General features: G+C 44.8%; 30 protein-coding genes, 7 long non-coding RNA genes and 1 pseudogene across 71 annotated transcripts in view; 22 read left to right on the plus strand and 16 right to left on the minus strand.

Annotated features, from left to right (window-relative positions):
- Positions 1-9,808: 9,808 nt before the first annotated feature.
- LOC130530994 (uncharacterized) lies at positions 9,809-18,117 on the minus strand. Its single transcript, XR_008951982.1, has 3 exons — positions 17,760-18,117; positions 13,468-13,574; positions 9,809-13,387 (listed from the first exon to the last, which is right to left on the minus strand). It is a non-coding gene; the product is annotated as an uncharacterized LOC130530994 (long non-coding RNA).
- Positions 13,434-15,680, plus strand: LOC130530993 (eukaryotic translation initiation factor 4 gamma 3-like). Its single transcript, XM_057042645.1, has 8 exons — positions 13,434-13,613; positions 13,812-14,021; positions 14,116-14,220; positions 14,298-14,571; positions 14,652-14,788; positions 14,883-14,967; positions 15,160-15,297; positions 15,429-15,680. Exons 1-8 carry the CDS (start codon positions 13,551-13,553, stop codon positions 15,575-15,577), a joined length of 1,161 nt encoding a protein of 386 aa, XP_056898625.1. The 5' UTR covers positions 13,434-13,550; the 3' UTR covers positions 15,578-15,680.
- On the plus strand, positions 17,276-22,669 carry LOC130530992 (uncharacterized). Of its 4 annotated transcripts, none has more exons than XM_057042642.1 (13): positions 17,566-17,694; positions 17,866-18,021; positions 18,594-18,765; positions 18,930-19,085; positions 20,269-20,405; positions 20,492-20,640; positions 20,715-20,903; positions 21,006-21,095; positions 21,168-21,257; positions 21,342-21,464; positions 21,535-21,666; positions 22,302-22,418; positions 22,525-22,669. In XM_057042642.1, exons 3-13 carry the CDS (start codon positions 18,605-18,607, stop codon positions 22,633-22,635), a joined length of 1,455 nt encoding a protein of 484 aa, XP_056898622.1. In that variant the 5' UTR covers positions 17,566-17,694; positions 17,866-18,021; positions 18,594-18,604; the 3' UTR covers positions 22,636-22,669. The 4 variants fall into 4 exon arrangements, with proteins under 4 accessions (XP_056898620.1, XP_056898621.1, XP_056898622.1 ...); XM_057042643.1 differs by having other exon boundaries at positions 17,866-17,982; XM_057042640.1 differs by lacking the exons at positions 17,566-17,694; positions 17,866-18,021 and adding an exon at positions 17,276-17,476.
- Positions 22,670-24,716: 2,047 nt separating this feature from the next.
- Positions 24,717-31,437, plus strand: LOC130531151 (uncharacterized). Of its 3 annotated transcripts, none has more exons than XM_057042968.1 (8): positions 24,717-24,734; positions 24,954-25,011; positions 27,320-27,371; positions 28,716-28,887; positions 29,040-29,195; positions 30,443-30,579; positions 30,654-30,805; positions 30,923-31,437. In XM_057042968.1, the coding sequence occupies exons 3-8, from the start codon at positions 27,320-27,322 to the stop codon at positions 30,986-30,988; spliced, it is 735 nt and encodes a 244-aa protein (XP_056898948.1). In that variant the 5' UTR covers positions 24,717-24,734; positions 24,954-25,011; the 3' UTR covers positions 30,989-31,437. The 3 variants fall into 3 exon arrangements, with proteins under 3 accessions (XP_056898948.1, XP_056898947.1, XP_056898949.1); XM_057042969.1 differs by lacking the exon at positions 24,717-24,734 and adding an exon at positions 27,904-28,013 and having other exon boundaries at positions 24,948-25,011; XM_057042967.1 differs by lacking the exon at positions 24,717-24,734 and having other exon boundaries at positions 24,794-25,011.
- Positions 25,272-25,720, minus strand: LOC130531152 (uncharacterized). The gene is made up of 2 exons (XR_008952025.1): positions 25,579-25,720; positions 25,272-25,488 (listed from the first exon to the last, which is right to left on the minus strand). It is a non-coding gene; the product is annotated as an uncharacterized LOC130531152 (long non-coding RNA).
- Positions 31,438-31,862: 425 nt separating the features above from the next.
- On the plus strand, positions 31,863-39,220 carry LOC130531150 (MORC family CW-type zinc finger protein 3-like). Of its 3 annotated transcripts, XM_057042963.1 has the most exons (18): positions 31,863-32,034; positions 32,113-32,185; positions 33,700-33,832; positions 34,185-34,405; positions 34,491-34,638; positions 34,842-34,995; positions 35,086-35,214; positions 35,508-35,627; positions 35,701-35,804; positions 36,012-36,134; positions 36,278-36,349; positions 36,552-36,668; positions 36,841-36,912; positions 36,988-37,024; positions 37,097-37,524; positions 37,808-38,111; positions 38,257-38,393; positions 38,591-39,220. In XM_057042963.1, exons 1-18 carry the CDS (start codon positions 31,996-31,998, stop codon positions 38,781-38,783), a joined length of 2,604 nt encoding a protein of 867 aa, XP_056898943.1. In that variant the 5' UTR covers positions 31,863-31,995; the 3' UTR covers positions 38,784-39,220. The 3 variants fall into 3 exon arrangements, with proteins under 3 accessions (XP_056898943.1, XP_056898945.1, XP_056898946.1); XM_057042965.1 differs by lacking the exon at positions 36,278-36,349; XM_057042966.1 differs by lacking the exon at positions 31,863-32,034 and having other exon boundaries at positions 34,199-34,405.
- Positions 39,221-40,212: 992 nt separating this feature from the next.
- On the plus strand, positions 40,213-49,862 carry f8 (coagulation factor VIII, procoagulant component). Of its 2 annotated transcripts, XM_057042961.1 has the most exons (27): positions 40,214-40,424; positions 40,550-40,650; positions 40,813-40,935; positions 41,530-41,742; positions 42,173-42,355; positions 42,482-42,585; positions 42,657-42,777; positions 42,877-43,147; positions 43,223-43,388; positions 43,472-43,559; positions 43,795-44,012; positions 44,104-44,254; positions 44,476-44,685; positions 44,813-45,594; positions 45,688-45,830; positions 45,920-46,085; positions 46,257-46,463; positions 46,541-46,769; positions 46,847-47,029; positions 47,152-47,268; positions 47,506-47,577; positions 47,667-47,752; positions 47,823-47,990; positions 48,229-48,373; positions 48,472-48,620; positions 48,694-48,876; positions 49,339-49,862. In XM_057042961.1, the coding sequence occupies exons 1-27, from the start codon at positions 40,252-40,254 to the stop codon at positions 49,492-49,494; spliced, it is 4,908 nt and encodes a 1,635-aa protein (XP_056898941.1). In that variant the 5' UTR covers positions 40,214-40,251; the 3' UTR covers positions 49,495-49,862. The 2 variants fall into 2 exon arrangements, with proteins under 2 accessions (XP_056898942.1, XP_056898941.1); XM_057042962.1 differs by lacking the exons at positions 48,472-48,620; positions 48,694-48,876; positions 49,339-49,862 and having other exon boundaries at positions 40,213-40,424; positions 47,823-47,996; positions 48,229-48,351.
- Positions 49,863-53,798: 3,936 nt separating this feature from the next.
- On the minus strand, positions 53,799-66,213 carry slc16a2 (solute carrier family 16 member 2). The gene is made up of 8 exons (XM_057043205.1): positions 65,874-66,213; positions 65,290-65,723; positions 62,197-62,341; positions 61,494-61,995; positions 60,425-60,568; positions 59,025-59,253; positions 57,319-57,591; positions 53,799-57,229 (listed from the first exon to the last, which is right to left on the minus strand). Exons 1-7 carry the CDS (start codon positions 65,891-65,893, stop codon positions 57,335-57,337), a joined length of 1,731 nt encoding a protein of 576 aa, XP_056899185.1. The 5' UTR covers positions 65,894-66,213; the 3' UTR covers positions 53,799-57,229; positions 57,319-57,334.
- A 4,321-nt stretch (positions 66,214-70,534) lies between these two features.
- si:ch1073-303k11.2 (uncharacterized) lies at positions 70,535-73,016 on the plus strand. The gene is made up of 2 exons (XM_057043568.1): positions 70,535-70,735; positions 71,512-73,016. Exon 2 carries the CDS (start codon positions 71,514-71,516, stop codon positions 72,282-72,284), a length of 771 nt encoding a protein of 256 aa, XP_056899548.1. The 5' UTR covers positions 70,535-70,735; positions 71,512-71,513; the 3' UTR covers positions 72,285-73,016.
- A 319-nt stretch (positions 73,017-73,335) lies between these two features.
- Positions 73,336-74,752, plus strand: tstd1 (thiosulfate sulfurtransferase like domain containing 1). Its single transcript, XM_057043569.1, has 4 exons — positions 73,336-73,494; positions 73,872-74,000; positions 74,256-74,418; positions 74,501-74,752. The coding sequence occupies exons 1-4, from the start codon at positions 73,443-73,445 to the stop codon at positions 74,553-74,555; spliced, it is 399 nt and encodes a 132-aa protein (XP_056899549.1). The 5' UTR covers positions 73,336-73,442; the 3' UTR covers positions 74,556-74,752.
- A 194-nt stretch (positions 74,753-74,946) lies between these two features.
- On the plus strand, positions 74,947-79,407 carry zgc:195212 (DUF4554 domain-containing protein). Of its 2 annotated transcripts, XM_057042277.1 has the most exons (14): positions 74,947-75,103; positions 75,219-75,339; positions 75,610-75,663; positions 75,751-75,872; positions 76,087-76,170; positions 76,255-76,310; positions 76,418-76,489; positions 76,571-76,717; positions 77,071-77,174; positions 77,988-78,149; positions 78,231-78,352; positions 78,550-78,660; positions 78,802-78,900; positions 79,004-79,407. In XM_057042277.1, exons 1-14 carry the CDS (start codon positions 75,083-75,085, stop codon positions 79,049-79,051), a joined length of 1,323 nt encoding a protein of 440 aa, XP_056898257.1. In that variant the 5' UTR covers positions 74,947-75,082; the 3' UTR covers positions 79,052-79,407. The 2 variants fall into 2 exon arrangements, with proteins under 2 accessions (XP_056898257.1, XP_056898258.1); XM_057042278.1 differs by lacking the exon at positions 76,571-76,717.
- Positions 79,408-79,534: 127 nt separating this feature from the next.
- Positions 79,535-83,976, plus strand: pola2 (polymerase (DNA directed), alpha 2). Its single transcript, XM_057042274.1, has 18 exons — positions 79,535-79,832; positions 80,163-80,287; positions 80,384-80,472; positions 80,576-80,633; positions 80,755-80,864; positions 80,972-81,162; positions 81,332-81,420; positions 81,560-81,712; positions 82,024-82,086; positions 82,186-82,237; positions 82,328-82,446; positions 82,531-82,569; positions 82,678-82,751; positions 82,853-82,961; positions 83,053-83,159; positions 83,283-83,339; positions 83,432-83,558; positions 83,695-83,976. Exons 1-18 carry the CDS (start codon positions 79,748-79,750, stop codon positions 83,842-83,844), a joined length of 1,797 nt encoding a protein of 598 aa, XP_056898254.1. The 5' UTR covers positions 79,535-79,747; the 3' UTR covers positions 83,845-83,976.
- On the minus strand, positions 83,869-87,382 carry LOC130530798 (high mobility group nucleosome-binding domain-containing protein 5-like). The gene is made up of 9 exons (XM_057042273.1): positions 87,264-87,382; positions 86,834-86,984; positions 86,628-86,699; positions 85,831-86,263; positions 85,646-85,760; positions 84,614-85,366; positions 84,366-84,545; positions 84,258-84,292; positions 83,869-84,182 (listed from the first exon to the last, which is right to left on the minus strand). The coding sequence occupies exons 1-9, from the start codon at positions 87,359-87,361 to the stop codon at positions 84,079-84,081; spliced, it is 1,941 nt and encodes a 646-aa protein (XP_056898253.1). The 5' UTR covers positions 87,362-87,382; the 3' UTR covers positions 83,869-84,078.
- A 526-nt stretch (positions 87,383-87,908) lies between these two features.
- zdhhc24 (zinc finger DHHC-type containing 24) lies at positions 87,909-90,608 on the plus strand. Its single transcript, XM_057042292.1, has 3 exons — positions 87,909-88,482; positions 88,874-89,151; positions 89,279-90,608. The coding sequence occupies exons 1-3, from the start codon at positions 88,187-88,189 to the stop codon at positions 89,569-89,571; spliced, it is 867 nt and encodes a 288-aa protein (XP_056898272.1). The 5' UTR covers positions 87,909-88,186; the 3' UTR covers positions 89,572-90,608.
- A 130-nt stretch (positions 90,609-90,738) lies between these two features.
- On the plus strand, positions 90,739-93,822 carry LOC130530803 (interaptin-like). Of its 6 annotated transcripts, none has more exons than XM_057042286.1 (12): positions 90,739-91,349; positions 91,593-91,634; positions 91,716-91,874; positions 91,980-92,082; positions 92,262-92,312; positions 92,401-92,478; positions 92,554-92,610; positions 92,720-92,779; positions 92,859-92,923; positions 93,015-93,099; positions 93,218-93,303; positions 93,394-93,822. In XM_057042286.1, the coding sequence occupies exons 1-12, from the start codon at positions 91,312-91,314 to the stop codon at positions 93,569-93,571; spliced, it is 1,002 nt and encodes a 333-aa protein (XP_056898266.1). In that variant the 5' UTR covers positions 90,739-91,311; the 3' UTR covers positions 93,572-93,822. The 6 variants fall into 6 exon arrangements, with proteins under 6 accessions (XP_056898266.1, XP_056898267.1, XP_056898271.1 ...); XM_057042287.1 differs by having other exon boundaries at positions 90,739-90,956; XM_057042291.1 differs by having other exon boundaries at positions 93,218-93,309; positions 93,394-93,533.
- A 134-nt stretch (positions 93,823-93,956) lies between these two features.
- On the plus strand, positions 93,957-99,528 carry LOC130530800 (sodium/potassium/calcium exchanger 3-like). Its single transcript, XM_057042276.1, has 17 exons — positions 93,957-94,459; positions 94,608-94,706; positions 95,193-95,269; positions 95,358-95,432; positions 95,506-95,590; positions 95,797-95,900; positions 96,065-96,139; positions 96,232-96,257; positions 96,335-96,388; positions 96,479-96,615; positions 96,750-96,838; positions 97,271-97,529; positions 97,785-97,951; positions 98,033-98,147; positions 98,588-98,700; positions 98,797-98,862; positions 98,961-99,528. The coding sequence occupies exons 1-17, from the start codon at positions 94,351-94,353 to the stop codon at positions 99,069-99,071; spliced, it is 1,761 nt and encodes a 586-aa protein (XP_056898256.1). The 5' UTR covers positions 93,957-94,350; the 3' UTR covers positions 99,072-99,528.
- Positions 99,529-100,053: 525 nt separating this feature from the next.
- Positions 100,054-106,068, minus strand: LOC130530802 (zinc finger protein ubi-d4-like). 6 transcript variants are annotated; one of them, XM_057042280.1, is made up of 11 exons: positions 105,967-106,068; positions 104,630-104,790; positions 104,394-104,501; positions 103,991-104,187; positions 103,716-103,808; positions 103,420-103,504; positions 102,774-102,956; positions 102,094-102,225; positions 101,877-101,989; positions 101,621-101,702; positions 100,054-101,345 (listed from the first exon to the last, which is right to left on the minus strand). In XM_057042280.1, the coding sequence occupies exons 1-11, from the start codon at positions 105,996-105,998 to the stop codon at positions 101,260-101,262; spliced, it is 1,272 nt and encodes a 423-aa protein (XP_056898260.1). In that variant the 5' UTR covers positions 105,999-106,068; the 3' UTR covers positions 100,054-101,259. The 6 variants fall into 6 exon arrangements, with proteins under 6 accessions (XP_056898260.1, XP_056898262.1, XP_056898261.1 ...); XM_057042282.1 differs by having other exon boundaries at positions 102,822-102,956; positions 105,967-106,067; XM_057042281.1 differs by having other exon boundaries at positions 102,822-102,956; positions 104,382-104,501; positions 105,967-106,067.
- Positions 106,069-107,152: 1,084 nt separating this feature from the next.
- On the plus strand, positions 107,153-109,215 carry ttc9c (tetratricopeptide repeat domain 9C). The gene is made up of 4 exons (XM_057042293.1): positions 107,153-107,299; positions 107,811-108,155; positions 108,242-108,424; positions 108,664-109,215. Exons 2-4 carry the CDS (start codon positions 107,846-107,848, stop codon positions 108,810-108,812), a joined length of 642 nt encoding a protein of 213 aa, XP_056898273.1. The 5' UTR covers positions 107,153-107,299; positions 107,811-107,845; the 3' UTR covers positions 108,813-109,215.
- A 48-nt stretch (positions 109,216-109,263) lies between these two features.
- On the minus strand, positions 109,264-118,924 carry si:ch211-168f7.5 (uncharacterized). Its single transcript, XM_057042272.1, has 4 exons — positions 118,304-118,924; positions 113,433-113,643; positions 112,766-113,056; positions 109,264-112,650 (listed from the first exon to the last, which is right to left on the minus strand). The coding sequence occupies exons 1-4, from the start codon at positions 118,559-118,561 to the stop codon at positions 110,162-110,164; spliced, it is 3,249 nt and encodes a 1,082-aa protein (XP_056898252.1). The 5' UTR covers positions 118,562-118,924; the 3' UTR covers positions 109,264-110,161.
- A 668-nt stretch (positions 118,925-119,592) lies between these two features.
- map1lc3cl (microtubule-associated protein 1 light chain 3 gamma, like) lies at positions 119,593-121,086 on the plus strand. 2 transcript variants are annotated; one of them, XM_057042295.1, is made up of 5 exons: positions 119,593-119,729; positions 120,106-120,290; positions 120,361-120,416; positions 120,496-120,602; positions 120,681-121,086. In XM_057042295.1, the coding sequence occupies exons 2-5, from the start codon at positions 120,233-120,235 to the stop codon at positions 120,871-120,873; spliced, it is 414 nt and encodes a 137-aa protein (XP_056898275.1). In that variant the 5' UTR covers positions 119,593-119,729; positions 120,106-120,232; the 3' UTR covers positions 120,874-121,086. The 2 variants fall into 2 exon arrangements, with proteins under 2 accessions (XP_056898275.1, XP_056898274.1); XM_057042294.1 differs by having other exon boundaries at positions 119,625-119,969.
- Positions 121,087-123,443: 2,357 nt separating this feature from the next.
- On the minus strand, positions 123,444-134,285 carry ehd1a (EH-domain containing 1a). The gene is made up of 6 exons (XM_057043217.1): positions 133,500-134,285; positions 129,517-129,614; positions 125,974-126,215; positions 125,373-125,543; positions 124,816-124,980; positions 123,444-124,519 (listed from the first exon to the last, which is right to left on the minus strand). The coding sequence occupies exons 1-6, from the start codon at positions 133,886-133,888 to the stop codon at positions 123,983-123,985; spliced, it is 1,602 nt and encodes a 533-aa protein (XP_056899197.1). The 5' UTR covers positions 133,889-134,285; the 3' UTR covers positions 123,444-123,982.
- Positions 134,286-137,058: 2,773 nt separating this feature from the next.
- Positions 137,059-139,939, plus strand: ubxn1 (UBX domain protein 1). Its single transcript, XM_057044037.1, has 10 exons — positions 137,059-137,137; positions 137,619-137,683; positions 137,777-137,830; positions 137,922-138,049; positions 138,407-138,485; positions 138,658-138,849; positions 138,986-139,037; positions 139,127-139,255; positions 139,367-139,550; positions 139,648-139,939. The coding sequence occupies exons 2-10, from the start codon at positions 137,625-137,627 to the stop codon at positions 139,686-139,688; spliced, it is 918 nt and encodes a 305-aa protein (XP_056900017.1). The 5' UTR covers positions 137,059-137,137; positions 137,619-137,624; the 3' UTR covers positions 139,689-139,939.
- A 481-nt stretch (positions 139,940-140,420) lies between these two features.
- si:ch211-114c17.1 (pre-mRNA-processing factor 39) lies at positions 140,421-145,394 on the minus strand. Of its 2 annotated transcripts, none has more exons than XM_057044036.1 (15): positions 145,287-145,394; positions 144,452-144,702; positions 144,161-144,286; positions 143,953-144,071; positions 143,689-143,856; positions 143,371-143,551; positions 143,188-143,292; positions 142,619-142,736; positions 142,386-142,540; positions 142,174-142,300; positions 141,727-141,998; positions 141,426-141,610; positions 141,234-141,308; positions 140,999-141,164; positions 140,421-140,909 (listed from the first exon to the last, which is right to left on the minus strand). In XM_057044036.1, exons 1-15 carry the CDS (start codon positions 145,342-145,344, stop codon positions 140,841-140,843), a joined length of 2,175 nt encoding a protein of 724 aa, XP_056900016.1. In that variant the 5' UTR covers positions 145,345-145,394; the 3' UTR covers positions 140,421-140,840. The 2 variants fall into 2 exon arrangements, with proteins under 2 accessions (XP_056900016.1, XP_056900014.1); XM_057044034.1 differs by having other exon boundaries at positions 140,421-140,912.
- A 346-nt stretch (positions 145,395-145,740) lies between these two features.
- Positions 145,741-156,047, minus strand: ganabb (glucosidase II alpha subunit b). 4 transcript variants are annotated; one of them, XM_057044031.1, is made up of 25 exons: positions 155,837-156,047; positions 154,207-154,308; positions 153,983-154,091; positions 153,656-153,783; positions 153,306-153,485; positions 153,085-153,150; positions 151,819-151,876; positions 151,646-151,724; positions 151,470-151,566; positions 151,182-151,362; positions 150,944-151,097; positions 150,600-150,835; positions 150,127-150,253; positions 149,930-150,009; positions 149,672-149,812; positions 149,437-149,533; positions 148,984-149,085; positions 148,565-148,808; positions 148,417-148,481; positions 148,267-148,343; positions 148,081-148,155; positions 147,868-147,981; positions 147,648-147,757; positions 147,144-147,244; positions 145,741-147,029 (listed from the first exon to the last, which is right to left on the minus strand). In XM_057044031.1, exons 1-25 carry the CDS (start codon positions 155,854-155,856, stop codon positions 146,920-146,922), a joined length of 2,853 nt encoding a protein of 950 aa, XP_056900011.1. In that variant the 5' UTR covers positions 155,857-156,047; the 3' UTR covers positions 145,741-146,919. The 4 variants fall into 4 exon arrangements, with proteins under 4 accessions (XP_056900011.1, XP_056900010.1, XP_056900012.1 ...); XM_057044030.1 differs by lacking the exon at positions 155,837-156,047 and adding an exon at positions 155,723-155,760; XM_057044032.1 differs by lacking the exon at positions 155,837-156,047 and adding an exon at positions 155,522-155,541.
- A 349-nt stretch (positions 156,048-156,396) lies between these two features.
- On the minus strand, positions 156,397-161,075 carry ints5 (integrator complex subunit 5). Its single transcript, XM_057044029.1, has 4 exons — positions 160,627-161,075; positions 159,994-160,246; positions 157,785-159,752; positions 156,397-157,648 (listed from the first exon to the last, which is right to left on the minus strand). The coding sequence occupies exons 1-4, from the start codon at positions 160,698-160,700 to the stop codon at positions 156,938-156,940; spliced, it is 3,006 nt and encodes a 1,001-aa protein (XP_056900009.1). The 5' UTR covers positions 160,701-161,075; the 3' UTR covers positions 156,397-156,937.
- A 150-nt stretch (positions 161,076-161,225) lies between these two features.
- On the plus strand, positions 161,226-163,616 carry LOC130531864 (phospholipase A and acyltransferase 3-like). Of its 2 annotated transcripts, none has more exons than XM_057044043.1 (5): positions 161,226-161,347; positions 161,683-161,734; positions 161,851-161,959; positions 162,077-162,345; positions 162,950-163,616. In XM_057044043.1, the coding sequence occupies exons 2-5, from the start codon at positions 161,720-161,722 to the stop codon at positions 163,067-163,069; spliced, it is 513 nt and encodes a 170-aa protein (XP_056900023.1). In that variant the 5' UTR covers positions 161,226-161,347; positions 161,683-161,719; the 3' UTR covers positions 163,070-163,616. The 2 variants fall into 2 exon arrangements, with proteins under 2 accessions (XP_056900023.1, XP_056900025.1); XM_057044045.1 differs by having other exon boundaries at positions 161,277-161,347; positions 161,711-161,734.
- A 4,170-nt stretch (positions 163,617-167,786) lies between these two features.
- On the plus strand, positions 167,787-170,084 carry LOC130531863 (phospholipase A and acyltransferase 3-like). Of its 5 annotated transcripts, none has more exons than XM_057044038.1 (5): positions 167,787-168,109; positions 168,452-168,494; positions 168,613-168,712; positions 168,830-169,098; positions 169,493-170,084. In XM_057044038.1, exons 1-5 carry the CDS (start codon positions 167,889-167,891, stop codon positions 169,583-169,585), a joined length of 726 nt encoding a protein of 241 aa, XP_056900018.1. In that variant the 5' UTR covers positions 167,787-167,888; the 3' UTR covers positions 169,586-170,084. The 5 variants fall into 5 exon arrangements, with proteins under 5 accessions (XP_056900018.1, XP_056900022.1, XP_056900020.1 ...); XM_057044042.1 differs by having other exon boundaries at positions 167,787-168,107; positions 168,443-168,494; XM_057044040.1 differs by having other exon boundaries at positions 167,787-168,107; positions 168,471-168,494.
- Positions 170,085-171,006: 922 nt separating this feature from the next.
- LOC130531865 (phospholipase A and acyltransferase 3-like) lies at positions 171,007-182,197 on the plus strand (annotated as a pseudogene).
- Positions 174,097-175,051, plus strand: LOC130531866 (uncharacterized). The gene is made up of 2 exons (XR_008952229.1): positions 174,097-174,797; positions 174,854-175,051. It is a non-coding gene; the product is annotated as an uncharacterized LOC130531866 (long non-coding RNA).
- LOC130531868 (uncharacterized) lies at positions 174,581-177,822 on the minus strand. The gene is made up of 2 exons (XR_008952231.1): positions 177,401-177,822; positions 174,581-176,932 (listed from the first exon to the last, which is right to left on the minus strand). It is a non-coding gene; the product is annotated as an uncharacterized LOC130531868 (long non-coding RNA).
- Positions 182,198-182,743: 546 nt separating the features above from the next.
- On the minus strand, positions 182,744-186,275 carry LOC130531867 (uncharacterized). The gene is made up of 2 exons (XR_008952230.1): positions 185,100-186,275; positions 182,744-184,639 (listed from the first exon to the last, which is right to left on the minus strand). It is a non-coding gene; the product is annotated as an uncharacterized LOC130531867 (long non-coding RNA).
- Positions 186,276-187,402: 1,127 nt separating this feature from the next.
- scyl1 (SCY1-like, kinase-like 1) lies at positions 187,403-194,407 on the minus strand. Its single transcript, XM_057042402.1, has 18 exons — positions 194,223-194,407; positions 193,486-193,626; positions 193,061-193,183; positions 192,745-192,971; positions 192,446-192,536; positions 192,100-192,255; positions 191,763-191,921; positions 191,508-191,615; positions 191,287-191,400; positions 191,019-191,174; positions 190,750-190,938; positions 190,470-190,545; positions 189,948-190,142; positions 189,717-189,865; positions 189,528-189,617; positions 189,135-189,440; positions 188,668-188,746; positions 187,403-188,554 (listed from the first exon to the last, which is right to left on the minus strand). Exons 1-18 carry the CDS (start codon positions 194,328-194,330, stop codon positions 188,430-188,432), a joined length of 2,592 nt encoding a protein of 863 aa, XP_056898382.1. The 5' UTR covers positions 194,331-194,407; the 3' UTR covers positions 187,403-188,429.
- Positions 194,408-203,406: 8,999 nt separating this feature from the next.
- On the plus strand, positions 203,407-210,471 carry si:ch211-276i12.4 (uncharacterized). Its single transcript, XM_057042403.1, has 7 exons — positions 203,407-204,344; positions 204,533-206,054; positions 206,859-206,887; positions 207,293-207,421; positions 207,935-208,001; positions 208,110-208,217; positions 208,833-210,471. Exons 1-7 carry the CDS (start codon positions 204,238-204,240, stop codon positions 209,430-209,432), a joined length of 2,562 nt encoding a protein of 853 aa, XP_056898383.1. The 5' UTR covers positions 203,407-204,237; the 3' UTR covers positions 209,433-210,471.
- Positions 210,472-211,306: 835 nt separating this feature from the next.
- Positions 211,307-215,430, plus strand: rom1b (retinal outer segment membrane protein 1b). The gene is made up of 5 exons (XM_057043835.1): positions 211,307-211,998; positions 212,745-212,987; positions 213,110-213,297; positions 213,703-213,949; positions 214,363-215,430. The coding sequence occupies exons 1-5, from the start codon at positions 211,849-211,851 to the stop codon at positions 214,618-214,620; spliced, it is 1,086 nt and encodes a 361-aa protein (XP_056899815.1). The 5' UTR covers positions 211,307-211,848; the 3' UTR covers positions 214,621-215,430.
- A 954-nt stretch (positions 215,431-216,384) lies between these two features.
- Positions 216,385-242,047, plus strand: ccdc88b (coiled-coil domain containing 88B). 2 transcript variants are annotated; one of them, XM_057043143.1, is made up of 28 exons: positions 216,385-216,587; positions 217,555-217,703; positions 218,349-218,457; positions 221,275-221,344; positions 221,551-221,609; positions 222,468-222,551; positions 223,306-223,446; positions 224,494-224,639; positions 224,806-224,887; positions 225,865-226,023; positions 226,351-226,497; positions 226,589-226,745; positions 226,912-227,027; positions 227,406-227,474; positions 228,010-228,654; positions 228,875-229,054; positions 229,829-230,169; positions 230,389-230,548; positions 230,848-231,195; positions 233,228-233,389; positions 233,475-233,752; positions 234,077-234,220; positions 236,025-236,211; positions 236,292-236,437; positions 238,130-238,237; positions 239,135-239,286; positions 241,418-241,738; positions 241,896-242,047. In XM_057043143.1, exons 1-28 carry the CDS (start codon positions 216,459-216,461, stop codon positions 241,952-241,954), a joined length of 4,848 nt encoding a protein of 1,615 aa, XP_056899123.1. In that variant the 5' UTR covers positions 216,385-216,458; the 3' UTR covers positions 241,955-242,047. The 2 variants fall into 2 exon arrangements, with proteins under 2 accessions (XP_056899123.1, XP_056899124.1); XM_057043144.1 differs by having other exon boundaries at positions 233,231-233,389.
- Positions 231,695-236,031, minus strand: LOC130531239 (uncharacterized). Its single transcript, XR_008952049.1, has 2 exons — positions 234,036-236,031; positions 231,695-233,772 (listed from the first exon to the last, which is right to left on the minus strand). It is a non-coding gene; the product is annotated as an uncharacterized LOC130531239 (long non-coding RNA).
- Positions 240,753-241,561, minus strand: LOC130531238 (uncharacterized). Its single transcript, XR_008952048.1, has 2 exons — positions 241,397-241,561; positions 240,753-240,960 (listed from the first exon to the last, which is right to left on the minus strand). It is a non-coding gene; the product is annotated as an uncharacterized LOC130531238 (long non-coding RNA).
- Positions 242,048-252,613: 10,566 nt separating the features above from the next.
- Positions 252,614-270,566, minus strand: part of macrod1 (mono-ADP ribosylhydrolase 1) — a 76,437-nt gene continuing 58,484 nt past the window's right edge. For 3 of the 5 annotated variants that reach the window (XM_057044117.1, XM_057044116.1, XM_057044115.1), the window contains 5 exons: positions 259,773-259,894; positions 259,191-259,221; positions 257,690-257,763; positions 255,241-255,322; positions 252,614-252,903 (listed from right to left, as the gene is read on the minus strand). In XM_057044117.1, the coding sequence (XP_056900097.1) occupies positions 252,878-252,903; positions 255,241-255,322; positions 257,690-257,763; positions 259,191-259,221; positions 259,773-259,894 (335 nt within the window). In that variant the 3' untranslated portion in view covers positions 252,614-252,877. Of the gene's footprint in view, positions 252,904-255,240; positions 255,323-257,689; positions 257,764-257,866; positions 258,015-259,190; positions 259,222-259,772; positions 259,895-270,566 lie in introns of those variants that run through there. The other 2 variants (XM_057044118.1, XM_057044119.1) reach the window with 2 other exon arrangements.

Here is a 270,566-nt window from a genome sequence, read left to right on the forward strand (position 1 = left end):
ATTTGTTTTGGACCAAGGCTGAACAGAAACAGTGATTAGTGCAGGGATCCGACTCCAGGACCTGCTGACCCGTGTGTTTTTGCAAATCTCCTGCTGCCTTTAGGAAGAGCTCAGAGTGGCTCACAGGACTGTCCCCTTTAAACCCTCATCCGTGACCATGATCTAATACGTAGTATAGCAATGTTTGGGTCCCAACCTCTCCTGGCACAAACTCTCATTTTGTTGTTTTCCTTCCTTTTAGGCCGACCTGATCTCATTATAGCTTAAGGCAGACTGGGCAAAATGTCACCAAAGACACTGACGTGACAGAGCTGCAGCTTCCTCCGCTGCAAAATATGAAATATTGCCCTCGGGGATCAATAGCAAGTCACGCACATACATCACACACCCAACGACCTTGGAGAGCTTTCGAATGTCTAACCTGAAGGTAAACAATGTTTGAAAGCCGGCTGCTTCTCCAGGACCCTGGAAAGGCCTTGAGCAAATTAGTCACCGCACAGCTGAATGAGCAGAACACGGATCTCAAGTTCTGTTTGGGTGAAGTTGTTCTCTTCCATAAAGATGTATAGAAGTCCATTCAGAGGCAGCGTGAAGCAGCACATGCTGTACACGTCCTGGTAGATTAGGTCACGGGAGATTTAAAACCAGGCGCCATCTAGAGGTGTGCGCAGTCACAATAATCACTAGCTTAGCGGGTGAAAATAGGCTTTGATGACAACATTCCTGCACCCCCAAATAAGTTACCATCAAACAAGTAATCAGGGTTTATTACATTGATTGGAAAGCAACTTTCTCTGCCCGTTGCTTGTATTTCTCCATCTGTTTTGTAGGCAGCAGGGGGGCTGCAGTTGCAGGTGTAGCTACTGATTAGCTGCTGCTTAAATGTTTTGGCTTTTTCCTTTAAAAGCAAGCTGTAATTACTCTTCTAATTGAGGACTCATTTGGTCCCCCTCCCCTGTGTGGCTTGTTAAGTCATTTGTCACCCAAAGTTTCTCACGTTGGAACACAGTTTTCTCATTATAGCGAGGGAATGATCAATGTGTGTGTGGGGGGGGGGGGAGGGGTTCTCCTAAACGCCCCCCACTAAACGACCACCGGCAGCATGTTTAATCCATTCAGGTCATGTGATCACAGACATTATTAAACATGCTGCCTTCTTACGCTTCATCCAAACCGTGAAAGGTCGGATGAAGATAAAGAGGCCGGTTTAAAAAAGGCTCGTTGGGAAATGATAAACGGATTACTGTTTAAATCGCCCCCGCTGTGCTGGAAAAGACTTGTGATAAATGTGATATACTCGCAGCGACATTGTTTTGCTTTATATCGCAAAGTATAAATTCAAGCAATTTCTCCAGTGTTCAAAGCACTAAAATTGTCTCAAATTTTATGAACTAGTTTCTCTTCCATGGAAAAATAAACTGTGCTGCCAAAATAAATGTGTTTAATTTTCAGAGATGCCGAATTTGCTTGTCAACGCTGTACTTGTCCTGTCCCAGAGGTCCTAACTTTGACAAATGAAAGAGGAAAAGGTGATTCAGGTCAAAAGGTGCTGCCTGTCAAACCTTCATCATATTTGTCCTAAAAATGTGTCTTTCTGAATATATTCAGGCTTCACGCTTTATTAAAACTGCTTTATCTAAACATTCCACCTTAAAACTCGGTTTATTAATCATGCACTAACCTCCGTTCACCAAAGCTCAACTATTCTGCAGGAGTCCTTTTATTCCCATCGGCTACATTACAGCTCGTATAACCTTTCATTAAAGAAATCATCCAAAGACCAAAGTTCTCGTTTTTTTTCTTCTTTTGAACTGGAATGCAAAAGCAAGGAGAAAACGAGAAACGCAGCCTTTACCGAAGCTAATTGAGGGGAAAGGAAGCCGGTCTGGAAAGGAGAGCAGAGGCTTGGCGTCCTGCCTGCGGCTTGACAGACGAGAGCTATGAACTCTGGGAAATGAGGATCTAACCATGCTGTGGATCACGGATCTGACTGGCTCTGTCTCGCTCTCCATCTGTCTGACTGAGACGCCCAGACGGACACCTACACGTACCGCACGCCGTCGATATCGTCACTCATCGGCGCCGCTGGGATCAATCATCCCGTCTGGCGGAGGTCCAGTGGTCTCGCCGTGAGACGGCGATACTGTCCAGTCTCCCCAGAGAACATTTACAGAGACGTGGTCATTCCCCACCTGTGACAGATGACAGATGTTATTCTCCTACAGGTTCTTCCTGCTTTATTTTGTTGGCTCTTTGTTCTCTTTGATGCTGCTTCTCTTGTTTTTCTTTGATGTCTTGTCTGGATTCTCTTTGCGACCGCTGGACAGGAAGTGAGGCTTCACTTTCTATTCGGATTGCCCTTGACCTCAAAGCCGTCATGCTTTTTTTATTAAACAGGAAGAGGTGGTCGAACCCTCATGAGGGTGATCTGAGGACGGAAGCAGCGTGAATAATTCTGGCGGGAGATGCTGGTGGACACCACCTCAGTAACGTTGGTGACGGATCCACGTGGAAGCTGATCCGTGCCCTGAAATAACAACACGCTCCATCGCAGCGACGCCCCGCACCATTAATATGGAGCCGTCTGCTCCTCGCCGCCTCCCCGTCTGATATTTATCAGCCCATCTCTCACGCTGATGGAAGCCCATTAGATGCAGATGATTTTCGAGCTGACATCTTGACTTAATTGGATACGGCTCACGGCCCACGTGTCTGCCTCGCCCCCGTTCAGCAGCGGGGGCAGAGGAATAATAAAACATCCCGGCCGCGCGGCGCTGCCGCAACAATAACATCGTTCTGCAGTAACAAGCGCTTTCTTGTGGTTTTATTGGTGCCCGTGAAAAGGTTGCGTCAAGCGAGCAGACGTTGCCGTTGCTGACAGCTGATCATGAGGCAGCAGTTAGCTGCTTAAACAGCAGCAGACGATGCTACGGCTAACAGCCCGCTGCTGTGAATCACCTCCAGTCCTCTCTGTGCATAAAATGCCGATCGTTATCCCATTTGTGGATCATTCGAGCGACCGTGTAAACAGCATGATGTGCATCATCAGGTGTAGGGATTTTCAGTTTCATACACCTGAAATTAGTTTCGGAGACCTAGATCAGCCCCCAACACGCTGATGCGATCGCACAGGGATACCCGATAATCGGACCGATTCCACTCTTACAGTAAATCATCAGCGTAAATGGAAGTGATGTCACATTGTGAGTGGAAGACAAAAGACAACCAACATGGATTAGGAAAGGACAGCATTCAGCATATTTTGCAGGTCTATTAGCTTCCACGTGAGGACAGCTAATGCTAGCCCCTATCGCCATGTTGAACAAGACAAAATCGGATGTTCTGACCAAAACAGGAAGCTAAAAAACATTTTTTATGACTTTCATGATCATGTAAACGTCCAGTGCTGTATGACAGGTGTTTGTTTAACAGGCACATATACATACATATGTTCCTGTCCTCTGTGTGTGGAGGTTTGTTCACACACTTTCTGTATCTTTCAGTGCGACACGGTGATGATTCCTCACGGTGGTCCGCGGCTCCTTTGAGACCTATTTACAGCTGACAATGCAGAAACCCATTTGTCACTCCACCAGCACTCATCTGTGCTGTCTATCCCAGGTTGTCCTGCTCCTTCCTGCCGTCCTGGAGACGAGGACCTCGGGGACTCGGCCTGCCTCCGGGTGTGAACGTGGCGGCTGGAACGTGGCGGCTCCTCAGCCGGTCCTGCGTGTATGAATCAAGGGTGATGGTTTGAGATCTGAAGAGCCGAACCAAGATTAGAGCAGCTGCTTCTTCCCTTCTACAGGATGGAAACAACAGTTTCTGAATCAATGATCACCCAAATGGACAAATCCACTTTATTTTAATAGGTCACTGTAAACACAGAGGTTGTTATCATGAAGCTGCAGATGCTCACACACATACACACACACACACACACGCATGCATCCATCCCCTGCATCAGCCTTTGAAGCGCTATAAATAGCGCAACCTCTCGTTCTGATCACACTGAAGCCGGTCGTAGCGACTCCATCCCGCTGTGTCTCAGACTCCATCGACTCTGAGATAAATGGGGCCTGAATAGATTTCTCACAGCGGTGCACAGTGGCGCCGCACTTCCATGATGTTGTGGAGGTAAAACGGTGTGTCTGGAGCATTAAGTGTGGATACAAGGGTAGCTGTATCTGTGCCTCCAGTTAAGGTATAAAGGGGGGGTTTGATCATTGTTTTAATTTAACTGAAATGTTTTTATTCATTTTCTGTTTACCCCTGCCCCAGTTGATGTGCAGGTTTATTGCATTTTTACGTTACGCACCTCATGGATGTTGATTTTCTCCTGTCAATTGTCTATTGTGACCCCCGAAAACTCTGAAATATATAGTTATGTGACCCTTCATTTGGTATCTGAATCAATCATTTGGTATCTGAAATCACATCTTTGACAGGTGTTAAGACGCCTTCTGTCATAACCAGACATTATTAAAGTTAAACCATATTAAAGTCAGGCCCTGACATGGGGGTGAAGTTCCAGCTGCAGTGCAGTGCAGCCCTCGGTATGCACAGCGGCTTCATCCCTTTCACATCCTGAAAAATTTATGCAATGAAAGCAGCGTGATTAGTGGGGATACGGGGACTCTGGAGGGCCGCTTCTTGTGTATTCCTCGAGAGGTGAATGACATTTCCACACCCATTTCATCAGGCATTATGCAAGCTGTACACATCTTCATATCATTTCCAGACAGCTGAGCACTTTCCCTTAACATGCGCGCCCACGATTCCCAGGGGAGGCCGAAGGCCCTTTTCAAGACAGGAGCCGGATTAAACATGGACCCGGGGGTCACAGATTTCATGTCAGGTATTAGGAAATACATGAAGGCAGGTTGTTAGTGGCAGGAAGTATCCTTATCACAGTGATGGGGGGCGGTGGGGGGGTTAAATACATTATGCAGGATGGTATTTTCAGTTAGAAGCTTAATCAAACATTAAACTTGCTTTTTTTTTTTAGTCTAACCTCATTTGATGCAGCATGCTGTCATCTAATTAGCTAGAACAGTTTTTACCTTTCTGTGATTGCATTAATAAGGGCAACGTGCGCTGTTAGCACTCCGGGGAGAATAACTGAGGTCATTCCGGAACATTTCAGGGGCCGGCTTAAAGAAAGTCAGTGTTATGGGGTTTACTGTGTTTTCACACGAGTGTAGAGATCCATTTGCATAACAAATGGTACAGGGTGGTACTAGGTTTTTAGCCTTTAAGCTAGCTGGAGGATAGAAAATTATTTTGAGTCAACCTGTTGCCTCAAGGTCACGATCCACCTGCACGCGCAGCTTTCCCAGTTTGGTTCCCACGTTTTCTGCAATGAGGTCAAGTGACTTTAGGGTTTGATGCCAGAACTGCAACATCTCTAATCACCACAACAGAAAAAATGAAAACCAGCCGAAGACAGTGATACACTAAAGATGTGCAGATGTGCAGCAAAGAGGAGATGGATTGAATATGAAAGCGAACTCGGCTGATCCTTTGATATTTCTGTATCGGCCGTCAAAGCTCAGTGTGGAATGAGAGATTTGAGGATCCAGAAGAAGAAAAAAAGTTCCCTTCTCATAAATCTTTCCAGGACTTTTTGGGATACACGAGAGGGAGCAATTCATCACGGTGGCAAGGTCATAATCAGTGAGCCCGCAGAGCAATCAACACCGACAGTAACAGTAACAGATCAATCAAGGGCGGCAAAAGTGCAGCGTCATGACTTCCAGAACGCATTTGCCACGTGAAAAAAACACAAAGCGGTCGCCACGGCGACCTAAACACATGCGAATGTTTTCAGATGAAATCAGTCAGGCCAGGAGGGGGTCAGTGACGGGCCGCTAGACCGACGCCGTAAATTCAAAGCTGATCTTCTACAACCCAAATCAAAGCGTCGTCCCCGCTTATAAACGTTTTTATTTGTCATCATCGGCTGCGACGGCCTTCGCTAACGTGCGACTATAATAGGCTTTCAGAGTTATGGCTACTCCTGCTTGCTAAAATGGCGGCGCTAAAGGTCATGTTGTCTGTGGCGGTTTGCCTTCCCGATACCTACGGTTACGTTTTAACTGACTGGAGAGGTTAGCGTTCCGCGCGGTGACATGTTCCACCCATCTAGGGACACAATCTGAGACACGGGTGTCCTGAGAAAAATGTTAAAACGGGGAAAACGCCACAAACACTTTATCTAACTTTAACTTCTTGATTTGGTATTTTTTAAATTCCACCTGTTTGGAATGAGCTTCTCATCCACCGATGAGACACCATTTTGTTGCCGCGTCACTGTTGCTGCAAGACGGCGGATCGACCAGCAGAAAGTGCCGTCAGCGTTGCTGAGTGCCAAGAGAAAGCGATGAGGTAGAAAAGAACAGGAAAATAAACAGGAAACTGTGAGAGCTAATTCATGCAAAGCCAACTTCACGTCTGCCAACCAAATGCCTCCATTAGTCAGGAACATTTTTAATAAAGTTCTAACAAGCGTGGCCCCGCAGGAAGTTCACCCCCCCCCCCCCCCAGTGTGGCCCCACAGGAAGCTCAGCCCCCCCCCCCCCCACCGCCTGATCCACAGATGCCATCAGCAAAAACAGCCCCAGAGCACCTGACTGGGTGAGTTTGCTGCCCCCGCTGGGCCGTCTGCTCCTCTGCTCCAAACTGCTGTGGTTTGGAGAACGACATGGAGGGTTTGACCTGCCAATACAGGAGGTCAGCGAGCTCAGGCAGATCCATCCTGGCAGAAGGTTCAGACATCAAGATCAGGTAATCCAACCTGTATGAGGACTAGAGCACATCCTACTGGGGGTGGAAGCACCGTGCTGTGTGCCCATGAAGGGGGCAGTTGTACCTGGGACACCCACATGTTTGATGATTCTCTTCATGGCCCGACAGCGCTGTCTGTGACAAGAAGAACCTTCTCCTGTCTTGTTTGTTCTAGGCTGGAACGCTCTGGGACCGGTAGACGTTTTCGTGGGGCTGAGCTGAAAAGATTAACGTCAGATTCTCACCAGAAGCATCATTCTCCTCTTTAATCGCCGGCGTGCAGGAGGCTTTATTAAGGCTGCGGAGGTTTTGATGTAGGTTTAAAAAAATGCGCCGCTGTCGGAAGGAAATCATTAAAAGCCCGCGATAAACACGTTGTTTGTGGGAAAGATTTGCGGCCTCTTCCAATTAAGATCCGGCTGAAAGGAGGCCAAGCTCATCTCCATAAAACAGCAGAAGCATCACAGTATGGAAAGTTTGGCTAGTAGTGAAACGGCCTCCCAGTCGAGCGCCTTTTTGTGCATCCTGCATGCTAAAATGCAGCTGAACGCAGCCAATGAGAACGTCCCTGGCACGACTCTGTGGGCGTGATCAAACTGCCTGAAGAGGCCTTCAAGGTCCAGCATCCAGCGCTGGTACACAACCATACAAATGTGTGAATATCTGCTCACACTACCGTCCCGCTGCTTTTAAGGCAAGTTTAGAGTGTCTGCCGCCAAAACCACCCATTTATTTCCGTGAAAACATATATTATATTATATTATATTATATATATTATATTATATATATTATATTATATTATTTATATTATATTATATTATATTATATTATTTATATTATATTATATTATATTATATTATATTATATTATATATATTCTGATTCATTTTGATATATTGCTTTATTTACCTCTGAGTCCACCTCTCAGCACCTGTTCTTGCTTTCTTTAAGCACACGTTAAGCTTCAAATTGGATTTCGCTTGGCTTCCGTCCAACCGGATCCCAAATCTCCCGCTGGGCCCACAAATACATCATATTCTTTATGATGTCGATATAAATCACACACCCTCCAACGTGTCCCCAACCATCATGTTCATTCCAAAGTCTGGAGACAGAAACCCTGGATTTAAAACACCAACTGTAATAAAACTGTAATAAATCAGAGACAAAATGGCCGTTTTCTGGTAGATACGTTTCACCAGCAGCAGCAGAGATCCAGGTAATTAGCTGGGTTTACTTGTGACTCACCTGTACACGTCTTCTCCAGGCGTCAGTGCTCAGCCTCAGCCGCTCTTCAAACTCCAACCCTGAGCAGCTTTTTCACATTTTAGTCCAAAGCGAATCAGAGGAGGGTGACAGAAACCACACACAATCGTTCCGCCTGTCCTTCCGGGCACAGGTCGCTGCTTCTCTCTCAACTGTTTATTAATTAATTACTGGAACGTTCACTTTCAGTGGACATGCTGCCTGTTTAATCCGGGTTTAATGAAGTGTTGCGTTCCCTTTGCTCGGTGTTCTCTCCAGCTGCCGCTTCTGTTTCAGACTGTAATTACATTCTGGCCGGGTGATTCTATACGTAATAGCGCTTTAATTGCATTAACAGGATGCGTGCCAAGTATGCTGAAGATGAACCACGGAGACCACAGCAGGCCTGATTTTTAAAACCGCCGCTCACCAAACACGCCTTCAGAAACAGGCAACGGCGACGACTGTGCACTGAACCGCTTCCGCGCTGCAGGTGCGCCTTGTTCGACGATGAAATATAAATGAAGATGCCGCTGCTTCCTTTGTGCTGGGCTGCAGTTTTCTCTGGATGTTAGCTCGCTTGGTGGCGGAGACACTTGTCTTCAAAGCGGCCGAGCTCGGCTGCGTCGGGCTGTGGCGGCGGTTCTTGCGGCCGGCAGAGCTGCTCCCAGACGAGCAGCTGCATCCTCAGCCTGCAGAAATGGCCGACGTCGCCGTAAACCCAACAATATTCACAATACTGTCCCTCCTCAACGGTCCAGCGCTGCTCCATAGAGACTCATGGACCTCTGCCACTTATGTGCCACATCATATTTATTCCTCTTCACTTCATTGGAGGCAGGAATCCATCTCAGGCGACCCACATGGCCGTCCCTTTGTTCCTCTTCAACCCCCCCACCTCACGGACATCGTCTACTATGCAGGTGAGCGTCGGCTCTGTGTGCAAGGGCATCGGAATTCCCTGATTATTTATTGCAGCTGCAGCCCTGGACAGAGGCTCACCAGGCCCGACCGGAAGCACAGATGGGCTCGGTCCAAAAGCTCATAAACAAGCACCTCAAGGTCTTCATCACGTTGGAGTGAGCACGCGCATCGTGTGCCGATGACGCCTGGACAGATTGTGTCATTTGCTTCTGACCCTGCAGCAGGTCAAACGCGCCTGGTTGTTATCAAAGTCTTGCCGTGGATCCCTCCGACCCTGAAGATCTGTGACAACCAGAGACGCCGTCAGCCTGGTGGACGAGGTCTGGGGAGACAATACCGCACCTCCCACGCATGGTCAGGCTCCTTTTGATGCTTGTGAATCATCCGTCTCACAGCTGCACCGCTGCAGCGAGCGAAAGCAGTCAGAAAACCACATTGTTGGTGTATTTATTTGCCTCTGTTGTTACTGGGATTTGTAGTTTAGGACTTCAACTCAAGGCGCGTAGATTAATAATGCAGTTTAATCATTCAGTCCGTTGGGGGAGCAGAAAAAAAGGCGCGCACTTGCTCCCCCACAGGGGCTCAGGCTGCGTGTGATTTGTTAAAAACGTTAAACACCTTCTTAGCGCTCACCTTGCTGCCCGCCGGCGTGGCTGCATCTTTAGGGTAAATGCTGCCACCTAATGTGCAGCTTTATTAGACTCAAGCTGAGAAATTTTGCTGGAGCATAAAATAAAACCTCAGACAGACTCTTGTGTCATAAATGTGATGCCAGCCGTCGAGTAGACTTCAGGGTTTATCAATTCTGATGATACAATTGGTCAAAAAAAAGGAAAGATTCACGCTGTGTCCTGATATGTTTATTACTGTTTACTTAACGTATTATAACAGTGTGCTTTTGTACTGAGAGAAAGTTTGTAGCACTTTCAAAGTGACTTTGCCAGTTGTTAGGGGATGAATAAGAATTACCTGTTTGTCATCCCTCACCACTCTTCCTCATCGGTACCCTTGAAAGCGTTGCCGTCACAGCTCCACGCCGTCTGAGGTCCCTCGCTCCCTCAGCGGAGGATTAGTGCAGCACAACAGGGAGATTTCTGCTTCTCCAAGCTCGCCGCCACTGGGGGGAACGTTCCACGTCCCTGACAGTTTCTTCAGCGGGGAAACTCTCCCGTGTCTCTGCAGTTCCAGGCAGAGATCGCAGCGGGACAGCAGCTCGCTGGCGCTCTCGTCGAACTGTGGGAAAGTCCTCTGTTCTGGGCAAACACGCTCCCACAAGTTTAAGGGAAATAACCTGGAGGTAAAGACTCCCTCCATGTGCCTCAGAAGTGTCACTAAAGTCTGAATTGTGGTATATCTGAGCACACGTTGGTTTCTCCTCATGAGTTCGTGCATGGATGCAGACTCACCCTGGAAAGAGCCCGGAGAGGTCAAAGGTGACAGAAGAAGTGTCTCCACCAGGCTGTAGGAACAGATGTCCAACCTCCCCCAGAAGACACAATAATGGTGTCCGCCAGTGATTCAGCCAAGGGTTCATTCTACACCATGAAAATGGCTCAATATGGATTATATACAATTAAATACTCAAAATACTGGATTGAAATAAATTCAAATTATTGAAATTGAAATGGAGGAAAATGGTTTTTCCTTTGCAGTTGGATGACAAGGACATTCACCTGGAAGCACTGCGCATCATGATTCTATCTTAATCAAGAAATGAAGGAGGTCAGATCAGAGGTCAGAGGTCAGATCAGAGGTCAGATCAGAGAACAGATCAGAGGTCAGTCGGCCTCAGAGGTGCTGCTTTAGTGTGATGACTCTTTTGCTGTTAAATTCATAAGAATATTCATATATGTTTAATCTACCATCAAAATCATCCAGACAAAAAGCCCACAAACAAGGTTTGGCGGTTTCTGTCGAGTCTCTCGTGTGGGAAAATGTGCTTTTCTCCTCCACTGACGACTCATCTGCCCTCAAGTTCAAGTCGAGTGCAATTACTTGATTTCCTCCAGGGATGGGGGAATTATTTAACGCGCCTTTGTTTATTTTCTCGATCTTATTGATGCGTGTGTGTTTTACTCGCTGTTTATACCTGCAGCAGCAGCTCTCCAGCAGATGTGGGTTATTCTGCCTGTGTCTCTCTAATGTGAACTCAGATTCTCTTCAGTCCCCTGAGAAGCAACTAATTCTGTTGCGTTGCACACAGAAACAAAACAAAACCATCTGCCCATGAAAAGCCTCATGAATATGTCCAAGTTGCACTCACTGTGGGCTATTAGCATCATCACACCTCTCCTCATGCAAGAAACCCAAAGCCTGCTCTGGGTACCAATGAAAGAGGGGATGGTCTTTAAACGTCTTTTGGGAACCGAAGCACAAAAATGGGCCTTTTGTGCAAAACATCCCCTCATTGTTATAATGCTTTAGATACAATATAATGACAATGCCCTGAAAGCTGAGTGATGTTTGTTAAAGAGCAGGAAATCTTGTGGTCATTGTTGCACCAGGATACATTCAAAAACATTAAACAGGTTGTGTGTATAATTACAGGTTGTGACAGGATGAAGCATCTTTGTCCTGCTAGTTTTGACATGTTCATTGCATCTATAAGGAGTTTTACATCTTTGGTAAAATTAAATTAAAAGAGTTTGACTGAAGTTCCTGGACATTCCAGATGTGCGTAGGTTTGAGCGTGTTGGCGACACCTAGCGGGCAATAAGTGAATGGCATCTATACGTATATATTAGTAACGTATACAGTATATTAACCACATCAAAATTATTTGGTTTCATTTGTTTTGTTTGTTCTCTCTCTGTCTTTCTCTCTCTCTCATGCCCGTTGAAGATTTTACTGGTCTCTGTGGTTTAATGGTGCGCCTTATTAGTTACAGAGCATCTCTTACCTGGGTGCTGACACTTGGAAAACACACAAAAATGAATATGTTCATGCAGAAATACACCCTCGAAAAACCTACGTACACCCACACAAGCCCAGAAATCGATACTCATGTCACCCTGAGTCCAGTTAAAGTTACATTGTATTTTACAATCACCGTCACACAAATTAACATCAGTGTTAGCAGCCTGAAACATGTGTGTCTGCAAAGTTTGCCACATGCTTCAAAACTGCTGCCATTCACATTTAACACAGATGAGTTGGTTTTAGACCTGTGGAATTCTTTATGGACACAATATGAATGAATTTGGTTTAATTAATGGAATAAAACTGATGAGAGCGAGATCACTTCTAAAGAACAAAGAAGACGGAGGATTGACTGTTAGAATAAAAACGTGCACAAAGCCAGAGGGCGGGGATCTGCTTGGAGAGGCAGAGTCACAGAGTGCATCAAAGGTCAAAGGATCAAAGTCTCAACATGAAAGACAGGTTTTTTTAATTGAATTAAAGGCAAAATACCTCACATAAAAGACCTAAAGTCTACATAGTTAAATCCCACTGACAGTTTGTAAAGCTTAATCCAAACCAAGTGCCTGCTAAAATATTAACAGTTAAAGTAAATCCTAACATTTAAAAAGGAAGAACCAGCAAAACTACCTTTCTACTACAAGTGAGTGAACTCTCCCCTTTCTGATAGTTTTAAGATAACTGCCACTGAGCTTTTACAAGGCTGCACTCTTAGTCATCTAGAAACTATGAACTATTTTCTTTTCCTTAGCAATTTTACCAAATGTATTCATATTATAATGTATTCCTAAGGGGTCATGGGGAGGGCACCCATATATGCGACGGCAGGGTATACCCCTGGTTGAATTCATCACAGGGCCCTATGTGAGCTATTGTGGGTTTGGTACCTTGTTCAAGGGTACCTCGGCAGTGCTCTGACTAGGCGGTGCTTCTTACACCTTCCCCTACTACCTACTGGGGTCTGAACTAAGAGCCCTCCACTCCTCAGCCCAGTCCCCAACAGATACCGCCACCCTCATTCAAAGCCCCAAACAAAAAAACAGGCCATTATGGAAACTTTAAGGTGAAATTTTCCCTCATTTTCCCTACTTGTAAAGTAAAAATGAAGTTGAAACCATTTAACGCTTCAAAGACAATGGTGTATTTGTATGTGACAGTATAAATTTACTTTTCATTCTAAATCAGAGCAAATGTTTGTTTTTTGTTTTTTCTTGTGGTTTCAGACTGCAGCTATGACCACTAACATTTACCAAGCAGGACAGGTTCCCTCCATCGGAAGCTCCCAGCGTGGTGGCGAGGGAGACGGACGGACAGAAGGGACTGACAAGCTCATCAGAACTTTTCGGGGCATCCTTAATAAGCTCACCCCTGAGATGTTTGAGAGCCTCATGAAGCAGGTGGATGAGCTAAACATCGACACTGAGGAGACGCTGAACGCGGTCGTTGAGCTCATCGTTGACAAAGCTTTGTCTGAGCAGAGCTACAGCACAACCCACGCTAAGATGTGTCACCATCTGAAGGGGGTAAACTCTGCATTCTTTGTCTGTACGATTGGTTGAATTTGGACCAGATTATTGTTACTAATATGCCAAACCTTTCCCACATCAGCTGAGGGTCTCGTCCTCAAGCAGCAATGACTTCGTCCTCTTCCATAAACGTCTGCTCACGAGATGCCAGATGGAGTTCCAGAACAGAGGACTCCTGACAGAAAAGGAAAATGATGTGTCTGTTGCTCATGAGGTGAGTATCGGCACGCCTACAGCGGAACCAAATATGCCAGTGCAATTATTGGACTGAAGCTCAGCTTTATAAATACACCTACAAAATTGTGCTTGCTCCACTGGCAAGAATGGTAGAATAGTTAGATCTGGAAGGCAAACTTAAATGTAACCTTTAGTGTTTCACCTAAATTAAATACATGCAAATATGCCCCCAAAGGAACTGGAGCAGACCAGATGCAAGAGCCGTGTGCGTTTACTGGGGACCGTGAGGTTTATTGGTGAGCTTTTTAAGCTCAAGATGCTCTGGGAGCCCATCATACACACCTGCATAGTCAACCTCCTCCAGGACGAGTGCGAGGAGTCTCTGGAGTGTGTGTGCAAGCTCCTGTCCACAGTGGGGAAAGACCTGGACACTGGGACTGAGAGGGTAAGGAGAGCTGTGCGCTACACACACACAAACACACACACACACACTGAATGAGCGGGACTCTTATTTTCTTCCTTTTCTTTTTTCCTTTTAGCCAAAACTCGATAGCTACTGTAGCAACATAAGCCAACTAGTGAAGGAGCAGAAGATGTCCTCAAGAATCAAATTCATGTTGCAGGATGTTTTGGCCCTGAGAAAGGTGAGACTCTTTGATGGTTAAATCATGAATATAGTCTGCAAGTTGAATTCTCATCACATCTCATGTGTGGCCTTCAGAACAACTGGGTGCCCCGAAGGAGAGATGAAGGGCCCAAAACCATTCAGCAGCTTCACCAAGAGGTGAAGCAGGCAGAAGAGAGGGAGATGCTCGAGTTGGAGAAAGCGATAACCACCATGCAACGGAGAGGTGGTGGCAGGACGGCAGATCGCAGGCAAACCTTTAACGTAAAAAAGATTCCTGAGAAGTTCAATCAGGGCTCCTGTGATGGAGAAAGGAAGCAGCGATGCCATTTGGGCAGCAGCTCATATCAGGGTGTCAGCAAAATTCCAGGTAAATAATTGAAAAAGCCAAAAGATTGGGTGCATTTTTAAAGCTGGATGGGGTTTTTAACGACTTGTTGCTCTTTGCAGTTGAACACAAGACCACCCCAAAAGGTGGATCCTTATCAAAGCCCTCTTGGTTCTGCGACGAAGAAGAAATGTACACAGCACTAAAAAGACTTCTGCAGGAGAAACCTGTCAATGATAAAATAGAGGAGTGGATCCAGGTAACTACCGATGAGAATGACCTTTAAACTGCATTTTTCTAGAGATTGTGACGGTAGGCATGAAACTAACAAATGTTCCTCTCCCCCCTCCCAGAACACCCTCAACACCAGGCAGAGGTCATCAGACGGGTTTGTGAGGGCCTTGATGAGAGCGGTCTGCCAGTCAGTTATTGTTGACTGTAAGTGTTCTATAATATCACATAGAGGCAGAAAACTGTTTCTGTCCAAAAACATGATTCATTAGTTTTACTCCACATAGACGTCTGTTTTACATGACGTGAGCACAAAACCAGTCTGGGACACTTTATGGCCCATGATTAGATGTGTTCAGGTTCTTTACAGTGGTGTGAAGAGAGTGTTTGTGTTGTCAGGTGGGGTTTATACGCTCAACACATATGAGCTGCTCGACAGAGCGAGCCTCCTCAAGAGGTTCATCAAGGATGACCACAAGCAGCTGGTGGCCCTGAACGCTGTGCAGCAGCTGGTGGTCCACATAGACCAACCTGATGGTGAGTGTCCCATCTATCCACCTCGACGGTCACGGCTTTGTTCATTTTAACTTTGAACTACAAATTCAGAAGCCAGTGGTGTTTTTCCATTGACTTATTCCTGTGATTTTTGCTGCTGTGTGTCCGTGTAGGTCTGCTGCGCATGTTTTTTGATGTGCTGTGGGATGAAGAAGTCATCCAGGATGAGACCTTCTTTAAGTGGAGGTCATCCACAGTTAATGTGACATCCGTGACCAACTTCTTTACCTGGCTCGAAGAGGCGAACAGGCGGATAAAGTGACCTTGGAGAGCAAAAAATATATATTATTATTTTTTTCAAATCTGCATTATTTCATTGTCAGTAATATCATCTGTCTTTGAATAAAATTCAATTTATGTCCAAATTCAAGTCCTTGAATATCATTTATGTTTTCGTGAAGTTGGGTAATATACCGGTAGTCCCGACTGGCACCATTTATCCTGATGTGATCATCATGTTTTACTTTCTAAAGGAGTTTTGGTTTATTGAGGTTGAATGTTGAAGACAGTTCTAAACATTTACCCTAAAACTACCTAAAGAGCACAATTTCTAACAAGTATTAATTGTTTATAATGGTTAATGATAAAATACAGTGCTATACAAAGTAAAATAGATTCTGATATTTTGAGCGTATTTCTATATAATATATTTATTCTTTTAGTGATACTAGAACATTACATTCAAACTTGATGTAATGGGATGGAAGTGGGGGGGATTCAATTACAAATTTGTGCCACAATGTAGCATTGCAAACTCAAAACGTAAAAAATAGTGTTTGTAGTAATCCATACAATTACAAGTGTAAGTGTGTGTGTGTGTGTGTGTGTGTGTGCGTGCGTGCGTGCGTGCGTGCGTGCGTGCGTGCGTGCGTGTGTGAGAGTTCGTGTGTGTGTGAGAGTTCGTGTGTGTGTGTGCTCAGGAGAGCACTGTGGCCTGCCGATATTTTCAAGTTCATTCTGGTTGCGGCGGACTTTGGCCACGATGTTGCAACTGTGTGAAAAGTCAAACTGTTATTAGATCGCAGAGGTTCTGTTGGAGAAGCGTTTATGTGAACATCTATACATTAGGGTTAGGCGATAACTATGCTTCATTGTTCACGTTTGTCCTTGTCCCTGTATGCATAGTTCCATATACCATTGCCAGACCGGTTAACCTCGTTCTAGATTGATCTTTAAAAGTCAGACGTGAGAATTCTGTCTCTTCTGTTATACAGGTTAATTTTTTTACTGAGCTTTTGCAAGAGGAGCTTGATGCTTCCCTCTTTCTTTGTCTTAATCAAAACACATTATTGGTGATATGATGTGAGGACTACAGTCCTGTCAGTGGTCTGTAAAGGGCTTTGTCATGGTAACCTCATGTTACAGGGTATGTTTGGGTTGGCATTTGAGTATTTTAATTCTGCTGCTAATTATTATTGTAGAAAAGTCACAAAACATTTCATCTGTAAGCCTACAAACAACATTGTCAAGAGTAGCCACAATACTCAAGTAGGCTGTTCATATGCTGCCAGTCAGACGTCTCTCTCCACCTTTTCCAATGACAATTTATTTTTACTTCACTCTTCATTTCTAAATTATAATTGCAACCATAATGCCTGGTGGCTTATTAAAGTCTTTATAAAGCAAACTTAATGTTGTAAGACCGTTTCAACATTTAATTTCCTTTTTTTCTCTTTGGAGCTTTACACAATTACCAAATTAACTTGTTATGGGATTGTCTGGTTACATTGCTGTTTCAGTAGATTGCACAACCAGCTTGTTAATTATCCATCAGCCACTGGATTTGCACATCTGGTCCAGTTAAACCAGTTTACAGGACTACGGACGTTTTTCACTGTTTAAGAAAAAAATAGCAACTGTAGACACACACACACACACAAACACACACACACACAACACACACACACACACACACACACGCACACACAACTTTGAAACAGGTCTGGGTCAAGAGAGAGCGCGCGGTGCCATGGCCAACAGTCAGTGTTCCAGTACTGGTTTGCAGGTTAAAACTGAGCATTTCCAGCAGGAAAGTGCGCGCTGTCCGCGGACATGTGCCGGTCCGCTCCGCAGCCGCTGCTCTCCACCTTAACTGAGCGGCATGAGGCAACATTACGCAATCGTGTCCCATTGGACGATCCTCGTCAGCAAGTCAAGCGAGGTGAGTCTGTGGTCATTTTCCTCCCTGTCCGACCTTCTTCTCCATGTGAGTCCAGCTATTTAAAGGGCTCCTGCACACGCTCAGACTCGCACACTGAGGTGGGGGTCGCCCATGACCGTGACAGTACAATTAAGCTGATAATTGTGGTAACACATGCTGATTGTTTTAGACTTTACTGAATAGCAGAATAAACCCAGCAGAGATCACCATGGAAAAAGGTATGAATGGAGATTTTAAAAGATCTGCATAAGTGTCTACCAACTTGTGTTGCTCGCACACGCACTTTTGTTCTTCACTCTGGTGGAAGTAATCCTGCAGCATATCTCCGTGCTGGAATGCCAGTAATCCACTGAGCTGTCCCGCGGCGCTGCCGCTTTGTCTGTGGGAAGGTTTATCGCGCAGTTTAGACCCAGATGCTGGACTGTACAGACCAGAACTGCGGCTCGACTTTGACCCGGAGTTCAATTATTGAAGAACTTGCTTTGCAGCGCTGCTGCGGGCAGAAGGTCAGTGGCACGGATCTGCTGCAGGGAGATCAGGACAGAGTGAATGCCTTGCTTCGTTTTTGTTTTTTTCTTCTTTCTCATCCACGTCTGTGCGCGTTCCCCAACCTCTGGCTGATGGGCTATTGGACTTCACCAGATCGTTTTACTTTGCGTTCCATACAATTTCTGCTCCGTGCGGGAATTCTGAGGAAGGAGGAACAGAATGTGTTACATAACACAGTTGGGATAGACCACTGGGAGAAAGTGGAACGGCGCACTGATGTGACACTGTTTATTGATTTATGGGCTGCTGGGTTAATCAGTCTGATTGTTTTCCAGGAAGGTTACAGATAACACCCGTGCAGAATATTTTATGGAGTCCAGCAGTCTGAGGCCTAAGTCACCAGTTACTTTGGAGCCTAATGGGTTTACACAGATTGTTAAGGCACATTTATTTGATCGGAATCACGTCATGTACTTAATGGTCACTTGGTTGCTTAATATGCACTTGAACTTTGTCATAAAAACGTTGCCTGAAAACAGACCAGGATACATTCCAGAATATAGTTTGGGATTTAATGACAGTTATTGGGTGCTAAGTCCTTTTTTTCTTGCTTATTTATTTCTTACAGCACGCACAAAGATGACAGAGTTTTGGAAAGAGCACTCCAAGGAGGCCACGGTGGAGGAAATGATGTTGGACTCTCAAGCCAACGAGCTGACGCAGTACGAGCTGCCCGAGATCCTCTCCATCCTGCCCTGCCTGAGGGAATCCAATGTGCTGGAACTGGGAGCTGGCATCGGGTGAGGTCTTTGGATTATCTGAGTTTCTCTTTGGTATTCCTGTAAACATCACACACACCCAGCACTTCTGGAACATTAGCCAATAATGGCCAGGTCCCGTTTTTTTAATATCATGGTTCTTTGATGATCCAAAGACAGCGAGATTCATGCATGTGTCTCTACAGTCGCTACACCAGCCACCTGCTGACCAAAGCCAAACATGTGACGGCTGTGGATTTCATGGAGAGCTTTGTGGAGAAGAACAGACGAAACAATGGTCACCACAGCAACGTGACATTCATTCGATCTGACGTCACAAAGCTGGAGATCCCCAAAAACAGGTGGGCCAACTACAAATTTGAGCTCACTTGCAGTTATACCGGTGCACTTGTTATCTTTCCTACTAAGTGACACAAACAGGCACCTTTGAGTCATCCCAAATAAATCATCCCATTTCAGGACAGGAAAGGTCCCTGAATTTGTGCAGGGGCCATAAGAAAAACAAATAAAACTCAAATAAATCCCTGCAACCAGACTACATTGAGCAAAATGTGTGACATCATCTCTGGGGGTGTAACTATTGTCCATTTGAATCTTGGCACACCCAAGAATGATTGCCTTTTTGGGCATGAGCAAAACATTTAAACTTTTGAGCCATCCAGGAACGCTGGGGGTTCAGCACCCCCGAAGCTCTGAACCTAGATTTGCCCCTGAAACATAGACGGCATCTCTTCAGACTTGATGTGGACAATAATGTCTCCCTCTGCTGCCCTCTAAAGAAGCAATGTGGAATTGATGTGAATTGCAGTTTGATGACTTAGCAATAGTCTCAACTGACATTGTTGCCAGAAATTTCCTGTTCATAATAATTTATTTAAAAGGTGGGTCCAAATGAATAGTTTAAAGGTGGTCAGCGCAGTCACAAAAGTTTTTGAGTAGTGAGTTTCAGCAGGTAGGGGCAAGAGAAAAGGCTCTTTCACCACCGGTTCCAAGCATAGTTGTGAGGGGTAGAGACAAGCGGTACAAGTGAGAGGAACAAAGCTGTGGATGCTCGTGCTGGTGGAGCAGTGGCTTGGTTATGGAGTTTTGTAGGTGATAAGAAGGGTTTAAAACTGAACTTGTGGTACTGGGAGCCAGTGGAGGTTCTGGAGGATAGAGCTGGAGGTAATGTGTTTTAAATTCATGTTTTTATCTCTCTGATGCAGATGGGTAGAGAAGGTTGCTGGGATATTAGGTTTGCTTGAGATATAGACCTGAATGTCAGTGGCATAACAGCAGAATAGTGTTACCGAGGGGAAGGATGTATAGGATGTATAAGAGCCCCTCTAGCCCCCACTCCAGACATCGAACTCAGGGGGACACCTTACCGGAACAGTGCCAGTGGTGTTAAGGTCGGATTCTAGGCGGTAGAGGACAACGGAGTGGTTGCAGTGAGGTCAATCATGATGAATTGTCACGTGTAATCCCTATAATTAATATCCTGTATTTTAATCTTAATCTGTATTGTATAATTGTACTCCTCAGCATTGACTTCATCTTCTCTAACTGGCTGCTGATGTACCTGAGCGATGAGGAGCTCAAAACCTTCATAAAGAAGTCTTTACATTGGTTGCGGCCTGGTGGATTTCTTTTTTTCAGGGAGTCCTGTAACCACCGTTCAGGTAGAGATGCAACATCCAAACTTTGACATCTGCAAACAGGAACGTGACTCAATAGCTGTCATTTCAATTCAAACTTTTCTATCAAGGTGACACAAAGAGGGAATTCAATCCCACATATTATCGCACTGATGCACAATACAGCCACCTGGTTTCATCAGTAGATGTAGAGGAACCGGAGGGGCCGAAGATCGGGTTCGACATTGTGCTGAAAAAGAAAGTTCAGGCTTATATCGAGGTAAAGTTTTCAGTAATGGGGACACTATTGTGTGATGAGTGTCTCTAAAATTAAGGTTCCTTCTACTTTCCAAGATGAAAAACAACCCAAACCAGGTCTGCTGGTTGCTGGAGAAGGTTTCCCGCTCTTCAGACTCCCAGAATGGTTTCAGCACCTTCCAGCAGTTCCTGGATAACCAGCAGTACACCAACCGTGGCATCCTGCGCTACGAGAAGATGTTCGGGGCGGGTTATGTCAGCACAGGAGGGCCCAGCACCACCAAGGTGGGAAGTTGGTGAAGCATCAAGGAATATTACTGATTAGCATCACTCTAGATACTAATCAATAGAAAATCATTTGAATAAATAGCCTTTCAACACCAACAGGAGTTTGTCGATATGCTCAACCTCAAGCCAGGACAGAAGGTTTTAGATGTTGGCTGTGGAATTGGTGGAGGAGACTTCTACATGGCAAAGGTAGGAGTAGGAGATGTTAATATATTTAGGTAATGTGATAAAAAAAAAAGACTAATAGAATAAAAATTCCAGACCTTTGGAGTAGAAGTTATTGGCCTGGATCTTTCAGAGAACATGGTGAACATTGCCATGGAGAGGGCCATCGCTGAGAAGCTGCCATCAGTACGTCTGAATTTCTCTTTAACCTGATTGCTTGGGTTGTCGATCTCTCATTTATTCTTTAATTCAAACTCCACACAAACTCAGGTTCAGTTTGAGGTGGCTGATGCCACTAAGAGGATGTTCCCTGACTGTTCCTTTGACGTGATCTACAGCAGAGACACAATCCTGCACATAGACAACAAACCCGCTCTCTTTAAACGCTTCCATGTGAGTATTTCAGATATCTACGGCTCCGTCCTATTAGTTTTTTGTGACATTTCCATTCTTTCTTCCCCAGTCATGGTTAAAACCAGGTGGCCAGTTACTCATCAGTGACTACTGCTGTGGGGAAAAACCCTGGACACCAGTTTTTGAGACCTATGTCAAACAGAGAGGCTATATTCTCTACACACCCCCACAGTATGGCAAGGTACTGCAATTACAGAATAATCTGGTCTGATGCTAAACAGAACAATTTCTTTTTCACAACCATGTGAAAAAATACAAGTATATAAAGTAATGTTATCCATAAAATGTCATTAATTCAATCAAATACAGAGCAGGTCATATTGGTGTGTGATCACAAAGTTGTACATCCTAATCCAGGGGTCGGCAACCCGCGGCTCTGGAGCCGCATGTGGCTCTTTAGCGCCGCCCTAGTGGCTCCCTGGAGCTTTTTCAAAAATATGAAAATGGAAATTGTTTTAATATATTTTCTGTAGGAGGAAAAACGTGACAAACATTCTTAAAGTTTTCCAATGCTGTATAAATGTGTATAGTAAATATTTAATTTCAACATCTCATTATAATGGAAGTTAAACTTAAAGCACCATCGTGTAGCCACGTGGTGCGTCATTCTTCCCGGGATGAGCTGGAAATTAGCATTATAAGCCCTATATAAGGCTTTTAATTTTTTGCGGCTCCAGACAGATTTGTTTCTTGTTTTTTTCGTCCAATATGGCTCTAACCAACATTTTGGGTTGCCGACCCCTGTCCTAACCTGTCGTGGCCACCTGCAGAGGACGCCTTATGATGAAAGTGTTTTTCCTGGTTGTTCTCCCACAGTTCCTCACAGAAGCTGGTTTCTGCAACGTTCTGGCAGAAGATCGTACCGCCCAGTTCATCCAAGTAATCGATACCGAGCTGGAGAGAGCAGAGGCCATCAGGAAGGAATTCATAGAGGTACAACTGCATCACAACAACAGTCTTCATTTATGATTAAGAATGTGCATTATATCAAAACCAAACGATTGGTGAACCATGCTAAAGGCTTCTTTGTTCCATGCAGGAATTCTCTGACGAGGACTATTTAGCAATTGTGAATGGATGGAAAGAAAAACTGGCACGCTCCAAGAGTGGAGACCAAAGATGGGGACTCTTTTATGCCACAAAAGATTGAATAAAGATGATAATATCGGTGAATTTGTGTCAGAGTTTGGGTCCCTGTCTCTCATTTTCAGGACACATTTTGCAAATGAGCACCTCCAACCTCGGGCACAATCCGAGCTTGGCCACCAGGCCGAGCCAGCCTGCCATTGTCAACAGAAAATAAGGTCAAGCAGGAGATGTAGTGAGGTGAAAAACACTCAGGATGATCACAGATCCACAGCCTGCTGACCAGCCTGGCCCAGATCCTGGCCTTCCTGTGACATGACACCCCTTCCTCTTCACCAGGCCAACTCAAAACTGGGTCTCATACACAACAACACTGCACTCCGAATCAGTTTTCATAAGCTCACCTTTGTTGAATTACTGCTCACTTTGCATAAATCATATTAAATTAATCTTTATCTCAATCAAAAGTGTCTCTATGCACTTTGTAGAATCCCAGGGCCTGACCCCCAACAAGCAACAGTGGCAAGGAAAAACTCCCCTTTAACAGGAAGAAACCTTGAGCAGGACCAGGCTCATGTAGTTGGGATCATTCTGATGGCCGGCTGGGTAGTGGAATTTTGCTCATTCAATTATATATTATGCGGTATTTGTATAGTGTTTTCGTATAGTTTTATTTATTGTTTCAATGTTTTTACTCTGTGAGGTCCGGAAGACTGAGACTCATGAAATTTTAAATTTCAATATGTCTTTTTATGATTGCAAATTAAGATGAATTTTGACCTTTTCTTGGTCATTATACCTGAATGCACAATGAAATTCTGAGGCCAGATGGAGGATCAATCTGTGGCGGCAGATTCACAGAACATGGCAAACTCACAGGGAATGTGAACAACTGTGCATGTATCGCTCGCACTGTCTCAAACCACCCCTATACCATACATAGCATACGCCATTTTGTAGTAGTGTCCGAATATTAAGTGAGCATTTCTGTACCCTATATAGTGCTCTCAATGTAACCCATAATCCACTGCAAAAAGTAACACAACTGATGTGCCCTAACAAATTAATGTATCCCATCATGCTTTGCGGTAGCACATAACAAACTATTAAGGTTGAGTGAACCGGAGCGCGGAGGCCAGAAAATGTTTTACAAATGCAAGTATTTTCCCTTATGTGTTAAAATGTTATACAAGCAGAAAATTGTCAACTATAATGCTTTGTTGATGCCTGCTGTAATATGTTTTTACTCTCAAAGACATGCAACTTTACACAATGATAAACATTGTCAGCTGTTTGGCATTTGCACTGCTTTATTAAAACACTCTACTACAATTGATACATTTTAAATGGAGATTCGGGATATTGTTGTAGAGCGTAAACATAAAACAAACTTAATTGATTGAATTCATTTCTTTAAGAAGTGACAATGACATCCACAATTTGATCCACTGCTGGATAGAGAAGGACCACCTTTCCTCTGGGAAGAGGTTTCCTGTTCAGGCAGAATGGGAGTTAGTAGCAGGGAAAATAAATTTAAGAAGAGTTTTTTTTGGTTTGTTTTTACTTATTTACCTATCAGTTTAATGTCTATATAGTATTTAATGTCTATATAGTTATGATCCTCATCAGAAAATACACTGATAGACTTCCGTCTTATTTGTTCATGTCCTTCTGTCCCTCAGGATGCGATAGTCCTCAGGTGGGTACAGTCCCTGAAGATACAGACGGGTGGTTTTCAGGACCCTTGAGTCATGGACAGAGTCATATGTCCATAGATATGATGGTCACACACAGCTAGAAGATGAATGGAGCATCTGGACCAGGGGGCTTGAGCCTAATGTGGAATTTATCTATGCTGCCCACAAGTTTGGGCAAAGGCTGGTGATCCAGCCAGGCACTGAAAGCCTGCAGCAGTTGCTGACACTGGAATATGTCTGTTCACCCCACAATAATGTAATGGGTGATTGTTCTGCAAATATATTTTTAAATGCAGTTGTCACTGTGCCATTCCACAGATTGTTAAGCGTATTTGTGAAATTTGAAATCAGCGTGTAGCAAACTATTTTCCAGGAGGGGGTGCAATGTGGTCATTTTCCCTAACCCAAGACAACGAGAGAGGGAGACAAACACACATACAAAGAGAGAGGACCCAAATCATGACAGGTATATGCACTTGTTATGAGCATTCGCCTTTCAATACTTTTTGTGAATGAATAAATGCGTCGAGAGAGGGAAAATGGGTATCTGTGGCTTTGTCCTCTTCATCCACCGTGTTTTAAAGTTGCATTTCATATCCGCTAACCTGTCATTCCAGTTCCGACTTACGCGATATAATGGAACGCGGAAACCATTCCTATTTAAAACACAGATGTTTCTACACAGATGCCGCGTTGACTTCCACCGCCTTGTTGAGCAGTGTGTTGACGGAGCAGCCATCCAGGTACAGTGTCTCTAAATATCTTTACAATTTCACTCAAGTCTGAATAGTGATTATCCAAAGTACTTTGGAGGTATTCTATCAACCCTCGCGGACTCTGAGGTCCTCCGGCACCGGCCTTTTAACCATTCCACATGTAAGCACTAAAACGCACGGGGAAGCGGCCTTCAGTTATTATGGTCCCCGACTGTGGAACAGCCTGCCGGAGAACCTCAGGGCCGCAGAGACTGTTGAGATTTGTAAAAAGAGGCTCAAGACACACCTTTTTAATCAGGCCTTTAATTGATTTTCTGATTATTTTCAATTTATTTTATGTCTTATCCTTATTTTACTTGACACTTTTACTGTTTTACTCCCTCAGTTCTTAGTCTCTCAGTTTTTAGTCTTTACACCTTTCATCTCATTTACTGTTTTAGTCTGTTTTAGTCTTAGTACTGTTTTACTCCCTCAGTTCTTATTCTCAGTTTTTAGTCTTTACACCTTTTATCCCATTTACTGTTTTAGTCTGTTGTAGTCTTAGTACTGTTTTACTACTCCAATTCTTAGTTCCTCAGCTTTTAGCTTTTATACCTTTTATCCCATTTACTGTTTCAGTCCTTCAGTTTTTAGCTCCAGTGTCTCCTCATGGTGTTTCCTCATGGGGGCCTGCCAGGCTGGGAGATGTTTCCGGTCTACCGCTGGAGGTGCTGTCCCATTGTCGACTCTGGCCTGGGTGGTTAGGGGGCTGCTTTGGTGTGGAGCCTCCGGTCTGTCCAGGTCGGGGTGGTCTTTGTGGCGGTACCACCTGTGGTCATGGACCGTGACCTCCCTCGGCCTGGTGGGCCTCCAAAGGTGGCGTCTCCTTCGCCTCAGGTCTCGGTGCCCAGCCATGTCTCAGCTTGCCTCAGCTTGTTTATGTGTGTGGGTGTGTGTGTGTGTGTCCTTTTCTTAATTCTGTTGTTCTCTTTGCTGTTTTTATCCTTTGTGAGGCACTTTGTGCTACCTAGCGTATGAAAAGTGCCATATAAATAAAGATTGATATTGATATTGATATTGATAAGGACGCGGCTCGGTTGCCCTGATTTGGGTTCACAATGACTCGTGAAGAACGTGCCAAAAAAGAAAAAACGGAAAATAAACATTTACAGAGGGCAACACAAAGATTTTATAAAGGTTTAATTTTAAAAGTCCTTACTAGTATGTTTGTGTACAAAAAGAAGCATTTATTTGTTGAGTTATGCTGACGGCTCTGTCACTGGGCCCAATAGAAGCACGGGACCGACGCCGTCTGTACATGTTTTGGTCAGCATAAACAATCTCAAGTTGTTTATTCAAAATAAAAGAATTGCACAATGGAGTTCCCCAAAAAACAAAAGAGAAACACAAAAATAAAAGACTACCTTATTGTTGCTTGTCAAAACTTTAGTTTTGACATTGTTCTTCTGTGAATTGTGCACCCACTAAAAATTATTGGGGTGTCTGAGGAGGCCCCAGGAATAACTGGGGTGGAGACCAATGAAAGATTGAAAGCAATGAAGATGCTAGGTCCATGTATAGCCGAGTTGTAGTGTTCCTGACAGGATCATCTGAAGGAACGTCATCGAAATGCTGTTTAGCTATTGGCTTAACATCCACTGATACACTGTTATCCTCAAACAATCTGTAAAGCACTTAATTTCCATTTTCTCTGTTATTGTAAAGACCATCATTAAGGTTATCATCACTTAAGATAGGAGTTTGTCATTGCTCAGATGTGGAGTAATATCAGGATAAACTATATTGTCAATAAACAACATGAATTCACCTTTCTGTTTTCTAATTCACTATATAACAGCCTGCTCACGTTTTTGTATCCCATACTGTCTCTTACCTGTGAAAAGGGACCTCACCACATTTGCTCTGTGTGTTTCACTCATTAGAGCATCGGTACTCAGCACAGAAGTCTGGCATATTTCAGTTTAGCTTGTCTGCTGATAACATTAAGTAAAATTTGTATTTGGCTAATAAAACCAGTATTTTTAAAGGGTCCAGAAATTATAGATATAATGATTTTAACAAATCAAATTGTTTGGAAATTTGTCCAAAATTCTGAGAATAATTCTAATTCATACTTCTCTACTCGAGTTAATGAAGTACTTCTTTCCTTCGTAATTGTACTTGCACCACTGCCTCTTGAAGCCCTGTACCAAGACGGTGGCGCTGCATGTCTCTTCACAGTCAATGCGTCATCTCTCAGTGGTCCAACTTCCACATGTAATGAACAGAGAACAAGTGGGTGGTTTCAAACATAGCATCTGTCTCCGTTGAACTTAGTTCCCCTCTTTGTTCTAAGATGGACAGGACAAGCCATACTTTACCCTTGAGTGCAGTTGGAGAGGTAGAAGGTAAATGTGTGTTCTTGTACTTGCTACATACTGAATACTGACATTGGGTTTTAGGGTACGGGTTATATGGCTTTCACCCTGAAATTATCTGGGCATTTGGGCATTTTCACATTGCCAACAGTAGCAGGTTTGATTCTCAGTCCCACTGAGAGAGGCACGGCTGTGTTATTAATCAATGCTATAGACTAGTATTATTCCCATTATAACTGCAGTGGCCAAAATCTGCCGCCGAATCTCTTCTACCCAGAAGCTCACGATTCTCGTGATCTTGTCAGTGTGCTGCCATGATCAATCATCAAAGCTGTGTCATGCCGACACAACCTGTACATAAACAATGCCCGATCAGCAGGATATCCCCAACATGACATACTTCACATATGCACGTTCATTAAATTCTGGTGGTTGAATCATAGCAACTGGACTGTTTGAGTTCCATGAAGACATTTCACCTCATCCAAGAGGCTTCATTAGTTCTAACTGACTGCCACTTTCATTAAAGATTGTGTAGCTACACATTTGATTTGTTTGACAGAAAGAAAACGGGACAAAAATCTTGATCTACCCTTCAGGGATCAGTCTCTGTTGACAGGATGTCCAGTGACAAAATCAGAACTCAATAGGCAGGAGCATCAATGTCACCAGGTAATTTAGCAGAACGCTGCATGACAGCTTTCATATTGCAGGAGATGCACGATATCCCACAAGCTACAAAATGCCACAACAATCCTTTGACAGTGCTGAAGTGAGCCGTGTCGACCCGGGACCATGCGCTATTTTCGTGCAGTGTGAAAGGGGCTTTAGGGTCAGGGGGTGAGTTGCAATATATATCTATTTCATATCTATGAAAGTCCTGAATATCTGATGAGGAAGACCTGTTAGAGCTGTCATGGAAGACAAACCCCTACATGGCATGTAACACTGCCAAATTGAGGAAGCGGCTAATTTTAGGAAATCCTACCAGTGGCTGGAATAGTCTGGACAGAAAGGCAGAACAGATTCATTGGTTTTGGCAGCAAAATGTCAAGCTCTGAGCACAGGAGCAACAGGATTTATTTACGCATTTCAAGGTGTAGACTGCGCAAAGACGCCTCTGAGACAATCCATAACATCAGGCTATAAGCTGCTAACAAGTAAGCGTACAGGGACAATGTTATCAAGTTTGAAATGGAAAGCCCAAGGTCAAAGTGGAACACACTGCCAAAGTTGGTGGAGGAGGGCAGTGTTATGATCCAGATACATCCTGATACAGACTGACAAACAGGGTTACGGTTAGCTCTGTGGACCAGAGCTTGAAGGAAAGCCATATATAAAAATACACAAGTTTTGCCTATTTATTTCTTACAGCACGCACAAAGATGAAAGAGTTTTGGAAAGAGAACTCCAAGGAGGCCACTGTGGAGGAAATGATGTTGGACTCTCAAGCCAACGAGCTGACGCAGTACGAGCTGCCCGAGATCCTCTCCATCCTGCCCTGCCTGAGGGAATCCAACGTGCTGGAACTGGGAGCTGGCATCGGGTGAGGACACACTCAGCACTTTGGTATTTCTGTAAACATCACACACACGCAGAGCTTCTGAACATTGGCCAATCATGGCCAGGTCCCGTTTTTTTAAATCATGGTTCTTTGATGATCCAAAGACAGCGAGATTCATGCATGTGTCTCTACAGTCGCTACACCAGCCACCTGCTGACCAAAGCCAAACATGTGACGGCTGTGGATTTCATGGAGAGCTTTGTGGAGAAGAACAGACGAAACAATGGTCACCATAGCAACGTGACATTCATTCAATCTGACGTCACAAAGCTGGAGATCCCCAAAAACAGGTGGGCCAACTACAAATTTGAGCTCACTGCAGTGTGATGAAGAGTCAGGGTTCATGTAGCCAATAATGACACTTAAATTGCCCTTTCACCGAAAACAATACAGATCACATAAACACAAGAGTTCTGATTAAGTCTTTTTTATTGGTTAAAAAAGACACCACCGACCATACCAGTGAAATAAATTTATACATTTTTTATGAAGGACACCACCTCCAGAGCTGCTCCCAACAAATATCAAAGAAAAGATACTGTGTAAAAAGAGTGATTAATGATATATATACTAAACTTCACACCTGCATTTTTTGGTTTTGTTTCCTGAGCAGTAAAAGAGCCCCAATTCGGAACAGGATTCACAACAGATGTGACGGCTGCCCATGTGTCTTGTTTTGTTTACCCAGAGACTGGGTGGGTCGTCAGTGAGACTGGTTTCACCTGTGAGCTGGGAGGAGCCAGAGGGCATAAAAGGGGCGGTTCTCCTTAGTCTCTCTCTCTCTCTGGCTGGCCTGCTGCCACCATACCTCATGGCCGTCTCATCATTTTAGTTTGGGTTTGAATCCTTATTTCAGCACTCTCACATGCACCCCTATCCACCCACACCTGCACTACATTACTGATTACAGATTCATCCTGTTTTCTCACATTTCTTTGGGTTTCTCAATAAAAATATCTAGATAATTTGATCTTTCTGTGTGCTGATTCCCTCCTTTTGTTACAACTTTGAGCCAAGTTGTAACAAGAAGAAAACAGTTTTTCTGAATTCAAGAAAACCAGCACAACTTATCTGACACCTCATGAAATCAAGATGGTGGATGTCTTTATCTGATCTCTGCTTCCCTCTGAAGATGCAACAAAGAATTAAATAACATATTGGACAGTGTAATTCTAACCACGCAGCATATTTTGCCCCTTAGATGCAGATAAATCCAGACACCGATTATTCCTGTGCTTGAACTGCATCCATAAGCATAAAATAAATAATAAATTGAACCTGTCCAACATGCCCAGATGAAGCAAATCTTCAGGTTTTTTTCAGCATTTGATCAAAAACAGTCAACAGTTTCCAGTTCTGACACCTGATGAACAGAGGTGTCCTAAATCACACTCCTTCCCTCCCTACCACAATAACCCTTTTACATCACATATGACATTTGATTTTAAGAGTGTTTAACTACCAAATGTAATCCCTATGATTAATATCCTGTATTTTAATCCTAATCTGTATTGAATACAGTAATTGTACTCCTCAGCATTGACTTAATCTTCTCCAACTGGCTGCTGATGTACCTGAGCAACGAGGAGCTCAAAACCTTCATGAAGAAGTCTTTACACTGGTTGCGGCCTGGTGGATTTCTTTTTTTCAGAGAGTCCTGTAACCACCGTTCAGGTAGAGGTGCAACATCCAAACTTCAACATCAAAATACTCATTTTAATGCATTTAACTCTTGCCTCTCTTCCTAGGTGATGCAAAGTTGGAGTGTAATCCTACTTTCTATCGCACTGATGAAGATTACAACCACCTGGTTTCCTCTGTGGATATAGAGGAACCAGAGGGGGGCCAGAAGATTGGTTACAAAATTGTGCTGAAAAAGAAAATTCAGGCTTATATGAAGGTATGGCCGATGTCTCTAAAGGTGACTGCAGACTGCAACCCAACTTTCCCACAAATAGGCTCCAGTGTTGGGAAATGGATGGATGTCTCTAAAATGTGTGTGCTTCTGCTTTCCCAGATTAAAAACAATCCAAACCAGGTCTGCTGGCTACTGGAGAAGGTTTCCCGCTCTCACGACAATTAAGAGTAACTCATTTATTATTTACTGCTGTTGTTGACTGTAATCCATCAACTAACAGTGCAAGATCCTTTGGTGGCTGCTGGGCATTTTCTCTTCCCAGCAGAAATTCCCTGAAGATAAATATTTTTGAATCATAAATGGAGAAATAAAAAAAATGGGATATTCCAGTTCTGGAGATCAAAAATGGCCTCTTTTATCCATCCATCCATCCTCTACCACTTATCCGGGGTCGGGTCACGGGGGCAGCAGCCTAAGAAGAGAAGCCCAGACTTCCCTCTCCCCAGCTATCTCTTCCAGCTCATCCGGAGGGATCCCCAGGCGTTCCCAGGCCAATCGAGAGACATAGTCCCTCCAACATGTCCTGGGTCTTCCCAGGGGTCTCGTACCAGAGGGCCTCTTTTATATCTAATGTAATGTTGATTAGACCACAAATAAAAATGATAATATCAGTACATTTCTATCGGTTTATCTCTTTCTATTCTTTTGGCATTGTCATTTATTAACAAAATAATAGATTTGAGGTGTAAAAGTGTGGATTTGCCGAGCTTTGATGAGAGGAAGGTGAGTTCGTCTAAAGAAAAATAACCTCATTTAATCTGGCAACCGACAAAATGCTTTTAAAGTTGATGTTGCTGACAAGGTGTGTGTTTGTCATTATTCAGACCTGTTTTAAGCCATTATCAAAGGGTTTAATGTCGTAAAAATGAAAAAAAATTCCAATTACATTTTATCCTTTCCCATAAACTTTAAATGCATGTTTGCGTTCTTATTTTTTAACGCTACTGAGTAAACACATTTTGATGCAGATACCCTGTCAGCTTCTGCAATAATTGCGGTTCAGTATCATGTGGATTATGTCAGAATAAAGAAAATGAATTTTCTTTCAATTGCCCCATTAAGGCGTTTTGTCCGAGGCTGAACGTCGCAACACTCTGTCCAACAGCAGGATGCAACGCCCACTTGTCTCGTTCTGAGTCAGCGCGCACATCGGACATGACAGGACGCAAAACATGGCGAAGTGCACCGAGCAGGGGATCCGCCTGAGCTGCGTATGTACCGCTGTCCCTGCGGGAGCGCCGTCAGTGGGCTTCATCTGATCATTCTTCTCTCTCCCTCTCCTTTTTAAGATGAACCCGGCCTTCCTGAACAGCAACAGCACCAGTCACACCTGGCCCTTCAGCGCAGTGGCCGAGTTAGTGGGTAAGAACGCAGAGGCGCGCCGCAAAAACAACGACCTGGGTTCGATACTCCCGCGCATAATATGTGGAGGTTTGCGTGTCAGTGCCCGGGTTACCGCCCGTGAGCGTGCGTGCGTGCGTCTCTGGGACGGAGTGCAGCAGCCAACCGCCGCTCCGAGAGGAGAAAAGTCCAGGGTGAAAGAAACAGTTTGCATGGGGCAAATTGACATCGCATGGTCATTCGCTTCCGCAAAGTGCTCCGCTTTACAGTTTCAAGATGTTGTTGTTGTTATTGTTGTTCATCCCTCTCCCAGAGCCGCTCTGCCCTGTCATAGATAACCAATAGTGTTTAGATCGGTTCTTATTTTCTACTAAAGCGTGTTGCTGTCCGACCAGGAAATGAATTGTAAAAGCTTATAGCGTGAACGCGGCGCGATAGACGCTTCCCCACCAAACGGGATCTTGATGTGCCTTCACGGTTTAACACGTGGTATTTCCCTTTTGCACTATGTTTTCTCGCCTCACTACGTTTCATACTTGTTTCTAACGAACATTCTGACTTTCTTAAGCGCGCTGAGAACAGAAGAGAACATTGCGGTCTATAGCTGCACACAACTGTATCGTGCACGCAAACCAAATCTAATATCATGCGGCAGTTTAACTCCTATAAACTTAATGTACAGGTGTGAGTAACTATATGTTGCAGGCAACGGCACATGTAACAATAATAACAGTTTTCTTTGTAGAAAAACTGCACAAATGGCCTAAACTGCAATATTTATTTTCATTTAAAAGTCTATTTCTGCTCTTGAGTGTCCAACCAAGTGACGACAGATGAACTCCTGCACGGAAGAGATCCCCAATGTGCGCCTCGAGTGGCGACAATTGGGAACTGCACCCCAAAAGAAACTCTTAAAAACGTTTAGTAATAGAGTTATTGCATAAATACTATTTATTAATGAATATCATTTAATCTAAATCCAAACATGGTACCTTCTAACAGCTTTTGCACGTTAGTGGGCTTAATGTAAATCATGCACTTGGTGGCTTTTCATGACTAATCATGCGGATTCGTGCAAATTCAAGTGATTGTAATTCCAAGATCCCTATTATCATGTTCTCGGCATTCGATGTTTGATAAGGCTTTTTTTTATTTTTTTAAAGATAACATACAGAGCGCAAATTCAAAATTCTTGCAGTTGTTTGTATAATGATTTTCATATGACAATAGAGCTTCCAGTTCTGTAGTTTGAAACCACGTCCACTCAGAACAAGTCAGAAGCAAAGTGCATTTCTAGTGAAACAGTAGGATGATCTATGGTGTTTATACGCATTTAAAATGTATTGAAAAATAATTTAAAGATTTTAAAGAATATATCTATGTGATATAAATATGTATATGTGCACACGTTTTGCAGTTTTTGGTCGGCTCCACCAAGAATATGAACAGAAGTCCTACAGCTCTGTCGCCATGATCAAAAATTGTCATTGTTGAGGTTTTTCTGAGGTTTGCTGACATTAGAGTGTGTTCCCTAGACAATGCATCAGATCCAGGCGTGTGCGCCAAACAGATGTGGATCGACGTAGTGGAGGAAAAAGGCCATCTTTGCCTAACTTTCACCGATAACGGCTGCGGCATGACTCCCAGCAAACTGCACAAGATGCTCAGGTGAGACGTTCGTCTCCATAGATACGTCTAACCTCCTCTTCTACCACTGTCTACTGTGGGATAGTCACCTTTGACCTCCTCATGTGTGTCTTATATTAGAACGCAGACGGATCTAGAGTCATTATATCAAAGGGTTCCGCTCTGTCAGACACACACCTGTCCACCATAGCTGGGTCCTTTTTTTGGGTTTAGCCAGACATTGAAGGGTATATTTTTAATAATGCCAGCCTGAGACAATTATCATAAATGCTATTTATGCTCTCAGAAACCATTAATGTGTCAATGAGTCTAATGTTGTAAAGAGAAAATCCATTTTCTTTGCTTCCTGATCTTTTTCTTCACCTTTGTCCAGCTTTGGTTTCACAGAAAAAGGTTCAGGCAACCTCAGCCAGCAGGCCATCGGGGTGTACGGGAACGGCTTCAAGTCCGGCTCCATGCGCCTCGGCCGCGACGCGCTCATTTTCACCAAGAACGGCGGCTGCCAGTCTGTGGGGATGATGTCACAGACCTACCTGGAAAACATCAAGGCTCAGGCTGTCTTGGTCCCCATTGTGCCCTTCAACCAGCAAACCAATATCCTTCACGGAATGCTGTGGAGAAAATGTCATGGTGCATTTTTCTGTGTAGCTTTCACGTTTCCGACCTTAACCGGGATCACGGTCTCAGGTGGAGACTCAGGATTCAGAGAACAACCTGAAGGCCATCCTGGAAAACTCCATCATCACCTCTGTGGAGGAGATACACGCACACTTCGACTCCATTCCTTCCAAAAAAGGCACCAAGATATTAATCTGGAACATTCGCAGGTCCAAAAAACTAACAATTTCCCGCTTAACTTTCAAATGTATAGATAATCTACATTTTATTTAAATTGAACTTTCCCAGGTGGCATTGATAGACCAGCATTGTGCTCTTTAACCCAGTCCCATGAGGACTAGTCCCTCTAGACTAGCATAGTCTGGACCAGACTGCCTCTGTCTTTAATGAGTTGTCCCCTTTCGCTCCGAAGGACCAAAGATGGGAAGCCAGAGATCGACTTCGAGACGGACGTGACCGACTTCCGCTTGCCGTCAATTCAAAGCCAGGACATCAAGAATGGTCTGAGTCGCAGTGGGTCCATGAGACACGAACAGGATGTTCCAGAAATGCAGTATAGCCTCAAGGTAGGAACATACAGATCCAAAAGTACTTTGTACTTTACATTCTACCTATTCCTCACTCTGTGTAAGTGTATTTCCCATCTCTGCTCTCAGGCCTACCTCAGTATCTTATATCTGAAGCCAAGGACACAGATTTTTCTGAGGGGAAAGAGGAATATACCCAGACTGATCTCGAAGGGGCTGAACATCATACAGCATGACGTGTACAATCCTCACTTCACCGTATCCTTGTGTGTGGGGGGTAATAGAGCGTCAGGATAGAGTGTGTGTGTCTGTATCTGTGCCTGACCCATCACAGTACATCAGGTCCGCTCTTTTCTCCTCCTGTCAGACATCACAAACACACTAGCATGAGGTTATTCTGCACAGTTGGCTTATTTTGCATCTAAATTTAGCAAATGCAGGGGGCGCTGTGGGAGCTGGAAAGGTTTGGGAGATGTTGGCATTTAAGGCTTTCAGAAAGGTGAAAGTGTTTGTTCTTTGCGGTGCTGGCGACCTTGACTGGCGCTGATCAGAACGACAAGGTGAAGGTGACTTTTGGGATGAACCCGGGGAAGAAGGGCCACTACGGCATCATGCTGTACCACAAGAACCGCCTCATCAAAGCCTACGAGAAAGTGGGCTGCCAGCTCAAAGTAGGAGAAACGGACTTTCACCGCGTGGGGAGCGCCGCAATCCGGATCTTAATTGTCGTCTCCTCTCCCTCAGACTTCAGGTCAAAGGTCAGGAGTCGGGGTCATCGGGATCATTGAGTGCAACTTCCTGAAGCCCGCTCACAACAAGCAAGACTTTGAATATACCAAAGAATACAGGTGCACACACACGTGCACAAACACACGCACACGTTTGTACTTTTAAAACAGTGTTTTTGAACCGTGAAACAAGCTGCATCCATCTGTTAAACAGACTGATGTAAAGCATTTTAGACATTTTATTGCAGTTATTTTAGTCCCCTGGCCCAGCAGCGCACGGCTCTCATCCCTAAGAGGTGACCCACTGTTCTGCCTCCTCCTCCTCAGACTTACCCTCGGCGCTTTGGGCGTCAAACTCAACGATTACTGTAAGGCTGTGATGCACCTGTGGGCCAAGGGACGAGTGTCTCTGGCTGATGGCGAAGGCGAAGAGGAGAGCGCCGGCGCTAAGTGAGTCTCCACCTCTTTGTCCTACCTGCAGCAAAACTTCACACGTAAAACAACTGAAAACTGAATATATTTCATTCCCAAATCTGGAAAAAGCTTTTACGACGTGTTTTCCGGTCGCCTGCCCTCCGTTTCTGTTGTTATAGTTACCAGACAAAGCCGCTGCGTACGGGTGAAGTACAAACGTCCTCACAAGACAGAGCGGCTTGTTCCATCATGTGAGACAAATATTGAAGATGATTGTTTTAGCAGTATCAGATAAGAAGCTAACAGCTCCTGGCTATGAAAGACTCCTTTCAGAACCTCAACGGGCAGTTTAAAGGAACTGCAGCCCACTCAGAGCTGGAGATACCCCCTCTGTATGTGTAACTGCCCTGCCTACATGCACTTTTGAAGCAGCCAGCGTGTCTGTGTTTACAGGGCTCTGAAGTGGTTACAGTGTCGAGAATGCCTGAAGTGGCGGAGCGTCCCCGCTGATCATTACGAGCAAGTCCCCGAGAGCTGGACCTGCAGCCAGAACCCTAATCTACGCTACAGGTGACCTCGCCCATTCCTGCGTTTGACAGGAACAGATTCCACAAACGTTAACGCTAATTCACAGCCAATGTTGGTTTGAGACGACAAAGACAAAGAAGTCAGTGGCGGCTGAAAACACTCCAGGCTCTGAATTGTTGTCTGGTTGCTCCAGCTGAACCTGTTTGTCTTTCAGAAGTTGCTCAGTGCCGGAGGAGGCAGAAGAGGAGCCGTCAGCCCCGATCTACCGGAAAAGCCACAAGATACAGTTAGTTATATCCTCACACTCCCACTCCCCCAATAGCTTTTGGTCTTAATTGTCTTTGTCCTGTCTTTTATGCAGAGACTTTAAAAAAAGGAGAAGACACATTTCCAAAAAGGTATGAAAGGCCTCTGGCCAGCAGGACCACAGGTCAGGCTGTGTGTGGAGATTTAGCTTGTTTGTGTTCCAGGACCACTCAGAGGAGGACGAGACCCTTTCACAGTGCTCCTCGGAGCCGCCCGAGTCCGTCCAGTCCTCAAACGCCTCCGTCCATAGTTCAGCTGATGGAGAGCACACAAAGGAGAGCACGCAACATGCTAAAGAACAGACCGATCACACGGGGGATTCGCCACTATGGCACCCGAGCGGCCGCGCACGGGCCCCAGACACAGAGCACGTGGAGGAAGCCAGGGAGGAAAAGCAAAGAGCAGACAGGGACGGAGACACGTGCCAGCAACGCACGCCGTTTACGAGAGAGTTGGTCATCAAAGGGAACGCACACGAAGAGGAGCCCAACAGGGAATGGGATGAAAGGCTTAAAGATGAAGACGAGGATGAAGAGAAACACACACATATGGAATCAGAGGCAAGAGCGCAGGACAACAGAGACACCTCAAGGTACGTGGCGAGGTTTAATCCTGGATATCTGAACACCTTACAAGCATAAAAGGGAAGAAAATTAAGCTGAAGGTCTCGTCTGAGTAACTGGTCTCTGCATTCTTCAAGTCAAAATGGAGGTTTGGACGCTCCGATTGCTGTTTTTGTTGTGTGAGCTGCTGCTCAGCTGGTGCCTGACGGGACGGATGCATCACCAGCAGCCATGTTGGGCCCCGCCTCGCTGTTGCAACACTCACAACATCCCACCTCTTTGAATCCTTAACGAAGCTTTTGTTCTCCGTAGCAACAAGAGGAAAGCAGAACCTTTATTTTCCTGCGTGAACAAGAAGTCGTGTCTTCAGAACCAACAGGCTGAGGCAGAAAATGTGGAAGAAGCAAACCCTGAGAAGGAACCCGGCATACCTGAGATGTCTTCAGAGAAGACCAACAATGACAGAAGCAGCCGAGTGGACGAGGACGGGGACACACCCGAGCGAGACCAGAGTGGACCGCCGTCTCTGGACGAGAGGGACCGGGTGGCCAACCTGCAGAGGCTGGCCCGGTTAGAAAAAGAGGTGCAGAACCTGCGGAGGCTTCTGGGTTTACAGGTGAGTTTGTGGTCACGTTAGCTGCGATCCTGATTTTGCCTTTGAAGCATATCTGGAATGGAACAAAAAAGTGTGATTTTATGGTTTCGCAATTCTTTTTGTAAATGAGGAAAAGTGACGACTTATTGTCCGTCGTCTCCTGCAGAACTCACCTTCTTCTCCCAGTCCAGCCCAGGGTTCAGGAGACTGGGCTGAATTTGGCCAGAGCGCTTTGGCCCAGAGTGTAGGAGAAGAGCCTGAGGAAGAGGAGGGTCCCAGCAGGATGCAGTCCAGTGACAGCAGGTGGGTTTTGAAGGCACAGATAATATCCTATAATTAATCCCTGGCGATGGCAAAAAGAGCCATTCTGACTAGTTTACCACCTTTACCCAACCGCATTATTATTTTAAAGGACTTCTGCATGAATTTATTACTATTATTACTATTTTAACCTCACGGTTGATACTAAGCTAAATTTCTGACTTTAAACCACCAAACAGTTTTGCAGACAGGTCGTCGCAGGAGTGTCTGCGTCTGATCAGGGCCAACGTGGTGGTGCTTCTCACAGTGGTCATGCCCGGCCTGGATTTGACCAATATCAGCACAGAGACCTCCGATGTGGACAGCATCCTGGAGCAGGTCCTCGAGTTCAACTCCTGTAAACTGAAAATGCTCCCTGATGCACCAAAATGAAGTGTTACTGTTGTTTGCTCAGCTTTATTTTCATTTTTATTTTTTTTATGTTGTACATTATTCAGACATGAACACCAAACTATAAATGTCAATATGGGACGTATGCTAAAGCTAAAGTTTAACATCTCAAAATTGCAGCTTAATTCTTAAAAAAGAATGCAGACTCATTATCTTTAATGATGCAAGACAGTAACAGAGGAAACTTACCTACCCTTTGTATGAAGATGAATGAATGAATAGGTTCCCATTTCATTGTCACAGGTGTGAATACAAATCTTGTTGAGAACCTTTATGCACGACTTTAAATCCATTATCATGAAAGAAAAGAAAATATTCTAACATCTGTAATATTTCCAACTTTTTCATGTCATCATATTCATACAGAAGTGATAATTTGTGTTCATCTGTCGAATAAATATAACTTTTTACAATCATAACTCAAAGTCGCCACTAGACGGCGACAGTTTAATAATCCATCCATCGTCGAACTAACCGCTCTTTCCTGGTGGGGGGTCCGGAGCCCTCCAGCTACCCCGCTACAGGTGGGCTACACCCCGGATAACTCTAATAATAATTATAATGCTCTTTACAGTCAAGACAGGGATTACCGGACAGGCATGAGCTTGGAAAAGGTGTGTCGAGGGTCTTATCATCAAGATGATCTGGATGTCATGGAAAGAGCTAATCTCTTTGATCATATAACTTTAAATAATATTTACATCTTTCACAATTTTCTGACAATCCAATGTGGTAGATGATAAAATCACAATCTAAATAATTTCGGTTGCCTTCAAGTGGGGAGGTTAAAAAAATATATAACTTTTCTAAGTGAACTTAACAGAGAAACCTCTTTGGTGTTTGGGTCTATGGTTGATCCTGTTTGGGCCGTCTAGTGCAGTGTAGTGGTTTGTTTCTATTTTGGATGGATTACCACATTACTGATTTATCACATTACTCCACATAAAGAATTCAATTACACTGCCTTGAAATTAGCATATTCTTTGCAAATTTCATAACAAAAGAACAGAAATGAAGCATTAAAGCCTTTGTGGGCTTATCAGTTGTACTGTGGAGACAATTTTGAAAGCAAAATAAACACGTAATTATATTTTCTTTGGGGGGGATAATATCCAGGCGCCGATTAATTCATCTGACCGTGTCATGTTCCTAAATGGCCACTAGATGGCGATAAATTAAACATCCAAACACTCATGTGACGCTTAATGTTGATCTTTTATATATTATTCCTAAAAGCTGTTTTCCACGTGCCTGAACATTTCACTCTTTTCCTGTACATCTTCTCTACTTGCGCTTTTATTTACTCCATTTCCATTTTCTGCTGCTTTAAATCCCCCCAGCATCTCTCAACCATTGCGTGTGAGATGAACTTCCCCTCTCTGCAGCGCTCGTCCTTATAAATTTGCGCGCACGTAGGGCGCAGCAAACGTTTGACCCGGGACGCACTGCGATGAGGACGGACACACTCCTGCTGCCGCTGCCGCTGCTGCTGCTGGTCGCCGCCTTCTGTGGCGGAGACGCGCAGCAGCCACCGGCGGCCGTCAGACAGTATTATATCGCTGCGGTCGAAATCGGCTGGGATTATATCCATGTGGAAGACGGTGACCCAGCGTCTGAGCAAAGGTGAATCCCGATAAAATCGTATTTATTTAAGATTCGCAGACTTTGACCAATCAGATTGACCAAGTTTAGGTAAACAGAAGCGGTTTGCGTCTTTAGCGCACTTTACGCACTTTTTTTTTTTTCAGAAAAAAGCCGAAAGATATTCCTCAAAAATATATCAAGGCAGTGTACAGAGAATATCTGGACGCGACTTACACAGTTCCCAAGCCGAGGCCAGCATGGACAGGTAGGCCACCTTTGATTTGTGAGACAAATATTCATGTTGGCCCCTGTAACGGACTCCAGACCATGAATTTATTCAGACCACTACAACATGAAACGAATCTCTAAACAAGATTCTGAGGTTCTGATAGGGTTCGGTTGATTATCGGCATCTTTCTGGTTGCAGGCATTCAGGGTCCGGTGATCGTGGCCCAGGCTGGCGAAACAGTGTTGGTCCACTTCAAGAACCTCGCCTCTCAGCCCTACAGCATCAGCCCGGTGGGGATCTCCTACTGGAAACACTCTGAAGGTGAAGTTCTGTTCCAGAGGTCCATTAGTCAGCACCAACCTCTTCCTCTGTGGTTCCTGACTCACAGATTCACATTTACACTCCAGGTGACATGAGTCAGTGAAAAATGCTACTGGAAAAGAGCTTAAGGAGCTTTTCTCTCTGCTACTGCTACTTACATCAGTTCTATATTGTGATGATCATAAAACAGACTCATCGTGGATTAACGTTGTCTGTAATTCCACAGAAATAACAGCAAATAATGATTGCGGATATCTTCTGGGTGCAGATTAGGCCCACATGTGCCAGCCTAACGGCCAGCAATTATCTGCTCGGCACAGTTACAGAAATCCAATGAAAATACTTCTCATGTCTCTTACGCACGATGACTGTGAGGCTTTGGGGGGCGTTAATTCCATTCTCAGAAGGCATTTCGTAAATTCTCGTGAAAGGCGTTGGTAAATATGTTTATAGTCAAGAAAATCTGGATCTGTTGTTTCCAGGAAATATCAACTAATCGCTTTGACCAGATGACTTCGGTCAACGTACTCTTGTGACACTTGTTTTCCTCCTCCTGCCGCAGAAGGAAAATTCAAGTGTGTATTTTCCCACCAGGAGCTGGATATGATGACTCCACAGCAGGTCATGAGAAGGAGGACGATGCCGTATATCCTGGAGGATACTACAAGTACGTCTGGGACATCAGCCCAAAAGACGGTCCCACTGGCAACGATCCCGAGTGCCTCACCTACTCATACTCATCTCAGGTTGACCCGGTCCGGGACGTCAATTCAGGACTCATCGGCGCACTGCTGATCTGCAAAATGAGTAAGAGGGTGGTCACATTCTGGTGTGGTGTATGAAAACATGCTTTTCTGCTCAGGGCCCCACATTTTCAGACTGGGATTTTAAATAAAGTACATTTAAAATATTTCAATTAGTGGGAACATCCCAGCAAATATTCCTGCAGCCCCCCGCTCCTTCCTGCTATGAAACACATGATCCCATGATGAGCTTCTCGGTAAGGGGCTGCGGGGGGTTTGTCCTCAGAGGGTTTATCCTTTACAAATGAGGAATTCCCAACCAAGAGGAATTATAAGCACATGTTCTCGATGCTCATGTAATATTTGCAATCACGTGTTCCTGTTGTCCTCTCCTGCATGTGCTTGTTTAACCTGTGTGTGTGTGTGTGTGTGGTGTGTGTGTGTGTGTGTGTGTGTGTGTGTGTGTGTGTGTGTGTGTGTGTGTGTGTTCTCAGGTGCATTCACAGACGAGGGCCAAAGGAGGAATCAGGCGTTCGTCCTGCTGTTTGTCGTTTTTGATGAGAGCAAAAGTTGGTATGGAGAGGTGGGAGAGAGGAAGAGTAGAGATAAGTTCAAGAGGAGCGACAGCAGGAAGGAATTCCACACCATCAACGGATACATTAATGCCACGTTACCTGGTAACCACACAGATTGTTCCAGGGGAGAATGTTTTACTTCTGCACTCCCTCCGTATGTGGTCTACAGAGGAATTCATTTACCCTCTCTGATGGTGTGTGTGTGTGTGTGTGTGTGTGTGTGTGTAGGCCTGAAAATATGTCAGGGCCGTAATCCTGTGATTTGGCACCTAATCGGGATGGGCACAGCGCCATCAATCCACTTGATTCAGTTTCAGCATCACACTCTGGAGGTAACTCAAGTCTTGTGGAGCTACAGTAACAATTTTCTGGCAAAACTTTAGTCTGTCTGTCTCAACTGCAGGTGTTGACGCACCGTAAAGTCACAGTTGAGGTGACTCCGATGACATTCGTCACTGCGGAGATGAAACCTGCTACGGTTGGCAGATTCCTCATCAGCTGTCAGATCCACGCTCCCCGCCACGGTAAGAAACCCTGTCCCGGCTCCTGACAGTTGCCATAACTACAGCTACATTGTCCCATAAGCGGTCATTTGGATTGCTGTGGCCGATATCGCCCTCCAGATGGGATGAGCGCTATGTTCCTAGTGGAGAAATGCCCCGATCCCGTCGTTCTGCCCGGTCCTGACATGCGTAATGCCAAGCCCAGCAATGACGACGACTATGATTACAATTACGACGGGGAGGAAATCTTCAACATCATTAACTTTAAGCCGAAGAAGCTGAATCTTCAAGTCCGATCGAGCAGGGGAGCAAACTTTCAGGTCTGGGAGCATTACATCGCCATCGAAGAGCTCACCTGGGACTACACCCCTCATCTCAGCTCAACAGACAGGTCAGAACGATGGAGGAAGCACATTCAGGTTTGTCTCATCTCGGACTGAGCCGCATTTTCATTTCCAACGAGCAGCGAGCTGCAGTCGAGGTTTTTTCCCACATCTGCGAGTCGCCTGAGCTACAAATATAAAAAAGTGGCGTTCGTGGAATACACAGACAAGTCCTTCACTCGGAGGAAAAACACTGAAAAGTCACTGATGGGTCCACTCCTCAAGGGGAAAGTCGGTGATCAAATCCACGTGAGTCGATCAGTTTTCATAATTTGTGCTCCGTCAAAATCGGAGCTAACTGTAGTTCATTGATGACTTTCTTGTGTCTCCAGATCACGTTAAAAAACACGGCCAGTCGTCCTTTCAACATCTACCCCAACGGTCTCAGCAGCATCCGGCCGATGAAAAGGTCCAAGAACGGTAAACTAGGTTACTTCATATTCATATGTTATTACACCTATTACAACAATTCAACCTAACACAAGGAAAATAATTAATTACATCTAAGGGAGCATTATTAAGCCAGTGCGCATTTCAGCAAGCTAGCATTTAAATTAAAAGCCCTTTAATCCAACTCTTCTTTAAAATCACTTCAAGTAATAGCATCTAATACATAAATATTACAAAATTATTTCCAATTATTTTAACAAAAAAGCTTCAGAAAAGGACTTGCGCACAATGGGAGTTGGCCCCAATGAGACGTTTGGCTACATTTGGGAGTTGACCGCCAATGACAGGCCCCTAGAAGAAGACCCACAGTGTCTGACCCAGCTGTATCAGAGCACTGTGGACCCAGAGAAGGACTTGGCCTCCGGCCTGGTGGGAACCCTGCTCATCTGCAAGAATGAAGCTATCGACCAAATAGGGCGTCTGGTGAGGAGAACATCTGAGTACTGATATAAAAACCCTTCTAAGTCAGTGCAGCAGTGTTGCATTTGTGCTCTGTCTGATCTGTTGCGTGCAGGTGGGGCCAGACAAAGACTGGAGTCTGGTGTTTGCTGTTTTTGACGAGAACAACAGCTGGTACATGAAAGAAAACATCCACAACACAACACAAACACCAACCGGCTATAACGACACAGACCCCGACGTCTACAACTCCCATGTCATTTACAGTGAGTTTAATGGCTACTTCATCGATTTTAGTGGACCGGGTCATGCAGAAATGTCACGGAGCAAAATAATACAAATAGTTTAATCACGCTGTGACTAATACTGTAGCCGACCAGCAGAGGTCAGTGGACAGACTTTTGTCACACTTTTGGGGGGATCTCTTTATATCGTATCTCTCAGGATATACATCAAGTTTCAGTTCTCGGTGTATCTTCTCCTCCAGCTGTGAACGGCATCATGTTCCGCAGGCGTCAGTTTGTCATCTGTAAAACCGACGTGGCCTTCTGGCACGTTGCCAGCGTGGGCACCCCGACAGAGTTCCTCTCCGTTTACTTCACGGGAAACCTCTTTCAGCATCAAGGGCTCTACCAATCTGTCCTCACACTCTTCCCCATGAGTGGCTTGACCGTCTCCATGGAGCCTGAGGTTGTAGGTAAGAGGGAAAGTCTCAGCGCCTCAAATGTTTCAGTTTCGAGAAGTCAAATCAGAGCTTCCTCAAATACGTATGCGCAATCTGTGGCTTCAGTTTGAACCCAGCGTGTGGTAATCTATCGTCATAGGTGAGTGGGAGATCGGCGCCTTTGACGGCAGCCTGAAGAGCCGGGGGATGAGTATTCAGTACACTGTTCTCACGTGTGAGAGAGAAGACCTGTTAGTTGACCATGAATTAGATGAAGTCGATTTCTCAGACTATGTTGATAATATGGTTCTTGGTCTAAGGGGCATGAGGCCTCGGAATCACACAGTGTTGCTAAAAGTGTGCAACAAGGTCCCCATTAACAACAGCACCCACTCAGTCAACACATCCACTCTAAACGCTACCGATGGTAGAAGATGCTATCTGAAGAAAGTGACATTAACACCACCCGGAGGGGAGGATGCCAACATAACATCAGGAGAAAGAATCCCAGAGGACATCTTGGAGGAGCTACAGCTTGATGGCGAGGTGACAGCGGCACCAAGTGGAATTCTTCGTGTGGGAGAGCAGGCTCTCAGACGGAGGCGCCAGGCGGAAGACAACAGTACAGATTTTGACATATATTCTGGAGACGAAGGCGGCGAGGAGAGGTCAGAAATTCAGGAACGTCCTGCGGAAAACAGGACCACCGCCAATGCCACCGGGATAAACAGGACCAAAGAACTTGAAGAGGGCAATGAGATCTTACTGACCGGCAATCCAGGAAACAGCAAGAGGTCCTTCACCGTAGAGCCAGTCACCTCAGAGGAGATGGTTCAAAACTACATTATGTCTGAGGAGGAGAAGCTTAAACCGCATCACCAACAACCAGGCAACATCGCAGTGAATGAACTGTCCGTCGAGTATGACGACTACAACCAAGAGGTACTATTGCTAATGCGCGTCTGTCGCTGAACACTGATTGAACCTGAAGAGCTCCAAACCCATAACAAGCCATCAATATAACATTTTCTACAGGAGAACAGCACCTCATATGTACTCAGTACAGACTACATGGACCTGCGCTCCGGAGAGGTCAGATATCCCCATTACTACATAGCAGCAGAGGAGGTCACTTGGGACTACGGTGTCAAAAAACCATACCAGCTCATCAGACCAAGGTAGGAACATGACTTCTCCTGGGACTCAAGTGTGAAATTATATGTTTTAAATCCAGTGTAGTCCAAATTTGACTCAAATCTTTCTTCAGAGAGATGAGCCGGGGCATGAGGAAGTTCCTGCCACAGTATAAGAAGGTGGTATATCGAGCCTACAAGGATGAAAGTTTTCGAGATCCGGTAAGCCAAGGGGAGCTTGAAGCACATCTAGGCATCCTGGGACCCTTCATCAAAGCTGAAGTTAATGATCTCCTCACAGTAAGTGGTCAAGTAACTTATCACCGGTTAACGGTGAACAGTTGGATGGATGAATGGATGGATGGATGGATGGATGGATGGATGGATGGATGGATGGATGGATGAATGGATGGATGGATGGACGGACGGACGGACGGACGTTTAGTCACCAATGTTTCCTGCATGTTTAAGGTCGTCTTTAAGAACAACGCATCCAGGCCGTACTCCTTCCATCTTCATGGAGTCTACGATCGCAACCAAGGGGCGTCTGGAGTCCCAGGAAAGCCCTTGGCCCCTGGAGAGGTGCAGACTTATAACTGGAGAATAACCAAGACTCAGGGACCCATGGACAGCGAGTTTGACTGCAAAACTGGGACGTACTACTCCACTGTGGACAAGGTTTGGATGGTCCTTCTCCTTCTGTACGGGTAAATAGAATAGGGGTAGAAAAAAATAAAAGAACTCTGTGCTTCCAGGAGAGGGACCTCAATTCAGGATTGATTGGGCCACTGGTGATTTGTAAGCCCGGCACCCTCAGCACCCGTCTGCACACTCAGCCTGACGTGCAGGAGTTCGCCCTCCTCTTTCACACCTTCGATGAAACTAAAAGCTGGTACATGGAGGAGAACCTGCGCAGGTACTGTGCTCCACCCTGTCACGCCAACACTCAGGACCCCTGGTACCACATCAGCAATAAGTTTGCAGGTATGAGAAAACTGGAACTGCTATAGACCCCAACGCTTACGTACTTTATTTCTATAATATGCTCGATTGTTTTACAGCGATCAATGGTTACGTGGCCGAATCCCTTCCTGGCCTGCTGGTGGCCCAGCACCAGCGAGTCAGGTGGCACCTGTTAAATGTCGGCAGCGATGGCGAGTACCACGCTGTGCACTTCCACGGTTTACCTTTCACCGTTCACGCCAAAAAAGAACATCGCATGGGGGTCTACAACCTCTTCCCAGGTAGCCCCAACACAGACTCATCAGGAACCCCAGAAAAGATACACACTGTTTACATTCTGCATTAAAAACATACAAAAAAATACAACCAAACTTCTGTTCTTTACTGTGATTCCTACACGCAGGAGTGTTTGGGACAGTGGAAATGAGACCCCCAACAGTTGGCACGTGGTTGGTGGAATGCACCGTAGGAGAATCCCAGCTGGCGGGCATGAGGGCGAAACTGCTGGTCTATAACCCACGTAGGTGCCCACTGGGGAAAATATGTAAACGCTTGTGCGTCACGGTTAAAGCCATTGTGCCACTGAAGTGCTGCCAGGTTCTCAAATTTGGGCTAAATTTCCTGGAAGTGAAAATTTAACATAATTTACTGTAACATATTATTCTATAGTTTAGGTATAAACAGCATCAAGAAAAGATTTCTTCATTAACTATTATGTGGAACGCATTGCTGATCTGCAAGTGTCTGATATTTCCAGAATGTAGCCGGCCGCTGGGGATGAAATCAGGAAGAATCGGGGACTCTCAGATTAAAGCATCAGATTACATAGGTAACATTTTAATCTTTATTTCTCCTGTGCGTAGTAAGCGAAATGTTGAAATCAGAAAATGACCACGCTCCTTTAAAACCTGTTTCCAGGCAACTGGCTGCCACACCTGGCGAGGCTGGATCAGTCAGGATACATCAACGCCTGGATGGGCTATAACAAGGCATCTTGGATACAGGTGGGACACGCACACAAGTACTGAACCTAATTTGAACCCAGACTATCTGTGACGGGTCTTCGCGTTACAGGTGGATCTCCAGGCGCCCACGTTGCTGCACGGGGTGCAGACGCAGGGAGTCAGGTCTAATCTGAGGAACAACTACATCACGGCATTCACCGTCTCCTACAGCCTGGACCAGGAGACGTGGTCCACGTACCGAGGGAGCGGCAGCAGCCGCAGCAGCAGCACAGCCAAAGTATGAGTCCCACATGTGCAGGTTTCTGGAGATCACAGCATTTTACAGGCAACTAACAGAAACCTGAAAAGTTGCACGAAAGTATTTTAATAGCTGTTATTTGTCGCTGATGTCAGGTTCACTTCAAGTCTCCAGCAGATAATCAGAGAGGAAGCCAGTTGCTTCCTGCAGCGTTGGAAATCAGTCTGAAAAACACGTTGGCTCCATGAGATTTGGTTTGCTCTTTGTTTTTCCCCAGGTGTTCAACGGTAATCTGGACAACTCCAGGGTAAAAAACAACCCCTTTGTCCCCCCGTTTGTGGCGCGCTACATCAGGATTCATCCACTGTACTACAACCAACGGCCTGCCCTCCGGATGGAGCTGCTGGGCTGTGACCTCAACAGTGAGTTTCACCGACAGGAGCAGAGGTTTGCTTTACAGCCAGGAGTGCTGAGAATCGTGTGTGTGTGTGTGTGTGTGTGTGTGTGTGTGTGTTTCCAGGTTGCTCTCTGCCCCTTGGACTCCAGGACAGGCGGATTCCCGACGAAAGCTTCGTTGCCTCCTCTTCTTACTGGTCTCTGTTGCGTAGCTGGACTCCCAGCCTCGCTCGCCTTCATCAGGAAGGCAGCGCTAACGCCTGGAGGCCGAAGGTGAACGCAGGTGCTCCTCGCCCATGGCAGCCTTGTTACATTTTATTAAAACTTTTTTCCTTTACCGTCATAGAACAACAATCCCCACGAGTGGCTGCAGGTTGATTTGGGCAAAGTGAAGCGTATCACAGGGGTGGTGACTCAAGGAGCGCGCTCGTTGCTGACCAAAATGATGGTGACCGAATTCTCGGTCACCATCAGCCGTGATGGCCAAGCCTGGAGCAGCGTCTTGGAAGGGAGCTCCCAAAGAGAAAAGGTACACTTACTGTCATAACCTGGAGAAACCAGGAGAGAAGTAGTCATTCCTTTTTAATTGACTTACACGGACGTGACACTTTAACACGTCGGGGTTACATGGCGCCGTAATGACGCTCGTGCTGGCGGAGCTCTCTGTGAAACTATGTTTCCATCTTCAGTGATGCTCAGTAGATGTGATAAATTCCACATCGGTGGAGTAGCTCGGCCTGCATATTTGCGCGTTTGCTTCCTCTCATCTGTCGCAGGTTTCTTATCTAGAGAGTTGCTTTTTGTGTCGATTTTAATGATAAAATATCACCTTCAAGTAAAAACAACAACAAATCTAACAGATACTTCAGGGTATGCATTTGAGGAATGTTTTTCCTAACCCATAATATTCCTCATCTCCACCATCTTTCATGCTACGTCGAACGCTCTGTCCCTCTCCACTCTTCCTACATTTCTCCATTTCCTTTCTCAGATCTTCCAGGGAAACAATGATTCGGACGAGGAAGCTCTCACCATCTTTGACGCGCCTCTCTTTGGACGCTACATCCGCATCCACCCCCTGGGATGGATCAATGACATCGCCCTGCGCCTGGAGGTCCTGGGCTGCGACACACAGCAGACGCTCTGATGCGTCTGAGCCCTCCCACCGACGGCATGCAACATGTATCCCGGTTTCACTATATCGTACTTCTATTTTTCCATCGCCTGGCATATAACATATTCTACTGCATGACGTGATTGTATCGGGACAGCTGTTTTTAAAGTGACCACCTTATAACAATGTGGGCACGGCTGCCGCAGCTGTTAGCATGTTTCTGTTTGTCTCTTAATTAAAACAAACCCAGGACAAACCATTGGAAAGTAAGCTTGTGTAAATATCTTAGACACAGAAGGATGTATAAAGTTTGAATGGCTGATGTATATTATTGGGGACATTTTTATGAAAGTATGATTCTGAATGCAGAATAATAAAGGGAAAAGTCTTTGTGTTCAGCATCTCCGTGTGTTTTATCTGAAGCTCAGGCTTGTGCCCTCAAACAGGTTTTGGTCTCTTGTATCAGCTCACTCTTTCCAGAACATTATCTTTGTTCTTTCTTTCCTGTGTCTATCTTCAGTCATGTTTCCCCCTGTTATTTTGGCTTATCCACCTTCAGCAGAGCCCAGAACGCCGACACGTCATCGTTCTTCTGTTACTCGTTAAAGGGAAACGTGCGCAAACAGGGATGAAATGAGGTGATGGGATGATTAGGAGGAATAAACTGTATTCCTTTTGTCTGATTATGTCAGGGGAGAAAGTGGCAGTAGCACAGAGTGTGTGTGTCTAATCAGCTTTTTATCAGCAGAGGAAGTCTCCGGGCCAGGGAGGTGTGTTTGGTTTGGAGGACAGAGTCGTGGTGAACAGGACGTGCAGCTGGCACAGACATGGAAGCAGAACACTGTGCCTGTTTCTCACGCTCAATCTCTGCAAAAACAATAACACGCCAAGGGGCAGATCACCTGTAAGGGCTGATGCACGTCCAGAGGTCACGGGAAGTGAGTTATTCTGAAAGTGACCTTTGACCTTTTATTTTTCACAAATCTCACTAAATCTGTTAGCGAGCGCTTCCCCGTCCACCTCTCAGGTGTGGCTTTGTCAGCACAGCCACAGATGCCACCTTGTTGATGGCATCTTGAGACGAGCTCCTGAGGCCCACCGTTCTGCCCTAAATCCACCACCGTCACCTCCTGTTGCAGCAGGATCAAGCACGGCCCCATGTTGCCTGGATCTGCACACAATCCCTGGAAGCTGAAAACATCCCAGTTCTTGCACGGCCAGCAGACTCACCGGATATGTCAGCTACTGGACATGTTTGGGATGGAGAGCTGGGATGAAGAGGACCAACCTTCCACAATCAACAATTGTGTCACAAATGGGGGTCATACTAGATACTGACCCCAAGAAATAGGGTTTTCATGAAAAATGGGAGCAAAAAATGTTGCATTTGTACATTATATATGAATAAAATATGGAATCTCAGAGTTACAGAAGAACAAATGGTGTCTTCCTGTAAGCCATTAAAAGAAAATTCAGTCATTACAAAAAGTGTATGTAACTCGTGGAAAATGAGCCAATCTGGGTATTCAATAGATGGAGGAAGTTTGTAAAAGTGTGTTAAGGCAAGTTTGCAACATGTAAAGCTGTCATCAGGACCAAGAAAAGAGAAGTAGTCCAAGAACGCATTCCCTTTTTAATGATATGAGAGATCTTTAAAGCATCCGGATGGACGAGGCAGTGAGGCTAACAGGATAAGAAAATATGACCCTGGATTTATTAAGATACAAGAATTGTTGCCCCACTGCCCTTTCTGTGAACCCTGCATACTTCACCTGGGCAAGAACATTATTTTGGCAGATCTCTGAGGAAGTGCTGTGACATCACAGGAAACAAAACAGTGTCACAAATGAAAAATTACACCACGATTTATGACCCTTCCTTTACTAGGGTCAAAGGTCACTAGAGGATGAAATTCCCCCCAAACTAACAAACTAGATGACTCTGGATATTAATGTAGATTTTAGTGTTTTGTCAGGTTTATTATTACACTTGAAAAGTTCTGCTGAATTTATTAATTCTGCTGAATTTATTAATTCTAACAAAAATGAGACGTGTCTACATTTATCCGTGACAAACCGACGGTCAGATTTTCAGCATTTTTAGTTCAAACATTTCCTTCCATAAATGACGGAGGGGCGACACTTAGTGGACAAGCAGTGGTACTGCACCCCCTACATCCCGCAAGGACCAAATCATATACTGTAGATATTCTTAAGATAATGTTCAGTTTGTTCATTTGAAAAGTAGAAAATGAATTCAAAAACCAAAATTTGAAATTGAAACTTTAGGTTTTGAGGTTCAAATAATAAGTGTAATCATTTTATTCATTTTATAAGTATTGTTTTTTTAGTTTCTGATATATTTTTTCAGGTTCAAAACTTTAATTCATATATTTTTATTTTAAATGTCGACACCAGCAAAGCTATAAAGGTGTTAAAACTGACGTGTTATCAATCTGAATACTTTCTCTCAACATTTTATTGCACATTATGTCTACGTTGATTTGCGCATTCCCGACGTCATTGCGCCCCTCTAAACGCAGCAAATCTGTCGCTCCTCATTCTGGATCCATCATTTGTTCCTACACCCCCAGTGGGGGGAACCCCCACCCACAGGAAGGTCTGCACCAGAGAAACATGGCATGGACCTGAAAAACACATTCAGTCCAATATTCAGTTTTAAAGTTTTGAATCTAAACACACACTGTGACAAAAAGATAATATGAAAAGAGGCCAAGTCTCAAGTATTAGTTTTTTACTTTATTTATTTATTTATTGACTGTCATCAGTTAAATTAGCTCAGTGCACTTTTTCAGCCACCGTAATGATTTATTCAGTCTCAAATATGGAATAACCTTAAACTGAAACTCAGCTATCTCAAAACAAGTGATGTATCCTTACATCATGTTTAAATATTTCTTGACCACAGAATTTTAAAGAAGCCTCAAATGCTTTACACCTTGCAAATCTGCAGTCAACTGCCACTTTGCTAATAAAAGCCAGACCCCCATTTGCCTTCAGACCTGCCATAATTCTCCGTGGTATACTGGAATGTTGTATGTTGGAAACATTCCTCGGAGATTTTGGTCCATATTGACATGACGGCATCGAGCAGTTGCTGCAGGTCTGTCGGCTGCATGAAGGGAATCTCCTGTTCCACCACATCCCACAGGTGCTCTATGGGATTAAGATCTGGTGACTGTGGCCACTGGAGTAGAGTAGACCTATCACCATGTTCCACAAACCAGTTTGAGATGATCTGAGCTCTGCAACAAGGTGCATTATCCTGCTGAGCATAGCCATCAGAAGATGGTCCACTGTGGTCATAAAGGGTTCGACATGTCCGCAACAATACTCTGGTAGTTTAAACGACGCTCATCGGGGCCCAAAATGTGTCAGGAAATTATCGCCCACACCATTAAACCAGCAGCAGCATCAGCCTGAAGTACTGATACAATTTTGGTGGCCCCGTTTGAACTGTAGCCTCACCTTCCTGTTCTCAGCTGACAGGAGGGGCACCAGGGGGGTCTTCTGCTACTGTAGCCCGTCTTCTTCAAGGCTGGACGTCTTGTGTGTTCCCTTTTCTCCCCCATTCTGATGCTGGTTTAACTTCAGCAAGCTGTCTAGACCACGTCTACGTGCATAAATGTGTTGATTTTTAGCCATGTGATTGGCTGATTAGCTATTAGTGTTAATAACTGAACGAGTACCTAATAAAGTGGATGGTGAGTTTATACACATATACTGTCACTAAAGGATAGAAATTCAGAGCAAGTGGTGGTTTTGGCCAAAAAAAAATGCAATCAAAAGCATTGAAACAATTAAATTATTCTTTGCCCTGTGGCAGGTCGACAACAGTCCCCTGTGTACACGATGGGGCCACGGTGGGGCCCACTGTTCCGAGCATGACCGTTTCAGATACTGGGAACAAACCTGAGGAAGACGGGCATCAAAAGGAGTCTTAAGGCCAGCCCTTGTTGCTATGGCACAGGCACGATCACCAAGGGCCATTGCTAAGAAGGTTGAATTAAATCACCTTTTCACAAAGAACAGCACTTTTAGCACTTGTTGCTGGGCAGCCCGACTAATCTGCCCACAGGTCAGTTACTCGCCTTCAGTTGTAAACAGCTGAGATGCAGGATGAAGATTTCTGACAGCAAGCAGGTGACCTTCAACACCCGCCCAGTACGGCGTCCGCGTATCTGCCAGGTCCTTATGAAAGGGGTTAAGCTCCTGATCCCACATGAGGGCACGTTAGCAGCAAGCTGATCGTAAGTGGAGCAGTTGAGGACTGAAAGCTGACAGACAACAAAGGAGGAGAGGCGCCAACAGCGCGGCTTCTTTTCATATCACATCTTTATTGTGGCTGTAATACAAAAAAATGTGCCTTTTCTTATTAGAGTCAAAACTGCCCCCCCCCATCTCAAAAAAAAATATTACAGTTATTTATTTTCTAGCAGCACAATTTTAATTTCAGATGTTGTGACCTCACTGGCTTTGTTAACATGTTTTTTTTATTATTACTTTAAAAAGGATAAAAGAGAAATGGATTATCCAAGATGAGCAGGAGAGAGACAAAGGTTCAACTGGTGGTTACAGAAGCAAATGCTGGAACAGTCGTCGTCGTGGCGACCGTAAAATAACGGTGGAGATTCTACAGGGTAGAGTTTCTCCTGTGGAAATTAAAACCGACACGTTTATTCCCAATCAATGACGCTCGGGTGAGCTGGAAAGCTGAGAGCGTCCGAGTTAAAGAACCACGGCGGTTTCTTTTGATTGTGTCTTTGCTCGTTCAGACCTCAAGGTTACAAAAGCAAATTAAGAATTAGGATTAAATCCATCTGGTTTAATGAACAAAACTAGAGAAAATGTGCACAATAACATCAAAATCATGAAAAAACCTGCTGACTGAACGCCAGCACAGAAGCAGATTACATCTACTTAAACACATCATACGTGGATTGTGATCAAATCTGAATTTGTAATTCAGTGAAAACATTTGACAAAATGATTTTAATAGATTATTAATCACACAAACAATACAAAAATAGTCACAATCAGTGTTAGTCCAAAACTGAGAGGCTCTGCTTACAGCCTACAATTAGTGAAGTTCTGAGTGAATTCAATAATAATAATAATATTCTGAGTGAATTCAATAATAATAATAATAGTAATAATAGTAATAATAATAATAATAATAATAATAATAGAGCTAGTTCAGAAGGTAATTGGTCGAGGCTGCACAGAGGACAGCGACCATCACTTTTATGGATTATTTTTAATCTCAGTCCCGGTTTTAAGAAAGATTTCTTCCTCTAAGCTTCGAGTATGCTGTTAAATGTCAGGTCTCTAAATAAAAGTCAACTAGTTTTACACTAAACGAGTGAGGAAATCAATAAAGGAGGTGGAGAACATTGAAAGACGTACAGGCATCGATTATACTGTAGATTAGCTCTCAGCCAAGTTACACCAATACAAACAAAAGGAAAAAATTCTATCAAAAATCAAGATTTTTTTTCCTTTAAAAAAAGGGGGTCAAAAGGGTGTGTTGGGCTTCATGTGCATAAAAGCAGCCCGTTGACACTGCTCCTAAGGGAGCGTCCTCCAGCATGGCTGAAAATCTCTATTTTGATTCACTCATTAAATTCTACGATCGAGGCCTTGGGCCTCTAGTCTGAGAGTGAACAAGTGCATCGTGTTCTTTCACACTCATGCTGAGCAACCCAGCAGAAGATGTATTCATCCAGAAATACAGCCTCACTTTTTCAGTTCTGCTCCTGGAACCAAATCTGTCCCAGGAACAATTATGTAACAATGTTTCTTGCAAAGTCTGGGAAATATGAATAAATACCAGGATATCCTGATAGATATTAATAGGCTTGGACTGTAACTGTGGGGTGAACCTAACCTCAGGGTTACGCTGGATGTAAATTGTTTATTTATTCATTTATTTTATTTATTTTTTTAGGAAATCAGTGGCACATCTTTTTCAGACCGACACGGAGCTACAGGACAGACACTTCATCATAGGTGGTAACAGCGGAAGCTCAAACAAAACTCACGGATACAAAAGGCAAAAAAAAGAATAATAATTGAAGAGGACTGAACTCCACACATACGCTATCACAGTGCTCATGAGGCATTCGGAGGAGCCAGTGTTTGGCAAGAATGTGGCTCCTTGCAGAGCTTCAATGGGTCCCAGTGGGACTCTGAGGGCTTGTGGGAATACTGAGGTATCGCTGTGTGTCCTCTACGTTTGTCCAGTGACTCTAAACGCAGCAGTGAAGCATTCAGGTCCTAAAGCAGTGTAACGCAGAGGGAGGGAATGCCATCAGAGCGCCGGAGCACATCCTCCCTCACAGTGAGGTGCCCCCCCACATTGGCTTACAAACTCAGAACACACGCGCACGCATATACATATATATGTGTGTGTGTGTTCTTTCAAAGAGCAACGTGCAGGTCAAGACTGACTTAAAGCGTTTTACATCTGCATTTCAGGGGTCATCATTTCACACTGTCATGTGCTGCTGAATGCAGCATCCTGGCTGTTTGTTACGCTACACTTTTACTCTTGCATGGACATTCCCACTAAACCCAACCACAAAAGTCACCATATTTGTACCTGCAAGTTGCCCTTTGGGCCAGAGAAAGGTCAGTAATCTCAGGAAGCAGAGGTAAATAACCCAAACCTCCACTAAAAGTAAGAGTAATAGGAACAGGGAGTAACAGTACGATGCTAAACGAAAGCAGCAAACCCTTGGGGTAATCTGGGAGATGGCTCAGACCATTTGGCAACTCTCAGTTGTCTCCTCTTATTGACGGTAACATTCCACACGTAAATGCCTCTACCGTTAAAAAAAAAGGAAAAAAAAGACTGTAGTCCTGCGGCGGAGAGGAAAAGTCGAGTGTGAAAAGCCGCAACGCGCCAACAGTTAGTGTATTCGGTGACTGACGTCTCTCGTTCAGACAGGCTACATAAAGAATGACACTCATTCAGATTAATGGTCACCGTCCCAACAGAGACGAAGTCCAACCTCCGAGCACCCTGCTAGAACCGCTTGATTTAAGGCTGCACAGATTCTGTTCCAACTGCACCCGTCCCGCGCCCCCCCCCACCCCCCACCCCCCCGGCCACATGAACGGCCGCTGTTTACTTTGAAGTTCGTGTGAGGTGAGGTCACCATGTGTGGCGGGGGATCTGTCAGTTAAACCGCCTCCTTCGAGACTTGCATGGGGGGTGGGTTTCCGTCAGAAACAGGAAGCAGAAGTGGTGGGTGAGATCGGTTCCACTGCAAAGACTAAAGTTAAGAGCACGTCTTTAAAAAAAACAAAAAAAAAGGTGAGGTACTACACAAAAGAAAAACTTGAATTTGTCCCTTCATTAATGGTTGTAGGTCGATCGAAATGCAGGGTTTAATCACAGCATCAGAAATGCTAACTTAGCAAGGCTAAAGCAGACAAACAAAAAGGCGACAGAAGAAAGTCTCTCTGGCAGCTAAAATCTCTCCACATCTGCAGCTCCTCACAGATTCGCTGCCTTGTGCTTGTCCACCTTACCCACGTTACTTTGTGCCTTCGTTACACCTCCTAAGCAGCATCAGGCCGGAGCAACCCCCTTTTTTCCGTTCCTCTCCACGCCAAAACATCAACCAGCCAATAAGAGTTCGAGAAGGAGCGAAAGGGTTAAAGGTTAGCTGATAGAAAATCCCTGGCTGGGGTGGGCGAGCGAAGGATGAGAAAAGGTGCTTGTGTGCTGGTGAGTTGAATCCCTGTCAAGACAACAACGGAGCAAATTTAGAAATAAAAACAGCCGGGTGCACGTGTGCGATGATGCTGAACAGGCGTGCAGGAGCGCCACCTTTGTAGCGTCCAACTCAGATGTGTGTCTCTACGTCGGTGTAGCCGGGCAGCATGTCGCCGTTGGAGCAGCTCTTGGGCGCCCCCTCTGGCTGACTGGAGGGCAGCATGTGGGCGGTGGTGGCCGTCTCCTCCGGCGATGAAGCGGCGCGGCCTCGCTGCAGCCTGCGGTGTACCAGGGGCACAAAGAAGAGCACCATGCCCCCCACCATCGGAGGCACACCGGCCAGGGAAAAGGCAACCGTGTAGTTCCCAAAGTAATCATGCAGGAGGCCTGGGTTGAGGGAACAGGGATTGAGACCTTAATATTAGTCGACTCTCCCAGGTGGTTAACCTGACATTCCTTGTGAGCTGAGGTGCCCTCTGGGTTTATTTTCCAGGGTTTTGCAAACATCCCAGTGCACATCATAAGAATTTATCACCACATCCTGTATTGTGTTCTTGCTAACACACAGTTACACCAGCAGCCGCAAACAGCTGCTTTCTCAACGGCTTTTCTGTTTTGCACCCAAGAGGGAAACAAAACCAGTTCGACTGGATTAATTGTTTCAAGCCTGCCACTAAAAAACTCATGCCTGCTCCTGAACCACAACTTGCCTCATGCAAGGGAGACCGAACAGCCAAGAGGGAAGAGGAGCTACCCCGCTCTCCCAGTGGACAGGGGAGGAAAAGAGGAAAAGAACAGAGGTGGTGCTTTATGGGTAAAATATGCAGAGTGACTGGCAGGACAAGTGCATTCAAAGAAATATCCAGGCATTACTCAGAGGCTCCATTTATTATGATTTGTCTTCATAATTTGATAATTCAATTCAGAAAAATTCATCTGGTGATTTTGTGAACTTACAACTACAGCAGGTTCTCTAATGCGAAAGAAATTGCTGCAAAAATGTCTCTACCTGGTACGGAAACAATTATGATCACTTATGCTGAAGCCAAGCAGGTTCAACAGGTTCCTCATAGTGTTCCCGTGCCTGCTTAATAATGATTGTGCCTCCTGCTCCGTGTTGGGTTTTTTCTGACATTAAGTGCCTGATATGCAAATGTATCTTCTGATCCGAGCGGGGGCACATCCGCAACACTCCCATAAAAGCAAAGCCAACTCTCTTCCAAGTCTCAGTGAATGAATTTGTTCACTGAACGCGAGACAAAACTGCCCATATAGCAATGACGTAAAAATCCAGACTAGAATCCTTTTTTTTTTCTCCATTAGGAGTTTCAGAAGAGCGGACTGTATGTTTTGTCCTAGCATGTTGGCAGGTTGCTTTAGAGCTTATTTTTACGTTTGCAGTTGTTATTTTCAAGCTCGTTCGGGGCTTCGTTTCATCCAGAAAACCTTGGGCACACAAGTGAGATAAACCATCCACTCTCGGAAATGGCAGGGCTGACAAATGGGAGTGCAGGAGTCATAATGGGAGTGGAGCACTGCCTGTGTGCTTTAATTCCAGGAAGACGGATCCCTTGGAACAGCTCGGAGTTGGCTCAAGGACAAAGCCTCTCCAAATACAATTTACTGTACAATCATCCTGTCAGTCTCTCTCTGCTTGCACTCCTATTTCTTCTTGTCCTAATTGGCTAAAATCAAGTAATTTTCTGTCCTTTTACAGCCAGAGTAGGCAGAGCAAAGACAGAACGCCATTTGAACCTTTGACATAAACTGAAAACAACCAAGCTTTTGTTCCGGAACACAAGCTTGGTTGTGCTTCTCACCAGCGATAGGTGGCCCTGCCGTCATGGGAACAGCCATCAGGCCCAGAAGGTAGCCGATGGCCTGTGAGGCTTGCATGGGTCCGACCAACTCGAACGCTATAGGGGCCATCATGGTGAGAAAGCAGCCGTCGCAGAGGCCCAGGAACACGCACACGACCACCAGCCCCTCGAAGACCGAGCACTGAGGAATCATCACGGACATCAGGCCCAGAGCTATGAAGGACGCCACCTGAAACAGACGATGGAAACTAGTCATCCGGCTTATAAAATCTCTCTGACAACAGCAGCAGCTTGTTTCTCTTTCAGTTTTTATTTACTTTAGCGACACCAGACGCACTGATGCCATACTTTGCTCACACGGAACTCTATCCCCGAGGACTTTTTTCCTTGGAAAGATGCTTTTGGCTGAAATATACATATGTATGTTGCCAATATAGCGGCTGGGATGAGCTGTATCATTGCACAGAGTGAACTGTGAGCTGGCTGCTAATAAAGACTGATCAGAAAGCTATGATGCTAACAGATTAGCAGGGTCTTCTCAGCCTCTCCACATTAAACTCCCACTAGTGCCATTTAGGACGGCACTTCTGCTGTGATATTACTTTAAAAACCCACAATAAATAATGTCCCTCTAAATGTCATGATGTATTTTAGGCCAATTCTCCACACGCATGCTTGGCTTCGGCGCCAAGTGAGCTTGTGCACGCGCGAGCTGCTTCCACCATGAAATGAGGACATTAGCGTACAGGCGTGGAACAGTTGGATAAAAGATCTTCCAAAGATCAGAAACATCAGTGATAATAATCTATTAGACTGACCCACCAGCTTTGGCGCCATTCCTTGCCTCGTCAGCCCGCTGCCACAGGCTGTTTCCTTTTGTAACTATTCCAGCAAATATCATTGCATGAAAATTAGATCAGGGTTAATGGGATTAAAACCCAGAAATGTGCCTGAGATTTCTTCACCGCAACAGTAAACTGAAGGCTTTAGCATTAAAGTCAGTTCTATGAAAACTAACAGAGGGTTCTCACAGCTCATGGGTCTGCTAGCTGAAAAACAACTCAAGGAAACATTTTAACAACTCTGCTCACTTTTCTGCTTATTTGAGTGATTTTGATTTTTATTGCAGTCAACAAGGTTCCGTAAGAAAAATGCTCTTAACTCAAAAGCCACGTGTTTCTCTTCCATCCCTGTTGTCAGGACCGAGTTAACCTGTTACCTGGAACGCTCCTCTCTGTGCAAAGACCTTGCCACTGCTTATCTGCAGCTTTTTGGGCAAAGAGTCACACAAAAAGGCAAATTGAAAAGCTATTAATGAAAAAAAAAAAAGGGGCCGCAGAGAGATAAGCCGCTGTCCGCTTCAATCTTGAATCGGTGAGCACGTTGGTGGAGTCTCTCACCTGCATGTAGATCTTTTTAAGACCAGGAATGAGGTCACCAATTTTCCCAAAAGCGAGGCGTCCCACCCCGGAAGAAGCTCCGATGCACACCAGAAGCACCCATTCCTTTTTAGTGTCCTTGAATTGCTCCTTAGCAAAGTTGATCTGGAGACATAAAGAGGAAAGAGGTCAGTGTTTGGTGGACAAATAAGCCAAAGCAGCAAATGTCATTAGAAGGATTCAACCAACCAACGACACACTGACGAGTCCTACAACTACAAGTGGCCACGGCCCTCCGGAGCAGCGGGACAGGAAGGCCAAATGCATACAGGTTAGATGCTCGCACCCTCGCATTCACCACCCTCTGAAGGCTTTCCTGAAAGATCTGGTGCTTCTGAAATATTTGTTCTGCTTTGAAGGCCTCTGCATTCATCAGCAGCCATAGGATAGGCATGTTTAGGGACACGGGGAGGCCATACAGGAGAGGTTTCCTGAGGTGGCCCACTCGATACAAAGGCCGGGGCTGTGTTTACATCTGGGCTCAGGCCTGAAACAACAGGACTGACGGAGGGAGGCCCGAGCTGGAACATCCGACATCTGGATAGAGGGAGCTGAGCTTCGCAGCTCCATGCTGGAGCTTTACGCTTCATCCTCATCCTCCACTGTCTTACAACCAAGTCGGCAAGAGGTCAGGCAAACATACACAGCAGTTTGGATTCCAACCCCATTGCACAGTAAAATTAAATGAAAGAAAAATGCATGCAGATAATTCTCGTGGACGTTCCGACGCAGCCGTCTTCTCCTCAAGATCATGTGGACTACTAGATGTTTTTGAGGACTGTCTTGTGCAAATGGACTGTTGAGCAAGTCAGGTTTGTGGTAAAAGTGCAATTATCTTTGGCTTCACTGCCCGTACACACACACACACACACACACACACACACTCCATCTCTAAATCAAAGCTCACCGACACAGCGCAGCTGGGTTCGTTAAATCGCAGACGCGTCAACAATAGCAACGCTAATGTCCAATGCAAACAGTCCCAAGTTTGAATGTGGAGACGCGGAACGTTGTCGCTCATTGTTCTTACCAGATGAATGTATGGCACAAAGTAGCCCAGGACAGCGGTGGCCACCCCGAAGGCCCACACTCGGTACGTGACGATGCGAAAGACGCGAAGGTTGAAGTATTTCCTCACTCTGCCCACGACTCTGCTCCAAACGGTGCCCGCCTGGGCAGTCGTCCCGGGCTGGTTGGGAGGCTCGGCGGGGCCGGGGTCCATCCCCGGCGGCCCCATGCCTCCTCCTCCAGCTGGGAGCAAAGGTTTAAAGGTCAGCGCCAGCAGGGCCTGGATCAGCATGAAGAGGCTGAGGATCTGAAAGGCTCCACTGAGGCCCAGCGACTCCACTACGTTGTCCAGGAGAACCGGGAGGCCCATGGAGAAGAGGCTGGCACCGGCGGTGACTACACCATTGGCCAAGCCCAGTCGCTGGCGGAAGTAGTGGCCGAGAATGACCAGCGATGGCTGAAACGCAAAGGAGGAGCCGCAGCCAAACAATATGCCGTATGTGAAGTAGCGAAGGCTGAGCGAGCTGCAAGCGACAAGAAAAAGGAGCTTAGTGGATGCCATTTCTTCTACATCTAATTGTAACTTTAACAAAACAAACTATTTCCAATGCTCTTTTTAAGGAAAGAAACTTCTGGAATAAAGTGTTAGTTTTCATGTCTTTAGTGCCTGAAGGCAGTTGGGGATTTTAACAAGTCATTTGCCTAATAAATGTAAAGAGGCTTACTTTGCAAATGAGGTGCTGAGCAGGCCGATGAAGGCCAGCAGGGCCCCGGCGACGGCCGTCTTCCTGCAGCCAAAGCGGTCGGTGAACATGCTGACAACAGGCGAACAGAAGAAGATCATCCCCATGGCCAGAGCGCCGACCCAGGCTGGGGAGGAGAGGGAGCGCCAGGTCAGAAACTCTTTTCATTCTCATGATCATTAAATCCCAAAATAAAAACGCGGTCCGTTCATTAATGGGCGCTGGAGGTAAAATGTGTCGTCACGTTGACCCATCAGCGCCCTCGAGCAGCCAGATATAATGATGTGTTCTGTGGACGTCTTCTCTCCTAAAGTGGTTGAACTCTGTGAAAACAAGGTCAGATTTGGCAGCGGCTTTAACCGTTAAGCTAAAGCTAAACAGAGGGAAGTGGAGATGGAGATGGGGGGCTTAACGCTCAGTTTACTGCCGAGGGGCGACCACGGTTAGAGGTCAACATCTGACACCTCACCGAGGGGAAACAGCTCCAACCGTTTCCAACAGGACATTATTCTGACGCTGCCATCTCCATGTCAGGACAATACTACCTAGGACAGGGTGAGAGTGTGTGTTAGCATTCATGTCTATCTCTCATTGTTTTCAGTGGCTCAGCGTGGATGCTGACCCGTGGCCTCGGGTACATGAAGACCGAGTTAAAGCATAACTAGGCAAAGCAGTCAGACAGGGACATCATGTACCCTGCACAAGCAAACAAATGTCTGGTTTAGGTCTCCTGAGGACCAAAGGTAGGCTTAATGTCTACCCTGGTGTTTGTGGATCACATCGGTCCAGCTGGCTGGGAAAGGGCTCCGTGGGGGTGGACACACTCGTGTGAAGCATTAGCTGCACTGAGCAAAAACACCTCGTGTCGCCTGAGGATTCGCAGGACGTCAGTAGAGGAACCTGGAGGGACGTTAGCAACATCTGCGAAATCTGGCAGCACTTTTTATTTTATCTACATTTCAGCAACAAAACAGCTGTTTAAAAAAACACGCACACACATCAAGGAGGCCACTGAACACATGCAGTCACACACCAGCAGCTGCCCGATTGTCCGATATATTGTTGGGAATACCGTTAAACATCAAAGATGGTGATAACTTTATTGACTTAACACACCTACACCTCCACCACCCGCCCGAGGTGGCAGATTAAACCCAGAACTGAGCCACGATGAGGAAGATGTCTAAGATTCCAAAAGTGTGTGCGATGTCTCGCTTGGACGCCTGTTTCTCCCCATTATCTCTCCAGAAGCTAACGTGGTTGAGAGTTGCAAAACATGTCCAGTAATTAAAGACAGGAGGTAAAGACCCCAGTTCCAGATACACTGTAACTATGTTTGATGTTAAAACTGAAGTACCAGCAACAAGTGCATGAATTCATACCCACCGGGGGGAAGGAAGGGGGGGGGGGCTAAAACTAATCCCCTGCCTTTGCTCCCCGAGGGAATTTCCAGCTACCCTGAAGATTTAAGAGAAATGTGGAGTCCCCACGAAGACAGAAATTCACTTGTTCACACCTTAAATGTTTGCCTCTAAAGCAAACAACAGGAGTGGAGGTCAGGGATCGAGGACCCTGCTGTGATTACATGCAAGTCAAAACCCGAACAAACATTTCCTTTCCAATTTAAACAGTAAAAAAAAAAAAAAAGCACTGATAGAGTTTAGGTTACAAGTCATGACTATATGTGGGACTAATTTACACGAGTTGTCTGATAAAAAGAATCCTTTCCGACCAGTTTCTGTCGGGCCCCCTGTGCAACCGTCCACATTTCCTCGCTTTTGTTGGACTGTAAATGCAACGCAGATGTTGCCCTGAACCTTCAGAAATGCGCGGCTGGACACGCAGAGGCCCACACACACCTTCGCATACCTCCCAGCAGGGGGGGGAGGGGGGGCTCTGACCGTGAGACGTTAGAACCCTTCAGCAGACCGGCAGCATCTGCAACTCATAACTCATCCATCCAGAACAAGGCATCCCAACATAATGGGCCGACTTTAGTCAATCTTACTCGTTTGTTTTTCACGTGTTGCTGACTTGTTCTGAACTGGTTTTGGAAACCAAGAGAATAGCGCACGATTGTGCAAGAGTCTGTAAAACAGTGAGCGTTATACTTAAGCCCTTCCCATCTGTTTTGTTACTTGGCTGGATGGGGGGGGGGGGCAGTAGGTCAGACCTTGACGTACTGGCTTAATCTTCTCATGTATGAGTGCAACCAAATCCAAGGAACGGTTGGAGACACAATCCGGCAAGCACGGGTTTTCAAACTGCTCCAAATAATTATCTCAGCAGGCCGACGGGGGCAAATGTGACCCTGAATCCTGCAGTTTCTCCCCTCCACGGCTGGGGGGGATGGGGGGGCAGTCCACTCACACGGTGATCTTGACCATTACTGGCTGATCTCAGGACAGGACAGGACAGGACAGGACAGGACAGGACAGACAGGACAGGAAATGAAGCCAAACGTCCGTCCTGTCCCTCAACGTCTCCACACAGCTGTTTCTTTTCGATTCAGATGGAACTTCAGTCAGGAGCGCCCCCGTCGAGGGGAAAGTACGTCTTTCAAAATAAACTCACGTGACTTACAGATGAAGTCAGAAGTTAATGTTAATGTGACTGTGGCGAATTCGCAAAGGATTGCTTCTCTTCTACATTTAATATGTGCCCCCCCCCCCCCCCCCCCATTCCACTATTTGCACCAGCCAGTGAACTGTGAAAAATCCGACCACTCACCAGTAAAAGCTTGGGACATAATCTTCAGTGGAATGGTTTATGGATTTGGATTTGGGAGGTGGGGGGGTGGACATCAGACTCATTAGTAGCGGTTTTATAGCAGTGATAAACTCACTGGTCCCCATTATTTAATCATGTGGGTGCTGGACAATAATGACCAGAATCACCAGTTTTCGTAATACCCAAATGTGCTTGTGCACGTCATCGTCATTTCCCTTCCCCTACTTAAAAACCTACTAATTGAGATGCGATTTGGTTGGATTTTTCTTTGCAGCCACCGATAATAAATGTTGGCCTACTTGTGTCAACCAGTTGATCTTTGGTTCCGGCCCATCCGCTACTCACCCACTTTAAACTGAGACGTCTTGTCCTCCGGGTTCGCGTGTTCCTTCACCAGCATTAAATGCAGGATGCCGAAAGAGTTCTGAATGCCGAATATCGAGCCGTTGCACCAAGTGGCTGCAAACACCACCAGCCAGCCGTAGCCTCCCTCGGGCGGGACGAAGCCGGCTCCGTGGCCGTGCGCCTCCACTTGGACCTCGGATTCGGAAACGGGGGAAATTGGCGGCTTGCCTCCCATCTCGACCAGCTGTGCGCCGCTATCTTCCTTGGCGATCGCAGCCTCGTTCTTGGCTTCGTCTTGAGCAGCATCTCTTTGCTCCGTGAGAGGATCCGCAGTTGGATCCTCCTTCTGGGAAACTCCGCCGGACGGCTGCGCCTGGCTCTCTAGCCCGTTTATCCCCATTCTGTCTGGCCTGGCGGGGACGTTACTGTCGCTGCTGTGCGTACACGCATGAGATATAGGTCACTGAGATAAGAGGGGCGATTTGAATACCAAACTTGATTGGCTAGCTGTCAAAACGCACGCCATACGCTTGCTTGTTGCCCAAGTACGAGCGTCAACTTCAGCGAATATCCTGGACACCAACCTGCGAGCCGAGGGTGGCATCTACGCCGAGATCTGCTCTAGTTTCACGGGGGAGGCGACGGGGTTCTCTTGTGGGAGCGAGGAGGTAATTCAGTGAATATCCCGAGCGGTCGAAGCCAGCCGCATATGTGTTGCTTCGCCTGCCGGGACCAACCTATAAGCTACGTAGGCGCGGAGCGTCACGTCACGTATGTCCGCGCACGGTGCGTAACGTCCCCCACCGGTTCAGCGACCACGCCGGCGGTCCCCTCTGTGCACCTGGATGTGTAGACGTGAGGCAGATGGGGCCCGTGTGGGTCCCGGTTGGTTTCTGCAAGATCTGTCGTGTCCGACCGGCTCGTCCACGCCTCCTTCCTCCCGCCGCGCACGGACGGTTTCAAACTGGGTGTCACCCTTCTTCGTATAGGAGGGTGGAAATTGCACATTAGAATAGCGTGGAACACTGGACGCGGGAAAAGTAATAATAATAGTAATAAATACACAGGGGAAGGGGGGTGTGAAGATAAATTACTCGGGTTTTTACGTGGATCCGATAAAACCCGAAGATCAAGTTCGTCCCACTACGTTAGATGTCATCCAGGAGCCACGTGTGATCAAGGACGCAGATGTTAAAAAGGCATTTAATTTATCCTCGTTCAAGGGATGAGAGAAAGGAGGAAAGAAAAATTGAAGATTCGGAAACCAACGAGTAGAATAGAGATCAATATGGACTTTTTAAAATTCGTAATCTAATACCAAAAAACCACATTAAGATCGTGGGGATGAAGTGGAAAATTCCCATCCAAACACAAGTGATGCTTGTGCAATGCTTTGATGATTTATTTGATTCAAATAATTACTGACTAAACTTCCGTTGTAGACATCCTGTCTCCCTCTTCTGGAACAACAGTGTCATTACACATTACTGTAATTACATTAGACATATTATCAACCTTCCAAAACTGTTCTGGTTCAAAGAATAAAGCGGTGTTAATGCTAGGGGCGTTACTAATAATCATAGGGGTATTATTTATCTGAAGTGTGAAATTCCATCCATCAGTTTTGAAGCACATGTTGGATTGTGAGCAGCAGTTGCGTCATGAGTGAGTTCTTTGGCAGCCGGCAGTGTCCGTATCATAACACAACTTGGGAGGGTTTTTCAGTGTTCCCAGAACAAATCTAATCTGCCAGCTTATTTTTCCAATCAATCATGCACGTGTATTTTTATACGCCCTTAAATTAAATTAATTCATGACGGTGGACAGCTGAATTGTGAGACTGCTGGGACCAGTGATCAGTTCAGGGGCAATACAGATTTTGTTTTGTAGGTCAACTGTGGAGTTCGCAGACAAAGGCGTGCTCTGCCTCTCCTCATTTGTCTGTCTAATTAAGAGACCCAGGATGTCGGGGAGGGAGCGCGGCCCTTCGGCATCAGCGAGCACGAACAATCGAGTCCAGTTCGCGTCTTCACCACTAGATGGCGCTGGAGCCCCGTGTGAGCTGCATCGTTGCAGATTTGACTGCAGGTGACTGAAAAACACTTTAGTTTGACACAAGGATTCATAAAAGTAGCATCAGACTAGCAGACGCTTGTAGCAAGCAAATTCACATCGCTGTTGTGGGATTAAGTACATTGTTCCCCAATGCGTCAGATGTTACCATGGTTACGCCTTAGTGGAAAGTTTGAAGCTTGTTATAAAATGATATTCCCAACACTCACTTTCCCGCGATAAACCAGACAATATATGAGCTGAGAAAAGGAGGCGTTGTGCGGCCGCACAACAGCTGAAACCGTAAAATTTGCGTCCCGGCTGGGATTGACTCTTGAGGCCACTTTAGACAGCTCTGATTTCAGTGAAATGTGTGCTGACACCAAACTCAACTCAAATTTCAAGGCACTAAATACTTAAACAAGAGGAGCTTTGGCCAAATGAAGGGTTCTTTGGTCCACTGTAAATCTACATGTGAGCCTGCTCCACATTCCCATTCCTACTGGTTGTGTCACCCATCATGACATGGGACATGCTGTCATCAGAAATGGCCTCTGACTTGTCAGCGGTTCTCTGAAGTTGTTGCCGTAATGTCGATCTAAATAAAACAAACTCTGTATGAGATTATAACCCAAAAATGGGTTTCTGAAGTGTGACTGCTGTATATTGTAGGACTCAATCCAGTTCTCTCCCTCTGAGCGGGTTTTCTAATGGTAAAAACATGCAGTGGGACGCTGTCGCAGAAAAAGCTGCCACATCATGACGCGGCTGTTTCCAATTTATCCCACAAGGAACAAAAACACTGCAGGGATCACGTTGGGTCTGCTATGTTTGTGACCTAAAAATAGTTTGCTGGACTTCACAGACCCTGGATTAAATGCCGTTCAGATTCCTTTTGACCGAAGCAGAGGTCGGAGGTTATAGGAATACAACCATTGGTAGTGCTTCCTGTTTAAAATGGAATAGCTGAACTCCTCAGAGAGGTGTGGATCCAGCGGGAATACACATCTGCGAGGCTGAAAGATGATATGCAGGAAAAAACCCTCCTCTGATAAGCATTATTTTATTTCCCTGAAACTCTAAAGTCATCTGATTTAAGGCGATGAGCTGAATAAATCCGTCTATTGTCACTTTATCACCTTGGCTTCTCTTGGACAGACAGTCTCCCGTTATCACAGCTGAAGCCTAAACAAAGCTCCATATCTCTGATGCAATCAGAGGTACCTGCCAGGTGAGTCCAGACATTCCTGGTGGGCCGACCAACCTGCGTCAGCGTCACTGAACAAAGAGCTCAGTATTAGTCACGGGCCTCCATGCTCACGGGCCGGTCAAAGTCGCTGCAGAGCCTTGACTAATATGTGATAAGACGAAGAAAAAAAGACTTAAGATGCCAATAAATGTGATTAGTTTGCAGAGCCTGTAGGACTATATCTACTCACTTGCGCAAATAGCATGGGTGCTATTTCCAGCATTTACTCACTCATTCATGCTAACTAGATGAATCACAGGACAAAATCTGTGAGGGCCGCCCACATCACACATTTCAACTGCTCTAAAGACCAACATTACTCATTTGTTACAGGTATTACTGCGGGTTTATTTACTCAGGGCGATGTTCAGGCGGGTTGGGATTTGTTTCCGTTGGGACACGGAGACAGGGATGTCAAAATAACCCGTCAGCCGAGCTGCAGAGACGAGGGTCAACATCCGTTTCTTAAGTTTCCCTTTGATGCAAGTGATTACGTGACCAGCTTTCAAGCATTATTCACACACGGTGGGGTCATTTTACCACTAAGCTGTCACATGAGGAACACAAAATGAGTAAATGTTGACGACACATTGGTTTCAAATTAAGGGTTTTTTTTCGTGGGTTTCATTGACGTCGTTGAGGTCAAGGGTCATTTGGGGCCAGTTTGATGTGCACATGCAAATACTGCCAAACATTTCAAGGGCATATTTCTTCCACTTTCAATTTCTGATCATATCTGATTATAACGCGGCGATAAACGCGGTTAAACGGTCGCCGTGGCCGGTTAATTCTCACAAAAAGACATTCAGCATGACTGGTACTGCCAGCAGCGACCACTTCTGCCTCTGTCACAAACCATTTCCGTATTCTCCAAAAGCTCGACAAAAAACGCGCATTTCTCAGCAATTGTCTGTTTTTTGCCCATGATTCAACCCTCCCTCCTCTTCACCAACTCATCTTTGATGAGTTGAGGCAGCAACTGTTGCCACATGCCCAACCTCTTCTCGCCAGCCAGTCTAACGCGATTATTCATATATTACTGCATTTTTCAGAGATCGCAATGACCGAGTAATAATCCATTTATATCAGGAAACTGTCTACAGGTGTGTCTGAAGGAAACATGCAGCAGGTAGGTACAAAGCACTCATCTGTAAGATTCCCAGAGTGCATCAGTGCGCGTCTTTACACAAGATTGCACCGATATGCACATTTTTGTTCCAAAATAATTTACTGCTTCTGTCGTCTCAGCCAACATCTCATTAAATCAGTTTGGGATTAGTTTTGTTTTATTGGATTTTTCCAAAACAGCTTTTCATGAGGACTTAATGAAACATTTTGGGGTTTTTTTTCCCTGCTACAACTTGTTATTCACACAAAACAAGCTCCAAAAAATGCAGTTGCAGATGGCGGGGATCTTTTTTGTTGTTGAAAAGCTTCCTCCTGGGTGCACCCCCCCCCCCCCCCATCGACTCAATGCGGGCATTCGGAATAAGAAAGAACATGCCTGCTCTGCCAGCTTCACCCCATTAAAGGACGAAAAGAGAAGAAATCCCCCACCATTCCACCCCTCAGCCTGTCACAATAGGGGCTACAAGGGGTAGAAAGAGGGTGGTGGGGGTTATTATAAATATACATGCATTCTTCACCCCCCACTCTCAACAGCACACATAAACACACTGGAGTGACTCCATTATGTGCTGTTGTTTTCCAACGGGACACCTGGGGAACATGCAGGAACCATTAGAGAACTAATCCCAGACAGGCAGCTGCACATCTAGATTACACAAGAAGCAACGAGCACAACCCTGCTTCATGCCGCTGCAGCACATTCATATGCAGAACAGCAGAACCGTCTGCTCCAGTGACACCCCCCCGCCCAAAAAAAAAGAAAAGAAAAGAAGCATAAGTGAGCGAGGATGAAACGGAGGGGACGTGACAAGAGACAGATGAGAGAGGCTGAGGAGGAACGGCAGGCTGGAGGCACCGAGGGGAGAGAGGGAGGGTGTGTTCGGAGGAGGAGGAGGAGGGGGGGTGTCTGGGGAGAGACAACTTAAGACGGTGAGAACAGACGCTGGCGAGTCCACGGTGAGAGCAGGACGAGCGGAGCCGCAGCAGAACCCGGGAGCCAGATCCATCAAAACAAAGGTAGCGTAAGACTTTCTGAATGCTTTGGGGGAACTTTTTCACCACGGTGGTGGGTGTTCATGACATTCCAGACTAACGTCTGGCTGTTTTATGGTGGGGCAGAGAGTACAGATGCAGTTGGAGGTTCCCACAGAACTCATCTGGCCGGGCGCCAGGACAAAATGGGGGCGCTTATGGGGTCACCTCCAGATTTGAATGTATGATTTCTGTCCTTTAAGAAGTCAGCCGCTGTTTACGCAAAGCTGTTTATAGGATGGAGACGAAAAGATTGCAAATCTCTGAGTGCACTGCTGAAACTTCCCCTCAGTAAACATTAAACCCATCATCAGCCGGCCAACCAACTTGCTTCGTGCTTTAGAACTCTAAACATCATCAATATTGAGTGAAAGGGAACAAATAAACTTTAGAAAAATACTTTTGTCATCACAATACTGCTAGTTCTAAACTGAAAAACACCCAACGTCATTATTCATAGAGCAAAATTATGTTCTTTTAGCTGAATTTGGGTTGGGCACTAAGAAGTTTAAGTTAAAATTAAAGACTATTATACTGAACAGTAAAATAATTGTTACATCATCGACCCAGTGGAAAATGCAGCGTTCAGTGCTGAGATTTACCAATACATTGATTAACTCTCCCCTCGCAACCTCAGTGTTAAACTGGGCGTTCTTTTCCAAAATGTGGGTTTTTGTTTTCTGTGCTTTTAGGCGCACTTACAGCCTCTATAAGAGCAGTGAACATGCCCCCTGTCACTGATCTGTCATATCTGTCTACAGCCATGAGGTCACTTCACAGGAATCTGGGGGTGCTTCTCCTCTTCCTCAACGCCTCACCTCTGCTAAACGACATTCTCTCTGCTCACGCCGCCTCTACTTCCGCACCCGTCACTCGCCGACGGATCATATTTTTGACCAGTGGTTTTGATGATGAAGAGCCCACCAGCCCTTCCCCAGGCCTGCCTCCACCCTCCAGTACCCCCGTCCAGCGCGAGGCACCCCAGTTCTGCCACTACGACTCCTGCCTGGAAAATCAGGAGCCCTGCTTAGATATTTCAGAAAGGACCGGTTGTCTCTGTCCGGGCGTCAGCAGAGCCGACGTGCCCCCTCATGCCCCTCGCATCAACGTGCTGCGGCCGATCAGCGACGGCGAAGATCGAGGACAGGTCGAAGTCCAGTGGTGCGCCCCATCCTCCGTCGTCTCCAAGTACAGGGTGGTGTTCCAAGACAGCGACAGAAAGCCTCTGGAGTTCCCGGCTTTTTTGCGGAAAGGTTCAGTTGGAGAGTTGGACGTGGGAGATAAAGTATGTGTCGAGGCGGTGAACAAGGCGGGACATAGCGTCCTCACAGAGTTCTCCTGCCAGAGATATGACCCTTCTGGCTCTTCTGACCAGAGACTGCTGGCTGGGGTGATAGGAGGAGGAGTGACCCTCATTCTGATTCTCATCATCGTCGCCGTGAGCCTCAACAAGTGTAAATCATGTCAGAAAGCAAAGACAGGCTCAGCGGATGGACTCGGGAACCCTTCCTACAGTAGAGAGGGAACTTTGTGATTTGGTCCACAAGGACAGACTAACCCGGCTGCAGGGAGGGAGACAGCAGAATGTTATGTTCTGTTTTTTTAATGATGATACGGGCAAAGGAGGCGTCAGTGGATAACACTACAAAATAGCTGTTTCTATCATTTTCCTTTGAAACAGGTTTATTTGCTGGCGAATTAACCTTGACAGTTTTATTGGTGTAGTGTTTTACTAATGTCATGTGGCTGAATTTAAATGTACATCTTAATGTTTGGATTTTTTTAATACTGATTTCAACGTTAGTTTGTCAAACTGATTTTAATAATAAAACCATGAAAATATGCGCTGGTAAAATTGTTGGTAGAAACATTCCTGCATTATTTTGTCCCATAGGACATGTTTATGTTTTTTAAACTATATTTAAAGTACTTATAAGGATATTAAGGCTTATTGAGTTTACTTTCAGTTGTTATTTTTGCTGTATGTATGAGGGGGACATGCTGTGAACATAAAATTTGACAGATTCACTGTTTTACATTCAAAGAACATAATCAATGTATGTGACGCAGTGTAATTAATCTTTTACAAATATGAAAAGGAAATGAATTTATGGAATTCTTTAAATCATATTTACAAACTTGTTATTATCATAAAATGACAAAATCAACCCCTCTATTTAGCACTGTTGCGAGCCAATTGCTGCAGGGGAAGAACATAACATAAAATAACTGTATTGATTGTGGTAAATTGAAACCATTTTCACCATCTTGCTGGTCATTTTGATTTTATGCTTTCACATTACATTATAATGCCATGTATGGTTTTGAAAACCCTGGGTACCGGGAACTAGATAAAAGAGTTCGATTGTTTGCCTCCTAAAATGTCAACCCAAGAAAAAACATCTTTGCTGCCTTTAATGTTTACTCTGGAATCCCCCCACCCACCGCATGACTTCACATGATAAAACCAAACCAACTTTTACCATTGATTTTTTAAAAAATAATATCCAGATACAAAAGAATAACAATTATAAAATTAATTCAACCAAACTATTTTTTTTATGTCTCAGCTTTTATTCTGAAAGTATTATAGAGGAAGTTTTTTGATGCCGCACGACTGAAAGCGTTCAAAAGCCCCGCCCCCTAGCGGAGGATTGGCCAATGGCTGACGCGCAGCAATTTACGGAAGGAGATGATCCGGTTGCTCTGTCGACGGCTTCTGTGGCGCAGAATGGCGAATCCAGGTACTTTCTCATCACAAAGACATGCGATAATCAGACTATATATCTGTAAATCCTCTAGCTGACTAGAAGCGTCAGTTTTAACCTACATTTTGCATTACGTGTCGATCTCTGACTTCAAAAAACTTGGGAATGTTAAAGTCTATTAAATGTAAGAGGAAATCGATTTTAGACGGAGTCCAGTTAATCTGTAACATAACTACTTTACAAAGTATATGAATACTTAAGGAGACATAATTTATTGCTGCCTAATGTTCTTTTCCCCTCCTTTCATTGAATTCCTCTCAATGAATGACTCAGCAGATTCTACTATACAGTGACACGTAGTTCAGATGTGAGCTTTATTTAAACTTTAAATCATCTCAATATGTTTATTCCAGCTACCAATGAAATCTCTTATGAGGAATTGAAAGCTCTGGTTGAGAAGAGCTCAAATCTCTTTTTGGTTGATGTCCGTAACAAAGATGAGCTGGATAAAGGACGCATTCCCGGATCAGTTCACATTCCAGGTGACATTCCTTATGTTTTTATGATAAACCCAAGGAGAATCATTAGGTTAGAACATGTCGGCATGTATTATTCCTTTATACATACATAATGATACCATATTCAGTTGATCTGTAAAACTGTACACACCAATATTTTTACTTTCCTTTCAGTTACATTCACTTCTTTCTTTCCATTATTTGATATGTCTGTCTTGAAATGTGGAATACAAACACTTGGACAATAACTTGTCCTGCCCTTTAACCCCTCTCATTCAGTTGATACGGTAGAAGCTGCTTTTGCAATGGAGCCTGCAGAGTTCAAGGCCAAGTACGGAGTGAACAAGCCCCCGCTGGACACACCAGAGTTGGTATTTCACTGCCAGGTTGGCAGGAGAGGAGGGGTCGCCACAGACAAGGCCCAGAAACTGGGATACGCTAAGTAAAAAGAGGCCTCACATTTTGCTTGTCTGCCTGTAGGTATCCCTCCATCTGTTCTAAATGTTCTCCCTCCTCTGTTTCAGTGCTCGTAATTATGCTGGAGCCTACAAAGAATGGAGCGAGAGACAGGGGAAATAATGAAGCCTTTACCTCTTATGCACTATATTTGTGAATGTTAAACAGACAAAGCAGTTTATTTTTACTTTTATACATTTGTCATTAAATGTATTAATCATTAATTAAAGACACTAATGTTTAAATGTATTCCTGATTGTTTATTACACAGAGCCAACTGGATGACACAACAATAGAGAATAAAAACTCATTCTACATGACACTTGAGATCAAATTCATTTTCTTTTACGAGTTTTTTTTAATGAAAACCTATGAACTAATTCAATTACAAAAGTTGTTTTAGTCTTATAACAGTTATCAAATTGGGAATTGTATACAATATAATAAATACGATAGTTAATTAGATGTTTTAAAATTCCAATAATGTAATTCAAGGGCCTATTTAAGATCCTAAAAGCGTCCAGAGATGCGTTTTCGTTATTTTACCTTAATGATCTATATAAATGCCAGCTGATATTCAGGCACCTGGTCATTATTTCGTAATTTAACTAAAAATTAACCGGATTTGTTTCGCCGGCTGACAGCTAAACATGTTGGAAAACATACAACAGGTAACAAATCATCTTATACTTCAATTTAAGATGATTTATTCATTAAATTAGTCATAAAGTGACAATGCTAACATGATTAGCATGCGCTTGCTAAAGCTAAGCTTCGTCTCATCAGGTGTTGAGGTCGCTGATTCTTTTGGGAAAACAAAGTCAACGACGTGGGTGTAAAACTACAGGGGGGCTTTTAGTGCTGCTGTGGGCTGAACCAGCAACCCCCCAGAGTCTAAACTGTTCTGGTAAGTTTAAACTCACCTCATACTGTTTATAAAGTGTGAGACGTGCTTCATAGCTAATATTGGACCATATAATTAGCCTGAACCTGAAACTCAAAACAGCAAATACAAGGGAAAGTTGCTGTGTATTAATGATATATTGGCAGGGTATGATTCACAGCTATATTTCGAACTATACGTCACCCTGAAGGAGGGTAAATATATGCTGTAGTGATAAATATATGCTGTAGTCAAAGGTCTTCCATAGTTTAATCCTGCTGTTGTCTGTTATAGTTGCAGCTGCTGGTTCCTGGTGTACAGGGATTAAAATAGAAGCTCTTCAGCCTGGTATGTACACACAGCTAACATGCTGTCTACATGCACTTGTTGCTTTTGTGCACAGATCACTTATGTTATCTTTTATCACACAACCAGTTCTGGCAGATTTGAAGGAGAGCAGCTCTAATTGTGTGTGGTCCAGTCTGCAGCCCGACCCAGAGGAGCTCTGCGCTTTTACCGACCTTTACGGTCCCCTCAGATTGCTTCTGTCCTTTCAGGTATATCCATTTAGTGTCACGCTGGATCCTCCAGATCTCTATACACAAGAAAATAAAAACATAAATATCCTCTCAACAGGTTGTGTAGTGATAAGGAAATACAGTGTTTTGTGGTACTGGATACAGTCTCATTAACAAAGACTGAACTCTGATTAATGTCATCACCGTCAGGCTGTTGATAACAAATGTTCTTCCATCTCTTCACCCTGTAAAGATGAAGCCCGCTGCATGTTTAGGCCCAGACTGGTGTTCTCGGGTGGAAGAATTCCTCCACACGTTCAGCCTGGCTAACGCGAGGGTAGGACCTCTTTCCTTTGGCCATGCATAACGTGCTCTCCTTTAGTGCTAGGAGCACCTCCCTGACTACAGATCTCCTCAACAGATCCAGGTCCACTTCAAATTCAGCTTTAATCATCAGAGGGTCCAGAGAGAGTTTAGGTAACCGAGATGCTGTTTTGTATGTGCAGACTACTTCAGAGTTCACATTTTGCGAACCTTAATAATGAAATTCGAACCAATTCTCACACACTTGTGTATTCTTTCAGAGGGAAGATCAAGACCAAAGTCTCACTGACAAACCAGTCCCCTTTGTTTGTGGATGTAACCTCTCAAACACAGTCAGTATGTTTTATTTTGGTCCAATTGCAGCAGAGTGAGGAAAAGTTTAGGTTGTGTAAGGACAAGTTCTTGGTTTAAAGGCCTCCAGAGTGGCTACACAATGGACGCTGGTGTCAGGGGGGACACCCCATCATTGGCGATCCATTGTCTCTCAGTGTCCCCCCCGCAGCCATGGACCAGGGCCTCTTCGGGGAGCTCAGCATGCAGCCTTTCTCCTTCCTCAGCCCGTGCGTGCTGCAGTATCCCAATCTGCCGACAAGGCTCACTCACATTCAGATATCCTTTCCACAGCTTTCCTTCTTTGTGGCTTCCAGTCCAAACTGGGACAGATCTGAACTTGTTTAAGATGTTTATAGATGTGTAATCTCAGCACATTGTAGCATTAAAAGTATTTCGTGGGTTGTGCAATACGTGAGCGTGAGACACAAGTCTCCACACATCTGAGTACTCTCAAACTCTCAACCCTCGTCTGTGGTCGTAACGACCAAAAGAATTTCCTTTTTTGCCAAGAGGAACTGATAGAGGCCTGATATGAACTGATCTCCTATAACTGGCTTCACGTGTTCGTTTGCTGCCCCAGCAATGTTACAGTCACAGCCCCCCCCAGCTTCTTCCAGAATCTGCCTGCACATCTGGACTGTGAGGAACTAGGCCTGAGTGCCATTTACCGCTCCACCTCCAAAGGTAGGCGGCAAACCCTGATGGGAACAATGAGACTTGGTGCTCCATAATTGTGTTTTATAACAGGAGAACCTTGAGGCTAAATATAGGTGAAATTCCAGAAGTTAACCCTGTTTTAGTTCTTTAGTCGCTTACCGTGGCCCCGAGCTGAAGACTAATTGAAACCTTTTGTCCTTGTTTATGGGGGAAGATATTCCGGTCCAGATCTCCAGATCCACTCATAAAGATTTTATTGATTGCAGAGTTCCCGCACATTTAAACAAACAATTTAAAACAATGAAAAGAGGAGAAGAAAAAGACATTATACAGAGGGAATGGCAGTAACATGACATCATTTGATAATGCTGCTATGCAGAAGGATAGTTTCAGTGTGGCTCATGCTCCTATTAAATATTTTTATAGGCATTTAATGGATTTTATTGCAAAGTTCTGATTTACATTAATCCTCACAGGAGAGTCTGGTTGTTGAGTTTGGGGTTTGGGGTTTTTTTCATCACTACGGTACTCTAAAGTTTGCATATTTTTCTTCTACTTTCAATCTACTTGGTTTATTCTGCATGAACGCATTTCTTAACAGTATGAAACAGTACATTAGAAGGTTGGAGTTGATCTCAGGATTATTCTTGGTCACAGGGGAGAGTGGGTGCGATGTAATCTGCATTACCGTACTGTAAATTAACACTGAAGCTGCCCCTGAGGATAAGACGGTGATTCACAACCCACATAAAATGAAACTTTGTTAAGTGATTGGATCTAAACTGTGATTTATTGGTTCTGTTTCAGATTTTAATATAATATTTTCCTTTTCTTGTGCAGATCCTTTGCACAGCGGAGGCACCGTCTACACAGTGGAGGAGCTGGAGAACCATGAGGACAAAGAGAGACAACAGAATCTTCCTCCGCTGCAGCAGCGCCTCCTGCTGTTTCTCCTGCTGCATTACAACGACCCGTTTACGGTCCAACTCTCGGATGTTGTGGGTTGGTGACAGCTGTATGGAGGAAGCACAAAATGTCCAGTTTGTGGTGAGCTTTTTGACTCTTATTCTAATGTGTGCGCAGCTACAGAGGTGTCGATAGAGCGCCATCTAGAGGATATTCTGAATAACAGCAAGCAGGCAGTCGTAAGAGCCTTCCAGACTGAAATAAAGAAAACTCTTAAAGCACAAAATCGCAGAAAAAAGGCAAGTCAAGCCAGCTGCATTTAGGAAATCCCTTTTATTTGTTTCATAACAGTTTTCACAATGATTTATTCATTCACAGAGTGCCGTTTAAGTTATCAATATTCTTCAAATATGTATTTACATGATATTGATCCTGTCATATCCATTATTTTTGTCTTGATTTTCTATGGAATGTGCACGCTCCTGTGTTGTGTAAGGACCAAGAGAAGCTGCGTTCTGCCTTCGAGGTCATCCTCAGTTCTTCAGTCACTATTGTGAGCTGCAGCAGTAATCTCCAGTTCAGAAATGCCTGTCTGAGCAGCATGAAGGTGTGGAAATAAATGTTAATTATTCTGTAAACAATTCACCTACATCACAGACTGTGTTGTGCTGCAAATGCCCTTTTTATACAGTATACTTAAAGTATTCAAATGTTTGGTCTACACAATTATTGTGGATGTGTTGTTCAGGTGTGTGATACTCACGAGCTCTCAACGTCCCTTCGTACATCGCTGGATAAGGTGATCTCATGGAAATTTGTTTCCAGGAGCAGGTGTTATTCCACTAAGGTGAGGAGGGTTGGTCCTGGTGTCAGAGTATTTTACCTTCCAGTATTGTGCTTATACATTTTAAACATAAAGTTATGACCCAACAACACCATTATTTCCCCAGGTGGATGAATGCCCTGAGAGTGAAAAGGCCACCAGATCAGAAATCTAAAATCTGGAAGTGTTTTTGTTCTTTTGGAAGCTCCGAATTGAGTTTTATTCACAATGAAACAGGTTTTGTGCTAGTAGTACTATATCTCTGCTGCTGTTTCATTTTCAGTTTCAAAAGCAGAGCTTTCTGTTGTATTCACAGATGTAAATGTTTGATTGATATTATGTCTGTCCTCAGTTACAGTGTTATGCATCTGAATATTTAGCGACTGCTGGTGCATTGGATTTGTTTTTATTGCCTTTGGCACTGTAGTTGAAGCTATTTAAAATAGTGTTACTTATAAATTACAATAATTAATTACAAAGTTGATTATATGTTTATGTTTTCCTAAAGTTTCAAATAAATCGTAAACGCTACGTCAGTATACCGGTTCGTGACATTCACGTCCAAATTCAAATCACCACCACCGGCTTTTCATCGTCAGTCCAGGAGGGGGCGGTATAAAAAGAAGAAGACTTCCGGTTCTATCAGTTTGTTATAGTGACGAAGTTCCGGCCGCCACTCCGATGCACTTTTTCGCGGTAAACTAATATGGGAGGTCAGAATCAGCTCTTTCAAATAAAGGCATCATAGAATATTCTTTTTTCAGCCGAGGCTATTTAAGATTGAAGTAAATCATTGGAATGAAGTGAGTAAATACCAACGATAGCAATCAAACGTTATATATCACTTTGTTGCTTCAATATATGAAAAACAATGGCAGCGGTAACAGGAGAAAGCCTAAAATCAGAGCTTGAAGTGTTCGACATAACATGTGAAGATGACTTCGTGCTCGACAAGAGTAAGTTCACATCAGCTGCACATTATCTACTTTAGTGTTGGTTCCATGTCTTGGCTCGTTACTTTGGATCTGATCAGCTGTGAGCTTATGCTGTGCTTTTATAAGGGGTGTAATTAATGTTTATACACAGTTCAATAATCGTTTATGTCAAGTTAGAAATAACTTAATGTAGTCGTATAACATACCACGTATGATAAAGGGAGAAGTAAGTGCAATAAATTTGTTGTTTACCTGACTTCAACACTAAATACTTTTGCAGTAATTGCAGCGAGCCTGTGAAATGTTTCCATTTTTCTCAGCTGACATTGTTTCCTCAATCGTTTCTCTCAGTGGTGGAGCAGTGTATTTGCTACAGGTTACCAGCAGATAAGATGGTTCTGGAGTGGGTTGCCTACAGCTCCACCAATAATGGAGTGAAACTCCAAATGCACAGCCTGGAGCAATTTCAGCACGATGTAACCACAGTTGACTTCATAAATTCCTCAAGATTTTCATGTTTTGCATTATATTCTCACTGGACACCAATGACATGGAGACTATTGTCTTTCCAGGTGTTAAACAAGAAGACTAAATCCAAAAAAAGTGATAGGAGAGAAGACCCTCATAACAGAACCAGAGACATCTACTCACTACAGGAACTGTATCCTGCTCAGTAATCTTGTCACAGTCTAGCGTCTTATTTTTCTTCATGTATACACTTGAGGAAGACTTTTAATTACACTTCCTTGACTTTGCTCATAAAGAATCAAAGCAGAAGAAGAGGAAGAGAACCTACTGGATTCTTACTCTACACCTGCAAAGGTGAGAACGCTCTCAGTGTCAAGTTTCCTACTTTGAAAACGAAGAAATTCAGCAGGACGCAGCTAAATCTAAAATGGGGATCACATCCTATGTATTTTTGTGTGTTTATTTTTCCATTTAGGGCTCTCAGAAACGGGCTTTGACCACTCCTGAACACCCTCAGTCAAAAAGAAGTGCAGCTCTGCTGACCAGCCCTGGGCTCCTGCTGTCTCCTGCCAGTTTTTCACCCAGGTATTAGGAAAAGACTAACAATCTAATTAATGCCAGATATGGAATAGTAATACCAGATTTTTAAAAATCTGTCATATTAATTAACTTATCCTATTTTTATTTTTTAGTGCGACTCCATCTTTGAAGTATTCTCAACGTGGAGGAAAAGGAGAAGTGGTGGTTACATTTGGGGCTGTTCAGGGCACTCGCTGGGCAGGCAGGAAGGCCGGTGTCCAGGTGGAGCTGTATGAAGGAGAGGAGGACCCTCTCCACAGCAGCTACAAGTACATGTTCCAGAGGCTACGCGATGTTCGAAACGGTGAGAGCCGACCTAATTTGTATTAATGAGCTACGGTAATTTGCTCAAATGAGCTCATTTGTATTAATGATGACAATAAAAGTCAGCCTACCATTGCGTCCCAAATACACTCAAATTAGTATTCATGTTGATTTATGTTTGAAGTTAAAGGTTGCATTCATTTTCTCAGTGCTCACGGAGAAGATAGAGGTGCTCGGGGAGCGCCTCAGGTCGCACTTCAACATTGAAGAGTTCTCTCCTGTCTCCTTACCTGCTCAGGTACACACTTGATCCAGGTTTCCTTGGACCCACCTCAAGTTTTATTTGTCACTGACGGTTTAACAGTTAATACAAGGAGAGCTAATATTTAACTGGACAATGTATTCAAGTTAAAGAGATTGTATTTGTTTAATTGTAGGATAGCATAACTGTGTTGGGCCAGATTTGCTGCGACAGTAATGGCAAATTGAACGCACAGTCAGTACTTCTGGAGGCAGGACCAGACCAAGGTGGTCAGCAAGTACCTGTCAATCTATCAGAACTTAAAGAGTACTCCCTGTTTCCTGGTCAGGTGAGCAAAGAGAACCCCCCTCCTATGTTATAATGTGTCATTTTTACCATCTACTATACAGTAACATCAAAGCCCTAAAATTAGGGGTTAATGTTTGGGAGAAATGAGGTGGTACTCTATTTGCCTGTACACTGAGATGTGTGTAGCAGGTTATATAACCACCAAGAGCAGGAGAGCATGCCAAGGACCTGGGCAGGAGGATCACCCAGTGTCCGACCGAGAGCTCTAACAACTACTCGGTTGCTTTCACATCCTCTAATGTGCACTGTAAACCCATATTTCATCTGCACACGTCTGTTTCCCCCACTCAGGTTGTAGTCATGGAGGGGATGAACACAACAGGGAGAAAGCTGACAGCTTCCAAACTCTATGAGGTCAGCTGTGTTTTTATGAATGTCGGCACCAACATAAGGTGGAGAATTGTCAGTTGAATTGTTTTTGCTGTCTTCTCATAAGACGTTTATCATTTTAAGGGGGTTCCACTTCCTTTCTATACAAACGATTCAGGAACAGAGGCGACTGAAGGTCAAGGATTATGTTATTTCTTTTAAACCTCGATGAGCATGTGTCAAATGTTCTGCTGTTAATTGTCAATCGTGTCTTCTGTAATTACAGAGCCTGTGAATATTTTGGTGGCGTGTGGACCATACACACCTTCTGACAGCCTAACATTTGACCCTTTGCTGGACCTCATACATGTCATCGCGAGGGATCGTCCTGACGTCTGCATACTGGTACAGTTACCACTCACGTGTCCTACCAGCTGTCACATCAGGCAAATATTAGCCTGAGTTCTAATATTCTTTTCTTTTTTCAAGTTGGGGCCATTTGTGGATTCCAAACATGAGCAAATTGAGGTATGTTTGACGGCCGTGTTGGGTTATCATCATCTCACTGTGAATAAGCACATGCAAATATGAGTGGGAGGATTTTTCCTCACAGCTTCGATACTTTTTCTTGAACAGAAAGCCCAGGTGACCGAGACATTTGAGGCCATTTTCTCAAGATGTATGGAAAGTATAGTGGATGGAACGAAAAGGTGACTCGCGCGTCTTTAATTCACCCTCCGCTGGATGTTTGCATTAACTCCAGATAACATCCAGTAGTGCGCGATGACAGCTCATATTTCCTGTTGTTCAGCACTGGCTGTCAGCTGGTGTTTGTGCCCTCCCAGAGAGACATCCACCATCACTGCATTTATCCACAGCCTCCCTTCACCCTGCCAAACCTCAGCAAGGACCAGTCTGAGGTCAGACACACTTTCAAACGATCAAGCCTCGTAATTAAGTCTTTGCTTGCTGGTGCAGATCCAATATAGTGTTTCTGTGTCCGCTCCGCAGCGCGTCACCCTGGTCCCTGACCCCTGCACCCTACTGATTGATGGTGTGACCTTTGGCATTACATCAACAGACATCCTGTTCCACATGGGGGCAGAGGAAATCAGCTGGTGAGAGACGTGTCCGTGTTCTGTTGTTGATATTCTTTTTTTAATGTTTACTCGGGTACCAGAAGCATTTGTTTGTGTATCTCTGAATTCCACCCCTGTAACTGATCCCATTCTGTGTTGCAGCGGCACGGGATCGGACCGATTCTCTCGTATACTGAGACACATGCTGTGCCAGAGGAGGTGGGTGGGGGGGTCCCGAAAAGTTCTTGTTCTACCTCTGATGGCATTGGCGCAACGTTATTGGCATCCGTGTTTCTGTTTTAACCTTACAGTTTCTACCCGCTGTACCCACCCGTGGAGGACGTTAACATGGATTATGAGAAGTTCCAGAGCTTTGGTCAGATGCCCGTCACCCCCGATGTTCTCATCCTTCCATCTGAGCTGCGTTATTTTATAAAGGTAGAGGCAGCTCTGCATGAGAACCTCTTTATTTATGCCAGCCTGAGTTCCAGATTTATATGTATTCATCACGTGTGAGTTTGTTAAATCTGAAATGCTGAATTAGGTTTAAACAAATGTGAAATGTCTTCTGTAGGATGTGATTGGCTGCGTGTGTGTCAACCCTGGACGACTGACCAAAGGTCACGTGGGCGGAACCTACAGCAGGCTGCTTCTCCAGCGCCGCTCCTCAGAGGAAGGGGAGAGGGTCAGTCCCTGTTTGGCCGCTCAAGTGGTGAAAATTTAATTTAAAACTTCCAGAAACTCATCAGCACTGGTAAAATGTTTAATGGAGAATTCCCTTGTTCAACATTCAGCTTTTTATACAAAGGAATAACATTCATCGGATTCTGACAGAATAAACAGTTATTTTGATACATATTGGTCTGTATGGTGTGTTGTTTTAAAAGTAACTCCTCTGGATTGACAACAAATGTTTGGATTTTTTAATTTCACATTAGCTCAGGTCAAACAAACACATTTAGTCAAAGAAGTGATCAAACTCGTCGGAATCAGTCGGGTGATCCCCGTGTGCCGATCCCTCTTCACTCTCCACCTGGAAAATCTCCATTCTGACATAAGATCCTAAAAGAGAATAAACCCACTCAATGATTTTTTTATGTAGCCTCGCTCCGTCTGAATGTGGTGAACTCACTGTACCTTTAGGGTTCTGCTCAGGTTTTATCTCCTTTTCTCTGGAAATGCAGATGAGGAATAAAACAATTCAAGATGTTTCTACAATTGGACAGAAAATAAAACGAACTCAACTGTGTTTTTGGTGATTGTGGAGGCGCCCCCAGATCCTCCATGTCGTCTTCACTGAGCTCGTCTGAACCTTCCTCAGAGCTTCCAGACTGAGCCTCCTCCTCCTCATCTTCTGGGTCCTCATCTTCTGGGTCCTCCTCATCTTCTGGGGCCTCCTCAGGAATAATGTGCAGCATTTTAGACCTGAAAACAGATTCCAGAGGCATCATCTGCTGTCGCCTCTGAGAGGTTAAAGGTCACGCTCGTCTTACTTCTGTAGGGAGACGATACAATCGTCCGAGTCGCTCTCGTCCTCCCTCTGTGATGCTTCCTCTCCTTTCTCCTCCTGTGCCACCTCTTCCCCATCATAGGAAGAGTCTTGGCTTTTGTTATCTTCATCTGACTCTTCATCCTCCTCGCTTAAAACTTCGCTCATTTCATTCTTATTTTTCTCCACTTCATCCTGAGAAGATGCCAAATCCAGTTTCCTGTTGTCTTCGTCCTCCATCCCATCAGACGCCTCTGACTCTTGCTCCTCCATCTCTTCCTCTGCTCCCACATCCTTCTCTTCTTCATCGGTTGTCTTGTTCCTTCTTGAAACGTGCTCCTCTTTCCTCTCTTGTTCCTCTTCATCTCTTGCATCATTTTCATCACTCTTGACCTCTACATCATTTTCTTCTGGTTCTTCCTCCTGCTGGCTCCCATCATCCTTCACTTCCTCATTTTCCCCCTCAGATCTATTGCTTAAACATTCAGTTTTAATCTTTAAATGAACACTCCCAGAATTTTCCCTCATGGTTCCTGATTCCTCCCTGCCTGTTTGATCACACCTGGATTCCTCACTACTGGACTGACTGTCTTCTTTCTTTCTATTGTTCCTTTCTTTGACTCCATTCTTCACCTTCAGCAGTGCACCGTCAGGTCCTGCACCTTTCATGCTGGATCTGCTCTCCTCTGACGAGGCAACGCTCCCTGAGCTTTGGGCCGTTTTCACTCCTGTCCTGACAACACTGTCGGCCTGGGAACTGGAACAGGTTGAATGAAAGTCACGTGGATTTAAATTATTTATAGTTACCTTTTTTAATTTATATTTAAATATATGAAAATAGTCAAATTAGATTTTTTTTTTTTAAAAAAGGTAATGAAACCGCCTCCAGTTTGACGGTAATGACTGATATAATTAAAAGTAGCCCTGTTGTGAAGTAGAAACATGAATCTAGTGTTTGGTGTTGGGACAACTATCCCAGATGCTCTAAATGGTTCTTCAACACATTCAAAGTTTGAAATCTGAGAGTATGTCTTACTCTGGAGAGCCGTGGTCTCTGTCGGAGCTGCGTTTTGGCTTTCCTCTCTTCTTCCTGCTCAGCTGATTGGACCCTGTGGTGCCGTCGCTGCTCTCTGCAGAGCAGGACAGACGAACTACACACAGACGTAATCAATGGTCAACACAGGCGAGTGGGAAAAATGATGAAAGTGTTGCCTTCCACACCTGGTTGGGTATCCAGCTCCTGAGCTGAACGACTGTTCCTGCTGCCAACACTCTTTCTGTATGAATTCGGACCGCTGCTCGTCTGGGAATGCTGCCAGCTCTCAGCAGGAGGCTCTGTCTTAAAGAACCGAGCCTCGGAGTCAGAAGGGATTCCGGCCACAGCAGCGGACCAGAACCAGGGTTGTTCTGGCTCGTTGTGGCCGGGCAGGAACTGATGATGGCTAAGCCCTGAGGCCCAATGGTGGAGTTGGAGCGGAGTAGAGGAGAAATGTGGACCATGTGAGGAGTCCTGGAGATGGTGAGGATTTCTGGGGTGCATCACCCAGGAAGGCTGAATGTGCAGGGAATGAAAGGAGCCATCACAGCTGGGCCGAGAAGGTAAAGGTGGATCTGGAGAGGAACTTGTTCTGTCTCCTGGGTTGTGTAGCTGTCTCTGGAGAAGAGCATTTGTTTACTAAAGAGGCTGAGATATAAAAACAAATCTTGTACAATATGCTAATGCGAGACCTAACAAAGCTAGTTTAATTTAAATTACATAATTTATAAATGTATCATTCTAATTCCTGTTAAGGTAACTCCCAATCTGCTCTCTGCAATTCTTTCAAAGCTTAACTAAAATTGTTTTAGTACTGCAGATTCTAAATATCCATTAAAAAAATCCGTAAAACTTTAAAGTGTTAAGACTCTGATAATACTGTATATACATATGAAATAGAGCATGCACTTCTTTTTTATTTGTCATGATTTTTACTATGCTTTTGTTGTTCTGTTTTGTTTTAGGGCTGCATGTCTTGTACCGTCTCCTGTGTGTTTTCCTGGAGTTGTTGCCTCCATCGTGGAATGCCCACCAGATGCTGTTCATACTCCATCTGGAGAGGATCAAAAGTGACAAATCGCTGTCATACTTCATTGAGAAAGTGACAAAACATCTCCACCTCACTTTTTCGCTATAGCAACTTTCTGATTCTGTCCCTCATTTGTAACGTTGAGTTACTGTTTTCACCCGAGTGGTTCTCATGGCAGCGGTGAGCGTTGCCATTTCCCTCAGCGTGCTCTGAGCTTCCTCAAACTGCTGCAGCAGCTGCCTGTTGTGGTGCTGAGCTCTTATCACTCCATCCTGCATCTCCTGACAGTACTGCTGAAGATGCAATGTCCTGTGGCAGGTAAGGCACAACAGAGCTTCATGTAAATAAAACAACTCGCACTATCCAACACAGTGATGCACAGAAGTGACTGTTGGCTTAAGATTTTGCTTATCGACGATTCTACAGTATTCTTGGAACATTAATGGTGTGTTGACACTACTTGCATTATCGTTCAACAAATTTAAATACAATACTCTGGCTTCAGAGTCACAGTGCCTTCCGAGTGTGTGTCAAGTAAAAGATCCCCAAACCAATACAACAAATTGGAGCTGCTATTAAAATTCTTACTTCTGATTTTGGGGTGATAGTCTTTGGGTTTTGAAAGCGCGCCGCTCCATGTTGATCTGGTGATCAAGAGACAGTAAATTCTCCTTTGGTGCAACCATCTGTACAGCCTTGCCTGCGGAGATTATTGGGGATTACATTCTTCCTTTGGGGGAAGGGATGTGTAACACCAGTGTGGCAACAGGATTAAACTGAAATTATTGACTGTAAAAAATAAAAAAAAATTAAAATAATGAATTAATTAATAAAAACTCACTTCACACATGTGAAGCCAATAACAGTTTACAGTATGCAACATATCCATCTTTCCGAAGACAAGAGTCTTATTATTGTTGTTACAGAATATTACAAAAATAATTGAAAATTTATGTATTTGGTGATGCAGTTAACTGAGCATTGTGTAATGTAAAAGTTGTATTTAATTTGCTTTTTTTGTCACAATAATATACAAATAAAATACGGGACAAATTTGAATACTATTCATCATAATGTTTTGCTGAAGCCATGCGAGAAGAGCTTACTGTAACGTTTTTATGCTGACCTGGAGAAGTTCTGGCGTTAAAACACAAACTTTGATTTTTAAAACGTGCACTGATTGTAATATTACGGGCGGAACTTTTCTGCATTAGTATATTGTTGCACTAGGGGAGTGTTTTCGTGTAACACATTTTTCGTTCCATATCGATTGCGGTAAATCTGCGCGTTCTGGATTCATTTGATACGCACAAATTCGCCTTTTTCGTATCGTATATTAGGAACATAAATTATTATTGTACTATTTACATTATATATTGGAGTGCATGCAGGGGTAGAAACGCTGTTTGCTTATTTATCTTGACCACAGTCCGTCTGTTAAACCAGTATTTTCTGTCAGCCCGCGCCTGAGAGGCGTGATTTAAACGTCCGGGTGTAAAGGGACAGAAAACATGACGAGTTTTGCGAGTAAAACATTTTGTAGGGTGGAAAAGTTGTGTCACCACCTCCCCGTTGTGCTCAATACCTTCCTGGTGTTCTCTATCACCGGCGAGGTGAGCTACCTTGTCATGGTCGAGGCTCCACTGGAGAAGAAAACGATCTGGTCCAGTCGCTGGAAAACGGCCCACTTAATATCCCAGTACTTCATGTTGATCAACATCTGTTGGAACGCCATGCTGTTCATCAAAACCAGCCCCAGTATCAGGGGGGTGTTCCTGGGGGGAGAGGGCATGGGGCAAGGGTGGAGGTAAGAACACGGGTGAGGAGGTGAATATTTAGGTGGGGCAAATAATGCTTGTTGGCAAGAAACAAATGCTTTTGAATTAGCTTTAATATTTTGCTGTCAGAGTATGTGAGAAAATGAGCATATCTCATTTTTTTAGATTCCATAGGGACTTTTATCTTATAAGATCTAGGCCAAGGACCTTGATCATAAACTACCATGTTATGTAAACTTTTATTACTACATATACAGTATAGTGCACACATACGGTATACAGTATATGTACGCTCTACTATGGGTGTAGGTCTTTATGTAGGAAAACCAGTGTTTAATTTTCACCGTTAAATCCCTCATAATGGTCCCAAAAACCGATGGATGCCCCTCTAACCATATGATGACATTGTTTTTGTTCCAGGTACTGTTACACCTGCGAGACACACACTCCCCCTCGCTGCTCCCACTGCTACGACTGTAAAGTGTGTGTGCTGCGGCGAGATCACCACTGCGTCTTCTTTGGCCAGTGTGTGGGATTCCGTAACTACCGCTACTTCCTGAGCTGCTTGTTGTTCATGTGGTCTGGGCTGCTGTACGCTACTCTGATGAACGCAGAGGTTTTCCTTGTCATATTAAAGGAAGGTGTCACTGTACACAGCGTCCTGCTGCTGCTTATACCCTGGATTATGCTCATTTCAGGTAAGGTGTGGTTTGAACTGTGTAGTTCTGTAGCTTTCTGTCCAATTTAAAAGCAGCTTGGGGACATAATTGCAATTTTACACTAAAAAGAACTCATTTTCTTCTTTGGTTCTATTTTCTTTTGCAGGTCAAGTCTCGCCACGTGCCTTTGCCTTCGCCTTCATCGCAGACACGTGTGTAGTGGGCTTCTTGCTAGTGTCCGCCTTCTTCTTCTTCCATCTCGTCTTGATGTTTCGAGGACAGACTACCCGGGAGTGGTACTCGTCTCGCCGGCCCTACAGTCTTGGCATAATGGGCAACTTGTATCACACTCTGGGCCTCCGCTGGTACGTCTGCTGGCTCTGTCCGCTCATCCCATCACCGTTACCTGGAGATGGAATCAGCTTCCAGGTCACTGGTTCCCTGGAACCTGCTCGTTAACAGTGGATTGCCTGAAGGGTAATTGGCTGTCTTTAATGGTGATGGTTCTCCGTATGGGGAACTGCTGCTGTTAGCATCGCCTACGATTCAAAATTCGCAGGCTGTGAGGGAAATTTCTAAGGATGGGTATTTTGTTGGAGATGTTACTTTTTGTAACATTTAACAGTATTGCTGGGGCAACTTGTGCTGAGTTGATACAATGAAGTTCTGGTTCTATTTCACATTGATCCAAAGAATGATGATACTCTGTTTGAGGCTGGCCTCATAATAAAGGTTTACTTTGGCATACTACAAATGTATTTAAACAATACAGAGACTTAAGTGATTGTGCACTAGTTATTATTGGGATTGGTAGAGTGGATTTTTCCCATCCTCTACATTTTTATGCAGGAAGATGAGACAAATTTGTCAGCACTCTTAAAGTATTTCCTCTGCTCTCATAAACACGCTCCTGAGCCAGAGTTTTGCGACAGGACAAAAGTGGTGCTGAGATGTTCACCCTGTGTAGAGGTTAACGTTGGAAGGAAACCTAAACGTGATGTTGTGATTTACAGTAGAACATAAAAAGTACCTAAAGTCACGGTTTTATGTCAGTTAAGGGACATTTAAAGTCCAACAACCGATGTCCCTACTACGACACAATAACATAGTAATCCTGTTGCCTAGGATACAGTATGGGCCTTTTTCAGTCAAATCCGTGCAGGAAATCAGAGTTTGTATAATAAATTGCTATGTTTTGTACCTGCACTATTGCATAAACCTGCACTGTGCCTTCATTTGATTAGTATGGACTTGGGAGACATGCGGAGGGGTTTTGCTGTCCTTGAATCCATTTCAAAGCTCTATTCCCATGTCTTTTGCACGTGTTTTGGGTTTTTTTCACTCAGATGTTCATGCATGTAAACTGTCATTCATATTTTTAAAAATTGTTTCCTAAATATATGATGGGTTTGTTTTTTGTTTTCGGGGGTCCTTTTAATGGGTTGTGGTGTTTATGGTTGGTCATCTTAATAAAAATCAATCAGCAAACATAAAAATTTCCAAACAGTTGGATTTCTACTGTCTGCTTTAATACAGTATTTGACATTTATTAGTTGAACTGTCTCAGAATTTAGGACAGGAGCAGATTCTTATTTTTAGTAACAGTAGTTTGGATGACAGCTGGATTAAATTAATAGAACTTTCCACCCCTGAAAAACTACTTACCCAATTTAAATAATAAAGTATGTGAACATAAAAGATTTTTTAAAATAACTTTATTTTAATGAAAGCTTTTCGTTGATTATTGATGCTTTGATGTCCATATTATTAACGTACCTACGTTTTAATCACTATACAAATGCCATCGTTTAATATCAACAGAATATAGTTCTTCCACCGGCAAGGTATTTATTTCTGTTTTTAAACATTATGTGAGCTTATAACAAGAATAACTCTCAATTAGGTCATGTTAATTAACACGCAGCTTGAGTACACAGACCCCACTAGCTAACCGCGATGTTGTCTTTTAGCGTCAGTAAGTTAATGAAATATCGATTAAAGACATAATCAAAGCACAATAACTGCGCTCATCAATACGAAAATATGGGATTTCGAATCTTTACGAAATATATTTCTATAGGAAACACTAACCACCGTTTTGAGCAGTAATATGAGCGTAATGTATCGTTGACCATCAATTTAACTTCAATAAGCAAATCTCGGCTAAGCAAACGACATTTTAAAGCCAGTTGCGATTATATGATGACCAAACTCGTGAAACTGGAAAAAAATTACAGGTATTTAATCTCTTTAAAACTTAGGACTACATTTAGTAAACTTCCTTTTTCATTTTTTAAAAAAAAAATATCTCCCGACATAGAAAATCTTGCTTAACTTATACTGACTCCTACACAGCAATGACTTTAAACAGGGAGACATTGTGCAGAAATACAGACATTAAAGAGCCAAAAGAGCTCCAAAGTGGATAGAAACAGCTTTAGAACAAAACATACAAGATTTTATTTGCTCTTCTTACACAGAAACAAACAAGCCAAAATGAGCGAGAATACTGAAGACACAATGTAAGTGCCCACCAACCAAAACACATTCAACATTTGCTCCAATGTGTGCAAATGTGTGTGTTTGTGCTGGTAATCGTGCAGGGCACAAGAGGAAATGCTCGACAAAATAGCTAAGCTGCATCATGACAGCATCCACCTGAAGGACCTGAACGCATCGTTGATGGAGTGGCTGGATGCTGCAGAGACTGAGAACGTCTCGCTTTGCTCAGACAACAAGTCCCTGAGGAAAAAAGCCAACATGTAAATGATCACACAGATTTCCTCTCAGCAGTTTGCAGTTTCCATCCACCTTTGGCTTCGGAGGGTTTTGTAGCTTTTAAAAAGGCTGCTGTTGTTTCTCTTTAGGCTGGAGAAGATGGTCTCAGAGGCACAACAGGACAGAGGAGAGCCTTGTCCACCTTCTCTGGCTGATGAAAAGAGAAAAAATGTGCAAAAAATTCAGCTAATGGTGAGCAATGTTATGATCCCCCCTGGTTTACCGGTTTGTCATGCTCTACAGAGCTACACACTGTTGCCTGGAAACCACTGTGATAGACTCCAGCATCCCCGTGACCCTGATCCAGAATGAGCAACAGTTTAATAGGAGATAAGCGGAGGGATAAATGTGTCTTGCTGTGTTTTTTGCAGGAGGAACAATTAACCCTACAGAGGGAGGACAACCAGCAGCTTATTTCCGAGGTTTCATGTTTCATGCTCATTGCAGCACAGTTGGAGGATTTCGGCGCCTTTCTGAAACAATTCTGAAAGATTGTTCACTTTTTCGTAGCTGAAAGACCTCCAGCAGCAGAGGGACGAGGACAAGAAGACCCTGAGCAAGATCAGCCAAGCACATCAGATCCTCCAGGTTACAGCGATTTCCTAATCTTGCCTCTGGAATTGACCTTTGACTGATATTTGTGTGATTGTTTTTTCCCTCCAGAGGGACCTTGAAGCGGCTCATTTGGAGCTGCAGCAGAACGATATGTCTATCCAAGAGGTAGGAGGCCTCATTGCTAGTCTGCAACAGCACGCCAAGATCCTAAAATTCACATAAGTCCTGCCTGTGCAGTTCAACAGTCCCTTATCTTTTCATGTGATTTTAATAGAAAAATCAGCTGTTGAGGAATGCAGAGAAGGACTTAGAGGAGTTTTTTAACACCATAGAGGTACTGAAATAACCTGAACCTGGAGTGTTGCTTGGTGGATAAGTGTGGGTCTGGTTTACCCAGCTGTTCTCGGTTGCAGGACCTCAGGAGGACAAATCAAGAACTGAAATTTCAGCTGCAAGAAAGACAAGATGAGTCCTCGTTGTAAGTGCGAAATTCCTTGTAAAGGAAAGTCAATAGTCTGATAGGACCTTCTGTGAATGATCACACTGTGCATCTGCTGTTTGCCTTCCAGTGCTTTTCTAAACACGCTCACACAAGACAAACTCAATGATTTATCCTACGCAGAGGAAGTGATGCAGCTGAACCTCTCAGCAAGAGTAAGCAGACAAAACTTTGACTTCTGATTAGAGTCGTGCTGCGTTACCACAGGTGGCCGCTAGAGCGCGCTGTCAGCAGAGACTGTGTGGGTTTCATTTTTCTCCCTCTTGGCTCCAGGAAACAAAGGATGCTGAGGTGCTGGTGGACCCCTGGAATTTCTCTACAGACTTTCAACAGCAATATAACAGTCCTGGCAGATGCCTGTAAGGGTATTACAAGAGGTCAAGACTATTAAACCCCTTCAATATTGAATTACCTGCTTACTAACGCTGCCTTTTCCTGGTTTTCCTAAGGCTCCCACGCATCACGGGGAAAGTGATCCACATAGCATTCTTGTTGTTACTGTGCACCCTCTTTTTCTCCTCTTTGGCATTTGTGGCTCTGAGATACATAGAAAACTTAGACCTCCTCTCGTTCCAGCTGACACAGTCCTACTGCAACCTGCACTTTGCGGTTGCGCCCCCATTTTGACACCACATTTAACTTTGGTTGTGTCGGGTTTGTCAAACATACAACAGATGACAGTTCTGACCAATGGCAAGAGCACCGGAGTTGGGGAATGAAAACTACGTTCACGCAGGCCTACTGGTTCATTGTTTTAGACATTTTTGTTGTTTAGAAAGCATTGTTTTATGCTTATATTTGCAGATCACCTCCAAAAGTTTTGTTCCATCAGTTGTTGAACAGTGTAAAATATAAATAAATGGAAACTAGCCATGTGATGATTGTGTTTTAATCAACATTTCCCAGCTTGTCCCTAATTCTAATACTATTAATGTGATAAGATCCAGTCTAAAATACTCTCAGCCTTCCACATGGCTCCATTAGGGATGCAGCCATGGTCCCCTGTGGCTCCAGACGCCCCACCCAGCTGACGGCGCTCCCTGGTGGTCTTTGGTGAGACTCCAGAAAAACACCCTCTCCCCGTTTACACCGACGAGGGGGGACACGGGAGGGAGGAGACGATCCTCATGATCGATGTGCATCATCGTGGTGGCACCGGCAGCTGATCTGTGCCTGCAGGCGGGAGCTGTTGGGGATGTCGGGTGCGGATGCCGCCCTGACTCTGGAAGCCGCGGTGCTGGTGACAGGCTGAACCTCTGGTTCTGTACCGCCAATGGAGCCCGCTGATAAAACAGCGTCGAGTCGATAAATAAAAGGAGCAACATTGTTAAGGGAAGGCTGTGAAACCGCTCCGAGGAGTCAAGAGTCCGCGACATGTTCTGACCGGAGCGCTGGCTGCTGGCGGAATGAGCGCGCCGAGGAGACCGAGGAGGACGCGCCTCCTGCCGCGGGTCTGCGTCTGTGGAGCCGGTCTACTCGCAACAATCTGGGTCATTCTCTTCAGGGGGATTACAGGTACTGGCGAACAGATCCGTTATACTGACATCTATTAATAGTTGGACTAAAAACGTGCCATACGCACCTCTAGTTTGGTAAAGGCTCAACTTTGCTACTAACGCCGAAAGATCCCTGTTTAACGTTTGCATTTAATCTGTGTTTGCAGGCCCCCCAAGAGTCACTGCGGAGCCTGAATTTTCCTTGTTTAAGAGAGAAATCGGCAAGGAAAAAGAAGATAACCAGACTGGCAGCTCTTCCAGATCTGGTGCCTTAATATTGTTACGATCTGAGCGAGTCCTATTAATATGATCATCCTTGTTATTTTCATACTAGAAATCCCCCTCTTGATATATTCTTATTTATTCCTGGTCGGTCTGAGATTCAGTCTGTCTCACTCTTTATTCCTCCAAACTCTCACATCTCGACTATTAAACACAGGCCTTTGAGGGGAACCAGTTGCTAGGAAACTGCCTGCTGAATTTGTGGTTGGATGCTGTGTGCATCTGGAGCTCTTCAAAGTGTCTGCCCTCTCAGAATGACCTCCTATCAGTGGTTCGTGCAGGTCTGGTTCCCTGAGCGAGCCATGGTGACACCGTCTCCCAAAAGGGACGCTGTCCGGTTCTTCCTTGTGTTTGGAAGTTTGGAAAGTTCATCCGGTGGTTTTACTCTTTCTACAAAGACAACAGCTGGCTTTAATGCACCCGCTAAGGGAATGAGGCGAAGAATTTTAGCTGCTGATCTGTTTTCTCAGGTGTCGGCGATTTTCCCAAGGACATCTTCACTCTGGAACAGAAGAGACATGGAGCGGTCCTCCTGCACGTCCTCTGTGTGAGCATCAGATCAGAGACATTGTGAAGGCAGAATTGGTGGTTGCACCTTGATAAAATCCACGTTTCCACCGCCCTGCTCTTCACAGGCCATCTACATGTTTCTTGCGTTGGCTATCGTGTGTGACGTTTACTTTGTGCCATCACTGGAAAAATTATCGGAGGTATGAGCAACAGACGTGTTTTCTGACCGTGTGTGTCTCCGGATCAGCCCTAAGGTCTTTGTCCATCCTCTAGAACCTCCATCTCAGTCAGGACGTAGCCGGGGCAACCTTCATGGCAGCTGGGAGCTCTGCCCCCGAGCTCTTCACTTCTTTGATTGGTCAGTATGATGCTTGTGTAATCAATCTACTGCCCCATAACTGCCCCATCAGGCCTGCAATCACCGTCCTGATTAGGGCTGAGCAATGTCAAGTAAACACCTTCCCACGGGACCTTAGAACAGACGTGTTTCATGCTGATATTTAGATTTTTATTTTTAATTTGCCAGCTGATTTGTTCTGGTTTTCTTGTTTTTTTGTTCCTCAGGGGTATTCATCACTGAAGGGGACGTGGGGGTGGGGACGATAGTGGGATCGGCCGTCTTTAATATCCTGGTCATCATTGGAATCTGCGGCATCTTTGCAGGACAGGTACACACGCAGAGAGATGTCGGGGTGGGAGAATCCTGAACCAAATGGCCGAATCCAAAGAGAAAAACCAAATTATTTGTTTTACTCATGCCTGTGTGTGTGTGTGTGTGTGTGTGTGTGTGTGTGTGTGTGTGTGTGTGTGCGCGCGGCTCTTCTCTCTCCAGCCGATCTCCCTCAGCTGGTGGCCTCTGTTCCGTGATGCTGTCTTCTACATCCTGTCTATACTTGTGCTCATCCTGGTGAGAGCTTCCACAATTAAAAAAGAAGGAAACCTGGTGTTCAAACATCCTCTGAAAGTGTGATTAAAGCACATTTTCACGTTTTCCCACAGGTGATCTATGACGAGAAAGTCATGTGGTGAGCTCCTCATCCATAATCGTGCTGTTTGACGCCTATGTAAGTACGACAGGAGACATTAATCCTGTGTGTTTCAGGTGGGAGACCATCATCCTGATCTCCATGTATGGAATCTATATAATAATCATGAAGTGAGGCGCTTCACTCTCCCACATTTCCAGCTTCTTTTTGCATCAGGTGACCCAGACAGACAGACAGGCTCTGTTTTGTTTTGTGACAAGGTTCAACAGGTCTCTTTACACGCTGGTGGAGAGCCAGTGTAGCAGGGCGGGGCAGCCGTGCCTGGGCAGCCTGCGACGCTCGACCGCTGTGGGCAGCGTCGCCGAGGGCGACAACGACATGGTGCCGCTCAAACCAGGTAGAGACGCCATCAGCAAACCCAGTGACACAGTTTCAATGAGTCCAATGGTCTAAAATAGAAGTAGAGCACAGTTTGTCCCTCCGCTTCCCTCCTCTCCATCTACTCGACATAATCTGGCCCTCCGTCCTCAGACTCAGCTGCGGCGGTCGGCCAGGACTCGGGGGCGGCGTTGGTGGATGAGACGCAGAACCCACACCCCCACCAGCTCTCCTTTTCAGAGGCAAGCCTCCACCTTCTTCACCCAACATTTCTCCCCCATCACCCACCTACACATGGCTGCCCACATGGTCATGGGGGTACACTGCACGTGCACACCGGCTTTATCCTCAGCTAGAGTGGTGGCCATCTGAATGTGGATGTGCAGCATATTTACACATCTGATGTCCCCTAGTGTCTATAGAACCAGCAAAGAGACATCAGGACACTCTAATGTCGTCTTGTTCGCAGGTCAGGGATGCTCCCGTATTGACGTGATTGCTCACTTTCCATGCTAACAGCCATGAAATCTGCTCATCTGCATGTGAAACCAAGCATCCTTACAGCTCTGCTCAACGCTCCACCACCCTCTTGTGTCCTCCCTCTTCATTGCCACGATCAGATGAGGTCAATCATTCAGTATTTCTCATCCAGCCTTTGTCATTTCTTTTCGCAGAGGCAGAGGCTGATCCGGGCTCGACTCAGCCCAGAGGAAGGTGGAGCTGCGGGGGAGGAAAGTTCAGGTGGCGACAGGACGATGGGCGAGGGCGGCATGCAGCAAAAGGAGGAGGAGGAGAGGGGGAAAGGGGCGGCAGGAGTGAGGGGTGGAGGGGCGCAGCAAAAAGAAGAAGTGGAGAATGAGGATGGAGAGGAGGAAGGAGAAGAGGAGGAGGAGGAAGAGGAGGAGGCACCTTTCAAGCCATTCGTCATGCCTGGTGAGTGCAGAGAAAAAGAATAAAGGATTTTGGTCTACAAACCATTTTAGAGTTTAAAAACAGCCCAGTGAATGTGACCCACATGCTGCTTCTGTCACTGATAAACAGTCTTCTTTGGCTTTGTCCTCTCTTATCTAAGTTGAGTTAATGCTACTAATTAAAGAAGAGTCACGGCTGCCGCGTGAATAATTTAGAACTTCAGCTGACTCTGTTATGATCCCTGCAGGGAAACTTGTGCATATTTTGTGTGTGCAGATGGATGGTGCCTGCGTCTGAGGTGGCTGCTCTCGTGGCCCGTGAGCGTCCTGCTTCACTGCACCATCCCCAACTGCAGCCTGCCGCAGTGGGAGCGCTGGTACCTGCTCACCTTCCTGACCTCCACGCTTTGGATAGCTCTGTTCTCCTACCTCATGGTCTGGATGGTGAGACGCCCGCCTGCACGCTTGCTGACCTCAACAAGCACAGAAATAAGCAGATCGCGTTTCCTGCCGGTTTCTGCCTAGGTGACCATAATCAGCTTCACTCTTGGAATCCCAGAAGTCATCATGGGCATCACCTTTCTGGCAGCTGGAACCAGTGTTCCTGACTGTATGGCCAGCCTGATTGTTGCTCGACAAGGTGTGCTAATGTTCATATTTACATTTGTATAATTCTTTACTCTGAAATATTTGAAGGGCGTAAAAACACATTATGTCCCGGATACTGTTGCAATGGCACATTAGACCGCTAGGGGCAGTAAATGATCACCGTCTGAGGTTTTACATCAAAGGGTAAAATGATATGATTGGGTCTAAAGAGTTATATCCTCCCTCTACTGGCGTAACAATCAACCTGTGAGATGTGACGTTCACCTCACTTTTAAATTTAATCCACTAAAATTTTATCTAGGTTTTAGATTTCACAGAAAAATTACAAAGGCTGTAAGTCATGTGACTAAGCTACCCAACAATGTAACATTGCACATGTGTGATTCTATTAACATAAATAATTAGTTGATCTGGATGTTTAATGGCACAAATGCAGGTGCATATTTCAAATTATTTGTCTCGTTATTTCAGGAATGGGGGACATGGCCGTGTCCAACTCCATCGGCAGCAACATATTTGATGTGCTGCTGGGTCTGGGCTTCCCCTGGGCTCTGAGGACCCTCATCGTCAGCTACGGATCGATGGTAAACCTCGGTGTCTTTTCCTCCTAATTCTTTTCCCACAGTAGCATTGTAGCGTCCTCGTGAACGCGTTAAAGCTTCTCGTCGTCTGGTTTGAAGGTGACAATCAACAGCAAAGGCCTGGTGTACTCTGTGATCCTGCTGTTGGCCTCTGTCACGCTCACGGTGGGTGACCCCCCCACTCTTTGGCAGATTTCTGTTCTCAAAGACGAGACCGCACTGCCACAGGAAGTGATGCGTGTCTCCTCTTCCTGTTTCCTCAGGTTGTGTGCGTCCATCTGAACTGCTGGAGGTTGGATCGCAGGTTGGGACTCTCCCTCATTCTGTTGTATGTCGTCTTCCTCCTCTGCTCCGTCGGCTTTGAGAAGCTCTAGAGGAAACTCGCGGGTCCGCTAACTTAACTGTTACCAGTTCAGCCGATAAGCTGCACTGATACCCTTTGATAAATAATTTGAATAGTTTTGTATGGAACACCTCCGGGGCAATCACTGAAGAATCATAACTAATTTAACAAGTATTGAATTTGTATTATGTGTTCATGTACTTCTATTAAAGGTCGCCACTGGTGAGCTCACCCACCGGGCGCTCATGCGCGCATTGATAGAGTTGCATTTCAGTGCATGCGGTTATTTTGTGTAAATTTGAAACGGCGTTCGCTGTAGCATGGCTCGACATCACGCTCCAGGTCACTGCACTCAGACACCTTTCTTGGCCTTGTACAGAAGGGATGGCTCTTCTTTCCTTCCAAGCTTTTCTCTGCACTTTTCATCCCTCTTTGTCTGTGTTTGTTGTGGACTGAAATTAAAAACGAGCTTATATTTGTGCATCCAATCCTCGACTGTACGACTCTGGAGGGGGTGGATGGGAGGGGAGGTTCTGCTCCCTAACCTGGGAGAGCAGGTTTAAAGAATAGCTGTCGGACTAGATAAATAACCTGCCAGATTCAGGGGTGTTTGGACCCAGACCAGTCCACGAGGGCCAGTACTTCTGTCCTACCAGGTAGACCACACCAGGACCTAGGATCCCACTCTCCTTGGAGAAAGTGTTTTCTACCTGGTAGGGTAGAACTCCTGGCTGGATTATGAGCCTGGAGGACCGGATCTGGACACCCCTGGATTAAGAGTGAGGTAGTTCAGGGTTTTACCAGGGTGGCCATCAACAGGAGGGTCCCTACTTACCAGCCTGGTCCTGCTCAAGGTTTCTTCCTGTTCAAAAGGAGTTTTTGCTCACTACTGTTGCTTGTTCAGGGGGGTCTGCAAAGCATTCGTGATTGTTACAGGTGCCGGATAAATAAGGCTGGATAGAACTGACATTGTGAGTTCAGCACCACACGCAGCTCCAGTCCGTTACCACAGGTGATATCAGAGATATTTATTTGTCAGGCTAAATCAGTTTCAATACCAACAAAATGTAAAAATAAAAATAATACAACAAAGTACAGCATCTTACAAATACTCATAATGGAGGTATGACATATCAGAATAACCAAATCAATCCAAACATGTCACAGTCATAACAAAAATAGAAAAAGTCAGTACAGTACATAGAATGCATCAGGAGCTATATACTTGTGTCTGCTATACCATATACTTTACAAAATTCTACTAGAAAATACTCCCAGTACCAATGGAATATCACACAATATAAAACTGTAGAAAAATAAAAATACAACAATGACCCAAAATAAAACATGTGTGCATTCATACCGGTGCAATCTGCATGCAAATTTGCCTCAGTGGGACAAATTGGAGAAGCAGCTACAGTTTGCAAATGATTCTGTCGCCTGGCCGACAGGCGGCTGTTCCAAAGTTACAGGTGAAGGTTTTGTGGCTGCTGTCGCCTCCTCGGCACTGGTGTGACCACCGGTCAGTGTTTCATGAATTTAAGACTAATCTGTATAGTGTTTGGTAAAAGTTACATCAGTACTGACGTTTTGGTGCAACGCTAACGTAAATAGGACAAAGGTTTTGTGCTGACCCACTGATTTAACGAGCCTGTTGGAAGGTGACTGCGATGTGACTGACGTGACGGTGGACCTTGGCACTGACTGGAAAACCCTCAAAACAATATCAATGTTCCAATTAGACAAAAGTACACAGACAAATGCCACTACAAAAGTCCACTAGTATCAGAACAATAACAACAGTATATTAGTATAATCAACATCTTTGACCCTACATGTGGATATATTCTGATTCCCACATCCAGGGAGTAAAAACTGATAATTTGGCAGAAAACAAACTTACTGACATTTCTGAGAGTGGAAAAGGGTGCACATAATTAGCCTCGATGCTATTCCCCCGCGGCGACAGATGTCCGTGCGTCTACGCTGTAGAGATGATCAAGGGTTTTGACAGTAAACTGCAGGGACTGAGCAGACAGGTTGGTAGTGATTGGTTTGATCCCCCATCGTTGACATTAAGACTGTTGGAGCTGATCTGCAATCTGATTCAGCTACTTCTGCACAGAGCCGGGGGCTCCGGGCCGACAGGCGGCCTGATGTTTCCGTTGCCTGCAGTCGGGGGGGGGGGTCCTGATACGGAGGGGGCAAGAGTTGCGGCATCACTCGGGACCAGAGTTCTGGTTTTGCTGATATATGGAAGCTTTGTCCTTCAGTAGAGCCAGGCACAGGTGACAGCTCCAGCTTCCTGTGAAACGGAGACAGGCAACATGATGTCATCCCCATGTGCCACAACACACACCGGCACGGCTCTTTAGAAGCTCTGACTTCTGAGATGAGTTCATCCCAGAATCAAGGCGAATGTGGTTGATGCTTGAGGAATTTCCATCAAACATTTCAACACAGTGATGAAATTCCACCAGATAAGGGAGACGAGGAATTTTGGAATGGAGACAACTTTTGATAGACTGAAGAAGCTCCAGGCATTTAGAAACATGGACACACTGTAGAGCGTTGACTTACCCTCCGGAGGCTCAGTCATGGGAGGACTTAGACAGTACATGTGATAACCTCGGTCACAGTCATCACAGAACAGCAGCTGGTCCTACAGAAACACAGCATGGTCAGTCAGCTGATTTAAGAGGAAAGAATGCCAAAAAGTACCACAGCCACAGAACTACGCACGGGCTCTGAACTCAGATCAAAAGCAAACGATAACTGGCGGACAAATGACATAAACAGAGATCTGTAGAGAAAAATCAGGAATAAGGAGCCTCACGTCGTTCTCCGAGGTGCCGCAGACGTTGCAACACTTGCACTCGATGCACTGCCAGCGGTACGTCTTCACGGCGGCCATCATCACTGGTGTGAACTGCAGACATGTCGGGTGTCCTGCAGCGAAGAAAAATCCAATAAAAAATATATCTGAACCTTGCCACCCCATATTGACCCCCCTACCATTTATCCCTACTGGGAGAGACCTGACTGGTCCCTACCTGAGCGTCCACAGTCTGAGCAGGACACCAGCTCCTCCGATTGGCCGGTCTTTTGGTTTAAGGTGGAGTCTCCCAGGCAGAAGTCACAGTAATCGTTGGGCAGTGCCAGCCCATTGGGCCCCTTCTTGGCAGCTGAATAGGAGAGTGAGTGAAGAAGCCGGTCAACGCGTGTTAAAATCTCAAAGACAAGAAGGTTGTTTTTAATGCATTTCTCCCAGATGATCAAATCAGAATTAGAGAATTGGGATCAAGTCTGCTATAATTATGAAGCACCATTTTGTAAACCTCAAAGAAACACCACCAAACACCAGCTTTTTAACCCAAATACGCACTAATAATGAAATGATTCCAATGATTCCACCATTACAAATGAGTGATAACTGAGAAAAAAATGCTTTCTGAATGTACTCTCTAACAATGTCGCGTGCACAAAAGAAAACGGCAATGCAATGGATATGTTGGAAGATGAAAAAAAAAAAAAGATGGATATGCTGGGGGCGGGGGAAGGCCAGAAATCCCAAAATTCAATGTAGGCTTCAGCCAGGAAGAGTCTTATCCCAAGATTTAGGATTCCAAATCATCATGAAAATCAAAAAACTGACAGTGGAACAAAAAAGGATGAGGAAGAGAGAGAGACAACCTTTGTACAAACACATAGGCTAAATTGCATGCAGGCAAACCTCCTTCCCCTCTCTCTCTGTCTCTCTCGGCACTAGAGAGTGACTCACTCTTCTGCTCCTCAGGCTGCCGAGGAGTGGGTGGTGCCTCGATCTCCTCGCGGTCCTCGCCCTCCTCCTCGGCCAGGTGAGAATGCGTATAGTGGTAGCTCAGGCCTGGACGGTTCTTGTAGCGCTTCCCACAGACTGACACACACACACGGTCACACAACAATGTTACAGTGATGGTAGCCACCATCGGGGTGCGGAAAAAAAGGGGGGGAAAAAAACCCCAAGGTGGAACGACCAAACGGTGCTGTTCACCAGCACAAACCGGCTCGATTTAATCTGTACTTATTTTCACCTGGTTAATATTTAACTGCCGCGCTAGTAGAAAACTCAGAGCTGAGACGAGCATTTGCGCAGCGAGCAACGGCCAGCTGGAAGTAACAGAGCGCACACGGAGCGACATCTCCAGGAAGGAAAAAAAAAAAGGGGGGGGGAGCATTCAGACGTGCTACTGTTGAGTTTCTGGGCTGTCGATTTTAAGCTCCGGGCGGGGTCTTTCAGATGGCGCCATGCATGGCAGACGGGTCGTTCTTGTCTTTCACAGGTAAAAGCAGAAGCTTTTGTTGCCAACATGCATGAAACCATGGAAACGTTTACTCACTATCGCAGGCATAAGGCTTGTCTCTCTCCTCCTGAGCTGCTGCCGCCGCCTCCTGTTTCTTCTTCCCATTTTTGTCACTGCGACCCTGCAGATGTTAGCAACAGTTGTGCAAAAGTATTGGATCAAAAACTCTTCTGGCTTTTTAGAGTTCAACAGAAAACACAGTCAATCTGATTTAAAGAGGATTGTTCCTGGAGATAACGACATGGGGGAGGAAATACGCATCCTGCCCACGATGGTACTGACTGCTCAACATTGGTGCCGCCGCCGTGACCAAGCTGCAAACCAGCGTTTACCTTCGACTTGCTCTTGCCTCGTCTCTTTGGGGTCTCATCTTCAAAGTCCTCATCGTCCAAATCATCCAAGTAGTCATCATGGTCCAGGACTCTCTTCAGTGAGAAACGCTTGGTTAAGTCTTGCTATGGTCATCTCTTTAACATTTCCACAAGATCGTTTTAACAAAAGCAAAATAGTTCCAACTGCAACTTCCTTCACTGAACCAGAGTGAAGTCGCGCAAACCAAAACTAATAATGCACATATTAAACAGAATATCATCAAAGAGCTACGAACCTTGCGGATGCGGCCAGATGATGTGTGAGTGGCTGCAGATGTTGCCGGAGGCTCAGCAGCTGCCAAATCCTCCTCGGGGCCACGGACGTCCGTCGCTCCACTCCTTCGGTCGAGGGGCTCGCCCTTCAGCAGAGCCTCCAGGCTGCTGCCGTCCACGGCTCCCAGCGTCTCTCGCTTGAGACCCAGCTCTAAATCGGCTGCAGGCACAACGCAAAACCAGCTGTGACTTCACAAGAACAATGAATGACACACCAGGGCCAGCAAAGTACTTTTTGAGAAAGCAGGGTGATGTGATTTCAAATCATTTACAAATAAACAACATATTGGAAACATTCTGCACATAAAAATAACAACTAAATAATATGAAGGATACATATTTAAGTTTCTTTACCAGTGTTGATACCTGCTTTCAGAGATGGGAACGCCAACCGAGGGTCTTCAGGAGGGGTGGAACGCCGTTTCTTTCTCCAACGACGCGCTGGGTAGGTGTACAGCTGTCCTGGAGCCACACCTTTTAGGAAGAAACAGCAGAAACATCAGGTGGTTTTAATTTGTTTTTATGTATGGTACAGAAAACTGAGGGGTGTTGAATGTATTTTAGTATTTGTTAATGTAATATCACAAGCTTTTATGACAGACCTGCACTCCGATGTCTCTTCTCCATCCAGATATAACAGTTGGACTGGGCTACACCGGTTTGAGAATCCAGAAAAGGCATGAGAATACTTCGCTCAGCACACAAGCGTGCATTGTAACTGTGGCACTGTTCCATTGCATCTCTGTAATACTGCTCTCCCAGCCTGAAAGGAACAAGTCGAGTGACGGGAAAATGTTTTAAATAATGCTTACATTAATACACAAAAGAAGGGATTTTTACAAGACATTTAGAAATCTAAATAGGTTTATGGCAAATGCATTTTCTCCAGTCCCATTTCATTACCTGACCAACAAATTCTGATAATCCACAAGAATGGTATTGATCAATTTGAATGCAATTTAATTGCATATATATGTTTCACAAGAATTATTATATATATTATTATAGGTAAATGAGTAAATTTATAATGACACAATCCAGCTCAGTTAGTTATAAATATTTGATGTATTGACGTAAAAACATGCGACAACAAAAAAAACCTTAATAGTTAATCACGAACATGAAACATCATGTTGGTTGATAACAGTTAACATCTGTTAGTTGGAAATCATGGTGAATTCCCAACATTCACATGTCCCAATGTTACAAAAATGGACAATTAACAAGGCACCTAGAATCCAGAATCCACCTAGAATTCCAGCGGGGGCTTATTTGCTACGTTTTGTGTGCAGCCGCCACATTATAGATGCAGGTTTGTTTCATTTCGTCATAATATCAGCAACAATATCGCGGCAGCCATCTTCGCTGTTAGGCAAAGCAATCAAGTGCGCGTCGCATCTAAAGGCGCCTCTTCATAAACGCGCCTCTCTCAGCCCAAGCAGCTCCATCGCGTTCTGGTGACACCCTGATGGTGTCAGATTTTCCGTTCGGGTGTATTTTAAAAGACTCCCGGAATCGGACAGGTCTTGATGACACTGTCTGGAGAACAAAAGGTCGACTGTTAGCGAGCCTCGTCAAAACAAAGCACCCGCCAAGCTCGAAGGGAAACAATGAAAAATGACTCCCCGTATATTTGAACGCGACTGGCAACTTTTTCCAATAAACGCAGGTCAAAATCACAGCTACCAGCTGCGTCGGTGGGTTTTACAGGTTAAAGCGCTGCTACGCAACTGTTTTACCTCATTTCTGGTTGCCCACAGCTAACCGGCTAACGCTAGCCCACTTGAAAACGTTATTCTCTTGGGGAAAGCGACGCATTAAAAAACCAAGCATGCTAAATTGGCACCTTCATTAACCCCGCGACAACGTGGTAAGTATTGGCCTGTACAATATCCTCTGCATTCGTTTTTACTCGTACAGTAATTAATGATAAACTTACAGCTTCACAACACTGTCGACGGCCGCCGCCATATTTGCTTATTGCGGTTGTGCAAAGTGCCACTGCGCATGCGCTAAACACTGCCTCTATAGGCTGAAGGCGGGAGCTACATTTTATTAATTCGACTTGGTCACTGCATTGTCTTAGTATATAGGTTGGAGAGAAACTCTTGGTAAACAAATTCCCACTCGATTTTTTTTTTATAAAACCGCGGAAGCATTTCCAAACCAGCCAAAGGCCTGTAAATGCATATCGATAATGCTCCGTGCACCCTGTCGTGACAGGCAATGAAGGAAAAGAATAGCCTTGATAATTTTTTTCTGTTCTAAAGGTCAATTGGACGTAGTTCTAAGAATCCCAATATGACCTGACCATCACTTGTCGATTGCCATTTTGCAAATCATGCTATAGCGATGCCAAAATTCTGCGTCCTCGCTTTCCGACCCACTTCCTGCCTATGTCGCGTTTCCACTGACGGTGTCACATCAGCTGGTACTGTTTTGGGGGAGCCTTTCCACTGCAGAAATATTATCCCCTCTTAACCTACACAGGGTTCCCATCACCACAAGCAAGTAAACACCCTGCAGTAAGCTGACAATCAAAGCGTGAACGGGAAATTACTACTTTTCTTAAGTTGTACTGTCGAATTGACCTTTACTCTCATCTAGTGTCTAGAAGGAGCTTCTGAGCTCTCAGCAAACATATCCTGTTTTCCATTCTTCCCAGAGACAAAGCAATGCTGGAGAGACAAGCAGGCTAGATGATTCTTTTGTATCCAAGGTTAGCATCGTATGTTTGGGATAGTGAAAGACAGAGTGGCTGGCACCGTGTATGGTTGATGCCATTCGTATGGAGAGGTACAAATGTCTTATCAGAATTGGTGCTGGCACGGCATGTACGAACTGTCTACACACACACACACAGAACAAACAAAAAACACATTTGCCTTACTCAACTGTATTATAATGCCAAAGGGCAAAATATTTTGCAGGGTTAAAACATTACCAAAATCTAGATGGCACAAATAACACTACATAGAAAACATAAGACCGTGTACATTGTCGTATAATAACCACAAAACTAGTAACGTCAGTGTTTTGGATTTATTGAAAATGCTTTGCAGGATCAAACTGTCGCCTACTTGTGCCCGCCGAGAATCAGGGCCCGAGGGAGGCCGGTCGGAAAGCGATGAGGCGGAGTTTGGCGTCGCCATAGCAGGATTCGGATTGTCTGCCGTAAAGCAGGTAAAAAAGAGGGAAAACTGTAGCGCATGCGCAGAAATGGTATGGCGCAGATCTGGTACCGGGTGCACGTCGGGAACTGATAAGGCTTGGTAAAATACAACATTTCACCTGCTTTTCTTTAATTAACGAATAACATAAATTCAATAAATAACATGGAAGATACATTCTAAGTTGCTTCATAAATATTAAGATTTGTGAACCGTTGCTTAATGTGACAAAGCAGAATAGCTGATGCTAGCAGCCATGCTAAGCGCCTGAACAAAACTAGTTGAATATTATCAACATGTTTTCCGTCGCAGCAACACGACCGTTGTAATTCTTAAACGTAGCGCAACAGTGCTAAAATATACTCACAAATATATGATATGATTATAAAGATTGCTCGAAACGAACAATAAGAGTGCTTCCAATAAAGGTGTAAATCACTTTGCTGTGCTAATTGTTCTAGAGATCAGTACAAATAGCATTTGTTGTTTGTAATTTACTGTCAATAAATGTCCCGATCATGAAGGTTCCAGATAAAATACGAGTTTTCAAACTGCTCTTAATTCAGCTGTTAACAGCTGCATGTTTATTATGATTTATTATTTATCTCATCAGCTATCTGAGCTGTAATTGAAGCTGAAGAGGAGGTCATGGATGTGCAACCTGCTGCAGCAGCAGCAGAACCCAGTCCAGCTGCAGAAGGCCACTGTAGCAGCACACCGGTCTGGGCTTTGCTGGAGCAGGCAACTCAAATGAAAACAGAAGGCAATGCCTTTTATAGAGACAAAAACATCCGCTCTGCCATTGGTCGGTACCATCGTGCACTATTGGTTCTCAGAGGGCTGGACTCGGAGGTGCTTTCCTCTGTGAAAGGATTTGGACCAGAGAGGCCTCCCCTCACCCCTGAACAGGAGGCTGCACTGAGAAACACACAAGTGGACTGCTACAACAACTTAGCTGGTAGAGAAAATTGTCAACCTTGCAAAGTGTAGAAGTGGTCCAGGCCAGAAAATTTCACATTGTCCTGTATGCACTTGTTTTTCCAGCCTGTTTACTGCAGAAAGAGAGCGTTGACTTTGCTCGGGTACGGGAATACAGCTTGCAGGTTCTGATGAGGAGACCGGATGATGTCAAAGCTTTGTATAGGGCAGGAGTAGCCGCTTTGGAATTGGGAGATGCACAGACCGCCAAACACTATCTCACCAAGGCCTGCAATGAGCAGCCTCATGGTATGAACGAGACTATGTTTGGCTCTTTTTCAACAGATGTTTTTTCTTTGTATGTTTCTAAATCTTTCAGTGTTTCATTCTCAGTCTTTAATTGTGTCTGAAGTGGCAGGCTAGTGGCAAATAAAGCACAACATTTGTGATCTGTTGCCTCTTTGTGGTGTGAATAAATCTGTTTAATTAAATTTGAGACATGTTTTTCTAGCAAACAAAAGTGTAAATGGGCTTTTTTTTTTAAACAGATGCCAAAGTAAAGAAGCACCTGCAGAGGGCTCAAGAAAAGCTGACCCAGGACCTGCAAAAAGAAAAAGCCATGTACAGAGGCATGTTTTCCTCCAACCTTAAAAGTGGAGAATCCATAAGCCAGTCTAGTAAAACTGGTGAAGTTTAGCCTGCCAACTGCTCCACAAAGACAAAAAGCCTCAATCTGAGAGACTCTTGTAGTATAATTTCTCACGGGCCAAGTGAAGAAAGTAAATACCGGCATCTTCATTGTGGGTGGATGAGGAGAGCGACAATTCTAAATCATCCCTAGTCAAATTAAGTGTTTTATGGCGAAGAAAGGCTGGTTGTCCCTGCTGAAAATAGAAACTTGAAAACATGGAATTTGGTTTCCTAGCAACAGACACAATATTGTTTTTCCTAAAAAAAAAAAAAAACACTTAAGTGAAACTTATTCATTGTAATATTCTGAGTTTTGCTTTTGCAACTGCAGATCTGACACATGTGAATGTTGATTTTGTATTATATGTTCCTTTTTTCCTTTTAAAATAAATGATGTCAAAGCTCTAAAAGGCATTTTCTAAAGCTACGAAATTTAGGAAGGTAATGCACAGTGCAAATATTGTCATACTTTTCTTTATTAAGTTGTCCTTATTGTAATTTATTATTTCAAAATCCTGAGCACAATATCAAGTTAAAGAATATTTGCTTAGTTTTGGTCATTATCTGGCAAATATGATTGTACTTCAAAGACAATATTGCCCATAAACAAAGAAGAGCATCACATTCTTACAATAGCTACAGTATAATCACTGAACAATCACAGAGCTGCATGCAGAATGGACAAATACATTCATACTGGTGGTTACATGATGCTTCAACCAATATGTAATGAAGCAGCTTATAGCTAATTTAAAGAGTTTATATTGAAGCACTTTATTCTACGGAGAACACCAGTACACCACAGTGTTAAGATGTCAAAGTTTTTGACACAGTATTGATACTAGGAATAGCTGAAACTCAAGGTTTGTGGCTTCAGCAGATCTGTAAAGATTAAACCCGTTTCTCACTCATCCTCAGTCACATTTCTTCACGAACCATGCTGCATACATAAGTGTTCTTACTTCCTGATCCTGGGAACACGCCTCAGTGCATCGTCAGTAAGGGAAGGTTGAGAAAAGTGCAATTATTTGGCTCTTAAAATGTCCAAATTTTCACATAACAAGTTTCTGAGGGGGCTAACTGTCTGTGACGGTTCACAAAAACACTTCCTGAATGTAAAAGAAGCCAAAACGGGATACTAAGTGTGTTGGGAATAACCCAACAAAACACTGGTAGAAGAAGGAACTAGCGGATGTCTTATTGCCTATTGAGACTAATTTATCTGTCACAATAACCATAAAACTTTGACGTTTAAATATTTAAATTAGGATGTTTCCCGCCACGAATGAATATTACAATGATTTCTGAGGTTTTGAACATAGCATATATGTATAAACTCCGATTATTTTACAAATATCACTTCTTGGATGGCTTTCGTTTGAGACTTAGGGACCTCATGGAGCCAAACACTTTCCTTCCCAGGTCCCTCAGCGATCGAGAGCGTTGTAGAGGCATCCGTGAAGGAGGAGATGGAGAAAATGAGGGGGATGAAAGAGGGGAAATGGAATGACAGCTTCCTTCCAGACTCTGAGAACGAGAGAGATTGAAGAGGCTGGCAGTAGAGGACAGGCGTTTGTCTTCCCCCTTGGTGCTCAACAGTCTAACCGCTTCGTCTCTGCTGACGTACAAGCCACCCTGGGCCACATCTAGTGAGGAGACCCAGTGTGCCTGCTTTGTGGTCTCCTCGCTGTGGTTCCGTGGCACCAGCAGGCCTTGGGACTCACTCCTGAACAAGGCCCTCCTGGAAAGCTTAAGACTGGAGCTACGTCTCTCCCCTTCTTCCTTGCCCCTTCTCTTGGAGAACATGGGTGAGTTCTGGAATTTTGACCTCCGGTCATTGCTGCTGGATGAAGCTTTCAGCCTCTGGTGCTCCTTCCTCCAGCTTCCAACACTGTTCCTCCTGCGACTGTAGCCGTACTCAGCTCTGTCCATTTCTTCCTTATCACTTTCTGAGTCTTTGCCCCAGAGGCGTGCTTCAAAACCTTTCCAGATTTTGTTGTTTTTCTTGGGTGTCTGAACTGTTGATGGTTCCTGCTCCTCACCCCAAATGGAGTTATAGTTCTCTCTCTTGGCATAACTGCTCACTGTGGCTGCCCTGATCAACTTGTGGGAGGCATGTTTTCCTCTGTAAAGACCCTCACCTTCTGTCCTTTTCCACCCACCACTGCCCTCGGGACTTGCCCCACTCTGTCGGAGCGATCCACCCCTTGGGTGGATGCCACCGTGGTCAAAAGGAGAGCTTCTTGTATTTGTGCGAGGCAAGGAGCACTGAAAGGGGGCATCCCGCCGGAAAACTGAGAGTGGGGTGGACCCTAGAGGGGATGGTTGGAGAGGGCGGGGAGGGGAATGGCTCCTCCGGTTGGGATGAGAGGCTGGAGATGACGCTGTAGAAGAGGGAAGGTCTGAGGATGATGGGATCTGCTGGTAATTGCAGTGTGAGGCATACTGGGAAGAAGGAACATGGATGGACTGGTAGGGGTGCATGGGACTGCTGGAGTGTGACAGTGGGGGGGTGAGGCTGGACTGAGACTGCGGAGAATGAGTGACACTGAGAGACAGCTGTATGGGTCTCTGGGGAGTCAGATCATTTAGTCTCATATAGTCAGCTGACTGCTCAGTATCTGTTGTCAAATAAGTTTTACTGTGACCCCTTGCCTCACCTGCAATATCTGTTTGGAAGCAGTCGATATCCAGTTCCACACCTTGCTCCATGAGTCCAATGACAACAGCCCTAGAAAGACCAGAGAGGCGCGAGATTTCCTCTACTATGTTTGAGTCTTCGCTTAGTTTGGGGTTGGACTCTTTGATCAAACTGCTGCGTTGAGACCCAGGAGTTGAGCCAGACTTTGCTGCAAGCACAGGTGGTCCAGTCTCCGGTGGGGCACTGTTGCTCCAGTCTAATGAACGGGAGAAGGCAGAGGATGACCCAAATCCGGGACAGGATCCAGACCCTGAGGTTACCTCTAGAGAACTACGATGGCTCAGGTTGCTTGGACATGTTGAAATGCGAGGCCGTGTTCTCAGTGCTGGGGTGGGTGTAGTAGAGGGGAACGACGTAGCAGAAGCTGTAGCAACATCTGTCTTCAAAGTGTAACTTTCCTTTTTGGGATTGTCCAACGCAGCCTGGGCAGAAATTGAACCAGGACTCAGGTTGAGGTTGAGGTTGAGGTGAAGATTTATGTTTAAGTCCTCTCCAGTGGCTGAAGGAAGGTTACCCAGGTTGATGGAATTCCTTGTGGCTTTTTTACCAGCAGCACTAAGGCTAACTCTGGCAGAGTTACCCAGCAATGACTTGCAAGGGGTGATGCTGAATGTATTACGGCTTTCAAAGGCAGAGAGGGACTGGGTGGAACCGTGATTCTTGCCTTGACTACTGAAGCCTCTGTGTGTTACCGGTGCTGTGGCACCCGCACTGAGATCGGAGGTGGAGGAGCTTACACGACTGTGGTACTGGCGAGCCAGTCTAGTGATGTACTGTTCCAGATGTGTGAAGGAAGGGGGCTGTTGAGACTGGACATGCAGAGGTGGGGCAACAATGGGCTCTAGTATTTCGTCTGATTGCGCTACTTCAGGACTCTGAGAGCCTGATTGCTCCTGATTCAGGAAGTTGAAGAGAGGGCTCTGAAGGGCAACGGCATGCAGCGGGCTGGGGTAGGAGTACACTTCTTTGGTCCGACGAGACACCAAGTCCATGCAGTAGCGCGGGTCCAGCTGGGGTTTTGGATGGATAGAGGAAGAGGAGGAGGGATCAAGAATAGGAAGGAAGGAGGAAATGAGAGAGTCCCCTACTCCTGAGCAGAGATCAGAGAGAAAACTGAGACCCGTTGCTTCAAGGTCACTTTGGGCTGCAAAAAGATGTTTTAAAGGAAACATATTAATTTCGTGATTATACAGGAAGTGTATTGTCTGCATGGTTAAAGAGATTTGGGTGATACGGAGAATTTGACTGCACTAGCTCACCTGGAACTGGTGTCTCTGCTGTTGTCTCGCCACCTTCCTGGGCTCTGCTCTGCTGTACAGGCTGCTGCTGCTCCTGTTGCTGCTCCTGGTGCTGCTCCTGGTGCTGCTGCTGCTCCTGCTGCTGCTGCACTGCACCTTCTGTCCAGAGGATGTCAGGGTTGTCAGCAGACAGCACAATCTGCTCCCACAGCTTTGGAGCTCTGGTTAGCGGCGCTGCTCCAGCAAGAGCCGCATCACTGGACACTGAGTAGCTAGAGTCTGACAGCGAGCTCCCACTTACTGAATAGAACCCTTTAAGAGAGGGGGGAGGGGGGAATCAGCACACAGGTCTTGCATCATATCTGTGATAAAATGCTTATACACTCCTACAGAAAGACAGAAGGTATGCAAGAGCAGAGGGGGAGGAATGTCAAAGTTGACTTGTGAGTGGAGATTAATCAGGGTTTGAAAGATTGTGAATAAGAATTTGGCAACCCAGGCTTAAATGTTGACTCACAGAGTGAGAAAAGCACACAGTGAAGTACACAAAAGTCAACGGTTAATGTTTAGTCAGGCTCTTCTTGCACAAGGGCTTTTATCAGAAGGCTTTAAACTATCAGAAGGCTCCAAACTAAGTGCCGTAAACTAGTGTTTAGTGTTGGGGGTAATGGGGTATTTACGTGCATACCTGAACTAGGTCTGGAGTCACTGTCTATATGGTTTGTACCACCGGATTCTGGCGTTGAAGGAGAGAGAAGGTCTGACGGCACATCCCAGGACAGAGTAGACCAGCGTGAGTTGTTTGCCCTGTTTGACAAGGACTGGCTCGTTCTATCACTTGCACTCTCATCTGGGCTGTTCTGATTGGGCAATATAACCAGATCTGGTGGAGACGGAGCCTGAAAAATAATGTAACATGTAATTTTATGTATAAACGTAGTACCATTTTCTTCTGTTCATTTTGCCATCATTGGTACTGCTTCAAGTGTAAACTAGGACCCCAGTGGGCATGGTATATACATTACTGGGACATATTCTCTAAACAGCATTGTGACAAAATGGGTGAGACAAAAAAAAAAAACGATTATGTACGTATGAGATTATATAACTGACAATTATATAAATGACAATTACACTGTGATTATTATAAAAAAAACAAGCATCCCCCATCTTCTGCTGAAGGCCAAACTGAACCTTGACACAGTAACTGTTTATCAACCTACCACCCCCAGTGTGAAGAAAAAGATAACGTCAATGTTCAGCTATGTTCCACAGCTGTGGAGGAGAGCCTTAAAACCAAAAACTAAGAGCTGGCAATGCCATTTTTCTATCTTTCATCCATCTATTACCAATGATCTAATCGTAATGGGGGTGTGCTGGAGTTTATATACCCTGAATTTGTTTTCACCCAAGTACTTTGGTTGTGGACTGAGGAGGATCAAATACTGCACCGGGAACAGCTGAGACAAGTACAGGACGAACATGCGACCTCCACGCAGACCCAGACCAGGACCAGACCTGTACTGCTAACCACAGCACCAACGTGCCACTTAAGGTGCTGCGTTGTAAAACACCTGAAGTACCTGGATTTTAATATATTAATATTAATTCTCTTGATTATAGTAATCCAGTGCTCTCTAAGTCAAACCATGGTGGCTGACTTATATTGTACATCCAAAAATTCAGTTACCAGAAACACATTCACGTGATGCTGCAACTCTTACCGGAACCTCCAAAAAAAGAGGCCCTATAGAAAACAGCAACAATAGCTTTCACCCCATCAAGTTGGCCCACTGCCTCCATTTCCTAGATTAGTCAGAGGTCTGTGGAGTAACCCCCTCCTCAATTATCCTCCCCCCCCCCCACACTCAAGAAAAGCCCCTGCATTATAGTGATCGAAGTCAGACAAGAGAGGCTCTGTGAGTGGCACTGATCAATCCTCTTGTTACTGAGGAAACAATATAGGTAGTGACTCACTGCTGTGGAGGGGGTTTTTTTGTGAGGGGGGGGTTGAAGACCAATGACACAACAAAGAGAAGCAGAAGGGAAGGAGCGGTGCACCGGGGACAGGAGGGAAGAGTTGCAGACTTTGAGGCTAATCTCCCCTTTTTCTGCAAAATCAGGAGCTTAGAGCAGCGACTCTCTCCGTTTTTCACCCCCCCCCCCCCCCTCCCTGGGATTCTGACGGGTTTGCCCACCTGAGTGGGTGACCAGAAAAACCAATGAGAGGGACCAGAAAAAAAACCTAGGCGCAGACTGAAAAATAAGAGGGTGAGTCACCGACCACGAAGGCAACACAGGGAGGGGGCGAGTGGTTGCCGGGTGAGAGAGAAGGGCATCTTAAAGGACCCCCACCTCCCCCCTCCCCTGACGAATAATCCCCACCTCCCACACTTCTGTAATATCCTCTGAGCCTGCACTCACCATAGCTACAGCTGCTGGCTCACTGCTTCTCCTCCCACACAGAACTACAACAGTTCCGGCGAAATCTTTAACTCAACGTGAACTCGCAACCTGGACTTTTAGTGACTCTTACAAGGTCTGAAAGTGCAGCTTTCGTATACTGCGAAGCCAGACTCAGTTTGAAACATCTGCCTTGATCCGATTATGTGGAGAAACCTCCCAGAATTAAAACGATTAAACTCATCATGCAGTGTGGCAAAAAAGGGATTATTCAGTTTATCACTGTTCCAATTTATTTATAGGGTTTTTCTATATTTATATCTGGCATTATATGGAGTAGTGTCTCATATAATTTCAATTAATGTCAATTATTCATAGCCACTCATCCTCCTCCAAAATCATATGCATAGTATCTTTTTACACTAGTGGGAACATTTATTGAACCTTCGTTTAAGCAAGTCCTGAGTTAACCACTGGCCGACAGCAGCCGAGAGTCGTGCTCCTTTACAACACGTGTTATAAGGTCACACAAAAGCCTTCTCCATTTTGGGGTCTCTTATATCATCTTTTTTATAGCAAAACTGCAGCTGTGGCTGTCATTTCTATGTTTCATCTCCCAAACTATAAATATAAATACAAATCCTCCACATTGAAACATTGTTTGAGGCAGATTCTAGAATATTCTCTTACACCAGTGCTTGATTGAATCGCATGAGGAAGACAGAGGAAGAGGTGGGGGTCTGCCCAGGGTAATATGATATTCCTACATGAGATGGAGCAGCCCCTCTGGAGTAATACGGAGGCAGTGCATTGGTCGATTAAAAGATAATGCTACAGTGATTGCAGCTGCGCCAGCAACACACCTCTTATCGTAAATGCATTACGTCATTCCAGTGAGGCGGACTGGTCAGCACAGAACCGGGTTCGGGACTCAGTGGTTCTACACAACGCAGGATCCTTCAGGAGATCCCTCAGGAGACTTTTCTATCACACCTTAAGCTGTCAACTTTACAGACTTCCTTTGTTTTGGTGAACTCAGGAGGATCCCGAGGCCAGGAACCAGAGACAAAAGCAGTCTCGCTCCACAAGTCAGAGTAATGGCTCCGTGTAAGATGATGCCTTCAGATGCTCGCCCTAATTTCAAAACAGGCTGCGTTTGGGACAAAGCACCCCAGAAGAGACATCCACACTCCAGATTAGTTCCTCAAATGTTTTGTTTCATCAACCAAAAACCTAAATCATCAACTAATCATGGGAGAAGCCACGAGCGCATTTATCAGACCTTTGTGTTCATCGCAGCAGTTGGAGTCTATTCGCTGCAGTTATTGTGGATGAAATTAAAGGGCACTTTGCATAATTTCAGTTTCTCCCACGTCTGGACCTCTCTGTGCTCTCAGCAAGGACAGATTTATTTTGGAACATTGAATGGCAACAATGTTGACTGTGTTTCACAGTGATGCTGCCGAGTGTGAAAACACTAAAGTTTCCTCCTCCAAGCCGGATTCTTCCTGTGGAAAACAGAGCATCTACATCTAAATTATGTACGTTAAAAGAACATGTTCATGCAAATGAAACATGGAGGGAAAAAAACCTGCTTGATTTTATAACCAGATGGCTGAAAAGATGAACACCGTATTGTCAAACTGCCTTCTTCTATGGATTACACCACTATACAGCCATAATAATCCTCACCTATTAAAAACCTGTTTGTACTGTATAAAGTCTGTGCTCTCCCAGCAGTCTGCTGATTAATTTTTAGCTTTAGCATAATCCACCTCTATTGTTAGGATCATCCAGCATATTCTCCCCTGCTCACTTTTACAACAACAGAAATAACTATTTGTATCCATTTATGCAAATGTTGTGTTTGTTCGGCAAAGGGCAGGCGGTGGGCAGAGCGCCGTGCCGCTCCTCTACACGCGCAGCCCGCTCCCTTCGGAGGTGAGAATGAGCAATAACGCTCGGCCTCTCCACAGGATGGAGAAAATACAGAGGAGATGCTGGGAGGTGGGCGGCGAGGACAAGCAGCACATTGTGAGGCACATGTATGCCCTCGATCAGATGCCGCTTCTGCGCTCACATAGGAAGGGTTCATTATTTAGTTTTATATTTAGTGTTGCTGTCTTCACTTCAGTGCAGCCTGTATAGGGACTACTTGGATAGACGATGACTCATAGCGCAACACTCTGATCTGCTAATATAAGGCACTCAAAGTGACTAATGGCATTATTTAATCTGGCCAGAAATTGGAAAATGTTGATGGAATGATGCTGAATTTGTTGCACTTTTAAAGATTCATCTCATTATTCTGTGACACTGTGCATAAGCTTGACCTGTTTAATGAACCAAAACCGTTAGATTGGTAGAATTGTTAGAAACAGTCCTACCGGTGCCAAATGTGGCTCAACAGTTTGCAGCTTCTCCTGTTCCTGATATAAAAACCCTGCTGGGTGCACTCACACTCGCCTTCGTCATTTCTCCAGTCGACGGAAACATCCTGGTGACTTCGTGGGTTCAGCTCTAGTTCACGTTCAGGAGCCGTTTGAGTGTTCAGGCCTCAGGATGGAACCTGGCTAATAGTTCAACCTTCTGCTCAATAATGAAAGAACTATACATATCAGTCAAACTTTGGGGAGGGGGGGTAACCTGTATATCTCCCTGCCTCTGAAACCTTTGATGCACCAGGACAGAGGGAGTGACAGTGATGGGTTTGCACACTTGCAATGTGATCGGTAGGTGATGAGGATTGACCGGATGGGCCAAAATGACCTTTGCTGCTGGAGAGCTTTACTGCTCACAGCTGGGAAATGCTGCAGTGTTTCTTTTCTGTATTGTTTCTCTCAGTTTAGCGTTTCCTCTCCTCTAACCTTGAGGTAGGGCATTGGGCCAGTATGCCAGGAACCTGCACTAGTAGCCTGACCTCAATGACATTTGCTCAACAAGAGCGGCACACACACTCATGCTGTGTAAAATGATCGGTCCGTGCTTGGATGATCTCTGGCACCATCTGACACGGTTGCGCAGCCAAACCCAGGGGCAGGGGTACAACCTATCTACTGAGCCATGGGTGGGTGGGGGGTGGCTCGTTGGCAGATGACGATCATCCCTGCATTCATATTTAATAATCTGGGCATGTAGAGATCCGTGCTGACTGACCTGTTGCCTGCGGGATGTCGCAGAGCCACGATTCGCGGCGCTCTCCGGGGTTCCGCTCTCCTCCACCGGGCCTGGCACGTCAGCGTCGGCGGCTGCAGGTGCTCGGGCTTCCAGAGCGGCGTCTACCATCTCCAGCTGTTTGCACCTGAGAACCTCCAGCTCCAGCACGCCAGCCAGCGTCGCCTTGAGGCGCTCGCCGATGCGGACGCGCTCGGTGCCCGACCAGAGCGAGTTCACACAGCTGCGGCGGCCGGCCATCCTCGTCGCGCCCGGACGCGCCGCGGACACCCCGCAATGGTCGCGCAATGGATAAGGAGAATAAACTGGCTAAGCTCCTGATCCAGGAAGAGCCTCGCAGGTCCGGACGAGCAACATATCAGCAGTTTAAAGGATTTCAGCGGATAATAACGCAATCACCAGCATCCGTGAGGTGCCACGCGTGTGCAGCTTCACTCACTGGCAGATAATGTGACTGAATCCACTGACACAAAGGAGTAGCATCACCCAGCCATGTCTGATAACAAACCGGCTTGATCTCCCGATGGCACCGTCTATTTCATGTCACCCATTCGCTTCAGAGTAACCATGGCGCTGCGCTCCGCACACTGCGTCCCCGCTGAGACAATGCAACGGGGGCTAATAAAACGTTACATGTGGAAGCTGGTGGCGGAGCGGAGGAGGAGCCACTGCGCCAGGAATGCGCATGGATTGGCCGGGGAAGTTTTTCAAATGGGGGGAAAAATTCCCCCCGAACGTCCAACTTTGCACTTTACAAGATGTCACCGGACAAACAGTCACATTCCTGCGGCGTTTCCACAGAGGCGGTGAAGGTGTAGGGTGACCTCATCGTGCCATATATTTGTCACTGTTATTGTCATTCTAAAGGCTCAAATATCCAGCAGGGGCCTCGAAACCCTTGAGGGAGAGAATAGGCCCGTGAGAAAAGACCTATTCCCCCCCGAAATAAAAATGAATGACGTCAGATTCCGCTATACTGAGACTTTCAGCAGTTATGAATGTCACTGTGACAAACCGGAATGTGACTCTATAATTTATAGCAGCCATGATCCTTCCCTCACTCATGCACCTGTTTATTCCAGGGCCTCGATGTCCCATTTATTCTAAACCAGAGCCGCAGCAAGAACTAACCGGTTTCACTTGGAAAACGCAAGTTATTGCTATTGCTGGCGAAGCTCTGAATTTACTCTGTATTGCTGACGTGTAGATCACGTGTGTGTACTGAGTTCTGCACTTTTGAGAGGCGCAATAGTCGCTTCCGCCAGAGCCCTTATCAGCCAAAAGAGGGCGCTCTTCGGCCACCACAGCGCATCCGTCTCACTTTTGCTTCTCCAAGCTGATGACTGAGGACACATAATGATGCATTTCAGCACAGTTGAACACCTCCACATGCTCCACTATGCAGCAGGTGATGCAAATGGATGAACTCTGATTCCAACTTAAAGCTCCAGTGTGGTGTCGAACAAAATTTCATAACTAATTGAAATGCCATGGCCCTCAAAATGTGCTCAAAAAATCTAACAGCTAGAAGGACCTATTACTGTTACATGCAGTCTATGCCCTCATTACATGTCTGCCTTAATGTTTGCAAGCTGTTCGAGACGGCGGCACCACAATTGCACGTAAATGTGAAATTGAGCTAAGCAGGGTACGTGAATGTGTGAAACTACAACACACTGCTCCACCCACATCGGCCCGCCACCACGAGGAGCACGTCTCTAACCCTAACCCTAACCCAACTCCTCCTGTCTATTCCTCCTATAAAACCACGGTGCCCGGAGCAGCCTGCTGGGGTTTGCTGACTCTCACCCGAGGGGACTTCACTGTCATCCTGGGCCAGACCATCACCACCATCCACGCTGCGTCTGTCAGCACTGGTCTCTGCAAACTTCCCCTAAGGATCAGACAAACATGGCTCCTTTTGAAAAATCCATGGAGATGATGCCCTTCAAACAGAGGAAATGCCTCGGTAATAACCTATTATCTGTTTATTACATTGTTGTGTTTACATCTTTTTTTAAAAATGTGTGTCTTTCTAGAAACAAGAAAAGATGAAGTGTGCACCATTCGCTCTAAATTCCCCAACAAATTGCCTGTAAGGTTCCACTCAATGTTTTAAATGTAAAGCCATCAGTTTTTTTGCTAACAGCATAGTCGCGTGTTTTTGTCTTCAGGTAATTGTTGAACGTTACTTCCGTGAAAAGACCCTCCCCCTGCTGAACAAGACAAAGTTCCTGGTTCCCTTTGAGCTCACCCTGGGTCAGTTCCTGTGTCTGCTCAGGTAAATGATTTGCACCCATTTGTGCTGGCATATCTTTGTCCACCTCTCGGTCACCTCTCCCGCATCTGTCTCTGTCAGGAACAAGATTGATTTGGACTCCTCCAAGACTCTCTTCCTCCTGGTAGCAGAGAAGAGCATGTCTTGCATGTCCTCCAGCATGGGAGACATTTATTCCCACCACAGAGATGCAGACGGCTTTCTCTACATCACCTACGCCTCGCAGGAGATGTTTGGGGCGCCTGGTCGGGGCTGCCGAGCCGAGCCTGCGTAAAATCGACAGAAAGAAAAAAGACGAGCCAGGAATGAATGTGGTGGTTCTTACCAGGGTTTAGCACTTACGTCCTCTACTTCCTCTGGCAGGCTGTCACGGGTCCCTTTGAAAATGTGAAAATGTGGCACTCAATGAAAACATGGATGTCAATTTAATGCTGCTGATTTGTTCTGTATCCAAATGTACGACAGGAATAAATGCTTGTCATTTTAATCTGCTGTCGTTGTCCTTTGTGTGATATTCAGCATCTACCCAAAAAAATGAAAAATCAGTGGGAAACCTATGGAATACCTGGAGTTAACAGTTACATTATAAATGCGGGCCACTTCTCTTCATAAATGGAATTAATAATTACCACCTCAACATACAGTAGGTTTAATGAATGAAATAATTAATAAGTGGTTCCTTTGGATATTAAAGAACCATTTTTTGGTTCCAGGTGCTTTTTAATTTTAATTTTAAAGCATCAATCAATCACTCCTTTTCCACGGCCTTTCAGGTGCCCCATTCCTCACCTGCCTCCGTGATGAGCCACTCCTTCCACAGGCCCCTGCTATATCAGGCTGGCCCATTTAAGCTGCTGCGAGGGTCAGTGTGTCAGAGGGCCGCAAGAACTATTTTGGGACACACGAGTGACCCAAAACACCGAGGCAGCGGGCTGACGGGAATTCAGATGTTAAACAAAGAAACAGAAGGTGAACTGTGTAAACAGTGGAAGAAATGCAGGGAGGAGGGGAAGAAGAGCGAACACCCTGTTGAAGACAGGAAAAAGGAAAGCCTGTATAGAGGAGATATACACAGGCATGAGCAGCCATACCTCCCCTCACTTCACACCACTGGGAGGATTCCAGCAGCTGTGCGTTAATGTATTATCATTCTGCTACTAGACACAAATGAGTTTTAGTGAGTAGCACTAGACTAACAGTTCCCCGACACTCTAGGTGAAATTTCATTAGATATTTAGTAATTGATGACTCTTGTGACTGCAAAAAAGGTTCAAACTATGGTTTAGGAAACCCCTTTTAGCTGCCTGCACTAACAGTTTATTAATTTTAATCTTCTTTTTTTAAAGAAGAAAAATTCAAAGTCATTACTTTTGAGTATTTAAATGTGTACACCTGTCCACAACGAAGCTTGAAGACACCAGAGGGCGCTTTTAGGCTTTATTGATATTTACTGGCAGAACCGGCGCGTGTACGCGCGTGCGTGTGAGAAACTGAGCGGTAATCGATGCAGTTTTTGTGTGCCTGAGAGACAACTGGATGTTTAGATTCATTTCATGCACATATTTGGCCACATGAACCCAGAGTTTATTAATTAAAGGTTAATTATTAATTAACTCCCCCGGGGCCGCTCGGTGCCTGCGCCTCATACACAACACAGGGGTCCCAGCCAATCACCGACGGGTTTGTGCACGTGCAGATGTGAGAGAACGAAGTCGCGTGAGTAATCGCGCATAGCTAGCATAGCTAGCTGGTCGGCGCCGCCAAACACCGCTCAACTCGACCACCCGCATCTACGTTAGCGGGGTAAAGTCGAGAGGCGCAGCCGTCTTAGCGGTGCTGCCACAGCACGGGTCCACGTTCGAGTTTCTGACGGGTACGGAAACATTGTGGCGAATTTGCTGTTTCGTTTCGTATTTACGACGAACATCGACGGAAGTGACGTCGGTAAAATCGCAGAGTGCCCCTTTAATTCATCCGGCTAAAGTGAATTATAGCCTAGGGACCGTAAGTTAAAAAGCCACTGTTACCTGTTTACACGGGAGCTGCTGCTGAGGTGTGTCACCTGCAATGTGACTGAATCAATTTGAATTATGCAAAAACGCTATTAAAACAAATCTCTGGTTATGTATGTCATGAACCCTTGTCAGTGCCCCCAACCACCCATAAATTGAGGCCTTCCCATCTGTAACCAAGAATTACCCAAGAGAAGGCAGCTCGTCAGTAACCTAATGTGAAGGTTGTGAGTTCAAGCCTCACAAGGGACACTGTGAGTTGTGGAAATAGGTTTGGCAGGGGAATGTTCCATACAATGGTTTTAACTCATGTTTTACATTATATAGTTCGAGATTACCACTTCTGGGACTGGATGCAGTAGACCTTCTCAGAATCTGAATTCGTCAGTCCGAGGCTCACACGGGGCACTGCTTTTGGAAAATGGGCTGGTCACACAAGTTTCCTCGGGCATGGTATCCCTCGTGTGGTTCTTCTGTCAGGTCTGAAGTGTAGAAAATGCTCTCCACATGTCTTCCCTTCAAACTTTTTTTCTAGCACCCCACAAGGGACTGTTCCTACTGGTGTTTTGAGTTTACTGGGAAATGTGCGGCCAGAGGCAGGAGTTTCATGGACAGACTGAAGGTCAGTCCTGTGGGAGTGGTAAGACGGGACGTTTTTGTCCTAGAGGGCAGCAGAGAGACCTGCAGATACCACAATGACACCATTGTGGAACAATTACACCAGAACAACCCATGACAACTGACATGTTCAAACTGGAAGGGTAGTCAACAAATTCACAAATTTTAATTCAAAACATTGAAAGGATTAGAGTAAATGGAAAACGTCGAGTCATGTAGTACAATATTCCTTTTTATTTATCTGGCAAAATAATAAAAAGGGAAGCATTTGGAAAATTTAACAGTAAGGAAATACAAAAATATAGATCAAACAAATCTAAGAGCTGTTTCAATTTATTTCCTCTTTCTGTCTCCAAATGCAAAAGAAAAACAACTATATTTCTTTGGATCAACATATAATAATCTGGTCTGTATAGCTAAGACATCTTTTCACAGGGTGCACAGGTCCACATTTAATTCCCATAATGCAACCTTGAACAACCCATCACGTCAGGATTTGATAATGTCCTTTCATCAGTTCTCCCCCCTCCTCCCTGTTCTAATAGATATCTAAACAATACCAATAATGCACAATGGTAGAACCCCTCGCCCCCCCCACCCCGTGGATTTCTCCAGTCTCTCTCTGGTTAAAAAAAAAATTACAGCAATGCCACGTTGAAGAAGTCTGGAGATGGCGTCTTGGTCTTCAGCATTTGTTTGGGCTCCTCCTCCATGTGACGCCAGTGACACAGCTGCTATCCACTCTTGTCACCGCTACTCATCTCCCGCGATTGTTCCACGTTTGGATGGTGGCACCAGGTGACCCGGCAGGTCGGCCGGCAGCTCGTGGCCTTCCAGCTTGATCTTAATCAGGTGATTGGCCAGGGCGAACTCCTCGTCATCGAGGAGGCCATCTTTATCTACGTCTGCGAGCTTCCAGATCTTTCCCAGGACCGTGTTGGGCAGCTTGGATTTTACCATCTCCTTCTTAGCCGCCGCCCCGGACACCTTGCCATTGATGGGAGAGAGGGTGTAGAAGATCTCGTCGTAAGTAGGCTTGTCTCGACCCACCACCCACTCCAGTTCGTCGATGCCTTCGCTGGCGCCCTCTCCATATCCGTGACCAAAGGGACCGCTCATGGTTCCATCAAAGGCTCCGCCGCGTACTGACTGAGTGGGCATGGCGGACTCTTCCTGACGCACCAAGGCCATGAGGCGGGCGATGTCGTTGGCCAGCATGTCCTCCACTGCCTCCAACAGTTTGGGCTTCAGTGATGAGAACTTGGTGAAATCCTGGCCATTCAGCAGCTCCTGAATGGAGAACGGTAGGAGGGAGATTCAGAGAAAACAGGAATTGGTGATAGAAATAGATCAGTCCTCAATGACTAGAGTACAAGTAGCAGGATTTCCTGATGAATCAGGAAAAATAAATCTCATTCCCATCTTGCCCCATCCTGAAGGGGCAGGAACAGGAAAGAAGGTAAAAGATCAGAGGTCGTTCGGCCCTTAACCATCTACCCATTGATAACATGAAAAATGTCAAATTTGTCATTTCCTCTAAAGGAATTCCTCTTTGCTGAACAATATGTACGAGACCTTAAACCCACCTGCATCTTGGCAAGGTTGGGGAAGTCTCCAGGTGAGATCCCATGCTCCTTCTCAATCTTTATATAGATTTCTCCCAGGTTGGCTATTAGCTCCTTCTTCTTGGAATCCTTTCCAAAAACACTCGGCATTTCCTTTTTCAAGGAGCTGATAATGTATGCCTGCACCTGCATGCATAAAATAAACCGGACAGACACACTCTGCTGTTATAACTGGACTGTACTCTTCAGATAACCTCTGGGCTGTGGATTTTTTTTTCTATATTTAATACTCAAATGTGCTGAGTGGCAGAAATGTCAGACTGGAATCCTCACAGTACATCACAACAGAATGTTTAAACCAGCAGCTACAAAGTGCTGTATCGTCCATCAGCCGCAGATCATCAAAAGTCTGATTCAATGTTACTTTGAGCTCATCTTCCATTGTTTTTATAATACAGATTTCGAGAGAACTAATTTGTTTATACAGTAGCTCCACTGTGTAGTTTGCCCATCACTTTATTCATAATGGTAGGAGTTCAGCAGGTTAGCAGTCACTAGCTAACTGGTTTGGTACTGACCTTAGCAAGGCGAGCGCGTTTGATGAGGTCATTTAGTTTGCGTAGCGCAGCGTTGCGTGGCAGTGACTGGATGTCCAAAAACAGGTCCTGCTCTTCGGCCTCAAACAACTTCCGGTTGTCTGGTACCAACAGAGGCTGGGCCCAGAATGACCCGATGTACACGCGCACCACCTGCAATACAGTTTCCACCGGTTACGCTTCACTGGACTGATTTATCCACATGACGCACAAGTGACTCTCTGTCTCTGTATGTGGACACTAAAATCTGTCTAAATATAAAAAAGGGCGTGTGAAACTTTCACACTTGCAGTTTGTGAAGAGAAACGTTAAACTTTAATGGTTAAAGTGTACGTTTTCTGTGTTTCACATCCTGTCGGGGGACTTCATAATAAAAGGAAATCTTGCGGTAAATGATTTCTTCCCATGATACAAAGGTCTGTCTGGAGTTGATGAATATGAGCCTTGGTCAAACATTAACCACTAATTTAAGGAACTAACCTAAAGAGAAGTCAAGTGACCTTCCACTTTCATGTTAATATCTTAAAATTGTGTGTCAAATCCTCTTTGAATCCCATTGAAAAGAACATAAATGCTCACTGACCTCAGGCGTGTTGATGATTTTTCCCAAAGACCACATCAGTGCGCCGTAGACCCTCATCAGCTGCTGCGTGCTGATCTGGTCCGCTTTGTTCAGCACCACGCGCATCTTGTCCTCGTGGTTCTTCAGAGCTCGGATCACCTCGGAGAATTCGTCGGAGATGTCCAGCTTGTGGGCGTCGAACAGGAGGATGATGCGGTCCACGCGCTCAGCGAACCACTCCAGCACGGCAGCAAAATCATAACCTGGGGGACGAGAACCCAGACCCGCCAATCAGACAGCAGGATTGACCTCTAATGACAGTTAAGTCGTTTAATTCTGGCAAACTAGTCGACATAACTGTGATATCCGTTGCCGCGGTAACTCGGAAATTATAACAAGTCGCATCAGCATTACATTTATGACCTCATTGGCCTGATAAAAACCACATTTGCATGTGCAGGGCAATAAATTCCAGGTATGAAGTTCACTGCAGCTACCAACGGGTATGCGCACCTGTCTCCACGGCAACAGCTAAACCTACATTATTAATGTTTACACTGTACATAAAACAGCAAATATGCTGGTGTCCTGACAAAGAAACTCAATTACTGAGCTGCTTGAATCAGTCAAGGTCTTTTGTGTTGGAACAGGTGTTATTATTCACGCTGAAGTCATGTTGTTCCAATAATGTGTAAATAAGGGCTTTCAAGAGGCAGGTTTTCTCATTAGGTTACCTATTAAATGTTTGATTGAGAGACATTTGAAGGTTAAACACGTTGGATTAAATGCTTTTAGAAATACACAGAATTTAAAGCACAAAATGACCCTGATGGGGCAATATTCCTTTTAAACAAGGCTGCCAGTATCAAGATAAAAAGGGACCAGAAATATGCAGCCCGCCCTGCGACAAAATACCCAAACTAGGCTGAACTGCAAGACTGAAACCGAAATGGCGTAAAGTGGGACTTTCTCAGAGGGCTGAGAAGGGAACCGTGTTTTTTATTAACGTGATCAGAGAAGAATGCAGATCTTCCAGTGGCCCTAAATGAACGCCAGATCCTCCGAGATCACATTCCAAGACGGGCAGTTTTTCTCTGTCTGAGCATATGTATACAAAAGAGAAAGTTAGTTCGATGTTAAGCGAGATAAAATAGGATGGTGATGGAGAACGCCGAGAATGAAGAGCAGAGAGAAAGTAAAAGGGAGCGGGTGGCAGGTACGGGCGCAAGGGTGAAAGTGAAAGAATGAAAGGAGCAAGAGATGAGATGACAGTATGAAAGCTGAGAAAGCTCGAGAAACTTGGCTCCCTGAACTGAAGCCACGACCAGAGGGGGGAACATTCAGGGTCCAATATTCCCTCAGGGCAGTTAGGACATATGTTCATTCTTGCCGAAGTCTGTTTTTAAACCACGTCATCAGGAAGGGGGATTCAGCCTGAGGAACAGCTGTTCAGGCTCAGATTTACTGATAGTTCTGCTGCATCTCCACTATACAGAGCTCACAATGGCATTCCAGGCATCTTCCCGGGAACTTTACACTTTTCAAGAGAAAATATGAGTTTGTTGTTCTGCAACGGTAATAAGAGAAGAAAGTGGGGATGGCTGAACATCTGCTTTGAGGAGGGCTGTCTCCCCCCACTGTCACGAGAGGAGGAAAGGGAGGGTGCACACGTTATTGGACAAGCATTTTAAGGTTGTACGTGCATATTTGTATAATTGTGCAAAGCACTGCTTACATAACGATGTCTTTTTCAAACAAATATGTTGCTCCACGGTACATCACTGTTACACACTTATATTAACAATAAACTGGAGTTTGGCTGGTTTCAGTCATTTTTTGCTTTTTTAATTCATTTCATGTTTGAAAGCCTTTTAAGAATCCCCAGAAGAATTTAATTAGCCACAGTTAGGGCTGAAATATCACAGCAGAATACAGGTAGAGCTTATCAAGCTACAAGTAGAGTGTCACCATGGCAACCCTGATGATTTTAATCACAAGAAAACATTCACAAAATGCTATCAAATGATCAATTATAAAAATGTTGTCGAACTCACAATGAAATTATAAATTTCCTCCCTCCGTGGTGCAAAAAGGAACGAGCCAAAAGTTGCTGGTCTCATCAAAAACAAAGCCCTCATCAGAGTATTATGCAATTATCCACTTGGACAGTGCTGTTGAAAACCCACAGACCTTTAAACCACATTGGTCAATGGAGCCGGCATGTGCAGATAACACACACACACACACACACACACACGTCCGTCCGTCACAGTTGAGCAGCACGATCCAATCAGTCCTGTTGATGCATGACACAGAATGTCGGGGCAGGAGCCTATAGTATCTATGTTTATACAGAAACAGCTGAGGGGATGAGGCAGACGCCTTTAAAAAGGAGGAATGTATGTTCAAAAACAAGAGTGCACGAGGCGACGCTCGTCTCTAGCACCTTCTCATTTTGCGTCGAGATATTACCAAGTCATTTTTTCCATTCATTAAAAAATAAACTCCTTTCTTTGACTTTTAGAATGTTTTGTCGTTTCCAGCCCAAAATCTTTAATTGGCTTTTTTTTGGGTGGGGGGGGAGGGTAAAGTAAAGAAAATCACATAAGCATGCTATAATTCCCTGATACTTGAGCTTTACTTGCTGATACTATTGCACTGCTGTCTCATGGGAAATCAGACTACATAATAAAAAGGAGATTAAGTGTGAGAATCGGGCTGTGGGGGGACGGGGGGGGGGGTCTTGGGAAATTCATCTTACTCCGCAAGCTTTCCCTGAAGTCCACAGGACACGTGTTCACTTCCTCTTAAAGGGGCTCGGATCAGGTAGAAAAAAAAAAGCAGAAGCTGCATTCAGCTGTAGAATGATCGCCTTCCTGCTTTCTGTCAAATCATCAAAAGTAAAACTGTGTGTGTGGCAAATCTAAAATGACCAAGAACACAGTGAATAATGCAAATTGATTGATTCCCACAGCAGAGAGGGAAATGACTTAAATATAAAGTGATGAATAATGCAGGACAAGCAGAGGACATGCTGCTGCTGCATCGGAAAAATAACATCATTCTCAATTTAGACTTTAGAAAAAGATTTACCGCAAAGAGAGAAAACTATGTTACTTGGCAGAGGAAAGGGAAGGAAATGAGTGAAGATGATGCCACAGAAATTCACAGGTAGAGGGTCAGGAAGTGAACTTCAAAGGGCTTTTTTAGCATCTCCATATTAGTGAGGAGCCCCGAAGGACCCTGTCAGACTTAAACAGCCTGTTTGGTTAAGCTTTGACCCGGGGGTGTGTGGAGTTTAATACAGGTTTGACAGCACTGGAGCCAGGCTCTTGGCTCTTGGCTTCTCCCTGTGTGCTAAACACAAACGCCAGGGTCAGCCCTACTATCCTAGCAAGTGTTGAAGCTGCAGCTTCCAATACTTTTATTTTGGAAGCAACGTTTTGAGGCCCTTTGTTGCAGTAATGTTTCATTTGGGAGCAGAGAGGGCGTATCTCTGTTACACAGCAGCGATAGAATTTGTGAGTAAGAGTGTTTAAGGTTGTGAGTTTACGCCAGGCAGACCTCTGCTTATCCTCTGTTTCTCTCCCGACAGGATTCCAGGAGTGTCGATGATGCTGATGCTCTCCAGGACCGGATTTGGCATCTGGGCACACATGAACCTGGATGAGAGAGGCAAGGAAAGGACAGAAGGAAACAAGGAAGACAAGTGAGTGTTGGAACAGAAGTAAAAAGCACAAATAAACAACAATAAACAGACAGTGTTTATATAAAAGCTTAGCATTAGTCTGGAAGGCTTTTAACAGCTCCAATGCTCCACGGAGGAACAAAGCAGCGAGGTAAAACACAAAGCAACCATTGATGGAGAGAAAAATGGATTACACACTGTGTTGAGTCCAAATGTGAGCATTTCCCTGCTCACAGTCACACTGCAACGTCTCCGAAATATCCTTTACTGCACAAGCTATTTGAACTTTTGTATAGTAAGAATTCCACCATTGAAGAGATCTCAGACCAGGGACACACAAAACTGGTGAGCCAAAATAAACACACACTGTAAAACCGTGAGTGGTTCAGCATAAACCCACGACACCCCAGTCAGGACAAGAGGACAACTGTAGAGGAACCCCATAGTTCACAAGCACACATCCGACTCCTTCAATCTCAACTGTTCCCAACGCAAGCTCAAAGGTACCGGATCATAAGACTGGGAGAACCACATTCCTGCTGCAGCCACACACACACACACGCACACACAGAGTTGCCCCCTCCTGTCTCACAATACCACATGTAGGGAGGAAAAGGGAAAAATCCAGGAACAATGAAGCAGTCAGAGAAATCTGAGTGAGGGGAGACTCTCCGCATGACACTGTGTTACAGTAACGGTGACTGCCAAAGATAAACAGATTCTTCCTCTGCCTCTCACAGATGTGAGATATCCTCATGGAATTTATTTTTCCATTTCAACCATCTACTCCTACATTTTCCTAACATTTTGTCAGTTAAAATCCGAGCAGCTGGAATTCAGAGCGCCCTACAAGGGGCCTCAGATGCCTTCAAGCTTTCAAGATTCCGTGAGCCTGGCTGTCTCCATAAATTGCAAATACCACTGTAAGGGCAAGACTACCGGCACAGAGACCTGCGTTCAACAGCAGACACCTAATGTGATCAGAGTTTTGATCCATCTCTTCTCTTGACCCTCCCCACCTTTCTGACCAATGACCTTCCAACACAGTAACCCTGACTTCCTGCAGAGAAGAGGAAACAGGGTGGCTGACGCCAGAGATGTGAGCTGCAAGGTCAAAACCATATCACTTCTTCTGATTTGCTTCCTCTCAGACCTCGTTGTCGATGCGCGGCCCGATGATCACACACAGCCAACACCTACACGGGCTGCTGCGTGCGTATTTGTTTGTTGAGCACGCCGAGTCCGTCTGTGTGCCACCCCTATCTTGGTGAAATGCAGAGTCAGTGTCCTGGAACAACAGACCTTAACCCGGACAGAGCGGAGCAGGGTAGGGCCGGGCCCGAGTGTAACAGAAACTCTGCTGACTAAAGGTTTTACTGAGTAATGGCTTATATAAAGGGTGAACACACTGAGCCCTCTTGTTGGAAACTAGAAGAGAAACATACTTTAATGCAAACTTCTCTGTTTTAGCTGTTGTTCAAAAGACTGTAGAGAAACTGAAACCAGGCTGCCATGAAACAAAAAGGTTTTTCATCTTAGTAACGTATTTACGCGGATCACATGGCAACTGTTTGCTTTTTTACCTCCCCAAATGACTGACTGGTTAAAACTTATTGACACTTCTGACTAAAAAGCCATCTGGAAATGGAGGCACCGTTGTTGATGCACAACAAAGAACGGGATATTCAGTACCTGATGTGTAAACACACCAGTCTAAACACACTCAAATAATTCAGGTTTGGAGAGTTGAGTTCCTGTCCTGCGTGAAAACCCCTGAGCTTGACCCAGAGTGACCCAGACCTGTACACGCTCTACCGGCACCCATTCTGGACTTTGACCTGAAAGATCCACGGCACAAATATTCTGGCGTAAAAGAAGCAAGTCAGATCTGAAGAAAGTTGACAGAGAGTTACATATTTTAAAGCCTCTCAGGCCAACATGGGTCGGATTAATCCTCTGACACCAGTTTCATCTCCTTACCAAGTTTAGGAAGTTGTTGTTTTTAGATACGTTTATGTGAAACCACCGAGTTCTGTTCCTCTGGCTCTTGTTAGCTAGATCTGATTAGGCCTATACGTGAATCTCCTAGGCACCTGCTTAGGTCATAGCCGCAATGCACACATTCTTCTCTGATGGATAATCATGTGAAACAGACCAATGATTAACTCCCTACAGCGCGAGTATTCTTCTGGAACAAAGATCCTTAATAAATTCAAAGAGAAACCCAAGTCCCGTGATCTCACGGGATCGAGTCCAACAGTTTGACAGTCGGACAATAGCCTTCACACAATCTTATCGGGCCTGTAATAAAATCCAGTGGGCTAATCTTGGTCCAGAGAGGCCAACAGAATTATCTGAACCCACACAACTTTTCTGTCAGTTTGACTAATGCCCTTTGGCACACACCTGCAATCGCCGTTTCAAACGGTAGGTATAGTTCAAAAGAGTCAGCAAATGCTTTATTTAAGCTGGGGGACATATAACTGCAATGTGATAGAATAATTAGGCACAAAGAGCAGTCGGAACTAGGAGTTGTCCTCTTTTGCAGGGTCCGCACCACCGATAAAGCCTGAAGTGCTTCCTGCGCCTCTACAGGAAGTGACAGTCATATGATGTCACAAAGCCGTGCACAAAGGACGGGATTAAGATGCTCCGGCTTTCAGCGAGCGTGCAGTCTCGCCAGGCCCGACCACAGCGCAGCTGCCTCTTCGCTCTGGGTTTGTGTACACGACACAGCCCAAGTTGTAGCTTTTGTTTCATTTTCAGCTTCCACTTTTATTCTGATTCCGGAGATTTTTAAGTTTAAACCAGGCGACCAACAAACAAAGCCGCTGCCAAACAAGTTTTATACCGGCTAAATCAACACACCTTGTGTCAGCATGACTCATTTGTGCTCTGAAGGTTTATTTAAACCACTCATGGGGATTGAACGCCGTAACAGTCCCACTATGTCCTACAGTGTCCTACAGACCACCTGCAGACTCAGTAAAACAGCACCACAAGAAAACAGACTTTCACGCCAAAGCATTTAAACCACTGCGATAAGATTTCACACAGCCTACAGTTGATGCACCGGCTTTAAATGGGGCAGTTCTTAGCACCAGCGTCCAAGGGCAAGACAAAGTCGGGCAGTTGCTGGCACTCTATCCGCTGTTTATTGGAAGACATATTGAACAATGTGGGTCGTTTGTTACCTGGGGGGTCTAAAGTGATGCCACTAAGGGTGCTGAGCTGGAAAGCACCTTTCATTAGCACACAGTTGAGCTTTCCCCCACAACTTATTGACAGTAAACATCCGGATTCGCCCAATCCGATGAAATAGGGAAAACTGGCACGCGTCTGGAGGTTGGGCTGGACTATTGCGCAAGAGCACACCATGGGTTAACCTTGAAGCAAGGATAGGCTGCCATGAATGAGCTGGCTATTAAAAGTGAAAGTTGTGACTTTTGAGGGACTTTTTCGGTCAGTGCAATAAACTGATATCAGAATTCGGCACCTGAAGCATAAACGAAACAGGTGATGAGCCATCTGACACACAGAAACGCTCTTGAACTATTGAACACAGAGTTAACTTTGGGACTCCTGCACATGATGGGGGTTTAATCACCCGGCTCATTTAAATAAGCAGGACTTCTGGACACTCATGAAGGCAACAGGACGTGAAAGGACAGGCAGGGCATTTAAATCACTCCTTGCTGTTCTTCATTTTCACTCATTTTTATATGAACACCACTTCCAAATGATTCATTAAGTCCCCGCTGAACAACAATGGGCTCATTTCCTGTCTCTACAGCAACTTCTCACATTACTCACGTAGTTCTTTCCAGACTACAGAGAAAGGGGAATGTGGCCGGTATACCTGTTGAGAAATGCGTTTCCGAATGCGTTGAGTTTGCGGAAGGGCTTCTTCGGGTCGACAACCAGGGCATTGCCCGGAATCACTCCTTCCTGGTCCCCGTGCATCACCGCGATAAAAGAGTCCGTGGTCGGCTCGGGGCCAATCCGCATCCCAGGGAAGTCCTGCTCCATGAGGTGCCGAATGAACGTGGTCTTCCCGGTGGAGTACTGACCCACCAGGAGAACCATGGGCTTGTTGTCGAAGTCGGCATCTTCGAGCGCAGGGGAGTGGAAATCATGGAATCGATACGTGTCCTCTAACGGAAAGAGTTTGGTCCGATAGAGGCGCCGCAGCCCATCCGAGACGTTCTGAAAGAGCTCCGGGTCTTTCTTCAAGGTTTTCCTAAACATGATTGCTAATGGGTTGGTTGTTTGCCCTTAATAGACACACGCGTGTCGGCCTCCCCTCGAATAATTTGCTGGGTTAGTGGTGTGGATCTATCACACCGTCAAACGTGTAGCTGCCTACTCGAATGAAGCAACGCTGGGCGAGGTCTTGGAAGTTTTAGTCCCCACCCTCCTCTTAGCTAGCGGGCCACACTTATTCAGGCAGGACTCCCCCACCAGCTGACGTTGACTGATCTAAGATAGCGAGTTACAATTCACCTCACACCGTGGATATTTGTGGCGTACAGAATCGCCACAAGTGAATAATAATGGCGTCCAAATAGCCGTAAAATTGTTTAAGCCGTAGACAATAACGAGTTGTTGCGTTTTCACAACCACCTGTCAAGTCGAACTGTGATCGGGACGACCGGAAGCGGAAACCGGAAGTTGTCACGATGGATTTTTGAAATAAAAGAAAGTCGTGGCAAATTTGCCACTAATGTTGAAAATTTTCAAAATATACTCTAGGCCAGGATTTAGTAAGTGGGTGATTTACCCAGGGCACCACTGAACACAATTACAAAGCTTAGTAAATGTGTGTACTGAGGCCATTTCGGATAGTTTGGCCAAGGTTGTAAATTTGTTCATTTATTCTTTCACAAAAGGAAATGGGCGTGGACAGTCTGGTATTCTGACATTTCCCAATGTATATTAAGATTTATTTTGCTGCCACATTCTAAGAATAATGAGGGCAGTTGTTCATCTTCAAGTAACTTCTTACCATTTCAAAGAACTTCCTCCTATTTGACCATGCTTTCTGTTTTGCTTTTCAGTTTACTATTTATATCTTGTTTTAACTGGTCTAATATAGTTATTGACATAACCTTTATTTGTAAATATAGATATAGAAATTAATACTTCATAGAGATTGTAATTTAGTCCCTTGTTTTAATAAATGAAAAAGCAAAAGCAAAACATCGACTGACCTTTTAAACTACATTGTAAATCTCTAATTCTAAATTTAGTACATATTTGAGGTCCAGGACATTCATTCCTTAGTATTTTGGCATTTTCCAACTTTGTTGTTATGTTCTATGACTTAATAAATGTTAGTCGATGCACAAATATAATACCTCAAGTGTTATTTAGCAAGGACTGCTCAAACAGGAAATATAACATGTAAGTCTAATTTTATTGGCAGGGGGGCAAACTGGACAACAACCAGCACAAAAATATCAGACTGTACAACTTCAACAACTGGGAATTCAGAAGGGCAAAGTGTAAACCGTTGCATCCAATCAGGTTCCTGAAGACAAGCGGTGGCCCTCCATAGATAACAGCAGCTCCACTGGAAACCAGAGGGTTTTTTCCATATGGAGATGCTGTTACAGCTGGTGAGACCCACAGAAATAAACAGCATGCGCAGACATGGCGGTGGTGGTGCTGTCCATGTCAGCAGCTTGGTGATGTCAGGTTTTTTAAACTCCAGAAAAACCAAATTCAGTGAACCAAATAAAAACAAAGTAAAAACGTATTTGTTATTTGACAAGTCTGGAACAATACTGCCCTCCTCTGGCTGAGCATCACATGTAAACCTTTCTTTTGAGCTCACTTTTTCCGAGCCTTATGTGACACTTCACTAGTAAGATGGAATAAGATGAAATTCACCATATCTGGTCTTGTTCTTTATTGTTTCTTGGGTTCATCTCGCCCTTTTGACACGAATAAAATCAGGGATTCAAAGTCCACTGAAACCAGGAGGTCAGGTGTCGATCCTAATTAATAAAAGTTATGGTTTAAGATTTATATTGCTTTAAGACTAGCTGAAGCACAGTAGACATCATTTTCTTGAGTTTATTATCTTCCAGGAATCTCTCTGAACTTATCCTGATGGATCTTTGACCATTTATTACCCTGAACAGAGCAATAAAGTGATTGAAGCACTGACCTTCACTCCTCTCGTCTCCTTTAACTTTACTTATCCAGTTATATCTTTTATAGGTCCTCTGTGAATGTGTAAGCAGAGGTAGTTTCCTCAACAAACAAAAAAAATCAAAATCTTTGCACGGAAGCAGTTTAACAGAGACAACTTTAGACAAAATTTAACCAGAATTTACTATTTAGGTTCAACATTCAACAATTATCTGGCCAATGCTCAATAAAGTATAAATGTATTAGTGTATTGATTTAACATTTGTAAAAGTTGATTTATCTCATCCTTTAAAAAAGAAAAAGAACAAAGTCAGTTAATATTAATTTAACCATATTAAAGCAAATGGCCTAAACTCACACAATGGACATAAAGATCGTGAGGTCCAACAGCCAACTGGGGTCTCTCCTTGGGGCAGCTGTTGGAATGTTCTGAGCAACATAGAACTTCATATAAAAAGCTCATACTTACCGACGAACCACTGCAGAACAGGCACATCTGACTCAGTGAGATTTGGGGGAGAAAACAAAACAAAGTGAGAAATAACAATCAGAATGAAAGGTAAAATATGGGAGATAAAGCAAGTGAAATAATAAAGTAGGCTGAGCTGTATGAGGCAGCTCGCTGTCCTGTTTAATGATGCACTTGTGAATGACGGCTCCTTAAGACTGCAAGAGGCACCCAGAAAATTAATCATTACACTTACTGTAAATATGTAACAGACCAGACCTGCCAATAAAAGTCAGCAAACTGCGTGGTTTGAACAGATATGCAAGGACAATATTAAATCATATAAGAGTCAATAAGTAAGACCAACCATGTGACCTCACACCTCATCCTATATTACTATTCAACCCTGTTTCTCACATTTAGGTTACACTGATGTTAAAACAAATGCTTAGTGAAACGCTTGAAAATTTAGATACTGAACTAAGCCAGTTAAATCATTATATAGAAAAAAATAAACCTGCATAAGAGGGATGCTATAAGTTTCACAATGTTAGCACTTTATTTAGCTACACTAAAAACTCAGTACACTGTTCATTACAACGTTCATTTGTAGGCTATCAATAATTACTTTTAATGTGTAGTTTCTTTCTTTTTTAAATGTGCTATAGGGCCACATTAAGAAAAAAAATAATATTTACCAGATTAAAGTAATCAGTAACGTCAATAAAGTCATTATTTAAGACATTATATTCATTATTAACGAGAATAAAGTCATTATTAATACATTTATTATTTTTATCCACAATTCGGGCATCGAGTTCCATGAGGAAAACCGCCCGGCGCGGTTTGTCCTATGTGGCTTTCCGTAGTGTTGTAGCGCTGCTGGCTGATGTGTAAGTAGCTAACTAATGCTGTAATAAAATGTCAATCTGCATTGCTTCTTTTAGGACGCAAATTACACACAGTAAATAATACACACGCTTTGTTACAGCAGATATCTGGAACTGAACTGGCACAGAGAATTTGTGCTTGATATTTGAATCTTTCCATAGGAAGGCTAGCAGCTAGCTCCCTTTGTGGCTAATTCGATTGTTATCCACGTTTTTGCAACTTTTAGCACAGAGCAGTAGATATAACATGAAACTTAGTTGTAATAATATAATATAAATGTTTAAACTTATCGTGCTTTTTTTTAAAATAAAGAATGTTACCTCCATCATGCCACACTTGGCCAAACAAGAGGTTTTATGGTTGTAGTAGTTGCAATAATAAGTTGTTTCACCTCCCAGCAATGCTTCCAGTTTCAAGACATAGGTAGTATTGAGTGTGTAAATACGTTAAATAATTCCTTTCTCGCTGTCCAATGTGTTTAAGATCAAAATGTCTGAACAAACAACTCTGGAGAGCCTGTTGGAGATGGGCTTTGACAGAAACAGAGCGTGAGTGATCTCATTTGGATTTCTTTTGAACTAGAAATCTGATTTTAGAAGTGACGGCGAATGAAGCAATAAGTCGTTTATTCACATTTTCAGAGAAAAGGCCGTTGCATATACTGGAAACCAGGGAATCGAACAGGCCATGGACTGGTGAGTCTGAGCGGCTTGTTGAATGAAGAACTGTCTGGACGAGTCTGGTCACGTGTCCTTTATGCAAATGTGTGGGATGTTCTCGTTGTAGGTTAATGGAACACGAGGAGGACCCAGGCATTGATGAACCCTATGTGCCACCTGCAGAAAATGTCCTGGGAGGAGAAGATGAAACCAAACCCGCTCCTGAAGAGCCCTCGCTGGCCGACACTGCTGAAGGTCGGAGAGCACTGGTGTTGTTGGAAGCAGGGGAGGGAAACAGCTAAATGTAATTTTAACCAAGCAGTATTTGACTTGTTTGACTACACTTGTTATGAACCAGTTAATGGATATCTGATGTCAAATATTCTTTAGATTGTTGGCATCTCTTTTTTTAGCAGGGGCATTGAATTCACGTAAACATACAGAGAAGCAAACAAATAACCTCACAACAAATCATTTTTCTTTATGAGTGAGTGTGCAGTAGTTACATTAGCTGGCATGTGACATAATGGAGACAGATTTATGTATACAGCTGTTATGCTGCATGTGTAAGTATTGCTTCAGTTATTACTGACAGATATTGCTGTGTTACAGGTGAAGGCAGCGGTAACGATGGTGAGGAAAGTGCAAGGACACCTTTAACTGAGGAGGAGAAACTTGAGCAGGTTAAAAGGTCAGCACGCGCACCATCCACGCATCCCCGCCGTCCTCGTTTGTGACCAATACCTGTAATTTGGTACTTAGATGTAACACTGAACTTGTTTATTTCCTTGCCCATCTTGTTGAAGAAATGTTTGTAACTCAAGGAACTCAGTAAAGCAAAGGGAGCCCTTGTGTTTCTTTAGGCTGGAGGAGCTGATGCGAGTGAAGCAGGCAGAGAGAAGAGAGCGAGAGCAGAAGGAGGAGTTGGAGAGGGAAATACAGAGGAGAAAGCAGGGCCAGGAGCTGCAGAAGGTTCGCCAAAAGCTGCAGGATGATGAAATGAAAAAACTGGCAGAGCTGCGCAGGAGAGAGAAGATGGAGGAAAAATTAGCAAGGTAATAGAAAGAATTTTTAAAAAATAGAATTTTTATCACCTCCCTGCATGCTACTATATTAAAAGCCCAATGTTGGTAAATATAACACTCCTTTTTCCGTGTCCGTAACTCGGTGCATCGTCCTTACTCCTGTCAGGCAAAGGGTTAAAGACAAGATAGCACGAGACAGAGAGGAGAGAGCACAAAAGGTAACCAAATCATTGTCTGTTCACACATCCGTGCACTTGAACACATTCTACAGCAGCGTCTGTTGAATCAGATTCCTTTTTTGCCTTAGTTTGGAGGCGGCGGGCAACCGAGCGCGGCAGCAACAACATGTCCTCAGCCTGGCCAGCCCAGCCCCTCATCTCCCACAAGTCACGGTCCTCCACCCTCTAAGAAAGAGTACGATGAATCCAGGATACAGGTAACCACACACCTGACACTACTGCAGTGGGAGCGTTTGGTGACATTCTGTCGCTGGTATTCAGAATGTTCTGTCAAAAATGTTTTTCTTGGGTTTTTGTTTTTCTTAAAGGTTCGTCTGCTGGATGGTTCCACCATCACTACGGTCTTTAAAGCTCTTGAACCTTTAGCGGCGGTGCGCGTTTACGTGCAGATGAACAGCAACGTGCCAGAGGGCCAGGACTTCACGCTGCTCTCACCTTACCCCCGTCATGTATACACTGAGCAGGACATGGAGAAGCCTCTGAAAGAACTGGGTGAGTAGTGATGAACACAAGGCTTCTCCTTTCCTGGCCTGTCGAGGTGACTGATCCCACTAGCAACCTTCAATTGGTCCCTTTCATCCCCGTTTAGGTTTGGTGCCTTCTGCTGTTCTGGTTGTTGCTAAAAAGTGAGATCAGCAGGATTCTCTCTGTGAGCCTACCTCACCACTTCCACAACATTAACATGAGGAGACTGATCCAGGGACAGGCCTTCCACCTTTTAGTTTCACTCAAACCAGTCAAGTGAATGGATGTGGACTCGTAGGCCGCGGCTGGTTTGGCGTCTTAAGAGAATAAATTTGATGGACAGTGTAATAATCAAACCACTGGTTTATGATGGATTCGGCCACATTGTCATTAAACACTTCTTGATTCTTAATCAACACCTGATCTTCCAGATTTTGTGACATTGTATCTTTTTTTTTTATAAATTAAAGTGTTGATAATGCATGTGTAAACACAAGAATCTACATAAAATAATCAACCTTACTTGGCTGTACTGGTCTAACTGTATTTAGGATTTTATTTACCCATAGAAAACTAGAATAGATTAATAAACATCCAGGATTTATGATAAATGGACCAGAGACCTGTTTTCTATGCATAATATCCAGCACAATATCAGTGTGAGGTTTTTTCACTTCTATTAATGCTTTTTCTGCCATAAGCTCAGTTTCATGTTCCAACTGGGTGAAGCTGGAATCGCTGCTTCTGCATCAATGTGAAGAGTCCATTAAGGTTTCCTTCAGCAACTCCTCAAGTCTCATGTTCTCAGTCTACTGGTGCGGTAGAAATGAACAGCTTCTCTGCCACAAATCCAAACGTTTTTCTCGGTCACAGGCACAAACACGCCACACAAACGGCTGCACGGAGACATACTATAAACACTTTTATATACATTACAAAAACATCCTATTTGGGATTGGTACAAAATGTCTGAGGGATGTTTTGAGCACTGAAACAACCCCAAAGGAGTTTGAGGAGGGGTCAGCTTGCAAAGAAATACAAAAATATTTCTGAATAAAATGGAAAACTGTATGAGCATCAATATTTCTGCCGTCCTTCTGCTTTTCCTTCAGCAGGAACATTGATTACATCGATCACAAATAATATGCATCTGATTCACACAGGTGGAGGACGTTGAGGTAACTCTGGAGGGGCAAAAGAATGACGGTATTTGAGTGTCAGGACCACTGGGATTGTTGTTCAGCTGAGACATTTGTTCATATCAGATAAAACTGCTTCCTGTGCCCATGTGAGCTGTCAGAGTCTCTGTTGCCCCCCCTAGCTGGTAGGATAATAACCCTGGTTGTAGTTCCAGGTGTTATGGTAGCCATAGTTGCCATACTGGGGCTGCTGGAAAGAAAGAATGAATAAAAAGTTACACAGAAGTCAAACGTCTGTTGACATTTTTGGTCTATACCATATATGTGTGAGCCCACCTGGTACCAGCTGCTGTATCCCCCGTACGCAGCCTGTCCGCTCATGTCAGTCACCGGGGGAGGGGGTGTTGTGATGGGGACCTGAGGCATGGTCTGCGAGGCTTCTGCAGACACAGCAACAGCCGCATCTTCGTCACCTTTCCCGAGTTTCTCTGCGTCTTCCTCCCTAAAACCCAGACAGCCATTAATCAGCCATATAAAACAGTGCATGAACAACTTTGAGCCAGGCTCTCACCCGTTCTCTGCTCCTCTTTTTGTTCCACCCAGATCCTGCAGCAGTTTCTGGTGGCCTTCATACAAAGAGAGAACACTGCAACAGACATGAACCTAGTCAATCATTCCCCAGAAAAGAAACGTGGCTCCAGCTTTTAGGAACATATATTCTGAGGGATTTGCCAGAATGGCTGACGCCCTGTTGAGCTCTAACCTCTGGATTGAGTTGCTGTAATCTTCAGCAAATTGGAGGCCTCTCTGTGACAGAAGGATCTTAGTTTGTGGGGTGAGGGGAGCAGCCAGAGCTCGCGTAACACACTCCTGCACCACCTCATCAGAGGCCCAGGTGTCTCCTGACACTTCTACCTCCAACAGGTTAATATGGAGTTTATCATTATTCTAATGGAAGAAAAAAAGAAAGGATTGAAACCTAGTTGCGAAGCTCTCTGAACGGGATATTCAATGTGTATGTGATGCAGCTCAAGAGCTGGAAATAGAATAAATCTTGATCTGACCGGACTGATCTCTAAAGCCTCCTGTAGGACCGTGCGGGCTTTGCTGGGGTTCCTGCCCAGTTTCAGCAGCAAACGAGCCAGCTTTATAGAGTAAAAGGCGTGTAAGGTGGGCTTCTCTTTGGATCCAGCCACAGCCTCCTGCAGCAAAGCCTCCGATCGCTCCAGCTGGCCGGCTCTTCTCTCCAAAGCCACCCTGCGCAGACGGACTACAGCCAACCCCGGCACGGTTTCCTCTATTGTCTCCAACACCCGTCGAGCCTCGCTCAAGTTACCTTAGTGGGGAATAAGAAATAAAGGGCAGTTATAAGTGAACGAGCAGCCAGAACAGGGTCTCAAGAACGAGGAAGTTCTTCCAGAGGAAATGTACTCAGAAATACGGTAAAGCCACAGTAAAGGGTTTCCTGTTTCCAATTTAACCTGCACCAGAGGGGCTGTGGTGTGTCCTACCGTGCCTCTCCTCGAAGGTGGCCCACTGCATGCAGATGTTGGGTCTGCGCGTCAGGTGGATCTCACAGGCTCGTTTAAAGACCGCTCGCGCCTCCTCGACATTGTGTGACTCCAGGTACCGAGTGTACTGGACACATACAAAATGTGTATAAAACATACAAATGTGACCACTGTTGGTTTCAGGTGTTTTTGGCATTAGTTATTATATTTACCCTGGTCCAGAACTCCTCATACAGGGCACAGGCAATGAGGCAGCGCTCAAAAAGTACGCGGACCCTGTGGTCGTCACGGTGACCGGTGACCTCTTCTAATGGCTCCTGAGGCTGGGCTGTAGGCTCCGACTCCTCTGTGGATGACTGTTGTGCCTCTATCAGAGGACGGACAGATAAGGACTTCTGTGTTCATGTGCTGGGATTAAATTCAGGACCAAAGCTCTTGTTTTTACCTTGACTGGACTGACTAGCGTCTTTGTTCAGCTCGGCAATCTCCCAGTCCAGATAGGAGTGCCAGGCCTGCAGCTGGAGGTGGTCCAGTGGCTTAACATGGAAGTATGGACGTTTGATCTACAGGTCATAGCAGAGCATGCTCTCACGTGGTGGTCAAATCAAATGAAGGATGTATTTGATTCGTTTCAATGTTCTCTTCAGTTCTTCCAGACACTTATGGGGTTGTTTAAAGGAGGAATGATACAGGAGAATAATTTAAAACAAAGACTCCAAATAAAACATTTAAAATAATATTTTTATGTTTCATTAGCCTGTTACTATATCAGTGCCTTGAATTTAATTCATGCTCCAGACACTTGGTGGTTTTGTAATTGAAAGAGACTTTATGTGCTTTTGATTTTCTCATTGTTTTAAGTTTATAACTTTGCTTACTCATACTACTTATGTTAGGACAGTGAAAGAATATCCAAAGTGACAAAGTGAAAGAAAGAGATTTATAGGGAGGGAGATAAATTACAAGAAATCTGAGGAGAAACAACCAAATTGGAGCAGAGAGCTGAACACTCACAGCATCTTCATAGTGCCATCTCTTGCGGACCTCGTCCTCATTTTCTTGGTACACCTTTTCCCTCTGAAGCGACACTTTTTCCCTGATCTTCTGCTTCAATTCCTCCTAAAAGCGGGAAGCAGAATTACCCCAAAAAAAGAACAACCTAAGTTAAACCCCAGTAGTACAGACATTGATTCTTACCGTGTCCAGGCCCTCAGGGGTGGTGGGCTTTTCCTCCCCGGGTGGCGTCTCTTGCTTCTCCTCCTGTGTTTGTTCAGCACAGTCGGCCTTCTGGCTTTGCCGGCATGATGCCCTCAGCTCCTCATACTCCTCTGGAGAAAGGATCTCTTTAGGCTCATTGTTGTTCAGGTGTTCTTTAAACCTGATGGAGCAGGAGGCAGAGCAGGAAGCAACTCATCAGCAAGAAACACAGCTGCATAATTTTATCTATATATGAAATAGGTAGAATCAACAAGCATCAGTAATGCATAATCAAAACTGAAGAAAGACTCAACGTACTTGTCATAGTGAGTGTTGTAGAGCTGAGTGGGAACTTTGAGGACCCTGTCCAGGACAGCGGTGGCATTCCTCATGTTTCCCTGCTCTTTTTCCCACTCAACATAAAGATCCCAAAGCCGGTCTGAGTGGAAGTCCAGACCTGCTGCCCGGACTGCATCCTCAAACACACTGAAATACAAGAAATACATTTTATTAAAGGAATATTTTTTGTATTTCACTTTAATTGTCTCTATCATATAATGTAAAAGATATATGATGGTCTACCCGCGAATCCGTGGGGGCGACTCAGGCAGGTTCATATCGAGTGTTCCCAGCAGCAGATTGATATAGTGGATCCACAGATCGACACTGAGCGGGATTACCTGCAGACCCTGAACACACACCTGGGCCGACACAACGCACCTTCAATCTTTGCTGATAGGTAACTGATGAAAAACCTTACTACAAGTTAATCAAACGCTCTCCTCTTTACCTGCTCTGCTCTATCGTTGTATCCAGCTCGGCGCTCAATATCAGCAAATTTCTTCCAGTAGCCGTAGCAAAGTGGGTAGCGCACCAGGAAGCTCTCTAGTGCTCTGCGTGACGCAGTGATGTTCCCCTATACAGGAGAAAAGAAAGATGAACAAGTGGCTAAATGACATGTTTCCTCACAGGAGGTAAAGACTAAAAAGACGGGCATAACCTGCAGACAGTAATGTTTACATTTTTACCTTCTACATGGCTCAGAAAATAATAAAGTCACTCTTTTTCTCTATAGACATACCTCTTGCTCACAGTATTGCAGCAGGTCAGTCCAGCTTGTGAAGTCTTGAGGATTGTCATTGGCAGCCGTCCACAAACGTTCAAAGTCAGCAGGTAGTCCTTTGTCCACGTCCTCTGCAGCTAGGTGTGTGGAGACAGAATCAGGCTCCGCACAGACAGGGGCCTCAGGAACCTCCGTGGCAGTTCCATTTTTCTCTGACATTTCTTCCGTTCCAGTAAGAGGGGCTTCAGCAACTTCAGACATCTCCATGGCTAAAAGGTTAGGGATTAAAGCACAGCATTTCTGTTTAATGCTGAGCACTTAAACTGAAAAACAGGTGTTTCTAATGGCAACTTCAACACTTCAACCTTTCTTCTTCCACTAGACTCTGTAAATTTGTTGTTATTTTAGCATTGAGCATTTAAAGTACTTACACAGAAACAATCGCACTGCGTAATTCACATGACTGTAACACCGAAGACAATAAAAACCTTAATTTGGGGGTTTTGTTGTTGCTTATACCATCGCATTAGACGTGCAGAGGCACGTTTCATTCATTGAAGGCTTTGACCGGTTGGGGTTAGGTGGAGTTTGATAATAGATTTTGTGAATCTAGTTTATTTGCTACAATTATTAATTCACCATACTTGCACAAACCACAAGAGGTGGTTGTTTTACAGCATGGGCTCGTTGTTAACTCTTAATACGCTAGCCTAGCTTAGCTCGCCATCATTTCCTTCACAACACTTTCATCAGGAAAACGATTCAAAATGTTTGAAGACCGAGTAAAAACGAAACGATGCACACACGGTAACACGACTACAAATTTGAAACGTGTGAACGAAAATAAAGCTACCCGAAGAGTCTTCAAGCTCTCCATTGCCGCTCATCTCCTCACAACCTTCTGCTGCCATATTGGAAAGCGTCGCGCTTACGTCATTTTCCCGCGACAAAACACACAGAAAACAGCTGATAATAAAAAAACTGACAATCTATTTGGAGAGAAAAATGGTTTTTTTTTCCCGCAAACTTCTAACTTGCAAAAAAATATCGTAAAAGATTTGGAGCTTCATAAGAGAAATGTTGGTTCAGTATCGTTGGTCCATTTCTTTAATTTGAAGACATTTCTGATATACTGTCTGTATCAACAAAAGCCTCAGAAACACTTAACAAGATATATGAGGGGCACTTGAACATTTGGCAACCACAAGGTCACAGAAAATATCTCAGCAGTTTTATGGATAACTAGATGCTGCTGTGATTGCTTTGTGGAAAAAATGATTATTAAAAAAAGACCACTAGACCATGAGTTGTTTTTTAATTATTTGGTCAAGTTTATTTTTTCTTGGTCTCTTTTCCCAAAGTACGTCTGACAGCACTGAATGACAGCTGAAAATTGAGATTTGCATTGACCCAGGTCCTTGATCATAACAGCGACTGTGGAGACAAACCCAAAACAGCAAACATAAAAGATCCTCTGATTTGATTAGTTAGGAAATAAGCCAGAGTCTGGAGAGAACCCTGTGAATATCCACAACTGCTCAATTTTATTTAGGGTTTATATTCTTGTTTCTGTTCTTCAGATACAAATAAGTGGCTAGAAATCATGGATGGTCCTACACAACTACTAACATCTCGTAAAACATGAAACTTTACTTTAAACATTCTTCACAATTTTTCAAGTGCATTAAAAATAACCTAGTCAATGCTGAACTAAAGGACATAAAACAAGGAAGCAGTGTAGACAGGGTGTGATGCACAAGCATTACAGTTTCAGCCTCCTGGAGTGATTCCCCATTTCAAAAGTTTGTTCACAAAAGCAATGGACAGTTCCATCTCTCTGTTTTCACACACAGTAAATGTGTGTGTGTGAAGCAACTTCGATGGACACAAAGAGATTGGGACTTAACCAAAATTAAATGGGAAAAAAGAAATTCCTACCTTTTGTGGCATTCAGAAATGAAGTACAGCAGTTGAATTGCACCAGTAATGGGACACAACTGCACACAGAGTTTCTTAAACATGGCACGGTTTTAATACTCATTGCCAATTTAGGTACTTGAATTGAAAGAGGAATGGAATGATGACAGGTTGGTCTGAATTTGTAAAGTGAATCCTCAGTTTAACCTGCAAAATAACAATAAAAAAAACAAAACACATACTGGAAACCAGGCTGCCTCCATAGGCAGATTTAAATGAACAATTCAAGTGGATTTAAAAAAAAACAAAACAAAATCTAACCAAACAAAAACATTGTTTCCTCAACTTCAAAACATTGTTAAAGTGACGTGATTACTCTGGTATGTTCAGGTGCTGCTGAGTGACTGAACACAAGGGGGACATAAAAGTTATTATGGAGCCTGTGTAGGTTTCTGCGTGTATGTGCATTATGTTCACATCCTCTGTGTCCATCATGCTGTCTTGTTTCAGGTATATCATTTTTGCTTCTTTTTCTATCATCTTCAGTTGTTTTTCTCCTGCCTCTAATGTTACTTGAGCGTGATGGTCCAGTCTTCCCCTGCGTTCACGCCGGGCTTGCGGATGGTCAACAGCGACACAGACGCATCAAACTCAAAGTCCAGCTTGCTCTCCTGCCCACCTGCAGACAAAAGAACAAGTCAGTACCACAGAAAAAGGAGCATTTCATTTGTGATTCTTGGAAATGATTGTAAAAAATGTCTTAATAGTATGAGTGAATATTTCACACACTTACCCGCAGCCTTCAGGGTAACTTTACTGGGTTTAGTGGCTCCAATGATAACAACACGCTCAATCCATGACTGGGTGGTGAAGTGGGCATCATGAGCCAGGTTACTGAAGTCCAAACACATAATTATTTTACACACATTATGATTCCAAGTTTTTAAAATATTACATTACACAGTTGCACAACAGAGTTGTTTAGTCCACCAGTCCTATTCTCAGGACACATGGACTTGTATGAAAAGCTTTTCAGACTCGGATGTGAAGAAATTCAGCTTTGGTGGGATTTAAAACAGGGTTTTCATGTTCGTTTTTGGGGTGGGAAATGGAGCAAAGCACGATGATGATACCATTACAGAGATGAGAGGTTATTCTAGTTTTATTTGGTTTATATGGCTGCTTGGACTTTGGAAGGGATTGTGTAAATATAAACTCTATTTTGCCCAAAGCCTAGATCAAAGCTGAATGTAACTCTCAGGGGTTCCGACTGGGCTGGAAGAGAATAGTCACTCACATGGAAGAGATGATGTTGTTTGCCATCGAGATCTTTCTGTGGATAAACTCCTTCTTTTCATAGTTAAAGGTGTATCCATCATCGATGTAGATCTCCCCTTCAGCAGTGTTCTGTCAGACAAAGATCTAAACTTAGACTGGATGCTGCCACTTGTCCAAAGCAAACAGGGAACACAGCAGAAAGACAGTAGTGTTTATCAGCCACTGTACAGCTGAGTTACCTGGTTACCAAGAGCCACATATAGAGTGTAAGGGTCATGCTCCATGCAGGTAGAAGACCGACGAACTCGAAGCTTCTTCGGAATAATAGAACCGCCACGCTGGAACACAGGAATCTGGAAAGACAACAGTTCAGATGAATACAGGATGGGGCTACACAATGATTCTCAAGCAGACTTTAAAAAATGTATGAATATCAGCAGCAGACAGCTTACAGAGCTAATAGTAACAGGAATGTAAAGATTCTGTCCTCCATTGTGCTTCTTGAAGGTGTGGATGTCATACCAAACCTGAAAGCAAAGAAAATACACTCTTTATTGCAAGACTATACAAAGGCAGATGATGCTGCACTGTAAAAACAGCAATTTAACACCTGAAAGCTGCAGTGAGTGCAGCCTTACCTCATCTTTGCCAGGCAGATAAGCAGTAACACTCGTCGCTCCCTCCTCAGTAACTGGATGAACCAACAAGTCTTTACCTGTAAAATACATCCAAGTTAGCGAGTCCGATAATCTCCCTGCAAAATTCATCTACAAAGTTTGACGCCTCACCGATCAAGAACTCATCATCGATGGCAAACGTTGCAGTTTCCTTTGGATAATGTAGCCACAGCATTCTGCGACAGAAACACCCCAAATGAGTAATATCCCTTTAGGCAAAGAGGATAAAGGAAAGAGAAATAAGATTTCCATTACTCACCTCATGATGGGCTCGCCCGTCTTGTGAGAGTGGTAGAACTGTTGGTACCAGAAGGGCAGGAAGGTGTAGCGCTGTCGTACAATGTCACGGATCAGGTTGGTGTTGTCGAGACCGTGCAGCCAGGGCTCACGGCGGGGTGTGTCCATGTGGGCGTGGGATCTAAAGAAAGGCATGAAAGAACCAGCCTGGTACCAACGCACCAGCAGCTCCGTGCCTGGAGCGTTGAAGAAGCCACCGACATCAGCTGCAAGAGAGAAGGATCACAGTGAACAGTTTAGCTCCTCCACCTTTAAAGAAAGTGGCCTGCAGCTAACTGGCAAAGATCAGCATTTCATTGAAAAAGTGTCAGCATGGTTTGTTATTTTTTATTTTTTTTACTGGCCAGCACGACAGCAGATTAGAGACTTTATAATACTCACAACCACAGAAAGCAATTCCAGTCAAGCTCAAGCTCAGACACATGGGGAGCGAGATCTTCAGGTGTTCCCACTCGGCAATGTTATCTCCTGTCCATACGGCACCTAGAGAGACACAGACCCTTTAATGCTGAAGGGGGGCGTCGGTACTCTCACAGCTTTAGATTTGGAAATCTGTCAGTAAAGAGTTCTCTCAGTGGCTCCCAAGTTACATAAAACACCACACACACTTTCTAATTTCCACAGGTCCAAAAACAGAAGTTGGTGCCATATAGCAAAAGAACTCTCAGAGGCATATTTGCAACATTAATAGGTAATCCAGGGTGATCAAGTTATCCACTGTTATGCAGTAACCTAAACAGACATATGTGGCTTTAGGCTGCCTTTGCTCAAGTCTTGCTTTTGGAAATATTTCTAATTCTGTCTAATTATTACATTTACTAATTCAATGCCTACCGTAGCGCTGAGACCCAGCAAAGAAGGATCTGGACAGGACAAATGGTCGTTCAACTCCTCCTGACCTTTGGATCAAACCCTCTGCCGTGGCCATTTGCTGTAATAATCGTACAGTACTAAGTAAAATAGTGTAGTAATTTCCATCTGATTGAGCTGAACAGCTCTGGCTCTGAATTTCCTATTTATACATAATATGAGCTATTCAAACAGCCGTGGGTTTATTGTGCGCACTGACCACATAGAAGCCATACAAGTTGTGCACATCCCGGTGCTCCCACTCTCCGTGCTTTGCATCCTTGATCATTGTGATCTCAGGCCCATTAAAGACTGCAGGTTCATTCATATCATTCCAGATATGCAGGTTGTCCATGGAACCCTGAGAGAGAAACCAGATAAATTATTTTTAATAAAAGGCTTAATTAATGAGTCACTCAGATACCAGGTACATTATGTCATCATTTGCAGTCGAGCATTATCGGTGATTGCAACGTACCTCATACTTATCATAAGCAAACATTTGGGCCCACAACTCTCTCATCTCTGGATTGGCAAAGTCAGGATAGCCGGTGCTCCCTAAATGATGGCAGAATGAAAGAATAGAAAGGAAGGAATGTAAGCGTGCAATGCCCATTCACATGCCTAACATCGGTCTGCTTGGTTTCCATTTTGCTGCAATGTTTAGTCTCTTACCGGGCCAACACCAGCCCTCATAGTTTCCACCATCTTTATTCTTCACGTACAAATCCCGGGACTGGATTTCATCATGGAGCTTGAAGCTGCTTTCTATTTTGACATGAGGGTCCACAATGGCCACCAGCTAGTGACAACATCAAAAATATCAAGGAGATACAATCACAAACCTGCAGAATGTGTGTATCCCTAAATGTGCAAGTAAAACTGCAGCCCACATTCATCCTATGGCCGTAGACCGAGTTATACAACTACGAAGAGTCTAGAAACTGAAAAAACACGACTATGACCAAATGAAAGTATGTCAATCTTAAAATGCAGCTACAAAAATGAAAAAAAGACCAAGACGTTAATCATTTTGGGAGAGTAACAAATCTGACTTCAATGCGGCCTTTGATCGTAGGTGAGGAAGTGGAATAAACAGAAATAAACAGTGCTACATCTGGGGGAAGGGCGGTGTGGCCCTTTTGTACCTTGCGCTTCTTATCCTTGAGGCCCTGCAACATTTCCTTTGGTGAGGAAAATTTGTGTGGATCCCAGGAGAAGTAGCGCTTTCCATCCGTGTGCTCGATGTCGAGCCAGATATAGTCATAAGGGATGTCATGCTGATCAAAGCCTGCGTCCACCGCCTGCACATCCTCCTGGTCATTGTAGTTCCAGCGGCACTGGTGGTAACCCAGAGAAAAGATTGGAGGGAAGGATTGTGTTCCTGATGGATCACAAACACAGAAGGATCACAAATAACTCAAGTTGGAACGTGCCGATTCAGGACAATTGATGTGAAACAATGTAAACGGTAATTCAGCAATCTGCGAACCTGTGAGGGAGGCATACTGAGCGAAGAGGTCTTTAGGTGTGGGTCCAAGCAGAATGAAGGCGTCAATGATGCCACTTTCAGAGATCCAACGCACGTCTGTCTGGGGCTTCTCGTTTGAACCCTGCACATAATCTAGCATTTTCCCAAACACAGTCTGGAGAGAAACATAATCAAGTGAGGGGACGACAACATACAGCGCAAGAATATATGTTAATTTGTTAAAGAAAAAAGGACGCACTTTCCCAGCCGTGTTGGAGCTAATGTCCACCCATGTCTCGGCAGCATTGAGCCAGAAGATGCCCGTTGTCCTCTCGGTGTTGTGCGCCACTATGAGAGGGACAGATCCATACAGAGCCATGGGGGAATACAGCTCGTACTTGTAAACATCCATGTTGTGGAGCCGATATGGATCTCCATTTCTGAAAGAACACACTTGAGCTTGATTCCAGGTGGCAAAACATCCACAAAGATGGAAAAACTAGAAAATCTACATGCTGTATTTGGATTCAGCCTTTTAAATACTCACTCCGTTGTTTTGAGCCTGGCTGTGTCTGCATGTTCGGGGATGCCATAGACGTGCTCAACGCCTGGCAAAGAAAAGTCTAAACTAATCGCTGTTGGACCTGGAAGAGAAAATATCGTGAAGGGCAGAATAAGTGTAACGATTGTCAACATTATCTGTTTGAGGGAGTTTTAACTGACCGTTGGGTTTGCTGTCTACAAACGTTTTAAATGTCTCCTCCCACATCCCTTCCTCGTCTTTTTCATCCTCTTTGGCAGTCTGTTTGGGAAGAAGAGGAATGAAAGGTGTGACGAGAAGTTTAAATGAAAGACAAAAAGAACCCAAAGCACTTTAGTGGTCTACAGCACAGCACCTCAGCCTGGTCTGCTGGCTCAGCCTCGTCTTTCTTCTCAGCCTCGGGGTCTGCTTGACTGATCAACAGGGAAAAAACATGGAAGGATAAGTTAAAAAGGGGAGGAAATTGGGACAAGACTGTGTTGCTGTGTTCAAATGAAAAGCAATATTTTCATGAGCGATGTTATATGAAGAGTCAAATTACACTATGATAAAAAGAAAAGGGGAGACAAAGAGTATAGCTCCTATTATCCCGACCACACTGACTTTGTGAAAGGAAAAAAAAGATTTAATATGATTTTGGATCAATGCCAAGGGGACTCAAATCACAAGTTCTCATTCTGGAACGAGACCATTTGAGGCGTTATACCCAAAAGAACAAACCGGTAATCTGTGGTAAAACAGCTTTCCGACGAGATGACGTCATTAAAAGAGGACTAGTTAAACATCAAACGGTGGAAAGCCAAATAGCGCTGAAAATGGGGACGATTATGCTAAAGGATTGCAGTTCGCTGTAATGATCACGCGGTTATGTAACAAAAGCAACAGGCTGAGTTGGGTGCACGCTGTCTTAGAGATATAGAAGGTTCCAAAACTGCCTCAGTATTTTCAGGTGATTTCATGCAGCTACATATCACAACACTAAACACTTCAGCCACACAACAAACCAGGGAGCAAAATCTCAAGGCTGCCCATTCATCAAGTGTCAATATGCCAGTATAATGAGGTTATTTCACCATTGCAGGCAAGCTTTTCGCTGTAGACTTTGTTAAATCATAATGACTTCCACAACATGGCCTAAAGGTAAACAGAGAATCGTGAATCCTGAGAAACCCTTAGAACTGGCCTCTAATAAAAAGGAAGAAAAAGAAGAACAATCACCATTAACAGAAGTGCAAACATAACTGAATTTAGAGGAAGAGGGGAATAGGCTAACTGCACATGACACACAGGCTGCCGTTTTCTCAATACATGAATTCACACAGCTCAAGTGTTCAGCTCAAATCTGAAACTATAGTGGATTCAGTACAATTGGCTCAAGTGCACAAGTAAATCAGTGTTACAGTGGGCACAGATGCCACTTCATCTCCAGTGATCAGGGTGAAATTCAATTTCCATTTTAATTCTGGACTGGAATTAAAGTCAGACATGCACATGGTCTATCGCTAAGCCACATTTATATCAGGGACAACGGTGTTTGGTGTTATGGCAGCTCCTAAACATTTTCACTACTGGCAGCATTGGCAGGAGGAACAGAACACACACAAATCTTAAGAGTTTTTACCTAGAGAATACCCTCTTGACATTATCCCACACACTAGCCACTGTGCTAGTAACTTTATAGGAGAAACTAGGACGATAGGAAGAAGAGGACAGAACAACCAGTCAGAGACAATACCCAAAAACAAACATGGGAACAAAAACAGAACTCATTCACAGAGTGACGGTGTGGATTAAGAGCCACTGCTGGTATTTGCATATGTGTCTGGAAGTGTGCTTTCTCACGTGTCCTTGCGTATCCTCAGGTGCTCAAAAGCCAGCAGGCCACGAGAGTTGAGTGACATCAGCACTTCTCGCCCTTCCATGATATCCAAACGGAAGGGCCTGGCGCTGAGGATGACCCTCTGAGACTCCACCCCTAAGGAGAGCACCACCCCGTTCTCGTCCTGAGACAGGAGGGACATGCTGAGGAAGAGCAAAGGACAACATTAACAGGCGGAATCAGCTCATACAAGTGATAAGAAAATGGAAAAATCAGTAACTTTTATTTTCTGGTTGAGTCATTTTCATTGTGAACGACAATCATGGCGACGCCCACCTCACAGAGAGAGTAATTAACATTTTGGGAGGCTTACGGCTCAGTCGTAGGTTCCTTGACGAGTACATCTGGGACCTCGAAGCGAGGCTTCAGCGGCTTTAACTCATTAATCTTCACCCTCGTCATGTTTCCCTGGAGACGGTAAAGCTCCAGCAGTAGACGCACCTGAGAGGCAAGTACAAAGAGATGGACAGAAGTGAGTGGGAGCTGATGGGCCCGAAGTGGGAATTTCATTATCTCCACAACAAAGGCTGCAAATTTTGTTGAGGCAAGGTCTTTTTCTGCACCATGTCCCTTTCGGTTTAATTTGATTTGTCCCAATTTTATTTCCTAGTCCAGTAAACTAAACTAAAATTAGATTTACCTTGTTTTTGTCATTGATGAGTTGCAAAGTGAGTCTGGTGTTGGTCAGCTCCATGGTCTCAAGCAGGGCTCTATAGGGAGACTCGCCAGGTATCAACGCACGCTGGCGCCTGTTCAGTGGAAGCCATTAAGAGTGGATGTAAGTGGAGTTTCTTTTCTACCATATTGTGCCGTGTTATGGGGTGGATAATGAAATGATAGGTTCTCTTCCCATTGTGCACTTACTTGCAGAAGGCACTCTGATCACAGGTCTTGAAGTTGCTTTTTTCCACAGCCCACGTCCCAGTGAGGCACAGGGCCAGCCAAAGCACCATAATAGGTGCCATTCTGCAAAGACGTAAAGACAACCTAAACTTAACATGCTTAAGGCTACTTAACAGTAATCCGTAAAATCATCGACCCACATGTGGAACACTGGTCTTGAAGCAATATTAATAAGCACCCTCGCCTATACTGCACCAAATGTACAGGAGTTAATCTTACACAGAACAAAGGCAAACAAATGGCTGCACTTTGATCGCTCTTCGGGGCTAAAAAGGGTTTCTGAACTGAAGGGCAAAGCCAGGAAAGATCAGAAGAAGCACCCGTCATCCTGCTGCAGGCCTATAACGAGCAAACAGGACTGTGGCGTCTGTATAAATAAATCTGTCTTCTGTGTTTTCATTCAGTGTAATGACTTACTAATATTAACACAAAAACTCATTTTGCCGCAGGTATGTCTATTTCCCCATATTGTGATCTTTTGGGCAGGTAGCTTTTGGGCTATGTACACATCACATCTTGAAAGTTGTGCAGGGCGGATCAATTTGTTTTGTCTACTAAAATATTAACACAGTCTACTTCCGATAGTTCCTGTAAAATTGAAGCAATTAATGGCACATATGCATTTGCATTGAGAGTTTGGCACTGAAAATTGCGGGTGACAACTATATTTGTTTATAGAAAAATAATGATATAACGTCTGCACAGTATACCAACATCAACCATAGCTGAATATTTCGTTTTTAGCACATAAACCTGTTCAATGGTGTTAAAGACATCAATTCCTGGTTACCAAAATGTTTGAAGACAAAGGTGGCAGCAGGAAATATATGAAAATGATGCTGCAAATCTGGTTTTCAAACGCGCCCACAGCAAAACAAAATGGATGTCAAACATTATTCGCTTGCAAGGACTATTTTGTCATTATATCTACACAACAGCCAAAACAGACTTATTAGTACAAGGATCATTTCATCCGTGAATTCTAATCCCCTTAAAATACTTCGAACGGACGAATCCGATTCACTAACAAAGTCGATCCGACTTGACGTTTAAACGCGGACGAGCTGCATCCTGGGCGACGACACACCGATGGACGTTGTTGGGACAGAAAAAAATGACTATTTAAATTCACATTTATCGGCGATCTGAATGAAGCGTCAGAGTAGCGCAGCAGCTAAAGTAGGCTAAAGTTAGCTGACAGTCATTGGTAATTACGAGGAAAGGAGTCTGACAAATCTTCCGCAGTTTTAACATTTACAATCCTTTATTTTTTTACCGGGATGTCAGGACTGTCCCGAGACTCTCCTGTCGCTGGGACACCCTTTAGGACGAGGATGTCCCGCTAGCTAACCTTGCTCGTAGCGGTAATAAGAGGAACATCCTGCCAAGCTGCCAATTCAATTGGTTGACAATCTCGATCGTTCAAATACGGATATTCTGTCGGGATTTTTTACAAGCCATGTGAGGGTTTTCTTACACATGTAGAAGGCGCACATCCATGTGGACAGACACTTCCTCTTCAACGCACAAATGCTAAATAATTTAATTCACAATATCAATAAAATGAGACAGCAGAGGGGCTTTGTCTTACCTCTCAGCAACGGCGGCCATCTTGCTTGTGCTCCGGCTTTGGCCCCACCTCTTTCCGTCCGCAACAAAGATCGTATAAAGCAGTCAGAGTCCCTGTTCAAGAATACAATAAAATATGTTTTCTCGCAATCAATTGTTCATTTAATCGAAAATATCCAAATCGTACAAATCCACGTTACGGATTTTAGGAGAACCGCCCTTCTACAACTGGACCCCAACCGACAATAAAACAGGATTGAGTGAACTTCATATAAATATGGACTATCATAATTTGAATCACTTCCGGTGTGGACACGTCATCGTCAGTCTCCAGTCAGTGAAGCGCACGTTTCACCGCCGCCATGACAACGCAGTGCACAGTTTAATCAGCTATTGTTTAATTCATTTTGGTATGTGAGTGTAAGGGCTTTAGCATATAGGGTCCCCACGGTTAAATGTTATTCGTTTTTAATGTTGAAAAATAATCAAAAACGTCCAGGCTTATAACAAGGACCTTCAAATGGAAATCAGTCCCACGTGATTAGGGTGAAGTCACACAGGATGAAAGAGTGGCTGAAAGCATTCGGACTTGAACACAAGACTTTCATTAGTTTATTCAACCTCGCTCCTGATCTGAGTGTCATATGCAACATTTTGGTATCCATCATCGCAAATGCCTGGGTAAAAATGTATTTAAAGCCAAATGAATGTTTATACTGCAAAGTGATTTAAATGACAGTTTACACATGTAACAAGTTCCAAAACCTTTTTGGCCACCATGTTTTGAAAAATAACCCCCTCACACATATAAATGATTTAGCAGATATCAGATGTGTTTCCTAACTAAAACAATACATCAAGCTTCTTTTTTGTATGAATGTGAGTTAATTGTGAATAAACAAAATATACAAGTTTGGTATTCCTTGGGTATCGACTCTTTCAGAGAAACCAGTTAGGCATGGTTTAATACTAAAATATTCAAAAAGAAATGTAGGCATACACAAATAAAACTAAAGTACAGCAATGATACAGTTGCAGTCCACTCCAGTAGAAATGTCCATATTATTCTTTTAGCCTCAACATATTGACTGCTACCTCTCCACAAATTGGTCCCTGCTAATGTCTACAGCTGGAACCGCCAGCACAGATGTCCCAGTCTATCTATATTTTTGTGGAGCACGCTGTGAATTGGTGCTACGTATCTGGCCACATCTCCATCCCGTGAGAAGTCCCTGCAGAATTGTCCCTTATCTGGGCTGAAGACAAACTTTTGAGGCATGGGCCCATTACCTCGAACATATTCCCACACAGTGAGAAGCAGCAACCTGACCTCAAAGGGAGAGAGATGGGGGAAAGCTTCGTGGACATTGGCCAACACAGGAGGCAGAAGTTGGCCCTCCCCCATGCAGGAGACTAGGAGACAGGAGGCCTGGAGGTGCCAGGGGGAGTCTGTAGATAATGCCTCACGGGATGCCTCCCAGTGGGCAAGTAGTGTTGCAAGAAGCCCTCGGAGCACAGCGGAACAGTAGCAGAGAGCTGGGCGTCCAGCTGCCACCACTTGAAGCAGAGGGAAAAGTACCGGGTGAGCCTCGAAGCAACGTCGGATGTGGATATCTCGCTCTACTGTGGTACGGGCGTGTTCCTCTGGGGGCCAGGACAGCTCACCGTTGGCCACATCAGGGCAGACACTTTCCACCAGTGTGACCGCAACAACCTTGGCTGCCTCAGCATTGATAGGGGCTGGCTCATCCTGCGACTGTGATCCGTTGATAGAACCATTGAGACCAGCAGGGCTACAACACTGGATTATGACAGCCAAAAGGGTCTGGACATTCTACAGGGAGAAAAAAATGACAAGTTAAATTTGCATGTGTACATACATGAATAAATCCCTCATACATATAGAATTTGTATATTTCTCCAAAATTGTGAAAAAATGCTCAATTATATAGCAAAACCACACATCTCACCTGGATGACCCAAGATGGATCGGGCATCTTGGTGGCAGTACGGACCTTCAAACCCTTTCCAATTACCCCGGCATGAAACACAGACCACACACTTCCGGTGAAGTTGACAGCAGTTCCGAACCGACAGTTGATGTCCAGCAAAGACACTCCAGGGTCAGTGGAGGCAGATGGAGAGGTCAGAGGAGCCCCAGACATTTCTGCAATCTGGCCTCCAAACAAGTCGGTGTTGCCTTTGTGCAACGCTCCTTCAATTAGCTGCTGCAGTACCGCTTTGAGAGTGAGCGCAGAATATGCTGCAAAGCGGGAAAGCAGCTTCACTGAACAGTTCACAGCCTCACTTCCCTGCCCTCCATCCCTTCCCGCTTTTGTCCCTTCACTTTGTTTACGTAGTACCAGAAAGAAGTGAGTGACAGCAGCACGAGAGAGAAGGAGCAAGTCGGCTGGGGAGGATGTGCGAGGAAGTGGGCTACAAGACAGGAGGCGCACTGCTGCATGAGACACTGTTGGGTCTCCGTGTAAAAGGAGTCCACTGAAGTTTTGAAGGTGTCCAGAGACTGCTGTGCCAACCTGAGTGGCCATGGATGACTGTAAACCCTTTGTGTCCTCCTCTTGACTCTGGATGGCTGTGGCTAGGTTAAGCAGCAGCTGCTTCAGCTGCCGGGGCCCTAGTGTGTGTGTGTGGATCTGGGCCACGCAACGTGTTACAGCAGCAGGAATAAGCCCAACCATACAAGAGGAGAGCATAGTGTGGAGCTGCCAGGCCAGGGCCAATTCCTCTGGGTTTCGAGCCTGTGTGAGAAGTTGACAGAAGGCCTCAGTGGCCACAGTGAGACCTCCATACACGGACAACAGGCACAACAACTGGTGCAGCCAAAGATGGCGCTTCCTCTCCAATCGCAATGTTTCAGCACAGAGCTGACTTATGTGAGACTGTAGTTCTTCCAGGAAAGGGATAATCCTCTGGGGCTGCATACAAGATGAGTGATGTGGGCTGACCTCGACTCCATCGGTGCGGTTAAACACCAGTTTATGGAGATGTAGAAGCAGCATCTGGAGGAGGCGATCGCAACCTTCTCTAACTCCTTCATGAGGCGAAGGTGTAGGCCCAGAGATGATAACTGAGGCAGGGGTTGCTGTGTCTGCAAGAAAGCGGAGGACCTTTGCGCCACCTGATGGGCTCTGGCTGATAAGGTGAACAGCCAGCCCTAACATGTTGTCCAGTTCTTCTCTTGGGATGCCCTGCAGTAGGGTCTGCAACTGGAGCAAAACAGGTGGGCGTAGCAGGTCGACCAATTCAGCCGACACTGCACCGAATAGGTTTGGGGACATTGCAGCCAGCTGCAGCAGAAATGGCACTGCAGCACGGCGGAGCTGAGGGGAACTCTCCCAAGATGTTGATGAAGAAGTTGGGGACAAAGGACTTGAGGGATTCAGACTTTCCTGAAACATCCTCAGAAGTTCCTTCCTTATACTGTCTGAATGGTGTGCCGCAAGGTGACCCAGAATTCCCACCACTGAGCCGATCTTTGGCACTCTGCTGCCTTTGTCCACCACCATCATCATGAGCCCTTGGTCCTTAGTACCGTGAGAGCAGAAGTCCTTTAATCCGCAAGCCAATACCCGGCTGATGATAGTACCTGGGAATGCAGAGCCGATGTGAGCCACCACCCAGTCAAAATGCGGAGAGTGCTGAACTGACGTGTCTAGAAGTGCATCCACACAAGCATCGGGACACCAAGCCAACATGGCAGCCAAGCACTGGGAGTAGGCCTCCATGAGAGATCGCGTGGCAGCACAAGACATCCAGAGCTGGAGCAGCTCATTGAGGCTGGATGAGTGTGGGGCCACCCTGCGGCCAGCATGTTTGCTGCTCAGCTGACCCAACAAGTCCACAGCCCAGGTCGAGACCAACGGAGCCCAGGCCCGGGGGTTCAAACGGATAAACTCGGACAGCACACTGTGAATCTCCTACAGACAAAAATATAATTACTGTAGTAGGGAATGATTTGACACATTTTATGATTTGCAAAACACAATTAATATAAAGTGTATAATTTTTGGAAGGTCACGGCGGTGTCTTCTTCTTGGTTGCATCAAAATTTGGCATATTTGGAAAATACTGTAATGATTTGCTCTCCAATTATTATTGACCTTTAATTTATTTTATAATACAACATGAGCTGTACAGGAAGTCCATGTCTCAACACACCTGTATGATGTCTTCTAGGTTGGAGCTCACTCCAGAGCTGGTATCACCATCTGTCTCCAGGTTGTGCAGGAAAGCAGAGACGTGCTCATCATACACACCTCTTAAGTGCTCCAGCACAGCACCTCGACAGGCTGGAACCAAACGCAGCAGGCGCACAGCACAGCGAGCATGTTCACGGACGCTGAGCTTCCGTCCTTGAGCAACATCAATACCATTGATGAAAGACTTGATCTCCTGAGAAAGTTCCTGAGCACTAAGGGAGGGAATAGAGTTAAATAATGGCAGCCGTTCCATTTGAGCAAGATAATAAAAAAGGTAATAAAACAAAAGTGAAATACCTACATGTGTGGGAAGAACAGATAAACTGAGACTAGCTGGTCAGACATTGAAAATGTTTGTGACTCTAACGCAGATGAATTTATGTATGTATAACGTGTAATGCAATTTAAAAAAAATTAGAATACTTGCGATAAGGATTAGTCCTTAATTTAGTTTAATTTTTTATAAATAAATAAAATATAATCAACAGCTAGTAAACTATAAGTCAACTGAGCCTTATAGAAGGTATATTTTAAATGTATAAAACTATCAGTTCTAAAATTCCAGTTCCTTTCTCTCCACTGCCACACTCACCTCGGGGTCTGCGGGGTGTGAGTGTGTGTGCTCTGCATCGCTTTTACTGGATTAGCGTCGAACGCCACAGACATCGCTGGAACATTTAACGTGAAGTCGTCACATCAAAACAGCCTCACGGCTTTGTTGCGTCCGTCCGAGCAATGACCAGCGGTTTATGCGCTTTTCCCGTTAAGATTACAGAACAAATATTCACCGACAGGGCGCTCCAAAACCGGAAGTTGTGACTTCTTCGTTGAAAGTCAGACAACCATTACAAACTAGTGGTTAATCATTGGCGACATCTGATGGTAACAAATAGAAATGATCATCCATTGACTTCTGGAAAAGCTAGAGCACGGCCTCATAATGTAATTTATTTTAGTATTGTTACGTGTTTGCTCATTCTACAAACCACTGTCGCATCATGATTTTATTTTTGGTAATTTTATTTTTTTTAGTTTTACGTTATACATTTCATTGTTAACTTGTTTTTTTGTTGTTAACTTTTTTATCGATTCCGTTTTGGTGTCCCATGTGTTCTCAACATTTCCTCGTTAGTTATTTTGCAGTTCAGTTACATCACTTTGTAACCCAATGGTTTACATAAAGTTTCTTTAAAAAAAACGCATGTGTAAACCAAAGGGTTTACATAAAGTTTCTTTTAAAAAAACACACCCATATCACAGCTGATCCTTGGTGCGGCTCGCGCTGCTGCACTGACGGATATCGAAGGTCACAGGTGAGACGACAAACCGGGACTATTTTAGATGAGCTGTCCGGTCATTAAAAGGCCTGTTAATGTCAGATGTAAACATAATTAGAATGTCTTTTACATCAGTGGCGTCGTTGCGATGCAGGCCCACTGCGAACTCCTTTGAACTCCTCTAACAAACTGGTTTCGTTCTCATTATTTCGATGAAAATCGCCTTTCTTTGTACTTTATGAATTCAGTTGAATCCACGACCTTGGTTGGCTGAACTCAAAATACTGCGATTGCTGCGGAACACATGCGTAATTTCGTAATACTTGACAATTAACTATGAGACGTAAACAGGAAATTACTTTTTCCTGCAGGTGTTGAAAGTTCGGGCTTTATAAACAGAACTCTGACATGGCTCCAGTCCTGGTAAGACTATTGTCTCTGGTTTTGTTGTGTCCTCACTTGTTTTACGTTTAAAAAAAATAAAAACAAATAAAGTTTAGTTCAAAGATAGGGTGTCTGACTGCTCTTGTGTTCTCTAGTATGATGAGAAACCAGAACTGGGAGACTTGATAGAAATAGACCGCGGTTCCTATGAGCACTGGGCCGTCTATGTCGGTGATGGATTTGTGGTTCATTTGGCACCACCATGTAAGTTCACCACAGAGGTCACGACTGCCGCTGTGCATCCTAGTCTGAAACTAAAAGATGTCCTAAAGTCACTGAGAATTATCTGTTTCCCTTTTTCCCCACATCTGGTTTTCACAGTTGAAGGACGGGGTGGACAGTCCAGCAGCGTCATGTCAGTCCTCGCTGATAAGGCTGTCGTGAAGAGAGAGGAGCTGTGGGATGTGGTGGGAACCGACAAGTGGAAAATCAACAACAGCTTGGACAACAAGTATGAGCCCCGTCCAAGTCACATCATCGTGAAGGCAGCCTGCGAGCTGGTGGGCCAGCAGCTGCCGTACGACCTCTTGACAAAAAACTGCGAACACTTTGTTAACGAACTCCGCTATGGAATAGCAGAATCTCGGCAGGTGAGTGCAGAACATTTACAATCACATCTCCTTTGCAGCACATCTGAAGGTCTCTCAAGGTCACTGGGCCAAAGCACAACGCTGTGGTTGTAAGCTTGCAGCAGTTGTTTTTTTGAGAACTGAGTAGAGAAAGATAAATACACGCCAGCACCTGAAGTCTGATCCATGTGTAAAAACATGCTGTCGGCATTGTTCTGGCAACCTTTGGACTTACCCCATTTGGACCAGGATAGCTAACATCTGCTTACTGGTGTTACAAACAAGTTCTGAATTATGACTATCAATAACTCGTTGGGTAGATGTTAAATCTATGACAGTAAATCTTAATGACAGCATGTGTCATAAAACTAAATAACACCCATGTAAACACAGATGAATTAGTCAAGCAGCAGTTAAAGAACAACAAAGTGAACTGTTGTCATGGCCACGTCATGGTTAAATCCATCCCTCAGACAGTCTGCTGAGAGCAACGAATACTGAATCACGACTAAAGAATAATAAGACTTAAATATGGAATAGAGGTTTGACAGAATTTAAGAGTATATTTCTAAATGAACATCACATTGTACACACATTTAATGAGCTTCTTCTTTTCCATCTGCAGGTGCGCACGGCTGGTGAAATGGTCCTGGCTGCAGGGGTGGTTGCTGCGGTGGGGTTTGGGATCGTGGCTCTGGCAGGAGCTCTTTTTGGAGGCAGCAAGAAAGAAAAAAACACAAAGTGATTAAACCATCAGCACTAAACCTCAACATGTGCTTATTAAAGCTGCACCCAGGAAAAAACACAATGTAGACACAAGCATCTGTCTATGTCATAGACTCTATGTCATAAAAGCTTTCTTGAAGGTTTTAGCAAATAAATAGGGGCACTTTTAAAATGAAGGCTTTTTGTACACATAGGCACAAATAACAAGTATTTTACTGACTAAACATAAACTGCTCAAATAAAGTTAACAATTGAGTCACAGATATGGGAACGCAATAAAATATTCCAGTTAAAAATCCTTGATTATTTCAATATGTCGTGTATATTAAGATGTTCAATATAACTATGTTTTAATGTAATAGTTAACTATATAATATGTAATTTGATGTTTTTGTGGTTGTATAGCAGAATGCGCCCTTTGTGGTACCTTATCTAGGACAAAGGACAGTTAAAGAGCCCAAAATGAATTCAAAACTTTTGCACTTTTCTCCCGAAACAGCATCTCAGTTTAACAGTCTGTTTCCTTGTGTCTTTGTGAATTAAAGATCATTTGTGTAAAGAAATAAGCTTCCTCATTTTATAAAAACCTCCCTAATCACTGGTCTTTTCCTTTACCTCTTACCATGAAAGGATCACGTTTAACTGCTTTCCGTTTCCAACTTCATAAAAAAAGCTCCCAAAATAAACTAGCATTTTTCTTTCTTGAATTTGCATATAAAGAACAGTTGTGTAGTTTAAAGTCTGCACCAGTCAGCACACCTTTCAATAAAAACTCATGACACCTAATCAAACACTGTCAAATATGACATGGTACAAACCAAAGTTGTCATTATACATTATAGATTCTATTATCAAATATGAGGGACAGTTTTTTCAGCTCCTGTATCCTGGAGCAGATCCCGAACACACGAAGATAAACTTTATTCAAGTACACCCACAACTAGCAGAGGATTCGGTTAAAAACACCAACCAGGTGGAGACCAGGTCGTGGCACACATGCCTCATCCAGTCATCAGGACATGCATATCAAGGACGTCTGTGTTCAGGCACACCCAGGAGCAGTAAGGCTGGGCCAAATCCTGCCACCTAGCCGTGGCATTTTCGCTGGTAAATGCCACCGATTATGCCGCTGTTTGGGGCAGATAAGACGGCTAATGCCCGGTCTGCCTGGGGTTATAGCAGCGGTTATAACAAGTGGTCACTGCCACTAGGGGGCGCTTAAGACACAGGTGGCGACCATAAACTTACTGTGAACATGCGTGTCTGAAGTGTTTTAATATTTCTAATACACCTTGGTGACAACAGCGGGATAAATGTCACTGTTTGGATGCGTTTTCAATGTAATTGGTTTAAACATTACTCTATTGCATTTTGTCCTTTGTATGAAATCTTATTTAAACTCAGGACTAGTTGCAATTCTCTTGAACAAAGATAATTACATTTTCATTCAGTTGTTACACACGGTGTGTGGATCAGCACCATAAACTTTAACTAAAACTGCAACATAACCCAAAGTAAGATCTCTGCGTTGACCAGAGTTGTTACGATGCAACATTAAGCAACATAACTTGTTTGTGTACTTGGGTGCTTCTCACAGCCTTCACAGAGATGCCACAGCTGATGCTGCACGTTGTGGAAGATGCCGTGGCATGTAAACATTATACATTGTTCATACAGTGCTGAGAAAACAAACAAAAAATGGAATAACCTGTCTTTCATGTAGGTTATCTTTATATTATATTCAGTTATATATCCAGAATATGATATGAGGTCAACATGAAACAGTTGACTGGTGCCACCAGCCACAATTTGCACTCTTGCTGCCAGCTGTGCTTTCAATGGGAGAAGAGGAGAAACAGGAAGTTCTCCAGGAACTGCACAGCCAGCAGGATGTGCGTGAAGAGTCCCTGTCCCCATTCCCGTCCCCGTCCCCTGCTTACATTTGTTTTGGGGGGAAAAGGACTATTAAAAGTTAGATGACGAATTAGTTGAAAATTAAAACGTCAAATTGTTTGCAAGATTTAAGGAGATGACAAATTAGAAAAAAATATATCTGTGCACGTGCACACTTTTATATTTCTGTATATTTTGTATCTTATTTTTTATAGTTTATTGAAAGATGTTTTTTATTTGTTGTCTCTTTCACTTTGTCTTCTGTTGATTTGATTTCCAACTACTGTATCCAACAGAATTGATGTGATACAGAAAACTATTTCAGTTAAAAGATGGAAATAGATTTCCTACAGTGTTTTAACAGAGACTGTTTCTCCAAGAAGTGACTATTAAGTAGTAACTAGGCAGAAGTGCCACAATTAGTGGGGTTCTTTAAGATGCCCACAATCAATCATATTTCAGGTGCTTTCCCTGGACATGATTCCTGCTCATAATGACAGAGCCAACTTGTCATTTAAAAGTCAGAAGTTCGTACTTGTGCCCAAATGCCAGCCAGGTAGCCTGTTCCGCTTCTGTTCTCTCAGATTTGCTTGATTAGTATGTGAAGGCGCTCTGTACTCTGCTGAATTCTGCTGTCAAATTCATGTTAAAACCTCTACCAAAGACTCTAAAACCTTATCTTGCTGTTTGGATCCTCTTCCTTCTGTGATTGTCTTGCTGGCACACCCTTACCAGCCAATATCCCTCTTGATGTGCACGTATGGTCCACTCTTTTGAGTCCCACCGCTCCCTCTCATCAAGGCCTCAGGGGGCTGTTGTCCTCTGATCTGATAGTCATCCTCTAATGTCTAGGCAGACCATTATCAGGGAATGAATACATCGAGACAGAGCCTGAGACCAAACCTGATTTGCTGACTTTGCAAATAGTTGTGTGCAATATTTGGTTTAATCTGGAGTTTTCTGACTGAACTCCCAGTAGTCCTAAATGTGTATTCAGGAGAATCCCTCCCATGACGTGAATGTTCAATGCTTTACAGTCCTCTGATGCTAAAGTCACTTCAGCTGTGCCTTCTTCCAAAGCTGTAATCCACTTATTGGCTCCATCAGTGAGGCCTGTCATGTCACAAGATGACCATGGCTCAAACTGTTGTAGACCAGAGGTTTTAGTTATTCTCAAGAAAGGGGATCTTGGTTCATCATCACCCTCGTCATCCGGGTCACTGTCACTGTGAACGGCACGGCGGGGAAGCACTTTCCTGCTGCGGAGCATCATCCTTCTTGTTGGGATTTCTGGGTTGTGTCTGTCTTTGGCCTGCAGGGTGTGGTGTTGCGCACAATTGGGTGCAGCTGGCACTGCAGGTGGGCGCACCTGTAGGCAATTTACATCTTGCTGCCTATTTAAGCAGGTTGTGCCTGCCTGTCAGTGCTGGGGTGTCTGTTCGTTTTGGGTTCCTTGGTGTTGGGTCCTGTTCCTGTTGCTTTGGAGGGTTGCTCCTATTCCCGTGCTTCTGGTTTCCCTGGAGGACCGCTCCTGTTCCTGTTGCCCTGGAGGGCCACTCCTGTCCCCGAGCTTCCGGTTTTCCTGGGAGGCCTCTCCTGTTCCTGTTCCGTGTCTCCTGGAGGACTGCTCCTGCCCCCCTTGCAGTCTAGGAGGACTGCCTCTGCCCTCAGTGTCTCGGAGCACGTTCGTGAGGCGAGCGTGTCGTGCCGGACTCCCGAGTCCTCGCCGGACCTGGGACGGGCGGACGCTGCCTTCCGATCCCCATGCGGTCCAGGAGGACTGTTTCTGTTAATGTGTGCTCCCCTTCCCTGTAAATAAATGTTGACCTCTCCACCACTGTGTCCTGACCTGCGTTCGGGTCCGCTACCACCATGTATCGTAACACTTCTTGTCTAAACTGGTTCCCATGTTTGGCTGTTGCCTGTGCACTTTACATCTGCTGTTCTGAAGACCAGCTTGATCCAGTTTGGCCCGGAACTCTCTCCCCCCTCGTGCTCTCCTTATTTCCTCAGCTATTGGAGAGTAATCTAGGAGGCTCACGTTTGTTATGTGGGTGTTTCCACACTCATATCTCACTCTGACTCTTTCATTTCTCTATCAGGGGCCTACAGACTTCTCTCTAATGTCTTCCTCTCTTTGTTTTTCTGGCTCTGTTCTTCCCACTGGCAACCGAGTGACAACTTGTTTTCCTTCTGGTTTGTTGTCTCCTTGTAGTGTTTTTATCAGCACAATTCTATTACTGACAATAATGCCAGTTTTCTCCTTCCTGAGTTGCCTGTAAAGAAAGATGACCAGGATCCTTTATTTGTGAAAACAAAAGGAAAAGCCAGGCGATTGTGAAAATGTGCCATCATAATTAAAGGAGGAAGATTTATTTTCCCCAAACAAATGATATTTAATTCACAATGACATAAGGAACCAAACTTTTGGTTAAACTGTGACAAAAGTGCAAAAGTTTTGAATTCACTTTGGACTCTTAAACCTTATTGTCCTAGATAAGGTACCACAATGTGCACATTCTTTTATACAACCACAAAACCATAAACTTGCATATTATGTGGTAAACTATTGCACTGGAATGTGTATATTAATCATCTTAATATGCACAACATAATGAAATAAGCATTTTCAACTGGAATGTTTAAACACCTTTTCATATATGTGGCTCACGCGGCTGCGTGGGGCCGACCCACCATTGGCCGACCCACCATGGGACCGACCCACCACGGGCCGACCCACCATGGGACCGACCCACCATGGGACCGACCCACCATTGGCCGACCCACCATGGACCGACCCACCATTGGCCGACCCACCATGGGACCGACCCACCATGACAAAATGAAAACTATTTCACCAAATATGGTGAAAACTGCCCAGGACTTTACAACAAATGACAAATCCAGACTGTTACAGTAAACTTTGTTGTTGTTCGGATCACTAAATGATCCTAGCAGATCGACATTTGGAAGTCGACATTTGGAAATCTATAAAGACTTATAAAGGTTATTTTGCAGTTCAGTTACTTTTTGTTCACGTGTTTATGACATCATTATGTAACCTAGTGGTTTACATAAGGTTTCTCCAAAAAAACCATCATTCGTCAACAGCTGATCCTTGGTGCGGCTCGCGCTGCTGCACTGTCGGATACCGAACGTCACAGGTGAGACGACAAACCGGGACTATTTTAGATGAGCTGTCCGGTCATTAAAAGGCCTGTTAATGTCAGATGTAAACATAATTAGAATGTCTTTTACATCAGTGGCGTCGTTGCGATGCAGGCCCACTGCGAACTCCTTTGAACTCCTCTAACAAACTGGTTTCGTTCTCATTATTTCGATGAAAATCGCCTTTCTTTGTACTTTATCAATTCAGTAGAATCCACGACCTTGGTTGGCTGAACTCAAAATACTGCGATTGCTGCGGAACACATGCGTAATTTCGTAATACTTGACAATTAACTATGAGACGTAAACAGGAAATGACTTTTTCCTGCAGGTGTTGAAAGTTCGGGCTTTATAAACAGAACTCTGACATGGCTCCAGTCCTGGTAAGACTATTGTCTCTGGTTTTGTTGTGTCCTCACTTGTTTTACGTTTAAAAAAAATTAAAAAAACTAGTTCAAAGATAGGGTGTCTGACTGCTCTTGTGTTCTCTAGTATGTTGAGGAACCAGAACTGGGAGACTTGATAGAAATAGACCGCGGTCTCTATCAGCACTGGGCCGTCTATGTCGGTGATGGATTTGTGGCTAATTTGGCATCACCGTGTAAGTTCACCACAGAGGTCACGACTGCCGCTGTGCATCCTAGTCTGAAACTAAAAGATGTCCTAAAGTCACTGAGAATTAGCTGTTTCCCTTTTTCCCCACATCTGGTTTTCACAGTTGGAGGACGGGGTGGACAGTCCAGCAGCGTCAGGTCACTCGTTGCTGATCAGGCTGTCGTGAAGAGAGAGGAGCTGTGGGATGTGGTGCGAAACGACCAGTGGAGAATCAACAACAGCTTGGACAACAAGTATCAGCCCCATCCGAGTCACGTCATCGTGAAGGCAGCCTGCGAGCTGGTGGGCCAGCAGCGGCCGTACTGCGTCCTCAGTGACAACTGCGAACACTTTGTTAACTATCTCCGCTATGGAAAAGCGGTATCTCTGCAGGTGAGTGCAGAACATTTACAATCACTTCTCCTTTAGGTTGGTGTGAAATGAGCAGAGGGAGTAATAGGATACAGACGAGACAGTAGCTTATGTTTAGCTCCACCGGGAGGTGGCGCTACAGTCACAAGTGGAGGCTTCACTATTGGATGAAAGATAATAAACTTTAAGGTCATAAACTAATTTATATGAACTTGAATTTTATAATTGCAGGACTTTTTACAGGCATAACAGTCCATTGAGACTAGAATTAATCCTGTTAATGTTGAAGGATCTGTACCTTCCTCATTGTCTTGAACGTCACCTGTGTTGAGACCTTTACTGCTGAATATATTTATTTATAAATGTATATATGAATGAAAGGAAATCTAACATGCTTTTTCATTTCTGTCTGCAGGTGTGTAATAGAATCCTGTCCCTGGTTAGTGGGCTTTTTAAGTATTTGCTGTTTGGTATCGTGGCTGGAGCAGGAGCTCTTTGCATGATCTAGAAATAAAAGCAAAAAGTGATTAAAAGATCACCACTAAATCTGAGATCATGCGATCTGCATCCAGGAAACACCATGATTTAAAAACAAACGCATCTTGTTTCTGTCGTATTTTCCTTCCTTATGGCTTACTTCAGTAAAAAGATGGTGGGTTAAATGTTGGAAAAATTAAATGTCTGATACTTTTTAACATGCAAAAGTATTCTGCAGAATAAAGAACAAAAGGCCAAACAGAAGTGGTTCATGCTGAATGCTTGTTTGGTGGAAAATGCAATAAGATAACTCGAAGTGGCCCAAAGGCGGCAAGAACGGATCAGGCCAGTTGCCAGGGACTCACCGATGTTCTTCTCCACAGCCTGGTCCTGCTCAAGGTTTCTTCCTGTTAAAGGGGAGTTTTACCTTCCCACTGTTGCTTGTTGGGGGGGGGGGGGTCAGGCCCTGGGATTCTGTAAAGCACCTGGGGACACAGACACTCTATAATTAAAGATGATTTATTGATTGATCTCCGAGTCTTCATTTTACCACTAAGCTGACCAAACCATCGGGCGCTGGTGACCAGGAGTCTGGGGCTGAAATGGCCAGTTGATGAGTAATCGGCCGCAGGCGTCACTGTCACCAGTGACACCTGCGGAAAAGTGGCTCATGAAGTTGCTGATGCAGTGACATAAGCAATTGTACACACAATATTAGCATTTAGATGGCACAGAAGGCCTTTTCCAAATAAATTAACTGGGACAAATACAAGAGTGGTGCTGCAGTTTTTCCAGCTCTTATCATAGGAATTGGGTGCGTAAGGGGAATAATTTGAGTTTTCTCAGAGAAACTACTTTTTTACTGATGAGCCTGAGAGGGGAAATGTGGACCTATATATTTGCTAGAGTAGATAGTAGCTCCTGTGTCCATCATGAAGTCATGGTCTTGACCTTGTAACAGTAACTGTTTTCTCGTCACTCAGTTTTGTCAAAACTGCTGCTGCCATCATTTCCTGCTCAGGCTTCCCCATTGCCCGTTCCTATAGGTCCTCTCAACGGATTCTGTGGACAATCAGGTGGGATAGAGTTCTATTTCCTTGATTTGTACCATCATTAAACTAGTACAAAGCCTGAGAGCAAAGGTCAGACAAGGTTGCTTAATTTGTAGCTGCAGTCTGGGCTGGAGCCACCAGGAGGTGGCGCTACAGCCACCAGTGGAGGCTTCCCTCTTGGATGACACCACAAGCTAATAAATTTTAAAGTTGTTGGCTGCTGGCCTCTTGAAGGTGCCTCGAAAATTGGTGCTGGTTGCTGCGGTGGGGTGAGCAGGAGCTCTTTTTGAAAGCAGCAAGAAAGAAAAAACCAAAGTGATTAAAAGATCAGCACGAAACTAAACACGTGCTCATTAAGGCTGCAAAAGGATGGTGGACTGAAATAGGGGCACATATTTAAATAAAATAGGGCTTTTTATGCTAAAGAATTTCATTTAATGATGATGACCTTAGCGACCTTTTCACAATCACTGATTTTTTGCTTTCCCAAATAAAGGATCATCGGTCTTTCTGACCTAAAATGTAATATTGTCACACATTAGAAATCAGCAACAGCTTTGTAGAATCTGCACATCAAGTACAGATGGGCAGCTTCAGGTTTGCACCACTCAACCTTTTTTCAAAAGAAAGAAAGAACTGTTAACGAAAAACACATTTATTTCCTAAACCTGTTCACATGCAACACGACTTCCACCTTCATCAGTAAACAGGACACCCCCACACACCCCTCCATCAGCTCCAGTGATGATGGCTAATCTTTACAGCCTCTTGAAACAGACGTCACAACGGCCCTTTCAACACTCTCGGACATGAACCGTTGACAAAAACTGGAGGCGGGAAACACTTTTTATAATTGTTGAGGCTTTGGAGTTCTACAGAGGGGTCCTGCACGTAAAGGCACAATTAAAATCCACTTTGATGTCGCCAATGTGACAAAATGAAGGTGTGGAACAAAATGTGATGTGTAACCCCCTTCGCCCTGTTTTCTGAAGGTTTCAAAATAAATCCACCTCCACGTCCTCTCCATCAGAGCAGTAACCCACCACGGGATACAGAAAAAGGCAGAACACAAAGAAACTCTCCTACCAACCCAGTTTTTCAGCGGTGGATTCCACCCAGTTTCCATCAGGAGTTCCTGTTTGCATCCAAATGTGAAACTGAAGTCCTTTGCCACAGAAATGCACGAGAGCATGCGCTTGATTTAATTTTAAATCTCTAATTTGGTGAACTAAAACATTCACATCCATTGCAGGTGTGGAACACTTTAAAACGTACATGATGATAATAACAGCTGTTTGTACTTTCATATTTATATATTCTGCATTATATGAAGGTCTCATTCCCTCTTCAAGACCTGAAAAATCATTTATATACATTGAGTTTACAGCCAAATGTTTGGCTTCAATAACAAAATGGAGGGGACGTCTAGTGTGATCTGCTGCAGTAGTTTGATCTGTGAAGCATTTTAAAGCGCTGGACTGGACATTTTCCCCCCTCAGTCAGAACAGCTGAGCAGCCTTCAACAGGAAAGGCTGCTCCCTTGGGACTCTTGTTCCTGGTCCTTTGTTATCTGGAATGCCAAATTGGACTGTGTCTCTCCCTCTAGTAGGGCTGTTTACTCTGCTGCATGCGCCACCTTCTCCATCATCCTCAACTATTTATTTACTGTTTCAAGTTCCCTTCACATCATAAGCGAGGTTACCTCGAAACCTCGCTCGCCACAATACGTCAACAGCTGATCCTTGGTGCGGCTCGCGCTGCTGCACTGACGGATATCGAAGGTCACAGGTGAGACGACAAACCGGGACTATTTTAGATGAGCTGTCCGGTCATTAAAAGGCCTGTTAATGTCAGATGTAAACATAATTAGAATGTCTTTTACATCAGTGGCGTCGTTGCGATGCAGGCCCACTGCGAACTCCTTTGAACTCCTCTAACAAACTGGTTTCGTTTTCATTATTTCGATGAAAATCGCCTTTCTTTGTACTTTATGAATTCAGTTGAATCCACGACCTTGGTTGGCTGAACTCAAAATACTGCGATTGCTGCGGAACACATGCGTAATTTCGTAATACTATGATACAAAACTATGAGACGTAAACAGGAAATTACTTTTTCCTGCAGGTGTTGAAAGTTCGGGCTTTATAAACAGAACTCTGACATGGCTGCAGTCCTGGTAAGACTATTGTCTCTGGTTTTGTTGTGTCCTCACTTGTTTTACGTTTTAGAAAAAAAAACAAAAAAACAAACTAGTTCAACGATAGGGTGTCTGACTGCTCTTGTGTTCTCTTGTGTGATGAGAATCCAGAACCGGGAGACTTGATAGAAATAGACCGCGGTTCCTATCAGCACTGGGCCGTCTATGTCGGTGATGGATTTGTGGTTCATTTGGCACCACCATGTAAGTTCACCACAGAGGTCACGACTGCCGCTGTGCATCCTAGTCTGAAACTAAAAGATGTCCTAAAGTCACTGAGAATTATCTGTTTCCCTTTTTCCCCACATCTGGTTTTCACAGCTGAAGGACGGGGTGGACAGTCCAGCAGAGTCATGTCAGTCCTCGCTGATCGGGCTGTCGTGAAGAGAGAGGAGCTGTTGGATGTGGTGGGAGACGACAAGTGGAGAATCAACAACAGCTTGGATAACGAGTATGAGCCCCGTCCAAGTCACATCATCGTGACGGCAGCTGGTGAGCTGGTGGGCCAGCAGCGGCCGTACTGCGTCCTCAGAGGCAACTGCGAACACTTTGTTAACGAACTCCGCTATGGAATAGCGGTATCTCTGCAGGTGAGTGCAGAACATTTACAATCACATCTCCTTTGCAGCACATCTGAAGGTCTCTCAAGGTCACTGGGCCAAAGCACAACGCTGTGGTTGTAAGCTTGCAGCAGTTGTTTTTTTGAGAACTGAGTAGAGAAAGATAAATACACGCCAGCACCTGAAGTCTGATCCATGTGTAAAAACATGCTGTCGGCATTGTTCTGGCAACCTTGGACTTACCACCCCATTTGGACCAGGATAGCTAACATCTGCTTACTGGTGTTACAAACAAGTTCTGAATTATGACTATCAATAACTCGTTGGGTAGATGTTAAATCTATGACAGTAAATCTTAATGACAGCATGTGTCATAAAACTAAATAACACCCATGTAAACACAAATGAATTAGTCAAGCAGCAGTTAAAGAACAACAAAGTGAACTGTTGTCATGGCCACGTCACGGTTAAATCCATCCCTCAGACAGTCTGCTGAGAGCAACGAATACTGAATCACGACTAAAGAACAATAAGACTTAAATATGGAATAGAGGTTTGACAGAATTTAAGAGTATATTTCTAAATGAACATCACATTGTACACACATTTAATGAGCTTCTTCTTTTCCATCTGCAGGTGCGCACGGCTGGTGAAATGGCCCTGGAGGAGGTGTTGGCGTGGGTGTTGGCGCGAGTGTTGGCGCAGGGGTTGGCGCGGGGTTTGGCGCGGGGGTTGCTGCGATGGTTGCTGCGATTGTGACTCTTTTTAGTTGCAGAAAGAAAGAAAACAACACAAAGTGATTAAACCATCAGCACTAAACCTCAACATGTGCTTATTAAAGCTGCACCCAGGAAAAAACACAATGTAGACACAAGCATCTGTCAATGTTGTAAAAACTTTCTTTAAGGCTTTAGCAAAAAATAGGGGCACTTTTAAAATAAAGGCTTTTTGTACAGGCACAAATAACAAGTTTTTACTAACTAAACATAAACTGCTCAAATAAAGTTAACAATTGAGTCACAGATATGGGAACGCAATAAAATATTCCAGTTAAAAATCCTTGATTATTTCAATATGTCGTGTATATTAAGATGTTCAATATAACTATGTTTTAATGTAATAGTTTACTATATAATATGTAATTTGATGTTTTTGTGGTTGTATAGCTGTTAGGTTCGAACGACCTAAAACATGAGAGAAACAAATGAGGCAAAGACAACAGCTTTAAGTTTTACTTGCAGCAAGGAGGACGGAGAGATGTGCTCAGTTCCAGATCTCCAACACGTCCTGAGGCACATCTTCCGCCATTAGGAGGTCCCTAGTTACACAGAATTCAAATGTGCCTAAAGGGAGGGGGAAACACAATATAGCAGGTCCCATACAAAGCAAAGACTGTAGCCATAATGGTGAGAATATGAGTAGGTCTTCAGTGATGTGATTAGCTTAGCTCACACACAGCACATTCTTCCACATCAGACAGATAAAAGGAGAACACCTCCTGGGTCAGGCTCTGCAGCTCTATCTCCCCACAGCAGCTGCATTTCTGTCGTCCTTGAACAGAGGGGTACGTGTTCACACATCAAGCATCACGAACATTCAGCATTAACAAATAATAAGAAACATGAAGCAACTAGAAACAATATAACAAGAATAAAGAATATAACAAGGTAAAAGCAAATAAGAGATAACTTTATTATAATGATTCTAACATTTCCCTCCTGTTTATCACATATTTTTGCTTCAAATTCTCATAGTCATTTAACAACCTCTTCCAGTAGATTTTCAAAGTCATGTTTATGAACACAAATACATTTACACTCAGGGGAAAATTAGCTCAGTTCACTCATATTCTTCAGAGTCTGTAGTCAAATCCAGCTCGTCTGTAAATTAAGAGATTCAGCCATACGGTTTTCCATGGGAGCGATAGCTGTGGTGATAAGGCGGTTAATAAGAGAACGCAGGCAGGGAACACAACAACATCCACACAAGGTAAGGATTGCAGCAAAAACAGCTACAGAAATCAGGATAGATGTAACCAATGTCTTATACTTCCCAAACACATTCATCCACTCGTCCCACATCGCGGTCTTTGCTCCTGAGTGGTCTTTCATCTTGCTGTTCAGGGTGCGAAGGCCTTCAGTGGCCAGTGTGAGACTCCCATCCGACACAGTGTCGTTAGGAATGAAGGTGCAACATTGATCTCCGAACACACAGCACACACACACACACACCACCTTTCTCAGCCAACAACATATCCACTGCGATCCTGTTCTGGAATGCCATAAGGGAAGTAGCCGACAGTTGACTATGAACAGCCTCAAAACCGCTCTGAGTCCAATTTCCTAAACGTTGAACATTGTAATGGATGTAGTTGATTCTGTCTACGTTCTTATTTATTTTACACCACCAACAAATAGAAGATTTAAAGCCAGCAGCTACTTGATCCACTAATTTATACTCATCCGGACACCACGTGGCACACCGATGGCGTCAATATATGTGGGAACATTTTCAGATTGCCATGCAGATCTTTTATCACTGTTCAGGCATGAATCCATGCGTGTGAGTAACTAACTGATCAGCCGACATAGGGAACACAGAAATTGGCATAAGAAGTGTTACCAAAGCACATAGCCCTGTAGCTCTCCGAGGCAATGTCACTACGGGACACTACCTCAATCCTACTTTGGTTCAGTTTATTACACTCATACAAAAGTGTGAGGGAAGATTGCCAAGATTCTCACTTCCCCCAGTAAAATCCACGCATGTAAAATTTTCAGGGGCCATTCTGTTAGAGAATATGGGTTTCTCCTTCTCAGTTTTAGTAAGAGGAAACACATTATCCCATTGTTGACACAAAGAATTAGGATTGGTTTTAGTCATTAACTCAAGTACACAGTCTGCAGATACCGGGCTTGGTGTCACTTTAAGGATAGGTCTCGGGCCTAAACACACAACACAATCTTCTCTCGTCACATTTTGCTGCTTGTTCTGCCAACAGGAGCCAGTTGTTGATGTCTTTTGAAATTCCTGTAAAACCAGTCATCTGCATCTAGTTTACCCGTGGTCGCTTTAATACCTCTTCCTTTGGCTACAGAGGAGAGTTTGGGCTCAGTCTTTTCACTGCCATTTGTTAGCTGCGGTGGCACTTGACAAAGTGTCACAGGAAATCCTCCATCTGTGCTTCTAGTCCATGCCCAAATAACAAAACCCAACAGGTATTGCTTTTGCTGCTTCCAGGCGGGTTCAGAGTTTTGTTTCCGGTGAGATTGACTGTTATCACGAATTGACTGTCATCGTAACCGACCTTAAGCAGTTTTCTCTGGTGTTGAGCTGTGGGGCTAGTCGTCCATGATCTCCAGTCATGACCTTTTGGATCTGCAACTAGATTTGCCCACTTTCCTGCATGTGATGTGCTGCCTGTAGTTACATACCAAGGATAATCTTTCCATGCTGCAGCGTTGTTTCTACCGAAGATGCTAGGTCTGCTAAGGCTGGTGAAAGGAACTGTCACGGTTGTGCTCGCATTTGATGGCAGACACACCTGTGGTGCTATCGAAGGAGCGCTGCTGTTGTCACATATTTACGCTTCGCTTGTCATGACGTATTTTGGTTCAATCTTCGACCTGGGTGTTCCCAGAGGTACCATACAAATAAAAACACACATATGAAGAAAATAGACACTCCCCAACATTTAATTGCACTCTGTAGCCACTTGGGAGTCATTTAAACGTATTTGGTTTCAACTGAGTGGGAGACTTTGTATAACTATTATGATTATCAGGAACACTATGATTACAGTGAGCACTGAGGCTAGCATACTACAGCCCCAGCCAATCTTCTGTATTTTTCTGTATTATCTTTTGTTTATTTTACCCGCTGCTGTCCTTGTGATGTTTATGAAATCGGTACACTATTTCAATTCAATTCAATCTTTATTTATATGGCACTTTTCATACACTAGGTAGCACAAAGTGCCTCACAAAGGATAAAAGCAGCAAAGAGAACAGAGAATCAAGAAAAGGACACACACACACACACACATGCATACAACACACTTACACACACACCCACACACATAAACAAGCTGAGGCAAGCTGAGACATTTATGGACCATAACCTGTTGAAGAAGCCTCCCTAAGTGAGTCGGCAGCTCTGAAAACTTCCCTGACTTTCGGGTCTACCCAGACTCTACTCGTCTAAGTCCACCCTATTATCAGACTTTGCATCACCTTCCCGGTCGGAGTTTTTAACAGAAATGACCTTCTTGCAATGTGTGAGGTGTACCCAGGTTGATCTTTCAGCTATTTTAGCAGCAGTGGGCGTAGATAAAAGAACTTGGTAGGGTCCTTCCCACTTAGGTGAATACCAGTGTTTCTTTTTTACACTTCTCACTAGGACCCAATCGCCTGGCTCCACCGGTTGGATTTTCTGTTGGGAGACAGAGGGCATCTCAGTTTCACGACCTTGCTTTTGTTTTTCTAACATTCTTCTCATGTAATCAGCTAGATTAGACTCATCATTTGTCTCCCAGTAGTTTGTGAACTGGAAGCCTGTACGGTCTTCCAAATAGGATCTCATAAGGAGTTAGGCCTGCGGTGCTTGTAATGTTTATGTAGAGCTTAGCCAAATCAACACATTGTGTCCGCGGTTCTCCCGTCTCTTCCATGCATCTCTTCAGTCTGTTTTTATTAGTGCCGTTAGTTCTTTCAACTAAGCCTGCGCTCTGAGGATGATAGGAGCAATGGTGTTTTAAGTCAATATGAAACATAACACTGATCTTTTTAACAACCTGGTTTACAAAATGAGTACCATTATCACAGTAAACTTTTTCTGGGATACCATGTCTGGGTATGATATCTTTGCAGAGTGCTTTAGCAACTGTTAGCGCATCTGGGGTTTTTCGTTGGAAATAATTTGATCCATTTTGAAAATGCATCTATTATGACTAGACAGTATTTTCTTCCTTCACTTTTATTTAATTCTATGAAGTCCATATGTATAGTTTGGAATGGATATTGGGGAGCAGGAAATTTTCCTCTCCTTCCTCTCCTCAGATTTCCTTGTGAATTGTGTCTTGCACATGTCAGACATGTTCTACAAAAATGTTTTGAATAAGAATTAAATCCATAGGCTGTATAGTGCTGCTGTATCTGTCCTACCATCCCTCCTGCTGAGACATGTGTTACACCATGGCTCAATATAGCGGCCCATTTATACAGATTTTTTGGTAGGATAGGTTTTCCTGCTGGTCATACATAGATGTCTTCTTTTGCGGTTGCTCCATTTTTAATCCATAGATCTATTTCGACAGGTGGACTTTGTTGTTGCGTTTCTTTAAGCGTGTCGCTGTCCACTGAGGTTTGATCTGAGAGCAGGAGGACTTTAACTTGTCCTGCTGCTGCTGCTTTTGTGGTTTTGGCAGCAAATGCGTTGCCTTGGCAGGGACGTGGTTCTCCATCATCTGGGAGAGGTAACAGTGTAGCAGGACTCAAGGTTGTGCATCTCTCTATTGTTAAATGAGGTTGTGATAAGAGTGTCGTCATGCATGCTAAGTGTCTAGCTGGTGATAAAAAGGTCATGTTTGTCTGCAAAAGCAGAGCTGACACATCAAGGATGGTGGACTGAAATAGGGGCACATATTTAAATAAAATAGGGCTTTTTATGCTAAAGAATTTCATTTAATGATGATGACCTTAGCGACCTTTTCACAATCACTGATTTTTTGCTTTCACAAATAAAGGATCATCGGTCTTTCTGAACTAAAATGTAATATTGTCACACATTAGAAATCAGCAACAGCTTTGTAGAATCTGCACATCAAGTACAGATGGGCAGCTTCAGGTTTGCACCACTAAACCTTTTTTCAAAAGAAAGAAAGAACTGTTAACGAAAAACACATTTATTTCCTAAACCTGTTCACATGCAACACGACTTCCACCTTCATCAGTAAACAGGACACCCCCACACACCCCTCCATCAGCTCCAGTGATGATGGCTAATCTTTACAGCCTCTTTAAACAGACGTCACAACGGCCCTTTCAACACTCTCGGACATGAACCGTTTACAAAAACTGGAGGCGGGAAACACTTTTTAAAATTGTTGAGGCTTTGGAGTTCTACAGAGGGGTCCTGCACGTAAAGGCACAATTAAAATCCACTTTGATGTCGCCAATGTGACAAAATGAAGGTGTGGAACAAAATGTGATGTGTAACCCCCTTCGCCCTGTTTTCTGAAGGTTTCAAAATAAATCCACCTCCACGTCCTCTCCATCAGAGCAGTAACCCACCACGGGATACAGAAAAAGGCAGAACACAAAGAAACTCTCCTACCAACCCAGTTTTTCAGCGGTGGATTCCACCCAGTTTCCACCAGGAGTTCCTGTTTGCATCCAAATGTGAAACTGAAGTCCTTTGCCACAGAAATGCACGAGAGCATGCGCTTGATTTAATTTTAAATCTCTAATTTGGTGAACTAAAACATTCACATCCATTGCAGGTGTGGAACACTTTAAAACGTACATGATGATAATAACAGCTGTTTGTACTTTCATATTTATATATTCTGCATTATATGAAGGTCTCATTCCCTCTTCAAGACCTGAAAAATCATTTATATACATTGAGTTTACAGCCAAATGTTTGGCTTCAATAACAAAATGGAGGGGACGTCTAGTGTGATCTGCTGCAGTAGTTTGATCTGTGAAGCATTTTAAAGCGCTGGACTGGACATTTTCCCCCCTCAGTCAGAACAGCTGAGCAGCCTTCAACAGGTAAGGCTGCTCCCTTGGGACTCTTGTTCCTGGTCCTTTGTTATCTGGAATGCCAAACTGGACTGTGTCTCTCCCTCTAGTAGGACTGTTTACTCTGCTGCATGCGCCGCCTTCTCCATCATCCTCAACTATTTATTTACTGTTTCAAGTTCCCTTCACATCATAAGGGAGGTTACCTCGAAACCGAAACCTCGCTCGCCACAATACGTCAACAGCTGATCCTTGGTGCGGCTCGCGCTGCTGCACTGACGGATATCGAAGGTCACAGGTGAGACGACAAACCGGGACTATTTTAGATGAGCTGTCCGGTCATTAAAAGGCCTGTTAATGTCAGATGTAAACATAATTAGAATGTCTTTTACATCAGTGGCGTCGTTGCGATGCAGGCCCACTGCGAACTCCTTTGAACTCCTCTAACAAACTGGTTTCGTTCTCATTATTTCGATGAAAATCGCCTTTCTTTGTACTTTATGAATTCAGTAGAATCCACGACCTTGGTTGGCTGAACTCAAAATACTGCGATTGCTGCGGAACACATGCGTAATTTCGTAATACTTGACAATTAACTATGAGACGTAAACAGGAAATTACTTTTTCCTGCAGGTGCTGAAAGTTCGGGCTTTATAAACAGAACTCTGACATGGCTCCAGTCCTGGTAAGACTATTGTCTCTGGTTTTGTTGTGTCCTCACTTGTTTTACGTTTAAAAAAAATAAAAACAAATAAAGTTTAGTTCAACGATAGGGTGTCTGACTGCTCTTGTGTTCTCTAGTATGATGAGAATCCAGAACCGGGAGACTTGATAGAAATATGCCGCGGTTCCTATCAGCACTGGGCCGTCTATGTCGGTGATGGATTTGTGGTTCATTTGACAGTAACATGTAAGTTCACCACAGAGGTCACGACTGCCTCTGTGCATCCTAGTCTGAAACTAAAAGATGTCCTAAAGTCACTGAGAATTATCTGTTTCCTTTTTTCCCCACATCTGGTTTTCACAGCTGAAGGATGGGGTGGGAGTTCCAGCAGCAGCGGGTCAGTCTCCAATGATAAGGCTGTCGTGAAGAAGAGAGCTGTTGGATGTGGTGGGAGACAACAAGTGGAAAATCAACAACAGCTTGGACAACAAGTATGAGCCCCGTCCGAGTGACATCATCGTGAAGGCAGCCTGCGAGCTGGTGGGCCAGCAGCGGCTGTACCACCTCTTGACAAAAAACTGCGAACACTTTGTTAACGACCTCCGCTATGGAAAAGCAGAATCTCGGCAGGTGAGTGCAGAACATTTACAATCACATCTCCTTTGCAGCACATCTGAAGGTCTCTCAAGGTCACTGGGCCAAAGCACAACGCTGTGGTTGTAAGCTTGCAGCAGTTGTTTTTTTGAGAACTGAGTAGAGAAAGATAAATACACGCCAGCACCTGAAGTCTGATCCATGTGTAAAAACATGCTGTCGGCATTGTTGTGCCAACCTTTGGACTTACCCCATTTGGACCAGGATAGCTAACATCTGCTTACTGGTGTTACAAACAAATTCTGAATTATGACTATCAATAACTCGTTGGGTAGATGTTAAATCTATGACAGCAAATCTTAATGACAGCATGTGTCATAAAACTAAATAACACCCATGTAAACACAGATGAATTAGTCAAGCAGCAGTTAAAGAACAACAAAGTGAACTGTTGTCATGGTCACGTCAAGGTTAAATCCATCCCTCAGACAGTCTGCTGAGAGCAACGAATACTGAATCACGACTAAAGAACAATAAGACTTAAATATGGAATAGAGGTTTGACAGAATTTAAGAATATATTTCTAAATGAACATCACATTGTACGCACATTTAATGAGCTTCTTTTTCCATCTGAAGGGGCTCAAGGCTGCTGTAATGGCCCTGGCTGCAGGGGTGGTTGCTGCGGTGTCGCCTGTTGTGTTGGTGGTTGGGATCGTGGCTCTGGTAGGAGCTCTTTTTGGAGGCAGCAAGAAATCTTCCAGTTAAAAATCCTTGATTCTTTCAATATGTCGTGTATATTAAGATGTTCAATATAACTATGTTTTAATGTAATAGTTAACTATATAATATGTAATTTGATGTTTTTGTGGTTGTATAGCTGTTAGGTTCGAACGACCTAAAACATGAGAGAAACAAATGAGGCAAAGACAACAGCTTTAAGTTTTACTTGCAGCAAGGAGGCGGAGAGATGTGCTCAGTTCCAGATCTCCAACACGTCCTGAGGCACATCTTCCGCCATTAGGAGGTCCCTCGTTACACAGAATTCAAATGTGCCTAAAGGGAGGGGGAAACACAATATAGCAGGTCCCATACAAAGCAAAGACTGTAGCCATAATGGTGAGAATATGAGTAGGTCTTCAGTGATTTGATTAGCTTAGCTCACACACAGCACATTCTTCCACATCAGACAGATAAAAGGAGAACACCTCCTGGATCAGGCTCTGCAGCTCTATCTCCCCACAGCAGCTGCATTTCTGTCGTCCTTGAACAGAGGGGTACGTGTTCACACATCAAGCATCACGAACATTCAGCATTAACAAATAATAAGAAACATGAAGCAACTAGAAACAATATAACAAGAATAAAGAAATAACAAGGTAAAAGCAAATAAGAGATAACTTTATTATAATGATTCTAACATTTCCCTCCTGTTTATCACATATTTGCTTCAAATTCTCATAGTCATTTAACAACCTCTTCCAGTAGATTTTCAAAGTCATGTTTATGAACACAAATACATTTACACTCAGGGGAAAATTAGCTCAGTTCACTCATATTCTTCAGAGTCTGTAGTCAAATCCAGCTCGTCTGTAAATTAAGAGATTCAGCCATACGGTTTTCCATGGAGCGATAGCTGTGGTGATAAGGCGGTTAATAAGAGAACGCAGGCAGGGAATACAACAACATCCACACAAGGTAAGGATTGCAGCAAAAACAGCTACAGAAATCAGGATAGATGTAACCAATGTCTTATACTTCCCAAACACATTCATCCACTCGTCCCACATCGCGGTCTTTGCTCCTGAGTGGTCTTTCATCTTGCTGTTCAGGGTGCGAAGGCCTTCTGTGGCCAGTGTGAGACTCCCATCCGACGCAGTGTCGTTAGGAATGAAGGTGCAACATTGATCTCCGAACACAGCACACACACACACACACCACCTTTCTCAGCCAACAACATATCCACTGCGATCCTGTTCTGGAATGCCATAAGGGAAGTAGCCGACAGTTGACTATGAACAGCCTCAAAACCGCTCTGAGTCCAATTTCCTAAACGTTGAACATTGTAATGGATGTAGTTGATTCTGTCTACGTTCTTATTTATTTTACACCACCAACAAATAGAAGATTTAAAGCCAGCAGCTACTTGATCCACTAATTTATACTCATCCGGACACCATGTGGCACACCGATGGCGTCAATATATGTGGGAACATTTTCAGATTGCCATGCAGATCTTTTATTACTGTTCAGGCATGAATCCATGCGTGTGAGTAACTAACTGATCAGCCGACATAGGGAACACAGAAATTGGCATAAGAAGTGTTACCAAAGCACATAGCCCTGTAGCTCTCCGAGGCAATGTCACTACGGGACACTACCTCAATCCTACTTTGGTTCAGTTTATTAACACTCATACAAAAGTGTGAGGGAAGATTGCCAAGATTCTCACTTCCCCCAGTAAAATCCACGCATGTAAAATTTTCAGGGGCCATTCTGTTAGAGAATATGGGTTTCTCCTTCTCAGTTTTAGTAAAGGAAACACATTATCCCATTGTTGACACAAAGAATTAGGATTGGTTTTAGTCATTAACTCAAGTACACAGTCTGCAGATACCGGGCTTGGTATCACTTTAAGGATAGGTCTCGGGCCTAAACACACAACACAATCTTCTCTCGTCACATTTGCTGCTTGTTCTGCCAACAGGAGCCAGTTGTTGATGTCTTTTGAAATTCCTGTAAAACCAGTCATCTGCATCTAGTTTACCCGTGGTCGCTTTAATACCTCTTCCTTTGGCTACAGAGGAGAGTTTGGGCTCAGTCTTTTCACTGCCATTTGTTAGCTGCGGTGGCACTTGACAAAGTGTCACAGGAAATCCTCCATCTGTGCTTCTAGTCCATGCCCAAAATAACAAAACCCAACAGGTATTGCTTTTGCTGCTTCCAGGCGGGTTCAGAGTTTTGTTTCCGGTGAGATTGACTGTTATCACGAATTGACTGTCATCGTAACCGACCTTAAGCAGTTTTCTCTGGTGTTGAGCTGTGGGGCTAGTCGTCCATGATCTCCAGTCATGACCTTTTGGATCTGCAACTAGATTCGCCCACTTTCCTGCATGTGATGTGCTGCCTGTAGTTACATACCAAGGATAATCTTTCCATGCTGCAGCGTTGTTTCTACCGAAGATGCTAGGTCTGCTAAGGCTGGTGAAAGGAACTGTCACGGTTGTGCTCGCATTTGATGGCAGACACACCTGTGGTGCTATCGAAGGAGCGCTGCTGTTGTCACATATTTACGCTTCGCTTGTCATGACGTATTTTGGTTCAATCTTCGACCTGGGTGTTCCCAGAGGTACCATACAAATAAAAACACACATATGAAGAAAATAGACACTCCCCAACATTTAATTGCACTCTGTAGCCACTTGGGAGTCATTTAAACGTATTTGGTTTCAACTGAGTAGGAGACTTTGTATAACTATTATGATTATCAGGAACACTATGATTACAGTGAGCACTGAGGCTAGCATACTACAGCCCCAGCCAATCTTCTGTATTTTTCTGTATTATCTTTTGTTTATTTTACCCGCTGCTGTCCTTGTGATGTTTATGAAATCGGTACACTATTTCAATTCAATTCAATTTTTATTTATATGGCACACTAGGTAGCACAAAGTGCCTCACAAAGGATAAAAGCAGCAAAGAGAACAAGAGAATCAAGAAAAGGACACACACACACACACACATGCATACAACACACTTACACACACACCCACACACATAAACAAGCTGAGGCAAGCTGAGACATTTATGGACCATAACCTGTTGAAGAAGCCTCCCTAAGTGAGTCGGCAGCTCTGAAAACTTCCCTGACTTTCGGGTCTACCCAGACTCTACTCGTCTAAGTCCACCCTATTATCAGACTTTGCATCACCTTCCCGGTTGGAGTTTTCAACAGAAATGACCTTCTTGCAATGACTGAGGTGTACCCAGGTTGATCTTTCAGCTATTTTAGCAGCAGTGGGCGTAGATAAAAGAACTTGGTCAGGTCCTTCCCACTTAGGTGAATACCAGTGTTTCTTTTTTACACTTCTCTCTAGGACCCAATCGCCTGGCTCCACCGGTTGGATTTTCTGTTGGGAGACAGAGGGCGTCTCAGTTTCACGACCTTGCTTTTGTTTTTCTAACATTTTTCTCATGTAATCAGCTAGATTAGACTCATCATTTGTCTCCCAGTAGTTTGTGAACTGGAAGCCTGTACGGTCTTCCAAATAGGATCTCATAAGGAGTTAGGCCTGCGGTGCTTGTAATGTTTATGTAGAGCTTAGCCAAATCAACACATTGTGTCCGCGGTCTCCCCGTCTCTTCCATGCATCTCTTCAGTCTGTTTTTAATAGTGCCATTAGTTCTTTCAACTAAGCCTGCGCTCTGAGGATGATAGGAGCAATGGTGTTTTAAGTCAATATGAAACATAACACTGATCTTTTTAACAACCTGGTTTACAAAATGAGTACCATTATCACAGTAAACTTTTTCTGGGATACCATGTCTGGGTATGATATCTTTGCAGAGTGCTTTAGCAACTGTTAGCGCATCTGGGTTTTTTGTTGGAAATAATTCTATCCATTTTGAAAATGCATCTATTATGACTAGACAGTATTTTCTTCCTTCACTTTTATTTAATTCTATGAAGTCCATATGTATAGTTTGGAATGGATATTGAGGAGCAGGAAATTTTCCTCTCCTTCCTCTCCTCAGATTTCCTTGTGAATTGTGTCTTGCACATGTCAGACATGTTCTACAAAAAATGTTTTGAATAAGAATTAAATCCATAGGCTGTATAGTGCTGCTGTATCTGTCCTACCATCCCTCCTGCTGAGACATGTGTTACACCATGGCTCAATATAGCGGCCCATTTACACAGATTTTTTGGTAGGATAGGTTTTCCTGCTGGTCATACATAGATGTCTTCTTTTAAGGTTGCTCCGTTTTTAATCCATAGATCTATTTCGACAGGTGGACTTTGTTGTTGCATTTCTTTAAGCGTGTCGCTGTCCACTGAGGTTTGATCTGAGAGCAGGAGGACTTTAACTTGTCCTGCTGCTGCTGCTTTTGCGGTTTTGGCAGCAAATGCGTTGCCGAGTGAAACATTGTCTGTTTTTGATGAATGTGCTGCACATTTAGAGACAGCTATTTGTCTTGGCAGTTGTACGGCGTTTAACAGATTAGTTAAGAGGACTGCATGAGTTACTGGTTTTCCTGTTGAGGTCACCATTCCTCTGTTTTTCCAGTGCTGAGCAGATGTGCACTGTAGCAAATGCATATTGGCTGTCTGTGTAAATGGTCACATCTTTTCCCTTCATTACTTTGCAGGCTTCGGTAAGAGCCACTAATTCTGCTGCTGGTGCAGAATAATTTGATGGCAGGGCTTCTGCTTTAATAACATTCGTTTGTGTTACTACTGCATAGCCTGTTTGTGCTTTACCAAACGCATTTTTCTTTGATGAGTCGTCTACAAACAAAACTGCTCCAGTTTTTAAAGGTTTTAGGTCTTTTAAATCACTTCTACTTTTTGCAGCTTGTTCAGCTAATTCTTGGCAGGCATGTGGTTCTCCATCATCTGGGAGAGGTAACAGTGTAGCAGGACTCAAGGTTGTGCATCTCTCTATTGTTAAATGAGGTTGTGATAAGAGTGTCGTCATGCATGCTAAGTGTCTAGCTGGTGATAAAAAGGTCATGTTTGTCTGCAAAAGCAGAGCTGACACATCAAGGATGGTGGACTGAAATAGGGGCACATATTTAAATAAAATAGGGCTTTTTATGCTAAAGAATTTCATTTAATGATGATGACCTTAGCGACCTTTTCACAATCACTGATTTTTTGCTTTCCCAAATAAAGGATCATCGGTCTTTCTGACCTAAAATGTAATATTGTCTCACATTAGAAATCAGCAACAGCTTTGTAGAATCTGCACATCAAGTACAGATGGGCAGCTTCAGGTTTGCACCACTCAACCTTTTTTCAAAAGAAAGAAAGAACTGTTAACGAAAAACACATTTATTTCCTAAACCTGTTCACATGCAACACGACTTCCACCTTCATCAGTAAACAGGACACCCCCACACACCCCTCCATCAGCTCCAGTGATGATGGCTAATCTTTACAGCCTCTTTAAACAGACGTCACAACGGCCCTTTCAACACTCTCGGACATGAACCGTTGACAAAACTGGAGGCGGGAAACACTTTTTAAAATTGTTGAGGCTTTGGAGTTCTACAGAGGGGTCCTGCACGTAAAGGCACAATTAAAATCCACTTTGATGTCGCCAATGTGACAAAATGAAGGTGTGGAACAAAATGTGATGTGTAACCCCCTTCGCCCTGTTTTCTGAAGGTTTCAAAATAAATCCACCTCCATGTCCTCTCCATCAGAGCAGTAACCCACCACGGGATACAGAAAAAGGCAGAACACAAAGAAACTCTCCTACCAACCCAGTTTTTCAGCGGTGGATTCCACCCAGTTTCCACCAGGAGTTCCTGTTTGCATCCAAATGTGAAACTGAAGTCCTTTGCCACAGAAATGCACGAGAGCATGCGCTTGATTTAATTTTAAATCTCTAATTTGGTGAACTAAAACATTCACATCCATTGCAGGTGTGGAACACTTTAAAACGTACATGATGATAATAACAGCTGTTTGTACTTTCATATTTATATATTCTGCATTATATGAAGGTCTCATTCCCTCTTCAAGACCTGAAAAATCATTTATATACATTGAGTTTACAGCCAAATGTTTGGCTTCAATAACAAAATGGAGGGGACGTCTAGTGTGATCTGCTGCAGTAGTTTGATCTGTGAAGCATTTTAAAGAGCTGGACTGGACATTTCTCCCCCTCAGTCAGAACAGCTGAGCAGCCTTCAACAGGTAAGGCTGCTCCCTTGGGACTCTTGTTCCTGGTCCTTTGTTTTCTGGAATGCCAAACTGGAATGCTCCCTTGTAGGGCTGTTTACTCTGCTGCATGCGCCACCTTCTCCATCATCCTCAGATCTCTCTGTCCTTCTCACATCAGTCCAGCTTGCGAGCGCCAAGTTTAAGAGGACCTTTCGCAGCTTTGCGTTCCGCCCGTTTGGCCTCCAGCTCTTTCCTTCTCTCTTCCCGCTTCTTCTTGTTCAGCTCAGCCTTACTAAGACCTGGGTGGTCAAGAAAAGATGGAGATTTTTGCAATGCAAAAGGATCCAAAACCACAGATGGATTCATATCTGAGGTTTTACACTTTTAATTCAGGGTCCAGATAGAGACCTACCCTGGTTTCCATCCACGGACTCCCAGCTCTCCTCAGTTCCCCAGTCTCCCGTTGGCTCAGAGCCCCAACCTTCTGCAGCCTGGCATGGAGGAAACAACACAACACTGAGCTGATCTGATCACAGCGACTCTCCTGTTACCATCAGCTTCAAGTCTCCATATAGAATGTGGAACATAACCTATTTCAAGAGTTTTATTCAATAAGAAGTTTGTTTGATGTCTTCACTTAACTTTATTTAAATATACAGTATCTCTCAATTTACTCAGCATTCAGAGATAAACTGCATATGAATGCTTCACCTCCACTACATTTTAATACCAATAGCATGAAGGCTGATTCTTTTTTCTGTTAAACCCAGCAAAAGCTATAAAAGTAAGCTATAAAATTGAATGCAAAGAATTATCCCCCATCAATTCCAGAACTGGTGATTCCTGACCATGATGATCAGACCCCCGTCCCTTCCTCACCGTGCTGCTGGGTGGATTTCTCTGGGACAGGCTGGCAAACAGATCGTTCTGATTTGCTGCCTTTGCCGCTCCGCTGTCCCAGTTGTAATCGCTGGCTAACCGCACGCCATCGGGCAGAGGGAGCGATGCGTCTGTCAACGTCACGTCTGCGTCGTCCTCTCCCCAGTCGTTGCCCCATCCGTCCTCCCCCGCAGAGCTCTGTCCCTGCCCCTCTTTCTCGTTGGACCAGCTGTCATCAGCGTCCCAGCCCGAGCTGCTCCAGTCAGAGCTCTGCTTTTTCATGGCTGTGGCGGCTGACCTGGCCACCTGTGGGAGCAACGACAGTAGTCAGTGGGTTTAGAAAGCCAATGTTGCTCGGGATAAAGAGATGTAACATGATAAAAATGCTCGTACCCCTCTGTCGCTGGCCTTTTTCTTGGATGATGGAATTCCTGACCAGTCGGTGTTCCAGTCTTCTGGATCTGTGCGAGTCTTATCCGGCTCCTGCGTGGGAATCAGTCAATATTCTATATCTGAGATTGCATTTTGAAATAAATCCTTGCCGCGTGTCCTGTCCTCCAAGCCAAACCGGAGCCATCATACCTCCAAATTTCCCCAGTCCTCATCCTCTTCCCAGCGGTCTCCAACTTGCTCATCGTCATTTCCCGTTACGTCATCAGAATGAGACTGATTGGCCCGATTGGAGGTGGCGTGGCGAGTGAGAGTGGCTGGGGACGTTTTTTCTTCAGAGCCTTTTGCCAGAACAAAAAAAGAGTCACAGTTCTAGACTGGAACAAGCAGGACATCTCAAATGTAATCTGCAGCAGCCTGTACCAGGTGGCGGTGCTTCATTTGTTGCTGTGGTAGAACTGGAGTTGCTGGGCGGTCCGCTACCATCGGCCAGAGCCCCATCTGTCCCCGGAGCGTTGCGGATGAGTTTAGAAGTAATCGAGGACATACCCGTGACGGCCCAGCCAGCCCAGCTGGAAGAGCTCCCGGCAGGCTGAGCCGAGGACGCTACATCCTTTTCTGTCAGAGAAACGAAACAAGTCCAAAAAATAACAAAATAACTCATTTTGAATTCATACTCATGTTTTTAGACTGAAACAGAGCCACTCATGTTAACAAATACACGACATTTAAGCAACAGCGTCACCTAGTGGTACCTCTCGGATCTTAAATCGATTCAGGCAAATCATTTAAGTTCATGGTGTTTGTAGTAAACCTAACAAACAGGATCTTAACCAATAAATAATCTTAATTGAAATAAAAAAGACTCATAGGTTTCGTGACCCTGATTTAGGAACCACCGAGCTTTTTAAAGGTGCCAGGAAACAACAGTTTGACGTTACAGACCTATATCTGCCAGCTTTGTGGGGTCTTCAGATACGATTTCCAGCTTGGACAGGAAACTTTTGATGGCTTTAAAAGCCTGTCAGGGGAAAAAAAGGCATACAAACAAACAGAAAATGACATCTGTACATCAACAAAAGTGTTGTTCATATTTTAGTATGATGGCTGGGGATTCTGGCTCTGTGATATGCTGCAAATCTGATGGGTGAATGCGTCACAAGTACTAAGAAAAGATAAATCATGCTGCACTAACTGAGAACTCAAATCTCTTGGTTGTGTGTACCTGGTCCCTGACGCTCTTATCAGGGTCGACGGCTAAAGCGCAGAGTGTTGGAAGGATGCGTGCAGCAATTTCCGTCACACTGTAATAGTTATGCGTGGCGGCAAAACCCAGTACTCCAGCAGACCTGGAAGCTGGAAAAGGGTCTTTAGAGGCTCGAGAGAAGGCGGAAATTAGTACACGTTGTCGGGTCTGTGAAAGAAAGCAATTGTTTTTTTAAATGTACAACTAATTCAGGAACAAATTGTTTTAAAAGGCCGACTTTTTTTTACCCCAGTATTAAGGTATGAGGCAATTTTGCCCAGGCAGACTGTGGTATTGCACCGGATCGGTCCCTGCTCATCTCGGGCCTGCAGGCGGGCAAAGTGGCGCATCAGCTCCTGGTTTAAGTTGGTCTCATTGAGCTTTGGAGCCAGCAGCAGCATAGACTGTGTTGAGTGGGAAAGAAGGGAAAGACCTCATGAGCGCTACAAATCAGCATCCAGTAAAGACATTGTGTGTCATTAGAACTTCTTCTGTGGTTTCAAGTCCAACATCTACCTTAACAGTTTGCTCTCTGATGGCAGGGTTGGTGTCTGTGAAACCGTGGACAACATGAGGGAAAATCTGGGAGTTGACAGCTGCTTCATTTAGATACTGAATGAACTGTTCCATCTGGGACAGAGAAGAATATGTTTATAGCAAATGAATGAATGAAGAAACCAAAGGTTTATCTCCTAACTAGACCACTGCAGGGACCTTCATCACAGCTCAAAACAGACCTGCTGCAGCAGTCGTATCCTCATGGCTCTGTCCGTGGAGGAAAACATCTTGACAATAACAGGGATGATCTTCTGTTGGTATTCTTCTGCTGACAGGAACTTCCCAACCTGGATGGATAAAGAAGAACCTCGGATCAGATGCCTTTTCCAGTGTCATGCAAAGTGTCTCTGTGAGTTAGTTTTTTTTTTTTTGAGGGGGGGGGGACTTTAGTTAGAAGTCAATACAAACTGCTTCAAAGGAAATTAAGGCCTGACCTTGAAAAGTGGAGTGAGGACCACAGCTCCTGCATTTCCAAACTCAAAGGCAGTGAGCAGCTGGGGCAGGACCTTGTGCTTACAGAAGTCTTCAGGAAATGAATCTAAATTGTCACTAAGGTCCTGGAAGAACTGCTGCTTTTCAGCTGGCTCCTTAATCTAAAGAGAAAGTTTTATTTCCACTTTTATTATCATCAGAAATTAAACAGTGTTTCCTGGTTTTCTACTACTGCTGACAAAAATTACTCCATCAAAGTTTGCTACGTGAGACAATTAGATAGGTATTAATAACATAGTAACAGTCTGCTGACTTCAAAATACAATGAAAGGTGTGGACCTGTATCTCTTCGAGGAACAGGTTGCTCTCCACAAAGCTGCTACTGAGGAAACCTCCAGGCGCTCGACAGTTCTGGAGAAAACGGGCTGGATTGGGCCTAGCTCGAGGGTTAGCCCCCACCAGCTCGCAGTAGTGAGGGACCAGAGTCTTGGGGATCTATGGGCATGGTGACGAGGACAGAAACAGGACATAAGGCTCAGACAACAGGTTTTCTAGTCACTTTCACTAAAGAACCTTTAGTGGAGGCTGCAGGTTATTTCCTTGAACAAAGCTTCCGAATCGATGAGTTCATCCCAGTCTTTTTCCATTCGGTATCACGAAACATACTCAGGAAAAGGTGTCATACCTTTCCCAGTGAGCGAAGAGAGGATGTGCGAGGCAATGGACCATTGAACACCTCCCAGATCAAGCAGCCAAGCCGCCAAACGTCCCCAGCCCTGCGATACACAGGCAGAGTGCAGTGCATGAAAAAAGGCTACACACCATTACAGGTTATGTTATTTAATCCCTCTGTAAACTGTTGAGATCTCACAGGGTCAGTTTTCTGATTAAGTGTGTTCACGCATGTTTGTCCAAATCATTTAGAGCCCCAAAAATAAAGGTTAATTTCCATTTTGTTATTTATTTGAAGCATTTCCCTCTTACCATTTTTCTGCACCACTACTGCTCGACTCTGGAGGGTCGTATTTCTCCATGTCTGGATAAACAGCTTTAGGAGCAGGTAATGAGATGCCACTGGGATCACCTTGCTCAGGAACCACATGATCAAGACCCCCAAGCTTCCACTCTCCAGCTCTGTCCACAAAAACGGCCCAGATGCCCAAATTGTTGTGGAGCAGGTGGCAGTCGTTAACCAGGAAACTCAGTGCTTTCTGTTGGTGGAGACAGTTGGCACAAGGGGTAATCAGGGCTGAAAGAGGACACATGGTTCATTAATGGTGCCCCTAAGACTGTATGATACCACTATCTGATGAAGTCCCCACGAGACCTCCAGATCCCCAGCTCCACCCTTCTCTGCCTGAGCCTTCAGGTGGACAGCCAGTGGTGTCACCTGCTCAGTCACCAGGTAAAGACTCTTCTCAGTCTGAAAACAGAATCAAAAATAACACTCCATACATAGATGTATGAACATTCTTTTATAATTCCTTTTACTAAATTACTACCAAGACTCACAAACTGAAGAATGGGAAGCTATTTACGTGAAAGTAGAACACTATAATTGCTACCATTAGCATTTGTTCACTCACCCCAATCTGAAAGTCACATGCAGGGAAAAAAAACAGGGTGATACGTGAAAGAAAATGCTACGTTGCTTCAGGTGACTTAGCATAATTAGGCTCTATGCTGGTTTGTGGTGGAACATAACACAGACAAAAGAATATATACCTCTAGGCCATCAACATAAGCCAAGATATTTGGATGACGCAGAGTCTTCATGCGCTTGAAAGCAGCTTTGGCCAACTGGGTTTGCTGTTCTGTCCCTTGTGCTACCTCGTAAACAAACACAGACACTGGCTCTCCGTTGGTCTGAAAATACAGTTTGGTATAAAATGAATCATACAAGCATTATAATCGTTGCCGTAATATGTTTCACGTGTTTCTCCCCTCAAATTGATTAGCCAGAAAATTTAAAAGATCTGTCAATGCGGATGAAACAGGAAGTAGGTGTTTGTTTTCTGAACCGAGTGGAATTGATCGAAAACACAAAACAAATCTAGATTCCGCATTCCAACTACAAAGCAGATGACAACATTGTAGATAGGTTTCTGATGAGGGGTGAATATAATACATACTACCAAATATTATTTAGAAAACGGGAGTGAAACGATGTGACGTGGCGAGAAATACGTGTCTCTTGGAGTAAACAACGCTGAGGCTAACTTAGTTAGCAAAGCAAATTCGTAGATAAAACAAGCCATCGATGCTGACACATTATGTCTGATAAATAGGTAAAAGATAATGAAAATCTGGCATGAAATGACAACATTGGAAAAGTATGTAAAAGTTAAAACATCCGTTTGAGCCGTTTGAGGCGCAAATGCTTGCTAGTCGGCTAGTGCCAGGCCCTTAAACAAGGATTGCTAACAAACTTGTAGCCGGGTCTGCAGCGATCTCTTTTATACCTTTCGCTTCCCCCGATGTAGAGTCCATATTCCCGATTTCTCCTGGGTATCTGGGAGAATTTCATACGCAAAATCTTTGACGGGATCCCTGGCGAAAAAGGACCACATCTCCTTCTTCCTACACACCTCATCAACACACAACTAGAAGCGCTGGGCTTGCTCAGAGTACGGCTGCATAATAGCCTCGGGTAAAAGCTACGTCCACAATTAGTTCCGCGACAAAAGTGACCCGTTTCTTTTCAAAACCTGCAGCACTGTAATTATAAAAACATAATCCAAACATATAAAGTCTACATTTTTTTTAAAAGTTTGCAGTTTTTATTTTAAGCGTTGTTGGATTTTTTTTTAAAAATGTGATTAAAATCACATCTTCTGTCATTTAAATGTAGAACTCCAATATGTACTGTAAAAATAAACCAGAAAAGGAAATGTGAGATGACACAATGAATTTCAAATCACGTTATCACAATTGCATGTTTTTATTTTTTGAAAACATGGTCCACAAATATGCCATTTTTACAATATTAAAGAATGGTGTTTAAAATCGAGTTATAATACATGCAAAGTGTCATTTTTACTGACATGTTTAACCATAAAATTTTAGTTGAGAGTTCCCCCCACAGGAGTTAGAAAATATAAAGCAGTTACAGTTGGGCAATGTAATTGTTTTATCAATATTGTGCACCATTTTGGTACAATAGGGTGCAGCTAGACATTGAGTCACATGTTCCGAGTTATATTTAAAGGAACGACTAAGCTCAGATGCCTTGTCAATGTTGGTTCTCAGGTTTATCCTGAGGGGAAGACGACTTTGGCCTAATCTTGTGTAATACATTTATATTAAATAAAAACCACACACCACATCCAAAGTGCAATAGTTTTATTACACAGGTCCAAGTGTCATCAGCACTGTCAGAAGGGTTCTGGTTCTGACTCCCGTCTCAGATCCTTTGGCCTGTTGTCCCAGCAGCTGGTTTAAAGCACACATTAGGGGACCCAGTCAGAGACATGTCCTGTGATGGGACTGTCCAGGCAGGAAGACCAGACAAGACTAAAGAAACAGGAATTGATAGTTAGCACATTTAAAAAGTGTAAAGAGCTGTGCTTTGAAAGAACACAGCTGAGGAGCGACGGGTTAAAGTCATCTTACAAAACCACCACGTTCAATAAAGTTCAAATAAATGACCAGCCCCCCCAAAAGTTCTACCAGTTTTTGTTTTTTTTAAATCTGAAATCGTAATAAGTTTGCTCTGCAGCACTTAAAAAGCAAGACACCGCAGGGGATCGAACCCTGTCCCGACGACGTCAGGAGTGCCACCACCGGGGTCTTTTGCTTTTTGTTGTTGCTGTAAGGGCAAAAGCAAAACCTGGAGGAACAAACGAGACATTTGTTCCTCCAGGAAAAGAAAACCCTGGCACACCGGGCCGCTACATTATCGTCACTGCGAGGGGATTTTTGCTCACTCTTGGTCACGAAGCTGAAACTAGAAAGCAGGAAACCATTTCCCCATCCCCATCATGGCCCACAACAGTATTTGTATGAATTCCAAGTTCTTAGGTCAGCACTGCAGCCACAATACCAGCATCCCTGGTGATGCTCAAAGCCTTTTATCCATCGCAATTTGGCAGGAAGGATAGTGAAGACTCTCAAAAGTTTACAGCTGTAATGTGAAAAGAGAGACAATTTAGGCCCCCCCCACCCCCCGGCACAAAGCCACCAGCATGACGCATCAATCATGTCAGGATTTGTCCCACTTACGTGAAGTTTAAAATTTGTCATGATTGTCATTTACCGCAACGGGTGCAGCAGCATTTACCACGACGGTCAACTCTCCGAGCAAAAGAGAACGAACCCTAGAGGTTGATGCAACACCAAGTTGTCCCATGACTCCTTGCAGTGGTTTAGCCATCTGGTTCAGTATCAAGTTAACCTGAACAAGATAACTGAAAAGAGAGAAGGTTGCCCGCCCGCCCACCCCACAGATTCCCAATACTGCAATGTGTGATATTGACCACATGGATATCATGTCAACTTAACTGTTATGCAGAGTTGATGTGCATGCAGTATGTTACAAAACAATTAAAGCCATGGTTGGTTAACGAAATAAATCATGGTAACCGAAATTACTTAACTTCGCACCCACGAGAGTGAAGTGATGCAGTATTAGTGTGACAAGCTTGCAGCTCTTGATCGTAATGTGACTGGATTCTCAGCGTTCCATCACAGGTTAGGCCATCCCAGATGATACATTTAGACAATTTAAGGTAATTTGACCTGAGAAACCAAGGGGGGGAAAGAAAAGAGGCACAAACACAGACAGCAGGCCTTCTGCGAAGAATGTCGGGGAGTTCGGATTTAAGCTCAAGCGCACAGGGGGGGTTGGTACTTCATTCAGGGGCCACACATGTGCCGACAGGTTCCACAGATGCTTAGCATTCAGAGGCGGGTGAGATTGGAGCAGACGGACGAAAATGATCTGAAACAGAGTGATCTACACAACACACCCACCACACAATACAAGGATTCAAATTTCACTCATCTTATGTTTAAGATGAAAGGCTACAGGGTCCCATGGCCAAAAGAATGCTAGTAAAGCATCGAGTCTACTGAGAATTAGGTTAAAGCCAAATCCAGTGTCATTTTTGTCAACTACAGCATTGCAGATTTTAATGACAGATTAAGCCGACATCTTACTACATGCTCCAGGTTAGAGGCCTTCACTCGTACTCGAGTCACTCTTGCACTGAGAGATTTCTGTGAAGAAAAGTATAGGGATACACCCAACCAAAAAAGGAAATGCACTCGACTACAGCAACACACTTGCGTTGCCTTCAAGACCAAATTAAAGCTGCACCATGCGCAGCTTAGCTCAGCTCCCAATTTTTGGAAACCACACAGTTGCGCAGTTACAAAAATTGAATAACCTGCCACTTGCACATTTGCACAAGGGATAGAAGCTGAGGACTTGTTCCATAGAGAAAAGAAACCTGACAGGGCTCGTTTCAACCTGGGCCGGTTCATTTCAAAGGAAAAGATGATTTCCGTGTTGTCAAAGTTGCACTGCATTCTTCCTTTGGGTTGTTCTGAAAGATTAAACAGGCAGAAAAAGACCCTACCCCCTACAATACAGGACCACTTATCCTTACTAGAATGTTTCAATCAATTAGGGCCCATTAAAATCAACCAATCAAACTCAAAGTGAAGTTCACCTAAATTGCACATTTCAAGCTCAAATGTTTCCCCTCAGGGCCAAGGGTCTCCTTTCCAACAAGATTAAATGGATTCAACTTATCTGCCTTTAACTCCCCTTTTGAAAAAATGCAGGTCACTTCCGTGCGCTACATATCTCCAAGCTTTATTCACACCTGAAAAAAGCACAAGAAAGCTTCCCCACACAACCCCAAAAGAACAAATGCATACCAACTGTATTCAATCACACAAAGCTATGCATTTATTATGCAATAAGAAAATCCTTTACAGATAGTTGACTTACTGTGTTGTCAAAACAAGACATAGTAACTAATTGCAAAGGAATGGCAATGAGGCATTTAGCCAGACAATGAAAGTTAAAAAACGTGACACTTCAGATGACCTTACGTGATGCTTTGATGCGCAAGGAAAGTTGTACATACAATGAGTTAGAGTTCCTGATGGTCTTGGGTATTGAAAGCACACAGGACACACCACACTGAAAAATGCAAAGGAAAGGGCCTTTCCCCAAGAGTAACCCCCCCCACAACGGTAGTAGTACAACGCTACAGTACAATGATTTCATTTTTAAAAAAATTGAATGACACCATTTCCAGAAAGAGCATCTAAATACCGCAATAGTGAAGGATTCCATCCGCAAGAACTGCCGACGTAGACTTGAACGTTGGCTTTTCAATAGTGGGCCATACAACCTAATCTGCAAGAGTCAGATACACAGCCCACTCCCAACCCCACAGGTGATGTATACAATTTCAATGACTTCGAGGAAAGAGACTCTTTACCACACTCCCCAGGAAAACAGAGGTTCTTGCTAGCGCACACTAGTTCAGTAGTTGCTATCCTGTGGGGAAAGTGTCCACTGAAGGTTCCTGGTATGTCTGGATGTTCCTAACCATTTGCCCTGTATCAAGGAGCTGTAAAGTCTAGAGAAGACTGGTTAAAGCCCCAACCCCCTCCCATTACCCATCAGATAAACACTGTCAAACACATGGAATTGAAGTCTTCCAACAGACCAATACCTTTCTACGGCTCTTTACACAGCTGTGGATGTACATGATGCAGATCCATAGCACTATAGTAAATAGAGAGCTCAATACAACTACATGGGATTCTGTCGTTCCTGCTTTAGGGGGCCGGGCCTGTGGAAAAGACTAGAAAAGGTGCATTTAAATGCCCCCCCCCCCCTCCCACAAATCTAGCTCAATACATGTCATAAAATGCAAAGATGGCAAACTAATGTACTGGATAGTTACACCCAAATGTACACATGCAAAAACTCACTGATAAGTTAAGAGGTTGATGTAGCTTATCTGCAGCACCAAGTTGTACTGAAGCTCTGAGGGGTTGCAGTTTACACACACCGACTGGTTGCACGGGAAAGCATCCATTCACACCCGATGCTGAAAACTTCTCTTCTTTACGGAGACCTATGAACAATGGAACGCCTCTGCCACGTGTTGAGGAAACTACTTCGACCGCAGGGAACTCCAACAAGCCGTTCCTTGTCAGCACAATACCAGGGGATTCACGACAGTGGACCGACCAAGACACGCATGTCATCTCACAAGCGGATGGCGATCACGGTAAAAAACACTTTACAAGGATTTCCTGAAAAAGGGAAGAGAAACTGTGCAAGAAAATTTGTTCTACACAACACTTTATGGAATGGCGGTTTAAACCTAATTCCTGAGAATTTTTCAAGGTTACCTATACCCAATATACAAACCAAAGCCTCGCTGTACACTGAAGCTACTTGCACCCATTTCCCCTCACTCGCTGGCTGGCTGGCTTGTTCTGGAAGACGTGACCTTTGATGCTGCTACACTGTCCTGAACCTCTGGCTCCCTCTGGCGTACAGACGTGGACAACTGCTCTCTTCAGCCCAGCTTCCCTTCATGCCCTCTGGTCCTGCCCTGCCTGGCACCGCACTGGTCCTCCCACGCCCTCTGGTCCTGTTCTGCCTGGCACCGCACTGGTCCTCCCACGCCCTCTGGTCCTGTCCTGCCTGGTTCTGCACTGGTCCTCCCACGCCCTCTGGTCCTGTTCTGCCTGGCACCGCACTGGTCCTCCCACGCCCTCTGGTCCTGTCCTGCCTGGTTCCGCACTGGTCCCGCTCCGCTTCCGTCCAATTTTCGTGCTGCTCCCGAGATCTTCCGCTAACTACTAAGTCCATTTCCACCCCCATGACTCAGTCCATTTGAATCCCCAATAAAAAAATAAAAAATAAAAATTAACCATCTGCGTGACATCCTAACTTTTAACATTTAAGTGCAGCTCCGCTGAAAAATCTAAAAAAAAAAATAAAAAATAAAAAGGGGGGGGAAAAGCCTGCGCTTATTCTATTTATAGAGCCACAAGTTTACGCTTGTGTAGAAAATAGGTTTTGTTACTTTAACTGGCTAAAAACCAAGCCACGCCCTCTCCATACTGGCAGTATTCAAAATAGCCCAATGGCTAACATCAGCTAGCAACTACGTCACAGCGCCCATATTTGGCCTACTGTTTAAGAAAGGGCTCCAACTGTTTAGGAAAACCACAATATCTGGATTAAGAGTTTCTTCGAATTGCATTTTTAGGGGAAAAAAAACCTTGAAAAAACACTCGACAAATTGCCAATCTACCGCCTATATTTGGGTCGAACAAACGGCTCTAGCTTGGCTGGCTAGGCGCGCAATAACCAAAAAATACCAAAAATAAAATAAAGTAAAGTAAAGACCTGGCTCGACAAAATGGCTAGCTTCCAACATAAGTCAAATTAAAATCCTCCACTCAAAAGAATGAACAAATCAACTACCAGAACAATGAGTCATATCATAAACGTCACTTCCTCCTAACAATGAGTCTAAATGCTTAAATAAAATAAGGAAAATACTAGACAAAAGTGCGTACACCTAACAATAGTCTATTGAGAGCTTAAAAAAGAAATGAAGAAGCTGAGTAGCTCTTTTTAACCTGACGCAGAGAGGCAACCTCACAAAGTGGCGTGTCGATGCAGGTCTGACTTGAAATGGCGTCACTGTCTGTATTTATACAGCTAGGTGACTCGACTGCGCATAGTCTTCCGCTACAAAAAACAGTTCCGATTTAACGCGAAGACCAGCAACGGTCTCAGTACATATATCTTCAAATTAATGTTAAAATGATTGTATAATTTATCATATGGGTGCCATTAGTATTCTGTTGTGTAACCTGCTCAAAACTTTTAAAAATGTTTTGACTGAACAACGAAACCGACGGTAAACCAACGACACTGTTGTTTCAACATGGTCTATGTAAAATAGACCATTTTATGTAAAACAGACCATTGAGAAAGCCATTAACGTCTTAAAGGAAACTACATTTTTCATATATTGTGTCCAAATAGGTAGAAAACAGAAATATTAAAGATATAAAGGCTGACGTCACGACAAAATCTGCGCGGAGTAATATTTAAACTAGCAAGAGGTCCAGGCAAACTGGATCAGACCAGAATAATGCAGAACTGGCGGATCTACTTTCCACATTACTGCAACGGTTTTTTTTATAATCACAGAACAAAAGAAAAAACGCCGACTCATCTTTTCTCTTATCTCACGTATTCAGCATTGTGCCCAACACCCAATGTTGGGCACAATGTTACCGGCTCTTTATTTAAGTACCCATGTCTTTTTGTACACTGTAGTGTAATTTTGTACTTATAAAGATTCTAGATTTTTTTGTTTTGTTTTTTTTATACTGCAGCCATTGCAGTGTTTCATTTGCATAATTTTGTAATGCAGTCTTACACACGCAATTTGTACGCAGAGAAATTTCCAGAAAAATCTACGGGTGGAAAATTACCAGAAGTGTTATCTTATGAAATGTTCCACGTTTTTACCAGCAGGGGGTGCAGTGAATATACGTTTGCCAAGTCACGTACTGCACGTAAGCCACGCCCCCGTTCTCGACTTTATTTCCATATTGATTGTAAAAGGACAAGTCCGGGCAACCTCCCCGATCTATTTTCATGATGGCTGTGGCATTGATCACACACAGCTGGGTGGAGTCGGGCTTCTCATTGTCCTGCCAGACAGGACAAAATACAACTTCTTTTATGTGCTAATTTAATGCTTGAGGAACTGATTCTTACTGTTGCCACAGTGAAACTGTGCTTTGTCTCACAATCAGGTCTATTCTAATGGTATTTGACTGATTGATAATAGCATTTACCTGCCTTCCTGTGTCTGTGAAGCATGATTTTTGTGGGTCTCCCTTGAAAAGAAAGTTAATTGTCTAGTTATAGTGAAGATAAAATAATTTGAAAGAAGTTTAAAACGAACACACATGAAAAAAATACTACCCGTTTTAAAACAGGAAATAATAAACTATAGCTCTGTGTTTCATATGACTGATTTTGAAAGTATGTTGTTTTGTTTGTTTTTGTTTAAAAATCCCATAAAGATTTATTTCTAGATCTTTCATAAGTCTGAATATCCATTTGTTACTGTTTACCCAGATTTTTTTTACTGTTATTAATGTGTGTCTTTCGTAGTTACACTAAATGTATCTTCTTTATTTGAAGCAATCCTTTATATTTATTCTTAGATAAAACTATATAACATTTCAAGTTGCAATCTTTCATGTCACAGGGCAACACTGATAATCGGTTATCCAAGAGTTTTTCTTTCACTTGTTTCAGAACTCTCCAAAACCTAGAACCTGTGACCTTTTGCTGTGGCATGGGCACATTGTCCTTGTGTTTGCAGAGGTTGCAAGAGAGCTTCAACAACCACTCTCTACCCCCAACCCAAAGAAGTTAAAAACACCTATATGTGTGTGTGTGTGTGTATATATATATGTATATACATTCCAACGTTTCATGTCACCTGCAATTTGATTTCCCTTTTATAGTAGCAAACTAATCAAATGTCTTCATTGTACACATAAAAGCATTTTTATTTTTATCTTCAACTACCGTATATATTCAGTAAAGGTAAAAGTAATCGCGATAAGTGTGTACACTGGGGATATTTGTAAATATTTGAAGGGTTTAACGAGTGTAAATAGATCTTGCAAGTGAATCATTGGTCCAGTGTACAAACTTTGGAATTAAAGTGAAACATAGACATCCGTCAGATCTAGATTTGAATTAGGTGTTGATGTTATCATTACAGGGAAACTTGTGGGAAGCAGAACAATTTCTCCACACAATAGCAGAGAACTCTAAGGTACATTCATCGGTTGGTGAAGACAGCAATCCTCAACATGATTTTGACGTTATGCCTGTTGAGCAACACCTTGATTATTTCTAAGATGATTATTCACTACGATTCAGGAGAAGATGATTCCAGTGAAGATTAGTCACTGTCTGATGTAGAAGAACCTGATCACAACTTCAGTGAAGACCATGTTGGGAGGAAAGAGAATGAGCCCTGAGTGCACCAACTTGGGCATAAATGACAGCATGTTGAGGATAATGAGGAGACAGAATCCAATTCTCATTACTTTACTCTCTTAATTTGATTAACAAAACCTGCATTCAAAATAAAATGTATTCTGTTTGTGTTATAAGAACTGGATGAGGATGAGCCAGGATGTGAAGGGCCCAGGGCTGAAAAGAGAAACGAGGGCTGTGGAGAAGGCAGTCAACTTCGTTTCCACCTAACAATCCCAGTTGGGGGTGAAAATGATGATCTGAAAGATGAGCAAGCAGACTGGCAGCCTCTGGATTACTATCATGTCCCTTCCTCTACTGACACAGGGTCTTGTGATCAGTTTGGTGGAGTCAGAAGAAGTAAAGTTGTGTTTAGGGCTTGAAATAACAGTGTAGCAGGTTTCTGTTTTTGCAATTTTATTTTGTGTAATCATTTTTAGGGATGAAAGAAACATCTGGTTGTTTTTTTTAAATATTTGAACATTTGAATCAAGTTTATACTTTTTAACCTCTTGTCTTTATTGTGGGTGACAATGATTTTGTAGAAAACTACTTAAATGGAAGACTGAAATGTTTCGTTTTTTTTTTTAGAATAAATGGTACCTTTTGATCCTTATTTATAGATTCTTAAATAATAAGGTAAACCAGCTATTTGATATGAGGACATAGTTATTTTGTACTTTTTCTACAAAGAATACACTGAATTATAATTTTTAGGTCCTTCTCATCCAAAATAGCTATGATAAATAAAAATGTTCATGAAACAAAGCACAGGGCTCGAGAGGATAGATAAAGCAAAAACAGTCATTATGTAAGTTTTAAAAAATGTGCTAAAACTAAAATCAGTCATAAAGCTGCCAAATGATGTTTGATGTTTTGAATTTTCTTTGTCACAAACCTCATTAAAGAGGGAGCATGGAGTCAGCGAGAGAGCAAACATAGACAAAGACTTGTTTTCCAGAATAAATAAACTGTAAAAGATTCAGCTCCATGCAGGCCCGGTTCGATTGTGTCCTATTTAATGATGAAGGTTCAATGAGCAGCCAGCTGTTACATCAGCCACCATCCATGACATGATACAGTCCTGCTATTGAGCTGTCAGTCCAGTTTCTGCAGAGAGGAGCAAACTACAGGACAGAAGGGAACAATTCAACAAATGGATATTTTTCGAAAACATCTGGAGATTTATTTTCTGCCCAGTGAAATTAAGGGGACATTTTAAATAGACACCTCTGTGTTTGAAAATTTAGATGATTTAAAAAAAAATCAAAGTACTAACGTACATTCTACCACTATTTTTAGGATGAGAAACAGCAGGAGGTTTACTGAGAATTCACGATTTCTGTCATCAGCAGATGGATAGTAAGAAGCGAAACAAAAATATTCAACCCAGCTGAGTAGAAAAAGAGGAGATGGAAAATTATTTCAAGCCAGTTCACAGCCTCCACGGTCATGATGAGACCAAGCCACGGCAGCACCACCATCACCTTCACCATCACCGCAACTCTCGGTCAAACAGGTACGGCCATCAAATGCATCCTGATCAGTTTAGTCTTAAAATGTTACGAGGCTTGACTTTGACCTAAAGAATTAATTTCCTTTAGTCAAAACTGAATCTAATCTGTGATAATATGGGCGTACTATTGTGGAAATTTAATTAGTTAAATATGAATAAAATGTAAAAATGTTTGTGTTTTGCTGTTGTAGGTACATGGTGCTTGATGACACGGACAGAAGCCATCGTCAGTCCGTCCACGACGACCTTCATCACAATGTCCGTCCTTGTCATCAGTCACATGTTCACCACAAAGAGGAGATACTTTATAAGAATAAAGCACCTGTGGCCCTGTCCAGGGCCTCTTCGTCATCCCTCTCCTCCTCTTCCTCCACCTCCTCCTCCTCCTCTCCCTCTTCTTTTTCATCCTGGTACACCGATGGGGATGCAAACAATCCATACTCTCTTCATCACGTTGTGCAGCAGCAGCATTCCCAGTCCTGCTCCAACATTGCAGATGTGCGCAGAGGTTTCAGAGAGGACAGCGGCAGTGAGCCGGTTGTTTTTGCCACCATAAAACAAGGAAAGAACACCAGCGTTTTCAGCCAGTTACATGGTTCACAAGAGACAGGGAAGCCATTTTCTTCTCTGGATCGAGGCCACAGCAGAAGCGAAGAAGCCCTCCAGCAGGATAATGTGTGCATGCGTGGTGAGAGACAATCCAGGGAGCCGCATGTGACCAGCAGACCTCTGTATAAGACGGCAAGTTTGAACCGAGGCTTGACTTTCAGCACTGAGGACATACTACTGGGGGTCTCCGGGGGCCCCAAGAGAGCAGTGTCCTCCAGCCAGCTACCCAGCAAAGGCATTCTGAAAAACAAAGAACCTCACACTGACATTCGCAAGGCCAAGTCGATGGAGGTGCTTTCCCCGAGACTTTCCAAGGGGCAAGATCCCAGCGGGCAGAAGGGGAAGGGGATCACTCAGGCCGAGACTGAGCAAGCCAGGGCAAATTTTGTACAAGGGAAGCTCCAATTCTCAGCCTTCCTGGATGAGATTACAAAACAGGTCATGAGCGCATCTCATCTCTCCAACTTAGGGGTCAACCACAAGGCAGCTGGGAAGACAGCAGCCCTGCCACAACCTTGTGGCCCAGTCAAGCCTCAATTGCCACCCAAGAATTATAGAAAAAGCTCAGGAGAGGATCGGGAATCGAATCCAGAGCGACACAGCAGACAGGAGAATTCAACTCCAGGCAGCTCCCGGAAACACTCGGACAGCTCTAACGCCGACAAGCTGCTGTCATACACAGCTAAAGCGCACCAAGGTAGTCCCCCGCCTCACTCCTACCCCCACCACCCCCGACACAATACTCGCAGCAGAAAAGAGCGAAGGGCGTCACCCATCAGGGGCTCACTGCCAGAGGACGGATACACCAGAAGCGGCCTTCATGTGACCGACGGCACCAGCACCAGCCCCGAACCCACCCAACCAAAACTGCGCCACCACCGCAAACAGCCGCCCGCCGCTCCTTACACTCAACACCCCCAACCCTTCATCCTGCCCCAGCCTCAGCAGGTCCCCACTGCAGGACCCGGTCAAGGGTCAGAATCCTCATCCACAAGGTCTGATTCATCCAGGACGAGAGACACGGCGTCCACGGCGACCAGTCACAGCCTGGAGCTGGGCTATGAACACCACTCACCCAGCGTGGGCCACTGCAAACAATGCAGGGTGAGCACAATTCAGAGAGACTAAACCGAATGCTACAGCTTTGATTCAATTTGACCTCTTCTTCCTTCATTCTGAGCTAAACAAATGGGAGCTGTTCCACAGCAGAGGTAGAGCAGCTGAGTCACCGGCCTGCACCACACTCGGCACGCTGAGTCATTGCTGCAGCAGATACAGCCTGGTGACGTCAATGGAAAAAACTCCCATTTTATTAGTTTAGACAGTTATCACCTGGCCTTGAGTCAGTATTCTTCATTTTAAACTACTGTTGCAGCCAAAATGGATGGAGAAGAGGAGAAATCACATCACTGTTATTCAAGACTGTGTCAAGTGCTGTGAGCTAAAATCTCCTGAAAAATACAGATAATAGTACACATCATTAGGTCTTTTTCATGTGGCTGTGTCCAGGATTTGATGTTTTCTGGTAATGGGCGGTTAAAGTCCAACATGCACGTAGTCACACATACCTAAAGAGGAAAAAGACAGTTATCGATTCATCCTCTCAGCGTTTGTGGGCTGCCGCAGCTCAATAGCTCATTCCATCTGTCATGTCCTCAGTAATGGATTGATGACCCGTTCGGAATCTATTGTGACTTTTCCACAATACGTGCAAGGCCAAAGCTTCATTTTATGCAAAACATGACCAAAATATACGCAATCATCTGTGTTATGGAACTATTCCTGTCAGTGCACTCCCACCTCTCATATCACACCTAAATCTTTCCTGAAGTATAGACATCATTTTTCATAGTCCATCTTTTTTTTAAAAATCATTTAACATGATCTATTTTTAATATTCTCTTCCAGGCCACTCCCTGTGATGGCGACCACTTCAGGTAAGGATTCAGCTCTCTTCAGTTTGAGTAGGACCCTCTTTCAGCCCTCTCTCAGTCTCTCGTGATGGGTCGATGCTTATTGATCACACTAACAAGCGTCCTCTCTGTCCCTGATCCTGTTTCAACAGGAAGGGACGTAGTTATGGAACTCCTCTTACATAACACCAATACATATGGATATTGTCAGTCCATTATTGGAAGAATCCAACATTGTATGTGTGTATGATTGTGAATTTAGACACAGACATAATATAAAATGTAGCATAGAGGAAAAGTGGAAACTTGTCACCATATGAGCTACTGGAAGCCAACCCAAAGATTTATTCAGTGAACTGTGGATTGTAACTATACATTCTAAAAGCTTTTCACTTTCCATGGGCCCAGTAATCACGCCTCTGTGTGCAGGGCCCTGCAGGAAGAGAACGCCGACCTCCATCAGAACCTGCTGCAGACGGTTGTTTGCATTGAGAGTCTTGAGGAGGAGCTGCAGCGCACTAGAGATGAACTCAGCCGCGTCAAGGAGAAATACAAAAGGTCCGAGACACACATGGCATGTGAAATGCACATGTACACTCACGTGCACAAAAAAGTGGCGTATGTATGTGGAAATGGTGTCCCGAGGGCACGCGTATGGAGTCCGGAAATAAATGATCAATAAAATCAAGTTATCCTATAGCTTTACATAACAGATTCTATAGTGTCATTGATCTGTGGAACACTCCGGGTGAAGCCCATGTGCATGGAGGGCGAGTAGGGACGGGGGCCTGAAGGCAGATGTCAGTGAGACTGTGTTTGTCACCCAACTGTTGAGCCTGTATTCATCTGCAGGCAACAGCTGCAGCCCAACAGGCCCAAACGACACCTTCTTCAACAAGAGCAGCAGGTGTAAGTCAGGGCCAGCTGCTCTATACCGTAATCACTCAGAAAGTTAGTGGCCCCCCTAAACAACTGTCCTTAGTTTGCAGAACAAGCACTGCATGTCAACGACAACATGTCCCCGCCATATATCATTAACATTCTTCTTTAATGCTTCTCTTTGTGCTGCAGCCTCCTGGAGACTCACTCAGGGACCAAGCAGGCCAATAACCTGCTGGGGGAACACCTTCACATAGCGGTGAGATTTCCTGCACAGGGATAAGAAACTAACAGCGGAAACAAAAGGGATCTTATATGCGTTCTCAAATTAACAGCCACTTCACAGTAATTGTGTGTGTGTTTACAGTCAGAGAGCCTGAGCAGTGAGAGGAAATACCTACTTACTCGTGTTTCACAGCTGGGCTGTGAGTTAGAGGACGCACATACGACCATTGCAGCTCTGGAAAACATCAAAGTGAGCGCAGTGGCCTCTACTGGACATATATGCACACTACCTCACAGAGGAAACCTCATGTAACATTGTTCTCTAAATCCAAACAGAGAAATTTTAGTAACCACCTGGAATGAAACTTTAAATTGACCCTTTTCTGCACATCTTTATACATTGACAATTAATCTTTATTTGTAGTTTAGGAGTGATCAAAAAATGAAGCCGTTGTGTGCAAAAACATCTGAAAAATTGTATTTAGACTTGTGTATCTAATTTACATCCATTTTTGTCTCTGCTAAAAAATCTATCGCACCTTAAAGCCCCTTAGAGGCCTTACTGGTGCAACTGGCTTCCTGGTGCACCAAGTGTAGGGGTGGGGGTGGGGGTGTGTCTATTTTGAGTATCTGCTGTCAACAGAAATGTCAAAGCACTGGTAAACCCTGATAATTCCCGATCACTTGTTAACATTCATATCAACAGACTATTGCACTCAAACAGACTAAAATCCACATTAAAAAGTAAATACATTTACTGGTGTATCTTGAGTGAGAAACATGATATTACCCAGCATTTGGAAATGACGTTTCAGCATAGATAAATCCTGAAGTCCTGCTGAAATCTTTGTCTTTTCCTATTCAGGTGCCATGTTTGATGAAGGAATTACTTCAAAAGCATCTGAATTCATCTGTGGCTGTGGCCAGCCCTGTTGCAGTCAGCCATTCTGCTGCCACCCCAGCCGGCGGCCTAACCCACGCTCTGAAGGTGGAGGCCCCGGCACAGAAGTGGCTGATGGAGTCAGAGGCAGGACCGCAGAGGGTCACGGCTTTCACGCCCTTTAAACAAGAGGTGCCACAATTTAGGAATGACCACATCTTGGGCCAGCGTGAGTCCAACCACAGCCCACCTTTCACTTTGGAGGACCTCAGTGCAGATATCTACAGGAAAATATCTGCCAGGTATGCAGCCAGGCCGCAGCCTCTCTATCCCCAAAGCCTGACCTCTAACCATGCTGACAAGCCACCCAACTCCCAGCAGGCCCACATGGGTGATGATGGCTGGGCTGGCAAGGGAGGGGCGCAGGTCACACTTTTAGAAGAGGATATGGTGGATGTGACATCCATGTCAGCCCAGAAGATCCTGGAAGAGTTCATGCGACAGCTGCAGCCTCATCAGGAGATAGAGAAGAGAAGGCAGGAGAAAATGGCTGCAGAGGAACGCACAGACAAAGGAGCGGACTGAAGCTGTGACAGCAGCGGAGCAAATGAGTAGTGTATATGTCAGTGCTGTGGATGGAAATGTTCAGCATCATCTCCAGACTCCTCTATAAAAGCTCTTTTTCTTTTGCTTGTACATACTTTAATTACTGCCCTGCTCTAGTATACCAAAATATGAGCATTTCCAAACAAATCTACATTCATTCCGAGAGGGAATGCATGAAAAAGTGCATGAAATTATAATGCTGAATGTAAATTTTGTTGGGGGGTATGTAAATTCTTTTAATGTTCTTTACTTCTCATACCCTGCCCAGAAGGATTTGTCTTCAGCAGGTGAGAGGATTTTACATCTTCCCAACATCCCTAACTGGCTAAAATTCATTTATTGGCATTTTTGGTTCATGTTAGCAATAAATACTTACGAGATCGAGACTTCAGCCCTAATTTATAACCTTTTTCTTTCTTTTTAAAATTCTGCTCTGTTAATCAGGTAATACATGCCAGCGCATGACCATGTGTTCAGTAGAAAAATGTAACTACTGTATCTTGTAGATTCCCTCTCATCAGTAATATTTTCATTCCAAAGTCCTATCTCAGTGCCCAGCAGTAGCATTAGCAAACAACGTCGTTACAATAAGAAGCAACCTTTATTTTGATGAATATGATTAAGAAAGTGAGTCTTATATTCTAAAGGCTTGATGAATAAATTTAGAATTGATCCAGTGATGAATCAAAGTATGTATGTATGTATGTATGTGTGTATGTGTGTGTGTGTGTGTGTGTGTGTGTGTGTGTGTGTGTATGTATGTATTTATTTATTTATTTATTTATTTATTATTTATTTATTTATTTATGTCCCTTCTGTGTCATCAGTATATTCTCCAGTAATCCTGAATACTGCTAGTTTGCATCAAGTCAACGTGTAATTGTGACATTTCGACTCTATCAACAATAAAATCTAATTAACTTAAACAAGGGATTTTTTTCTCTATATTTTTCACAGGAAAAATTTTTTTGGTATCGAACTATTATTGTTTCGAAATCATCATCTTTCCACCAGGGGGAGCCAGAGTCTTGAAGAAATTCCAAAAGTAATTTAAAAACATGACTTATCACACGGAAAGTAATGAAGCGTTAAAAATGTTATGTAGTTAATGTATGTTAAGTTATTTTTAAAAAAAAGAAATTTTTTTTCGACCTTCTTCATCCTGCAACTGCAGCTGTCATAAATACTTATGAGAGCAGTTTAATCCTATTGAATCAGGCCTGCTACCACATCCATAATCCCACTCAGGCACAACTCTCTTCTCACTGTCTACTTTCACTTTACGTCTTCTGGCCTCTGCACACAATCTTCTTGAGTCACTCCACTCAGTTTTGGTCAAAATACTTCATATTTTAATGTTATGCAGCCTTTGACTTCTGCTTCACCCTGCAGCATCAGAGAGGCGGTTGTTATGACAACGCACTCCTTCTCAGCACATGTAGGTTTTAGATGCTGCAAGTTTCTTTCAAAGCGTCTCATCACATCTTTGGTCTGACGAGGGCTTAAATTAATGATGGGCGCTTCTTCCGAAGCTCTTTGAAATTAAATCTGTGACTTGAAAGAGCTCTCCGAGGTCGTCCCTCCCGCGTGACTCTTTCATAATGAAATTATTAAGTATTTCAGGCGTATGCACAATTTCCCACACCCCCAATTTTCTGGGGCAACTTAATAGTCTATGGCCTCCATTGTTTGAACTGGGTTTCAGGTACGTTCGCCTGGTCCAACAACACAACTGTTCCGCCCATTGTACACGTCAATCATGCAAGTTTGCTGATCAGACACTGCCCTGCTTTCCCATTGGCCTCTGGAGTTTAATAGGATCCCGGGGACTCTGTCCTGGGGGATTACGGCTCCAAACTAGTGACTTTGGCCAGTATCCGTGTCCTCCAACTATGGATACGGCGGTTTAGGGGGGCGCCGCTCATGTGTAGACCCATAAGGGTGCCATTATAAACATCACACTAAGAAGAAAGCAGTGCTCTGAGCTTTGAAAGGGGGTGTTGTTGCTGTTGTGATTGGTCAAAGGAGCAAAACCCCAAATCTCTGGAAGTCACATCACTGAAAAAGGAATAACGTTTTTGTTTGTTTGTTTGTTTTTACACTGCTTGCACATTGCTGCAGTCGCTTGGATTACAGTATTTTGGGAAATTTTTGCACCTAACGGCAAGTGTTTGGATTATCCCCTCGAGGTCGACCGTGTCATGTACATCTGAGAGATCTTCCTACTTATCTCTTCCACCTGGAACAACTTAGGCGAGCTCAACTTGTTAATAACTCGCCAAACGACGACAGCGAGGCCTGAAACCACCTCTCCTGCATTTGGGATTCTGCAACCCTCCAGAGATCAGGCCTCTTTCCATTTGTCGTCTCTGTTTCCGGGGTGTGATAGCGAACCATGGTGCTGTTGAAGCTAAAGTTCACCCAGCAGCGGCGGGTGCGTCTGGCCCAGGGGCTGTGGCTGCTGTCCTGGCTGGCCGTCGTGTGCGGGACGTTCATCTTTTGTCTGGGTGTTTACCTAAAGACAGAACTGATCCGCAGGGCTGAGGTACAGGACGTGTCCTTGATTTATATGAAAACATTAGCTCAATAATCTGCACAGAAACATTAAGGGACAATTAAGCACAGTCGCAAATAATGAGAAAATACTTTTGGCAATGGAAAAAGCAACATAATACAGATTTTAAGGCTTTAGTTACGTTTACATGGGCGGCAGATGAAGGTCACAGCTTCTATAAGACAGTCGATGAACTGGATTGATCAGCTGACCTGGGGGTGATGGAGGCATGAATATCCAAAGTCTTATTGACACAGTCGTAGGGAGCTCAACTATCACAACTCTGATTACTGCGGAATTCTCGGGACTGAGTTTGCGTTTGACTATGCAGGATGAACACGTCAGCGAGCTGAGCTGGAGTGGAGAATGTTTGCTCTCCACAGGTCTGATAGCTTCTACGGTTCTTTGCTGGCAGGACAGATATCACAGGATGATGATGTCAGAAAAGAGGAGCTTTTAAATCTTGATCATAATGAATGCTTACTTCAGAAAAGTCGGCTGATATTAAAGTCAGTTCTTAGAGGACTTTTGCAGTAAGCAGGGCCGGTAATTACATTTGTACATCATAATTCCATCGAAGTCCGAAGCTAATTGAATCACTTGGCTGCCATTGTCAATTTAAAAGAGATAAGGCTAATTGTATGCAGGATCATTATCTGCTCAAGTGAGTAGAGGAAATGACAGAGTGGCGTTTAGATGGCTGCAGTTATCTTGCACTGCGCTCTTCCTCTCTTTAGGTGATGGACAACACAGAGATCCACGTGGTGCCCAACATCCTGATAATGGTGGGCCTGGCCTCCATTGGCACGAACTGGTTCGCCAGCCGCGTGTGTCAGGACTCCCTGGATGCGAGCCGCTTCCCCCGCTGGAAAATGCTCCTGATGGTTTGGTTCGCCGTGGCCGCGCTGCTGTGCTACCTGCTCATCATTGTGGTGGTGCTCAGCTACGCCCTGCAAGGTCACCTGGAGGAGTCCCTGAAGGTGGGGGGAGGATGGGGTGTAGATTATTTGATCTCTGTTTAAGAGGTTAAATCAGGCAGCGTTGAGACAAAACAAAACAGTCCCTTTTTGCTCATAAACCACGGTTCCTCTCTGCATTTCAGGTGGGTCTGAGGAACGGCATCCGTTTCTACAAGGACACGGACGTGCCGGGACGCTGTTTTCAGAAAGAGACCATCGATCGTCTGCAAATGGAGTTCCGCTGCTGTGGAAACAACAACTTCAAAGACTGGTTTGAAGTTCAGTGGGTCAACAACAGATATCTGGATTTCACCTCCAAAGAAGTCAAGGAGTGAGTCAATGAGCAGATTATGGGGGATTATGAGGAGAACGACTAGCATCGATTGGGACCATATAAGAATAACAGATGGCAGAAAGATTTGAGGGCAGACTCATGGTTGCCAGGAGACTGGAATAGCAAAGCGAAGACATTAGTGGTTCTGATGAGGTCCATTATCCAATGCAGACAGGGGAAAAGTCCAAACTGTGCTTTATTACAGCTCAGATCTGCACGTAATAATGATTAATAGTCAAAATAGTGACTCAAAAACTGAAGGTCAGAACATCCCACAAGCTGCTCAATACATTGGGCTTGGCTAACCACAAGGAAACAACACTGGATCGCCATGACAACAAGAGAATGTGCCACAGATGGGGGAAAAAGGAAGCAGAAACTTATTTCCTCTTCTCTTTGCAGTCGTATCCGAAGTAATGTGGACAGCCGTTACCTGCTGGACGGCGTTCCTTTCAGCTGCTGTAACCCCGCCTCCCCGCGGCCCTGCCTGCAGTACCACCTGACAGATAACAGCGCCCACTACAGCTACGACTACCACGCAGAAGAGCTCAATCTGTTCACTCGCGGCTGCAGAGAGGCTCTGATCAAATATTACATGGGCTTGATGAACTCGACGGGCCCGGGCGTCCTCTCGGTCATCCTAATACAGGTGCGTGGACAGGAGCATGGAGACCGCTTTAACCTCTCGACAGTACGGATCGTTGGTTAAACCTCTTTGTGTGGTGAAAGTCAACTCTGAGAATACTTCTTGATTAAAATTTTGGCATCATTTAAAACCAAATGTACTAGAAGTAACTACTTCCATCAGTGTTAGATGCACCGTGGCACGATTGTGCTCAGGGTTTGAGACACATTGTCGATATTTTGCTGCTGTTTTTATACTGGGTCAGATGCTCAGAGCTGGGTTGGATAGTCCCCCATCACGAGGAGGGACGTCTCAATCAGTGGAGCCGCGACTCCGAGGAACCAGAGATAATGCGTCGCTTCACCGGTCTGTTTGATAAGGATTTCACAGCCTCAAGTGATGGTTTTTTCCCCGTGTCTGTCTGTCTGTCTGTCCAGATGTCGGTGATTCTGAGCATGCGCTTCCTGCAGACGGCCGTGGAAGGAGCCATGGCCCTGGAGAACCCAGAGGAGGACAGCGAGGGTTATCTCCTGGAGAAGGGCGTGAAGGAAACCATGGAAGACCTGAAAGCCAAAGCCCTCGCCATGCTCAAGTTTGGTCAGGTTGAACCCAACGCAGACGGAGAGGCCCCCGAGGATGCGGAGAAGGGTGCTGATAACACGGAGGAGAAGGCTGCATCTTCTGCCGCCAGCTAGAGTGGAAGGCCACCGCCGTGCGACCTGTGGAGGGAGGGGTGTGGGGCAGGGAGGCGTCTGGGCTTTCAGATATAGAAGACCTGTTGGGGTTTCTGATATGTTAGATTTCATTTACGCTCCATCTTTGCAGCACTCCCAACACACAGCAGCACTTAGGGAATCTTAAGGGCCCCTCACAGGAGACACCATCTCGCTGCAGGGTCTCACCAGGGAACCTGCTCAGGAGAGGCGTAGCACTTTCTGTTGTAGTAAAAGCACATAAAATGTAAGGTTTCGGTTGGTTTGGTGACACTGAGCTCACTCTTCCTCCCATCTGTATTTGTATAATTCATCACCCAATTGTGTTTGTAACTGACTGCTTGGAAACATGAAACATATTTATAATGTAGAGGTTTTTAACTGCTATGTAGTGGTCGTTCCCTTTGGTAGAAGGGTTAGTGAAGCTGGATTACGTACGTGTGTGTGTTTGAGGGAGGGTGTGAGTGCTTGTTGTGTCCTATGTGAAGCTGTCATCTCTTCTATTCCCGCAGCTCTGCAACAATCTGATAATCCCGGTCACGTTAATCTCAGAACTGCTGCAGCAGCAGTATCCACGCACAATGACAGCACACACAACAGACACAGCACACCCATACGTTGGAGGGTATCTAATAAAGCAACATGCAGTTTTCAAAGGCTTTCCATTTGCAAGAAAAAGAAAATTCTATATACGGTAATCATGTTATTATGGTAATCTCTCCTTGCTACAGGTTTCCCCCCCATGTGTGCTCATTCTTCATAAATAAAAACTCTATTACAGAAAAAGCTGAATGAATGTTTTTTTTTTTTAATAAAATGGTCGTGTTTCATGGACGAATTGGTGAGAATTGTAAGTATTTTGCTAGTTGTAGCTACAGCCTTAAACTGTATTTATTAAAAAGAATTATAGATCTTGGAAGGTTGTTTGCAGTTTACTTTACATTCACTTACTGTCGAAAATTCCAAATAACTCAGTTAAACCAATTTGACTTCAACTAGTATTCACAAATTTTAACCAAAACCCTCCATTTCTGTTTATGAAATCTCCAGTTAGTTGTACTAAATTAATAAAAGAGCCAGGACTCAGCTGCAGGCGTCGTTTCAAAGCAGATGATGCTACAGAGTGCTCTGCAGCAACAGAATATCGCCAGGGACGTAAACACTTCCCTGGAGACAATGCCACGGTAACGATGATGTAATGCGCCTTCAAACAGGGCTGAATCTTCTCCTCCCTCCACCAGGTGTCGCTGTCGCACAGACTTGAAATGAACGCTCATGTTAAATGCAGTAGCTGACAACAGTCAGTGACAGTTAGTCCCCAACTGTGTAAAACGTGCAGGGATCGGACAAATGGGAATATAATAATCATGAATATCCAGACTCTTAAAAACTATTGTCATTGCACCGCGCAACCTGTGGAAAACATCACAACGTGACGTCGAACATCCCTAGATACATAGATACAAGTTTATATTAGTTGAAGAAAAGTCTTAAACCATCTCATGGCATCACCCTCGTTTATTGTGTCGCAGCACATCTTCTATAATTATGGTTATTAAACACGTTTGTATAAAGGTGACATACTTCAGATATTTTGGTTCGTGGAAAGGCGCTTTGCTTTTGATTTAAAGGCAGTTGTGCCTGTATGATGCTTTCAGCTCTGACGAGGGGGTGAAAAAAAGCAGCATGTGCGTTTTGAAAATTCCGGTGTGGTTTTGCAATGAAACTGACACACAGAGAGGAAGAGGGAGGGGAAGGGCCGCACAAATGTCAAACTTCACTCGACACTAGATGGATTCTCTGCGCCTGTGATCCACTGCATGCGCGCCGTCGGTAGTATTTTTTTAACTAACTGTCCTCTTGTGGAGTTTCAAGGCTCTAACTCAACAATGGACTCTAATATTACGGAACTAATAGAAGAATTCATGGAAAGTGCGTTGGCGCAGTGGGTATGTCAATCACCGTTTGTCATTTTGAGAGGAAAAAGTCATCGTTTAATGGAAGCGCATCATTTATCACAAAGCTAAAACCAGTAGAACAAACAGGTAAAGCTGGTCGGACTCTTAAATTCTTGCCGTTGTGCAGGCCAACAGCAAAATAATGTCACCACTTCTCCTTTTGGGTGCTTCCCTGCCTCAAAGTCACCAGCTTTGTTTCTCTTCCGTATCCTGTTGGTTGTTTATCATTTTTAAGAAACGAGTGATGATTTAATGCGGCGTCTGCACGAGGAAAAATGCCGACCTTTCTGGACAAAACAATCGGATTAGTTACTGGACAGCTGAGCAGCGCTCCTAACTGTAAATCTAAATAAATAACCACGCAAAATGTATCGGTGCCCCCACTGGACCCTGTGTTGCTCTACTGTTGTCCCCTCCTGAGGAGAGGTCAGAGGTCAGGCCCACCAGCGGCTCTGCAGCTGGCTCACTGAGGGCTTTGCACCACTGTGAGGCAGTTTCAATGACAGGAGAGCTGGCACCCAGCTTCACACTCACACACACACACACCCACACACACACACTCACACAAGCAAGGACACATCCACCCCGTGTTTAGACTGTCACGGGGGCCTCATGCTGCTCTGCCTCACCTCAACTGGAGCTTGTTACTGTGTTTACAGACAGTGCAGTTTTAGAAGGTGCATGAGGGAATAACCCTCATTATTGCAGTTTACACTGGCACCACTGAGGGAGAGAGAGAGAAGCGAGCACTTGGCTGCAGTCCTGTTTGGCTGCCTGTCACTGTGAAGTGCTTCTCACTGTGAAAGGAGAGATCCCACCTGTCCGAACAGGTGTTCCGATTCAAGCAACTTCCTGTGTGGAAATGCGTGCGTCATCCAACAGACCACCCCCCGCCCCCTCCCTGTTAGTGTCAGATATCTTGCTAATAAAAACAACAACTTTGTTTCTGCTGTCACAGGTTCAGCTGTTTGAGAAGATGGTGGAGAGGGAGGACAGCGTTCCGCTCTACAGCCAGTACATGGAGGTGAACTCGGTGTCACAGAGTGCCCGAGCTTGCTACACGAGGCTGACCAACGGGATTTTCCTCAATGAGGTCATGAGAGTCATGTAAGCCCGATCAATACACGCCAGATTTACCGCCTTGGTTCCATAGAGGGCGAATATGTTTGATCACAACGTGTAAATATGAACTCAGATCAATTAAAAAACCCCAGAAGATTCAAAGCTGCACTTAGTTAAAAGGCAGGCGTTGAATATTTGCGTTAAGCAGGCTGCAGCTGGCTGAATGTACATTCCTGCATGTTGTTAGCGCTGCTCTTCACGCACGAGCGCTCAGTGTCAAGATCTTTGTTGATTAATTGCAAAACATGCCACAACATCATTCAGCGCTGTCATCTGTAACACGGGGTCTGCAGAACGCACCGCCTTCATCCACAGTTTGATGCATTCCTGTTTGGCACAGAGTGCAAAAAGTTTGCATACGTTGATTTGTGGTGAATTTATTATTCTGAGATTTAATCAAATCCGAACAAACCTTGTCAACAATTCTTTTTTATACCAGCTGATTCCTTTGAGCGGAGCAACTGGTATTTCCACATAAACCTGCGTGTGGATTTTTAACAGCCTCATTAATGTTTTATTCACTCCGCTTAAGTGCAGCATCACATAAAGACTTTTCATGTGGAAGGATGAGCTGTGCAGCCACTCCGTACGCCTGCTGCCTTCTCACTGTCTTCTCCGTGTTCTGCCCAGAGACCCACACCCCAAGGTGGAGCGGCTGTATGAGACTGACAGAGATGATCACACGCTGAGAGTCCAGAACTTCTCCATTTTAAATCGACACATCAGAGCCTTCTACCAGGTAGGGGGAGGTTATTGGGGGAAGGGTTTGGGGGTGGTCAGGGAGGAGGAACTTAGCTCAGCTGAGGTTGTGCACGTGCAGCTAATCAGCCTGTTTTGCACCATGTAGTCATTTGAACATGATTACAGGAAGTGGCCACATTAGCAGCTCTGACTTTCCGGGAGGACTGATTTGTGTTTGCGTTGCCTAAAGGACTAATTGTCTCTGTGTTTGTGCACAATGATTATCTATACACCGACCTTCACCCACCTAACACTGACCTTCATCTCTCCTTGTGGACAAAAAATTAAAAAAGGAAGACGGTCGGAACATGAATGCCTTCCACCAGACTTTAGCATCAGCCCATAATGCCAGTGTTTGGTTTTCTACTTGTTTAGCATCTAGCACAAGATACTGCTGTTATAGCAGTTTTGACCTGACCGTGAAGTATGAGCTAACAGCTCATAACAAGCTCAAAACAAGTGTTCCCTAACTAAGGCCCCTCTTTGTGTGTCTGTTGTGGAACTGTGGGAATGTTGCAACAGCGTGAAACAGGCTTCATTAGCAACCAGGATATTGATGGTGTTCTGTTTGAGTTCATTTGTCAATATTTCCTTCTCATTTTGGGAAAAAAAAACATTGAAAAACAATACCTGAACTCATTGTACATTCATATAACATAACTATTTATGTCTCCAGACTGAATCTCTCAGCTAATCTTCTAAACTAATTAGCAGCTAATTGTAGCCACTGGAGAGTTTTTCCTATTCTCATCGCAGCTCAGGGAAATAAATCAAATCAATAAAAGAAATTACAGGAAATGCTGAGACCAACTTGTGACCCATGACACACTTCATTCTTGTTTCAAAATTCTGAAAGCCCCATCCAGTGTCTGTTCGAATAATGACTTAGATAACTCCATTCTCTTGCTGCGACACTTGAAGCCCCAAAACCAAGTCAGGGAGCACGAAATGGCTCCATTGTGGTTGGCCTGGAATAACTCACAGCTCATTATAAATAGAACTGTCTCGCAACAAAAAAAAAAAAAGCCGAGACGTCCGACAAAGTCATAACTCAAGGCTACGTCAAATGTTGAGGGGGGGGGGGTGGCTCGAGTATATCCCTGCAAGGTTCTAAAAGCACTTTACTCATGTGAACATTGCTTATGACGGTGTCATGGAAAGTTCGGGGCGGCGCAGTGGATGATATTCAACAGCGTCCTATCAGGCAAATAGGGCAACAACAACAAAGGCGGGTGATTTCTTTGTCACCATTGTGGCTGCGGTGTGTGAGGGAGGAGCACGAATCTGTTAAACGACAGTACAATCTCCTTAATGGCGTGCTCCGCGTGCGCCCATGGTGGTAAAGGAAATGACACAATTCCTTCCCCATGGAGGATGACTCAAAAGCTTCTGTTTTCAACAGCGAACACCTCCTCCGTCACCCGTCAGGCGCACCGAGCATCCACCTCACTTGTCACACAATGCAGCTCGCGTCTGTAAGCTTTCACTTCCTGATTGGTTGAGTCGCCCAGAGGCCCCTGACGGCTCAGACCAGTTGCTAAACACGAGTGATGACTGAACAAGTCTCATCCAACCACAACGGATAAGACCCAGACTGGTTTGTCTACGCTGACTTCTTCACGCCCTTGATCAATTTGGGAACCTTTTGAACACATAAAACTGTCACTAATGGGTGGATTGTAGTCAGATCTATCACCTCTGTTGAGCACCATCATCCCTGGGAGGTCAGGTCTGACTGTGTCTATTTATAACTGCAATCAGAAGCTGGATAAAAGTAACAACAAAAAAAAGCTGCCAAAAGGAACCTTGAGAGGAAACTCTAATCTAATTGTGCTAAATGACGACATTTAAAAGGCAGCGTTGGAGGACTCAGAGGCACCAGCTCATATTTCTGTGTGTCTTAGGTGCTGCTGATGTGTGTGAGACAACAAGCAGCCTGTCTGTAATTTTCTCAAGGCGAACGTTTGTGCTTCATCGCTGCACACTGGCCGACGCGAGGCCGTGGCGGTTTAATGTCCTACATACCTTCAAGGAAGAGAAATTTCAGGTTGGCTGCACACAAGCCTGATAGCAAAGGATGCAGCTGGAGGCAGCGCTGCCCCCCCCGGTCCATGTCCCGGTGAATGTGAGGGACAGCAGTGACGCCACTGTGACCTCCAGATTCCGTATCAATGGCTGGGAAATTATCTTCCTCGGTGCAGCAGCAGCTTCATTTAGCAATAGTTAGAGAAGAAATCAGGACAAAACTGGCGTCTCCTTCTACAGTGTGGGCCTGTGCTTAATAATAATGGATGCGCTTTAACCTGGTCTGGCAGAGAAACCTCCGGAAGAAGCATCCAGAGGTGATTCCGAATAAAGAAGATGAAGAAAGGGAAACGTTTAAAGCGGACCTTTCCCGCTGAAGTGTGACGGATCCCCGTGAACGGTCTACCTGGACCCGGAAAATGAAGCAGCTACATAGAACTCAGCCATGATTAATTGAGTTATGCGCCCCAGTGCTCTTCCTACTGTCACAAACATGTGGACGACAATAACTGTTTTGCATGACTGTGAAATGGTCCATATCTGATTATAGATTCAATAAATACATAATATTACAGGGGGGGATTTCAAAATTGCTGCTGTATAAGTTCTGATTTTGCTGCACCCTCCTCCATCTAGGACCTGAGAAGTTGTTTTTAACCTGATGTGTCCAGTGTTTTCATCACAGAACCGGGTGGAAAGTTAGCATGTTGTTGATCCGGGCAGGCGGACAGACAGAGCAGCCCAGCCAGCCGCGGGTGACGCCTCATATTTTCCGCTCTCTTTTCTGCAGGAGAACATGCAGCAGTTGATTCTGATGCCTCTGCCAAATGTTGCCATCCTGGGTCAGGACCCCCTGACAGGTACAAGATAGCATCACGATCCTATCAGCGCCGTGTCCCTCAGCCCTGAAGTAATTATATACGAGTCCATATCTGGACTCTCTGTGCCGCGCATTAAGGGCGATAATGACCCCAGGATGGCGGCGGGGTGGTGGCGATGGCCGCGATAATGACGGCGGTGATGATGGCGGTCGTGATGCTGATGACAGTTATTTCTGCGTCCTCAGAGGCGGCTGTGGAGGAGCTGAGACGACTGTTGCTGCTGTTGCTGGGATGTGCCGTACAGGTGAGCTCAAACACACGCACACGTGCATGCGGAATGCCAAGGTGCACGGAGGCTCAGGTGGTGGAGCCGTCACGCCGGATTCAGGAAGGTCGCTGGTTGTTGCCCACTTCATGTGGAAGTGTCCTTGGGCGAGAGGCTGAACAACAAACTGTGTCCTCGCTGTCTGAATGGTTGTTATTTCTTATTGTGCTTTCAGTGTGTGAGCGTGAGTGTGCGCCTGCAAACACACACAAGTTTAAAGCCCTTTGAGAGGTCAAAGGAGACAATAAAAGCTGTGTTGTTTCTCTGCTGCAGTTCAGCCTGGTAGTTTGAGCAAATGACATTTCTGCCCCTTGAGCAATGTAGTTTGTTAAACTACCGCTAAAATAATACTTAATAAATAAGCGCTAAAGAATGCAACATGTGGTGTAAAAAACAAGTCAGCTGAGACACAACAGGTTTATTGGTGAAACTTAAACTCATCGATGCGTCTTGAAAAACCACAACAAAAACCACAACAGGAACTGGAGGCACTAATATTAGATGCTGGGGCAGAATTACAGGCTCTTGAAGTTATTATTATTATTTTTTTAGTTCCGTTTGGCTCTAAAAACATCTTTGCCAACACGCATGCATCTGTCTTATTAGTCAGAATGTATTGAGTTGTCAATTGAGTTGTTAAATTATAAAAAAGATAGATGAAATAGCCGATGCAGCACCAAATATGAATGTAGTTTAAGTGCTAGCGTATCTACAAGACATAGGTCACTGTAGTATGTAGTTCTGAGTCTCCCAACACCTTTGAAAATCCCCATATATTGTATAACTACAGTTTAAACACACAGACACACCTCTCATCTCTCTTCTCTGTGTCTGCAGTGTGAAAGGAAGGAGACCTTCATTCAGCAGATCCAGTCTCTGGACATAGAGACACAGGCAGCCATCGCCGGCTGTATCCAGCAGGTACTTTCACGCTGTAATCAAATTAAACACCTCCAGACACCAACACCCTCACTGTCAATATTAGAGGAGATATTAGCCAGCAGAGGTTTTAGAACAGGAGGGGTTTCTTCTGTTCTGTTCTTCTAAATATGATTTAGCAGAACATTCCTCTGCTCTGTGGCCTGCAGACAGGGAGACTGGGACTATTATACCCTCGACTGGGGCTGGAATCCAGTGTGAAAATGAGCTACTTGTTATTCTGCTGGCAGCTTTAAAAGGACCCCTGCGTGCCCCTTGCTGCCACTGTAGGATGAATCCTTCACCCCTCATGTCTAACTCCACACCTCCACCTTTGTCATGCCCCCCACCCTAGAGAATACGCTCCACTCTGTAAAAAATACCCCCTGTAAATAATTGCCGCCATTATAAAAACAGCATGTTATTTGCCAGCGTGCCTGAATTACATTAACAGCATGCTGCCCAGCAGCTTTTTTCCTGCCAGTTTCCTCTCATAAATCATAGAGGTGTGAGCGACTCTTCCTGTGTGACAGCGTGCACCCCCTGCTCGCCGCTCGTATGTCTTTCACCCGAGGACATATCCGACCTGCCAGCATGACCATTATTGCGGAAGCGGCGGGGACTTTTAAACACAGATGCCTCTCCCCAGCGCGTTTGCACGCCTTTCATGCCGTCGCCACCGTTTCTCCTGAGATCTGCCCCCCCCTCCCCCCCGTCCCTCGGTCATCTTTAAAAACCTGGTAAACTGTCCTCGCAGGTGACTCAGGACCCTCGTACAGTGCTGCCGCTCCAGTGGGAGGAGCTGGTGGAGTCTGAAGGCCTGGACCTGCAGCTGGTGTTTAACTCCATGACCAAGCAAATCCAAAACCTGCTGGCCCAGCGGGACTCTTTCCTGGAGGTACCACACCTGAAAGGAACCATTTTCCAGGGGGGATAAATATGCTGTATTGTCATTCTGTCCTTATGGCGTCAACCCAACCTAATATAAGTGCCTGGAAATGATTGATAGAGTAATTCATATGTGAGTTTAATCAAGGGATTTAGAAGGAGAAGGGACTTTGTGTAATATCTAAAGACGGGGGCATGCAAAAGTAAGTAATTAAGTAGAGCAATGTGGCTTTAACGGTGGCGCCCTTTTATCTTTCTCATCTTAAACGAGGTGTCGCCGCCGTCCCCGAACCCAGAACATGCTTTACCTTGTTTCCATAATAGCGCCGCTGTGCGTCGTTACCGCCTCTGATGTACTCAGTTTGATCTGCGCGGACGTTCGCCAGATATTAAATTTTGATGAATTCTTCTTCTTATGAAAACAGGACTCCCTTCTGCTCCCCCTGTTTAATTCATGTCACTACATAAAAATACACATGGAGAGCAGTAGTTTTGCATAAATTTTACATAAAAGAGTATTAAAGCCCAGAGGTGTGCGCAGTGTAATAACACTGTGCTCCATGTCGGGGACAGTGCGGCACACCAGGCCGATCTGTGGCGCTCTTATTTGGTGGGCGTGGCTTGGTGCCTTCTTTTTTATATATTTTCCGCTGAACAAAGGCAGGTGCAGCTGTGGTTATTGTTTTGTGAAGTAAATTACATTCAGAAGATGAATCAGAGATGAATTCAGCCAGGAGCAGCAGGGAAGCAGCTTATTGCCCTCACGGCCACGCAAACGTGGACGTTCGGGCCTTATTGGGCGTGCTGGCCTCAGAATCTGCCCCGCGCGCTCATAAAGTGCTCTGAAGTAAAACCGCGAAAAGCTTTATTCGCTGTTCGTCGGTGTCGATTTTCATCCCAAGGTAGCCAAAAACAAAGTGGTTTGATTTGCTCCGTCATCTCAGATGGAACTGATTTGTGTGATACACAGCAACAAATCTGCTTTAATCCTCCCTGTCCAAATCTCTGCCTCTCTGCTCCCCGTCCTTCGCCGCGTCTCTCTCCATCCTGGTCCCAGAGGATGGCAGAGCTGTGCAGGGAGCAGGAGAGCCAGGCAGACTCACCCACAGCACTTCTGAGTAGCCACGGCGAAGAGTCCCCCCAAGGTCTGACGCTCCAGCTGGCGGACAGCAGGGCCAAAGTCCGCCGCCTTAAACAACAACTGTGAGTCCGTGTAAAGAGTAAGACCCTGTAGAGTAGGAGTCAAACCTCCTCTGCTGTAATACACAGCTGACTGCATCTCTCTCTCTCTCAGTATATATATAAAATCACAAAACAGTGGCATAAAATGTCATTATTGGATCAGAAGCAGCTGTTACCTGTTTTTCAGAGAGGACAAGGATGATCAGGTCTTGGATTACAAGCAGGAGATACAAACTATGGAGGATCAACTCAGAAAACTCCAGAAAGAGGTAGATTCAAGGACTGTTGTCTTTTTGTCAAGAATTCTTCAAAATAATACTTTAATAGAGTGGAAACAGCTAAATAAACTCGGTATTAGCCCAGAAAAGTGCCCATATGTGGCCTATATTATACATTTATCAGTCACGGTCAGGCTGCAGCTGTGGGTAAACCTGTGCAGTAAATAGGAGAATAAAATCAGGATGTTTCAGGTCTTTCTGCTGCCTGTTAAGATGAAAAATGGAGGAAGACTTAAACTTCTAGGATCAATAAGACCTAAACAATGCAACGCTTGGATAGAGTTAACATCTCATTCCAACCTTAGTAAAACGGAAAATCAGCTACCAATGGAACTGACAAATGAGTGATCCTGTGAGACGGACGAGCAGCAAGGAAGAGAGAGCTCAGGGTCGTCAATGGTTCAATGCTGACTAAAAGGAATAAAATCAAAAATGATTCACATTCAAGCTGGATTTTGGAAACAATTCTTATCAATAGTGGCTTTAAACATAAATCTAGGAATAATAACAAGTGGAATTGAACTCCGGACTCATTTGGTATAGAATTGTTCTAAATTGTCATTGTTGTATTGTTGAAATTTCTTGTTTGATTGGAAGAAGGTTGTTGTTGGCGTGGGGTCCTCACAAGGCATTGAAAACAAGGTAGCTTCATGGAGGCAAACGCTTGATTGTTTTCAGGCAACAATCAGCACCAAATCTGTGGGAATATAATATAATGCAAAACAGAATAGCACCTCTCTCTCTCTCTCACACACACACACACACGCACTCGCTCTCTCTCTCTCTCACACACACACACACACACACACACACACACACACACAATGAGTTAGTCAACATTTGCTTCGTTGCACATACCATCTGACCTCATCCCACTGGTGCATTAATGTGCATGTACTGGTGCATCCGTGTTTGTGTGTGTATGTGTGTGTGTGTGTGTGTGTGTGTATGTGTGTGTGTGCCTGTAGAATCGAAGTCTGCAGGCTGAAGCGAGAGGCATGCGTGCACTGCGAGATGAGCTGGACTGTGCCCGAGAGCGAGCTGCCCGGGCTGAGCAGCTCCAAAATGAGCTTCAGAGCTGTAAAAACAGATTGCGCAGCCTGGAGCTAACGCGCACACAGCTGAAGGTAAACACACGCACATACGCACACACACACACACACACAAACACACATACACAGACGCACATAAATATATATATATACAGCAGATGAAGAACAAGAAATCACTTATTTAGCGATTGTTCAAAATGCTCACAAAACCCAGAACCATTCCAGGTTTTTTAGCTAGCTATTTGAAAGCTTCCGCTGGTAACCAAATAGAAATGAAACTGACCTTTAAGGAATTCCTGACTCAGGTAGTGCAAAAAGAAAACACCAACTGTCAAACAGTAAATTTGTGTGTTTTGTACATAACTTCAGAGGCATGTGAGTGAGCTGGTGGGTGTCTTGCAGGAGCAGCAGCAGCTGTGTGCAGCCCTGCAGGAGACCAAAGCTCTTCTGGAGGAGCAGCTGGCTGACGCACGGACGCGCTGCTCCTCACTTCGGGACCTTGAGAGGGACAACCTCCTTCTGCGGCAAACAATCATGGATGTGGAAGCGGTGGGTGGGATTCTCGACTCCTTTGCATTTTAGCAGTAAGCACCTGTCAAGCGTTGCCCCGCCCACTGATCTTTGGGCCACGTGCGCTCAGGAGCGGGACACCGAGAGGCAACGAGTGGAGGAGCTGATGGAGGTGAATGTGACCCTGGAGACGGACCTGAGGCGCTGCGGCGCCGTCCCCGCCGCCGTGCACCAAAGCTTCCTCCATTCTGAACCCGACTTCGAGGAGGAGCTGATGGAGCTGATTGGTCAGTGTGCCGGCCTTCATATCTCTACCTTTCACTTTAGACATTTTAATTAACTGATAAGGGGAAACACGGCGAGGAGAGCATATTTGGAAACAAGAGAATATGGAAGTGTATATGTTTATGCTTTCTCTTCTGGCTTTTTTTTTTTTAATATTCTTTATCTCAGATCAGAAACCACTGAGTGTTGAAGTGGGCAAGGCGTCGATGCTGAGGCTGCTGGGGGCCGAGCAGGAGAACGCAGAGCTGAAGCGACTGCTGGAGGAGCTGCAGGCCCAGCAGGAGGTCAGGGCTTTAATGAGTTCCTGATTAATGCGCCAGCAACTTGATACTAATCTGAAAACCTTTATGGATTCTGAGGAGCACTAATAACAGCAACAGTGCCGCTGTTGACTCACAGGAGGAGTAATTAATGCCAGACTGTTGTGAGATGCAAGTGTTATGGCAGACAGAATTTTTCAACGGAAAATGGTAAAAAATAAAAAAATCTAGCCAAAACAGCAGATTGTTAGTCCGCCACAGCCAGGAAACCCCGCAGAGCCACAACTCAACTGCCTTAAAGTTATTTATATTATCTTTTATCACAGTTGGTGTCTCTGACTTCTTTACGATATAAAGGTTCCTCCTTTACTTTGGTTTGGATTTATTGTCTCTTCCCTGCAGGTTGATTCTCCGGACATGAAGGACGAGCTGCTCTGCCTGGAGATGAAGCACCAGAACACGCTCAGAGAGGTGAGCTAACTTTGCTCTTAACCTTAATTCCAAGTGAAATGGTCGACGTTTCGCAGTCGCTGGACCGCCTGAAAACAGTTTTTGGCTTTTTATATGTGACCTTCAGTTCACATGAGCAGAAAAGAAGAGTAAGAAAAATTTTCATTTAGTAACTACTTACCTGTACCCTGAAGAACGAATATATTCAATAGAAAGAGCCAAATACGTATGACAGAAGACAACTGCAGCTATTTTCTCAAAAAAATCATTGATGAATTGAACAATTGAAACGCTTAATTACGCTGAAAGCTCTCTTTCAGCATTAACTGTGATGATTACCATCAGTCATCCTGCTCAGGCTAGTTTATGCTCGTCACATTCATCTTTTTGCACTGAATCTAGAGGTGTCTCTTGAAGAACTCCTGTTTCAGACGTTTTGAGTTTTGTCCTGGTTCAGCACAGAGGAGATCAATGAGGAAGCAACCCTGGAGGGAATACAAATATGTGCAAAAACCTTCAACTCGCACTTTCTTTGTTGTCCTGTCACATATTTCAGTTTGAAAACCTGAAAAATGAAAATACCACTTTGAAGAGGCGGATGGAACAGCTACTGTCCGAAATGCAACATCTTGGCGGCAAAAGAGCGGAGGACAGAGAGGAGGAGGTAAAAGCAGAGAGAGGAGTCCAGGGTGCTGAGTCCTGCAGGGAAGAAGGGGAAGGAAAGGTGAGGATGATGGAGGAGAGAAGACGGGAGATTATTGGGAGCCAGAGGGAAGCAGGAGTAGGAGAGGAGGTTCTCCACACTCAAAGTGTCGCAGGAGAAACATGTGAGAAGGCGGTGGTGTCCCACAGGAGGGGAGAGGCAGAAGGAGGGCAAAAGGACAGAGAGAAGCAGGACAACGGGGTGACACCATGCTCAAAGCCCCCGGAAACGCTCCAGAACGATGCAGCTATCACAGCTGCAGATCAGCCCGCTGCCTCCCCGTGCAGACCTGACCTGGACCTGCTGACAATCCAATTCCAGGAGGCCCAGGAAGAGGCCGACAGACAGGCAAAGGCAGCCCAGGACCTGCGCTCCAAGCTGGCCGAACAGAGCAAGAGAACCTGGGAGGCCGAGCAGAGGCTGGTGGTCCTGGAGGCTGAGCACCAGCATATGAAGAAAGCTGCAGAGAGTCTGGCAGACGCACGCAGGAAGATAGAGGTGGGTAATCCAGAACTAACTCTGATTAATGGCAGGATTCTTCCTGACTTTTCCTGGCTGTTTCCACTGGCCATGATCACAAGCCAGGCCCACCAGCAGATTCCGTTGCACAAGCTAAATATCGACACTTCCTGGCGATGCACGTAAAGAAGAAACGACTCTACGTTGTGTTCGGCGGACTGGCCGGACTTTTGGATGAACTCTGGAGTGTTTTTCGCAGGTTCTTCAGTCTGAAGGTCTAGTCATGGAAGAGGAGCTGTGCCGCCTCCGAAGCCAAGCAGAGCTGCACCGGCTGCAAACCACGGTCATCGCCACCCTGGAGGGAGAGCGAGCCGCGCTGGAGAGAGACAGGGAAATGCTGCGCAGCTCGGTGGACGGCATGCGCACCGCCCAGCGCAAGGTTAAACAGCACACGTGCACGGAGAACACAGATGTCTGTCATATGAGGGAAGGACCAGGGATAATATGAAAGAAAAACATGAGATCACACGAAAGATTTAATTAAACAACCGGCTGCGTCGTGCAATCATCAAAGAACTTCGGTCTTTGTTAGAAAGTAACTAAGTCATTTATTCACATTATACTCAAGCATCTGGTACTTCCACTTCTTTCTAACATGCCTATATGGGCAGACATTTTGGATTAGATGCAAAATACAGTGTTTAATGAGGGTTTTACTGTTAAATTGCAAGACATCATCCAATTTGCAAGCTAAGGAAAAGAGCAGCGCCATGTCAGCATAAAAGAAATATCATTAAATGTGCTCATGAATACCTTCCATTGAGAGTGATGTACCAAGACCTTTTCTAAAAGAAAGTCCATCCTTTAGTGTTGCTGTTAATTCTGTAGCAACAGGAATATTTTCCGCTGTCTTGGAACCACAAAATCCATTAAATCCGGTTTATTAATTGATGCCAGAACAAGTGAAGCACAGATTTGGGCATTAAGAACCATTAAACAATTATAGCTTCAGACAGATTTGAAAAAAATAATTGAGTCTATTAAACAACAATCCAATAATACTTATTTAAATGCTCTTTTCTTGGTGAAAAAATGCACCCTTCCAAAAATGGATCTCAGCGCTGCACAGGATAAAAGGACACATCAGAAGATTGGTGCACGGTGCACGGAGACTCCGCAGGGCCTCTTTACTTCGTCTTTTCTCTCTCCTCAGGGAGACCAGTTAGAGCTCACCGTTCAGACAATCCGGTCCGAGCTGGAACGTCAGGGTCGCAGTTTAGAGAGCTCCCGTCGTCGGGAGGAAGAGCTGGAGGCAGAGCTCCGTGAAGCCACCCTGGAGGCTGAATCTCTGGCGAGGGCTCGAGACCAGGCCCTGCTGGAGGCCTCCAGGCTGGAACAGGAGAAGGAGGCCTGCCAGTCAGAGCTGGACAGTCAGCGGAAGGAGGGCAGGCAGAGAGAGAGGGAGGCTGGGAGACTGAGGCAGCAGCTGGAGAGCACCACCCTGGCCTTGGAGCACAGCAACCAAAGAACATGTGCTCAGGATTCTGAACACAGGTACGTGCAGCCATGTTCACTCACTTAACCTTAATTATAAGCTTAGGCTGCAATTAACTTAACAAGGCTTCAGAGAGGGGCTGTTTGGCTGCAGCATGTATTTATCCATAATGTCAAGTCTTTATTCACCCTGTGTCTGCCTTGTGATGCTACAAATGTGTGTGTGTGTGTGTGTGTGTGGTGTGTGTGTGTGTGGTGTGTGTGTGTGTGTGTGTGTAGAGTTGTGTGTCAGCAGCTGTCTGAATCCATGGAGCTCTGTGCTCGGCTGCAGGACCTGGAGAAAGAGCTTCGTGGCAAATTAAAGAGCACAGAGGAGGGGAGACAGCTGCTGCAGGAGCAGTGCACAGACGCTCGCGCTAGCATTAATGCCCTGTCTCAGGTGTGTGTCTGCATGTGTATGACATGCTAGTTTGGTTCCTGACAGTAATTGCTACTGCAGGGATGCGGCGGTAGCTGAATCTACAAGATTTAGTAAGTGATTTCAAAGTGACCGTGGTTATTGTGACGTTTGTGGCTGGCTTAAGTCATAAACCCAACAGATAAAGAAAAACATAGTCTTTATCCTGACGCAAAAGCTGTCATTGAGGATTATCCATTTGTTTTCTTTTAACTCGCTGTTTCATTTACCAACGATTGCAGTCTTCTAACCTGTTGTTGCACCTTTCGCTCTGTCCCCAGGACCTGTACAGTGAGCGCACACGTTCTCAGGAACTGTCTGCTGAGGTCCAGCGTCTGAGGGAAACCCTTCAGAAAGCAGAGGCTGAGCTTGTATCCACGTCGGCGTCCCTCAGCCGGTCGCAGGAGAGAGTAGACTCGCTCTCCAGGCTCCTTGATCAAAGCAGATTGGACAACAGCAGCAGCAACGCAGAGGCGGTCACTAATTCGGGCTCCTCAAACACGGTTCACGTGTGTCAGTCACTCAGCCAGGAGTCCTCATGTGTGGAGCAGACCCCCGCGACCAAAGAGGGCGGCGCAGGCGAGACAGAGCGACGGCTGAGGGAGAGACTGGCAGCACTGGAAAAAGAGGTGTGTGAATGTGCCTGACAGTCCTAGAATCATATATCAGCCCCTGATGCATTAGCAGTTCTGTACAGACGTGATCTACATTATGATGAAATGTTTGCTGCGAAGAGGAGGTCATCGTTATCCTGAACACGGCCTTTTATTACCCGACCTACTATATACATAAATATCTACATAGAATTTCAGCCACTGTTAATCTTCCTTATCTTTCCTGCTGTTCTAAGCTCTGACTCTCAAACATCCATGTACACACGCGTACACACACACACACGCGTACACACACACACACACACACACACACACACACTAAATGTGCAGCCAAAGGCAGGACTCTCCAGGACAACCAATGTTAGCAGGTTCCTATCAGTGACTTTGCTCCATAGCCATCATAGGAACCAATAAGATGACTCTTGAATGCAGCTGCTCAGATAATGCTGTGGTAAATTTCTTCTGGTGATAGTTCAGATGTGCTGATGAAAAAGGAATCTTCGTAGACACCGACTTGGTTATGAGAGATGTTTATTGGAGAGAACAGTCAGGTATCAATCGGACGCTGCAGCTTGTCCGAGGGAGGTTTCGTGGTCCTGATGGTGAAGATCTCCGAAATGCTTTGTTCGGTAGACCCTTATATATGGTCAAGTAAACACATTCCTTTCTTGTGACCTCGTGACACAATATAACCAACCAAATGGTATAGAGTCCAGTCTAAGGGCCCAAGAGCCTGTGGACCCCTGTACTCCTTCACAACAATTCCCCATAGGGGAAAAACAAGACATTAAATCCCGAGCACAGAAAAACATAGGTGACAGGACACAGAGGTAGAGGCCTGCTGAGGATCAATACACAGGCTTCAGATACTACAATGCCATGATAAATGTCCACGTTACAATAAATATAGTATTATTAGGAAATAAAAAAGGAAGGAAAAAAATAGATATATTATTTTTTTCCACAGTATTTCGTATGCCATAAAAAGCATTCGGTAATTTTACATGATCTGTCACACACTGTTGACCACAAGGGGATGGTTTGTCATTCTTTAGGACCCAATTGTTAATCACACATATTTTTCAAACAGTAAAAAAAAGCCAGCAGTCATTATTTATGTCAGTCGTGGATCTTGCTGCATCTCCGTTTACTTCTGGACCTCCCAAAGCAATTTGAGGACTGAGCAACTTCCCAGCCCCTCTCATTGACTTAACAGTGAGTAGATAATCGGCTGCGCTCGTTCAATCTATTTAATCCTCAGTTGCATCTCGAGCTGCGCGCCTTTAATGGCATCAGCTGATAACAAGGTGGACAGAAGCTCTCTGAATCCTGACACACGTAGTTAAATACCTCAGAGTTTCTATTTTTTTTTCTTTTACATGATCAAAATTTCCATCTGAAATGTATCCAAGCAAAAAGTGAGAGCGATAGAAATCCCCCGGGATCCTGTCTGATCCTTGTGTGGGATTGGAATGAGAAGAATCCAAGTCCATTAATCTATTTACTGTTAACTGCAGCTTAGTCCACATTAGGCTGGCAGAGATGCCGACACTACGGGGTGCCGCTCGCTCATTAGAAATAACCAGTCCTCCCCTTTAGCATGGCGAAGATGCAGCCATTTCAGCTGGGTTTCTTCCTCAACATGCAGGAGCTGGGATGGAACCAAATAAAAGCCCAGCAAAACACAGAAGGCGCAAAAATAATCTTCCACCTTCTGCATTTGCAATTTAGGAAAATACAGCACATTATACACAATCCCCAATCAGCAGACTCCTTTATTAATCAGGGCAAATTACAGTGAAGGAGTCACAAAATCTTCGGCAGACTTGCTAATTGGATACTACAGAAATGCTTGAATAGTAAATGGCAGTTGTGGACTTATTTACAATCAGATTTGTTTTTCATTCAGATGCACAGGAGAACATTGCCCTTTGTGTCTGCACTTAAATGTCAAGTATTCATGACAAAGAATGCAGTGGGAGAGCAGCAAAAGGATGCTATTTTCTGCAGCTTCTGCCGTTAAACATGATGAAATTCTCTCTGTCAGAAGGCTGTGGCGGTCACAACACAGGACTCTCTGCTAGCGAAGCTCTCCCAGGCCCAGGAAGAGTGTGAGCACCTGAAAGAGCAGCTGGAGGCCCTGCGACGGCACTCCCTCAGCCTCCAGGAGTCCTGCACCAGCCTGCAGATGCTCAACACCCAGCTGCAGGTCACTGTTAACACCAGAACTGACCCCCGCTCTTTATTTTATCACTGCTTCTCTCGCTCAACCCTTTTCTGCTTCATTGGCCCAGGTGGAACAGGGCTCCCAGAGTTCCCAGCATGCAGCAGTGCTGGCGCGCTGCAGTGAGAGCGAGGCCCGGCGCGCCGCCCTGGAAGCCGAGTCCAAGGTGTGGGCGCGTGAGAGGGAGGAGTCAGCCGCCAGGATGGAAGCTCTGAGGCGGGACCACGAGCGGATGATGGCGGTGCAGCAGCGGCAGGAGGCGGAGCTTGAAGAGCTGCTGGACAAACACTCGCAGCTGAGGAGCAGTAACCGCAGCCTGGAGGCGCAGCACAGGGAGCTGGAGGCCCGGTACAAGCACACGCTGGCATCTGAGAGGGCAGATTATTATTGTCATTAGTGCTATTAATAAGGAATTTAAGTTTGACAATAGTGTTGACGGCGTGCACGAGACCTGGCATTGCATCACTGTCAAGGATGACGTCCTAGCATAATATTAAATGTACATTTCCCTTTTAGAATAAAAAAAATTGATTCCTTTCTACAAACAAACCGTAGCCTGAACATTTCGGAAATACATGTTGTTACCATGGAAATTCTGTTAGTGAGGAAAAAAAGTCTCGCAGGCTCTTACTATTTTTGTGTTGGGCTTTCTGTGGTGTTGGTGTTCGGTAGGTACAAGGAGCTGCTGGAAGGAGAAGCCCAGCTGAAAGAGAGGGAGCGGGAGATGGATCGGCAGAGGCGGGAGATGGAGGCAGAGGCCCAGAGGAGACTGGAGAGCGAACGGGAGCTGGAGAGGCTGAAAGATGACAACGACAGGTGATAAACACGGAGCAAGGTTGAACTGTGGCTCATATATGAAGCGCACTGAAGAGCGACTCATTGTGAAGCCAAGGGGGCACATTTAGGTCACAGGGGGGTGAAAACATCATTAAGAATTTAGAAGGGTTAGCATTTGTGCTAAACAAAGTGACTCAAGCGGTCTCTGCTGACTTGAATCTGGGGCTTTTTAATATTCACTGTATTACGTGTTGCATTCACTTGTCCAAACAGCGTGGGCCACCAGCATTTAAAGGAGCAGTAATGTTCACGTTCAGGGCCAAATGTTTCACCCCAAAATCACTGCAAGTGCTGACTGAAGGAGTCAAGGGATTAAACCCTCCACCTCACGAGCCGCTGAGCCGAGCTCATTATTCTGCTGCAATTTGCTGTTCAAGTTCAATATCACCAGACCTCGTGGAGTTCTTTCAGGAGCTCCGAAAACAGGCTGCACTACAGAAAATTTTCCAAATAGCCGGTGAGCATAGTGGTTCATCTAGCAGCTAAAGAGGCAGATATTTCCCCACGGAGCCACTGGAGAAAAGCAAAAATAAATTGAATATTGGGCTTAGACTCATCGGGAGCTCACAACTGGTGAAGAATAGTAATTGAACTGGCATGTGCAGCGTTGAGCAGATTGATTCAGGGAAAATGGGAAGCTGGTCAGTGAATGAGCGGAGGAGGGCAACAGCAGCGCTGATGAGGGAGAATGAAAAGCAGGAAGAGGTGAGGAGGGAAGGTCATGTGACTGCAACAGGAGAGTTAGGCATTAATGCAGGGCACCAGGCTGGAGAGCTGCAGAACCTGTCTCAGAACAGAATTATGGGTTTCCCAGCTTATAAATAAGCACACGCCATTCTGGTTCTGGTTCTGGCCACGTTTGCACTACAGCACTTGTAAGAGTGGCAGACAGGCGCGGCGCCATGATTCCAATGTTGGATGGGCCACTTAATAGAGAAAAATGACACTGACGTACTTAGAGTTGGAAATAATTCCTACCTGACACGTTTGTATATGTTGCTTTGAAAGCACTCACGCCGTCTTCTGCTGAGATGAGCTGTAACCGTGCGGCGCTCCGCTCCTCTCCTGTTCAGAGTTAATCTAGCTCACCCAGCGGACCTCTCTCTCTCTCCCTTTCTCATGTTGGACGTGTTATATTCTCTGTAATTGTTATATTTCTCCACAACTATCTGAACAGCTCTGCTACTTCCATGTTTAGAACAAGCTGTGCTTATGTGTTTGCAACCCTTATACCTGCTACATCTCAATTCCTCTTCCTCACCTCGCTCTCCACAATGCTTTTTATAAAACGCCACATCCTTGACCATGCTGTATTCTATAAATGGGTACTTCTCATACCAGTGAGGAGAAGCTCCTGGCCCTGTGTTCAAAAGAGGAAATGGATACTTGGATGTGTTGATGGTGTCAATTGCCAATTTCTGCTACCTAAAATGTAGTTCTGGGCATGTGCAGTGATCGTTTTCACAACTATAATGTACAGTAGCCAACAGAACAACAGTAGTGAAAGTCAACAAAGCAGCAGAAACTTGCAGAACACAGATTCATCTCCAGCTGACAGGTCCACCAGCAGCTCCTTCTGGCCCACCAACAGGGCCCTCCTGCTGCGCTGAGCCTGGACAGGCTTGTGGAAATGGTGTTGACACTTGCGATGAGGCCGCATCTGGTGACTCATTTCAAAGCCTCTTGACATGGTTTAATGTCCGTCGAGCCGTATTTTACCTGCAAGCTAACATGTCCAATGAGCTCAACCGTTTAACCGACCGTTTGGTTGGTGGATTTGTAGGCTGCAGACCCAGCAGAAGGAGTGGTTGGCACTGCAGGCAGAGCTGCTGGCTCAGGGTTCGGTGCTGAAGGGGGAGCTGAGTGCGTCCCAGCTGGACCGGACGCGTCTGGAGGGGGAGCTGAGTGGCCTGAGGGAAACCAACCAGAGCCTGGACCTGAGCAACGCGCGCCTCACCAGCCAGTACCAGGTATCAGGCAGGAGCGCATGTGAAAGTGGTTCTGGGCACAACTCATAGGAATTTTTTCTTGACTGGTGTTTCTTGTCCAGCTGCTAAATCAGCTGAAGAGCAACATGGAGGAGGAGAACCGTCACTTAATGGAGCAGAACCAGACTCTGCTGAAGGATAACCAGGCCTTGTTGGAGCAGAGTCTGGTCCGTTGCGACCAGCACTACTCCCAGCAGAAGGAGTACCAGTGAGTACACACACACACACACACACACACACACACCACACACACACACACACACACACACACACACGAGTCTGTGCTCGTATCATTAAAATACCCACCAGAGTAGATATTTGAGTCTGATTTCACAGGCCAGCGGCCTTCATCAATCATCATCCTAAATGAGTGATAGCGCGTTAACGCACAGTTAAAGGCTTAAAACACTGAAAAACTACCATTTTATGCTGCTCTGTGTGAATTACCTTTTAATTAATGCTGAATTATAAAAAAAAAAGTGCTTTACCTTCAATGTTTAATGGGCTAAATGGATCTTAAACTTTAAACTGTTAAATGACTGATGAAATAGGATGAAACCTGATTGAGCCTGAAGCTCAAGCGGACGTGACAATGAAAATATTAAAATGAATTAGTATTTTTATCAAAGTAGTGAATAAAAACATGTGAACATGTGGGAATCCATTGGCTGCTAACCTAAGAAAGTGAGTGTGGCTCTTAATCAGAAAGATAATTAAATTTCGAACCTAAATCTGCTGGATTTGAAAACAAACTGTACGTCCTGGAGGTTTCCCTCATTGGGATGAATGCAGCTGTTTAAACAGAATTACGCCCTAAGCAGACATCCATCGCTTTTAGAGGAAATAGAAGACAATGCTCGTGCAGATTTAACACATATTTTACTCAAAACACGCCTCTAAACAATTAACTCCAGCCCATTTGTGCCCTGCGTTTGCAGGCTAGTAGCTCCATCAACCTGTTAAAGCATAAATGCACCTCGGCTACAGGCCTCCCATCACTCAGACAAGCTTCCTTCAGTGTATTCTGTAATTTACGGTCCCATTTCACACCAACTCCTGCTGAAATCCATCATATCTGTATCAAGTGCCCCACCTGCAAATGTTTGCCAAGTGTTAAAGGAGAAAAGGATTTCCAGTCTCACAGACGAGGGTTTTGTTCAGTGATTGACGGATATCCAGTTTTCCTGGATAAGTCATCGATACGCAAGCTTTGAAACAGGCAGAGTATCAAAAACAGCATCCAGCAGTGCGATGGAATGAGAGAGAAACTTGCCAGTGAGCCTTTCGGGTGAAACATCATCAATAAAGATTGATGGGTGTATGTAGCAAAAACTGATCAACGCTGGGAGGTGAGTCAGCAGGCTGAGGAATCAGTGTGGAACCTGTGGTCTGAACGGATCCTCCATCTTCTCTGGTGCAAACTGTTCATCTTAGCTTGGGGCTGCCAGTACGACCTAGTTCTTTGGACCTGCTATAGAAGCAGAGCCACCTGCAGCAGCTCACGGATGTATTCAGACGCCTTTTGTTCTGTCAATTGTGCCTGTTCACTATATATGCTTTCATGGTTTTGTCTGACTTTAATAATTTTAGTGACTGATAAAGGTTATTATAACTGAACAATAATTGGTCCATTAGTCTATCACGCTTAGGGCTGGATAGACTTTGAAAGAGATATATGTGAGTCGTGCAACAGAAACAATTAAAAAACCTCCTTAAACTGTTTCTACTTCAAAGAGTCCTGGCAGTCAGGTTCCACTTGTCAGTAATGGATTTATAGTCAGAGGCTAATTTAAAGACTATATGCACACCTCCATGTTCTGCTAGTGACACAAAACCTCAATTACTCCCTTCCTTCATCTTCTGCCTGGCTGCTTTGTTTGACTGTTGTGTCTTTCTGCAGGGAGAAGCTGAGCGAGCTTCGCCGGGAGAAGCAGAAGCTGGTGGAGAAGATCATGGACCAGTACAGGGTTCTGGATCCCAGCATGCACCCTCCAGCCAACAAGGCCAAGTAACGTATTTAAGCAAACCCCTCCTGACCGTATACTCCCAGACCTCGTCAATTGAGGATGCAGCTATGTGATGAAGAAGTTGACACGCCGCGTGAAGATGATGTCACCATGCCCAAGTGTGGGTGATGTCATTTGGAGTGTGACATCAGCAGCTTTGTGTCTGCCAGTAGAACCTGAACATCTCTTTACATCAGAAATATGGGCTTTACTCCACAGCTTGTGGATTCTATAACCTGATCCATGACCATCTGAACATTTCAAGCTTTATGAACCACTAAACAGAAGACAGGACCAAAGCTGCAAGGGTTGTCTCATTAGGACAGTTACAGAATTCACACATACTGTACAGTAAGCAGCATTTTACATTTTAAAGAAGCAGAATCAGCGGTTTCCAGAAGGAAGTCAAGATAAGTGTTAGAAATTCAGAATCTGGCACTAGAAAACGCTGCACGGCTACATTTGAAGAAGCATCAGGTTGCTTCAGATGTCTGACAGCTGGAGGGACAGTTCAAAAATGACTCAACACACAATCCGCAGGCTAATCCTTTATCTTATAACACGCGAGGTGTGATAGATGTTATTTTAGCTGCAAGTGGATGGAGCAGCAGGAAAAGAGTTTGTCTGTAATGTTGAAATGACGATTAAAAAGTGAATCTGGGATCTGCGAAAAGCGGCTGATGTGCAGACTGACCCTGAACCTGCTTTGGGTCCGAATATTTCATCAGAAAACAAACCCATTAAAGTTCTGTGAACAGGATGTAGCTATTGTGAAGTATTCATTACGTTCTCTGCAACACACACACACACACACACACACACACACACACACACACACACACACAATCTCCTGTCTCATCCCTCTTTGTAAATGGTCCCTGTCTCCTCTGCCCTCACAGGAAAACTAACAGGTTTGCAGACAAAATGAAGAAGCTAATCAAACCCCGAGTAGGAGGAAGAGAGGGACGTGCCATCTTCACTGCTGCAGGCAGCGTGGAAAACCTGGCCGACGGCACCGAATTTACATCTGACAGTCACACAGCTAACCCTGGTGAGACCACACACACACACACACACACACACACACACACACACACACACACACACGCGCGCACACACATATACACACACACACAAGTAGCAGCAGACAGGGTTTCACAAAGATGCGCTCTCGCTCTCAGCCCATCAAGCGGGGGTACATGTGCGCATACAAATCAACTCATGACTGCCAAGTGCCGGCAGCGCTGATACCTCACTGTTCTCCTCAGATCGCTACCTGGAAAGCGCCAGGTCATTCTGAAACTGCCACTGCCTGTCAACGGCAACGGGAACACAAACAACAGTGGTTCAGTTCACTTGTTGATGATGCGTTTCTAAAGCTACAGCCTCCAAGGAAGTGACATCCATCAGACATAACACAATGACCACCTGTCTGATATTCTGCAGGTCCCACTTTTGCCACTAAAAACAGGACTCCAGTACTCCCCTCGTGTGTGCTGTGGGCTCTGTCACCAGCAGCAGATCCCTTAAGTACAGTAGTTTGTGAGGTGAATCCCACAGATGTGTCCCACAGACCTCAACCCTCTTCCATCCATTCCTGAACCTTATTTTTTTCGTCCTGCTGCAGCCGGCAGGAGTATCGTTTTTATTAAAGGCGCTCGTGGTTTTTAACAGTACTGATGTAGGTGTCAAAATGACATCCACATGGATGACAGGAACCGAGGTTTCCCAGCAGAACATTGTCCAAAACATCATGGCTTGTCTGCTTGTACTGCCCACAGTACATCCTGCTACCATGCGTTCCCCAGGTAACGCCTATGCACGTGAATATACGTGTGATGTGAATTCTCAAACTAGGCCACCTTCTTTCATGGCTCTGCGGCCCAATTCGGACCCGCAGAACCTGCGATGGAATGCGTATCCTTCCCCTTTTTGGAGCTCTTCTATTGGATCCGACGACCTTCACCTTCACTGCCCACGTCCACTGATGGGCCCGGATCACCCATGACCCCGTCGCCACAGACATGGGTGTGTTCAGCAGAGTTAGGGGCAGAGGGGGGAGCTAGTGCGGCCTGGTAGAGGAGGGGGAGGAGCCCGAGGTGGACATATGAGGGGTGGGAGGTATCCCCAACAATGCTGGTGGCTCTTGGGGCAAGACGGGGTGAGGAAAAGGGGAGAGCAGTTATTCACTTCACTTCCTGTCAGCGCTTGTAACAGCTGATGGTTGTCGATTCTGTACATTTCTTCATTTCTATATGTTCTTACATAGTAAACTTTGCACCTGGTCATCTCGGCAGGGGTGTTTTCTGGGGTGCACAGGCTCCCTACAGTACACAATCTGACAGTCTTGTTTCATGATGCAAATTGTGATGCGTCCAGTAGACACGCTTACCTTCAGTTCTGGCTACAGGTGATGGACTCTGCTAGCCCGCAGCCAAATCAGCTGGAAATGATGTGAAATGACGTGTAAAGTGCATTTAAAAGCTGAATAAACAAAAGGAAACGGGAACTTGTCGCTAAGCTTGGACAACGACGTACTTTCTTTAATGCAAAAACTCAACAAGCCATCATAAATTCACCGTATAAACCAGTGTTGCATCCAACAGATTATAGCTTAATGTTTGAGTGGTTTATTTCATTTTGTGACTTTCACAACTTCACCGTTGTTCTTCCAATTACATCAGTGCTGATAGTGTTCCGTGTCTCTTCGCTCTCTTTAGCACTCCTGGAGCAGACACATACAGTAGTTTATGTTAAATGCCATAAAAGCAGAGTTAATTCAAATTCTAATCAAAATTGAATTACGGCATGAGGTGACATTTAAAATATACAAAGGAGAATCAATTTATTGCATTAGAGGAATTAAGATTTAAATCATTCCGCAAAACATATTGCAGTGAACTTATATGTTAATTATATAGGCTATGTACCCTTTTACGTGGAGCAGACAGAATCCTTTTATATTAATTTTTATCCACATACACAGACTTTGGGGCTGTCAGCAGGTCAATTATCTTTGCATTTAGTTTTGTTTGTGCGCCACCAGAATGTAATGATGCTGTACTTTCAGCTTGCAATACTGTTGAGGCTCTTGTAAATTAATTATTCAGTTATTACCATGACCTTTGTACAAACAACAGTAATATGGAATCAGCAATAACCTGAATTAATTTCTCTTTCAGACCCCCGAAGCGCGCCGGGATCGCCTGTTCCTGGGAGAAAAGTGGAGCCAGACATCTCAGTTCCTGGGATTCCCACCACGCGCCCGGGGTCAGGGGGCCGGCGTAAGCTGGGATCCCGTCACGGCTGGGGGCTCGGATTGGCCAGAGGGGGCTCTGGGCTTTCCCAGTCGTTTAGTCCCGGTGATCATAAAACACCACCACTCCTGAGGCTGCGCTCTGCTCAGAACACCCAGGCGGTTGTCTGGGAGGGAGAGGGGGATGACCAGAACACGCCCGGAGCAGCAGACGCGCTGCTGGAGTCCAGCTTTGACGAGGCTGAAGGTAAAAGAAAGAACGGGCCATTTGCTCAGGCCTTTTCAGTGTCATCATTAAAATAAAGAGTGCGTTCCGTTTTTTAAGTTAAGCAAATCAAATCCGCTCAGTTATTTTTACAAAAGCTCCATTAGTTTCTAATTATCTTTATTTTTCTGCCTTTCAGACAATCAGAACTCCAGCAATGTTCTGCAACAGTCAGAACCACAGTCACCTGTACACTGAAACATTTCTCTCTCTGCTCCTGGCAAAGTGGTTTATTCACTTTACTGTAGGGTTGTTTTTAAAAATAAAGTCTTTCTCTGGTTTGAATGGAAATGAATCAATCGCTCATTCAATATCGATTGATCTTATGAGCAGACTGAGGGAACCACGCTGGCTTGTTTTTCACGCGTATATGTCAAACCCAGGGTCTGAGGGTCCCGTCCTGGAACCTGACAGCAGCCAGGGTACCTCTGGAGGTTGTTCTCCATCATCATCATCATCCTCTCCAGACTCTCTGGAGGGCACCAGTCGGGGATTTGTGGTGGATGTGAGGTCTGGCCTCACTTGTGGACACTTGAGGAGTGTGGGAGTAGGCGGCTGGAGGTCTTGAAAGGCTCGGCAGTGCTTCTCCTCTTCTTCCGTAGCCTGTGGAGTGAAAACTAGGGAAGAAGAACTTCTTTGCCCATTCACACACCAGCAGGGTGGCAACATTGGTTCATTATCTTTCCCTCTTCCTCCCCACCCCAGAGGAGCGACTGGAGTTACACTGGGCTGGTGACCTGTTCCCTTTCCTGTTGACACTCCACACCTTAAGTGTACCGTAATATTGTGCATGTGCAGGTTTGTAGCGTCACCTAAACCACCTCTTATCAGCTTAGTGACAGCTTGGTAATTTGAATGGGTGTGTTGATGCAAAGAGGACCCTGATGTTCCTGAGCACAACAAACATGATGAGAAATGAAAGGTCAGAATAAACACAAACCAGTCAAAGCTAGTGAGTTTGTTATTGTCTACATGATGATAACTAAAAGTTCCACATCTGTTGTGCTGCTGATCTTTAATAACCAAGGGCTGGATTTAACACAGGAATCAGAATAAGTACATAAATCCAACGTTGAGTCTCCTCGTTAACCTCGGACTGGCTCTGTGGACAGTGGAATCAAAATGAAGATGCCACACCTAACACCCCCCATTGGCTTCATAATCCCCCTTCATTTGAAAACTGCTGTGTAAATCCCCCCTTCTGACCTAATGACAAATGATTTGCCCCAGAACCGTAATGAGAATCTTCCTTTGCTCCCTTCACCAAATGGTGTCAAGGCAGGGACGAGAAAGTCAGACAGGCAAAGACAGCCTGAGACGCGCGCACACACACACACACACACACACACACACACACACACACACACACACACACACACACACACACAAAATGTCTGAACTTATAGGGTGAATTAGCATTCAGCTCTGCAAATGAGCCGACCTCAGCGTTCTTGAAGATAAAAGGAATATCTTGTAACACAGAGGGGCTCCTTCCCTCCACTGATGCCCAGATTAGGATGAGGATATGTTTGCATTTCCTGTTTTTGAAAGTGTGTGAGTTTTGTGTGTGTGTGTGTGTGTGCATGTGTGAGTTTTGTGTGTGTGTGTGTGTGTGTTTCATCCTCGCTAGTCAGCCCCCCAGCAAACACACATCTTGAATTATGATTTGCAAATGAGAAATGGATCTCTTAATGCAATTCATGAATTATGTAGTTGTCATGGCGACATTAATCAAAAACACAGGCCTTCTCCTCCGCTTCATGCAATCTGCAGAATTGACATGCGCGGCGGGGGCTGCGCACTGAGCTGGCTGAGCGAGCGCCAGGCTAAATGAAGGAAAGATATTGGCTGCGTTTGTCACTTAGAGGCTTATTATGGGAACTCTGCAACACTCACGCGGCCTCAGGCTCACAGGCAGCAGCACAAAAAGTTCAGGGTAAGGCTTTAAATTTTCAGTAAAGAGCCTTACCCTTTTTTTTGAACACCCGAGGGCCGAGGACAAGTAAGGGAAGAAAAGCGCAACATTTCAAAGAGGATGGATGGAATTTAATAACATTCTTGAATGAATAGCAAAAGAGAAGCACAGACTCGGTCGGATAACTGAGATCTCTGGTTTCTGGTCTCCTCCATGTTGCATCACCTTCAAACCTTAATGGCGACATCTTGTTAAAGTATCTCTAGCAAATGAGAAACACCTTAAATTAACCTTGCCTACCAAAGAATCCTTTGATCAGTGTGAACATTAGCAACATTGACTTTAGCATTAGCAAAGATTAACATCTCCTTTTATATCAAGCTGGTCTGCCAGACAGAACAAGAGCCAAGACCAAAATGTCAATTTTTGGGTTATTTTGAAAGTGCTATTCATCTTCCCTTTTCTTGCTTTGTTAAAGATCCCCATTGTTGTGTGGACATGGGGCTAAAGCAGCCAGGTGATCTTTGATCAAGAAAAATTCAGTTAAATACATTTTGCTCCAGGCAAAAGAAGCCAGCGAAGGGGATCATTGAGAGGAAGGAGGATACAATAGGCGGAAAATATCAACTAAGTGGTGTGTGTATGTGTGTGTGTGTGTGCATGTGTGCGTGTGTATGTGTGTGTGGACCCTGCAACCTCTCCTCCTCACAAAACTGTCGGAAACTCTGAGCTTTCAGCAGGCTTTTACTCGATGAGGTTAACCCGAAGGTGAGCACGCTTGTCTATAACTATCCACTCTGTTTCTATCCTTCCCTCCTTTGTTTTTCACCCCCTACACTCCCACCTCTTTTGCTTCGCCCTCCACTCGCTGCCTCATTTCAGACGTCCCATCCCTCCTCACAGTTTGTCCTCCTCTCTCATTCGCTCTTTCTCCCTCCCGGTGTATTAAGGGCCTGCGACGCTCTCAGTAAAAGCTGATTTATCGTCTGGGTGCTATCGATCGGTTTCTGCATTAAAGATTATAATTCATTACAGCAGCCCCCTTTTAATACATTAAACGCTCAAAATAAAAATACCTTGTCACCCGCTGCCAGACTCCACGTGTCTTCAGGGAGCAGGAAAACAGTGGTCAAGACGTCCGATCTGTCTGATGACCCTGGAGCTCAGTCTACAGTAAAGAGCTTTACAATCACCAGTTGCCATAGACACTCCTGTGTTGTTTTACAATATAAAGTATTGAAATGTTATGATTTACTTAAAGATTTGTTATACATTTATTTGAAAGATTAGGTATCTACAGCTCAAAAGAAACAGAAATCTTTAAAAAAAAAAATCCATTAACCCCCCCCCCCGATTTAGATGTAACAAAAAGAGAACCAAGGTCATGTAATAGCCTATATTTAAAAACAATCATTAATTCAAGTGTATTAAATAAAGATCTTAGATAATTATGGCAAACACATTTAAATTGAGTTGCTAAAAGGAAAATTTAAATAAAACAGAATATATTTCTTGTCAAAAGGGCCAGAAACTAAAAGCTATGTTTTTTTCTGCTCCTTTTCATTCAAATTTTGAGTTTTCTTTTATGTAATGAAATAAAAGCTGGATGGACGGCCAACGAACAGACGGATCAACTCACTTCTATTAATCAAAGCTGACGACCTCTGAGGGATACTGTGGTTCAAGAAGTTCCACGTGTCATAACATTGATTTTACCCAAAATGCTTTGCACCGGTTGCCTGTATCACACCAAATTGCCCTTCCCCCGTTGCCCCGACTGATTGATTTTGCATCCGAGACACGAGGGCTTGAGGAGCAATCCCTCTGATTCATCCAATCTGACGGACAATTTCCCACTCCATCCTCGCTCCTCTCGCCTCCCCCCTGTCTCTTCCTCTTAGAGGACTCTCCTACCTATGTTACCCCAGGCCCTCCCCTCCCCCCCGACAGGCTTTCAGACAGTAAATCAGAAACATTGATCCAGTGCAGCGCCCAAGTGTCCTGGATTCTGCTAAAGAGCCATTTTCATCTCACAAGCGCTTTACTAGCCTCACCCCCCCCCCCCCCCCCCGCCCCAAAAAAACCCAGCTATAAACATCAACCTCCTCCCCCTCCGATTGCCCTCTCCATCCACGCACTGCAGCTCTGAAAACAGCAGATCCTCATCACCTGAGTGCTGGTCACTGTTTTCCTGCCCCCCCATATTCCCACGTCACTGTACACCCGGCAGCTCAAACATCCGGACCTCACAACTCCGCAAAGACCAAGAATTCCTTTAATCTGTTTGAGTTGGCTGAACGCATCACACAGGTTTCCCATCAGAACCACCGGTGAGCAGCAGGTAGGTGTCAAAATCCTGCTTCAGCTTCTCTCACACATTTTTCTTTTTCCCATTTGTACTTTAGATGTGAACCAGCAGGAGGGTTTTCCACATATTGTGTCACTAAACAGGCTATTTCCCAGTGAACACACTGTCAGCCTCCACTTATAGTCATGACACTTAAATTGATGTTACTTAATCACTTCAGACAAGCTGCAAACATTCTGAAACGATCTGAGCAGATTCCGGTATCCCATCCTCCCGTTAGTCCCAGCAAAAACTCCAGAAAGCGTCAAAAGATAAACAGGAGTCAACAACAGCAGCGTGTGGACGTTAATGACCGTTAAACCTTCATCCTACTTAACTGCCTCTGTCAGCTCAGCATCACTCCAGCTCCCTTCTGTTTTCATATGAACTTTACACCCCTCTTTACACACGTCGGCAAATATTAGCAGCACCGAGGACGCGCTGAAACATTTAATGATGGCTGCTTTCGGATTAACTCAGCAGGGGGTTTTTTAAAAAAAAAAGTGGGTGAGGATTTTCTTTTTTCATTTCATTTTCTGCAAGATAAATTTGCAGGGTACAAACATAAACAACCCCCCCCCCCCCCCCCCCCCCTCCGAAAAAAAACAACAAAACAGTTCAAATTGACGATGATGTTCAAGTCATTATTATAAAAGAGCTTCTCAGACGCTGAGCTTCTGGATCAGGATCAGTAGTTTTCCTCCTGGACAGATCACTTTTTTCAGTTTCAGCTTTAGGAGCTGGAGACAGTTCAAAGGGGTCCTGAAGATTTTTTAATTTCAGCTTTGTTGATACGGTTCAAACCGTTGGTTCATGCGGTTTTCTGAATAAAGTTTAATGTAGTTCTTTTTCATCCCTCCTGACTAGCAGAGGCCCGTGGATGACCCGTAACCATGTATATTTCCTGCTCTAGTCCGTCCACGCTCTCACAAATCTATCTTTCTTTTTGACTCAACTCGAGCTGCTACTTTTTTGGTCCCTTTGATAATTCCATAATATAAACAATACAGCCTACAAGCAAGGCGATACCCCGGGTCACAGCAAGGGGCCGACGTTTTTGAGCTTTGTAACAGAGCGATGGAGCTACGCGATGAGTCCAGAGATGAGGTCAACTAAAGGAAGGATAGTTCTGCTTTAAAAGTTATTTTTTGTGTGGTGCGGTTATGTTCTATGTGTGTACTTGAATAGTGTGTGTTAAAATATTGCAGGGGGGGTGGGGAGAGTAGAATAGAGCTGGAGGTTGGATTATTATTAATAATAGTGTGCTAATAGTATTCAGTTCTAAGCAGGTTAGCAGGGTGACTAACTAGGTTCGTCCCAGCCGTAGTACATATCACTTAATGGTTAATGTGATTTTGTATCACTGCCAGTGACCATGAACTGGACTTTCATACCGCATGCAGTGAGACTAGCACAAATAGAAGTTTCCATCCTTTCCATCCCTTTTTGGCTGTAGGTCCTGGGGGCACCGAGGGCAGGGGTTTTGTGTCTAAAGCTCCTCTAAATAAGACACAAAACATATACACCCTGGCCAGGACGGTTGCCCTCCTGCAAAAACCACCATCCATGGTAGTCTGGCAGTGGAACATCAACCCTATCAGAAGGCTGATGCAAAGTCAGCAGCAACATCATGCACTCGTGGGGAAACGTCACAGGAGGGCAACCTTCGTGCCCATTCAGGTCCTGAGGCTTAGTTGAAGAGTCTGTGTATGGGTGTTTGAGTTTAGATGGCTACATTTGCACCCAGGAATCTGTTTTAGACAGGCCCCACAGCCCTCTCCCTCAGAATCATTTGAGATACTAGAAGAAGCAGCTCATTCACATGCTGAAGGAGTACACAACCCAATTTTGACACCGGCCGACAACCTTCAATGGGGTCAAAGTAACTGTGTACAAAGATCCCAAAAAAGAGCATTAAACAAGTTCCTCAAAGTTCTCAAAGCTTGCTGACCTTGTGTCCTCTTCAGATATGATTGGATGTGATGATTGGCCTTCACCTGAAGAGTCACAGACACACAAAAAGTCATGATGTCAGGACAATGCCTTTAGGCCCTCAGACCTTGGAGCAGTGCATCATACCTGTAGTGATCCCTCTAGATATCTTAGCTTCCCGTTGGGAGGTAGATGCATCGCTTTTGAGATGCATCACTTTTCAGCTGGCAGGACATGTGAATGCTCAGGCACGTAGATGGATCAGGGATAACTCTGGGCCCAAGTCCTCTGTTGTGCCAAAGCGATTCCTCCTTAGTCTTGTGGACGAGTTAGCAAGGTTCAATCGGTCGCACTCTCAGGAGGAGCTAGAACCACCCCAGCACCTGCTGTGCCCAATACTAGCACATCAGGAACGTACTGCCATGACCTCTGGTAATTCAGGCAACTACTTTATCTGCCAGTGCTTTCTCATTGGGGAGTGGATTGAAAATGCTTACAGAACACAAGGACTCCATATACCAAGAGGAACTAAAAACCACTCCAGTAGGAGTGTGGCCACATCAGGGGCTGTGTTGGAAGGGTTTTATGCTGCTTTGCCAGGTTTTACAGGGTTAATGTAGCAGCTCCCCGCCCGATGGCAGCAGCAGTTCTATCAATGGAGAACCTTTAGGTTGGTGAGCACAATCATGACTTCTTTGGTATAAGTCATCTAGTGCTGGAAGCACCGCCTCTGGCAGTCGGAAGGAATGAAATATAAAGTTGAAATTTTACTGCAATTTGACAGTCCAGGTGACCGCCAGAGGGTTCTGTCACTCGGATCCTCTTGGAACAGAACCTCTGGTGACACCTAAATATATACATGTATCCAGGCCATTCCAGGGGTCACTTGAGTGGTCAACTATCTACAGTCTCCTATGGATTTTGTGAGTAAATGTCTCCGCTTCCCACTCCATAGTGCAAATGTCAGAATGAAAGCTTTGAATAAAGGTAGGAAGGAGGAAGGGTGTGTTTAGGTGTGTTTCCACTACAGGAAAACACTGGGCGGGACTGGAGCTTTGCTCAGCGCCGATTGGCTAAACCCAAAGCGGGACGTGACATGGAACCTGTGACATAAACGGTATTTATTAACACACTGATGTCTCCACAGATACAGAACTTCACAGAACAAGTGAGAAGAACGGTTCCTGTAAAGTTTCTACCCCCAGTATCTACTAGGAACTCCTGCAGTGGAAACATGCACACATAAGTTTTAATCAGTAGCAATTAGGAAACCTGTGTGAGTTCTGTTCAGGGGCCCGAAGCAGCAAAAAGTAACCAAAATTAAAAAACAACAACAACAAAAGGGACTTCATCAGTCCTGAGCGTTCATCTAACTCTCCAGCAGATGCTAATGACATTGTCTCAGCCAAAGTGCTTCAGGAAACATCAGCACACACTCGCGTGGTAGCTGGCATTTAACGCAGCGCCACTGTAAATGACAAAACCTGCCTAAAAATAAAATTAGCTCACAAATGGCAATTAAGAGAGTTGCCCAGGCAACAACAGGATGAACATCTGAAACACAGCGTGATGTGAAACCACAGAGGAAAGCACTAGCTGCACCGAGACATCAGCAAACACATGCAGTTCTCAGATTTTCTTCTAAAACAACATTTCAGCAAAAGAGGAGAGAAAATAAGTTTCATTGGTAAATTAAATTGAACAAAAGCACAATGTGTAAGTGTTTAAATTTCATATTCACTGCAAAAAGGTCTAAGGGCATGTATTGCGTATTTAAATGATTATTGAGATTTTTTTCTTTCATAGAGTGGTTTATATTTTATCTCTGACCTTTATAAATAAAATCTCATAAGTCCTCCTTCTGCTGCTCAGAATTGCAAAAGAAACACTCATAACCTCAGCATTCTGGCTCTTTTCGTTTAATTAATGCATTCATTTGACTCCAGCTCTATCTCCATATGGCATCTAATGGCAAAAATCGTGACATAATTGCATGGCATTGCAAACAAATTGAATAGAAATATAATACTTGCCTTCAAAATTAGGATTAGACATCTACACGGCTGATGAAATATACTCCCTAATATTCCATCCACACACTGACTCACACGTCTTTAAAAACACACACGGATGTGGTTGGTGGGTTTGAAGGCTGGAGCAGAGAGTAATTTCCAAGGCCAACAGGATTATCAGTGTGTGTTCTGGAAGATGGTGGCGAATCAGCTGTCAGGTTAAGGGAACAGTTAGTTTAATTGGTCTTCATCTGTCATCTCAGAGCCGTGGACTGTTTAAGTCCCGGAGACAGAAAGAGAGAGAGAGAGAGAGAGCGAGCGAGAGATTACTGACGGGACAGTGATGAAAATTGGTGGAAGGATAATGAGTCTCGTTGTGTCTCCCTCATTACTCAGACTGACTGGTTGGAGAAGAGCTTCACAGTCTGCTGCATATTAAAAAAAAGCACCCCAGTGTATTTTAGGTGAGTTCATCAGGCCTTTAACTCCTCCTTCATCTCTCATCCTCTCATCCCATCTTTCCTCTTTGTTTGAACTGTTGGTAGTCCCTCCCTTGTCCATGTTTTACAACACCCTGTAAACTCTAATAAAAGAGTCCCTAAAAGAGTTTTTATCAAGTTACAACGCACTCATCATTACTGGAAAAAAAAAAATGGGAAAGAACACCAAACGGCTTTTGGTGAAACCTTTTCCCCTCTTCATATTGCCTGTAGTGCCACCTTAGGACGGACCGGCTGCAGCCCTTCATGTAAAAGGACCTTAACCTTATAAACAGGTGTTGGAGAGGACACGTTATCAGGCCTCTCCCTCAACAATAGCTAATCTCCAATCTCCTATCTTCATCGTGTGTTGTACATATTTCAGGCTCCTCTTCAGCTAAGCTGCCAGCTGCCGGGGGTTGGGGTGTCTAACTGGTGTGAGATGGCAGCCTGCAGACGTCCTGCAGAGAGCAATCATTGTCCTCTGTGTAGCTAACTGTTAGCATGTGCAACATGCAGCATTCACAGCCAGCAGAGGGTTAAAACAGGGGACAGAAGACCTGCTTCCACCTTGTTTTAATGCTGCTTGTGGAAACATAAAAGGTTCTCGGTGCAACTCCTTGTGTGGCTTCCACAAGAAAAGCCTGAGACATTAAAGTATTGTTGGTGGGTCCTCAGCGAGCCCATCCTCAAGTATGGACAAGTCCAGGTTAGAGCCTGAGACAAAAAGGTACTTCAAATAATGCGGGTGAAATAATTCACGAAGAATTCTACCTGCAACATTAATTTAAACCAGAACCACGAAGACCTTGGGGATGACAAGGAGAACATGTGGGTCTAGTTAGCACCAGCGTAGATCTGGAAGGAGTAGCATTGAAAATGAGAAGAGACAACAACCACAGACAGAAAGGGAAAGAAAGACCCCGGAAGTCTCTGTTTTGGAATGCAATTATAGATAAAGGGGGCTTTCTCTTAATTTCCTGTTGTTACAGTCTATTTATTCCTTTTCCTGCCTTTGTTGCCGAATGGCCGCGTCACTGTGGCAGATTGCGAGGAATCAATAAAGATTGTTGTTGGCAGATTAAAGTCACGGGGTGGGACGGCGGCTTACTAAACATTCATTTCACTTCACACAAATCAGCAGCCGCGTCCCGCCGACAGTGTACGACGTGCAATTAAATCCTCGGAAAAACGTGCCAGAGAGAGATGCAGGACAGGCCGGGATAATTACACATATGGTGCTCTGACAGACAGACCCGGGATAGATGGGCTTTGGACGGGAGTCAAGAAACTATCGTGAAGGAAGCGGAGTGGGGGGGGGGGAGGTGATTTGTAACTGTCGGTGAAGTTGTGGTCATCCACAAAACAGAACAACAGAAAACTTTTGAGTCATAAAAAGAGATGCTGCCATAGACAAGTAATTAGACCCCCAATTTATTATTTTTAAAAAAAAAATCACAAGCCTTATTTACCAATACAGCAATGGATTATGGGTAAACACAGGATAAAAACAGCCTGGAGTTTTTAGATTTGAGTTTGTTGGTTCCAGCGATGACGTTCCGTTCAGCTTTAGATGATCGACAGCCACGCGTACAGTACAGGCAGGGCCTACCGTGCCAGCGTTTAACAGCTGTTGCCACGGAAACTCTGGATGAAATGACATCACTGGAGAAAGACGGCATCAGAATGGATGCCAGCCTCAACCATGCACAGCAGGAACTGGCCCGGGATCATATTTATTTATTGACGCTGCAGTTTTTTTTCTTTTACTTCAACTTGTTATTAAGTAAATAAACTGCCAGAGAAAAACGAACCATCTGCAGCCGCCTCTTAAATCAGTGAGCGATGCCAGATTCTCTCCGACATTCATCCCTCTGGTCAGAGTTGTCATTTGATTTCAATTTGCAGTTTTCCTCATCCTCACACACTTAATCGGGGTCGTGGAAGGATTAAATCTGGCTCTAGAAGGTCAAAATTTCCCCTGGAATCATGAAGGTACCCGACGTGCCTGCATGTTTATTTACAGGAGTGCTGACTGCTGCTCCGTCCCGTCTCCTTCCATGTAAATGCAAGAAAACGAAATAAGCAAATATCCATGTAAAGTGCTCCCTTGTGAGGCCGCAGTGCACTGATCACGCTGTGAGAAGTAATCAATTTACACGCATTAGAAGCTTGTGTGATTTCTTTTTATTAAGCTTTGGTCATCGTTTCCACGGGCGACACACAAAAGCGCCTGATCTCCATTAACAAAGGCCAAGTATTGTTATTTTCCTACACCACAGAGGGGAAAAACAGACCACAAGCTAATGCAAACTTAGCACATATTTCGGGGTAATCTTCCTACTGAGGCTGGTCTCTAAAAGCAGCGAGGAGGAGGAGAAATCTTGATGTTAGCGGTGGGCATGTGTGGCAAGTAAATCCGACAAATCCACTTGCTTAGAGTTTGCTCTTGATGGTGGGAGCTAGGGGAGGACAAAAAAGAAAATGTGTTAAACAAGTCAAGGGGACGCCTCACCCTGGTCGTGCAGCAGTTGTAGCATCACGCGGGCCTTTCAACGAGGATTAGTCACACCCAGCGCGACGTGCCAGAAGGCAAAATGATGTCTTCACACACAAACACACATCTCAGACAGCGGCTGTGGTGGAGAAGGTGCTGCGACTATTGTAGTGGAGGGTTGGAGGTCTGAGGCAGCGGCTCCATCACACAGGAAGTTCTGGTTCATCTACCAGCCAAGTGCTGCTCCCGTGTTCCCGCCACTGCTGCACATCCATTAGAGAGACACCAACAGCTTGAACAGAATGTTCAAAAGGGCGCACCTTCACCCCGGGAAAATCACCTCTCCGGGCGAGTTGACCGAGCCTGGCGATGAAAAAGTGGCCATTTCATGCTTCACGTGACGAGTTAATGCCGTGTCACGTTTTAAAGCATCAAACTGAGAGGAAGCACGCGGTTTAACGCCTCCCCTTTAGTTCTTCTGATCCCTGTTGGGTTGCTGCAGTACAAGTCTTTGAGTCGGGCGACAGTCACCCTGGATTTATGGAGGATTTTGCCTACAAACGCTCATCAATAAAATCCGAATCACCAGTATTTGTCATAACGAGCTCTTCAAACCTGAAAAAAAAGGAAAGCTTTTGATTTAAGGTGCAGATTGAACTGTATTTTTAAAAACCTGACCACTTTCCTCTTCTTTAAGGCCTTGCCTGTCCAGAACTTCTGCAGATCTAATATTGTGACAGGTCGTTTCATGATTTCTTTAAAAAATCTAAACGTATTTCAATATTTTAATGTAATTTACAGATCACACAGGTGAGAAATACACTGCACACACTGTATCTGACTGTTCAGATCTTCTCGTGCAGATTAATTACGCATTTTCCTCATTTCCTCTTTACTTTGAATGCACCACCCCCTAACACGGTGAAACACACCAACATCTGCGGCGGTTCCACCGTCAGCATCTGTTGTTCTTCATCTGGGTCAAGAGCTTTCAGACTTCTTTGAAAATCACCGCTACCTTCTTTTGTCTTGGACTCTTTTCTGGAGATCCAAAGGAACGAACATGAGCAGCGTTTGCTTTCCTGCCAAGGTCTTCCGTGTTGCGAACGCGAGTTCAAGCGCACCTGAACAGCGTGAATAATTCAGGAGAACCTGGAGCACCTGTAGGTGTAATACCTGCAGATCTTGTGACATGAAGACCTCTCTGAAGATGCTGATTTACGGGGGGGGGGGGCAAGCCAGACATTATAGGTTAAGGCTGCAGTTGTAATATTGATGCTTGATTTGAATAAATGAATGAGTGACTAATCTTCCCCGAGAGATCCTCCTGGCATTAAAACACAATCAATCATGGCTGCAATCAAAACAAACGGTGATGTCATCACGCTGCAGCTCCAGCCAGAAGAAAATTTACGGATTTACTGATCTTCATTTAACCACGCTGAAGAACAAAGAAGCGGTGGCGGCGGGAGACCGGACGTGTGAGAGGACGCTTGAAGGCATCACTTTGTAAATGTCAGCGTTTCCTCCTCAATGAATGCACCATCAAACACGGACGTGAACAAATTCCTGCAGATGAGCTCAGCTGTTGATGTGAAAACACACCCCGAGTCGGTCACCTGGACGACAGGCCGCCGTCACGGGTCAGGCTGAGGGAACAGAACAGGAAGAGGAAGGCAAACACGCGGCTCTGATAGCAAACACATCGGTCAGGTCTCAGCTCGTTACTCAGGAGAAGGATCAGAAGGTTTCAACTTCCCTGAGCTTCCTTTGGCTGCTGGCTTCACTGCGTTCGGGTCCCAGCATGAAGCCGCAGCACCGTGCCAACACGAGGAAGGTAAAACCTGGAGTGTTGTCTCAAGTGCTGGCCCGATGACAACATCAACAATTTCCTCCCCCGGATAAATAAAGTCTTCCAATTCTGGAAGACTAAATGAATGTGCTGCCAGGGCTCCACTGGAGAGCAAACACACAACCGGTATCAACCCAGTATATGATATCAAGTTAAATAACAGTACTTTTAACCAGTGGCAACATTTGGATGCTGCCTGCCTGCCTGCCTGCCTGCACACAGAGATAAGGATGACAGTGGTCTTGAATATTCAGTCCATCAAACACATTCATAACAGGAAGTGAGGTGGAAAAAGCCAAAGGAGTCACATTGGTTATAAGAGTCTAAACGTCCACCCGCTGCTTACAGTTCGTGTTGATTATTCTTTTAATGCAGATACAATCGAATTCGATCCACAATATATGTGCACAAGGTTAAGGCTGGAGTGGGAGACAGAGAGAGAGAGCTCACCGCCAGGGAAGTAGAGCGGCAGATTCTGCAGATACAGCTTCTTATCCGACGGCAAGAAGACACAGAAGATGACTCTGTCCAGCTAAGGGGGAAAAACACACGTTAACACAGACGTAGTGGTGATATTAAGGATCAGTTATGCCATGAATCACACCAATCTTTACAGCCAGCATGCGTGTGTGTGGGAGGTTTGAGAGGAGGTCGCGCTGAGGTCTGCAAACGCTTTCACTGTAACCGACGGTGACTACGACGCTCTGACACCAGATCCTGGCGTTGCCGCAGAAACGCTCGGATCTGGCCGCGGAAAAAAAAATAATCGTTATCCCGCGTTTCTGTGGGATCTCCAACGTGAAACACTTGATTCTGCAGCTGCTACAGTTCAGCGCACGGCCCGAGCCCGGCGCAGAACTGTAGCAGCTGTAGCTACAACCAAAGACTCCGGGAGGGGATGAACATCAGCATCCATTCTTACTTTCAGGCTGACAAACATTATTACTCTCCTAAAGGGTTTACATGGGTTTGTTTTCAACACTGCAGCACAATTAGGATCCAAGCTGTCATTCTGTGAACGGTGTGGGTGTTTGGGCTTCAGTTCCCTCAAACCCAGACGTTTCAGCAGCCAGCTAGCATACAACGTGTCATTTTCAGTCTCAGACTGTCGCACAATTGCAGTCGAGGCGAAAAGGTAAGCAGGGAAATGCGTGGAAGCTAACTAGCTCCTCTACGCCGAGGAGGCACCGAGCTGCCTCCGCGAGCAGCATTGTGCAGCCTCGCCGATTCAAATTAAAGCAAATGCTGCTGAAAGAGGATGCAAAACAGCCTGGTAACACTTGTGAGCTCATTTTGGTTCTATTACAACAAGCTGGGGCCTTGGAGATGAGAATGCAAATAATATAAGAGGCGGCCTTTGAGGGAAAAGAAGATTGGAGAGAAAATTGGTTTATTTTGACATCTTGCGGGGAGGAAGATGATGCCGCGAGTGATCAAGTACAAGCAGGAAGCTCCTCTTTATGAGCTTCCTTGACTGTGACACCCAGCATTTCTGTTAACACCATCAACAGTTGTGTTTTAAAGTAAATGACAATGACTTCCAAAGTAGCCAACGGGTCATAAATGTGGTTGTTTTGAAAACAGGTTGATGGCGTTGCTCCACTAATGCGAACGGCTCAGAAAGCACCGCCACCACTTTGCTCACAATTTTATAGCTACAATAATAAGTCCGGATCGGCCCGTGCTGTTGTGAACAATATCACAGATTTTGGATTCTTGCAAATCGATCTCAACCTGTGGAAGTTCAGCCAGACACCTGGGTCGCAACACAAATGTGATTGGGACAAATAAGTAATTTTTTTTAATTTGAGTGGTTCTATCCGGGCGAGCTTGGCAAAAGAAAATGGTTCCCGGGTCTAATGGTCCCGATGCTAATCTACCAGAGGTCATAACTCAGTTTAATGAATGTAGTTTGTAAAATATAACAGCGCTGAATGTGCCTTGGGTTTGTTTTTGTAGCTCAAATAAATGATTCATGTGTTTATTATTGCTCCAGGATGAGAACTGGCACGCTGTCCCTGTATCTTAAGTCCATTTGCTCCACAACGTTCAATCACTTCCATTTCATTTTCTACTTTACCGCACTTCAAACACACCAAAAACGAGAGGACTTTAATTGCCGTGAAGAATAAACCCAATTTTCGCTGGTCGAAAACGCTCGCATACGCAAATAAATGGATATTTTTAATTAAAAAACAGACGGTGAAACTATTTCTGCTCAGAAGGCACTTTTTTTTGTGATTTGTTTGTTTATTTTTGTGCTTTTACTTTCAGCGGTGGAGAGGCACCACATTAAATGCTTGTTTGGCCGGCCATGGGTGATGGCATCAGCCGACTGATGTTGCCACAGCGACTCTGGAGACTCCGGCACTAACAATAACATCATCAACAGCCTCTCTGGGACCTGATGCAGCGCAGGAGACCAGAGACAGACGCAGGAGCAGAGGAGGGAGCTGGAGGACAGCTGAACCCATGCAAACGACGGGCTGGAGAGTTTTTCCTTCTCTGCCCCCCTCGTCAACCCTAACCAAGCTCCGTCCCTCCCCTACAGTAATCTATTCCATCCATTTTGTCTTTTCTCCGCTCGTTTCATCCCTCCAGAGAGAACGTGTGTGCGTGCGTGTTTGTGTTAGTCAGGTTTGGTCCCGCAAGGAGGCAATTAAAACACAGGCTGGGCTGTGAGCGCAGGAGCCAGAGCTGGAGAGTGCGGCGCCGGCCGAATGTGTGTCTGCGCGCACGTTTCTGTGTGTGTGTGTGTGTGTTTTCTCAAGTCAACCTTCTCGTTGCTCCCATCTGAAAACAAAATCCAAAAAAACAACAGCTGTGAAAGGAATAATACCTAGAGGAAATGGTAGGGGAAAATTGCCAATCACACACACACACACACACACCGTCGCACCTTGTCATGATGTTCATCGAGATACTCCCTCACAGTTGTCAACGCCTCATGTACAGCCTCTTCAGGTGGATATCCTGTAGCATCATGCACACACACACACACACACACACACACACACACACACACACAGTGGGAACAGTTGTGTGCGTTCAGGTTAGCATGCTGTCTGCGCTCCTCTTCTTTTATCATGTAATCCCGTTTCCTCCCCTTCCTCCCTCCATCCCTCAGAACACTTGTTGTTACGACAACAGATGGAGAACGACGACAACACTTCGTCCATTTAGCATCCGGCACGTCTCAGCGCTGGAAAATTATCTCCCCACCGCTGATGAGACAAAGGTGGCAAAAATTGAGAATCTGGCAATATTGCTTTGCCTAAAGAGATGCATAAAAGGTAATTACACTGTAATTACTCATGCATAGGCACAAACACGTCTACGTGTGAGGAGAAGCCACACAATTAGAGCTAGCACTGTCATTTATGATTTCATGTGAAAGATGTTGTGTTTAACGAACACTTTTCCACTTCCACAGTTGCTCTTACACACTTGTGTTGCCTTTAATATTCCACTTTTTCATTTTTATTTGTAATTCCACAGCCGCCATCCAGACATAAACGCAGATGCCAGCAATTATGGTAATTAAGGTTAGACTGTATTTGAGTGTCCTGCTGTTGCCGTGTTAATTATTTGCACATTTATCTGTTACTTCCATTAATGTCGAAGAACAGTGTTTTTAGTTTGTGGTCCTGGCGCAAATCTGGTTTAGAATACAAGAACAAAACAACTGACTTCAAATTTACTTCATTCATTTATCAAGATTAGTTTTTAAGAATCAAACTTTATTGTACGCCGTCATGAAGACAATCAAACCATCTAATTTAGTAGGAAATAACTGGAATTGGTATTTATTCCAGTTACGTGCAGGAGGCCCAAAGATTTTAACGCAGTGTGACCCTTATTGAAACATTCCACTGATAATTAATGACCTCTTGACGTTCCAACAGGCTAAACGTTACCATGGCGGCTTCACGCTTTACCTGTACCGAACAACAACCGCAGCTGTTGCGCAACATCTGCATCCAAGTCCATCTCGTGCTTGGGTAAACTCTCTACCAACATCAGATAAATCAATGACACCACTCGGCTTAAGTCGCTGCTGTAGCCTCTTCTTGTGTCTCGCAGCGGGGAAGTGTCAACAAGCAGCCCTCAAACCTAAACCCGCCCCTGGGAGCGTTTAAGCGCCGTCCTTAACTCTCACTCCTGCCAGTGTGACGGGAGATTACAGTCAATCTAACACAATCTGCAGCCTAATCTGTCTTAATCTGCCGGTCTTAATCCAAGGATTTAATCTAAGATCCACCCCTGAGTTGTGGGAGATAACGCGACGAGTGGCGCCGGACTGATGCTGAAGCCGAGCGCGTACGCCGAGACATGCACGGACTCCATAAACGGACGCCACCAAAACAAGGAAACAGAGGCGCGTTAACGAAATCACTGACCGTAGATTCCAGTGGAGATGCAGGGGAACGCCTGGAGGAGGACAGAGCAGTTAGTCTGGTTCTGATCACATGACAGAGTTCACCCCCCCCACCCCCCCCCCCCAATGTTCGGACAGGACATTTTGTGCCGGATCATGATGCTGATTCTATTCTGTGGTCTTTTTTCCCCCGCCTGTTACTGTCAACCGTCGGGTTGGAGCTGCTCTTATTAAACTAAAAAGCTTTGTGCCTTTGCTGTAAGTCTGTTGTTTCTCTGTGCAGCGGGCGATAAAGAGCTTTAACAGAAGCTCAACCTGCAGAAACATGAAGCCGACTGTGGGCTACAATGCTTCAAGCCTAGAGACGCCGTTGTAAAAACAGACAGTTTGCTGTCTCCACCTCGTCCAAATATGAAATAAGTGCCATGTCTGTCCTATTATTCCCTGTTGAGGCGGTTGCTGCACACCTACTGCACAGGAGGCTGACTTGGGTCTCTTCCTGGCGTTTATGCTTTCAGAATTCTCCCCATTTACCCAGCTGCAACATTCTCCCATCTCCTTTAAACCTCATCCTTATCTCAGCTCTCCGTCCGTCCGTCCTCACCACAGAACGTGCTGCATGCTGGGTGGCTGCATTCAGGCTGTTCCTGTAGCAGGACCTCAGGGCTTCCTTCTCCACCTCGCCCACTCGTCCTTGTGCGATCGGCCCGACGGTGTGGATGACGTCTGTGGGCATCATGGAGTAAAAAAGGTTATGCAGAAAGTTTGACACCGACTTCAGAATCATATACGTCATATAACCTAAACACAGTAACGGAGACGGGCGGTGCGTTCACTGACTTGAGTTGTATGTTTATTTTGGTTTAGAAATCCCTGCGTCACCAGTGTAAAAGGCTTCGAGTCGGTGTGGAGGATCATTTCATGTGCCGGTGTACAACTTAGAATTGTAATGGAGGCCTTCTTGACTTTTAAACGATGCGTTTTTTTAAAATAGTCTCTGTAAATGCTACAGATCTGTGACGAAAAACGCAACTCTGCTGACATTTGTGGGCTTAGTTGCATCAGCGTAACATAAACAGCCCTCCGCATCACGGCTCACAAAAAACAACCCAAAGTGCCAAGTTAATGTTCAAACCGCTGCCTCTGACTCAGACTTTGACACGCTGTCATTTCATCTTCATCTCACGCTCGCAGAAAGCCAATACAACCACACGGAGGGCGACGGCGGCACGCTAACGAGACAACGCCACCTCATCGGGAATTAATACCGTCGAGACTCTGTCACGACGTTGGAAAAGGGAAAGAGAGAAGCTGATCTAATTGACCGTGACTGCGACACACCTTCTAATTGCGTATTCCTCCTACTTCCCCACTTTGCCCGGCTGCACCAGAGATGCGCTTGTGTTGAACAAAATAACAAAAGAAGATTGGCCTAGTTGCGGTCCCCGCGCTGCACCCATGCACAGGAAAATAAAGCCTTTTGTGGCTGCTTCAAACGTGTCTGGCTCCATTACTGCCATGATAGGCCCCGTCATTGTGCGGGGAAGAGCGGTTTAAAATTAAAGTCGGACGCTGACAAAGGAAGCAAAGCCCCAGTTGAGGAGCGGGCAGAGCGGTGGCAGATCCATAGTTCTAAACGTCAGGACAGACAGACAGACAGACGGACGAGTAAACATCTTCCACCTTGTCTCGGATGTTTGTTGTGTTGCGGCGCTTTTGTGTGTTTTTCATGGGAACTTTTGCGAGTGCGGCTTACATGATACTTCTCATATTTCAACCTGGGCACCCAGAATTGGATCTATCTGGATCTGAGGCATCGTTGTATGTAGATCACAAGAGCTGTTTGGATCAACAGTTCTTTGTTTTTTCCCCGCATTGTCCACTTCACCTCTACTAAACCTCAAAAGGTGTCTCCACACTTTCCAATGATTTCCCTTCGACTCAAATTCAATTTAATCCCAGCCATTTTGTTTTCTCGGTTCACAAAACTTGGTAAAAGTGGCAGCAAACTTTGAAAATAAAAGAATAAATTGGACCATAATGAGCGGAGAGGAGAGGGAAAAACCAGAGAAGTGCGTCTGTACTGGAGATAAGGGTTAACCAGCCTCTGCACACCTACACACATTCTAATGAAGCTTAGCGTGTTGCCTTCAACACGAATGCTAACACCTAGTGTTGGACCTCTGAGTCCAGCACTGCAATTAGCGGGAAAAGATGGAAGAGCTGCAGACTTTAAAACACAGACGCTGAGGCTCTCCCTCACAGCAGAGCCACATAAAGAAGCACACGTATGTGGCGTTCTGGCTCATATTGGTGTCACAGGCTCACTTTGGGGCGAAACCACTGTTGTTAATCAATAAATAAATAAATGTGTGTGCCCCAGCACAGGACATAAAGAGTCTTAAAATAAAGAATCTTGTACTGTGGCCAAAGACTCTTCTTGGACACCAGCACGGCAACAAAGATATTCCTCTCACACCCGTCAGGTTTTGCATGAAATCGTAACTTATTATTATGAAATTCCTTCCTCACCAGGAAATTGAACCGGTTAAGCAGATTTCAGGAGCCATTATTGGGTGAAGACTGGTTTTATAAAGCACCGCACATTTGTAATTCACACTCTTAACTGATCAAAGGGGTGGTGCCTGAGCTGCAGGTGAAGCCTGGCTGGTGATTCTTCTCATTTATTTTTTTATTTGACAGAGCTTAATTAAGCCATTTGGGTTTTTATGGGGCTGAGTTACTCAAACGCACCCTCCCAGAACTCATCCCCAGCAGCTCCACGCTTCATTACCGCCACTTAAACGATTCCAGCTGCTTTGTTTGACCGCGTTGGCGAACTTGACATCAAATGGCCGGTTACCGCGCCTTTCAATTCAACGCCGCGCCGCCGCCGTCGGAAACTTTTCCAGACGCGGCAACTTATCAGAAACGTCCATCCCAAACAAACTCCACGGACTCAAGGCAACGTGTCCAAAACACAAGGTGGTCCTTGAAGCTGCTGTCAGGCAGATGGAGGAGACGGTCCCTGAGAAATCACTTTAGCCTGACGTTACTCGCCGAACGCACAGAAAATTAAATATTTTGGCTGAGAGCGGCCGCATCAACAATAGCGACGCTGTAGCCGAGCGTGTGAGGAATGAATCATGACCGCCGCTTCTCTGTGGTCCAGAACAAGAGGGTGAAAAATGACTGCGTCCCCCGTCTCTCTCCTCAGTCCACATTTGTTTTGAAAGCAGCAGTTCCTCCATCACGTGCCGTCCTGGCAAAGAGCAGAAAAGAGGGCCGCAGCATCAGCCGGGCGCAGCCTGGGTTCACTGACACCAGCGGCGAGGTTGTCTGTTCACGACTTTAAACATTAGAAATAACGCCAGCGAGGCATCTTCCTCTACGTTCATCATTAATGTCGGGCGTGCGGATAATATACTGTCGAGACAAATTACTCCGTTAAACTACCGTCGCGTTGTGATGAATGCGACGTGTCCTGCCGTCGCAGCAGAATTTCACATAATTCAAGATTGCTAAGTTAAGTCTCCCCGATTGTCAAAACAGCTCAGGGGAGGGGTCAAGGGGCTAATCCCAGTTTAACTTAACGTACATATTTGCTCACGCTCAGGTGGCCCAGAGCGTGAGCAAGCTGCCGAAGCCACTCATCCATGTCGATGCATCCGCGGAGCACTCAGAGTTGGCCAGGATCAGGACTGTGTGTGTGTGTGTGTGTGCGTGTGTGTGTGTGTGTGGTGTGTGTGTGTGTGTGTGTGTGCAGTAGGTCACTTGGTAGCCATTCATCTGCATGTCTTCTAAATGTCAGCACAGCACAGTTTCACGTCACTTTAAAGGCGCTCACCCAAAAAACTAATCTACGATTGCAGGATTCCCTTTTTTCTTTATTTACTGCTTCAATTTGTTTACCACTGTTCCCTCCTCATCTTTTCTCTCCATCCATCCATCATCCATCCACCCACCCATCATCCATTCATCCACTCATCCATCCACCCATCATTCATTCATCCACCCATCATCCATCCATCCATCCACCCACCCATCCATCCATCCATCCATCCATCCATCCATCCATCCATCCATCCATCCATCCATCCATCCCCCATCATCCATCCATCCATCCATCCATCCATCCATCCACCCATCATTCATTCATCCAACCATCCATCCATCCATCCATCCACCCATCATCCATCCATCCATCCATCCATCCATCCATCCATCCATCATCCATCCATCCACCCATCCATCCATCCACCACCCATCCATCCATCCATCCATCCATCCATCATCCATCATCCATCCATCCATCCATCCACCCACCCATCATTCATTCATCCATTCATCCATCCATCCATCCATCCATCCATCCATCCATCCATCCATCCATCCACCCATCCATCCACCCATCCATCCATCCACCCATCATCCATCCATCCATCCATCCTCCACCCATCCATCCATCCATCCATCCATCCCTCTCTTCCTCCCTCTAACGCCCTTGGCCATCACTCTTCTCCCTATACACCCCTGCCTCGCCATTACCTCATCTAACTATCCCATCTTTCCTCTCACCCCCATTACCTTCTCCTCCACCCCTCCGTCATCCCTCCCTCGGTTGTCTCTCATCCCTCCATTACCCTCTTCATTCCCTGCATTGTCTCCCGCTCTCTCCCTCCCAGCTCCATTAGATATTCCCCTTACCCCCGCTTCCCTATATCTCCTCTCTCGCCCTCCCTGTCTCTTCCTCTCTGTCACCTGAGCTAGACAGTTCTGTCAGGAGCCGGCCTTATTTACCGCCTCTCTTTGCTCCTGTTTACATTATCGATCGGCTGGGTTGCTTTAGTTGCACCATACATCAACACCGACCCCTCGGCTCCTCCTCCCCACCACCGTGTCACAGCCGCTGTCTCACATTACCGTGAAACATGGAGGGGGTTTGAGGAGGGGGGGGGTGTCACTGGTAAAGCTGAAAGCATGTGAAGCCTGTTGGGATGTGTGAAGGATTTATGTGCCACGTATTAGGAAAAACGTGTGGGAAAAGTGTGCGAAGAGCAGCGTTGCAGTCAGGAAGTGGGTGCGTGTGTCTTCCCGGGAGGAGGAGGGGGGTGGGGGGTGCAGCATGTGTGCATGTGGATGGAGACACAATAATGGGCATTGAGAAGGTTTGAATATTTGATAAATGTGAGTGCCCTCACAGAAAGGCCTCAGCTACGGATGACTACGAGGCCCTTCTTCTCTTTAAACCCTTCAATGAACTCCCTTCCTGGCTCCCACTCAAACACAACATCGACTTTGGGAACTTGCCCCTCGTAATTAAACTGTATCCACAGCCGCGACACGTCTAACGCACCCACTTGAGCTCTCTGCTCTCCACCATATATCCCAGCCTGCTCCACCACCAGGACAGCTGGAGGCTCCAGCCAACAGCCACTCCAGCATTTTCCTGCTGTCTTGTGGTGTAATTGTTATTTACATTGATTTAATTTTGCCTCCTGAGAATTCCTTGTTTTGTTTTTTTCGCTCCATCCCTTTCAGGGTCATGGGGAGTTTGCTGGAGCCCATCCCAGCTGCATATGGGTGAAGGCAGGCTCCAGCCCTGGATGGGTCTCCAGCTCATCGCAGCGCCCTATGTGAGCAATTGAGGGTTCAGTACCTTGCTCAAGGGTACCACGGCAGTGCTGTGAAGGTGTCCTGGCACCTCCCCCTACCATCTGACCACCTTCCACGTGTTGTCCGGGTCTTCAACCGAGAACCCTCCATTTCTCAGCCCAGTCCTCAACAGACTGAGCTACCACCGCCCCCAATTACATACAATTATTAGACTAAATTACAGTATAAATCTATCACAACATCCTTGGCTACATTTACGGGCGGTACCTTTAATATTGCGTCCATGTTTCTTCAATAAAAGGCTGATGTTTTCCATTGTTTCTGCCAATAATACTGCTTTAATTTGAGGGTCTAATGGGAGGGGACGTCCTTCACTGGGATCTTTGTGATTTGGGGCTTAAAAATATCGCCGACTTCACTTGAGCACTCGCCGGAATGAGTGACGCCAACATTTCTGAGGTGAAAAGTGAGGCCGTCGGCATCTGACGGGTTTGACACCGGCTGAGTTTCAGTATTTGAGGGGGTGGGAATGCGAGTGGGCTTGTTTTGGTGGAAGCGTGAGCAATAACAGCTTGTTTTGCTTCCAGCGGAAGGGATAGAATATATAATTAGCCACAACATGTAACCTGGAATGTTCCGACAAGACGGTGATATACGGATGGGAAACCGGCTTCAATTAAAAATGGCTACGTGAAGCCCCTGCCATAAACCTGCAAAAAAGAGGGTCGGTACAAGAGCGTCAATAACTATATTACGGCTGACCTCTTCCAGCTGTTCCATGTGAAAGGCTCTCTGGGGGACTCTTCCAGCAGAGCTTTACAGGATGCTGGAGAATTAGATGGCGTCTATATGCCACTGAAAGGCCGGATGGCCGCTTGCTCTCAGTGTTTTTGTAATTACAGCAGTGTGATGGACTGGTGACCAGCCCGGGGAGAGTTCCTGACACTCCCCTGAGGACCAGAGGCTCCCGAACGCCCTGCCACTGATTAGAAATAAGCTATTAGTCAGATGTTGCCACATAATGGGTCTTTGCTTATGTGAGATTTTCTGCGTCTCTGCTGTTTAACACAGGTTTTCAACAGTGTTCATGCAAATAAATATCAAATTGTTTTCTGCGTTTGTGATTAATAATGGGGTTTGCGGACTAGCTTGCGCCTGTTGATTTTGGCACTTCGGAGCAACGGGCAGCTTTATTCTCTCCATTGAACAGAAAATTTCCCGTTTTGTCATCCTGCCAGCGGTGAAATATTTACAAATTATATAACTCGCGTGAACAGGAGTGAGAAATGCAGGTGGCATTTAAAAGTGCCCGCGCCCGCACGCAGGCGCTCAGTCTGAGCTGATGGCGGCCGTGACGTTGGTGTAACATTTCAGTGAGGTATTTTGCCCACAGTGGGTCTGAAAAGGTTGACCCTCCTTACAGAGGCCGATTGTTATACAGATGTGTTCTGATCTGTGCCCCGCAGCGCTTCTTTAAAGGGTCTAAAGAACAAACCTTCATCTTTTCAGGTAACTCAGAAGAACTCTTTCCAGAACACTATTCACACACAACAGTGCGCTGATATTTTAATAGCCATGTTTGTTACGACTAATTAAGAATTCAGAGTTCACTGTAATAAATTTTAGGGAGGGAGTGAATTTTTGTCACATCAGGCGGATCGAGGACAAAGTAAATGATAAAAAGAAATTCTAAATAACCCGGCTCTCTTTCTGTTTCCCTCTTTGTGCTCTTTAAGAATTTCTCCCCCCCTCCATTGTCATCACAGCGCCTCCCCTCCTTCTGCCTCCCCCCTGGCCTCTCGCCATTCTCACCTGAGAGGACACGAGTCGCTGCCTCTCCTTTTCATTCTCAGCAGCCCTCCGCTCATCCGTCCTCTGCCCTCCCCTTCTTTCCTCCCCCTGCCTCTCTTCTCACACTTCCATCTGTCCATCGCCTTTCTTTCTTTATCTACCTCTAAAAAAGCAGGAGGCAGATAAAAAAAAAAGCTGGTCCTTTGTGCACTTGGCCTCAGTTTGTGCTCAGCCAAGCGGACACAGCTCTTAAATCGGTGCTCCGGCTTTAACACAAAAGGAAATCTCAAGTCCTGTAAAAAGGCTGACCCGTATCCGTTTCCACCTTTCACAGAGCGGCAGTTATTTTAAACAGGATGACGGGGTCAGACGGAGAAACGGAACAAGACGCCAACGCTGAAAGGCGCAGGTATAATTCGTTTCATCAGTAAGCTGCACCAAAGGCAATCCTCACTGCTGATTCCCAGAGCTGCGCTCCACTGGACTTTATTTTACATTTCCTTCTTTGATGGGAAGGAATTAACACCTGCGCCGCCGCCGCCACCATCACAGCGCTCTTCAACATCAGCGGCAGCTATGATGAAGCTTTTTAACACTTAGGAAGCTGGCGCCGCTAACACCGAGGCAAGGAGAATCACGGCGGGGAAAAATAAATCTCCTAGCATCACAGTTGGCGCGCTACAGTCTTTAGCCCACAGCCTCGTCAAATCTCTTGGCACAGCTCAAGAAACCCGATGATGAAGAGAGGGAGAGGGTGAGACGAGAGTGAGATACCACGGGGGAGCAAATATAGAACTTTGGAAGAGTGGGAGGAAAAGGGGAAGATGAATATAGGTGGAGAGGTGGCAGAGAAGATGAGACGCCAGGGAGAAAACAAGGTGTTTAAGTTGTTGGTGGCAACAGTCAGAAGCAGCATATCTTCAAAGGAGGAAGAGAGGGAGCGACATGGCGACGGGGCGAAGCAGGAGGAGAGAGATAGAGATGGAGGTCTGGGAGGAGGGGAAGAGGGGGAGCCCGGGAGATCTGCAGCGAGGATTTTAATTAGCAGTAATTGGTCACTGAGGGAACAGAAACTGGGAGATGAGGAGGTGAAAGAGAAGGGAGGTGGAAGAGAGGGGATCATAACAGCCAGTTTTTGACAGAGTGATATCTCTCTTGCTTTGTACCCCTCTATTTCCTTCAGCACTTTTTGATCTCGGCCTTCTATTTCCATCCCACCCCCCCACCCTGCTCCTCTCACCATCGCCGAACTGTTTCCTTCGTCTCTCATTAGCTTCCTCCCTGAAATACACGCCGGTGCCAACGTACAGTACACGGCGCACAACCAAGCGTGCGTACGCGATGCCGAGCTGCAGGGCGTTAAAAGGTCCCGGTAAATGTACATATGTGGCGCGTGGAGAACGGGGCGCCGCCCACCTGCACGCAGCCCATGTGGCGGACCGAACTGGCAGGGCTGCCATCACACGTGCACCTGTGGTGCCAGATGATAGTGGCAGCTATGTGTTTCAGCTGTGGCACGTCTGTGTCCGCCTATTTACGAGCGCTTATCCATTTTTTAGATATCGTTTTGAATCCTGTGGTCAGCTGGTTGTTTGCTAAACGTGCTATTGGCCACTTTCCTGACCTTTCACCTGTGCTGTATCTTGCTGGGTGCCTCTATCTTCTTTGAAAAGTATCAAATAAATGAGCACAAACACAGATTGCTCCTCCTTCACTACAGAGCGGCAGCACACCTGGACCCAGACGCGGGCTCAGGTGGGTTTTCTAAATAGCGATTAGGGTCCAAATCCCGTCCACGCCGCCGATCCTCGCCGGTGCAGCAGTGTTGTTTCCAGTTGTTCTGCAGAGTGGCGGGAGCCGGCTGGGGAACAGACCAGCACTGTTCATCGGTACACAGGTGTGCTCTGCGGTGGGGAGTTGTCCAGACAACGCTCGCGCTCCCTTCTCTGACAACCGGGCAGAAGAAAGTCCCCGATTCGTGTTTGCGCATGCATCTCAAATTGGCGGGCAGCACATTCCTCGTGTGCAACACGGCCATTTCAAACGCTTCCCCTCTTAATTAAGTCCTCCTAATTACTGTGGCTCCAAATCTGCATGACTGCTGATTTAACTCCACGCTCTGGTTGATGTGAATTTGGGCAGGGACCAGCTTCTAATTTTCCAGCCGTCATCTGTCAGCATCCTCAAACTGCGCGCAACTCTTTCTAAAAGGAATTATCTTGGTGTTGCTAGGTTACAGTGCTGGGATGCTGCTGGCAAAATGGCTGCAGCATTATCAGTGGACGCTCCACAGAGGGCTGAGTGTTGCTCCGGACTATTTGGCAAGTTGTGAGGCAGCAGCTCCTGAACTCCTGCGATTGGGTTCCAGGTCCAGAGAATTTGATAACAAAATATTGATTTGACATGTGGCTTAACCTCTCTGCCCCGTCCTGCTGACCTTCCTTTTTCATGGAGGCACTTTACCTGCTCAGAGTGGCCCCCTCGGCTCTGTCAAAACCCTCTTTTCTTCCCTCTGTTGCTGCCCCCCCCACCTGCCAGGAGCTAATCAAGCCCTATTGTGAGCATTTAAGCACCGGAGCAGGCGCTTGTTGAATTCTTCCTGGAACTTAATATTTTCTCTGAGACCAGAGAGCATCTCCATAACCCATGCTGGGAAGGTGTGGGGGGGGGCAGAGGTGCTGCAAACACACACACCCACACAGTCACTCTGTGAGTCAAAGACAAAGTCAGTCGCACAGATCTCAAGCTGTCAGAGAGTTATAGGTAGCCTTAAGAGACTGTGTTGTGGCAGCCAACCCACTCTGTGTATACTAATATACAACTACAAAAATAGAAAATACAGCAGCATAAGGAGGGAGTGCATTAGCACAAGAACACCCCTCCACACACACACACACATCCACCCCCCACACCGGATCAAACACAAACACAGCTTTGTCAAAGTTTAACAAGCAACAAAGGAGAAGACAATTCGAGCACTTATTTTCTTTCTAATTCCCTCCTATTTTTAGATTCCCTCACATTTGACCTCTAAATTATGCTGCATTGTTTTCCTTTCCTTTTTTAACCACTCTTCCCTTATCTCTCTCTCTCTCTCTAATGCTGTAATGCTGCTGTGGATTCTGCCTGGAGCCAGCCTTTATCATCTCTTTTCTCTCATTTCACTGTTAACTTAAACTCCTCCTGGAAGTGTGAGCTGATAGCGCCGTGGCTTTATTACTCCTCTCTCTCTCTCTCTCTATCGCTGCATCCAGACATACTGTTTGGAAAATAAACTATTGGAAAGATGTGCTACATACATGCAAATCTGGAATTACGGCAACATTTTCCCTCCCTCCCCGGTGCCCCAGAATTCTGAGGTATTTCTTATCTCGATTGTCTCCAAGTGATCACGACTGCTGCTGCTGCAGTGCTGCACTTTCATACTGAGCTGAAACAAATTAATTGTTTAAATCCCGTCCCGATCTCCGGGACTTGATCCTCCGAGGGGGCTTGTAAGATAAGTCTAGAAATGATAAACATGAAAAGCCACTTTGCCGTTGCTATTTTATCCCCGGCTGTTTCCATTTTGTGTCTGCACTGACTGGGCGAGTTAACATCTCGGGTCTGTTTGTCTGGAACGAAGCTGCACTAAATGTTAACCTGCTCGCTCATGTCAGATCCTCTCAAACGCAGAAAGGAAACTTATTTGCCAGTTTATAGAATATTTTGCCGCCCCACACGCCTGCTGTGCACGTGGGAGGTCTCACAGTGATGGCTCGCCAAGCCAATTCCCCCCCCGACTCAAAGAAAACTGCCAGAGACACTAGAAAGACAACAGCAGACAGCCATCTAGCATGTGCGCTGCGTTCCGCATACTGAGGAGGAGAGAAGAAGGCCTGCAGCAGTCAAAGTCAGAGTGTGTGCTCAGCTTGCCTCACTCATCGCCGTGGCTGCCAAACATCATTAGAGTTTCGCGAAAACTCCAAGATTTGTTGGAAAATGTTATCAT

This window comes from Takifugu flavidus, chromosome 9, assembly GCF_003711565.1.
Source record: "Takifugu flavidus isolate HTHZ2018 chromosome 9, ASM371156v2, whole genome shotgun sequence".
Lineage (NCBI taxonomy): Eukaryota > Metazoa > Chordata > Actinopteri > Tetraodontiformes > Tetraodontidae > Takifugu > Takifugu flavidus.

Excerpts from the sequence above, each read along its gene's own strand:
- scyl1 (XM_057042402.1), bottom strand. The coding sequence starts at position 194,330 with ATGTGGTCCTTTTTCGCCAGGGATCCCGTCAAAGATTTTGCGTATGAA. Across the intron at positions 192,537-192,744 it reads AGTAGTGGTGCAGAAAAATG|GGCTGGGGACGTTTGGCGGC; the intron begins GTAAGAGGGAAA and ends TGTGTATCGCAG. Across the intron at positions 188,555-188,667 it reads GTCCGTGGATGGAAACCAGG|GTCTTAGTAAGGCTGAGCTG; the intron begins GTAGGTCTCTAT and ends TTGACCACCCAG.
- si:ch1073-303k11.2 (XM_057043568.1), top strand. The coding sequence starts at position 71,514 with ATGAGGTCACTTCACAGGAATCTGGGGGTGCTTCTCCTCTTCCTCAAC.
- si:ch211-276i12.4 (XM_057042403.1), top strand. The coding sequence starts at position 204,238 with ATGGAAAATTATTTCAAGCCAGTTCACAGCCTCCACGGTCATGATGAG. Across the intron at positions 204,345-204,532 it reads CGCAACTCTCGGTCAAACAG|GTACATGGTGCTTGATGACA; the intron begins GTACGGCCATCA and ends TTGCTGTTGTAG. Across the intron at positions 208,002-208,109 it reads GGGAACACCTTCACATAGCG|TCAGAGAGCCTGAGCAGTGA; the intron begins GTGAGATTTCCT and ends GTGTGTTTACAG.
- ubxn1 (XM_057044037.1), top strand. The coding sequence starts at position 137,625 with ATGTCTGAACAAACAACTCTGGAGAGCCTGTTGGAGATGGGCTTTGAC. Across the intron at positions 138,850-138,985 it reads ATGGAGGAAAAATTAGCAAG|GCAAAGGGTTAAAGACAAGA; the intron begins GTAATAGAAAGA and ends TACTCCTGTCAG. Across the intron at positions 139,038-139,126 it reads GAGAGGAGAGAGCACAAAAG|TTTGGAGGCGGCGGGCAACC; the intron begins GTAACCAAATCA and ends TTTTTGCCTTAG.
- tstd1 (XM_057043569.1), top strand. The coding sequence starts at position 73,443 with ATGATCCGGTTGCTCTGTCGACGGCTTCTGTGGCGCAGAATGGCGAAT. Across the intron at positions 73,495-73,871 it reads GCGCAGAATGGCGAATCCAG|CTACCAATGAAATCTCTTAT; the intron begins GTACTTTCTCAT and ends TGTTTATTCCAG. Across the intron at positions 74,419-74,500 it reads CAGAAACTGGGATACGCTAA|TGCTCGTAATTATGCTGGAG; the intron begins GTAAAAAGAGGC and ends CCTCTGTTTCAG.
- LOC130531863 (XM_057044038.1), top strand. The coding sequence starts at position 167,889 with ATGATCCTAGCAGATCGACATTTGGAAGTCGACATTTGGAAATCTATA. Across the intron at positions 168,495-168,612 it reads CTGACATGGCTCCAGTCCTG|GAACCAGAACTGGGAGACTT; the intron begins GTAAGACTATTG and ends TAGTATGTTGAG. Across the intron at positions 169,099-169,492 it reads GAAAAGCGGTATCTCTGCAG|GTGTGTAATAGAATCCTGTC; the intron begins GTGAGTGCAGAA and ends TTCTGTCTGCAG.
- ehd1a (XM_057043217.1), bottom strand. The coding sequence starts at position 133,888 with ATGTTTAGGAAAACCTTGAAGAAAGACCCGGAGCTCTTTCAGAACGTC. Across the intron at positions 126,216-129,516 it reads GAAACAGAGGATAAGCAGAG|GTTATGATTTTGCTGCCGTG; the intron begins GTCTGCCTGGCG and ends CTCGTCCCCCAG. Across the intron at positions 124,520-124,815 it reads CCAACCTTGCCAAGATGCAG|GAGCTGCTGAATGGCCAGGA; the intron begins GTGGGTTTAAGG and ends TTCTCCATTCAG.
- LOC130530802 (XM_057042279.1), bottom strand. The coding sequence starts at position 105,998 with ATGGCGGCGGCCGTCGACAGTGTTGTGAAGCT. Across the intron at positions 102,957-103,419 it reads CAAGCCTTATGCCTGCGATA|TCTGTGGGAAGCGCTACAAG; the intron begins GTGAGTAAACGT and ends TGTGTGTGTCAG. Across the intron at positions 101,703-101,876 it reads GCGGCACCTCGGAGAACGAC|GACCAGCTGCTGTTCTGTGA; the intron begins GTGAGGCTCCTT and ends GTGTTTCTGTAG.
- zgc:195212 (XM_057042277.1), top strand. The coding sequence starts at position 75,083 with ATGTTGGAAAACATACAACAG. Across the intron at positions 76,490-76,570 it reads GATGTAACCTCTCAAACACA|GCCTCCAGAGTGGCTACACA; the intron begins GTCAGTATGTTT and ends CTTGGTTTAAAG. Across the intron at positions 78,661-78,801 it reads CCTGTCTGAGCAGCATGAAG|GTGTGTGATACTCACGAGCT; the intron begins GTGTGGAAATAA and ends TGTGTTGTTCAG.
- LOC130531151 (XM_057042967.1), top strand. The coding sequence starts at position 24,808 with ATGGGTATCTGTGGCTTTGTCCTCTTCATCCACCGTGTTTTAAAGTTG. Across the intron at positions 25,012-27,319 it reads TTGACGGAGCAGCCATCCAG|ATGGACAGGACAAGCCATAC; the intron begins GTACAGTGTCTC and ends CTTTGTTCTAAG. Across the intron at positions 29,196-30,442 it reads CTGGAGATCCCCAAAAACAG|CATTGACTTAATCTTCTCCA; the intron begins GTGGGCCAACTA and ends TGTACTCCTCAG.
- ttc9c (XM_057042293.1), top strand. The coding sequence starts at position 107,846 with ATGGATGTGCAACCTGCTGCAGCAGCAGCAGAACCCAGTCCAGCTGCA. Across the intron at positions 108,156-108,241 it reads CTGCTACAACAACTTAGCTG|CCTGTTTACTGCAGAAAGAG; the intron begins GTAGAGAAAATT and ends TTGTTTTTCCAG. Across the intron at positions 108,425-108,663 it reads CTGCAATGAGCAGCCTCATG|ATGCCAAAGTAAAGAAGCAC; the intron begins GTATGAACGAGA and ends TTTTTTAAACAG.
- slc16a2 (XM_057043205.1), bottom strand. The coding sequence starts at position 65,893 with ATGCCACCCTCGGCTCGCAG. Across the intron at positions 61,996-62,196 it reads CTCAGCACCTCATTTGCAAA|CTCGCTCAGCCTTCGCTACT; the intron begins GTAAGCCTCTTT and ends TGTCGCTTGCAG. Across the intron at positions 59,254-60,424 it reads TTAAAAAGATCTACATGCAG|GTGGCGTCCTTCATAGCTCT; the intron begins GTGAGAGACTCC and ends CGTCTGTTTCAG.
- LOC130530800 (XM_057042276.1), top strand. The coding sequence starts at position 94,351 with ATGAGCGCGCCGAGGAGACCGAGGAGGACGCGCCTCCTGCCGCGGGTC. Across the intron at positions 94,707-95,192 it reads TGGCAGCTCTTCCAGATCTG|GTGTCGGCGATTTTCCCAAG; the intron begins GTGCCTTAATAT and ends CTGTTTTCTCAG. Across the intron at positions 95,591-95,796 it reads GCTCTTCACTTCTTTGATTG|GGGTATTCATCACTGAAGGG; the intron begins GTCAGTATGATG and ends TTTGTTCCTCAG.
- LOC130531864 (XM_057044043.1), top strand. Across the intron at positions 161,960-162,076 it reads GGTTCATTTGGCACCACCAT|TTGAAGGACGGGGTGGACAG; the intron begins GTAAGTTCACCA and ends TGGTTTTCACAG. Across the intron at positions 162,346-162,949 it reads GAATAGCAGAATCTCGGCAG|GTGCGCACGGCTGGTGAAAT; the intron begins GTGAGTGCAGAA and ends TTCCATCTGCAG.
- si:ch211-114c17.1 (XM_057044034.1), bottom strand. The coding sequence starts at position 145,344 with ATGGCAGCAGAAGGTTGTGAGGAGATGAGCGGCAATGGAGAGCTTGAA. Across the intron at positions 143,293-143,370 it reads CCCCTGAGGGCCTGGACACG|GAGGAATTGAAGCAGAAGAT; the intron begins GTAAGAATCAAT and ends TCCCGCTTTTAG. Across the intron at positions 142,301-142,385 it reads ATGAGGAGTTCTGGACCAGG|TACACTCGGTACCTGGAGTC; the intron begins GTAAATATAATA and ends GTATGTGTCCAG.
- ints5 (XM_057044029.1), bottom strand. The coding sequence starts at position 160,700 with ATGTCTGTGGCGTTCGACGCTAATCCAGTAAAAGCGATGCAGAGCACA. Across the intron at positions 160,247-160,626 it reads CACACCCCGCAGACCCCGAG|TGCTCAGGAACTTTCTCAGG; the intron begins GTGAGTGTGGCA and ends TCCCTCCCTTAG. Across the intron at positions 159,753-159,993 it reads ACCTAGAAGACATCATACAG|GAGATTCACAGTGTGCTGTC; the intron begins GTGTGTTGAGAC and ends TTTTGTCTGTAG.
- f8 (XM_057042961.1), top strand. The coding sequence starts at position 40,252 with ATGAGGACGGACACACTCCTGCTGCCGCTGCCGCTGCTGCTGCTGGTC. Across the intron at positions 40,651-40,812 it reads GCCGAGGCCAGCATGGACAG|GCATTCAGGGTCCGGTGATC; the intron begins GTAGGCCACCTT and ends TTCTGGTTGCAG. Across the intron at positions 44,255-44,475 it reads CAACTCCCATGTCATTTACA|CTGTGAACGGCATCATGTTC; the intron begins GTGAGTTTAATG and ends CTTCTCCTCCAG.
- ganabb (XM_057044030.1), bottom strand. The coding sequence starts at position 155,745 with ATGGATGTGCGCCTTCTACATGT. Across the intron at positions 154,309-155,722 it reads GATGTGCGCCTTCTACATGT|AATGGCACCTATTATGGTGC; the intron begins GTAAGAAAACCC and ends ACGTCTTTGCAG. Across the intron at positions 150,254-150,599 it reads TCAAGGATAAGAAGCGCAAG|CTGGTGGCCATTGTGGACCC; the intron begins GTACAAAAGGGC and ends TGTTGTCACTAG.
- LOC130530993 (XM_057042645.1), top strand. The coding sequence starts at position 13,551 with ATGGAGTTCCAGAACAGAGGACTCCTGACAGAAAAGGAAAATGATGTG. Across the intron at positions 14,022-14,115 it reads TGGACACTGGGACTGAGAGG|CCAAAACTCGATAGCTACTG; the intron begins GTAAGGAGAGCT and ends TTTTCCTTTTAG. Across the intron at positions 14,572-14,651 it reads GGGTGTCAGCAAAATTCCAG|TTGAACACAAGACCACCCCA; the intron begins GTAAATAATTGA and ends TGCTCTTTGCAG.
- LOC130530992 (XM_057042640.1), top strand. The coding sequence starts at position 17,368 with ATGTGCCGGTCCGCTCCGCAGCCGCTGCTCTCCACCTTAACTGAGCGG. Across the intron at positions 21,096-21,167 it reads GAGACTTCTACATGGCAAAG|ACCTTTGGAGTAGAAGTTAT; the intron begins GTAGGAGTAGGA and ends TAAAAATTCCAG. Across the intron at positions 21,667-22,301 it reads CACCCCCACAGTATGGCAAG|TTCCTCACAGAAGCTGGTTT; the intron begins GTACTGCAATTA and ends GTTCTCCCACAG.
- si:ch211-168f7.5 (XM_057042272.1), bottom strand. The coding sequence starts at position 118,561 with ATGGCCGGCCGCCGCAGCTGTGTGAACTCGCTCTGGTCGGGCACCGAG. Across the intron at positions 113,644-118,303 it reads CGACATCCCGCAGGCAACAG|GCTCCGTCTCCACCAGATCT; the intron begins GTCAGTCAGCAC and ends ATTATTTTTCAG. Across the intron at positions 112,651-112,765 it reads AGCAGAGACACCAGTTCCAG|CCCAAAGTGACCTTGAAGCA; the intron begins GTGAGCTAGTGC and ends ATCTTTTTGCAG.
- LOC130530803 (XM_057042286.1), top strand. The coding sequence starts at position 91,312 with ATGATGACCAAACTCGTGAAACTGGAAAAAAATTACAG. Across the intron at positions 92,479-92,553 it reads AAGCACATCAGATCCTCCAG|AGGGACCTTGAAGCGGCTCA; the intron begins GTTACAGCGATT and ends TTTTCCCTCCAG. Across the intron at positions 92,780-92,858 it reads AGTTTTTTAACACCATAGAG|GACCTCAGGAGGACAAATCA; the intron begins GTACTGAAATAA and ends TCTCGGTTGCAG.
- rom1b (XM_057043835.1), top strand. The coding sequence starts at position 211,849 with ATGGTGCTGTTGAAGCTAAAGTTCACCCAGCAGCGGCGGGTGCGTCTG. Across the intron at positions 211,999-212,744 it reads AACTGATCCGCAGGGCTGAG|GTGATGGACAACACAGAGAT; the intron begins GTACAGGACGTG and ends TCCTCTCTTTAG. Across the intron at positions 213,298-213,702 it reads ACCTCCAAAGAAGTCAAGGA|TCGTATCCGAAGTAATGTGG; the intron begins GTGAGTCAATGA and ends TTCTCTTTGCAG.
- ccdc88b (XM_057043143.1), top strand. The coding sequence starts at position 216,459 with ATGCGCGCCGTCGGTAGTATTTTTTTAACTAACTGTCCTCTTGTGGAG. Across the intron at positions 221,610-222,467 it reads TGCTGGGATGTGCCGTACAG|TGTGAAAGGAAGGAGACCTT; the intron begins GTGAGCTCAAAC and ends CTGTGTCTGCAG. Across the intron at positions 223,447-224,493 it reads AGCGGGACTCTTTCCTGGAG|AGGATGGCAGAGCTGTGCAG; the intron begins GTACCACACCTG and ends TCCTGGTCCCAG.
- pola2 (XM_057042274.1), top strand. The coding sequence starts at position 79,748 with ATGGCAGCGGTAACAGGAGAAAGCCTAAAATCAGAGCTTGAAGTGTTC. Across the intron at positions 82,447-82,530 it reads GTCCTGACGTCTGCATACTG|TTGGGGCCATTTGTGGATTC; the intron begins GTACAGTTACCA and ends TCTTTTTTCAAG. Across the intron at positions 82,570-82,677 it reads CCAAACATGAGCAAATTGAG|AAAGCCCAGGTGACCGAGAC; the intron begins GTATGTTTGACG and ends TTTCTTGAACAG.
- LOC130531150 (XM_057042963.1), top strand. The coding sequence starts at position 31,996 with ATGGCGAAGTGCACCGAGCAGGGGATCCGCCTGAGCTGC. Across the intron at positions 34,406-34,490 it reads GCCCTTCAACCAGCAAACCA|GGTCTCAGGTGGAGACTCAG; the intron begins ATATCCTTCACG and ends AACCGGGATCAC. Across the intron at positions 35,805-36,011 it reads GAATATACCAAAGAATACAG|ACTTACCCTCGGCGCTTTGG; the intron begins GTGCACACACAC and ends CCTCCTCCTCAG.
- map1lc3cl (XM_057042295.1), top strand. The coding sequence starts at position 120,233 with ATGGCTCCTTTTGAAAAATCCATGGAGATGATGCCCTTCAAACAGAGG. Across the intron at positions 120,291-120,360 it reads CAAACAGAGGAAATGCCTCG|AAACAAGAAAAGATGAAGTG; the intron begins GTAATAACCTAT and ends GTGTCTTTCTAG. Across the intron at positions 120,603-120,680 it reads CAGTTCCTGTGTCTGCTCAG|GAACAAGATTGATTTGGACT; the intron begins GTAAATGATTTG and ends TGTCTCTGTCAG.
- LOC130530798 (XM_057042273.1), bottom strand. The coding sequence starts at position 87,361 with ATGGTTGCACCAAAGGAGAATTTACTGTCTCTTGATCACCAGATCAAC. Across the intron at positions 86,700-86,833 it reads CTGCCATGAGAACCACTCGG|ATGGAGTATGAACAGCATCT; the intron begins GTGAAAACAGTA and ends GATCCTCTCCAG. Across the intron at positions 86,264-86,627 it reads AGGAAAACACACAGGAGACG|AGACAGCTACACAACCCAGG; the intron begins GTACAAGACATG and ends GCTCTTCTCCAG.
- zdhhc24 (XM_057042292.1), top strand. The coding sequence starts at position 88,187 with ATGACGAGTTTTGCGAGTAAAACATTTTGTAGGGTGGAAAAGTTGTGT. Across the intron at positions 88,483-88,873 it reads GGCATGGGGCAAGGGTGGAG|GTACTGTTACACCTGCGAGA; the intron begins GTAAGAACACGG and ends TTTTTGTTCCAG. Across the intron at positions 89,152-89,278 it reads CTGGATTATGCTCATTTCAG|GTCAAGTCTCGCCACGTGCC; the intron begins GTAAGGTGTGGT and ends TTTCTTTTGCAG.